The sequence below is a fragment of the Amphibalanus amphitrite genome, unplaced genomic scaffold, assembly GCF_019059575.1.
Source record: "Amphibalanus amphitrite isolate SeventyFive unplaced genomic scaffold, NRLGWU_Aamphi_draft 000027F_arrow, whole genome shotgun sequence".
NCBI classification, from domain to species: domain Eukaryota; kingdom Metazoa; phylum Arthropoda; class Thecostraca; order Balanomorpha; family Balanidae; genus Amphibalanus; species Amphibalanus amphitrite.
Genome location: NW_024881523.1, coordinates 942,302 through 1,180,628, shown reverse-complemented (window position 1 = coordinate 1,180,628; position 238,327 = coordinate 942,302). Strand labels below are relative to the sequence as shown.

Genomic DNA, 238,327 nt, shown 5'->3' with positions numbered 1-238,327 from the left:
TTTACTACTCAGTGGGGAGTGGCGACACCGCTCGTTTACGGCGTGACACTGACATATGTACAGCCCTCTGCAAACTGCGTGGTAGGTATTCTTTTTTCGACAAAACCTAGAATAACGCGAATACTATGATATCGGTCACTCGGAAATCGTAACAGCAAGATGCGCGAGACTCATCACCCTATATTGGCATTATGGGTGTATTCCTTTTCCACCGAGTTTGGCAACAAAACCCAAAAGTGTATATTTGCCTCCAAAACAAACTTTTGCATTGTGTTGCCACACAAAGCGTATACTTCGATTAGTGATAGACCTAATTGAAGGAGGGGAGCATGGCGCATCTATTTTCAGTGAGCTCCGACCGACTGATAACATAGCCTTTGAGTTATTATCGGTTTTATCGGAAAAAGAATACCTACCACGCAGTCTGCTGAGGACTGTACGTCCTAGTCTCTGCTATATACAGGGTGTTCCATAAGTTCCTTCTCACCTATATTTTTCTTTTATAGGCTCTCTTATTTAAAGCCACGCTTAATTTATTTTGTAATTGAGCTTTTGGGGTTGCCATGGCAACTGTAAATATGCTCCACGGTAACTAATTCGTCTAGACAAAATATTTTTTGCTAGAGAGCTCACTTCCTGTGGAGACGGCTTACGCCGCAACATAGAGGTCTCCGATACGGGTACGTCTCGGTATTTAGTCCGCATGTGGGCCATTCGCGACGGTTGAGGGTGATTGAGGCCATCCAGTCTGCAGCCAATGTCTGTCGCTAACTGGACGCACAGTCAGCAAGTGACGCCGATGATTTGTCGGGAGTCAATCGCTGCAAGTTTATGCTCTTATTTGTCAGCTCTCAGGAGTGAGCCATGTGGCCAAAACTGTGTGGCGCCAAAGTGGCCGTCAAAAAGGTATTAGCGTTAGAAAGTTGGTAAGCAGGCTTTTCAGGATGGATTACCAGCTGTCTAAGAGTATTATTTCGGGGTACATAACTCACGGTCACTTGGGCTCACTTGGGAGGACGCAAAGCAGTCGAAAATGTCTTAAAATGGCCAAACATTTGTTTCGTTATGCCTGAGGCTAAAAAACTGGAGGGCCGATGACATCAATGTGGTCGTCTGGACTACCTAGTCCTTGTTCGAGATAAAACACCCGTCCAAACCCCAAAACGGTCCCATATGGGCGACGGAAAAGGCCTTCGTGTCATCCCGCTTTATTCCTATGCAAAAGGCCAGGGTCACGGTAATGTGGAGTAATATGCGTCCAGACGCTGGAGCAGGTTTGCAGTCCAAACGTCTCCAGAAACAGTGTTGGGACGCAGAATGCTTCACCAAGAAGATCTAGGAGGAGTTTCAGCCTTCTAGCTTAACTCGAACCGCAAGCATGAACACATTTTTGGAGGAGAAAATGGCATCCGGGAGGTCGTAGTCCCATCTTCAAGCAAGACAGTGCATCAGTGCAGAGATCAAGCAAAGCTTAACCCGCGCCCTGATGGGGGGGGCATTTTGCCCCCCCCCCTGTGGTTTTTCTTAAATAGCGAGAAAACAGCGGGGCGCAGCGCCGCCAAATTTTCAGTACCTTACCAGGCATCAATTTGACACATTCACACAAAATTTCAAGTCACAGCCTCACAGGTCACCTCAGGTCAGGAGTTATTGAGGTCAAACTGAGATGTTCGAGTAAAAATGAGCAAAAAACATGACATCTTGAAACGCTCACCAATTCTACAGTTAACAGGCAAAAGTTCTTTATTTGGTTGTGTAGAGAAAAGACGGCGCTACAAAACTGCTATCTCAGATTTTCGAAGTTTTTGGATTTTGACCCCAAAATAAAAAAAAATGATTTTTTTAGAAAAGCTAAAAAAAAATCCCAAAAAATTCGAATTTCGAAAAAAACGGAATGTATGTGATAGTCCCTGCGATCTTCGATATACATACCAAATTTTAGATCGATACCTCTTTTTTGGCCAAGTTATAGCGAAAATACTGTTAAAAATTGATGACGTCAAATTTTTAAACTCAATTTTTAGCAATTTTAGACCTCGTAGCGCAAAACGGAGACCACCATTGAACTCCCCGTGACGAGCTGCATCGAATTGATACCCATTTTATGCAAAAATATCAACTTTGAAATTTTACCTAATTTGACCTGACCTTGACCTGACCTTGACCAAAATGTGACCTAAGCTGGCCCAAAAGTCTGCCTGACCCGCATAATCGCATTTGTCATGTAAAATGGACCATAAAACATGTATCACACGGCACGTTCATATTGTGACCCCCCAGTGACCTGACCTCTGTGACCTGACCTGGTATCAGTGACCTCAAATAGCAAAATATGTGTTTGAAGAACATTTCCCCATCGATGATTTTCAATGAAATGCATTTTACTCGATTTTACAACGCATTTCTTGAAATGCCTGTAAACGGTGAAAATTCGACCTTTGACCTGACCTGTGACGTCACCGGTTTGACCGAGGTCAATGAAATTGGGTCACAAGGTAGTTCCCCGTTGGGGCTATCCAACGCCGTTTACTGCTTGTCGCTATGTTGCGTGGTTCTCGAGATCTTAGGGGGGGGGGCAAAATGCCCCCCCCCCCATCAGACCGCGTTGCTCGGCAGACCCCATCAGGGCGCGGGTTAAAAGCAGTGTCAGGAGACTGTGATAGGCGTGTGTGGCAAGATCACATCCCAGCCCCCAGGCAACTCATCGGATCCAAATTTCATAAAAAAAAAATTTGTTGGAAATATTGCAATCGAGGCTCGTCGAAGCGAAGCGCTGTTCCAGCCTCGAGGAGCTCACGGCGCATGTCAAGTCAGTCTGGGCTAACTTCAAGCTTGCTATGCTGACACACATGCCGGTTGGCATACCGCAGCATGTATCCATGTGTTTGACTATGAAATGGGGAGCACATAGAGGGGTCATAAACATATCAAAACGCAATGTACTCTGTTTTACATGCAAATATAATGTGAGAACGAACTTATCCCGCGCCCCGTAGGGCTACGGCGGACCCTACCACCCGTAGGGGGGGGGGGGGCGTTTCGGCCCCCCTAAGATCTCGGAAATTTACCGGCCGATTTTCAAAATTCAAACGGCGTTTGATAGCCCCACCCGGGAACTACCTTGTGACCAAATTTCGACGTCACAGCCCACAGGTCAGGTCAAAGGTCAGATTTTCACCGTTCACAAGCATTTCAAGAAATGTGTTGTGAAATCGAGTAAATTGGTAATTTATTGAAAACCATCGATGGTACATTGTTCGTCAAACACATACTTTGGTATCTGAGGTCACTGATACCAGGTCTGAGGTCAGGTCACAGCGAGGTCAGGTCACGGGGGTCACAATATGAAAGTGTCGTGTGATACATGTTTTATGGACCACTTTACATGACAAATGTGATTATGTGGGTTAGGCAGCCTTTGGGGCCAGCTTAGGTCACGTTTTGGTGAAGGTCAGGTCAAGGTCAGGTCAAATTAGGTCAAATTTCAAAGTTGATATTTTTGCATAAAATGGGTATCGATTCGATGCGGCTCGTCACGGGGAGTGTAATGGTGGTCTTTGTTTTGCTCTACGAGGTCTAGAATTGCCAAAAATTGAGTTTGAAAATTTGACGTCATCATTTTTGAACAGTTTTTTCGCTATAACTTGGCCAAAAAACAAGGTATCGATCTGAAATTTGGTATGTAGATAGAATACGGTAGGTACTATCACATATATTCCGGTTTTTCGAAACTCAAAAAACTTTTTGGATTTTTTGGCTAATATATAAAAAAGGATTTTTTGATTTTGGGGGGTCAAAACTCGTAAATTTCAAAAATCCGAGATAGCAGTTTTGTCGCCCTGTCAATTTTACACCTTTTATGTCTTGATCATTTTTCTATATCTTCAAAGCTGTAGGCCTGACAGGTCTTCTCGCGAAGGTCTTTTTTCGGTCGAAAATGACAGAACATGACGTCATTCTGACGTCATTTGTGGCCAACCTATCATAGCCTCTGGGAAAATTTTTGGTCATAATGTGTAAAATTGATGCCCGGAGGGGTCCTGAAAGGTTAATGGCGATATCTCCAGCCGTTTACGAGATATCGACCGAAAAGGACAGGGGGGCCGTTTCGGCCCCCCTACGGGGCGCGGGATTTATGGGACACCCTGTAGGTCAATATCCTCATCGGACTGCAACTGTAGCAGCCAGGGCATATGTGACAAATATTATTTGCTGCAGATTGCAGGCACCGGTTTAGGCATGTAAATCACTTAGAACACTTCATAAAGGTAATAAATATTTTTATATCATTTTTTTTTTCTTCAAATGTGGCTTCTCAAATATCTAACTCCTGTGTGATTGACGAACGCACCAATTTCCGTCCATTCCATCCATTCAAACATTCGAGCTAAATTTATAAAAAAAAAAAAAATTATTTGGCCTGCAAACTGGCGCTTTGTCGGGTAAATACTGCGCACAAAAGTCGTCGAACGCGTGTGTGCCGCCGGGGGCTTTTCTTTTGTTAAAAAAGTTACTTTTGTGCTGAAAAGACTAGTCCATAAGATAACAGTTACTTAATACTGGTACTGATATATGATTACTAACCGATATATCTCGTCCTTTTATTTGCTGGTTGTCCTGTTCGTTGCCTGTCTGTCATTGATTATCTTCATCAAGTTCAAGTTCAAGTTTCAGTTGAGTTTCCCACAAAGACAAAGAGATTCCAGTGAAGTGCGATATGATGTTATATATCATTTTCCACTGAAGCATTAATATTTTATGAAAAACAAATTGCAAGCAAACGATACGCTGAGCAGGTGCTCAGAGTGACGCAGGTCCCCGGTAATATGAACAGTTCGCCCACTTAACACTTCACACCAGGGTATATCTGATAAAGCTATGTTACTCCGTCACTGAAAATAAACCTTTAATCTATAAAAGAATTTCAAAATATGTTAAATGCCCGGTTAATTCTTGCCGCCGGGCGCCGCACCGGTGGGGTTCGAACCAGCGATCTCAGTCTCTCATCCTAGAGCTCAAAATGCATTATCACGTGACGTGTGGTCTTCCAGTTCTGCAAATCAAAGTTCTCATATCGATAGAAAACCCTGCATCGATAGTATGCATAGATCGAACTGCCACCAGTGATGTCATCAACGTGTCCGATTGGCATTGTGGGTAATCTCAAGTAAATGTTTTATGCATTTGGGCCCTAATAATGCATCAACCTTGGCTGTTTACAACAGAAAGCTGTTGGTGCCGCCTGCCCCACCGTTACCGTAGGTTGTAGGTAAGGTCAGGTCAGGTCGTGTTTGGTTAGATTTGAGGCCTGTACACATTCAGCTGTTGTGCTGTTGTCAGCTGAAATAGGCTCCGCCCACCGCTTCTGGCTGACGGAACTGTATACATTTGGCTGATGAGAAATGTCAGCACTGGCTGGCTGTTTACAAATATGGCGTTGTAAACAAATATTTCGTCTCATCTTCATGTTCTTTATTAATACAATACTTAAGCAGTTAGATATATTATCAAAATATTTACAGACAATGTGCGAAAGTAATAAGTATTTGTCTTGTATCGACAATTAATTATGAAACCAAATGTATGTGAATAGCGCCAACATGGTGTCCAAATTTCATTTATCTGCAGTGCTCAATAAAAATCTGGCACGTGATTTGCTTTCATGCGCCACTACCAGTGTCTAAATGCGTCATTTATGGCTTTTGCTGACGGCTCGGCATCTCTGCACTTGCTTTCTCGTAGCAGCACAGCCCGTCAGCCCATGCTGCCAGCAGCAGAGAGGTGACGTCATGTTGCAAGTGCAACAAAACATCATCAATTTTTCAGCCAATAGTGTGAGTGATTTTCGGCTGACAACAGCACAGCAGCTGAATGTGTACAGGCCTTTGGTTTGGCTTGGTTTGATTAGAAAGCATATCTGGGAATAGCCTCTCCATGATTAAAAAAGCAAGTGTGACTCCTGCTTTACGACTGCCAAAATTTTGACTTGCAATTGTAATGTTTTTCTAGATCCTTATCTGCCAGTCTCTTACCTAGGTACCTTATTTTTTCAATCTTTCAGTTGCCAGACACTTGATTGGGTGTGCCTAATCTAGACAATCAGAATTCTGAATAGAGACTGCCTAGTCCTGATCTGTGCTAGATGGCTAAAGTTGAGAAGCTTTCTATTTTCCTGAAATTTTCACAAAAGGAAAAAAATCCTGTCAAACTTGAAATACCATGGCAGCCTTGCCGCTCAGCTTGCTGAGCCGTTGTCCTTATTTTTCTGCCATAAACTATGTCCCAGTACAATAATTCCATTTTTAAAGTTTTTTTCTGTCATATACATAAATGTAACATAACCTTTTCTCTACTTACAGAAAGCCCCTCAACCATGTCATCAGACTTGACATCATCAGTGACACTGCAACCAGCTGCTGTGCCAGTGTTAAGCCTGACAGAACCCTTGGTGGGCCCGCTGCGTGCACAGGCAGCTCATGAGCCCTTGTTACCAATCTACTGCCTTATTTGCAATGCACAAGGATTGGAGCATGTTTACTGGAACATCCAGGTATCATACACAAACACTACCAACACAGTGCTGGCTGACAAGATGCTGGAATGTGTCCAGAGTGGCCTGCGAGCCTCCGAGCTGGCGCGTCACTCTGAGTATGTGTGCAGCAGCTGTGCTGCTCAGCTGAATCTGATCGATGAGTACGAGTCGGCGCTGGTGCGAGCTCGTTCCGAGCTGAAGCAGAAGTTCTGGCAGACGTTTATCGCGCGTGGTCAGATCTCTGTGTCCGATGACCCGCGCGTGCCCGATGTGGGGCCTGACCTGGCTCCGGCGCCCCGGAGCGTGCCACGGTCGGAGGTCAGCCCGCGGCGCCGGCCGCCGCCGCCGGCCGACCCCTGTCCCACAGAGACCGTGAAGGTGGAGTCCGTGAAGCAGCTCACCGCCGACGAGCCCAAGGAGGAACAGATGGAGAAAGGTGGGTAACTTTCGAAAGTTCAGCTATTGGAGACAAACGTTCAATAATTCTTTCATGTAATAGAAAAAGAAATAACACCTAGATACAGGCAGGTAAAGACTTCATAAAAAGTTTGAATGCTTATGCTGATTTTTGTTGTGTTTATTTGTGTGTACGTGGGCTAGGTTGCGCATGCTAATGCTGGTTATTTTGAACTGGCGCTATCGATACATCGATCAATATTCGTGCAAGCCAGCTTCCTTTATCCTCTCTTTTGAGTTTCGTTGACGATAAATTGTGGGTCACTGTTCCAACAGTGGAGTCAGCAGAGGAGACCACAAGCGAGCGCCGTGTTTCTGAGACGGACCGCGACCAAAGCGGGGCGATCGGTGACCAGGACGACCCGGCAACCTCCAACGCCGATGGACACGAGCCGGAAAAGACCGACACTGGACAAAAGGTCAGCCGATGTGCCGCTAAATTTAAACTAGCTGATGACAACGAGTGGGTGATATACTAGTAGCTGAGCGATCTTGTCATTTATGCCATCTTTTTAAGCGTTGCTTGATGCGTTTTCCGTGTCTTTTGCTGTTTTTCCGAATGTTAATTGTTACGTTTTTGTCACTGATCACTGTCGGTCGGTCGGTTTTTACGCCGAACTGTCTATTGGCAACAGTAAGCACGTCCTCACTATGTTACACAGCCGAGCGGCGGCCATTCTAAGGGGCGCACGGACTGGACAGAGGTGGACAAACACTACCGAAAGGTCAGCGACCCGGACGGCGCAGAGCGCTTCCAGTGCATCGTCTGCTTCTCCAACATCAAGGTAGGCGCTGACTGCTTAACGCTCCCCTGTCCACTGGACGTTTTGGGTCGGCGCACCCCTGAACGGAAAACAGCGTAGCTTTGTCACGTCCTCCAAATCGACTGGAACATTATGTTGCAAGCTAGCTTTCTGACTTTATTTAAGTCCAACACCAAAGTTTCTAATAATTGTTTACTCTGCAAAGGTGCATGATACATGTTAGGCTTCTGCTGACGCTGGAGGCTCCTAGGGAGCGGGAATGAGGTTGAAACGGCGCTGGTAGTCGCTGAGTGACCGAGAGGCGAGCCCCTGCCGATACCGAATGACTGAGGAGACTTCTACGATCCACAGGACCGCAAGGAGGTGCGGAAGCACGTTCGCCGCCACCTTGGCCTCATCAAGCTGCTCAAGTGTGGGTTCTGCGACTACCACTGCTACCGGCCCAGTAATCTGGCCATCCACGAGAGGAGGCACACCGGCGAGCGGCCGTTCACCTGCGAGGTGAGAGATGTTCTCGGTGAGCCGCGGTACGTCACGTGGGATTGAATTTTACTTCAAGGTTAAACCATCGTTAGTTTGCCAGTTCTTGCTAGTTCTGATCGCTTTGAATTCGGACTTGCACAATAATTGGTATTTCGATATTTTGCACGATAACTGTGTGTAGAATTATCCTAATCACATATGACAATTGTGCCGTTATCTGCCTCCAGATGTGTGGCGCCGGCTTCAAGTCCAACGACAGTCTGACGGTGCACCGGCGGACGCACACTGGCGAACGGCCGTACCAGTGCGACCACTGTCAGAAGCGCTTCACCCAACACTCATCGCTGCAGATTCACAAACAGGTGGGTGGTTGAGGTCGAAGTTCGTTGGTTATGTTTGATTGTCCGGTACCCCGTTCATCTAATTATTTGGTGATATCTTTCACCCTCGCTCAAAAGTCGATCTTCAGCCGTCTCCGTCACGATATTTATCTCACCGAACTGGTGAATTGATTTTCCCTCAGCTTTATTAACTTCACGTCACTAACTTGCCTTCTCGTCGCCAGGTTCATTCGGGCCAGAAGCGGCACATCTGCGACTACTGCGGAAAGAGTTTCACCCAGCTCGGGAATCTCAAGTGTCACCGTCGGGTCCACACGGGCGAGACGCCCTACTCCTGCCAGACCTGCGACCGCCAGTTCCGCTCCGACTACCATCTCAAGGTGGGCTCACCTCGCGCGGAATCTGTTGTGTTTTTATCTAAACTCATATTATGTGAGCAGTCTCGACAAACGCTTAAAGTCATTTCTTAGTTTGCTCTTTGGCGCATCTCAATCTGCCCTTCGACGCATCATGTGCTCTCAGACGCATCTCAATATGTTCCTGACTCGACGTCGGCCGCAGGTACACCAGATCGAACACACGGGTCGGCGGCCGCACCTATGCCAGGTCTGCGGACTTGGCTTCCTCACCGCACACAAGCTCAAACTGCACATGGCCACACACACTGGAAACAAGGTGAGCTCGAGTATCTGGACGACGAGACTTGTCGTCACCTTGACTGATAACAGCTCTGGCAGCTGGCGTGCTTCTAGCCCATCGACTGGTGAATGGTGATGTAAGGGCTGGTGTCTCGGCTGTCGACTCTTTAAAAGAATGGTTGGCGGTGACTCTCAACTGAATGTCAATATAGTGTGGATGTGTCTCGATCATCGACTAAACTGTTTAATGGTTAAATCTCCTTTTTTTCTCATCTCACAGATTGGTTACTCGTGCGACGTTTGCGACAAGAAGTTAGCCACCCGCAGATCGCTGAGGAACCACAAGCGAATTCACACGGGCGAGCGGCCGTTCCCGTGCGCCACCTGCTCGGCCCGTTTCCGCACGGAGCCGCTGCTGCGAGCCCACCGGCGTCACTGCGCAGCGAACGCTGTCCTCGTCTTGTCACCCCCGCCGCCCGTCACCGAGCCGTGCCAACGGTAACAGCGACCGGGGAGGCGGGGCCATCGCGAGAGGGTGTTCAACATGAGGTCTGCCATTACGGATATAGTTTGTGTGTTGAAGACACTTTTGACATCGAAAGGCTTGACTTGGTGACTTGATTTACGCGGTACTGTGTTATTTATTTATGTGGGAATATGTAGTGGCTCTCTCCGGTATAGAAGGCGATGATATAGTAGGTAAGCGGAGTCTGATACAGATAAACCAGCCTGTTGAAAGAAGCAAAATTGACATTTTTCCGGGGAGCGTGCTCGAGAGGAAAGATTGCATCACTGCAACGTAAAATATCTCCATACAGCTAATTTTGATTTTTACCTAGACTAAAGAAAACATCTCCTTTTATAACGGTTCCAATTTGGTGCTTACGTGAATTATAATAATAATTAATAACCAATCATTGCATCCATATTATGAAGCCCAACTTCGACTTTACCGCCGTCTGTCGCTTGTATCCGCCACGGTATGCAATTGATTGCGTCGCCATAAACATTGTTATGCGCCGGAGAAATGCTTCTTGTCTCTGGGAGACTATTGGGGCGGGAAGTGCCTTGACTTGTGCCTTGGACTACGTGCGATGCGACTCTTGTTGTGGCTGGGCTGCTGGAAATGTGAAACAGCGCGTAAGAACAAGACTTGGCCCAATGGGGCTAGCCATTTTTCTTCGCTCAAAACAATGTATTTTGGAGTCTTGGGCTAATTGGGCATTAGCACATCAAGAGAAAGGGTGCCCATCAGCGTGTCTTGTTCGATCGTCATCTGTTGTCCGTATGGAGGCAGTTCCTCCATGGCCTCGCTTCCACCGTGTTAGTTTGGCATGCGGTGTTACGGCTTAGCCAGCTGCGAATGTCTCATTGGCTTGGCTCATGTATTTTTTATGATAATTGATCATGCCATGCGTAGTTTCATGAGATTGTGATGGACAGTAGCGGCGGAACACCTTCAATTAAGGGGGGGGGGGGGGGGGGGCACTGCCGACTTTTGATCCCATTCTTTCCGTGCAACGCCCATAGGGCTAATGTTAAAATGCCAAAATCAAAGGGGGCACGGTGCCCTCCCCGTTCCGCCGCCTATGGTAATGGATGCTGACGCCGTCATTTTAGAGCTAAACGGCGTCCATCAAACATTGATTTGTCATTAACTTGACTGCGTTGGCATCTGCTGATAGTGTTGTTTTACTGACCATTGTATGTAAACGTGTATAGATCTCTTTTTGTTCGCGCCTACGGAAGTTTGTACACATTGAAGCTCAGCTGATCATCATCTCGTTTTTCATCTTTTATTATTATTTAATAAAGAAGTGTACGGACGATAACAGCTCTTGGTTCATGCGTAAGACGTGACCATGACGGGTCCGTATCAAAGCGTCCAAAACCGCAGCATCCAAGGTACGCAACATCCAAAACCGCAGCGTCCAGAGTACGCAACGTCCAAAATACGTCCAAAATCGGGTTTATAGGTGGCATTCACAAAGTCCAAAACCAAAACATCCAAAAACGCAACGTCCAAAAACGTATCATCCAAAAAACGCAACATCCAAAGACGCAACATCCAAAGTACGTAACCTCCAAAACCACAACGTCCAAGACCACGACATCCAAGGCACGCAACATCCAAAACCAACCTAACCTAACCTAACCTAACCTACTGATTTTGCCTACCGGGGATGAGGAAACCCAACCTAATCTAACCTAACCTAACCTAACCTCTAACCTAACCTAACCTAACCTAACCTAACCTAACCTAACCTACTGATTTATGCCTACTGGGGATAAGGAAACCTAACCTAGCCTAACCTAACCTAACGGTTTTGGATGTTGCGTACTCTGGATGTTACGTACTTTGGATGTTGCGTACTTTGGATGATGCGTCCTTTGGATGTTGCGTTTTTTGGATGATACGTTTTGGATGTTGCGGTTTTGGATGTTTCGGTTTTGGACGTTGTGAATGCTCCCTATAGGGGGACCATCAAAGCGTCCAAAACCGCAGCATCCAAAGTACGCAACATCCAAAACCGCAGCGTCCAAAGTACGCAACGTCCAAAATACGTCCAAAATCGGGTATATAGGGAACATTCACAACGTCCAAAACCGAAACATCCAAAACCGCAACATCCAAAACGTATCATCCAAAAAACGCAACATCCAAGGACGCATCATCCAAAGTACGCAACATCCAAAGTACGCAACATCCAAAGTACGCAACATCCAAAACCGTTAGGTTAGGTTAGGCTAGGTTAGGTTAGGTTAGGTTTCCTTTTGCCCGTAGGCATAAATCAGTAGGTTAGGTTAGGTTAGGTTAGGTTAGGTTACGTTACGTTATGTTAGGTTAGGTTAAGTTAGGTTAGGTTAGGTTTCCTTATCCCCGGTAGGCAAAAATCAGTAGGTTAGGTTAGGTTAGGTTAGGTTAGGTTAGGTTAGGTTAGGGATAGGCAAAAATCAGTAGGTTAGGTTAGGTTAGGTTAGGTTAGGTTAGGTTAGGTTGGTTTTGGATGTTGCGAGCCTTGGATGTCGTGGTCTTGGACGTTGTGGTTTTGGAGGTTACGTACTTCGGATGTTGCGTCTTTGGATGTTGTGTTTTTTGGATGATACGTTTTTGGACGGTGCAGTTTTGGATGTTTCGGTTTTGGACTTTGTGAATGCCCCCTATAAACCCGATTTTGGACGTATTTTGGACGTTGCGTACTTTGGACGCTGCGGTTTTGGATGTTGCGTACCTTGGATGCTGCGGTTTTGGACGCTTTGATACGGACCCTCCCTATATACCCGATTTTGGACGTATTTTGGACGTTGCGTATTTTGGACGCTGCGGTTTTGGATGTTGCATACTTTGGATGCTGCGGTTTTGGACGCTTTGATGGTCCCCCGACCATGACGTATGTAGCTAAGCAGCAACTTCTGTTTGATGAATCAATGAGCCTCCAGAGTCCGGACGTGGGCCCCGCCGGCCCGGCATAAGCAGCCGTTGTACCCTCATGTATATTTTTAGTAGTTTCGAACCATCGTTGATATGCTTCGTTTTATATCATGAATACATTGCTATTTTTTTTATTTTCAGAAGGCGTGCGAGATGTTTTATTTCAAGTTTTGTTTTGTCACCGTTCATTGTTAGATGGATTTTGTGAAATGGTCGTAGAGAAGCAGGCCCCGACGCACAAGTGCCAGGATCTAAAACAGAAAAATAAGTTTGTATGAGGGGTGACACTTCGTACGACAATGCCAAGAAGATACAGTACATTTGCCACTGAAAACTTCGATCACTGGCCCAGGTAGGTATTTGTAAAGTTATCTTCGGCTCAGCTCACGCCTCAGACCGCTGCTTGACGACTGATGTTTGGATAAATTTGTATAATCATGGCTCCCATGGCTCCATATAAAACTTGTTGATGCACTGATGGCCTCAGCAAGGACTGAAGGATGTTCGTGAACTAGCAATAGGTGAGATGGTTGAGATAAATAAAAAAGTGAGCGATAGAGAGCTTTCGTGGTCCCAATTTCCCAATGACGGAGCTACGTTTGAATCTTTGATCCGAAAATACCGCGGTTGGTGTATCGAAAAAATATTTACCGTAGACTGGGTAGCATTGCAGAAGCACTGCAGTCACACTCCAGATCTTGAGCTATCATAAGAAATTATTACTGTTTTGTTGTAGAATTTGTCAAAGTTGCCATGCTCACCATGCTTTATAGAGAGTTTAGCAATAGAGCATGAATAGAGCGTTTAGCAAATAAATTAATAAATGCATCATCATTAGCCAGCTGACAACAGCTTTCTGCTGATGTCGCTTACAGACCAGGCTTTGTTCGTTTGCTGGTCAATGTTCATGTCAATCTGCTTACAATCCGTCGAAATAGAGATTGAATACCTATGACGTAATTTTCTGCATAACCGCCAATGAATGACTTCGAAATGTTACTCTGTGCGTCACCAACTGCTCCTGCAGATCGATTTTGATTGGTCAAGCGTTTAGTTGCTGCCAGCAAAAACGTTGTGCGCCTTCTTGAACACCAAGGCCCTATTTGAACACTGATAGCACTTTTTGGCGGCAAATCAAAATCTTGCACAAATGTGCACACACGAATGAGAATGCAATGCAATATTTCATCAAATAACATTATTACAAATAAATTGTAATACTGATACTTTACTGAATTGTGGCATATTGCCAATGTGAATACCTGTATTAGGTAAGTGTTTTCCTGTCCTGACTGTGGAAAGTGTTCCAGCCTTTAAAGGAAATAGTTCACTTTTAACATGGGGTTTGAACTGGAATAGCAGTTTCGTAGCTTGAGCTGAGACTAGCACAAATCAGGAGCTTTTACGGCTCAATGATCACCCTAGACGAAGATATTCCATTTCTCGTTCCGAAAAGAGTGCCTTGCAGAGGAATGTGTGCCTTGCACAGGAATGCAGCCACATCATCGTCAGCCAATCAGCATGCTGCTTACAGCCAATGCAGTATGCGTAGGTTTGAACTACGCGATATGATTGGTCAACGCGTAATAAGCTTCCGCGTCAAACATTATTTTACATAGAATATAGTTCGTCCTATATTAAAATATAGAAAAAAAATGTTTTTACAAAAAGGTTTTGTTTTATTTCATGATCATTTTGAGCATAAAAAATGATAAATCAATTGAAAAATACTAATTTCAGGAAAGTGAACTGTTTCCTTTAATATTCAGACTTTTGTTGCCCATTTGAGTTAAAATGATGGTAAAACTTTAGTTTTTTACATAAAATTGATAACTTCACAAAGTTTTCTTCATATCGGGCAAGTCAAATAGCAAAAAAATATGTGGTGACGGGTAGGGTAGTACCTAGGTACCTAACGATGCCGGGACAAATCGGTAATCGTAAAGCAGGTGTCACACTTCTGCTGTCTGCAAGGTTGGAAATCATGAAATGTGAAATATGAAAAAATGAAATTTCATGAAGGCCCTCTTCTGGTCCCAGTCCGGTCCGTAACTTAATGTTCTTTACAAATTTATGCTCCGGCACCTGAAATAATGTAGATTTTCAAGCCTGCAAGATGAAAAATTGTGCCTATTTTGCCTAAAATCTGCAGTAATGACGTTGAGAGTCACAGGTCTTATTATTTACCACATTTAATTGGCCAAACTTATGGTGTTGCTACCCATTGCTCTAAGATCTGGCTTCTCTGGGTAGCTTTTATTCTCCTGGACCGGAACCCAAAATGACAATTCCAACACTGCACTTCTGTGTATGTTTATGGCTGGAGGTATAGTTCGTTTTTTTTTTCAAAAGGACGCTGGCTCCAAGTTCCTTATCGAAGCTCTCACGTGAGTTTTGGCAGCTTCAGTGTCTGGCCAAGAATTTCTTACCGAAAAAATATTCGATTTCAAATTGTGCACGGTAAGTACCTGAAAATTGTGTCTTGAAAAATTAGCATACTATGATGACATCACTGGTGGCAGCAGGCACTCAATGCCCGTACGATGGGACAAAGTTTCGACGAATTTGGGGGAAACTTCGTTTTTCACTGTTGCCGAGGTTATATATTATAATCGAGCAAGCGGTTTCGTCCATGATAGTTATACGCTACATTGCAAAACAATTTCGACAGCATGACGTCACCACTGTTCTCAAATCTGGTTCCAAAACGCACGGATGGAAATTATCGGGAATAATTCACATGTTAAAATAAGGCGACGTTCGAGTTTCTCAAGTTCAGTTTTTGCTCGTTTTGCTCGCTAAAACGCGTGCTTTTTCGAAAAACATACTTGGAGCCAGAGTCCTTTTGAAAAAAAAAACGAACTATAGTGTGACGGGCTGTGGCCTTGAGTTGAGACTGGCGCTAGTGTCATCGCAATATATTGTTACCTACGAACGTGCAATCAATGCATGTTTTCTATCTACATATGAGGGAGGGATTACCGGGCATGACAAGTACAGCGGGACAAATTGGGACTCGGCTGACTTCAGCAGGACGTAGTAGGACTCAGCCGACTACAGTGGGACATAGTGGGACTCGGCCGGTCCCAGCGGGACACAATGGGATTCGGCTGGTCCCAGCGGGACACAATCGGCCTATGCCGGTCCCAGCGGGTCAAAGTGGGACTCAGCCGACTACTGCGGGACATAGTGGGACTCAGCTGGTTCCAGCGGGACTGGTTCCAGTACCTAGTCGACTGAGTCCCACTTTGTCCGCTGGGACCGGCCGAGTCCCACTATGTCCCCCTGTAGTCGGCTGAGTCCCACTATGTTCCGCTGAAGTCGGCTGAGTCCCAATTTTCCCGCTGTAGTCGGGTGAGTCCTACTATGTCCCGCAGTAGTCAGCTGAGTCCCACTTTGCCCCGCTGGGACCAGCCGAGTCCCATTGTGTCCCGCTGGGACCGAGTAAGTCCCGACTTTGTCTCGCTGGAGTCTATTACTCTTCATACGACTTTGTCTATTACTCTTCATTAAATATGTACATGTATGAACCAGGAATACAAACTGTTTGTTTGCTGTCATTTTGTTCTGCTGTGCCATCAGTTGTCAGAGGTCGCCTGTTTCATAGAAGTTCCTCCGGGCGACTGCCGTGATGTCCAGTCGCCGAACACGAGGGCGTGCCGTCGACTACCGAGCCCTCGCCGATGGCGCCGACAGCGACGGTAAGATTGCATCGAAAAGACGCAAGCTCGTTACGTTTTTGGATAGCAAATTGTACGATCATAAGGAAATCGACTAAGTAAGCTAGCTCATTGATTGTAAAGTTATGGATCCATTGTCCCACCGAGGCACCCGTAGTTATGTCCCATTGATTTCGATTGCATTTAAGTAGTTTCGTCATTTTATTTCATGCAGATGATTTTACCGTGCCGACTCCTCCGACGAAGCGTCCGCGGTGTCAGAAGGCCAGTGAGCGGGCTGCCGAGTTTGCGGACGGCGCGGGACCGTCGCACATGCGCGTCTCGCTGGACGACAAACTCTACCAGGTAATCACAAGACTATCAACATCGCTAATGGAACTTTGCACCGTAGCTTCGTGCAACTTTGACCACCAAGGGCAACTTTGGCGCATGCCTGGAAAAATAATTTGTTTTGCTGTAGCTTTTTACACTTACCTAATATTGCCACTGAGCGTGCAATTTAAAAATACCACTCAAAGAATGGTCGAAGTTGGGAGTAGGAATGTTCGACATTCGAAATTCTGAAATTCGAATTCAGAATTTACCCGGATGTGACGAGCCTTCCCGACATTGGAAAAGTAAATTGTAGTTTTATTGCTATCGTATAGGGACGCGAGAAAACTCGCTCTTTGAAATAATTGTGGGTATGTCTTGTGTCTGTTACGCTTAGAAAAGACGATAAACCACAGAAATACTCGACCATCTGGTAAAGGCATAATGTTGAATCCTTTGGAACGCAATTACCGGCCTTCATAATTACAGAGGCATGTGACAACTGATATGGAAGAGGTCGTCCTTGGTGTGGGGGTGTTTTGATAGGCTGTTGCTTCCCATATGTCCAAGAGGTCAGACATCTACTTTTGTTCACAGAAACAGCTAAGAATCGCCTTAGAAAGATCTCGAAACGACTGTAAGGATTCCTCAGATTCGTCGTCCCAGGAAAGAAGTGTCAAGTCTGCAGATACATTGCCTGTCTCAGAAGCTGAAATGTCACAAGGCCCCGATACAGAAATCGAGGATGAGATTACCACTACGAAATGTACGTACTTATCTTATGCATGGTACTTTTGATGTTTTTTCCCGTAAATGATGTGTGCGCTGTAGAAGACGGTGGTATGTGTTCGGCAAAGGTTATTGAACATATGTGATATGTGTACATACATGTGTATGTAGTCATATATGACCTATTGCTTAACGCTGACGATAAAAAGGATGTATCATGGTAAAACTCAAACCACTGAATTATGAAATTGTTGTATCATAATCTTCCCTACAATAAATCGCTAACTCTTATTTTAGTTATTGCGTGCATGGCAGGACCGTGGCTGACATTTAAAAGATAGTGATCAATTTTTGTGCTAGCCTATTTTACCGTGTAATTTAATTTTCATAATTTTCGTTCCAGGCTCTCCTGACCACGACAAGTGGACAGCCAGCGGAAGCAGCTCATCGGACGAGTCGGAGAGCGACTACACGGCAGAGTTATCCGACGATGAATTCAAGCCACAACCGAAAAAGGTAGCGAAGAAACCCGCTAAGGCCACGGCCAAAAAACAATCGACACCCAAAGCTAAGCCGACAAAGCAGCGTTCGCCCGTCACGAAGCGCCAAGTATCGCCTCGCGCTCCCCCGCGGTCCGACGGTCCGCCGCAGCTGAAGGCCATCAGTCCAGTCAAGAACTCTCCGGCGTCCGAGGGACCGCCGCCTCTGACCAGGCCGGTCCTGAAAGCGGTCAACTCGTCAGCGATCGACAACTCGTCAAGAACTCCAGACATGACCAGAGCGGTAGCATCCAAGCTTCACGACAAAAATCCGTCGACTCCGTCACCCTCATCGGGACGGACCGGGCCGAAATGGAAACCTCCAGGTCAGTTCAAGATGTTTGCTTACCTAGCATCAGCATTCAGCATGCTTGCATGTGCTCCAGTGCACAGCGCATCGTAGAACGTCAGCCACTGATACGGCGTAGATGTTCGGGAAATATATCTGAATAGAATACACCAGTATAACGCCTTTTGGGGCGACTAACGGAGCGAGCGAGAGGGTGGGGCTTGCACGTGCGAAATTTCGAGGGGATACCTCCAACTGAATTGAGCACGGCACCCTACTAACCGGTCTCTAGCAATATGCCAAATTTGAGCACAATCGGCCCAGCCGTTCTCGAGACCTGGAAGCGGCACCCTGCACGTGCGCACGTGCAAAATGGGTCCCAACTGACTTGTGCACGGCACCCTACTAACCGGTCCCTAACTGTACCAAATTTGAGCGCAATCGGTCCAGCCGTTCTCGAGATCTGGAAACGACCACTGCACGTGCGCACGTGCAGCAGCACCCCAACTCTGGCACATGGGTATGCAGTGCCTAGTGGGTGCCTAATAACCGGCATGGCGGTTGTTGGTCGGCCACCCTCTGTGGCCTTTGACCCCAGCCCTCGGCCCAGTTCCCCCTGCAGGCTGATTGGGTTGGGGTGTGCGGTCTCAGCATGTAAAAGGCTAACTGGTATCTCTTGTTCGGTGAACTGGCTCACTCGGCGCAGTTGGCGAGCTGCTTCCCGTACGAATGATACGTTGTACATGCCAACTTTCAGCGCAATCGGCCAAGTAGTTACCGAGATATTGCAACAATTACAAAACTGACACCTCTTCGTTTTGCACGTGGCAGGTGCATAAGGGGTCACCCACATGCATCGGGAATAGTCCAATACTTGGTAGAAGGAACGAAGCTACCCTACAAAAATTACCGCGTGTAAATCGGTCAAATGGTTGCTGAGATATAAGCCTCGCAAAAGCGTCCGCACGGCCGGCTGGCCGCTCATACTCAGAAATTTCCGTTAATCTAAGGAAAGACTTCGCTCGCTCCGTAATAATAGAATGCGTGGATCAAAAGGGTAGCTATATAGTGTTGCGACTTGTCGTGACTGCATTTTTCTTTTCTTTTTCGGATGGCTTCGCCCGCGGATAGGCAATTACCAAATCAAACTGGATGTTTTGGTAACGAAAGCCGTTCCGAGCTCGCTGTGCGCTGTTACAAGGTGGCGCGCTCTGAGTCAACTCTGAGTGATCACAGACGGCGTGGCGGTTGTTGGTCGGCCACCCTCTGTGGCCTTTGACCCCAGCCCTCGGCCCAGTTCCCCCTGCAGGCTGATTGGGTTGGGGTGTGCGGTCTCAGCATGTAAAAGGCTAACTGGTATCTCTTGTTCGGTGAACTGGCTCACTCGGCGCAGTTGGCGAGCTGCTTCCCGTACGAATGATACGTGAGTCGCTCAGACATTTGAGGTGTGAAGGAACATGCCTGGTTATGTAAGAGAAGATCGTATGAGCATACGATTCGTTTATGACGAGCTGCACTTATCGATAATGCGTTGGTTGGGCATCGAACAAATTTGCGACCCATAAATGTTAACGTGTTTTACCATACCTAAATCATCAGCAAACGTTGATTACATAAATCTGAAGTCTTCCAATTCTGCCTTCTTTTCAGCTCGAATATCGGAGGGCAGCGGGTCAGCGCGGCGGCTCGACTCTCCCTCCGGCGGCGCCCTCCGTCGCCTGGGCCTCTCCCGGAACGTGCGGCTCAAGTCGCTTCATCCGTCGGCCAAACCCGTCATTTAGTTGTGCGATGCGTATGTACGGTAAGAGTGGTTCCGTTCATGTTCGCTGTGTTTTTGGGATGTGGCATGCATATTTTCGTCTCATGTCATTCATGCTGTCAATGTGTGGTCATTTCCTTGACGCTTACGTATATAGATGATTGCCTGCTTAATGGCACGCGACGAGCGCTTGAAGACGAGAGTCGAGACAACAGTTCAGCGTATCTTTTCATTTCCTCTTGTGCTGTCTTTTACGTACAGTGCTCACGCTCACGTAAAAACTGATTGTCAAACTTCCGGTAGTATTCAAACTCATGTTTAGACACCACTGTGGGCAACTGAACTGAACTTTCGTTTGACAGCATGCACATTGCATATAACGTTACACTATCGATTCATGCATATCTCAGTGTCTTCATATTATGTTTGTACTCAGTGGTAAGTAATGTGACTGATTTGAAGGACCATGAGCCTCATGAAGGACCATGTGCTGCGTGCCTTCCGTCAAATCTAATACATCCTTAAAAGATCGGGCATGTTTACATATTATTATATAAGTTAACGGTTAAATTACGAAGTTTCAACATCACTGTTCACGGTACACAGACAGCCAGCTGCTGCTTCCAGCTGCGTTTTGTACAGGTTAATACAGTCACATTTCTGACGCTGATCTACAAGGCGATCAACGTGCATGCCTGATCCGTCGATGCATCGCAATACCACGCCATGCTTGACTCATGCATTTCTACACCACCTGACCTTCGGACCGACACAACCAATACAACAAACTCTCGAGGCCTCGTATTCTTCCGAGGCCGTCGATGCGGCGTTTTCAGTAAGGACTATACTTTTCCATGAAGTCCTTGTCAAACTGCCTTCCAACGTGCTTCTTGAGATGGATCAGATATTGTACGGTGTACTCCAGAACTGTGGCCTGAAATAAGTGTCGGGTATTAAACATAATGTCGCGACGACGACGCATTAGCTCTAAGGTGGGTGCGTCACACCGACGCGGTAATATCCAATAACGTTTTATGAAACGGTCTCATTGCGATAACTTTGATATTTATATTCCGTGTGAGATTTCTTTAAGATCATCTTGTTTCTCTTGTCGAGACGCGTCGAATGATCTCTAATTTGACATAAATGCGTCAACTTTCAAAAATTTCACTTAACCCTCGCCCCGTTGGGGGGGGGGTATTTTGCCCCCCCCCCCCCCCTGTGGTTTTATTTTCAGTACCTTCCCGGGCATCAATTTGACACCTTCACACCAAATTTCAAGTCTTAGATCACCTTAGGTCAGGAGATTGAGGTCAAACTGAGGTCATGTTCGAGCAAAAATGAGCAAAAAACATGCAATCTTGAAACGCTCACCAAATCTACAGTTATCAAGCAATTTCAAAGTTCTTTATATGGTCTAGTAGACAAAAAGCGGCCCTACAAAAGTGCTATCTCGGATTTTCAAAATTTTGGGCTTTTGACCCCAAAAAATTCAAAAAATTGATTTTTTTTAGATAAAAAATAAAAAATCCGAATTTCGAAAAAATAACGGAAGATATGTGATAGTCCCTGTGCTCTTCTATATATATATATATATATATATATATATATATATATATATATATATATATATATATATATATATATATATATATATATATATATATATATATATATATATATATATATATATATATATATATATATATATATATATATATTATATATATATATATATATATATATATATGTATATATATATATATATATATATATATATGTATATATATATATATATATATATATATATATATATATATATATATATATATATATATATATATATATATATATATATATATATATATATAATATATATATATATATATATATACCAAATTTCAGGTCGATATCTCGTTTTTGGCCAAGTTATAGCGAAAAAACTTCAAAAATGATGACGTCAAATTTTTGAACTCAATTTTTAGCGATTCTAGACCACGTACGGCAAAACAAAGACCACCAATAAACTCCCCGTGACGAGCTGCATCGATTCGATACCCATTTTATGCAAAAATATCAACTTTGAAATTTGACCTAATTTGACCTGACCTTGACCAAAACGTGACCTAAGCTGGCCCCAAAGGCTGCCTGACCCACATAATCGCATTTGTCATGTAAAATGGACCATAAAACATGTATCGCACGACACTTTCATATTGTGACCCCCCAGTGACCTGACCTCTGTGACCTGACCTGGTATCAGTGACCTCAAATAGCAAAATATGTGTTTGAACAACATTAACCCATCGATGATTTTCAATGAAATGCATTTTAGTCGATTTTACAGCGCATTTCTTGAAGTGCCTGTAAACGGTGAAAATTGGACCTTTGACCTGACCTGTGACGTCATCGGTGTGACCTAGGTCAATAAAATTGGGTCACAAGGTAGTTCCCTGATATCCAACACCGTTTGCCGCTTGTCGCTAGGTTGCGTGGTTCTCGAGATCTTGGGGGGGGGGGGGGCAAAATGCCCCCCCTCCAACAGGGCGCGTTGCTCGGCAGAGCCCAACGGGGCGCGGGTTAAGGCTGAGGTGAAGGTCACCGGCATAAAAAGTCAAGTTGGATAGTCTATTACCTACTGTTAAGAAAAAAAAAACAGCCAAGCCGGGTTAATCGTCCTGATATGCCTCTAACAAGTCCCTGCCAAAAACACTGATGGAGACATTCCCATCACGTCACATGACCTCAAGTCAAATGTATAATGTGGTACCGCGAGCACATTATTTCTAACCCGCAATTGTTCTTGCGAACAAGACCAAGACTTCCCCACACCATACCTTGTCAGTCTTGTCGCTGAGTCCTGGTACCAAATCCTTGAGAAGTGAGCAGGCATTCTTGATACGATAGCGACGTTTGCGCTCCTTTTCGTTGTGCGTCTCACGACCTGCAAAACGACGGGACATTCAGATACCACGCTGGAAAGTTAAAGATTACATCATTCTTTCAGTTTGCGGTTGCACGCGAAGCTTGCTCACACACGAATGTGTGTTTATTTAAAAAAGGACATCATTTTGAACATGCCAAGAATAATACTGAATGAAATAAGTGCCAATTTCCCACTTAAATGCCTCTAGTAAAAGGATGTTATACGTCTTTGCTCCGGAAAAATACCCAAGTAACGCATCCACTTAACCCGCGCATGACTGGGGTGGGGGTTCTACAGAGCCCCCCTCCCGTTTTTCAGCAATATCTTCCATACTGTTGGACGGATCAACACCAAACTTGCGGTACCCTCAGCGGCATCAATCTGGCACCTTGTGTTAAAATTTCAACTTTCTAGCTACCATAGTTTGGCCGGAAATGACGTCAGAGTGACGTCATGTCGGCCGATTTTGATGCAAAATATTGAATTACGGCAAACGCTCTCAAGAGCTTAGTTTTAAAGCTACATCCAATTTATTTGCATCAGTGGACTACAAATACACGTAGCTATCAAACTGCTATCTCGAATTTTCGAAATTTTTAAAATTTCGAAAATATATTTTTTACAATTACAAAAAAAAAAAAATATTTTTTTTTATTTTTACCAAAACTTTTTGATTTTACGCAAAACCGGAATATATGTGATAGGACACAAACTGATGAACTACTCTAGCATGTTTTAGCCCAATATCCTCAAAAATAGCCATGTTATTTGCATTATTGTCAAAATTTTACAATTATATATCTTTCGAAACCATTTTTCAGTACGTTGTTGACATCATACAGCAATAAAAATGGCACCATCGTGTTCCTGATCTCAAACTGCATCTGATAGGCACCTTTTTTGTTGAAAAATTTCATTTTCAAAATTTGACCTTTTCTTACCTGAAAGTGACCTGACCACCGGTAAATTCAGTTGAAAATGACCTCAAATGACACGTCAGACGACATTGTTTTCGAAATCTACGAGTAAAATGGACCATAAAACATGCGTCACGTGAACGATAATGATATACAATTTTCGTGACGTAGGATGACCTGGCCTTGACCTTAAAATTTCGAAGTAAAAGTTCGATACCCTCGGGGTGTCTAAGCATATATCAAGGAGTGCGTAAACCAAAAATGAGCCTGATCGGACTTGTCAGCCGGTGGTCAGACCCTAAATTGTGAACAAGCAAAAATGCCGATAATTTTTACTTTGACTTGACCTGTGACGTCATCGGGGACCTCGAGGTCAATGAAAATAGGTTTCGCTCGACAGTTTTTTTTTTCCAGGGCTATCAGACGCCGTTTGAATTTTGACGATCGGCCCAGTAGTTTCGGAGATAGGAGGGGGGGGGGGGGTTCTGGAGAGCCCCCCCCCCCCAGTTACTCACGTTATGGAAAATACTCCAGTCATGCGCGGGTTAACAATTTTGGTACTCAGTAAAAGCCGCTATGCTGCCACCAAACACGAATTGCGACCAACGTACCCGGACAAACGGGCATGCAGCCGATGCCGTCCAGCGGGCCGATGATGCTGCCCAGCTGGTGTGTCACCGGCCGGAAGCCAGGCGACTCGCCGTTAAAATACTCGCCAGCCGAGGAGGGGCCGGCGCCGTCCTGCAGCCGCGCGTACTCCTCTGGAGAGCCCATCTTGTTTTCCTCGCCGCTGCTGTTCAGCGTCATGGTTCCGCCATCCTGTCAACAATTACGTGTTGGAATTAGTTCACTGATCCTAAGCAGATTTTCTTACTAATGTTCTAGTTTTTATGATGTCCGTTTTATTAGTTTCGTTGTTTTTTTTTCGATGACACAGTATGTAGACACTACCACTCATATTCCGTCAGTGCTTTGGTTTTGCACCAAATATTTCGCCCCATGGAACCTCGAAGTCGCTTGGGGCTAGCTTTCTCCCATTCTCGATGAGCTGGCCAAATACGCTGGATTTTATGTTCTAGTTTCGTCGCGATCGCGAGTGGCTTTCCATTTGTAGGAACGGGTGTCAAAAGTATGCACCGAGTCGACTTCGCGAAACGTCCATTTTCAAAGGATCCCGATATTAAAAAGGGCGCAAAATGGCGGTTCGAAAAACAAAACATTTAAACATTGCCGAAGGATATAGGAACCGCCAACATGAAGTCGACGCATCAGCCAGGACGTATGGAGACGATACAAGCGTTACGCATATTGTCAACTGAGGAAATATAATGGTTCATATTCCTGCCATACACATAACCCACTGTCTAAATGCAGCGCGTTCGTGGTTTTGCCACTTCATTGGATGCAGCTCTTCTTTGGTTGAATTGACAATCTCACCTGGTTGAAAGGCGAGGTCCAGTTGTCGTACTGGTGGAACGCAGCGCCGCCGGACCGCGTGCTGTACCGCGGCACGTTCAGGCCCGACTGCTGCGAGTCCTGGTGCGACAGTGCCGGCCGGTAGATACTGGCCGCAAAACCCTGGCTGTAGCTGCCCTGCACGGGTCCAATAACAGGGAAACGTCCATGGGATGTTAGAACGGAATGTTGTGTTATGTCAAGACTGCACGCCGCCCGCTCTTTTCAATAAGGTCTACGGACGTCGGACAAATACAAAAATAGGTAAGTAGTTATTACATGCGCCATCACAGTTATTTTATTACATTCGAGTCATGACTGAAAAAAGAAAACACGTTCAACTCCCCTTTCATCGATTCAGTCAATCATTCGGACGACAGTACGTACGGCAGATGCGTTGAGTCCATCGCTATCGACAGCAGAAGATTCCATTCTGTCTTTATCGCCTGATGTCGACATAAGTGAGCCATTGCCGTCCATCAGAGGATACCCGGTCTTCTGATCGATTCCGCTGGAAGTTCAATCCATCATTTATCGTTGTAACCCAGTCTTGCATGAAGAGTAAGCAAACTATAATTCTAATTTCTAACTTTTCAATAGGGTGTTTGCCAAAATGTCGCCACACATGGCTAACCCGGCAGTTGCTGGGGTATTTCGCCACCCACCGTTTGCTGGGGGGGGGGGGGGGGGCGTTGTATTGTATTGTATTGTATTGTATTTACATTTAAGAGCGATCCACATACAAAGTGCGTGGCGATTACTGCTCAGAATCCGTATCCGCGGTTGCTAATCTAATCATTCAAAACAGTTGCACATTCACTCACGTCAAAACAAGGACAAAACACTCTCAGGACAGCCTCATCGCTTTTACCCACCCCTATCCTATTGGTCAGCGACGATGTGCTGATTCATCGTCCACGATTGCGGCTTTAACAGCGCGGGCGAAGCGGGCGGGAGGCAGCTGCGACAGGTGAGGTGGCAGGCTGTTCAGCAGAGCTGCAGCTCGATAGCCAAACCGCCGCTTGCCCGTTTCCAGCCGTGGACGGGGAAGATGGAAGAAGTGATCTTGCCTGGATGGTCTCTCGCGGATAGCGCTATTAGCGACGAATAGGGCTGCTAGTTGCTCAGGTTCACGGCGCTGTATGACCTTGTGTGCGATGACAAGGGTGTGGAAATCGGACATACCGCGCGGGGACAACCACCCGAGTTTTGTTCGTAGGTCGGAGACATGGTCAAATTTACGGCGGCCGAAAATAACTCTAGCGGCGAAGTTAAGAATTTTTTGGAGTCGATCGAAATTTTTTTGGGACCCATTACCATAAACTGAAAGGCAGTACTGGATACGCGATACAACGAGTGCCGTCACGAGCGTTCGAATGATGCCATCTGGGAGACAGTGGCGCGCATGTGAAAGACCAATCAACAGTCCCGTACACCGGCGGCAGAGTTCAGAGACGTGTGCGTCCCATGACATAGTGCTGTCAAAAGTGACGCCAAGGTTCCCGACTTGTGCGCACGGTTGCAACGCTGCGTTGCGGAATGGTACTCTAAAGTCTGGTAATTTACGAAGATTTTGACGAGTGCCAAAAAAGTTCAATTTAAGAAATGCATGTATCATGGTCGTGAAGTAGTCACGAGAAATTGCCAAGATTCACTTCAAGATTTTGGAAAATGCGGAACGATAATCAATAATCGAAGATAGCTATTTGATTGTTCATGGCATTGGTAGTCTAATGGCGTTTACGGCATGTCTGTATGTCTATTCTATGATTTTATATGATTTTTTAACATACCTATGCCGTTTTTGGTCGAAAACTCAGAAATCATAACGTCACTAAAACCTCGATATCTCAAAAATTTGGCGACCGATTTTTGTGAAACTTTGTCACAATAAACTTCAATTAATTCACTGTTTTTATGCTATGGCCCGGCGAAAAAAGTGGGGGCGTTTAACGCCCCCCCCCCCCCCAGCAACTCGCGGGCTAAGTTATTATTACTCATATCAAGCAACTGATGACGAAATAGGCGGTCAAGTGCTTCGTCGAAATTGCCACGAAGCTGCATTAATAACCGTAAAGAAAGTATTTTGAACTACCTACATTACCTTCCCCTGTGACAACTGTAAGGTAAGGTACGATATATTGCAGTCAGATGGGAGATGGAAAGAGTAGAAACACGTCGACGAGCCAGACGAACTTACCCTTCTGCTGTTCTCTTCGGAATATCCTTCATGAATTCCAGATAGTCTGACATGCTTGGGTGGTCAACACCGATGCTGCTGCTAGATCCCAAAGGGTCTCTCGAAGGCGACTCCTGATGGTCAGGGATAATCTCCTGAAACAAAAATAAAAATATTCATCTGTAAATGTGCAACAAAGTTGTTTTAAGCCGCGCCGTGCTGATGGTATGAGTTTTCCACGCGGTGCTGGGGAGGGGGGTCACGCCCCCTCTAACTCGGTTCCTGGGCCACGTAGCGACACGCGGTAAGTGTTAATCGGAAGAGCGTAAGAAATAACGACGGAAATACTTCGGTCATTTTTTAGGTCAGGTCACCAGGGTTCATCAAAGGTCAAATTTTGTCTACTCGTATTTCAACAATTTTCGAAACCCCCGACGCGTGACTCGGGAACCAATAGAGCCACAGCGCCGCGGAAAAGCGCATTCGATAGCTTTTCCAAAGGCGTTTCTGCGTGTTGCCCTCAGATTTGACCTCAGGTCAACGGTTTAGCCTCTAGAGGGCAAACACTCTAAAAAATAGCCGTTTTTACGAAAAAAAATATGTAATACCTACCTTTTGATTCAAGAGAGTCTAGACATTCATTTTGCCTACATCGTGTTCCTCTTGTCGAAACGCGTCGAATGAACTATAGTTTGACATTGAAAGGTCATTTTGAAAATCTGACCTCAGGTCAATGTCATGACCTGACCGGAGAAGGTCATGTATATCAGTCGATCCATATTCCATATAGTCGAGCTGACCACACCTGTGGTGTTTCCAACGCTCTAGCATGTCTCTATCAAACGTTATTGTAAAAAAAAGAACTGCTGGTGACCTTCCATGACCTGAGATGACTTCTGGGGTATCAGGAGGGGTCACAGGTGAAATTTTCCTATTCAATGTGTCAAGTTGAACTGTACCACGATGTGAGTGTGTCTAGAATGGTGTTCGTCCAAAGCAGCCGCCTTTCAATTTTCTCCTGTTGACTTATAATGGAGAGGTCGCAAAATTGACCTGACCTTAAGTCACAGATAGAAAAATTTCGAGATAAACTTGTATCCACACTGTTGCTCTTATCAATCGCCGAAAATTTCAAAACGATCGTTAAGTCGGTGCAGCTATGGCGAGCATCGTCTCCCCCCTCCCGTCCCGAGCACGGCGAGGGTTAAAGGGACTGTCCCACCTTTGCATTAGTTCTGAGTTGAGATAGCAAAGTTGGTGGCCAGGTTCAGAAACCACTATTTATCCTGGTCGCAATATCCTCAGCTTCGTGGTGTTAAAGAAATTCGTTCCCTTCATTTGAAAAGTGGGCCTTAGCTAAGACCCTATCTCTTAAATCTCTTTAACTGTAGACAGTTAAACTAACTATAACTATAGTTAACTATAGTTAATAGTTAAAGAGATAAAGAGTTAATAGTTAATAGTTATATGTAGTTCTAAAAGGTGGGCGACGCTACCAAATTTTTGAAACCGCTCCCGTTACTTCCCGCTATCTTGGTTATTGGGAAACGAACTGATACCGCTACTACCTACCCCTACTTTTCTGATTTGCAGAAGTAGGAACTCCGGCCACGGGTCAAGATCGAGGGAAGAGGGTAACAGTAAGTGCGTGAATAGGTCTATACTTGGGTTTATGTCAACTGCGAGTTCGTTCACCCGGTTCACCGTCGCTGTATCATGTCGCCTCTGGTTCGTGTTAATATAAGGGAAGTACCAAAATAAATATCAAGTGCGTTTTCAAGTCACCATGGTAACTACCACCATCTGAGCGAAATGGCATAGTTGCGTAAGAAATGTATCTGCTCGCGTCGATTTCAAGTCACGGTTGACTGTGTTGGTGACGAATGTTCGGTACAAGGGCTCCGCCAGGGTCTCGGGCTTGGGGGTTCCAACCAAGTTCCAACCCAAAAATGTGCACCCCTATGCGGACGGATGGCTGCATTACGGAAGTGAAGTTATTGGGGAAGGCCGAAGGGGAGGGCGCCCGCGGACCCCCGCGATCGCAACAGGTGGTTCGGTATGTCTGATATCGACCTCTGCCGTCGTACCGGAGTAGCGGAATTAGTTTTCAAGCGGTAAGCCCGCGACCCGCTTTTGATCATTTTTGGCGATTGGTTCCGCTATCCCAAGGCCGCCATCCGCTACTCCACTACGCACACCCCCGGTAGCTATAGTTATTAGATTGAGATGTTCACTTCTGTCTTCTATGCGTATCAACATAACTGACCCCTACCCAAATATTGACAGCCGAAAGGTAAGCTTGAATTGAATTGATGCAGAAATTTAGTCATTTTATGCGCATCAATAAATGTCCCTTTATAGAAGCGTCGAGAAAAAGATATCCATACCTGTGGGTCGATTTCCTCGTCCATTTTGTAGTGTTACTCCCTCACGCTTATGCTCTCATCCTGAAAGCGAAAAAGAATTATTTACACGCCATCAATCCCTCCTTCAAACTCTAATTGACTGACATAGGATGAAATTACAAACAATTGCCTGAATCTCAATCGTTGAGATGCAAAAGACTGAATCTCAATTAGACAGGAATGTCAGCATATAATTCAAGAAAACAGCTCTTGACAGCTTAGACAAAAAGCATCTTATGTGTTGACTGTTGCACCATATATGAGTAGAAATGGTAAAATATCGACCATTACCGAAAACAAAACACGAAGAAACGAAATGACAGACGTAAACCAGAAGCAACCAAATTGAATTATTTTTCTGCTTCGGTAAACAAATCATCTCTATATCCCTGAAGTTTCAAAACTTTATTGCTTACCACAAAGAAATGTTATAATTTGAAAAGAAACTATCTTTAAAACGTGACAAACAAATCTCAGCTCTCTTGAAATATTAAGTGTCAAATTGTTTTGGTAAAATTAAGCTCAACAATAGGTGTAAGTGTCACGCGCAGAGCATGCGCTACATCCCCTCAGTCAGAGGTCTTCAAATCCTTCAAATACCGTACTGTCTTTTAGAGCTGCCAATTTACATCACAGCGAACAGCAGTTTCATGTCTCACGGCGTGGGCGACGTGGGCTAGTAAGGGCAGTGATGAGTGAAGCCAACAAAGCATGCAGTAAAATAACGGCTTTTCTTTGGGTTAACCCTCTTCTGGGCGGGGGGAGGGCCGATTTGCCCCCCCCCCCTCCCTCAGGTTTTTTCTTGTGCCATTGCCAAATGCCGCAAGACTGAAAGCTCATACTCGGTGACTTTTCCTAAACATTCATTGCGCACATTCTGACAAAAGAAAGTTGCCGGGTCAGGTCAGGTCAGGTCAGGTGGGTCAGGTCAGTTCAGGTCGCCAGAGGTGGTTTGTTGACCCCAATTCAGAGAAGTTTGCAATCACGCCAGAGCTAGAGTTTTTGACTGATCAATTTCTTCTCTTGAGGTTTTAGTTAGGGTACAAGTATGTGCAATTTGTATACCTATCTCATAATTTTTATATCTGTGACCTGAGGTCAGGCCAGATTCATGACTTTTAATTACAAGCAAGGGTGCGGAGCCGGAGCCGGAGCCGTGAAACAATACCTATAGCCCGGAGCCGGAGCCGCAGCCGTTAAAGAAGGCGGTGACTCCGGCTTAATTTATTTATTTATTTATTTATTTATTTATTTATTTATTTATTTATCTTTCTTGAAGAGGAAAAATAATTAATTGACCTACATAGTTCGGCTTGACAGTACAGGGCAGTAAAACGTGTGGTACGTTATGGGCCATCACGTACCTAAATGAAGCTGAATACGTATCTCCAGTGGGCAGTGCCTACCAATCAACCTCAAAAAGTTAGTAAGGAATTGCTAAATAGTTGCCTGAATTGCTGAAGGATTCAAATCGATCTGTCATTTGGCTAATGGCTATGACATGCATTTGAACTTATTTTGAGGTGAGGTCACTTGAGCTGACCTGGTGACCCAACCATGAGAAACATTGATTTGAAATTTTCACAACACATGGAAGAAATAGGTATGCGTAATGGCCCTTTCTAGACATCTGTGAAAACCGCATGGGGGTATTCAACCCCCCCCCCCCCCCCCCAGCAGGGTGCGGATCAATAATGCTGAGATGAATTATCGTAGCCTCTAAATCTTCTCGGATCGCCCATCCTGGGATCAGTGGGCTATACATACCTACTGGTATAGAGTATAGAGCCTTGTCTGATCCGACCGTATATGCAAATGAGAAGCTGGCTCAATGAGCTTCGGCCCTAGATATCATCACTCGACGAGATTGCTGTGATAAGGTTGGTCAGTGGGCCTGGCCGTGTACATACCTATGTAGTTTTTTTTTAGTGAAACGGTATTTTAGTGAAACCCTGTAGCTACATACCTATACCTATACGGACATGTTAGACGTTTGACTCGTTTGACTCGATAGGGCGATATGGTCTCTTACTTCATAAAACTAAAGCTCCGACATGTTCCTTTTATCACCATTCGCCCCATCACTCCTCTTTGAAGAAGAAGAGCGCTGGTTTAATGTTGTTTTTTTGTATTACGCAAACTTTTGTATGTACCTATTAAAGTAGTTAATTTAGCTGCGTAAGCTTTCTCGTTCCTTTTCGGCGATTTTTGTTTTATTTTATTTTCTTTCATTTTCATTTGTTTTCGCTTAGTTTTGTTTAGTTTATTTATGCGTGAACTTCATCGTAAATTATCACCCAAAGCTCATACCTTTAGGTAGTTTCCGCCGCTAAGCTGGACAGTCAGGCTGTTGACTCTCTTCTTGCGTCAGGTTTATGTAACTATAAGCTTTTCATGTCAATTAATTTCGTTCGCGTGGTTGATGAATTTCGAGCAATGCACTCAAATGTTAGATGGACTATTTTCACCCGACATGACTCCGCAATGGTGAATTGGCGTGGCCAAGCCACAACAGGGCCAGTCCTCATGCGCCTGTGAGTGGACCAGACCAGGGACGCGCACGGCGCACTGCGTCACAGTGCACGCCGGCTGCTGCGGTCAAGCGATACTACAATAGCCACTACATGCGACCCTCCACCTCGCCTAACAAACGCACGAACATAAACAGAATAAGCTTATAAAAACAAACATAAATTGTGCAGCTGATACGCTCTGACCGTCACCTAACTACATTCGGGCGACGTAGCTGTGTTACCCGAACACGCACTGCCATATCACTTTTACCCGACCGTGACCATATGCGACCCGGGAAACGTAACTGGTGTGATTACTGAATGAGCTGCCATGCCGACGCTGCAGTGAAGCTCTGCTTCGGCTCGAAGACCAGGAGTAACGTCATTTACGTCTTACGTGACTCCCGACTCGCAGGTGCATCTCGTGCCGGAACGTGCCTATGATAAGCATAAGTCAAATTACTCCATACGATTTGCGAATAATATGAATACCCCATATGCCTATGAATTGGGTTTTAATGTTCCCATTTGCATGGAGGCATATTTGCAGATTCGCCGTTAATGGCGCCAAAGTGGTTGCATACAGCACACTGACGCCAAGTGAATGCAATGCGAGGTTTTGAGAGGTTTTGGAAACGCCTCCCTTTTAGAGGATATATAATTGTTATCGCATGATAATTGTTTTCAAAATTAAAATTTTACAGGACAAATTGACATAAGCCAAGGACATAAGCATTTTAAGTGCCGCCGAAGCTCACACTATTTTTACTAGGGACTGCAAGAAACTTATCCGTACATAGTTGGAAAATGGTTGTGCTTGGTTTAACTTTAAGTGAAGCGACGTAATGCAATATTAAACCCGAAGCAGAACAACTAGAATACATGCCTCATACTTCGTAAAAATTGTGCTTTGAAAATGCATGACATTCAGCCGAAAGGCATCGATTATTACGGGGTCCTTGAACTGGAGAAACATGCTTCCCTTCAAGAGATCAAACAGGCATTTCGACGATTGTCCCTCAAGTTCCATCCAGTGCGAAACCCCGAACGCTTCAAGAAAGAGCCGCAACGGTTTCGGCAACTCTGTGAAGCATATGATGTTTTGAGCAATCACCAGAACAGGACGATTTATGATCAATACGGCGAAGCAGGACTCAAACGGGGAGTCCCGCGCCCAAACGGTGGCTTCACCGACCCTTACGTGTTCGTTGGTGAGCCGGAGGATATTTTCTGCGACTTTTTTGGCACGAATAGCCCTTATGCTGATTTAATTGATTGCACTAAAAAGGCATTTTCCCAGTACCAGGGTGATGGCGGCACGCAAGAGCGCAAGAAAGCACCGAACCTGGTAACACCGCTAGTGCTCAGTCTCCAGGAGCTCTACACTGGCTGCCTGAAGAAGGTGCGCGTCAGTCGGCGGGTGCTGGACGACAGTGGCACCACCACCACCCTGCGCGAGAAGATCCTGACTCTGCACATCGAGCCCGGCTGGCCGGCCGGCAAGACGATCACTTTCCGCGAGGAGGGCGACCAGGGTCCCAACATCATACCGGGTGATCTTGTATTTGTTCTGGAGGACGCGCCGCACGCGCACTTCGAGCGTGACGGTCACGACTTGATCTACCGAGTGCGCGTGCCGCTGGTGCACGCGCTGACCGGCTGCAGCGTGGACGTGCAGACTCTGGACGGTCGTCTCCTGCACATCAGCGTGCATGACGTGGTGTTCCCGGGCTTCGAGAAGGTGGTGCGCGGCGAGGGCATGCCTGCGCCGACTCAGGAGCGAGACGGACTACCGCCGGCCAACCGTATGCCGAGCAAAGGCAACCTCATCATCAGGTTTACGGTGGAGTTTCCCCGTCGCCTGTCGCAGATGCAGCGACACGCTCTGCGTGCCGTCTTGCTGGCAGGCACCAAGTAAGCCCGAACGAAGTGAATGGCTCGAACATCCGATTGAGGTCGGCTCTAGACCTACGAACCGACGACATTACGAAGGACTAACTTGCCAATGGCACAAGACAAGAAAGTTGACACGCGTTCTAACTAGGATGCTTCGAAATGTAATAAAATGCATCCAATGTTCAGGAATTCGATGCGATCAGGTGTCATTCATTTTATGTTTTAAGGGCGCTATTAATTCATGCGCAAGTGCTTACACAAATGTGCAATAGGTAAAGGGTACACGTCACGGTGAAAGCGTTTGCCATCTTAGCCAGTGCACACTTAATGTTAATCGTACACTTACAAGGCAAAACCAGATATATGCGTTTCGTAATAAAATTGAAATAAGCTTGAGTAGGTAATCAGCATTCTCTGTAATTGCCACTGGCATAGCTATTGCCAATTGCCATTAGTTCATTTCAAACGAATGCCCGGGTGTTCCGACTCCATGACCTTACCACACACATATGCAGGTTCTTTAGGCATGCATGACTTTTGCACGTTTTCCACGACTGAGTGAACATTTCCGGCTTCGCGCCCTCTGCGCTCAACCTTGAGCCTCCGTCTTCTCTGAATTACTCTGGCTAATGACAATTCTTCTCAACATCACAGCTTCGCAGCACGCAAATCTCTGGCGGCGGAATCAGTCGAGCGAAGAATTCCAGAGGCCCGTGAATTCCCGACGGCCTAATGTCGTAATTTGCATTTACACATATTTTACTCTCCCGATTTAACTTCAATGGCCCTGGCTTCGATGCCTAACCGTTGAAGTATGTAATCATCAACATCGCCAGCTCTAAATCCAACTCACTCCATCTCGACTCCACTTCCGAGCCTGCCAACGGCGAGCGGGGTCACCGGGTGCGAGGTCAGGTTCGGGACCCGCTTCCGGGCTGACCCTGAACCATGGTGCGTGCCCGTCCGTCCAGTACCTATCCATCGCCATCGCCACTGATGGCCACTTCTCGCGCCTGAGCGGAGACGGGGCGCCGAGCACGGCCGGCCGAGCACGGCGCCACAGCCGGCCCCCGGCCGTGCCCCAGCGGGCCTCTCACCGCCGTGCACGACGCGCATGCGCGTCCCGATTCTGGGGCCTGAGACGGGCTCACACCAGTAGTGTTTGAGCTGCGGCGGAGTGCGCTGGTCGCCTCCCGCGCGCGGCATCGTCGCTGTGCGACGCGTAGTGTGTCTGTTGACCTGCACCATGTTGCAATACTGCCCGCCGTGCGATCCGGACCGGCTGGTACCGAGTCTGTCGCCGCCCCTGGACCACAGCCTGCTGGACAACATGCCCATGTACCAGCAGGATCACACTTGTCCTCAGGTGAGCACCCGCGAACGGGGAGCGATTTCGGGTAACTCCTGGTGGCGCTGGCATATCCCTAGAATGGAATGTCTACAGACATCAGTAGATAAACATCAATAGATAAGTCCCTCGAGAGAGGCGCAGCTTGAGTTGCTTGGACGTTCCCAGGCCAGGACGAGGCGGCGATGGGGTGTCTACGTGCAGAGGCGTTCCCAGGCATTCCGATCTCGGGGAAATGTAGGCTCGACGATGTTTCCGGGTAATAATATTGGGGCGAATGCTTGCTCAAAGGCCTTCCAGCTCGCAGCGAAGCGATTGCGCTAAGACTCGGAAGAAGCAAGGTACATATCTATGAACTGAACTCATTGACACAATTGCATTTTTTTCGTGGATAGCACAAAAACGGTTCTCGCACAGAGAGCTCAGATATGTGCATCGAATGTAATATGTCCTCAGTTTTGTCGCAACTTTTGTCCACGTATGAGTGCTATGAGGTTATTTCACGATTTGACGTACGGCTGATTTCGCACATCGTCGGTTGTGTATGTGCATGCCCTGAGCAGTGAGAATGTGTATCTTGTGTTTGTTGGCCTTGCTTTGTTTAATTTATGTCCGCCATGCCATTCATGTAGGTACCTATGCCGGATGAGAACTGGCACCCGTGGTTGCCATTTCGAGGTCACGCTGGACCCGTTGACCTCGGAATGCCCATATAAAGCGCATTGGTGATCTGTGCCGTTCTAAAATTTCTGATGCTGCCTGTTCCGAATCTGACTTTTAGGCATCTGAAAAAACTTGTGCACTGCAGCGCTCACATGTCTAAGGTCACACTAGGTCAATGACTTTTGTCGTATTGGCTTGAAGCTGGAAGCATTTCGGCTTTTGCCGTATTCGAAGTGGTTACCTCGGCTCAGCTGTTACGGCATCCCGAATCTCCATGTGTTTTCTTGCCAATAACTTTACAAAGTCATGATTTGTAAAACATCGCATCATGACCAAGGCCCTCAAATGACCCAAAATTATTGTTTGTGCTTCCGATTGTTTGTGTGTGCTTACACTTGTTGTTATTGATTTATTGTTGTGTATTGGGCGTTTTTTTTTTAACGTTTATCGTAAAAGTGCATGGTTCGTAACTTTATTGGTAATTGGTACCTAATGGTAATTGGTAATCTATGGAGTTTGCTTTAGTTAAAAGAGCGCAGGTACCTAGCTTTTTGGCATTTGAGGATCACCCCAGCTTTACTAAAAGGCATTCACGAGTAGCTTTGAGCTTCCGCTCATATAATTCTGATGGCATAGTGTACCTAAGCGACAAGCGTCAATGACGACATAGTTGTGTGCATTCCAAATAGATATAACCTTTTCACTTGTAATGGAACGTTTAAATTGCGTTTACCTAAATCCGGACTGCAATCGATTTGCTACAGCCTGTGCGTTCAGTTCAGTTAAAGTTAATTTGCTTGTAGGGCAAAAACAAACAAAAGAATAAAACACAATCGTTGATCAATCGGAGGAAAAATTTAAACCAATGACCCCTCTCGTCGTTTTGTCCTTATAGCTTCGCAGAAAATACGAGCATGTTGAGAGTCATGCTCATTGCTCACAAGACACATGTAGCATGGTGCCTAATTGAAGACGTTAGATGAACTGTGGACTTCTGAACTCTGGTTCTTAACGCATATGTTGGGTTTCCATATTTTGTTTGGGAGACGTCAATTTTGCTTAGTGTCGACCTTAGGTCAATTTTAGGTCAACGTAAAAATATGTGAGATTGGCAATACATACTCTTCTACACCATAGGCGGCGGAACGGGGGGAGCACCGGGGCACCGTGCCATTTTAACATTAGCCCTATGGACGTTGCATGCAAAGAATGGGACCAAAAGTCGGCAGTGCCCCCCCCCCCTTAATTGAAGGTGTTCTGCCGCTACTGTTCTACACCACTACTCAAAATTATAACCCTCTCGTTCATTTAAGGTTTCAACTTTGAAATTGCTGGATCCGCCAGCGCCCAGAGTGGCGCCCAGCTTAAACACCCACTACGTTACTTATGGATGATGCTTGTGGCGCTTGTGACCTGACCTTATGGTGACCTCTGATCGGAATGCACCTGCTGAAGGTCTAATCATGCTCTATGAGAAAATTTGTGTGATGACATGATCCGTGAAGTCCCCAGGACTCTTGTTCATGCACCATTCCCCAGATTGGCGAGGGTTATAAGTGACTATAGATTGCCCACATTAAAGTCATCCGGTGATCAAGTTTGTAAATACTACAATCACAGTGTCTCTTTTCAGCAGCTATATAGGGCATTGAGCCACTCACTATAGTGCTCTGTCGCGCAAAGTTCCCGTGATATGGGCCCTCGGCTTAGATAGGAGCTCAAGTCAAGTACATCCGCAAGCAGCACAGAATACCGGCGATTATAGCGGCGATTAGCTTGATCGCATGTTACGTATAGGTGATGTTGAACTTGAAGCAAACATTGAACAGTGTAACCACGTGTACGCGGAAATGATTAGTTCATGCATAAATACGAGCACACACTGCACATCATGCATATCTACTCTACGTCTACATACATATTGAACCCTGTTATTTGATACAAAGGTGTGCGCCAATCCACTATCCATTGAAAACTGTTTATTGTACGTATTGAGTGAAATAAACGAAACCAAACTGAAGGCATGTGTAATTGGCGTACGCATATAGCGCCGATACCTTTATTACCAGTAACCGAACGTTTATTCAATCGCAATATTGCAGTGGCTACCTAGCTGTGGAAGATATGTTCCAGGTTCCTACGTGATATCAATGCACGTGGGACCCGGACTCAGTCTACCGTTTTCATAGGAAATGTTGGTTCTGTAGTCCTTTTCTGAGCGAGCATCTCATTGTGTTGAGCTTTTGGGCTCGGAATGGCGCTATTTTTCAGGACAGCTTTTTAAACTGAATATATAGGTATTGCAGGCGTTGCTGGTCACTATGAACATTTTTATTGATTGACGATGGTCAATTATTGAAAAGAGAGCGGTCGCTAAACAATCACGTTTCAGCGATCAGCGATGTTTGACCGCAGCGATCTCCATGGTCGCTTTGCTGACCGTTGCTCTGGTGTTTGGGCAGATGGAGGACGACATGGACGGGTACCTGACCAAGCCGGGCTGGTCGGCGCCGCTGGAGGTGCCGGAGCCGGGCGAGCTCGACTCGCTGGTCAGCTCTCTACCCGTCGAGTCGGCCGTGTCCGATCAGCCCCGGCGCGAGTCGGCCTCGCAGATCGACGAGTTTTTCACGGCGGCCGTGCGCCGCCGCTCGTCCTACATGGCGATCCTGTCGGCTCTGCGCGGCATGGAGGAGGACGAGCTGGCCTCCAAGCCGGAGGAGGGCTGCTCTGCGCAGCTGCCGCCGGCCGCTGACGCCGCCCTGACGGCGCTGCCGCCGGGCCCGGCGCCGCTGCAGACGGTGCCGGCGCCGGCGGCCGCGCAGTGGTTCTCGGGCCGCTACTGCCTGCCGCCGACGCCGCCCATGTCCGAGTCGGGCTCGCCGCCGCCGCCGCCCTACTGCCGCGGCCCGCCGCCGGCCTGGATGGCGCAGCAGCTCATGTGCGACCGGCGCCAGCTGCTGGGCGAGCTGCGCCAGCGCGCCGAGTCGCCCTCCGCCGAGCGGCGCCGCTACAACCGCCGCAACAATCCCGAGCTCGAGAAACGCCGCGTCCATCGGTGCCATTTTGTCGGTACGTATAATTCTTCCTATTCTCTTCACAATATTACAACTGGCTTAGATTTATCCAAAAGAAGAGAAATAAGTAACACTCCGACATTTGACACACATGTTGCGTTCATGTGGACCCCTCTCACTTAATTTACCTGAGCTCAATATAACCCCTTCTATAAAGCATACATTATCTCAGTTAATGGCATTATCCCAGATCATCATTTCGCATCGATTAAGCGATATTATTTTTTGTGTTGATTTGTCAAAATGATTTTGATGTGATGAAAATTGTGCCTATTTTTAACGTTTTTTTTTTCTTTAATCCAGACAGCTGGGAGTAACACAGTTACCTCAAACCAATTAAATTTCATGGACTTTGTTGGTAACGGCGATGTTTGTTGAACACGTAGATCGTGATGAGAGCACTTAGTTATTCATTCATTAGCGTAAGACATGGACATCTTGTATTTATTTAAAAACCGATTTTGAAGTGATGACCCTCCGCTCTTACTAGCAATCGCGCTGAACAAAGGCAACCAAAAGGTCAGTTTTTAGTCGGTACACTAGAACTGCATCCCACCGTGTGATAAAACACATGCAAGAACAAAGTGCATGCATGTGACGTTTGGCGTCACACGTGTGACGCTCGTCACGTTTGGCCAGGAGACCCACAGTGTACACACACAGTATAACGAATTAGACCCGCTAGCTCATACGTCACTTACTCGAATCCGAGATGTTTTTCGCGAACGAGCCTGTCCCGTAGCTCGTGTGACGCGGTTCCCCACGGCCCACGGTGGCCGCCATTTGGCCCACCGATGGTGCACTTGTGTCACGTACCCATCGCCGGCATAAAAAAGCTGAGCAAACAAACACAGTACATCGCCCCGCGGTATGTGACCCGGGAGCGTAGCCGACCCAAAAGAGAACACCGTCTGTGTTTTGATAACTGTGTCGATTGGTGCCAACTGCCAGCTCCACTCCTCGATCGGTTCAGGTTCCGATTTCTCGATCGGTCCTCGATCGGCCCCATCCTTTCCAATGGGGTGCGCCAGGGTGCCACGGTGCTTCTGATTCTGCTGGGTATATTGTTGAGATTATTTATTCAGCTAGGTTTACCCCAGTCCGTCGTGATCGGACAGTTTGGACGACAGGCAACGGTGGTAATGGCGTCTGGGACCTTCAACATTTTACGAACTGCGCAATTCGCGATACCCTCTCGTATCAAAGATTTTCCTTAAATTGATTCCTGAACTTGCATGTGTTGTGTATGGTAAATACATGCGAGGCAAAGTTCCGGTTATTTTTGCGAGAGACATCGTATGCCGGAATGTCCTCAACCCGAAAGAGGCCTTCCTGAGCTGCAACGTGTGCACTTTGCACCTCAGAGCGCAGGTATTCACCAGCCAGAGTAAAAGTTGATTCGGAAGGTTGGAGCGAGAACGTTTCCGGCTGTCTCAAGGCCTCTTGGATCAGACTTTTTAACCGCAATCGGATTAGCCGCTGATTGTTAACTGTTATGCATGCATTGGCTTTGCTGCAGTGCTCTTTGAAAGTCGTTACTGCTCGTTGATGCTTACGTTAAAGGTTAAATTGGCAATTATGTGCAGGTTTTTGCTCCACTCGTGACTATCGGTGTCGATAATTTTGCACTTGAATTCTGCCCCGCGTGTAATGTGCCACCGAGAAGTTCGGTGCCGGTACCGCGGGTCTGTGAGAGCGGGGCCGATCGGGTCTGCGACTCTGCAGAGCGGGCCTCCTCTCGGCCCCAGCGGCCGCCCGGCTCGGAGGCATGCCACTCGGGCAGTCCACTATCACCCCAGCCGGTCCAGTCGTGACGTCATCGGCTGCCGGACCGGTCCCTATCTCATGCGCGCTCACGAAAGCCGGCGATTTATCTCTCACCACCGGCTAAGTCTGTGCTAAGGTCAAACGGACGGACATGAGTCGCGGTCCATTTTTTACTTATGCTGTCACGTTGTCGCTGAGCCGTGCTCAGTCCCGGAGTGCTTATGTGTTTTTCAGCGTGAAGTTGTATTTGTATTTATCTAATACTTTTGATAGACTTCATCAACCATAAACCTGTCAATGCTCCTTGCACAGGTTTAAAGAAGGTCAAAGGGTACGTAAGCGGGCAAGTCAATTATTATGCCTCAGAAGTAAACCTGCAATAACAGTGGAAGTGGTCTGCGAAGGAACATGAATATTCGACTCGTTATGGAAGATTTGGTCAGCACTCAGCAAGGTGTTCAATGCTGTGGCATGCGACAACGGAGCAATTATCCCTTCGAGATTTTCTTTACTATGTAGTGCGTGCGATAGGCTCGGGTCAAATTGATGGTGAGCGAGCGGGGTTTGAAACAAACTGTCATGTAAACCAATGCTCGATAAAATTTCGGATACGAAACCGATCTAGGAACGGAAGAAAATACAAATATGAATAATCTTTGATGCATGACAAATTTCGTGATTCCAAGACCTTCTTTAGATAACACACGTGCGCTGCAGGTCTTCGGTTCAGAAGTGGCTGAGGTAGGAAGCATATCTTGCCAGTGTGCTTTATCTTTGGAACATTTGCTGCGCTGAAGTGCATTGTATACATGTGCTTGTGTGCGTGCGCGAGCCGATGTGTTACTTGTATGGATTGGGGTGCAAGAGGTAACCTTTGAATCAGCTATCTAACTAACAGACAGACATACAGACAGACAGTGTCGCTCGTAACAACTGCAGATCTCGAGGAAGGTTACTTAGAGGTTATGGAGGGTGGCCGTGAAAACATTGCGCAATTTGCTTTATAGGCTGCGTAGTGGCATGCACAGTATAAACAATCCGATCTTTGTTATGCTTCTTCCAGCGACGCGAGGTTTCAAACAGTGTCCTCTCTTCTGCTCTCCCCCTCTCTCTCCCCCTCCCACAATGCTCTTCCCTCTCCCAACTAAAATATAACTATAAAAATATAAGTACAAAAATAGTTTACTGCACACCAATATAACTATTGGTGTGCACTTTTAGTTGAATAAGTGCACACATGACGAGGCAAATGCGATATTGAAACTTTCCTCTGTTGAATATGCAATAAAGCGATATTTCAGGAAATTTCCTAGAAATGTTTTATACGCTCACTACCGGATATCACAGGGAAAGTATGACGCACACACACATACACACAAACGAATTATACCAGTAGGTAAATTAGCATCCACTCAACGACATTGTCTTTAGAACAAGCACTCCCTTTGTGCGACCACATCGCTGAGGCCATTGCGAAGTAATTTTCCCCTTTATGACTTAATAAATCATACTACTAAAAAGATTAAAGAACATTTAATTCAAGAGTTAGAGGCACATGTTCACAAGTCACATTTAACAGAGGAAATTAAGCATAGAGCGAGCCAATTTGTTTGCAGCTCATTTTCTACATCTTGACATTTTTGACCGTATTATCCAAGGCTAACATTAGATAGTTGTATTAATTGTCCTTGTCTTTGGCCGACAGGATGCACCAAGGTCTACACCAAGAGCTCCCACTTGAAGGCTCACCAGCGGACGCATACAGGTAAGTGATCGACCACAGAGACATGTGGTCCTGTGCCGTGTGGCGCGCTGTGTGACATGTATCACTCGTTTCGTTCAGTCGTCCTGTGAGATATGTACATGTGCTCCAGCTGTGGATGGGATGGAATCTGTAGATGATGTCACTGGTGACGACCGTACCGAATGACGTCAGGTGGTTATTTTTGGGAGCTGGGGTGACAGTTCGCGCCCGAAAGTGCTAAAATGAAATGTATTTATCGGCATGTTTGAATAAACGTAAATTCTATAGATAAAAATGCAATAATAAATCTAGAATATCAATAAAATAGTAGATTGTTGCACCATTAGAAAACATAAATAAGGATAGCGTTGAGATAAACGCTCGCGGTATACTTTTTGTCGGTTAATTGTCACGGTAAATATCTTCACAAATCAAGGAATGTCTGCTCTTCCATGATGGGTACCCTAGAGTTAGAGGCACATGTTGCTCTTCCATGATGGGTATACTGGTTCCATGATGATGGGAGTCCACTATACTGGTTCATCTCAATAGCGCGATTTTTTCGGAATATTTTACCCATTCAGATCTATTATCGACCGATTTTCTCTTTTATGGTTAATTTAAAATTTCATTTTAGTGTGGGCTAAATATGTCAATGGCTTCGGCTAGAAAGGCCGTACTTATTTTTGTACGTGTATTTCTTTAATTCTTTCATGTCCTTTCTTTTGCACAGCACAGTCCCAATTACCGATGGTGATAATTTATTGTCTTGGTAATTAGGTCGTTTGATGCAGTCAGACGATCAGTCAGGCAGTCACTCCATTCTGGCCCTGTCAGCCGCCCAGGCACCGTGGCCATCTCGCCGTGTCGGCTCTAAGTACACACATTGCTCACGAGGAAGGCGCGCTGGCCAGTTCGGCTGAGTCCAGGATTACCTGTCCGTGTCCATGTTGTATCCATGGCGGGGGCCGGCCGGGTGGGCCGCGCCGCGCCGCGCCGCTCCGGCCACTTGCAGGCCGCGATGGCCGCCTCAGGACCGGTCTGCACGCTGACGTCACGGCCATGCTGACGTCACGCCGCTGCCGCGCTGACCTCGGAGTACCACCGCGCGTCCGAGCCGTGCAGCCGATGCAACAGTGTCTTGCAACGGCACAGGGTCAGGAACTGCCCGTCAAAAACTGACACCCGCCACTTCCTCCGCGTGGGTATACGTCTGTCTGCCGAGAATTTGCTGAAACAATATTTAAACATCAGTTGAACGATTTCCATGACGTGTCTTTGTTGAAGAAGCAGTTGAAAAATATTTGCAATGTCATGCACTTGGATTATCATCTTTTTCGAGCAACGCACTTTGCAAATATTGATAATGAAAATATCGCCATTCACCGAACCGCTATATTGATTGCTTGATGACTCGTACGATACGATGATTTCGTAGTTTCTTGTGTGCGAAGGCCTTGTCACTCTGTCAGTGCAAGTGCACGGCTCGGCCAGCTCAGATGCCGGCCGGCAGTCGTGCAGCTATGCTCCGAATATCGTGGCAGTGCACTGGCCCGGCACGGCTCGGGCGCATGGCGGTGCTGACGCAATCGTCTCGGGAAACCGGTTGTTGTACGACGGATCGTGGCTGAGACAGCCGCGATTTGGCAGCCTCTTTTTGGGAAGAATGCTGGCTCACAAGTCACACTGTACCAGCATCGAATCCCGTATATGTTCAGAGTGGCAGAGGGAAATTGCGCGTCCAGCTGCACAGAAAAAGTAATGCATTGGAATGGATGTTACGATACTGTATATCACTAAGGTGTATGCTTATTTTGGGCGATTACCTCCATTCGCATCGACAACACCGTGACAACGGCATTTGTTTATGCACGACCGGTACTGAATTCTCAAAGAGAAAGCCAAAAGAAGTTCAATGAGACCGGTTAGTGAATTATACCAGCACATCCTCATGAGGGATGTTGCAGAGGACCTGTCTGACAATTGAGCGGGCAGCTGTGCAGGCCACCCTCCTCCGCCCGGCAATTGATGGGGCGGATGTCCCCGACACCAAGAGGCTGTGTCGGAGCCGAGCAGTGGACGGTAGTTGCTGCTGGCGTGTGCAGCTCTATCTGACCGGTCGGCACGTGCTACACGGCCTGTGCCGGGTATCAGCAGTGCAGTTTGTCTGTACGACTCGGCACGGCACAGAGGCACAGGGCACAGGGCGGCACGCGCCAGCAGTAGCACGAACGCCGCACTCCTGTTTCGGATTCTTGCCGATCGCATTTATAAGACCGGCAGTTGGACTTGCTGGTCAGGTTTTATAGCTGAACAACATTATAAATCCCATTAGGTAGGTACTCGGCATGCAATTAATAATAAAAAATATCGTTCCGAAATTCATATTTTTCATGGTGTCTGCCGTTATACTGTCAACTGTGGCTCTCCGAAATTTAATTTCGAGAAAAAAAAATGCACCAAATGATTGTGACATGTGAGCAGGACTGTTTCAGTTTATTTAAAGTAAATACTTAATGTTATACGGACTATTACATGTAGGTAATCAATTCTTGCATTTTGAAGAACAATCCCATATCGAAGATGAATATATATGCCCAATGACATACCCGAAAAACAATAAAACTCGGTTTAGAAAATAGGAAGGCGCTACGCCCCTTTATATTTCATTTATGGCTCTTTATTAAAAAAAAAGTAAAAGAACGCTTACATCATTTACGAATAATGAACGTTTTAGGCAGTTTTGATGCAAGCCTTCAGGGGATTGGACCAACGTTTCCGGGTGACCTCATTTCCCAAACCTGAAATAGAGTATCAATAGGTATATCGGATACCCTGCTCGTGAGCCACGATTTCGGTGCATCAAATGCTGCTGGTCACATAAAATAGATCAAAAATGTTCATAAATCCTAGCCCTCAATTTTAAGGATATTCCTTTGAAGAACATAGATCTAAAGAAAGTCCAACTCTGGAAGTCATGCAGCATAAAATGGAGGCATTTATGATCTAAACGCCGACTTTGCAACACTATAAAAAGTGTGCTCACTCATTTCCTTCGCTTGTTTCAGGATTAACCAGTGCTATATCTGTGTCTGTTTCAGGAGAGAAGCCGTATCTGTGCTCGTGGGAGAGCTGCAACTGGAGCTTCGCCCGCTCCGACGAGCTGACCAGGCACATTCGCAAGCACACCGGCGCCAAGCCGTTCGTGTGCAAGACGTGCCACCGCGCCTTCGGCCGTTCCGACCACCTGGCACTGCACAGGAAACGGCACGAGCCCAAGTCCAAGAAGTAAGCCGTGAGCTGGCCGGCGGGCCGTGTCCGTGTGCCGGCCTCCGCCGCTGGCCGGGCTGAGAGGCCGGCGCCGACCGGACCGGACCGGCCGCCGCGAACCGATCTGAACTGAGCTGGAGAACGAGCGAGCGGGCGTCGCTCGCGGCGCGGGCCGCCCGCGCCACTGCAAGTGTTTAGGTTTAGTCGTTCGAAGCGTGCCATTGTTTACGCTCGACCTCGAGGCCTATACCGGCCTCGGACTTGTCGCATGGTAGCCGCACCAGACTCGCTATTTTTTACTTCGATCCAGCTGGTCTGGTTACTGTCGCTGTGAGGGGGACATGGATCCAGCCAGTCTGGTGGCCTTTGACGCGGCGCGGGCGCCGGGCGTCACACGAGTGTTCTAATGTCATGTACGAGCCATTTGGGTGGGATGTTGTCGGGTGTAGCACGTGCAAAACTAGCGAATCAAAAGTTTGCGGGGCGCTGATGGCAGCGGGGCTGTGCAGAGTGTTCTCGGAACCGGCCCGGCGTCGCAGCGCGGCGTGACGTCGGCGTCGGCCGCGGCTGGCCGCTGCAGCTGCAGCCTTGGCCGGCCGCCCAGCGCCGGCTGATTGTGCCGCTCGCCAACCGTGCAGCGGCCGCCGACGGCGCCTGTCTCACTCCCGTGGCCTCCCGTGTCCCTCACGTGTCCTTCCGGTGACCCTGCGTCCGTGTCCCTCCCGTGTCCGGCGTCCGTGTCCCCTCGTGTCCGGCGTCCGTGTCCCTCCTCGTCCCTCCCGTGTCTATCTGTGTCCGGTGTCCGTACCCGGTGTCCGGTGTCCGTGTCCGGTGTCCGTGTCCCTCTCTGTCTGTCTTAGTGTGTCCTTCTGGCGTCCGTTGTCGGTATTCCTCCCATGTTTCGTGTCCGTGACCTTCCCGTGTCTAGTGTTGTCCGTGCCTTCATAGTGCAAAATTGATGACTCTCATCTGACGACTTTTCGGAATGACCTGGCGCTTCTCTTTGCTCACTGAAGCTTATGTGCCTTAATTAATAATCAAACTATGGTGCAGAAATTAATTATTCAGCACTAGTTATTTACGGTGTTCGGCGATTGGCGTAAGAATAGTTTACGATTAGTGGATTTTCAGAGGCGTATTTAATGAGGGACTAAGGAGGTCATGGCACAATCGAGCGTTGGAATGAATCTGTTTTCCACGGACATATTTTGGTTGGTAGATCTTGTGATAACCATGACTTAGATATCTAAGCAGCGAACGCAGTTACAAAATACCTGCAGGAAAGAGGAGTTGACTCAAGTCATTTGCTCTTCTCATGAAATAGCGACGGTCTGATTCTTAACCTTCGGCTGGCCGGAAGGCTTTTACCTGCTAGTACAGTTAAGTTATATAGATATAGAGCGTACACACGATGGTGAGATAATCGGAAACAAGAAACTCTTAAATCTTGAAGCCATGTTCTCTGGACTTCTTGGGCCCCGGTCGACATACACTCTACACACAGGCGTTTACCCATTTTATAGACGTGTCATCATGTGGCCATACGGCGATGCATCGTAAAGGCGATTAGTACGATGGAAGTTGCTGGCCGTTCATGGCTGCCAGCTCTTCTTAGTGAACCCCTCGGGTGTCACTGGTACCCGCACTGGCCATTTCACCCGGCGCTGTACTACCCGGTACGAGCTTTATATCAGCCAGCCCCGCGTTGATGGGCTTCTAATACCAGTAACCCTGAGCTCTTACTGTAATAATCCTAACATATTGTCTGGCTGATCGATAAATACGCATCGCAGTCGGCAGTCGCAATGGCCGGCGTGCGATTTATTATTCGCGCTGGCGCACTCCGCTTAGGCTGGTGGTCGGGGGCGCTGGGCTGCTGACGTGTGCAGAGCGCCGGTCGGGAAGATCGCGCCGAGCCGCGGCGTCATGGCTCGGCCCATGGCGGGCTGGCCTGGGACGGCTCGAAACACCGCAGGGCAAGTTTTCTCTGCCGTTTGGTCGCGGCCCAGATGGCGCCAGCTGAAAGAGGGCATCTGCCGGCCCCACAAGCCGAGCGGTCGGCGGGCCGGACTGGCCGACCGACTGGACTAGCCATGTCCTCAGCCGAGAGCAGGACAGGACGGCCGCGGCGGCGCGACGCCGGTCCATGGCGCCAAAAACTGACCGGATGGCGGCGCACAGCCTTCTGACAGGGCAGAGTTGGAGTCGGTGGTCCGCCATTATTTAATTTCCAAGTATTTTATCAATTCCAAAGCGAGGACGCCCCGTAAACATTGGGTCGGCATTGGGTGGATGTTCCCTCATTTCTAGGGACAGACCCAAGACACATAACAATGGAATAAGCTCTTTATTAATTTCAGACATCGTGACGACACAATTCAGCTCGGCAGCTCTTCCAGAATCTCATTTCTCAGTAGGGAAAACGACTGCCAGAGTCATATTTTATTGGTCAGATATTCTAACTCTTCTAAGAGATATGCAAGGGTTGATATAACACATTTAATTGAGAACGGTTGCCAATCTATTTTAGTTTTCCCCCAAGCCTCCTTGTCTGCCTTCAATTCCTTTGGTTTCTGCCTGCACCGCTGCCCACTCTCCATGACACACCGCGCCACCGGCCGAGTGGAGACGGTGGCCTTGGAGCCGGCGGGCCGCGGCGGCGCGCGCGCTGCTCCGCGCCGGCCCGGCGGGGGCGCTGCTGATCCGGCGCGGCGCCACCGGCCGGCCGACGCCGGGCGCCGCGCCGCCGCCGGTCCTGGATGGATCAGCCGGCTCGGGCCGAGGCGCCGCTCGTCTCCCGTGGCTCTACTGGTTTGACCAGATGTATCCATGTAGCGCCGTTAATCTCTTGGACTATTCGGCTTGTGGAGACTGATCTCAAAGCTTGCGGGTACCAACGGCTCCAGGCTTCTCTGCACATCTTACCCAAGCTGCGCAGCCCTTGTGTTCAAAATTATCTCACAAAATTAAGTGCTCTGAAAAGGCACCCAACGCATCGAAATTCAGAAGGACAGTTTGGTGGCTTCGTATTTGCGTTGCGATTATACCATCATCAACTGTAGCCCGTATACTCGTAGATGAGAGATCAATGCGATGTTTACTGCTGAACAATGCTAAATTGTTATTGCAATAAGTACCTATAGGTGAAACGTCAGTTTCAGAGCATGAAATGTCAAAGCACGAGTGGCTAATCATGTTCATATGTATTCGATTGTTGTGAAAAACCTACCGTATCTTTTAAATTTAACCCTTTCCGAATGCGCTCTGTCCGATTGCTTTACTCGTATCGATCTGTGTTTGATTCGCAAAATTACTGCGAAGTGTATCGTCTTGCCTAGCCCATTGCTTCCAAGTTTCTCTTTAGTCTTTGCGTTTTTTTCTGAAACCGCAAGCTTGTGCACGGGCTCCACGGCTTTACAAGTGTCTGTTACACCGTTACTAGGGCTCTTAAGATGTGGCTTCGAGAGCAGTGAGATTTTTTTTAGGTTTGACGGTGAGGTGTCAAACCGTCGGATTCGACCTTCGAATGCTTTTTTATTTGTTAGTTAAGATAAGAACTGCTGGGCGGTCGGTTGGGTTTTGTCTGAACAGTCCACTAGGTTAAGACTTTTCTATCGGCTGGTCTGGGACTGTCAGTTGAACGGGGCTTTAGTAGACATAAAATTAACAGTTATGTTCACTATGCTCCACTTGCACTTCAGGTGCGCAGCCTTTGCAACTGACGGCTAGCAGCCGTTTACTGATAAGGAACTGTAAATGTTCAATGTTTATTTTTAAGTGAGCTGTATTGCTTTTTGGACTAGCCTACATCGTCAATGGACTCGTTTTATGATGTGCTGATGGCAAAGCTTTGGGGGCGGTGCTAACGCTGTAGTGAAGTGTGACGGAGTTCCAAATGAGCTTCTTCAGTGAATAGTACGGTATTCACCCGGAGGGCGGAGCTGACACCTTTCTTTTGCGGGCTGCTTATTGCCATTAGTACTGCTCAGACATAAAGCGCAACTGGCGTTGGGTGTCGGTGGATATAAATGAAGTGCGTTACAAGTGTTTTATAAATACGGTGGATTCCGACTCATCCGTCCAAGATCCGCGGCCTGGAAGATGACCAAACAAAACAGCTTGCTGAAGTCGGATGCTGGTGGTTGTTTAACTTGCTCGCTGGTCGGCAATAAAAGTGAACGCCTGTCTGACATCACCTAAGGGCATGCGATGGGTCATCCACATACTATTTTTGGTGCTCTTCTAATACACATTTTGAGGTAAAGCACCTTTTTTTTAATGCCTTAATGAACGAGGGGCAGGGGCTGAGCTGACAAAAAGAGCGTCGTCATCTGACTGCGCGCTGAACCCTTGTGATTCTTCCGCGGCTGCAGGCCACCACAACAGAATGCCTAGCATTCATTTCAAAAGGTCACACACAGATGCACACGGAAGTCACAAATGATACATATGGGAAGACAAGCGGCGAATCTTGGGGAGGGTATGGGTCCATCTCGTGACTACTACCTAGCAAAACTCCGAACTAATTATTCTACCCATAACAACCGGGTAATTAGCACCCCCCCCCCACACACACACACCAACCTACTCCGATTAACAATTGTTAGCTCAAAAACTGTGGCCAATACTCCCACTTAACAACTTTTTGTACCGTAACATATTAGCTATTAGGTCAGTACCTAAAACCATCCTCCCGCTCCCCCCCCCAAAAAAAAACGCAAGGTTAGATATATTTAGATAAATCCCCATGGGAGTGACTGCATAAAATTAACTCATATACAAGACAAGACGCAAAGGCATTGTGAGTGTATAACTATAGGTAGTCATAAATGTAGGTCCACGACACGGATATCGAATGAAAGGACGTTTGCTTGTTTTGTTGGGTTAGGATCTTTCGGTCCAATGAGACCATTGCAGAGCCGGAAGAATGATAGGAATTAGGGTGAGCCATTGGTCTGGGCGAGTAGCCTGGTGACTCGTCGGGGCTGAGCCCATCGCGAGTACAGGCCACCAAGCCCCCTGACGGTTACCGGCCCGCACCCGGCTGTGTGGACCTGCTCTTCGGGTGAAGCTATCTGCATGGGATAAAGTTCACGCCCGTCCAGTCCGGAACAGGGGGTGGAGGCGTGGCGAAGGATTCTACTATCTTGAGGATAGAAACGACGGAACGGAGAGTGAGAAGGTGAATATAAAAACAATTAAACTACACAAAACAAATTTTTCAATTTCACTACCGTGCCGCTGTGCAGCATTAGAGCTAGGTCCCGTGTTCGCGGCGCCTGAATGATACTGTTCCGCAGTGATGGGCGGGTATATTTTAATCCTCGTTTCGCCCCTAGATAGATTTAATAAAACGCCTGTAGTTATGCTGAGCCGCAATGATCCTCTATAAACGTGTCCTAATCCAATGATCCTCTAGTAAAACGCCTGCCAATATGCTGTGCCGCAACAATCAGGCATTTCAGGCATTTGCATTTCACCCTAGATGGCAGCAGCAAAACGCCTGCAGATATGCTGTGCCGCAGTGCTCAGAGTCTTCTACTAGCGCCCCTAGATGGCAGCAGTAAAACGCCTGCAGATATGCTGTGCCGCAATGCACAGAGCATTCTCATTCCGCCCCTAGATGGCAGCAGTAAAACGCCTGCAGTTATACTGTGCCGCAATGATTGAAAGCTTCACTTGTGGCCCCTAGATGGCAGTAACAAAGCGCCTGCAAGTATACTGTAGTTCTCTATATACCGTGTATGCTGTGCTGCTGCAGTACCTACTGTACCTAATCATTTACCCTCGAAAGTCGAAAGGGCAGAGGGGCGGGCCTGCTGATCGGTAAACAGCCATATTCTGATATTCGGAATCGGATGCGGCTGATTATGAAGTCTAGCATAGAAAAAAAAACATGTATTCAACTTTTTAACAAAAATTCGATTCAACAATACAACAACAGACCCGACATTTAGCTGACAATTGTAGGTAGTAGGGGCGATGTCGTAGGGGCGTAGGTAGTAGCGTAGGTAGCGTAGCGTAGGTTTACATGTTATCTGTAAGAATCTTGGGTTTACATAGCCTTGGGAAGTAGGTAGCTACTCACGCGGATAACTGTCTAAACTGTCCAGCACGCATGTTCAGTGATGGGTCAGCTTCACGTTCCGCTGAACTGCTGAAGTAGGGATCAAACGGGCAAAACGACTCCAACGACTAGCATTGGAGAGAAACAGGAAGTTTCCCTTTACATGATATGGTGGCTGCTGCAGATTGGTATTGTTTCCCCTGTCTGTGGTATCTGTATTAAGTACTTAATTAAGAAGCAAATTGAAGAAACTTTGACCACAAGTTGAAAGTAAATTAAAATTCACGTAAAATTATACAATAATACAAAAGAAAGCATATAAATAGATGCATTTTCAATAAAAAAATAGTACCTAGTACCACGTGATGATTCGACAACTTTATTGTTATCGTAAGTCACCGCGGGACGCGGGTGAGCCGCGCATCGTGTGTTTTGATTGATACTTTGTAATAGTTTGGCCTGAAGGGCGCTTATTTAGCAATTAGCGCATAAAAAGCATTGAGAAGGTGAGGTAGGGAAGCATTTCGATTTTAGATGAACAGTTGATCGATGAGACTGAGCCCGTTTCGCGATGTAACCCAAACCTGCCTTTTGATCCGCGCCGCAAATGTCAATTTTGCGCTATTAGCATCGCGACGCAAACTTAAAAGCGAAAATACCAAAGCTTAACTCGTTTTACAGGTTTTGTTATCACTACATCAATGCTCTGAAATTTTCAAAATTAAGATTCAAATGATATGTCGCATTTTTGTAAGCAAATGTAGTATAAGAAATGACTTGTAATTGCATCCTGAAGTTTTACTGTTTTCTGTAGCTTGTCCTAAGATGCAAGACTAGTAGTGCATTTTTTTTTTTGGGTGGACATGAAAAGCAGGTACCAGTGTGCATTTTCATGCACCATTTCAATTTGGATTCAGTCCTGCATCCTGCCTTTGTCACTTTAAACAAAAATAGGTTTCATATTTCATGATATAGTTTAAAACTGCATGCAAGCTAAGGCACCCATCTGCTTTTGCTTTCGATCATTTTTTTGGTTCAATCCATGATCCAAGTAGGTATATAAGATCAACATAAGACCATTGTTCAAGGACTTATGTTGATGGCATCACTAGGCACCTGAATATTAGAAATTGTAACAGATTATCCTTACAAATATACAAGCTACCTCTTTTTAACATGCCAAAGCTGTTGGTTTGGCTAACTGCCACTTGGTTTAGTCAGCCAAACCAAACTAAACCAAGCAATAGAAAATATATTGAACTACACTTCTAAAATCTAACCTACATCTAATGAGTAGGTATCTAACATACACATGTATTAAAGCCAATACTTCTTTCTTCGTACCTACAAGCTGTCATTGCTATTTCAATCCTTCCCTTCTGCATCTCAAAATATTCACTTTAGTAGTACTTGCTTTGTTTTTAGAGCTTGTATTGTAATAAGCCTGAACAGGAAGTGAAGACATTTGCCTGTTGTCAAGTGCATTTGATGAGCAACAGGAATTTTTATGGTAGAGGGCACCTGTATTAGTGCTTTGGTAATGTGCTGTTGAAAGTTGACTGTTGAGAAGACCAGAACTGAAATCAGATGTATATCAATGATTTCTAATTTTACATGATATTGTAAACATAGTGCACAACATTTATAATTTCCTTCTAGCAAGAGCTCAAAACAGGTTTTATGACATTGTAAGTTGCAGTTTTTATATGCTTTTTATGGGTGCCTAGCAGACAGCTGTTAACATTAATGTTAGGAGCTGATGAGCTGAAACCAGAGCAGTGTTAGGAGCTGATGCTTTTATGTGCTGTGTAACAACAGATTCCTTCCTGCTAATATGCGATGCTATTGGCTTTTTGATTGTTTTTCCATATTTTTTTATGCACAAATTTCCCAAAATTCAGTGTTGCACTCCAGTGGAAAGATTGATGCTGACTCGTACGTAGGTGGCGCCAGCAGTATCGATAATGTGAAACACAGCTTCTGGATTCAGTCACCAGGCGGCAGCACCTTTCTCTGGCCCTTCCTTAGTTTCGAGGCTTCCTAGCTAGCACTGCCTGTGTTAGCAAGCTTCGAAACAATCCTGCTGTCTTGGCTACTATTAATGGCAAGATATCGGCACAGGGCGCCACCAGCAATACTGATAGCTTACTGACATTAACAACTAATGACACCGACAGTAACTTCTACCACGTTTGATTTTCTATGTTTTCTATTCATTCTGTTTCAGAACTGTTGGATGTGATAAAGAACAGGAGCAGCTGTCACGTTTTGGCTGGGGGCCACAGCTTTGCCATGTCATCTCTACAGAAACAATTGCAAAAGATGAAGTGTCCTACACTTCCACCAGTTGGGCCCAGCTCATCTCGTAGCAGGTTTGTTGCATAACGGAAGCTTGTATAAAAAGCTGCCTATTCGTTAGAACTGCGTTTTTTATGTACCCGTCTGGTTGTCTGCACCGTAAGTCTAGAAGACAGTTATACTGTGAGTAGGTTTTGACATAAAATGGCGTTTTAGAGAAAGCGAGCAGGTTTCTATAAAAAAATAGTGTTTTAAATATACTGTGAACTGTTAAGGGTTCCAGTTGGTTCAACTGCACTTTTAATTAGTGGAAAAACGAAATTCATTCTACGGTCTCAGAGCTTTGATATCTTTGACAAAGGGTCAGGTCAAGTCAGTTCGGGCTGATGAGTTTGTATGTGTAATTTATAGTTATATCGCCCGCCCTCAGGCGACAGGCGCGTGACCTGACCCCTGCCACGTGGCAGCGGTACTTCGCCAGCGCCCAGGAGGTTCGGTTGGAGAGCGGAGACGTGTTCCACGTGTACCGCGCCGGCAGCGCTGGCCCGCTGCTGGTGCTGCTGCACGGCGGCGGCTACAGCGGCCTCACCTGGTCCCTCTTCACGGTCAGTTCAGGGTCAGTTGGTCAGATCGGCAGGTCAGGGTCATCGTCAGTTCGTCAGTCTGTATGCGACACGTCTTGTAGATGATTGTTAATTTTTTTTTTCAAGATCTTGTCTGTAATAACTAGGCTTGATATGCAGTGATTCTCTGTTGTTCTCATATTTATGGGCGAAGTGTTGCAACTCATAAGCTGAAATCTCATCATAAACGGCTAGTGCTGCTTATTTTATCGATGTACTATTTATAGAAAGAACTGTGAAATAAAATCTGGGCAATGTCGTTTGCACCGTATCTTTTGCACTGTATCAGACCGTCGCCTGGCTGTGCTGGGTTTTCAGGAGGAGATCATGTCGCGAGTGGAGTGCCAGGTGCTGGCGATTGACCTGCGTGGTCACGGGGAGACGGCCACAGCGGACGAACACGATCTGTCCATGGAGCGTCTCGTCAGGTGGGACCGACTAGCCGGGATGGAGCTAGGTTAGAGCTGTATCCAAACTGTAATGTCGCATACTTGACGCTGGTAGATGGCGTAAGCGTCGGTAAGACCATTCGCTTTAACCGTCTAGGGGAGAGTGGGGTAATTTGGCCGCTTTTTTTAGAAAACGATGTAACTAAAAATCGACAACACATTTCTGCATTTTCTCAACGCTGACAGGTGTGGCATACATTTTACTTTCTTGGACAGTAAACTTGAAATGATTGAGTAACTACTTATATTGAAATTGTGGCGTATTACGATGGTCTGCAAAGCGGCCAAATTGCCCCACTAGCAGGGTTATTTGGCCGGGGGTGTGGGGCAATTTGGCCGGTGTTAGTTTGAGGCCATGATTTTTGTTATAGGCGAGTCAGCTTCACATTCAGCAATGATGCGTGTCCTACGACGCATTTGAAGCATTTTGGAGGTTGACTCAGCCGTCACAGGGGTCGAAAAGTCAAAATTAGCGGCTCTAGATGCGATGACAGTTTTTTACGAATAACTTTTGAAGTAATCAAGGTAGGCCAAAACTAAAAACACCATCGTAATTCTCTCGTCATTCCGCATCGAAACATGTATGTGTTGACCTCGAGAGGTCAAGGTCAAGGTCAAGGTTGGCTTCAGGTCACGTTACCTCAGGTCGCTTGATCTCAAGGTTACGTGAGTTCAAGGTCATCATGTATATCATTCGATGCGCCTTGACGAGCTGAACACAATGAGACCATTTGCGCGGCTGTATCTGTTTTCGGTAAGTATTTATTAGCAAAAAAGCGTTAGGTAACCTTTGATGACGTCACATGCCCTTACAGCTGTCCAATAGGAAATATGGCATCGAGGTAGTCAAAGTTGGTCATGAATTATGTCTTTTATGGTATAATTGACCATGACAACTCGGCCGTCCCAGCATAGTGACTCTGAGCGCACCGGCCAAGTTGCCCCGCTAGTCCCGGCCAAATAACAACCCCACATTGCCATTCTGAAAATTTTGTCTATGAAGTCGTCATGGCTGTACAGAACTAGATGAAATTGCTCTTGGAACCGCTGAACACCCTAAAAAATAGCGCTATAATGTTTTAATTCGTTTACAGCCCAAATACTACATGTTATACAAATTTTTAAACGGAAGTAAAAGTTACCATTTTCTAACGTAATTCACCTTTTATTAATTTTGAATAAAACTAAGAGGGGGAAAGTTTTGACATTTGTTCTCGAGCTAGTTCTGCCGATGACAAAGGAATAGAGACTAAAGTTATTTCATTCACTTTTATCAGCTTTCGTACAGGTGGGGGCGGCCAATTTACACCACCGGCCAAATTACCCCACTCTCCCCTACTGTTTTTCCCGGCTTCTGCGTGCCGCCGGGTCGGAGGATATTTTCAACTGATCTGCTGCCCTCTGTGCGCGCTGTGTGATAGTTACCGATTGTCCCTGTGTTCCAGTGACGTAAACGGCGTCATGTGTGCCCTTTTCGGCTCGGACGCGCCACCTACCGTGCTGGTCGGTCACAGTATGGGCGGTGCGCTGGCCGTGCACACGGCTCACGCCTGGAGCGCCGGGCCGCTGGTGGGCCTGGTTGTCATTGACGTGGTCGAGGGCACGGCGCTGGACGCCCTCTCTGCCATGCACACGTTCCTGCGCGGGAGGCCGGACCACTTTCGGTCGGTGCAGAACGCCATCGAGTGGTGGTGAGTACCGGACAAAGTTGAGTAGGAGACACTGTCTGTCTTGTCAGCGTCGACTCGGGTGGCAAACCTTATTTCATTGATGATCATTCATATGTCAATTTCCCAAGCGAATGGTTCATATTTCTTATGTTTTGGGCATTAAGGTGTTCGAAAATGCAGTATGTTGGTGCTTGACAGTCTGCCTTCATTTCAGCCTGAAGTCTGGAGCAGTGAGGAACTCAGAATCGGCTCGGGTCTCCGTCCCAGGACAACTCAAAAAGTAAGATCTCATGACACTGTAAGATCTCTTACCTGACAATATTTTACCAGTGTCGGAGCGATATTTGCTGGGCGCCATAGGCGGAGTGGCGATAGGTGGCGTTTGCTGTGTTCGGTGACCGACTCATGCACGTCCTGGAGTTTGCCGTGCTGCCTTTGACAATCACATGTCCACGGGTTCTTTCATCTATGATATGTCTCTCTGAACTGCGCAATGCCGACACACGATTGCCTGACGACACTGTTCTGCCGTCGCCTCCAGCCTGCGGACGGGAGTGCCCGCCACCCGTGACATAGCCTCCGGGCTGGCCTCGGCGGGCGGCGGCTCACCGACTGCGGGCGGGGCCCATCCTCCGGCCGACACAATCGCTGAGGAGGAGGAGGGTCAGGAGAAGGATCAGGAGTCGGCCGAGCAGCAGACCGTGGCCCACTCGCCACCGTCACCGACTGCAGACCAGGTGAGGCGCGGGAGACAGGAAGGGTTTCTGTTTGTACCTACTCGTTTGACACAACTGTGGGGTATGCTTATCCGTACATAGGATGTTTCAACAATGGGGTTTCTCTTGATGGTATCATGTGGAGTTGGTGAAATAGCAAGTTAACGAGGACTTAGCGCGATTTCTTTTGTATTTCTCGTACGATTTCTTGTGGAGTAAAGTCCTCGTTAACTCGCTACAATGGAGTTTACTTAGAAGCTCTGGCGACTGATTCCCGTTTGGTAGGTAGTAGCATCCCTTTGACAATAAGATGCATGTCATGGATCTTGTTTTATTTTCCATTATCCATGAGAATACTTTTAGCTTTGATTCCTTTCGAAAATTTGCAATCCGTGCAGAGGTCCTGGTATGCAGGACTGTAAATCACATCCTAGGAACATGTGACATTCCAAACGACCATCGAAGCCAGGCTAATTGGTTCGTATTCCAGACCCCGTCTAGCAGCTCGCGACCGTCGCGAGATGGTTAGAGCGAAAGCTATAATCGGATATACCGGAATAATTTGCTGACGCACATTCAATTGGCGATTTCATGGCGCTTTCCTTACGTAACGGGTGAAAAGCGCTAGAGAGCCGTTCATAGACCGGTCGCGGCGAACCCCGATGTGGCCCCGCAGTGTGGGATGTCGTTAATTATTGGCTTAGCATATGCGAGTAGGCACTGGCGAACTTGCCGGGTGAAACGCTCCTGGTGTTTCAAGCAGCATCACTGTTGTAAGAGGTTAGCATAGTACCGTTATATTTAACGGCTCATAGACGAAGGTTTAAACTTTTTGTTTTATTTTATCATTTATGTCGTAAATGTATTTCATCGCTCGTGTAAGGGGTTTTCTTTATTTTTTTTTCTCTAGGTAATCCCTCTAATATTATGATGGTAGAAAATGACCTTATGCTCATGATACAATGAAATGATATTAAAATAAGTCCAAAAAGTATTATGATATATTTCGACTTGCGTCGTCTTCAGAATCGACGCAATTGAAATTTCTCTGGGCCACTGATTTCTTAATCGACCGGATAAGGAAAACAAACTAAAGCAGACTGATTTCTGTACCAGAATTCTGTACTGGCACAGAGCCATCGTGGTTGCCTGAGGGAATGTGTCATCCTGGACAGACCTGAGACCCGAACCATCAATGAGATGGTTCGGAGACCCGAACCATCAATGAGACCCGACTAACCATCATAATATTCATAATTATGCTCAAACTAGCCATAGCTCACCTCCAACAAATAATCCCTCTAAGATTAGGCTTGCTCTGACTGACCGTTTTGTCTCCCCTCAGCCGGTGTACACGTGGCGGATAGACCTGGCGTCCACGGAGCCGCACTGGCAGGGCTGGTTCCGCGGACTGTCGCCGCTCTTCCTGTCGGCTCCGGCACCAAAAGTGCTGCTGCTCGCGGGTATCGATCGGCTCGACCGCGAGCTCTCCGTCGGCCAGATGCAGGGTCAGTCTCCGTGGGGTCATGCAGTGGATTTCGGGCTTACCACGTCATCCCAATCCCATCGAGAATAGTGAATTTGGTAAGAGGGCTGTTTTGTTAACAAAACGCTGATCGCTAAGAGTATCGTTTGGAAAAAATATTGTGAGCTGGACTCCTTCGGAAGGCAGCAGTCATCGTTTAAAATTCCCTTTTTTAGGAAGGTGTAGTGCTGGCCCGGTGTTGACTGGTGCCTCAGGCCGCCTACGCCGATATTTTCTTCGCACGAAATGCCTGATCAAATATGTCAGCATCAGGCTGGGTCCGATAACCGAATAGGAACGGAATCCGATACAGGAAGTTTTCCATGTCACTTGGGTCCCATATCACGGCACGCCGCTAGTGGCCTGTGCCATGCCGGTCGCTCACCCCTCTTCTCTGTTCCTCCAGGGAAGTTCCAGATTCAGGTGGTGCCTCGCTCAGGACACGTGGTCCACGAGGACGTACCGGACAGGGTGGCCGGCATCGTAGCCACCTTCCTCATCCGGCAGCGGCTAACACACGCCCTCGATGGCTTCCAGACGTGAGTGTTACATCTCGTACGTCATCAACCATGTCATGTCAAATACGCGTTGTTGATGAATGGATTGAGTTATACGCTACTCGAGAAAAGCTGGATGACGGATGGGTTAGTTTTTCCGTAGATTAGTTTTTGGTCGCACTTATCTGTATACCACCCGCCCAGAATATCGCGGTTCGGCATTTTCCAACGTTGGCTTTTTACAATTTTAAGAACAAAGACATATTTTAGTTCTGGATAATCTGTGATGCCCAGCTGTGGCTAAATTCGTTATTCGGCTGGATTTGGACAAGACAGGCGGTAGCCAAACGCTCCTATTTTTCTTTTTACTCCTCACATGCTTAATTCAATCCGCATAAACGGTTTTGATACGCATAATTTGTATGCATCATTTATGTGATAAAATTATTCGTACATAGCTTGTTTATAATCCGTTTAAACACTTGAACACTAACCAGTTTCTTGTTTTTACAATCATGAATGTTTTAATGCTATTTAACGTCATATTGAAGAGATGTGAGTTTTTATACCAATATTATCGCGGATCCCTTTAGCCATAAACATATAAGTAAAAGTTTTCCACTTCGTTTTTGGCAGGATACCCCCTGGATGCTGATTCACTGCACTTTCAAGTATTTCTTCAGAGGCTACGAAAGGGCGATCTTTGGGTCGATTCGAATCGGGTAGCGAAAGTTGCCAACTGCCCATTCAAGCGACAGTGTGTCACTAAGTGATGATTCGGGAAGTTGACTGGCAACATAGTGATCGTTTAGCCATATGTTTTGCTTCCTTTGTTTTTCGTTTTAACCCGCCTTTCACTATCCGATTGATCTGCGATTTGGCTGATAGTGGACCTGCGATTTCACTCATCGAGTGTTCTTCTCGTTTAGTTGCAATCTTAAGTATTACCCAATTAAGATCCATGGCGATTGGTTCAGCTGTCACTTTTGCACGGGTAGTGATGCCGGGTACTCACATACGAGCGGTGTTTGTGCTATTCTCTATCCATTATAATGAAATAGAAGAGGGTGTCTTGCCATTGAATGTTCTTCCAGATAGGCACAGGAAGCATCGATCAATATAGGCAGCTGCTGATTATGTTTGATTATTTCTCTTTCTTGATGTATTTTTATCTTTTGGTGGCATTACTTGCTTCCATGTATTCACTGCGACTTATCTATCGCCTCATATACATGCAGCATACTATCTGTTGCAGGAAGATTACGAAACACTGACCTTGTGTCGGCCGTACTTTTAGCTAAAAATACAAAAGAACAACTGGATGTGTTACAAGTAAATCAAACAAAATTACTGAAAATGTTGAAAAAGTAACGTTCACAAAAAAGTGAAATGGTTCACAGTACAGTAAGTAGGTAGTTGACGTCGGAGAACAGTGAATGAGTCAAGCGTGCCAGCAATGTGCAGCCCCTATGCTGTGCACTTCACACACTTTGTGGGGTGACAGTTTCTACCCATGTAGATAATTGGGTATTGTGATGTAGTGATGGCATTGTAGATGTGTTGTGAATATGTGAATATAACGCTGTGTTATAAGTGATGTGAAACTGTGCAGATGTGAGTGCCGGTAATTGTAAATTTCACCTGCCAATGGCGACCAAAGCCGGGTGCTATTGCCATTTGATGACCTGTTGATAATGTGTCGTGATACGGTGTATTATTAACTCACTCAATACATTAAGCAAATATGCATATTACCTCTGTCTACGGACCTTAGTATTGGTATGCAGGGCCTGTGGAAATTAGAAGAGAAAAGTTGGTAGCTGACCATCTCAGCAATTTCGGTGTCCAGCAACCCAACTCATCATCATCAAATATAGAAAAATACCCAACGGTTCGAAGCGGATCTGCAGCGGCGACTTTCTGTTTGGTTTGTAGCTTTTTCCACGGAGAGTTGCGTCAGTTCCGCTCCTACTCGTATGATGCAACGATGCAGCTCGACCCTCGCTATTGTGTGAACTACCGGTAGGTGCACGTGGATCAAATACAAGATGATTTCAATCAGCTCAGTGTGTAGAGCTGCGCAGCTCGAGTACTGCAGAGTGCAGAATCCGGTAAAGCAGGCTCTGACTGTGATGAGCGGAGCGAATTAGAGACCCTCTGCACCGTCCTCTCGGTCGCCGTCGTGGCTTCGTCTGACCTCCCGCTGTGTCTGGGACTGCCCCCTGTCGACCGTGACCGGGCGCCGCGGCTGGCTGGTGACCCTCGGTCGCGGCGCCGATCCGGCCGAGCGTGAGGTCACGGTCTGCCGCGAGGGCGGCTTCGAACGGTCTCAGACGGCGTGGTGAACCTTGGTAGCTCCACCGACCGGCGAACCGGCTACATGGGTGCTGAGAAGTGTGTGCTCCTGGTGAAAGATCATCGGAACAATGGTTATCATTCATTCTCATTGATCTTTTTGTATTTCTCCTGGATGTGATCTTTTTAATTGTCATTCTGGATGGTGGGTAAATACTTCACTGAATAATATTGTCAAGTCACTCAAACAATTGTAAGCTCACCCGAACAGAATAGGTCACAGTGACGTAAACCTCTTGCGTCACTGGGGTGTGGTAAGCTAAGCACAGCGACTGACCTCTACGTCACCACACCATACCAAGTGTGACATTCCTATTAGTGCGTTTAATAATAAACTCGCACAAAAGGTGAGCTGAGGCCAGTTTTACCAAAAAATACCAGCCGGCCGCCGAAATAAAATATCCAGCCGAAAAAATAGCCGCCACACAGCCACGAGTTTCACCAACAAAAAAATTCCAGCCGACTTCGGCCGGAAATATTTGTCGCCGGCAGTCAGCTGATATTTTTATATCGATATATGGTCAAGGAGATTGATAAATTATTTAAAACATGTTTTAATTAAATTTAAGCGCGTTTTTTAATGCAAATAGCACAAATACTTAGCAATATTATTATTGGAAAACATTATATATATTTTTAATAGTTGTAACCGCAAAATAGATCATAATAAACTTGCCAATACAAGACCACCAAATTGTAAACCTACGTCATTTATGAAGGTGACGATAGGAAGCGTGCGTTTAAGTGGATCTTTTTTCCTGTCAGCCTATTATATTTCATTTTTTACAATACTTTCAAGTTGCAATTTACCTTTTTGTCTGCTTTTAGTCGCACCTTGTAGAAAATCATCGTGTCGAACGTGCACGCAATGTATGGACCCCCACTCCCACCTTTTATGAGGTGGGGACTATGATAGATGGGACCCGCTCCCGACGGATCCGGGAGTCGCACCTCTTTCCTAGATGTGAAAAGAGTGGGGAAGAAGCGGCAAATATTGTTCCCAGAGGCGCCACCTGAAGCTGGACGGACAGTTCCGCTGCCGAGCGAGTGAACTGCGGTGCTGCGAGGCGGCTTCGCGCGCACTGCATTACACCTACTTCTAGGACCGAGGGCTAAGGATTCGCCAAGGCCTATATAAAGCCTTGTGCCAAGGCGAGTGTCTTACCTCAGGAAGATACCTACCCAGATTAACTGCACCGCGGTCATTGCAGGGCTGAGGGCGGTCGTTCGCCCCACTTCGGCGAGGTGGAGGTCATGCTGCCCGGCTAGGTGGTTTCAGCCGATATGCAGGCCCCGTTTGCCGGGCCCGGTCAAGACGAAGGAACGCCACACAGCAAACAATATAAGCTCCGGCCCCGCTACACTGGTCCGGCTCGTAACAATACCTGCGCTAGCTTCGTCGACCGTCGTTCGACTGCGCCCAGTACCGCTCAGTGGAGAGTCCTGCCGAGCTCATCCACGTGTGCCGAGATCATTCGTTGCGCACGGACACAATCGTCCGACGGAGACCGCTTTACATGATGATCGCGTGGTGACCACCTTTTCGCCGGCTTCCACGCCCAGTCGAGCCGTCCGGCTACGCCCCAACCTAATGATCGCTCTAAGCCTTTCGACTGGTTTGCAAAACTCGGGTCTAATATCGAAGTATTTGGGAGTTATGACACGTTAAAACCGTGTTCATGAACAAATATACATTATGCAACTAAAAACGCCTTACTTACTTTAACTTTTCTAGGCTGATGACAACCTATTCATTGTAATATTTCTAAAATGTAAATAAATCATGAGCGATGAGCATAAAAAGGTGAAAAAAGCGATCAACTAGAAGCTAGTGTGGAAATCCACTGACGTAGGTCGCCTCGTACTGGCGCAGCTCGTACAGCGGCACCGGCGTCTCCCGCACCCGGCCGTCCGCCTTGCCCGCCTGCGCCATCAGCCGCTGGAAATGGCTGCGCTGCCGCTCAAACATTAGCGTGACCGCCTGGCCGGCCCGGCTGACGCGCGCCGTCCGACGCACGCAGTGTGCCTTCAACAGCGCCGAGAGGTCGTACGACACGACCGCGTCCACGGCGTCCACGTCAATACCGCGCGCCATAGCCTCGAGCACACCAGCGCGGCCATCTCAGCTAGCGCGCGCCGCCGCTGGCCCGCCGGCACTGCCCCAGGGAACTCGGCCTCGCGCGCGCCCAGCACCGACAGCGGTAGCTCCAGCTGGTGCGCCGCCTCGTTCCAGTTGACCAACACGAGCGAGCGCCGCCAGTCGGGCTGTCGGAGCAAATTGTGCATCAGCAGCGGCTTCAGCGGCTGCGGCGCCACCACGTTGAACGACTCGCTCAGCTCGGCCGGCGTGGTGAACCTGCCGACGAACTGACCGGACAGTGCGACGGCGGCGGCCGCCGTGCCGGCAGTGTCCCAAAATCATATTTTGGCTTGGGTGTCAGAGGGGAATATTCGTCACAATGTCAGTCAGAAAGGCAGAGAAAGAGGGAAAACAGAGATCATTAGTTTATTTGTGAATTTTGGAGGATGTGGGAGCTGCTTTACCTATAAGATTATTGAATCGAATATGGAGTAGGTAAAAGTTACGCGCAGATGCTCTTTTGGTAGAATAGGGAGTGAAAATTGTTGTGGAAAATTGGATGTGGGAGCGGAAAATTATTTTGATTTGGATGCCCCTTCCCACCCAAACTGGCAGATTTTGGGACACTGCGTGCCGGCCACCAGCAGTCGCGGCTGGAACAGCGACATTCGCTCCAGCTTCTCCGGCCTCCGGGTTCTGTGACAGGGTGGCCAAGAACGGCAGCTTCTGCAGCGGCCGTCAGCCGGCCGGCGATGCAGGGCGGCGGGCCGTGGCCGCCGCCACCCGCTCCACCGCTTTCAGTCAGCCCGTCTCGGCCATCTCGATCACCCGGTCGGCTTCGTCGATCACCAGGTAGCGCAGGTGCGCTAGCGAGAAGCCCTCGGCGCTGGTTATGTGATCCATCAGCCAGCCGGGAGTGCTCACCACCAGGGCTGCGGAGTCGGAGTCGGAGTCGGAGTCGGAGTCGGTCGGAGTCGACAGTTGTGACCGGAGTCGGAGTCGGAGTCGGAGTCGATTTTAGAAACCCGAGCCGGAGTCGGAGTCGGAGTCACCGAAAATCTGTCGACTCCGCAGCCCTGCTAGGTCTGCGGAGTCGGAGTCGGGAGTTGGAGTCGGTCGGAGTCGACAATTCTGCCCGGAGTCGGAGTCGGAGTCGGAGCTGGTTTTTGAAAGCCGGAGTCGGAGTCGGAGTCGGAGTCGCCGAAAATCCATCGACTCCGCAGCCCTGCTCACCACGATCAGCCAGGGAGACCGGGCCGCGCGGCCCCACCGCCACCAGTTGGTGCCCCCCCTCGTGCCACTGTGTCTCCACCCAGCAGCCGGACGCAGAGCGGCGTGTCGGCGTCGTACTGGCGGAACACGGCGGGCACCTGAGCGGGCAGCGCCTGTGTGGGTAGCACAGCTAGCGCACGCACCCGGCGGCCGGCGCACCGCGGCGCCGCGCCTGCACCAGCGGCAGCACGAACGCCAGCGTCTAACCGCGGCCGGCCGGCGCCGAGACGCAGAGGTCGGCCGGTGGCAGCGGCGACTCTGCGGCCGCCAGCAGCTCGGGCAGCACCGTCACCTGCACCAGGAACACCTGTTCGATGCCCTCGGCGGCCAGCCGGGCGCGCAGCTCGGGGCAGAGCGCCGGCAGATTGGCCGGCGCCGGCCGCCGGTCGCCAATCGGCTGCGGGTGCGCCAGCCAGTCGGGCAGCGCACGCGGTGCACGGCCTGTCGGCTCGAGCGCTCCACCTCGTCCAGCACGGTGAAGTCGTCCGCGGCGGCGTCTCCGTCCGACTCGGAGGTGTCCTCACTGTCGTTATTGGCGACGGCGGCTGCCGCTGTGCGCTCAGTCAGGTCGGCCATCACAGCAACACTCGCCGATGATTGGCGTCATCGAAACCGTCGGACGACGGTGGATTTACCACCGTTTTTGCAGCAGAGACTGGAAAAACCTCAGCAATAAACAAGGGAAAACTTCACAACATGCCACAGCCCGCAATTGTGCATATTGTCATTTTATTTCTCACATGACAGAAAATATTGGCTGCTTTATTCTAGGAACTGGCATGAAAAACATAAGCTAAAATCAAGCTAAGTGAATTATTATAGTATTTCAACATGAGACTGGGAAAAAATCCTTGTCACTGTCAACATGACCAGTGTAATGGTAACGGACGGGCTGCATGAACATTTCAGCGCATGATCTGAAAACTCTGTGTGCAGAAATTTCAGCGCTGAGGTAAACAAATAACATTTCGGCCGCAATCTGCCTGGTGCCTCAACAATTTAGCAAAACTAACTCACAATACTTACAGCCAGTTTTAACATGATCCCTGCATGACTCATGCATGCAAGATCAAGATACACATGCATTCAATATCAGCAAAGTGCACACACAACAGTTATGGATTCATTTACATTTTACATTACTATTATTTTCTTTTCCTTCAATATTGGCAGCATGACTTGCTGAGTTCAGTGGCACAATCTTATGACAGCATTCAGCAAGTTTGTTCGGGTTCGCAACCACGCAAACTTTGCACGTTTTGCTTCAAAAACAAGCCTTTATACATTTCTTTCATGCTATTCAATTTCTTTTTTTTTAATTTATTGTCATTTATCTTGAAAATCTTGCCATTTTGGTCTTAGCAATGTCAATGCACCTTCCCTATTCCGCACAGCTCAAGTAAGTTCCACCCAAAAGTAGTAGTATCAGTAGCTGGTGCCTTGCAATGTCAAATGTAGCTGAATATGTGAAAACAGTGACATATTTATTTAAAATCTTGAGTCCAATGAGCCTGCCCTCTCTGCCTCTCCTTCCAGCATTTCTTCAAGCACCTTCGATTTTCAAAAATGACCTTCCATCATTATTTTCCACTTCCGTGTGAGCAATGAACTTGTAAGCTGACCACTAGTTAATGCGCTATCATCTTTCTGTTGGGTGCTTGTAGCAAAAAGATAATATAAAACGAAAAAACTAACACCACAACACCAAACACGTCTTGTTGGTTCCTTTTGGTCCTGCCTGGTGACAAAGGCTCTTTCTTTACGCAATATCATCAGTATTCCTCTTCTAATCTTGAAGCCCAGATGCTTTACAAATTGGCCATGAATGATACTAAATTATTATATCAACTGGGAAGCGCAAATAACGATAATTAGTAACAAATGAGGCCAATTGATCCAACACGACATCAAAAAAATAGACGGGGTCGCCCGTCTATTTTTTGGGCTATTTTTCTACAAATAATGGCGCAAAATAACACTCCATTAATGCCGCATTTGCCGTTGGTGAAACTCATTGGCTATTTTTCTGGCTGATATTTTTTCACGCCGGCGGATATTTTTTCGCCTGGTTGGTGAAACTCGTCGGCTGGTTTTTGACAGAAAAATTGCGCCGGGCTGCTATTTTTCTGTTGGTAAAACTGGCCTCTGATCTGGACTAATGGTATTGCGATAAGTGAGAATTATCAGCACCCAGTTGTATTTAGCACAGGGCAATATGCTATACCTAATGATGTATTAAGCTCATGTCGGTATTGTTCGTAAATTTGATGTGGGCTGAGACACTGTGCCGTACAAAAATAATTTTACCTTGCTTATACCTACATCCCATCGGCCATCCTCAGCTTGCCGTGATAGCTCTTTCTGAGTAATTCCTCAGATTTGACCTACCGTCAACAGTTTTGCCTGCAGGAGGCGAAAATGTCAAAAAAACGTTTTTTTTTTTCGGAAACAGTTTTTCTGCAATAACTTTTGCCTCAAACCTTGCAGGATCTTTCTTTTACCGGCATCGTGTTCCTCTCGTCAAGACGCGTCGAGCGAACTATCATTTGACCTTGAAAGGTCAACTTGAAAATTTGACCTCAGGTCAAGGTCATGACCCTACCGGTAAGGGTCAAGTTGCATATCAGTCGATCTGTATCGTCGAGCCAAACACAACTAAGGTGTTTTCATCGCTCTAGCATGCCCCTATCAAAAGTTATTCGCAAAAAGCTGTCAGATACCACTGGTGACCTGAGATGACCTTAGGGGCATAAAAGGGGTCACGGATTCCATTTTCATTTTCAGTGTGTCAAAGATACTAGTAATTCAGTGTTTTAGAGTGTTTATAATGACTTTCGTCTGAAAGAGCTGCGACTTTCAATTTACCTAATGGGGAGGTCGCAAAATTGACCTGGCCTTAGGTCACCGATATAAAAATTCTTAGATATACATTTTGTGCACACTGCTAATCTTATCACTCGCTGAAAGTTTCAAAGCGATCAATCACTCGGTGTAGCTAATGGCAGACATTGAAACTTTTTTTGTGTAGTGAGGTCACTTGACCTAACCTAGTAACCTGACCTTAAGTGACCTGGGTCTGAAATTTTTTACAACATTTGCAGAAAAGATGCATGATAAGGTATGCCAAAAAGGGCGGCCGTTTTTTTAGATATTCGCGAAAAACCGCAGAGGGTGTTCAAACACCCCCCAATCAAAAATTTTGTCACCCTTCTTATTGTCTACCCCTAGGCCTGCGACGGTATTTACACCATGAAATTGCCGGTAAATTTGGAAAGCTGGCCGTCAATGCCTCAGTTGCTATTTAGGTAAAGCTGTGTAACTTGAATGCTTACAGGAATGATGTTTGACGGGCTTTCGAATGCCGCGCTTGTTGCTGACTGCAACGATGGATAAAGAAACATGGAACATGAGAATAGCTCTAAACTGGATGCCCATGTCCACCGAAGAAAGTTGTGTCGGAATGGGGACCTACTTTGTAAAAGTTTTGCATAAAAGGTGTGAGGTGTCAATGGTTTCTATTAATCATATCCCGCGCCATGATGACAGCAGTGTCCAGACACGCTTACCAGTGTAAACCCTCTCTGATGGGTTTACAATGGTGTTTGGTGTTTCAAGCACATTTTCCCACACGAGTAGCAACTTGCCCTCCAATCGATTTGTAATAATTTCCGTGAACCACTATCATGGTTCGTGTTACCCATTCCGTCTCAGCATTACTGTTAGCGCCGTAAATGACCTACATTTTAATGCCTGACATCAGTCATCATCTCATCATGCAAGGCTCCAATTTCCGTCTTCTTTGCATTATTAGGTCATCTCGAATGGCACGCTTCTCATGCTCGTCTCAGCACCTCACGAATGCACCTTTTTTCACCTAATACAGCGTGTGTGGGAATGACATCTTTGAGATAATTCCAGAGAGTTCACACCTATGTTGTGATGAGAAAGGCAGTCTCCGACGTGTCGTGATGATAGGGTAGATTTGCGCCCATTATCACGAAGCTGTGCTAGTTCGCTAGTCCTAACGCGGTCGCAAACAGAGCTCGACAGGTGTTTTTTTTTTCGGTTAAGTAAACCGCCGACATTCTTTCGACGTGCGGTCATGTCCATTGTTCACGTTCACCCGTTCTTACATGTGCCAGGGAAAGGTGGGACGTCGTTCCCTTGGTCTTTCCTTGGATAGATCTTTGGGAATGCTCTGACATCAACATCATCAGCGACATGTAATAATTAGTTGTGCTACCCGAGTAGGTATATGGAGCATGCTGGCCAATTGTGTGTTTTACCCGGTTTCACGGGCAGATGTTATGACGTGTCGCCACTATGGAGGCGGAGGGTGTCTTCAGTAAGGCGCATAAAAACGCTTGCCTAATTCCGGGCCTAGCTATGCCGGAGCCGCACACCTGAGGCCGGAGGCTCTTATCGTTGGGAAATTCGCAAGAACATGGTGCCGACAGGGTGACCGTTTCTGTGCCGTGGTCGCAGGCTGTCGACTTCCGGCTCCCAATTTGATCCGGGGTGGCGCCAATGAGATGAGTAACCATATAATTTGATAGATTTTGATGAAAGAAGTGTTCTGTTCTTACAGCGGCTGTATATATTGGCTGAAATGCGATACGAAATTCTTCGCCTCGTAGCACTGTAAAATCGTACGTTTGAGAGGGATTCGCTCTCCCCAGGTTTTGCGATCTGTGAGGATATGGGACTTTGTGTGGAAAGGTGCTGTATGAAAATATCTGCGAAAATGTAGCACTTTGTGCTAGTTTTCGATGCGTTCGTTTAACTCTTGCATTCATGTTGTGAAATTGTCCGACCTTTTTGTCGTTGTCAACAGGATTAGACCGAACATAGACCTCTGACCGAAAAATTTCCTTTGGTTACCTTTGTGATATTATCTATGACCTCTGCTAAAAGTTGACTGAAATGCAGTCGTGATGGAGCATTCAAGACCTGAGGAGGAACAAGTATGAGAGGATAATTTGTAGGTATTTGGTTTTGGTGCCGTGTTGAACAGAGATATGCCAGAACGAGCAGACTGGCGGGGCCGGTGTGACATGTACCAGACGTTTTGTCCGCACCAGACGGTTAAATCTCGAGAAAGCTCAGATCCTCTGTAAATCTGTGCCCAACAACACCCTTTAACACGTGTCGTGCCGGATTAGCGACATGATCCTGTCGGCTGCGTCGGCTGCCCATGCCCTCGCGGCCACCGCCCGCTGATCACACAGGTCAGGGGTTCCGTACTCTGTAACTATTTTATCCGTCTGCAGGCAAAACCTTTGACCCATTTTCTCCACGCCTTAAAATGGCATCGTTCGTAAAGAAGTGCAGAAATAGGGAAATGTTGCTTGTTGATATTTGGTGAGCTTCGCTGGCATGCTCCTCAATCTAACCTATAGGAAATGCTGTTTGTGTAGACTTGCCGACTTCGCCCCTGCAACTATTTACTCAGGGTCACAGTGCCAGTACCGTTTTAATAGGCGCCTGTTCGATCTCTCGATCCTTTGGTGAGCATCTGGTTCACGATTTATGCACCTGGAGACACCCGGAATGCACGCCTGAATGAAAGTAGCGGGCTGCGTGCACGCACGAAATCTCGTCGAGCTCATTTATGCGCACTCAAGCGCAAGCTGAATTTGAATGTAGTTTGCCAAATCTCAGTCATGCTTGCATCATTCTTACACAGTTTAACTATTTCTGGAACGGATAAGTACCTACAATCTACATACGAGCCGACTTTGCACAGTATGGTTCAACCATAAGTAGTCTGCTTCAGCTATCACCAAGTGAGTAACCGGGATCAATACCGACTAGTTGACACCGTCGGCGTCAATGCTTCATGTGTTAGTGCAGTAGTGCATAGGACCTAACTTAAGTAGGTACATACCTATAACTAATGGAATCAGGATGACATTGCGAGCAAATGCTGTATGGAAATAGACCAAGGGACAGTTTTCCAAATGGTTGTTAAGTTCGCCGGGTGCGCTCTTTTTTGAATTGGCTTATGATTTATTTTGTGATAATGGTAGCTAATTGCTACATTCAAAAACATCAAGGTATCGCTCAGTTGTAAGGGAGCAAAGTAAGGAGCTATTTGTCCTTTTATAATTAAAAAATATGTCTAAAAACACTCAACAATAAAGGTTTAAATATGCCATAACTATACCTACTTAAAGATAATATCTTCAGAACTCTTTATCCGCGTAACAAATGCTTTGATAAAATTAAAAAAAAAAACATTCAAAAACAGTCGACAACGTTAGAGGAGAATGGCTGTCGTACTGCAGGACAGGTGACCAAAAGTGTTTTTGGGAGTATTATTCCCTTCTAGCTCCTCCTGAAACCACGATGAAACATTATTGGAACGCTTTTCCCGTTCACTTATGTAATCGTGAGGTATTATATTTACCCCTTTTTTATCCATAATTGTTTAATGCCAATAAAGAAAAATGCCCACGGATATAACAGTTAGAAAGAGCAATACCTACATTGCAATATAATTAATAAATTTGTGTTCAGTTAAACGGCATACCATACCTATCATATGCACTGGCAATCCATCTCGTGAACCGTACAATTATTGTCCTACTTTAGTGTTCCGGGTTTAATGCCCATCCCGCTCAGGACTGGTATCAGCAGGCTGATGTAGAAATTCCCAACAACACCCGACCGGGCCGGCCGGCCGGACGGACGTGTGAATAACCTGCAGGTGCCGAGCGCCGACCGCTCGTGAGCTCAGTTTCGTCACCCGGAGGTCTGCTTCGAACCGGCCGCGATGATCCCCGCTGAGTTCACTGGGTCACTGGGGGTCAGCCGGCGCCCCGTCACTGCCCGGGAGGCAGGCGCGCGCCATCCCCGGCGTTTCACCGGCTCCCGGGGCGGTGTGGCCCTCATCTGCCGGGTCCCTACCGGTGCGGGGTCTGCAGGAGCGCGCCTGGGGCGCTCTGGACACAGGACCGCGCCGGCCCGGGGGCAGACGACGCTGCAGTCCTGCAGCCAGACGTCGTGCGCACGTGTGGAAGCTGCCGACCAAGAGGGCGCGGGCGCGGGTGGTGAAAGTTTTCAGTGACGTAACTGGCGGGCCTGGTCGGCGGCGGCTGCGGCGGCGTGGAGCGACGGCGGCGGCGCCGCTGGGTTAGTAGGCCGGGAGAGCTCCTACCAGCCACGGCTCTCGGACTCGCGCGCCGCGCCGCGACGGCACACAGTTGGCGACCAGCCGTCTGTTTGCGGCGAGCAGGTGACGCCGTGTGTCCGACCGCCGATCAACCGGCCCTCTGGTCACCCTCACCACCACCACCAACTTGTGTGCGTCGTTGAGCGAGTGAGACCGCCATGCCGGGCGTGATCCCCGTGCTGGGAGTGACGGCGACGGCGCCGGCAGCGGCCGCCGCGCTGGCCGTCGGTGTGTGGTTCATGCCGCTGCTGCTCACCGCCATCGCCTACTACCACTACGACCTGGTCGACCCCGAGTCGCGGCCCATCAACAGAAAACAGCTCTATAAGAAATATGACTTCATTATAGGTGAGTGCTCGTGAGCCGATGAACCGTTGAATCAGTGCAACAGCTGTGATTGAATGCGCCATGCTTGTGGTTATTCCGACCATTTGGGCTGAGCGTATGGTTTTCAAGAATGTCACCCCGACGTACCCATGCCCGAAATGAATCGTGCATGAGCGATTGCAGATCCATCGGCGAGCGTTGACCAATATGGTGCACAATACGTGCCTGTGGGGAGGGGAGGGAGTCGTTCTCTGACCAACTCTCTCCTCTCTCGCTTGCTCGCTCGCCCGCTCGCATCAGCTCTGCTGCGCTTGCCGATTTAGACAAATGAAGTTTGCATAAACTTATATTAAACGTCCATTCATGCATATGCTGTTTTTAATACAGCAGCTCTGTTTCCTTGGAGCAAAAACTAACAGTTAACGTTTAACAACAGGTAGTTAGTCATGCTAGATAATTATTAATCGTGACTGTCCTGTACTTTGCCTTTGGGCTTGCCTCCTGCTCGTAAGTCGTATGCAGCACATACATAATAGTTTAATTAGCCATAGTGATTTGTGGTGTCATTTCGGTGCATGATTCGTCGTAACCGGTGGAGAAAATCGAGTTACCCTTCGCCGAGTGATGTGGGCGTGTGTGTTGGTATGTGTGCCAGTGTTAGTGAAAGTGTGCCCGTAAGTGATTCCGTAGTGCGTGGGTGCGTACGATAGTAGGTATGGTCAGGGCTAGGAGCACTGGCGGATCCAGCCGGGTGGGGGTGGGGGTGGGGGGCTCTGGTCTTGGACAGGCAGTTGTTGAAGGAGGCCCAACACCATGCCTCACACTCATCACAGTATATCGTCTTCATGGGATCGACACACGGGTCCCAATTAGTCCGAGAGGCGAGACTCGTAATAATCCGTTGAGGGCCAGGAATGAAAAATTGGATACGTTGAGTGGGAGACGATTAGTGGGGTCAGTAAAACGTTGACTTTTATGACACTGGTTTCACAGTGTACTGTCGGAAGATGACCACTTTGACTTGGGCGCTGTGCCATGTGAAAGAGCCCGCCCACCGTCCAGCGTACTGTTTACTAGGATCTACTATATTTATACGTCCACAATCGTAACCCATCAGTGCGTTACGACGAACATATGTTACCCACGCATGCGTTACACACCGCTGATGACCAGATTATCTACTCTGATAAGAGGCCGCACCCATTCACATGCCTACTCATCTGAGGTGATCTTTCTGATCCGTCTGGCCGACATAGTCTGACCACTGACCGTGACGCTGTGGTGTAGTGGTCCGTTCCAGTTGACTTGGCGAAAGGGGTGAACCCAACCACATGTGGGACGAAGAGGAGTGGATCAGCTGGCACATGGACTGTTTGTTAGTCGAGTAAATCAGGGCTCCGGTCAAGTCGTGGTCGACTGTTTTCATTTAACGGGACTTTCGCGGACTGTTCCACCTTTCTCACTCCAGTCGTCGGGCTTAAGCCTGTCGTTTTGGCTGCAGTAAGACGGGACTTACCTACTTGCAAAGTGCTGCCATGGGATCAGTGCAACAGCGGACTTTCTTCTCTTCAGCATTTACCTACATTCGTCAGGATAGTTAAACGTCTTGTGTTGATGGGAAGCCTGCTAATGTTCTTGTGATTTGTCTGATTACACTTAAGTGAAGAACATTAGCACTTGAGCAGGATGTCCTGTGTGAAACTTTGAAGACGATTATGGCATATTTAAGGATTATCGTTGCAAACGGACTTTCGAGTGTTTTATAATGCACCCATGGGCCATGAGGCGGAGACAAGACCGACCAGCCACCAACCGACCCCCGAAGACCTGCTGCCGGCAGTTGCCACGTGCTGCAGAAACGTGACTCGCGATTTCAGAGGATACCTCTGAAGTCTGAGGGATATCAAAATCCAAGGTGACCTTTCCGGTAACCTCATGTCCCATCTGCGCAACGCAGCGTGTCGAGTGCGATGCACCCAGGATGCAAATTGCAAAAATAATCCTTCTCGCAGCCCGTCTCACGTGGACGGGAGATTAGCGGTGGTGAGTGAGAAGGCCCACCGCCGCGCCGGTCTCGGGCGGGACGGCGCGGCCGCGCGGCTGACCCCATTCCCCGGCCGGTCGACTGGTGTGACCGGTGTGGTGACACGGGCGCATCGTTGTCGCCCTGCCGGATCGGCGCCGTTTCCGCTGCCGGGCCGGCGCTGCGCGATGGGTCAGTCACCACGGGATCAAATCGGCGCGACGGAGCAGACAAGGTGGGATCACTTACCTCCGGATCGCTCGCCGCCGAACCTGTCGCCGTGAGACGGACCTGTCACCACAGGGCTTAGTCACCGGCGGATCAGACACAGTCACCGCCGTGTGGCCCAACATCGTCAGAGCGAGGTCGGATGGATCCGTCATTAACCACACCGACACCGGACACGGCTGCCCTGCCCTCCTCTCACTCGGTCATCCACATCCGGGGGTCCGACCGTCTCCTTGAATGGTGTGTCATTGAAGGAGTGAAGCAAGACCGCTGCCATCGTCACCAAACATGCATTCATGTCTCGCACCTATCGGGATTTGACGCATCTTCTAACCGTTTGTGCGATTCTCTTGAGCCTCTAGCTTCACCAAATGAAGCAAGTAGTCACCACGATCAGCGCCCTGGTTGGCTACATACGAGTAGACACAAACATTCGAGCGCTTACTCTAGATCGACACCAATCTCCGCCTTCTAAACAACCGGTGAGTAATGCTATCAGATAAGACAGTACGTTGTGACATTCATGTGCTTCTGCCTGGATGGCGACCCGGTCGTTAGCATGGAAGAATAGGACATAAAGCCGGGGACAATAGCTCGAGAACACTGGGAAAGTTGGCCGGCTCACTTAACTCAAAGCCGACGTTTGAGCCTCCAGCGCTGAGCCGAGACGCATGTCTACCAGCCAAGACACCAATATGAAACATGCTAATCATCACCACATAGGACTGCAACACGCAGTGTAAGGCCGGGCTGCTGGATGACGTGAAACCGATGGCGAAAGAAGATAATCCAGGCTAATCGCTGTTTTGTCCTATTGTTACCTTCAGGCAACGCGATGACAATGTTCGCTGTCTTCTTTATGGCTTCTTTGATGTAACCGGTGACTGCTGCGGACCCCGGTGTTTTCCAGCGAGTCCTCCGATGATGTGCCCGCTGAAGTTTGTGTGTTCTGATGTCCGCTGTATCCGATGTTTTTCTCGGACGTCTGTGCTGTCTCGGTCGTGTTCTATCGGCTCTCTGACGTAGGTATTTGCTGTCTCGCTGGTTCTGCCGGTCATCTGGTGTATTACCCCCTTCCCCTTGCCTGGCCGTATCCTGACATGGACCATCTGTTGTGTCAACTGTGTGACTGTGACCTGCTGGATCCTCTGACATGCTTACGATCCCACTGTGTTTCCGGTGGCTCTGTCTTGGTCGATCCTAACAGGCCTCCTGTCTCGCCACTCCCTGATGCCTCCTCTAACCTGCCCCCTCCCGTTGCAGTGGGCGCCGGGTCGGCGGGGGCCGTGCTGGCCAACCGGTTGACAGAGAACCCGGCGCACTCTGTGCTCCTGCTGGAGGCCGGCGGTGACGAGACAGAGGTGTCGGACGTGCCGGCGCTGGCCGGCTACCTGCAGCTCAGCAAACTCGACTGGCAGTACAAGACGGAGCCGCAGCCCACTGCCTGCCTGGCCTACATCGGACACGTGAGTGACGATCGTGGGTGGCAGCAAATGAGTAGAACCCACTTAAAAATCGAAAGGCTAATTAAGACACAATTTGACGTCATCGTTAAGTAACAAGAATAATGAAGTGTTTGTCTACGCTGTAGTATTTCAGCTTCAGTTGTGTGTGATACATCGTTGACTGGAGGCTGGGATCATCTATAACCGGTCAGTGAAGATCGCTTGTCGATAACTGACGTGTGTAGAAAGTAAGCAACGTGGAAAGGGCCTCGCTGCGGTCAAGCAGGTTCACTCATGCAGCTCAGATTTCTTCGGTGCATCAGGGAGAGAACTCGTTTCGCGCTTCGTGCCGCTCGTAATTAATTGAATTTTGACATGTCGGCACGGCCAGCCATGCCTGTATTGGTTAACTCTCCGGATGGAGCGGTCTCGGCCTCGACCGGGCGGCTCCGGTCTGACCGGACGCCAGCGGAAGACCGGTACCTACCGCTGGCCAGGTCGGGCCGGTATCAGCTCCAGCGTCACAAGTGGGTCGGTCGGCAGGATGCCAGGCGGCACCGCGCCGCCGGCCCGGCTGCGTGTGAAAGTGCGCCATGTGATGCCTGCCCGCGGCCGGGCCGGTCGCTCGCCGGGCCCAGCAGCCCCCCGTCCTGACAGATACCCGATAGCGCCCGCAAAAAGGGTCACAGGCGTGTCGGGAGCGAGGCCGCCGATGGGTCAGATCAACATCTCCGCACGGGGCCAGCCCGCCGTAGGGTGCGCTCTCTCATTTCGTAGGCAGGCCAGTGTAAGCGTTGCGCATTCTCAAACGCAACCGTCGACGTCCACGCATCCACTGGACATGCCTTTTGGCACGACACAACAGCGCGTGCATTATTCATTCATTAGATAACTGCTCATGAATAGCGCATTCGCTGTGGAAATTTGTTTTAACCTTTTGCTTCAAGTATATCGCAAACGAAATCATAAGTGGCTTCAGCCGCTTAGAAATTTCTTTTCCTGAGATATATTCAACTTCTGTACTTTCAATCATTTTCATTCATGAACTAAGTTGAAAAGATTTCGATTCCTCTCACTGACTAGTTATGAGCATTGACTATGAGGAACATACAAAGCTGGCCTTATTTTAGATCGCATGCAGGTACAAATCATTCGGACGCGCTACAGCCGACAGTGTGCTCCAAGCCCTTTGCCATGGCACGGTTGAAGTCGGTATTTGACCTCTGACATCGAGACTCAATCTGAGGCATCAGTTTCACCGAGCAAAATGTTATAAGCATACAGCAGAACTGGAGTGAAAGCTCACCCCTCACCTTGCCCGGGTGTATTCGCTGTTTATTTATGAATGCTTCATTTGCCTATGCCAGGTGCGACCCTTGAGCTTGATGCAACTAACCCCGTGTTGCAGCGCTGCAACTGGCCAAGAGGGAAAGTGATGGGCGGCTCCTCTGTACTCAACTACATGCTGTACGTGAGGGGTAACCGACTCGACTACGAGCGCTGGCACGAGAACGGCAACTACGGCTGGGACTTCGAGACCGTCCTGCACTACTTCAAAAAGTCCGAGGACAACAGAAACCCCTACATCGCGCAAAACAGTAAGAAACTCGATTGTTCGCGAAGTGATGGTACAGCTATGTTTGACTAGCCGTTTTAAGTGATGATTACAACGCCTAAATACGCAAAATGTTTTGCCGGGGGTCACGCCCGTCTTAAGCATCCGCGATTAGGAATAGCGATTAGCAACCTATCGCAACACTTATGCGGCAATGCCATGGAAAACTGGTCCATATACCACGACGTACTGATTGTAAATTGTCTGCACCTGCCGCGGTGCTATCAGCGCTGGTGCCCCAACACATCTAATCTCCTCTCGTGTCTTACAGAGCGGTTCCACTCTACGGGCGGCTACCTGACCGTCCAGGAGGCGCCCTGGCGCACACCACTGGCCACCGCCTTCGTGTCTGCCGGCGTCGAGATGGGCTACGAAAACATCGACTTCAACGCCCAGCAGCAGACAGGTATGTCGTGGCCTGGGTGACGCAACAGCAGCTGACAGTGGACTGGTAATTGCCTAATTACTGTCCTGGTTTAGTCATTGTCGGTGGTGTCGGCCGTCCACGGCGTGTGTGATGTTATGTAGGACAGTTTCGATCAGTCGCGTCTTCAGCTGTTGTCAGGCATCTTTGAGAACCTAAGGGCAGGTGGAATAGTGGCTTTGTGCCGTCTGGCACGTATTTCAAAGCTTCCGTGGCTGATGGGTACATAATCGATAAATATCCCCTGAGGCTGTCCATATCCCTGAGCGCCAACTATCGAGCCGGGTAGTTTGTTGAATCTGAGAAGTTGTGTTATTACGAGCGACCCCGAAGTAAGTTCGCCCCGATATATCGGAAACCCCGAGTATGATCGACAACCAGACCCAGTCGTGCGGACGCATTTTGCACGCTAATAATTTTGCAACCACCCTACGGATTGACAAGCGACTTTCACTGTCGGTCCCATTCAGTGCAACATGGGTTACGGATGCTATCATTGCAAACCCATTGCATATCGTTGGCGAGTATACAATATACATACGGTATACAGTGACACACTATATACAGTATCGTGCAGTGCAAGAGGCACTGTCGCGCACCGCACGGGAGGGATTGGAAGACTGCGATGCTGCATAGCAATGTAACAAGCAAACCGGTGGAATGCAGATTTCTTATGTAAATTCCTTGTAGCGCGTCCCATTTTCTCGTTAGAAATGCAAGGTGCAGCTCCACTAAATGACTGACGTTTTTATGTAAGGTTAAATGCAAGCTAGGAAATATGTTAAATAGACACTAAAAATATTTGATGTATGGTCTTAGTTTTAAATCCACTTCCCCAATTAAGGCGTTGCCTCGTCTTTGTCGGTAAAGCGGAAACACCGGCGTAATGCCGATATTTTCCGTCATTCATACACCCGCCTCGCATGAAAGTCAGTATTGACCGTAGTGAAATTTCGGCTCAAACCAGATGACGCCTCATTTGGAGATCATTATTTGGAAAGGCTGTTTACCGTCTAGAGAGGCCCAGCCCTCGGGTATTCCCAGGCCCTCCGCTCTCTATCCGGTGGCCTTGTGATTGCCTCCCGCCCACCTGTGTACCCGGCCGAGGGATCAGTGGCCGCGACCGTCCTTGGCCGTCTCTGTGCGTGCCCTCTCACCGCCCATCAGCCCCACACCGTCCTTCCAGTGCCGTGAGAACCGACCCGTCACCGGCCGAAAGAGGTCACCGGCCGACGCCCCGAGAATTACTCCCGCGCCATTATCCTCTCCCCGAAAACAAGCCGCACTGGAGTGACAGGTGCATGACCATAAGAGCGCCCTCCGATCGGCCAACAGACGACATTATTGCGACCGCTTCAGATCCGAGCAGCTGTCCATCAAAGGGGCCTGTCCCTCAGACATCTCCAAATCTCTGGAAAAATACTTTCATTTTCACCGGTGTTACCCTAACGTTCACCCTTTCACGAGATGTCAGATGTGAAATCAAGACGTGGTGATAAGTAGGCTCAACCATCATGCCAAACGGTTGACAAATACCTACTTGTGTGTGGTTCACAGTAATGGCCTTGAAGTTTGTACAGACATGCCAGGTAACTGCTAAATTTAGATTCCCTGTAGTCAGTGTTATTGTGCTTCAAACGTTTATTTTTGGCAGATATCCCACTAAATTAAATCGTGGAGTCACGAATTTCAAGTCGTTATCCAATAATAATTCGCTTGATCACGCAGGCAATATTCATTCCGTTAGCCGCCAACACATATGAGTCAACCTGTATTACGTAAAATTAAATGACGAAGGGACTAAAAGACAAATCGTGAATCAGCTCTGAGCTCGAAAAGTATGCGAAATGAGGTCAATCTTGAGTCACGGCAGTTACCTACCCTTGAGCGTGTGAGTGAGATCGAAAGCTATAGAAGCGCAGCCTGCTAAGCGATATTGAAGGGCATGGCAAGACCAATCAGAAAAAGCAAATCACTTCAAGCCATGCGCATGACTCGATCGGAAAAGAGATCGCCATACCCTATTTTTCATCGACGTGTCGTAACCCTCGCCTGACCATGTGAAATTGGTATCGATCGTTCCGATAATTTTCGCCGAAAGTCAATAATGAGCACGGCCGCGAGTACGGCCCAATTGGAGGAGGTTCCGCGTGCCGTATTGTGCGCGTGGTCTGCGCGCTGGGAAGGGAGCGTGCTCGCGCGGGGCCAGTTCCGCTCTGCGGAGCGCCGCTTTCCACCGCGCGCCGCTGGCTGACGCAACGCGGCCCGGTGTGGGCCGGCCCATCTGCTGCCGCCACTGGCCGACTGGACAGCGGGCACACGGCGAGCAGGCAGTCGGCGGCGACACTGGCCGCGGAGAAACCGTCAGCCGAGAGCGGCGGCACGCGCCGGCCGGGCACCGCCGCGCGGGCCGGCACAGACGGAACGGGCGCGCCCGAGCCGCGACCGGTCCTCATGGGGCACCGGTCGGGGCTTTTCACTTTCTGGCAATATCGATACGCGACCTCAGACCTGAAGCCTCTTGCACCAAAATACCTACCTAGGTAGAATCGGCAAAATACCTACCTAGTAAAACTACCTACGGCGGTAACTTCTCTTGCACCATCCTACCTACCTACCTAGGTAAATTTGACAGCTCGCGTTTTTAGGATTTGTTTTGATTGGCTGTTTGGCGACGAATTATTTGTGGGCGCAAACAAATAGTAAGTAAAGAAAACATTTAAATGGATATTGTTTTTACTAATATACATTTTGGTATTATGAAATCATTTCTCATTTACGTAAATACCAATAGAAATTATTTTGATATTAAATTACTTGAACAAATGAGCTTCGTTTCCATGGCAACGAGTGAGTCTTCAACCTGGCTGTTCTATTACGGAGGGTTATCGCCTTGGTACGGAGAAGCACCTCTGTGAACCCGTGGAGTATTTGGTCAATTATATTATTATTCACTCATAAAACATTGATTTATCATTGTCTAAACATTTTGTAATGCCTAATTTACATAAAAATACCCGTGGATTATCATGTATTGTGCCTATTGTTACTAATTGAATCATTTTACCTAAGGTTTTGCTAGTTATTTTTGAAGCCCGCGTTTACCGTCAAACCGTCCAAAATTCCTCCGCGAGTACTTCTTTCCGGCTTTCGGTGCAAGAGGAAAACAGCCGGTCGGACTTTAACAATTGGTAAGTTCTTATGCCGCTTGGTAGAATTTCTAGGTAAATTTTCACGGTAGCGTTTTTCGGTAGGTAGTTTGGTGCAAGAGAATCAAGGTAAAATCTGAATTTACCTAGGCAGGTAGTTTGGTGCAAGAGGCCTCTGTTTGATTATTTGCTGATTAGGGCTGCCCAGTTTCTACTGGCCGACTAACAACTGGCTTTTAGGCTATGATAAATAAATCAGACGCTGCTGGTAAACCAAAGAGAATTGCATGAGTAACAGAATGCAGCGACACTTACGGATGTAGAAAACAAAAATGGGTCGGAAGTCACTGTAAATCCGAGAGCCGCTTTATCCCTACTCTCACATGTTGCAGATTAGTCTGAGTTTTGTATCGTCTTTTCTTTTCCATTCATGGAACGAACGGCTCTGAACCGTGTATATCTCCAGCATCTTGCCTTTTACGAGAGTGCAAGGATTACTGAATGTCATAAATCCCCTTTCTTCTTATGAAACGTTGGTACTGGACCATGCCCATGCGACACAGAAACGTTGAAGCAAAAAAGATGCCACATCTTTATGCTTGTTATCCTCGTATGCTCCAAAAAAGAGTCATTTGTTTCAATTGTCGCTTGTAAAACATCGTTCATATGAATCAGCTGTGCTAAAATGCATCTAACGATTCAGCGCTATGTAGGCCAGCCCCTTTGAGCGTAGGAACATGGGTTTAATCCAAATACACGCGGTTGAGGATTCGGACAGTGGCATGTCCGAGTGCACGGCCTCGTTTCATGTCCCAGAGCAGCCCTCCAGGCGAACCGAGAAATCGCGATAGTAGCCGCAGCGTGTGTGGACTGGTGTCACATGGGCATGGTGATAGAAAGCTCGCGGCGAAGGCTGTCGCGCTTGACGGATGACGGAAATGCTGAACCACTGCTGTGAATGTATGATTTATGGCCATGTGTGATGACGTGTGAATGTACGACCACGTACTCTCAATGTGTATGCCCACGATCTGAAAAGTCAAAAAGCCGTTCTCATGCATATGTGTATAGGAATGGTTTTCATTCATCATTTTTTCGGGCTAATTACTGCCACTTGTTCAGCATTGGATAAGCTGCGACGTTCACCTATAAGACGTCGAATAAGATTGATACTGAGAAGAGCTCATAAAGGCACATTACTAAAGCTATCATAACGGGCATTTGATGTTGACGGCTGACGCGGTCGGCAGAGTGGCTGCTGTTGACAGGTGGTTGACGGCTGCGCTGTGAGGTGTGACATCTGAGATCTGACTGTGGACTATTTCCGCAGGTTTCATGATACCGCAGGGTACCATCAGGCGAGGATCCCGCTGCAGCACGTCCAAAGCGTTCATCCGCCCCGTGCGGCTGCGCAAGAACCTGCACACCGCCATGCACTCGCATGTGACCAAGGTCAGTTTTGTGAAACTTGTGATGTAATTAAATGTAAAGTTTTTACATTAGTTGTGTGCAATGTGACCTTTGATTGTCTTAGGGTCTCTCAACCAAAATTGAATTTTTAGAATGTCCACTTCATGCTTTCTTTCGCAAACACAGCGAGAGCGTGAATGGGCTTATCATTCATCAGTAATTAAGACGACCTTCGTAGGACACAGATTGAGACGTTCCAAGCAAGGGGGCAATAAATCCTTAGATCTAGCTGGGCGCGATGCGCGGGTTATTTACACGCTGTTTTCCTCGTGCCAAACACGCTCATTATTCATACATGTGAATGTAACAACACTGCGATATGAGCCACTAAGCTATTACATTGTGGAGTAAATGTAGCATGCAGACATTAGCCGTTGTTTATACAAGGCAGCGTAATAGCGGCAGGGCCCAGACTGTCAAAGTGTGGCGCCCACTAAGCGCGGTCTGATCAGCTCGCACCAGGTCGGCACGCGCAGTCACCGGCACTTAGCCGACCGCCCCGGGCGGCGCGCGATGACTAGCTGTTAAGCTGCAGCCCGCGAGGCGCGTGGCGGTGGCAATGACCGCGTCTGGAAACCCGTCCCCCGTTAGTGGCTCTGACCGGTGGCCACGTGTGGTCGTCCGAACCGCTATCCGGAGAGGTCGCTGATGAGATCTATTACCCTGTCATTTGTGGGAGATGGTGTCCTAATGTCTTCTCTCACGGACGCAATGCTTACATGTGTGGTGGTTTCTCATCCGACCTTTACCGTTTTTCATAAGTGCTGGACACTTTCGAGTCTGTATCATTCGCAGTTATGTAATCGGCTTCGCTGTCTTAGCCTTGAGCTGGTAGCCGTGCTTTCCAATATTCTCTTTGTATCAGGCATTTAAACGAGTTTTTCCCTTCTGTCACACCAGGTGCTGATTGATCCTGACACCAAGCGGGCTTACGGCGTGGAGCTGGTCCGCTACAAGAAGCGCTATCACATCTACGCCAAGAAGGAGGTGATCCTGTCGGCGGGATCGCTCAACTCTGCCCAGCTGCTCATGCTGTCCGGTATCGGACCTGCCTCACATCTGTATGAGCACGGCGTGAGTATTCCACATAACACGGCTAGCGATAGCGAGATGCTACGGCTGTTTCTGACGATTGGGGTTATCGTAACGGTGATGCATTTTGACACTCATAAAAAAGGAATGATAAGATTTACGAAAGGGAAGTAAAGAGGGCGGTTATTGCCCCCCACTAGGAGCACGCAATTTACATAACTACCACAGGGAAACTTGTTTAACGGATTAACTAGATAGGCAAGTGCAGCTTGTTTCACAAGCGATCATTATAAATTAAAAACTTACCTAGCGGTTTGGTGGAATTTACATTATGCAGATTAATTACTTCTCGGTTAGCTGCACAGCAAATACCGACTGCTGAGGCATGCTACGCACTACGCAGTCTAGTGCGGGTAGCTTTGCCGTTAGCTGATAGCATCATCTCAGTGTCGTCTGCCTGTTTTGCAGATTCCCGTGATCCAGGACTTGCCGGTCGGCTACAACCTCCAGGACCACATTGGAACCGGCGGCATCGTGTTCTTGCTGAACAAGCCCATATCGCTGGTACAGACCCGATACGAGAACATCCCGAGTATCCTGAAATACGCCATGTTCGGATCAGGTGAGATGTCATTTAAATCGTATTTAGACGGCGTCAATATCTAATTGCTTGCTGTCATCGTCCAGCAAATGTGTTTTATATTAAACTTGAACGCAAGTCTACGGCTCCTCGTTGGTTTATTTTCAGAGCGATGCTCGCTTCTACCGCTTTATCATAGTTTCCCATTTTCTCAGGACCGCTGACGGTGCTCGGCGGCGTGGAGGGCCTTGGCTTCGTGAAGACAAAGTACGCCAACCAGTCGCAGGACTGGCCGGACGTAGAGTTCCACTACGTCAGTGGAACGCCGGCCTCCGACGGCGGCAGGCAGATCAGGAAAATCCAGGGTCTCTCTGAGGAGGTGAGCTGAACAGATACACACATCCGTACGCACGAACACGCGCCTTTACACTTGGAATTCCAACCCATCAGTCTTGAATGGCTCAATAACATTATGAGCAATGCCTACCTACATCGATCATCTCATTTGCCAACATTGATTTATAACTCGCAGTTATCATGGAGAGCAAGAGAATCTTTCAACTTATACATAAACGCAAGAAAATGTTTACTGTTGACGATCGTTGACATTTCGGAAAATGGTATAGCAAAGTTTGATATTTTACTTCATTATCATCTAGCACCGTAAAACCCCTGTTTCAACAATTTACGAACTAAAAATTGCCAGAACTTTCTTATTAATGCAAATTAAGATACGTCCGGTGTGTGTACGATGTCACGGTGTGTACTTCTGAATGCTTAGCTTGCGAGTATAGCCGTTATAATTGATGTCAATGTTAGGCATCGTACGAGTATGTGGTCCATAGATCATTTAGACCGGTCTTGAATGCATGCGTACGTCATTCACCATTCTGTTCTTACTAAGCTCATTTGCTGCTCTTTGATGTTTGAGAGCACGTACTAAATGGATGGTACGACCGTATGATTCAGTACAATCTATCTTGCTTTTACATTGCTCATTTGCCAATGCATTTTCTCCGTATTTCGTATGTATGAGCCAATGTGATGTTTGCTCTGTTTGCAACTGAATCTTGTCATTAGTGTAATTGAGGTAAAATAGGCCTCTTTCCGTTTATGACTACTGGCTACCGTCTGTGGTTAGTTCTCACCATTTATGATCACCTCCTGTTTATGAACTCTTCTCCCCGCTTCTGATCGCCTCTTCCCCTTTACGATCTTCTCTCCCTCTCTGTCCCCATTTATGACCCCCTCCGTCCTTGTCCGTGTCCACCCTCCACTCCGTTTCGGCCCGGTAGCGCCGTAGTGACGTGTCCCGGCCGCCGGTCCGCCGCGCGTCTCCTGCAGGCCTGGCGCGGCTTCTTTGCACCGCTGTCGTTTCGGGACGGGTTCTCGATTCTGCTGTGCCTGCTGCGGCCTCGCAGTCGTGGTCGCGTCAGCCTGCGCTCGGCACGGCCTTTCGACAAGCCACGCATCGTCACCAACGCGTTGCAGGACCCGCACGACGTTCGCACTCTGGTGGAAGGTTGTCAGCCCCTGTCATCCCACCGTGCACCGATTCGGCTCAGCAGATGGCAGATATGACCTCTACCGGTGGTTTTTTCGTATCTTGCATCGATTTCAATAGCTGCCCGAATCTAGCTGAATTCTCTCTGATGATGCCCGTTGCATGAAGCTGCTTTAAAATCCGGACTGTGCTCTCGCAACCGGAATCGGTTGAGACCTGCCTGTCGAATGTCGATGCATCCCAACATAATAGTGTTAGTCGCACAACACATCACACATTCTACGGTGGCTGGCTCTAGATTGTAGACTACAGCCTATATGCATTATGCAATGAGCGTTAACTCTAAAGCTGGCACGTCGTTTCGAGTTCGAATGATGTTGACTTTTCCAGGGGCTCGTCACTGACCGGACAAATAGCAAGTGACGGTTCCCAATGCGCCATCTACCGGCGCTAGGCGACGAAAAGGAGCTGTTATAGCTAATCACTCACGCTTCTCTACTTCCAGTAAACGACGACGTGTCCTGACCATTTGACGTTCTATTTTTAGGTGCAGAAATTTTTTATAATTTGAACCCAATAAGAATCGTCTCGAACACCCAATTAACCTAATACCTTCTCCTTTTCCTAATCTGCCTTTTCCTAACCTTAGATAATTGCTTTTATTCTGACGCCCTCTTTTCAGGCAAACGTCTAGCTCTCCCGCTATCGCTTACTGATTCTCTTTTTATTCTCAGCTTGCCTCCCTCCTCCGCGTTGACCTCGGACACTGTTCATGGCTGACCATTTCTCTCTTTCTCTCTTTCTCTCTTTCTGCGCGGTTGCTCTGGGCGGCCTGTAGACGTGGCAGATGTTCAAGCCCATCCTGTTCCGCGACTCGGTGACCATTGTGCCGATGCTGCTGCGGCCGGCCTCCAAGGGCGTCGTGCAGCTGCGCTCGTCCAACCCGTTCGAGCCGCCGCTACTCATCCCCAACTACCTGACTGAGGACATTGACGTTAAAACCATGGTCGAAGGTACGAGGATAGACAGCCCCCGGGAGCTCTAGGGCTGCTAAGTACTGCTGTTGAAAAGAAACGTCCCACCTTCTTCGAGGGAAATAGGATTAAAAGCAGTCAAGTTAAATTGCAAATCGCGATTCTGATATTCAGTAAGTTGGGTAATGAATAATAAAGATTTCATCGTTTTCTGGTGAGATAGCTGTGCTTCCTTGTTTTTTTCCGAGGTCAATAATTGCTGCTAGAACTTATTTCCCGAATAGGAGGGTGAGGCGTTTCCTTTATGCACCAGTCCTACGAAGCAGCGTTGTTTATTGTTTCTTATCTGTTTGTGAGGGCACCCTTTTAGCTCTGTTATGTTCTCTCAGATCTGTTGATGCGTTCTAATAGATGAAGCATGTTATGCCTTCCATCATGTAGATACTGAACCACTAATATATGTCTGGTTATGTTTCCCAAGCCATTTTTTACTTTATTTTGTATTAGGAGAATACCGTTTGTTATTCATTTTCAAAAGTTTTGTCGGAGGAATAATGGTCCGTGTTGGAATCTTATTATGTCACGCAATTATTAAATACTTACAACTAATATGCTCAGCTTCACTAATCATTACATATACCGACTAATATTTTGCTTAATAACATCATAATGTCGCTCGCTATGTAGAAGAGTTATCTGTCTAAATTTCCAATTGGCAACAAGCTCATGTCATGTCGACCAATCAGACTAAGCTGTGGTCTCCAATGTCCTTAGCTGTAGCAAAATTAGTTTTGAACTTTATGAATTTTTATGCTAAAGAAATGTACGAAAACTCTTCTACATAATTTAAGTACCTAAACTACGCAAATCTAGACGGCATTCATAGAAGCCGTAATGCAACTAAAAATAAGCTCCAATGCTTTGGAACGGTTCTGTCCTAAAATGCGCTTACCGCTTCTACTAACATTATGTGTCGATATTTAGCTGTTACTCTGTCTAAGGTCGCCTTACATTACAGAGTAATGAAACTCTCGTCATGTAACATTTCTTTTACGTTCATGATAGCTAACGAGAAAGAACATTTATGTTTGAGTTCACTGCCCGACACTACAATAGGTACGTCAGTCTAACGAACCCCCTCCCTCCTACCCCTCCGCCACCCACCCAGGTATCAAGATTGCCGTGGCCATCGGCGAGACGCAGGCGTTCAAGCGGTTAGGCGCCGAGTTCTACAAGGTGCCGATGCCGGGCTGCATCCACACGGCTCTGTGGACCGACGAGTACTGGGAGTGTCTGGCTCGCTACTACACCAGCACCATCTACCATCCGGTGGGCACGGCCAAAATGGGGCCCTACTGGGACCCAGAGGCCGTGGTCGACCCAGAGCTCAGGTGAGACAGAGCTGACGGCAACTTGGTTCAGTGCAATGTGCTCGCAGGAGCGAGGGTGCCCCGTTTTATAAATACCTTACCGGGCGAGGCTTAATTTCGACGGCCCCGTTAAAAAGATGTTTGAAGGTATCACTATTTCTTTTCTTCTCTGAGGTTGTCGGCCTGCCGCTTCACATTTGTGTGTGTTAAGTGCACTTGTTATGTCTGGTTACGGATAATGGACGTAATATAACTTCATTACTCGTCAAACGGTGAAATATTTCTTCATTCCGCAACCGTGTAGGGATTCTTCCCGTTTTCTGTACTATTCTCAGTCCGTAAATCCAGTAAGGTCCTTGATCAGTAACCCTCACCTTCGTTCATCAATGAGATGAACGATCGTTAAATCAACGACTCTGCCATTAGTAAGATCCCAGGTCAGTACTCTGACTATTGATCTTTGACTGACACTAACTCTGCCCTCTGCCTCTCCCAGGGTATACGGCGTGTCCGGGCTGCGAGTGGTGGACGCCTCCATCATGCCGCAGCTGGTCAACGGAAACACCAACGCCCCCACCATTATGATCGGAGAGAAGGCCTCCGACCTCATCAAAAAGTTCTGGAGCGACCAGCACTGATGACTGCTCTGTGGGGTCGGTGGGCTCTCACCGGTCCCTGGGGATAGACTTTTCTGTGACTTACCCGGCCGACGGGAGGGCGGAGTGCGTCCGTCTCCTGTCTGAGGGCGACCCGTGCCGGGTACCGGTCACGCCGGACTGTGAATTACGGGTGGACGCAGCGACTCCTGGGTGCTGCTCCGGCGCCGCGCAGCGCCGGCGACTCGCGTCCCACTCTAGTGCCATTCCCAGTGCTCAAACGGGCCGCTGCGTGTGCCGTGATCTCGCGTCACGAGCGGTCGGGCCCGGCCCCGCCGCCCGGCGCGTCGGGGCGCTCTGTCGCAGAGCACAAATCAAAACGGTTCATTGTTCGGTATCGGCGTCCGAGAGTAGCGGCCCGAGCTGGCCCCGCGGTCGGCGCGTTCTCTGAGAGGGGAGCGCGCCGTCGCTGCCATAATGGCGCCAGCTGGTAGTGTGAGCACGCGTCCTCAGCAGCAGTAGTAATTTATTATCGCTAGATTAGTTGCAGATCATGATGTGCCGTAACTGCTTATTTGCTGCTTTTGTGATAATGTGGTATTAACATTATTGCTGGCATTGTAGTTTAAGTGAAAGAGTTGTACACCTTTCAATGTCCGCATGTTTTAGCATGATGGAACTGAACTACCGTCGGCACTGGTCGGCCCGCTTTACGCCTTTGTGTGTGCGAGTGAGCGAGTGAACTGTGCGAGCGAGTGAGTGCTGGCAAATTGCGTTTCCTATTTATTATTATATTTATGCTCAATGTGCGTCGCATGCTTCCAGTTCATCGTCATGTGCTCGGGCTAGCTACCATGTGTAAATGGGGAGGGGAACGAAATGGACCGACATATCATGTGTATTACTTTCTTGGAAGAATACAATTCCGGGGGAGAGTACTTCGTTTTATAAGTTGATATGTGACGTGACTTACCACCTTGCCGTGAGAGGCTTTCTTAAATCAGTTCCCTGCAATATCTCAGCAGGCAATGGTATGGTTTTTCTACCTTTACAGCGTGCCTTTGAATGGTAACTGCAATTAATTTGTTCACACAAAGGTACCAGCAGGGGAAGGGATAGCACCCCTGGTAAATTTTCGTTACACTGTTTCGTTCGCATTACAAATCAACCTCGGCTAGGTAGAAGCACGCATTAAATGGTCAGGAACAAGGGTGAAATGGTTTCGAGGATAAAATCGACGAAGAAACTTCGCCGATCACCGTCTTTTTTATATGACGTGGGAGTAGGATTGTTGCCTGACCCGATCATCTCAGAGGAGGATCAATTGTGTACCGTTAGACTTGCGGTTGTGCATCTTGTGACGAAACGGAGTGGAATTCCTGTGCATTTAGGGTGATGAAATCGACTGTCGCCGCGGCGAAGGCGCAGCGATGTCGCTTTCCCCGTAGTGCGCCACCTGCGCCCGGTCGCCGAACTAACAACCACATACCTGACCGCCAGGTGGAAGAATATGGCAGGGTCGGTGACGCTGTCACGGCGACAGGCAGGTCGTCCGAGTCAGACTATCCCAATGTGAACAACGATTTAATCTAAAAGTGGCAACATAGAAAAAAAGAGTAAACTTGTTTGTTCAGGCCCGTTTTCAAAATGACAACAAAGTTAATCAATTGGCATCCAGAGTGCGACATCAGTAGAGTAGGCCTATAGGTAAACGGTAGGTATATGTAAACGGCAGGACAACGTATTTTACCAATAAATTTAAATTCAAAAGGCAGGTATCTGTGTATCATGTGGAATGTGCTACATGGAACTGAATCTCGGGTCTGCCGTGCTTCTATAAGCAAGAGTCATGACTCGCATAATCGTGGAAGCATCTCCAATTTGAGGGCTTATGTTTTCCCTCTCCAGGTTGCGGTCAGGTCGTGGCTCGTGCGAAAAATAATGAGCAGAGAGCCGAATGAAATCAGTGCCTAATAAAATCAACATCATAACATCGAACGAAAACGTAAAACCATGTGAATTTGACCTTCGTTTCCTCTGATCTATCCTCAGGACGCAGAAATCCTTCCATCTCGAACATCCTGAATCCGGGCTGGAAGACCACCTTCAATTTCATCCGACGTGAGTAATGAGAATGCCTCCTGGCAGGTCGCGCGTGCACTGGGAAGACCGTTTGCGAGATTGGGCTGTTATCCGTTGAATCGTACCGTGAATGTCATGAACTCTAAACAGCTTATCCAGCGTAATTTAAGTTCACCAATGTGTAAAACGTTGATATTTTTGTAAGTTTTGATACGACCTCCAGGAAGGGCTGCGAAGTCGATGGATTTTCGGCTACCCCGACTCCGACTCTGACTCAAGCTTCCAAAAATCAGCTCTGACCCCGACTTCGGGCAGAATTGTTGCAACCAACCGACTCATGCTCCGACTCTGACGCCAACTCCACAGTCTTGCCTCCAGGCTCCAATTTATGTAGGTATGTTGCAGGGTAAAGGATGATAATAGCCGTTTTCACGACGGGCTGTCCAGCGAATGCACCTGATTTGACCAAATCTTTGCCTAATTTCTTTTACAGCAAATATCGTCATTTTATGAATTTATTTCAGTGTTTTAATCGATGATGCTCTCTGATAATATGACAAAGCAGGCATATAAGCAATTAGTGCAACCCTAGCTGATAGCTGCTAAGAGACACACTGAACCTGCTATTCGCCCCTGACGATCCATAGAGCCAAATACCTACTAATTCACCAATGATATGGACCAATAAAACCAATGACTTTCTGGAGTGGTTTCATTGACCTGTCTCACCAATATGGATCAATGAAACCAAGGACTTTCTGGAGTGGTTTCATTGAGTTGTTCCCAGCGTGCGACTAATTGCAGACGACTGGGCCTGGCTGAGCCTGAACTCGTAATTGCATTCCAGTGCCGGCCCACTGGCGACTGCGGGACATGAGCAGCCGTTAGGACGGCAGGGAGGGAGAGCGGCGGGCGGGTCCCGGCACCGGCGGCGTCCCGCAGAGCGGCGACCAATTACCGAGACGAGTGCGATGGCCGCCCGAGTACCCCGCGCCGCAGCTCACCTGTGTGCCGCCGACCGAGCGACGGTGCGCCGGGGAGGCGGCACGCCAAGGTGAACCGCCGCCGCGGCGACCGCCTCCGGCGGCGATTCCAGTCAGTCGGCGGCGGCCGCGAGAGGCGGAGGTGGGGTGTGAGTGCCGTGAGTGTCGGAGCCTGGGCCGGGTGCGGTCCCCCGGGCCTGATGCGGACCTCACTGGCGCTGGGCCTGCTCCTGCAGGCATGCTCGCTGGTGTATGGATATCTAGTGGTGGTGCCAAGCACCACTCCAGTTGGTGCGACCATCTTCGACGCCGGAATCAGCGGCTCCAGGCACTACCGTCTGGATCGGAAGCGCTCGCCGGCGTTCGTGCAGAGTGTCGTGTCGGTGAAGCCACGCTCCGGCCGACTGGTGGTGCTACGTCCGCTGCGCTGTGACGGTCTCTTCTACCCAAACCCGTTCCTCCTCTACATCGAGTCGTGGACCGATGTGGAGCACCACGTCGACTACGTGTCGCTGGCGGTGCGAGTGTTTGTGGTGGGCACGGAATGTGGGGACAGCCGCCGCATAGTGGCCGACCAGGTCCTCCAGCACGGCTCCCGCAGCGCCGTGTCCGTGGCCCTTCCAGTCACCAGCACGGACAACAAGATCTGTCTGCGGCGCGGCCAGTTTGTGGTAAAGTTCCGCGACCTGCTGCCGGCCTCGGCTCACGACTGCGACCTGAGTTACCAGCGCGTGTCCGACCCGCGTCTAGCCGTGGAGCGCACAGGTCACGACCTGGTCTCGGCGCGCGACCAGTGCGTGAGCGAGCGACTGTGGCGTGTGGTGGTGTACTTCCGCCTCGAGTGTGACGCGGCCGGTCACGAGTCGCACGACCACGCCCTGATGATACTCTTCCACCACTACATTGCTGAGCGTGACGACATGCTCAAACGAATCCGACGCGAGATGGCCAACCAGAGCCCGTTCTTCGACCGTCCCTCGTACGTGGTTACTGTGCCGGAGGGACGCGCTCGCGGCCACGTGGTCACCACACTGACCGCCAAAGACCCGGAGGACGGGCCGCTTACCTACTCCATGGTGGCTGTTCTCGACTCGCGCTCGCAGACCATGTTCGACCTGGACCCCAACTCGGGCGTGGTTACGACCAGCATTGAGCTCGACCGCGAGTACATGTCCACCCACTACTTCAAAGTGACGGTGTCGGACAGCGCGCAGCCGCCGCGAACCGGCACTACGACCCTTCAGGTCACTGTCGAAGACGCCAACGACCATGCTCCCGAGTTCGAACACAAGGAGTACGAGGCGAGCGCCCGTGAGTCCACAAGTATAGGCTCCACGGTCCTGACAGTGCGAGCCACCGACAGTGACATGGGAGCGAACGCCGAGATGGCCTATTCCATCCTAAATCCTCAGGGCGCCAACGAGGCATTCCGGATCGACTCACGCACGGGCATCATCAAGACTCGTCTGCCGTTGGATCGTGAGGAGCACGAGTCATACACTCTTCAGGTCCAGGCTACCGACCGGGCCCCGCCGGCCGAGCGACAGTCTGCGACCGCCCAGGTCACCATCCGGGTACTGGACGACAACGACAACTACCCGCAGTTCAGCGAGAAGTCGTACTCGGTCAGCGTGCCGGAGGACAAGGACTGGACGCAGAGTCCCATCATCGCCAGGATCAGGTGCGAGCTCGATAATGCAGTGTCTGTGCGCTATGCAACGGGATGTCGACTGCAGTGCATAAACCGAGGATTGTCGCCTCATGTATCGGGTGGTCTGATATGCTTCTAAAATCACCGACTTATGGCATTTGAATGGATATTAGTATTTGGGAAGCAGCCACCATTTATTCTCGGTTTATGGATGCATATTCATTCTATTCAAGGCTTTTGATTTGTGCATATCAATTACGGCCAGACCCGTGAGATCAAACGAATCGATGTAGCATGAAGCATCCATGAAGGCGGGCTTCTCCGAAACGGTATCAGCTAAGAACAGCATGTTTCGTGGTGTAAAAGGAAGTGAGAGGGATTGCATCTTTGAATAGCCTCACGCTAGCGTATCGTCTCAGATCCGCCTGAATTGTAAACACCTGCGTCACTTTCTATTCGAACAAAGCAATCAGAAGGAATAACACGCAATCGATAGGGCGTTCACCCGATTTCGTTTTCTGATGAGACGTCTGGCTCGTCCGTTGGAAACACCGTCGCTCGTCAAAACGATCTCACCGCCGCTCGTGACCCCATTACACCGGACTGACCGTCCTAGGGCCTTTGGCTGCTCCCATACCCTGGACTGACCCTATAACCTGAACTAAGCCTATACGCTGAACAGTGGACTGACCCACGGCCGTCTTTGTTTCAGCGCCACGGACGGCGATGCCGGCGAGAACGCCCGCATTCGGTACGCGCTAATCGGCGGCAACACCCAGGGTCACTTCACCATCGACACGGAGACGGGACACGTCTCCGTGGTCGGCCAGCTCGACTACGAGACGATCCGCAACTATCGACTGGTCATCCGCGCGCAAGGTAGGCAGAGAGTCTATAGATGGCCTTGACAGAGGGTTTATACTTCATTGGTATCTTGGTAGGCAGCCCCTGTGAACGGAACGATGGTGCGGTGTTTGTTGGCAGAGTTCGGGACTCGGGTTTGATGATGGTGGATGAGGGCCATCACCGTCAAACTGAAACGGCCATTTAACCACCCTTCCAGTCACGCCCTTTTGACATTACGTGAACAGGGAAGGTGGTGATTTGACCGCCTGGCTCACCTGGTCTCCCCCGGCTACGCGTCCTGACAGCCCAGGGGAACTTCCCTAATGCGCGAGTATAGTGAATGGATTCGTCACGATAGAAGCCTTAGGGTGAAAACAACTAAATTACTGTGCCCGGTGAGTCTTTGTTTTGGCTGCAAAGTGTGTGATTTGACACAACAGCGTATGCTTTCCCACACACATTGGAAACCTGCGTTATTTGGGACGTCCAATAGAATAGAACCTTATCGGATTTAGAGGGATCTAATGAAATTATGATGGAAGCGATCAGGCTAAAATATCCCTTTCAATCAGCTATGTCGGTCACTTTGTAAACACCCATCTTTCTTTGCAACCGCAATCAGCATTTACTGTGTACGACGCCGTTTTCGCTTTCTAAAACTATGGTTTAGTCTGGGAATGAATTTTAGATCTTCGACCGATTTAATCCGGCATCTGGGCACTGGGCAGTATGCGAATTGGCTCTTGCGTGGGCCGTAAAACCGCTTATATTGAAACGAATAGCCGGTCTGGTCCGAGCTATTTCACATTTTATGGCAGCAAACAAACTACGATTTACATTCACCGAATACGTAAACCTTGTTCGCATAACGAGAACTTCGCATAGTGGATATTCTGCAATGAGTATTGAGCAATCAGCATCTTGCCGAATAGTTAGTCACGAATATCCCACGCGGTCGAGATGCCAGCTGGTGACGTGGTCGCAGGTATGCCCGTGGTCAGCGAGGCCGGAAGTCGTATTGAGCGGCCGTCCCACCTCTCTGCGGCGCGCGGTCGGCGCGGCGGGGCCGTTCATTTGGTGAACGTGGGGCGGCGCGACCAGTGAGTCATCGGCCGGTGGTCGATAGGCGGCCGGGGTGGTCGAAAGGCGCGCCGCCGCGCTGGACAGAGGGACAGGGCGGCGCAGGACGGCGGCCTGCCCCACAGTAACACAATATATTCGTCCATGAGGGATTTGCTACATGACACTCGTTTGATGTTGAGCCAGTAATGTGCTCTATGTTATCGAGCTAATTAATGTAAAGACATTTCAACAAAATATATTGCAGAAAAGCGATTTCGTAAAACTATTTTACTCATTTATGCCCAGAGGGAAAATATTTGTGTTCTATAGGTCAAGGATGACGATAAAAGCCGGGCTGAACTGTAAAAGCGCTACCGATTGTCTTTTCCTCAGGCGAAACCAAAAACAATTGTCCATGATGAGCATCCGAATGGTGGTTGCCTTAAATGAAGTTCCTTGGCTCGAGAGCCGGGTTAGGGAGGGATGGGACGTTAAATGCTCCAGTCACGTGGTCTGTCGTCTCGCCCATACGGTTGTGGCCTGTGGGCTGCTATTGTATGTATGATGTGGCTATATACTAACAGGACTTTTTCATCCATTTTCTTTTTTATTTGTCAGCAAAGTTTGTTTCTCTCTTTAGTTCATTTTTAATCCTACGCTGGACAAATATGAAATATTGTGACACTAATCTATCGTTCTCCTTTTCAGACGGCGGCTCGCCGAGTCGCTCCAACACCACCAACCTGCTCGTCAATGTGGAGGATGTCAACGACAATAAGCCGCGCTTCTACTCGGAGAACTTCCACGAGACCGTGCAGGAGAATGTCCCCGAGGGCTTCACCATCGTGCGCGTGCAGGCTTTCGACGTGGACGACGGTGCCAACGCCAAGGTGCGGTACTCGCTCACCGGGCCCGACGTGGCCGGGATGCCCATCGAAGTCGACGAGAGCACCGGGTGGCTACGTACCACGCGGCAAATAGACAGAGAGGAGAAGCACAAGTATGAGTTCCAGGTGGTTGCTACCGATGGTGGCACGCCGCCGCTGTCTGCTTCAGCCGGAGTTCTGATCACGATTCAGGATCAGAATGACAACGACCCGGTGTTTGATCCCAAAGTGTACGAGACGTCGCTGTCCGAGACGGCACCTCCCGGTACCAGGGTGATCGAGCTGGAGGCTCATGATCCGGATGAGGCCAGCCGGCTGCACTATGAGATTACCCAGGGTAATGAACGCGGCCGATTTAGCATCGGTCTGCAGAATGGCAAGGGTCTGATTGCTCTAACACAGCCGTTGGATTTCAAGCTAGAGCGGCGTTATGTGCTCAAAGTCTCCGCCACCGACTCTGGCGGTCGATCCGACTCTGCAACTGTCTACATCAACATCACAGACGCCAACACGCACCCTCCTGTCTTCGAGAACACGCCGTACAGCGTCAGCGTACTGGAGGACGCTCCGCGCGGCACCGTGGTCCTCACCGTCTCGGCTAGTGACCTCGACTCGGGCGAGAACGCGCGGATCACTTACGAGCTGACGGGCGAGCCGGAGGCAGAGTTTGCCGTGAACCCGACGACGGGTGAGATCACCACCACCCAGCAGCTCGACCGAGAGAGGCGCAGCGGGTACCTCCTCACGGTGTCAGCTCGAGACAACGGCCAGCCGATGATGTCTGACACCACTGACGTGGAGGTTCTGGTCACTGATGTCAATGATAACGCCCCGCGCTTCGATCAGGACAGCTACCAGGCCTCCATCAGTGAGGATGAGGTCCGCGGTACGAGCGTGCTCACCATTCGAGCCTCTGATGCCGATCGTGGTCTGAACGGACGAGTGAGGTATGTGTTCGCTGAGGGTGGAGACGGAGACGGAGCGTTTACAGTGGACCCGAGCTCTGGTGTGATTCGTACCAGTCGGCAGCTTGATCGAGAGACAGTGGAACAGTACGAACTGGTGGCTCTCGCTGTGGATCAGGGCGCACCAGCCATGTCCAGCTCGGTGAAGATAGTTGTCGACGTGGATGACGTCAACGATTCGCCGCCGGTGTTCGAGGAGAACCCGCTACGACTGTTTATCGCAGAGAACTCACCGATCGGCTCATCAGTGGGTAAGATCCGCGCACACGATCCCGACGCCGGAGCGAACGCGCTGGTCGAGTACTCTATGGTGGAGAGCGCTGACTCTGCCTCGTTCGAGCTGCGTACCGGAGGTCCTATGGCCCAGGACGCCGAGCTCTTCACCAGACAGGAGCTGGACTACGAGTCTGACAAGAAGGTGTTCACGCTAGTCATCCTGGCGCAGTCGCCTCCGCTCCAGAGCTACGTCAGTGTCGAGATCAACGTGCAGGATGTGAACGATAACGCTCCGACGCTGAGCAACTTCCAGGTGATCTTCAACAACTACCTGAACCACTTCCCCGTTGGCCCCATCGGTCGGGTGCCCGCCGTCGATCTGGATGCCACTGATCAGGTGAGGCCCGTTATTAAGATAAGGAGGCACGGCGAGGCGTAAGCCTCCAGTGCATCTGACCATTTCTCATGTTGTAATATTGCGGTTCACTTATGGTATTAAAAGCATTGCACACGTAAATACCGTAATCCGTCACACACAAGTTCTCGTTTGATTGAGCCTGCGTCATTAAAAAGATCACTGACCATAAACTATAATTTTACCAAATCAGCCAATAAATATAGTGATTATGAATAATTCTTCAAGTGCAAAGTCGCTTAGTTTCACGGTAATCAGCTTATTGATATCAATATATCAATATACAAATAGCTATATCGATCAATACTTATTTCGTCTTCGATTATAGTCCGTTGAGTTTCATTCGATTTATCGGACGCCCCACATTTCTAAACATTGTTTGTAGTCTCTGGAGTGGAGACATTCATATTCGGCGCAATACATATCGTTCTTTTGACAGTATTCAGCCCAGGGCTATCTAAACCATTCAACCGCACATGGCGTATACATTACAAGAATTCAATTACAGTGTACAGCTGTAAAGACTTCATCATTACCACGGTTGTACCAATGTGGCCAAATGCCGTCCGTATAATTATAACTTTTCAATACGCGAAGATGGGCGACATTTTGCTATATTTTATTATGCATATAAAGCTAATCTGTTGCTTATAGATCACAAATATGAATGTTAAATATGATAATAATCTTTCTTTGTGTTTGTGTTTGCAGCTGACATACACGGTGCTGTCTGGAAACAACGCCAACCTCCTGCTAATAAACAGCACCACCGGAGATATCACCCTGTCTCCGAGCCTCAACACCAACGTGCGCACCACCGCCACCATGGAGATCTCCGTGTCAGGTCAGTCGCCGGCCGGGTCACCGGTCATTGTCCGGAACAAATACGGGTGAAGTCCGGTCGAACACGATCTCCAGATATCTACTCGCACAACAGGTGACAACCCAAATCCCCCGACTCTCAATGCTATGGATGAGATCTGTTTTGAGTTGTGTATTTTAGCATGAGCTCATGTGGTTCGCCGCCTCCGATTTTGTCTAGTGCGCTGGAGTGTCCCTAAGCGGTCCTCAAAAGGAGCCAGCAAGATGCCAGTCACCGTTTTTATGTAGGTCGGTCACGATTGATTTCGGTATGCCGTGCGGACCTTGCTTTGGATTTAAACGGCGCCGTGGCGTCCAGCGGGCCCTTCGCCGCCCGGACCCGGCGGCCTCCGTCACGCTCCGACCCAACGGCCGGTACACCGGCGAACGCCCCACCGCGGCGGCACCACTGCCAGGGGCCTGCACAGGAGCGCATTTCACCGGCCGCAGCCAGGCCTGGGAGCCGCAGTGAAGGGTCGCCGGCCCGACCGCGGGCGCCGCGCGGCTGAGACGGCCGCCGCCGCCGCCTCCGGTGTCGTGGGCTGCACGCGGCGCGGCCGGAAATGACTCCTGGCCGGACCTCTGCCCGGAGCGGTCAGGTATGAAGGCCGTGACGGCGGCGAGCTGGCCGGCCGGCTATCCTGCCGACCGCTCGCCGCCGCCGGCCGGGAGACAAAGAGCCGCCCGACGGCGCGGCCGGTGGAACAGGTTACCGGCGGTCATTAGCTCACCGGTCGGCACGCTGACCATTGGTCGGCGTACGCTGCATGTCAGCACCGAGCTGAGACCGACAGTGGGCTGTCATGTCATGTCACTCATGAAAGGAGCAGGGCCGGACAGCAGCGGGCTGTTAGCGTCACTGATGTATGTAGGAAAGCCGGGCAACGAGACGTCCATTCATATACGGGACCAAGCCAGACAACGAACCACTTAATGGCTTTCCCTTTTTTGTTCCAGATCCTTCCGTCGTCTGGGTTATGCTGGATAGTGTGTGGACATTTGAGTACACATGATCTTTCGCTCATAAGTCATAGCGCTAAGGATGATTTGTGATCTGGTGGATCTGGAATCAGGCTTCATTGTTTCTACTTTCTTCCTCTCGTCACGACACTGGACGGTACCGGCATCTCATATCTAAATCTCTCGTAGACCGTAGTAGGTGAGTAACTCTTCACCATAACTTCTCACTGCGGGGTCAAAGCCTGCTCCACTCTTTCTGGTCTCACGGTCAGGGCATGCCCTGTGCGCCCGCCTCCTTTCTCTGCCCTGCGGCCTGAACAATCTTCTCTCGGAATCATTACAGTCATTATGGTCATTTCAGTCGTTAGGGTAATCAAGTCATTACAGCGGGGCGACGACACAACGGTGTCGTCTGGCGACTTCTGCGTCTCAGTCAGTCACACCGCTACTGAGACAGGTGTCGAGTTTTCTCGGGAGCTTCGTAATCAGAGAGGATAGGTGATCTGCCCGTCGCCTGCGCCCTGCTGGGGGCTTTTCCGTGACGCAAGCGTCTGAGGACGTCTCCCACGGGTGTCACTTTTCAAGATTTATTGGCAGGACTCTAATGGTTGATTTAGGACATTCACACCATTGATTTAGTTAATTTAGGCTATTCGTAACATGCATCATCATAGGGCTCATGCCCAAATGCCGAAAGAATTGGTGCGGCTGACACCCGCCCATGACTTCTTCCTTTTATCTCCGCCACCCCTTGGTTACGTTACGATGGGTCCTAACGGTGCTTCGCTTCAATCCCGATTCGGAACATAAATCGGGTATGGACCAGCCTATGTACATAACTCTTTTCTCTTCGCAACAACTTTGAGGCAGAAGTTACACCTCCTAACTTGTGATCTGAAACAGTTACAGCTGTATCTCGTAACTTGCGACTTGTTCCAAGAGGATTTATTTCACCATGGATCCCCCGGATTAAAGTGCTGGACTCTCTTGAAAGACCATTCGGTCTTACCGCTAACCGCGCATACCGCGGTCATACGAGCTCGCAAAGAGAGCGATGGGAGCAATGGGGACGCATCTTGTGAAATCGACATGCCATGACAATACCAGCACGAAGTCTGTTAGCGATGCGCCCATGCATGCGAGTTGCTCGATCGCTCGGCACCCAGCACCACAGTGATTGCAAGTCCAACAAAGGATGGACTAAGCCGGGGTGTTGGGGGTGCAGGCCTAGGGCGTCTGGTGCTGCCGCTACCTGGAGTTCGGTCGATAAGGGTCTGGCTGGACGACAGACGGCCCCCGCTCCCTGGCGGCGCAGCATCGATCGTACCCACCCGGCGCCGCCCCGTCGCGTCCGACCCGGCCCGAAAACGGGAGCCGCCGCATCGCTGGTGCCACCTATACGAGTGACGAGGGTCGACAGGGTCGAAACTGGAGATGGTTTTTGGGAGCGGCTCGACGGTCTATGATGCTGTTTTCTGTTAGTCTTCTAGGGATGACATCTGCTGCAACCGTCTGCTATTGTCTTCAGTTGTTCTCCTGGATCGGGGTTCGCCGAAGTAGACAAAGCCTTCTCGATAAACGATCGCCAGCAACATACATTTTACCATTAGCGTGACTAATATACCGACACTCGATACTCACTGTTGCGCCTTGTCATTGACGTTATGCCGCTGCCATTGACTTTCGACCGTCTGTTGCCGTTTTCAGATGGACGGAACGAAGACTCCGCCTTCCTCGAGCTGCACGTTCGTCTGGTCACCGACAAAATGCTGTTCAACTCTGTGACGCTGAGGCTGGCAGAGATGACGTCACAGGCCTTCCTGAGTCCTCGGATCTTCACTCTGTTCAAAGACGGCCTGGCCTCCGTCCTGGGAGTCGCCAAGGAGCAAATCATCATCTTCAACGTGCAGGTAATAGCTCAAATGCAGGACTGGGCAGGTGTGATATTCATGTACCTACCTTAGACATACGACTATATCACGATTAGATCGACGTTGACGATTCAATTCGGAGACCAGCTGAGAAGTCAAAAAGTGCTCTCAGGCGAACGTTACAGCGCTGACAAAGTGACCGTATTGACAAAGTGTCAAAGTGCAAATCCTATCAACCCGTTCATGGTCTGATGCCGCCCGTTTCTCCCTCAGGATGACACCGATGTGCCTGAGCGCATTCTGAACGTCAGCTTCTCGGCGCTGGACGCTCAGGGTGCGTTCGGTGGATCCTTCGACGGTCCCTTCCTCAGCCAGCAGCATATCCAGGAGAAGGTCTACCTCAACAGGGCGCGACTGGCCAAGCTGGCCGCTGTTCAGGTGAGTGATCCGTGTGACAGGCGACTGACCGAGTCGAGAAGTGTTCCTTCGCCAGGGAAGGCAACCAGACGGCCGGAGGTCCTCGGTGCAGCGAATCACATATTGCCCTCTGCTCCCATGAGGATAGAGCGAAGTTCGTCTTGTACAGCTTGAAACGCCTGTGGTGTTGCGGCTCATTAATAATGGTTGATCCTCGTGATCCTCGTGCACGTTCTGAACGGATGCAGGTTTCAGAACGCTTCAAATCATTTGCAGCCTTCCTCGTTATATGCACCTGTCGTTAGACAGGTGCAACTGTATGCCATAGGCGTTGATGGAAATTGGAGCATTTGACAGCCAACTACCTTCGTGACCTTTCCAGCCATTTAACCTCCAGGTCACGCAGCCGGCACTTTACGACACACTTGGGGCTACTCAACGCTAAACGACGTGCCGTTGACGACTCCTGCCCGGCTCGGCTGCTGACAATTATGCTGACATATGCTGTTGTCCGGTCCCTGACGCTGTCCTACCGGCAGGTTCTACCGTTCGACGACGACCTCTGCGTGCGCGAACCGTGCCTCAACTTCGACAAGTGTCTGACGGTGCTCAAGTTCGGCAATGCCTCCGGTTTCGTGCACAGCCCGACCATTCTGTTCCGGCCCATATTCCCAGTGACGACGTTCGCCTGTCGATGCCCGGCCGGGTTCGCTGGTGAGTGACAAATCCACTCGCTTTGCGTGGCTTAGGTTGAGGACCAGTAAATCGTTAGGTACCTATATTTCATTCGCCATTTTTTATCAAGGCTCGTCAGGTGAGCTTCTGGAGCCATTCCAATTTTGAGCCGCTTAGAAGCAGATTAGCTCCTATCCGCATAACAATCGGTTTGAATACAGCACAAACATTAAAGGAAATAGTTCACTTTCACGAAATTATTTTTTTTTGCAACGATTTATTATTTTTTATGTTCAAAATAATCAGCAAAGAAAATAAAACCTTTTTATAACAAAAGATTTTTTTTTCTATATTTTGATATAGGAAGAACTTTTCAGTTTCTGTAAGGCACACGCGATCCAGTATGAAAAGAGCATGGGTCCCGAAAATTCTTCAGAAACAGAGAAATTATCGCAGCCACCGGCATTTGGGCGATCTGCTCGATCTGATAATGTTCCCCTGAATGTCGTAATTGATCAGTACGAGAATTTCTCTAGAGTTCTCGTAGATAATTTCTCTAGTTTCTGAAGAATTTTCGGGACCCATGCTCTTTTCATACTGGATGGAAATATATGCAAGGCACACATCCTCAACGCAAGACACCTTTTTCGGGACGAGAAATAGAATATCTTTGCCTAGGGTGATCGTTGGGCTGTAAAAGCTCCTGATTTATGCTCGTCTCAGCCCAAGCTACGGAACTGCTATTCCAGTTCAAAACCCATGTTAAAAAGTGAACTATTTCCTTTAAAAGGCGATGCCTAAGCTAAATGGAAAGCTGCTTTTTGACCGATTCGAGTCGTTCAGACTTCTGTGCGATGTTTAAGAGTTTCTAGTGGCTCGATCTGCGAAACGTCCCTATATCTATAACTTGTCCCCGTTGCTCTGCAGGGATGCGCGAGTTCTACGAGTGCGACACGGAGGTAAACCTGTGCTACAGTCAGCCGTGTCAGAACGGCGGCACGTGCCAGCGCAGAGAGGGAGGCTACACGTGCGTCTGCGCCGACGGGTTCACTGGTGAGTGGCGACTGAGCGCGACCAGCAGACGTAACCCGTGACGGCTAAAAGGTCCCATGTCAGTCGACCGAAATCGCAATTGGCGGCAGGCTGTGCTGGACAACCCATTCAGTCGCAACTACTTGTTTTGTTTCCGCCTCTGCTTCCGTTGCCGCTCGCTAGTACTGTCGCTTCCTTTATCGTTCATGTCATATCCCTCTATAAAACTGTGGTCTAGTTTGACTTCTCGCTAACTAACTTCCCGGTTTGTGCGTGCGTGTGTCGGCCTGTCTCCGTCTCTGAGCGCGTGTATTACTTCTAAACTTGTCCAATATATGACCGCCGTAACTCCTACCACAGGTGAGAGCTGCGAGCTGGACACGACTCGAGGCTCCTGTCCGACCGATCCATCGGACGGCTCAGACCGCCACCCCGTCTGTCATGGCGGCTCTGTGTGCGTCAACCTACAGCGGGGCGGCTTCCTGTGCGACAACTGCACCAACTCGCCCTACCGCAACCAGCACTGTCAGCTGACAGCGCGCAGCTTCTCCGAGGGAAGCTTCCTCACATTCCCCGCACTGCACCAGCGGCACCGGCTCAACATCAAACTCAGGTGAGAGAGTGATAGACTTCTCACCAGCGACACCGGGTCAATATTACACTCAGGTGAGTTTAATATATTTCTCAGCTTCCTCACCTTCCCCGGCGCTGCACCAGCGGCACCGACTCAATATAAAACTCAGGTGAGTTTAATAGACTTCTCACCAGCGACACCGGGTCAATATCAAACTCAGGTGAGTGTCATCGGCTCAATATGAGACTCAGGTGAAATGGGGCCAGCTCAATGGGTATCAAACTCAGGCGAGTGGGACGACTCAATAGTAAACTCAGATGAGATGGGACGACTCAACAGCAAACTCATCTGTCGCGTCGATCCAATATAAAGCTCAAGTGAGTCGATCTCTCTGCTCTCAGGTGGGCTACCTAGATATATTCAGTCAGTTAACTCACAGCAGACTCAATATCAGGCTCGGGTCAGCCACAGCGGACTCAATATCGGACTCAGGTGAGGCGAGCCGACTTAAAGGGACCCTCCCACCTTAACATTAGATTTGAGTTGAGATAGCCAAAATGGGGTCCCTGGCTCACAATTACCGGTTTCGGCACTCACAACATCGAGAAATGCCTTAAATCGGAAATATTGAATTTCAAAATTGCAGCATTTTGATTCAGAGGGGCTAATGCATTGGAATACCCCTCTGAATGTGTGACGTCAGCGCAGATATCTAACGATTTTTAAATGTTTGACTAAAACGTTTTGTAGCACGCGGTGGTATATGCTGCGTTGCGCGCAACAAATGCCGCACTTTTAAATAAAGTCGCTAGGAACAGCGGAGATCCCAAAAAGTAAACAAAAGTAAAAGTCTAATATCTTGAAAACCGGTGAATATTTTTCAATGAAATTTGGTAGATATTCGTTTTCGCTCTTTCTGAACCGAGCGACATCACTTTCATGCCAATTCATAGACTTTTTTGAAGGTGGGAGGGTCCCTTTAACGTCAAGCTAACGGTTCTGTCCGACCAGTGTCGATGGCGTTGGACCGCTAAGCCGATGAGAGATGAAAGCCCGATGGGATACGCTTCAACAATCGATGGTTATTCATGGTCGGTATAACTTGCGGTCACCGACATTGTCGCGTCCTGTGATAGAAGAGATATAGCTGGCGGGCGGGAAATTTATGCCGCCTCTGCGGATTTTCATTTGCTTAGCGAAAGCGGGCAGGCTGAATACAATATCCGTAAAATCCCAATATGAATAGCATTAACTCGTCGTTCTCCTCTCCAGGTTCGCCACTCGGTCCCGGGACGGCCTGCTGCTCTATAACGGCCGCTACAACGAGCGTCACGACTTCATCGCTCTGGAGGTGTTGGACGGCCAGGTGCGGTTCTCGTTCAGCGTCGGCAGCGGCGCGCACCACGTGACCGGTCACGTGCCGGGCGGGGTCAGCGACGGCAACTGGCACCAGGTCGAGCTCGACTACCATAACCGGGTGAGTGGAGCTGTCGGAGCTGGGCGATGATATACGATCGCGCCTAGCGATGGGAGACATTGTGGTATTCCTCAAAGCCGTAAAAGGCACAAATGCATAACATTTCGTAAAATTTACGCTAATTCTCGAACTAAGATCTGGCATCCTTTCAGTGTACTAGGGCGGCTAGTTAGAGAGGAGGGTAGGTTGCCAAATCACTTGACTTGGGTCGCATATTGCTACTGTCTCAGTCCACCCCATCTGTTCCATCTGAGTGGGCATTTCTCTCCATCTATTCTCGGTCACTGTCTCACAACAGTGACTTGCTGTAAAGATTTATATAAGTTTCTATGTTGTGATGTGGTAATGGTGTACCAGTGTACCACCGTTTTTCCTGAGTGCAGAGTATACAACATGGTATCTCCATTCCCCTCAGACTGCCACAATCATCATGGACGGCTGCGACAGTGGCCTCTCGCTGATGCGCGCTCATGGCATGGAGAAGTACCAGTGCGCCAACAGGACTACCTTCGAGCTGGAGCGACGGTGAGTCGACCGCTTTCTGTCCCCAATAAGAGCAGGGGCAGGGACGGAGTGTTATCGACGGGCTGGCTTCAATTACCGGCAGACTGATAAGTGTGGTTTGCTTTTCTTTGGAGGGTGGATGAGCGGCGAGCGGTGTGCAGAAGAACGGATATTAGATAAAAAATATGAAATATGTGCATGTCTATTTGTGTGTGCATGCGTGTGTGTAGGTGCATGTGGATACTTGTGCATATAGTTTCAAACATACTGCTCGTTCTAAACGTTATCTTTTCTCCTTTTCCAGGTGCCACCAGCAGACCGAGTTTTGTCAGCGGTTCATCGACCTGACTGGACCTCTCCAAATCGGCGGTCTGCCTTCGCTGCCCACAAAGTTCCAGGTGCAATCTCAGCACTTCAGCGGCTGCATTCAAGACGTCTTCATTGACCACAAGCTGCTCGACCTGGACAAGTAGGTAGCTGTGTGGTCGATGGGCGAGACAATGTGTGATGTCGGACATGATAATGCTGCCGTTTTATCGTAAAAATAAAAAAGCTTTGCGATATTTCATTCTAGCCAACTAACGAATTCTATTGCATGACCTGGCATTGTCTGTTGAGCGTGACCTGACCTGATTTGTAGACACACCTAGCAAAGCCTGGTTTGTGGTTCAACGTGACTTCACACGAAGACTAACCTGAATTGTATTGTGAGTCTGATTTGACAGGCTTGCATTTTGACCTGACCCGAGCCCGACCCGAGCCTTGGGTGCCTCTATGCCTGAATGCCTGAGCTGAGGTGTGTGTTTGTGTGTGTCCTCTCGTCAGCTATGTGGCCAACAACAGCACTGTGGCCGGCTGCTCTGAGAAGCAGCGGTTCTGCGCCTCCCACCCGTGTCAGAACGGTGGCACCTGTACCGAGGGCTGGGGCACCTACGTCTGCCGCTGCCAAGACACACACGCCGGCAAAAACTGCGCCCTTGGTGAGTGTCGGCTGGATCTGGGTGGTCGGAATCTGCCGACAGTGTCGGCTCACAACACAACTGGGTCGTTAAGTGAAACGTGACATTTGGGATTTAAGCTGCAATAGTAGAAAAGAAAAATCCTGTAGTGAAATGTAGTGGTGCAGCGGAGCGAGCGCTGGCTGGCCGGACCTGGCCGCTGGACGCTGCCCTGGGTACGGGCGGCCGTCACGCGCCCGCCGACGGTGAACCTGACACCGCAGGGGAATGGGGTCGGTGAACTGACGCCGCAGGGGAGGGGGCGGAGGGCACGCCCGGCCATTGTTCGGGATTAAGAGGCTGAGTCAGTCGGGAGTCAGGGCTGAGACTGGAAGGTGTTGTTGAGCGTTCTGTGGTGTGGCCGAGGTGGTGCAGAAGACCGTGCTTTGTCTGATTGATGTCAAATTAATTCCGGAATTCGACGGCTCCGGTGACGTGCTCGACTGGCTGGAGAAGGTCGAGCTAGTGTGCGGGCTGCAGGAGCCGCCAGTGAGGCAGACGCTGGTGATACCCCTGCGGCTGAAAGGAGGAGCATCTGCTGTGTATCGGCAGCTGGTGGAGGCTGACAGGAAGGACGTGGCGAAGCTCAAGGATGCGCTGAAGCGTGCGTTTGCGGTGGATAAATACGCTGCGTATGAGCAGTTCAGCACCCGCCGTCTCCGCCCCGGGGAAACAGTTGATGTTTTCTTGGCGGAGCTGCAGCAGCTTGCGACGCTGTTCGGAGGAATGTCGGACGAGGGCCTGGGGTGTGCCTTTGTGGCAGGTCTGCCGGACTCTACCAGGCAGATACTGCGAGCTGGAGCGCGCATGGAGTCGTTAAAGCTCTCGGAGGTGGTGGACAGGGCTCGCGCCATCTTGCGAGAGGAGAACGGCGCATCGGAGGTGGCAGCCGCGCTGGTCAAAGAGTCACCAGGCGGTCGGGATCGCGGCCGAACCGTTAGTAGCGGCAGGAGAGAGCGCGGACCTTGCTTTACCTGCGGCCGCCTGGGGCATCTCGCCCGTGAATGTTCGGCCCGCACTGGCCCCCGCGAAATCCGGTGTTTCCGGTGCGACAAGACTGGTCGCATCGCAGCTCGTTGTCCGGAAAACGCGGAGAGAGAGGAGGATCGTGTGCCGGCCTCCTCTCGGGATTAAGATGGAGCGGCGCACTACCAACGAGACACCTGAATGTGAACGGGGTGTTGTGTGAGGTGTTGATCGACACGGGATGTACCAGAACGGTGGTTCATTCGTCGCTCTGCGCCGAGTGGAAGAGGCGTTCTGTGTCCATGGTGACAGTTAGTGGTCAGAGAGTGGACTGTGCGGGCACGGCTGAAACCGATGTTGGGGTACCTGGGGGTGATGCTGTGGTGCTTGATGCGTTGGTTGTAGCGGTGAAGCCGCTGGGTTTCGGAGCAATTTTAGGAATGGATGGTGTGAAAGCTCTTGGGGGTGTGACCATGCGTTCTTCTACTGATGTGCGATTTGCAGGCGAGGGAGACGTGTGCGCCGGAGCAGGAGGCTCCGTGGACCTAGCGGTGGAAAAGGAGGACTTTCGAGTCGTGTTCGATGCGAGGGAAAGGCGCAAGACTGTCGAGTGGAAGTGGTCGGGAAAGAAACCGCCAGATCAACTGAAAAACGGAGTGAGCGAGTACCATGTGACGGATGAAGCGAGAGAGGACTATGAGAGAGAGCTGGAGACGTGGATCGAGAACGGGTGGCTGCTGGAGTACGACGAAGAAAAGCATGGCGCTCCCAAAGGGCTGATACCGTTAATGGCGGTGGTTCAAGAGAACAAGGCGAAAGTGCGGCCGGTCCTTGACTTCCGGGAAATGAACACTCACGTCGACACGTTCACGGCGGACGTTGACGTGTGCAGTGAGAAACTTCGTGAATGGCGCCGGACGGGTGAGAAAGTGGCACTCCTGGATCTGAAGAAGGCGTACCTTCAGATACATGTGGAGGAGTCACTGTGGCCCTATCAGACAATCGAGTTCAAAAACAAAAGGTACTGTCTGACGAGACTTGGGTATGGTCTTAATGTGGCACCCCGAGTCATGAAGACAGTTCTGGAGACAGTGGCGAAGCAGGACAAGAACGTGGAGAAGGCAGTATCGTCGTATGTCGATGACGTTCTGGTCAACGAGGAGGTAATGTCGGCCGAGAAGGTGGCCGAGCACCTTCAAGCCTTCGGTCTCGAGTGTAAGGACCCCGCTCGCGCACAGGAAGGCGCTCGGATTCTCGGCCTCCGAGTCTGGGGGGAGCAAGGCGCACTCATGTGGAAGAGAGACAACGATGTCCGAGAAGTTGCCGGACCGGTGACAAAGCGGAAAGTGTTCTCCCTCTGCGGGCAGCTGACGGGACACCTTCCGGTGTGCGGCTGGCTGCGGCCGGCGACCTCGCTCCTCAAACGACGTGCGAACAGAGCAGCAAGTGGCTGGGACGACGAGATTGACGACCCGGACGTGGAGCGTCTAATGGACGAAATTGTGAAGCGGGTCAGAGCAGAGGATCCTGCCAGGGGACGGTGGGATGTGAAGGGCGACAGAATCACAGTGTGGACGGATGCCAGTGCTCTGGCCATGGGAGTAGTTGTTGAAGTGGGTGACGAAGTAGTGGAAGACGGGAGCTGGCTTCGCCCCGACAATGGAGTACAACACATCAACATGGCAGAGCTAGACGCGGCCCTGAAAGGCGTGAACATGGCCATCCTGTGGGGCGCGGAAAGAGTCCGGTTGATGACTGACTCGCGGACAGTGTACCACTGGATGACCGACCTCCTCAGTGGCAGGGCCCGACTGAAGACGAAAGCTGCCTCTGAAATGTTGATAAGAAGAAGGCTAAGCACCCTCAGGATGCTCGTGGACGAGTACGAGCTGGACGTGAATGTTCAGTGTGTCTCGTCGGCTGAGAACAAAGCGGACGCACTGACGAGAGTGCCGGACGCCTGGCAACGGGTGCTTATGTGCAAAGAGGAGGCTGCAGCATGTGCTGTGGGAGACGGAGACGACCCCGACAGGCTGGTGAAAGAGGTGACCCAAATTCACCACGCTTCTGGTCATCCTGGTGTCCGGAGGACGCTATACTTCGCTAGGAGGGCGAACAAGCTCGCTACGAGACGACTTGCGCAGGCCGTGGTGTCGGCCTGTCAGACGTGCAGGTCTGTTGATCCCGCTCCTGAAAAGTGGCGCGAAGGCCGCCTGGAGGTCGACACCACGTGGGACAGAGTCGCCGTCGACGTGACTCACCATCATGGGTGTCTGTACCTAACGGTGGTGGATTGCGGCCCATCCAGGTTTGCGATCTGGCGTCTCCTGCGGTACGAGACCGCCGCATGCGTCATTGCGGAGCTGGCGGCGATATTCTGCGAGCGGGGACCGCCGGCAGAAATGTTGCTGGACAATGCCACCACCTTCCACAGCAGGGCGTTTAGAGCTTTCGCCAACGACTGGAACGTCGCAGTACGATACAGGGCGGCGCATGTGCCGTCAGGGAACGGAGTCGTCGAAAGGAACCATCGCTCCATAAAGGTGATTGCGACGAGAGCGAAATGTGGGGTGGCAGAGGCAGTATACAGGTACAATACAACGCCGAAGGACGATGTCACTGAAGCTACGACACCTGCTGGTATGGTGTATCGGTACGACGTCCGAGTGAAAGACGTCGACCCCGTTCCGACAGTGAGGGACGATGGACAGCAGGAGAGCCGCTACCACGTCGGAGATGCTGTCTGGGTGAAATCACCGAGAGCACGCTGTGAAGAGCAGTATGGCAGGGGAGTGGTGACTGGTGTGGTGTCACCGCAAACTGTCGAAGTTGACGGTGTACCAAGGCATGTCCGTCATCTGCGTCCGCGTGCAGACGAGGCAGAGCAACCAGTTTCCGCAGAGGCAGAGCAACCAGTTTCTGGGGATGAGGAGCCCTGCTTTGTACGGTGTCCCATCGACCGGCATGACCGAGACGACCAGCAAGACCAACAGGAGGAAGCTGCGAGTGACACAGAGGCTGGGCCGAGGCGAGGTACGCGGGCTCGGCCTGTCACGCAGTTGTACGGAGACCCCGTGCCGAGCGATGTCTTAGATACCTACGTATGAGCGTTGTTAGCGTGTGATGTGAGCACTAGCGTCTGTTGGTTGCGATCAGGATCGGGGGGGAGTGTAGTGAAATGTAGTGGTGCAGCGGAGCGAGCGCTGGCTGGCCGGACCTGGCCGCTGGACGCTGCCCTGGGTACGGGCGGCCGTCACGCGCCCGCCGACGGTGAACCTGACACCGCAGGGGAATGGGGTCGGTGAACTGACGCCGCAGGGGAGGGGGCGGAGGGCACGCCCGGCCATTGTTCGGGATTAAGAGGCTGAGTCAGTCGGGAGTCAGGGCTGAGACTGGAAGGTGTTGTTGAGCGTTCTGTGGTGTGGCCGAGGTGGTGCAGAAGACCGTGCTTTGTCTGACTTTGTAAGTTTGGAATACTCACTTTTTTCTTGAGACCTTTGGATTTGCCGGGCGGACGAACTGTGGTGATCAGAGACAACTCCTACAAATCCCTAGACTTAGATGACCAGGAACACGCCGAGTTACTTGAAGCCTCAAACAAGTTCTGCATGGTGTAGGATAACCAGCATAATTAGCTGATCTCTGTAATTGCTTCTTCGGTCACTGACCAGTTTTTCTATCGAGACTGAGCTACTGACTCTTGCTGTGGTGCGACATCTCCGTCCTGTGGCTGACCCGTGACCTATGACCCCTCAGACGCGGAGACTCCCCACCAGCTGCGGGGCGACGGCCACATCTCGTACATCAGCCGCATCCAGGCGGTCACCATGCCCTGGTACAGCGGGCTGGCCTTCCGAACACGGTCTGCCGACGCGCTGCTGATGAAACTCAGCTTCGGAGACGGCCTGCGCACTCGGCTCATGGTAAGTAAATTCAATGATTTTCTTTTAAATTCGCGTCTAACCATGCGTTGCTGCGCAAAAGTAAACAGGAAAGAATCCTTGGTCGATCCTTAGGGCATTGAATTATGCCTAAACGTTGTTTGTGTTTTCGGTTGCTCCACCTTGTTTTACCTGTGTTTCACTCTACTCACTGTGTCCTACCCGTGTCTACGCGTCTGCGTGTCTCATTGTGTTTTGCCCGTATGCTGCTATGCTCTGTATGTTAGTGTCCTTATCCCTCCGCACACTCTCTCCTCCGATTTTTACTCTGACCATTTGCTCGGCAGCTCCGAGGCGGCTACATCGAGTACCACTACCCCAATGACGTGGCCGCCCTGGACACGGTGCGGGTCAACGACGGACAGTGGCACCACGTCCTCGTCAAGTGGATGCAGGGAGAAGTCTGGATCAATCTCGGTAAGTACCCCGCTGCAGTACTGGTGCCATGTTCTTGATCAATGCCAGCCACTGTTCGTTCATACCTTGGGCGGCTAATGGCCTTACGGTACTCACTTTGCTCGGCGCTCGGCATGTTTTTTTTTTCGCTGCAAGGTTTTATCATCACTTATGCTTTAATGTTATCGTCTTAACAACAAAATTCATGTTATAAGTAATTTCGTGAACTTCCGTGCCTGCCAACTACGATAAACTTCCGTCACAAATGCTCTCGCATTTCGTTAATCTCCCGCCTCCTATGTCCACAGATTACGGTAATCATGAGTTGACTCAGGCGGGCGACGCCCAGCTGGCCGGCCTCTATGTGGACGAGGTGATCGTAGGCGGAGGCGAGGGCGACGTACCGGGACTGATCGGCTGTATCCGGGTGAGTTCAGAACCATCCAATTCAGCGACTATGGATGTGGTCGCTGGCTGTATTCGGGTGAGTTCAGAGCCGTCCAATTCAGCGACTATGCATCAGGTACGCTGACGGTGTCCTTATTACGGAGCGAGCGAAGCGAGCGGAGTCTTTCCTTAGATTAACGGAAATTTCTGAGTATGAGCGGCCGGCCGACCGGCCGGCCGTGCGGACGCTTTTGCTAGGCTTATATCTCAGCAACCACTTGACCGATTTACACGCGGTAATTTTTGTAGGGTAGCTTCATTCCTTCTACCAAGTATTGGACTATTCCCGATGCATGTGCGTGACCCCTTACGCACGTGCCACGTGCAAAACGAAGAGGTGTCAGTTTTGTAATTGTTGCAATATCTCGGTAACTACTTGGCCGATTGCGCTGAAAGTTGGCATGTAGGTAGGCACCCACTAGGCACTGCATATCCATGTGCCAGAGTTGGGGTGCTGCTGCACGTGCGCACGTGCAGGGGTCGTTTCCAGATCTCGAGAACGGCTGGACCGATGGCGCTCAAATTTGGTACACGGTTAGGGACCAGTTAGTAGGTGTTCTGGTTTGGGCCTCGCCTGCCGGGCCGCCCCGTACCGGTTCGTACCGGCTCGATGTGACCGGGTGCTGGGTCACCCCACCCTGGTACGATGTGGGCGCCTGTCATTGGTCGGTGGCTGGGTGGCGTGATCAGGCCACACCACCCGAGTTATGTGTCAGTGTGTGATCGGTCGGCCGATATGTAGCGAGGCGATGTGTGTGCTGGATCGGAGAGAGAGGGCAGTCTGGTTTTGGTCAGTGATAGCGCAATACACTTCCACAGCTCAGCCGGCTTGTGAACTCTACATGGCGCAGCCGACATCTACGGACCTGCTGCAAGTAAGCTGAGGTGTCGCCACCGGTGCCTATCCAGCTGGCCGGCGACGCATGCCGTACAGCTTACGCTCCAAGTGCAAGATGGACGGCTCCGACGACCAAGACAGCAGTTCGCCACCACCGTGGCTGGCTCAGCTCCAGCAGCAGCTACAACAGCAGCTTCAACAACAGCACGAACAACATCAGCAAGACATCGAGCTTTTCCGCAAGGAACTACAAGAACACCGTCTGACGGCAACAACGGCACCTGACAAGAAGCCAATAGCTGCAGCGGTAGATCCTGCGGCTCTCGCTGAACCGACAACGGACGGCGCTGTGGAATCGGCGAATCCTGTTACTTCACTACAGACGGCTGGAGAGCTGGCAACGACACGACCGTCTACTGCAACCGGTGCTGTAGCATCTCTAGCTTCTGCTTCAGCTTCTGCGCCGCTTCATACAGACAGCGGGGCCAGGCGGCCACCGGTATCTTCTCCAGTGAAGCTGTCGTCTTCTGCCACTCTCCGTGAGTTTCGCCTCTGGAGGTCATCCTGGAATGACTACTACCGCTTGGGGAGCATCTTTACTCTTAGTCAAGAGGACCAGCTCGCCTACCTGCGAGCGTGCTTCACCGAAGACATGCGCGCCGCCAGTCTGCACGCCGTCGGGATCTGCCCGCACTCGGACAACGTGAGCTCATCGCTGGACAAGATCGAGCAGTATCTGCGGCTTCAGCACAACGTCGCCATCGACCGGGTAAAGTTTGAAGAACGACACCAAGAAGAGGGAGAGTCATTCGACTCGTTCCTGATCGCGATCAAGGAGCTAGCAGCCGACGCCGAGCTGTGCTCCTCCTGCATGGACGACCGCATCACAACGCGCATCATGTCCGGGATACGCGACAAGGATACACGTCGAAAGCTGCTGTCACTCCGGCCATTCCCGTCGCTGCTGTGCGCAATCGACATCTGTCGATCGGAGGAGGCCTCTCAAGCCAACAACCAGCTTCTGCAGGACATCACTCAAGGCCATCAGAGCGTCTCCCGGGTGTCATCACGCCAGAATCAGCGGAGCCCATCACGAGAACGGCCATGTGAGGGCTGCGGCGGCACTGGCCATCCCAGGAGGTCATGTCCTGCTGCAAATCTCACCTGCTACTCCTGCGGCACCAAGGGCCATCTGGCGGCGGTATGCCGCAAACGGCAGCAGGCTCACCAGCCACCAGAGGCACAGCGATCTCGGAGCAGAAACCGACACTCGAACCAAGTCTCCATTCCACAAGTCGTGGTCGGCAGTCTGCACAAGACTCAGCAGGCACCGAAGATTGCTGTTCAGCTTCGGCGTGCTGACGGCACCCTCCTTGGTACTGTCGATGCCACGCCTGACTCAGGCGCAGAGATCTCTGTGATGAGTGCTGAGCTGGCGCGCCAGCTCGGTGTGCGGCAGGAAGATCTGTCGCCACCGCCGAGTATCCAGATCTCCGCTGCCAATCTGCAACCCATGCGCTGCACTGGCACCTTCGAGGTCTTCATCAGCCTTCAAGACAGGCGGATCCGAGACACTGTGTACGTCTTCACGGAATCTCGCGGCATGCTGTTGGCCTGGTACACCGCTAAGTCTCTGGCCATCCTACCAGACCACTACCCCCAGCCTGGAAGTCAGCGACCTGCTATTGACAGCATCGTCACGACCGGTTCAGATGGAGAAGGGAGGACGTCGCCAACGGATCCGAAGTCTGCTGATCGGCAGCATGGCAAGCTGCGACAAGAGCTTGTCAAGGAATACCGTGATGTCTTCACGGCGGACGGCAAGAACTCACTCCAACCGATGTCCGGTGAATCAATGGTCATCCACGTCACTGAGGAAGCCACGCCGTTTGCGGTCCGCACGGCTCGGCAGGTTCCCTTCGCCTGGAGGGACGAGGTCAAAACGCAGCTGGACCAGATGGTTCTGCAAGGCATCATCGCACCACTCGGCGCAGAACCTACAGATTGGTGTCATCCTCTCGTGCTGGTTGCCAAGGACACTGGTGTACGCATCTGCATAGACCTCACCAAGCTGAACAAGTTTGTCAAGCGGCCACTACATCCCCTCATCACGCCTCGTGAAGCCATCTCACAAGTACCCACGGATGCGAGGTTCTTCTCAACACTGGACGCGAAGTCTGGATACTGGCAGCTGCCTCTGCATCCTGAGAGCCAACATCTGACGACCTTCATAACTCCCTGGGGCCGCTACAAGTTTCTCAGAGCTCCGATGGGCCTGATCTCGACTGGTGATGAGTATTGCCGACGGGGTGACATCGCTCTTCAGGGACTCAACAACTTCGTCAAAGTCGTCGACGACATCCTGGTGTATAGCAAAACCCTGGAAGAGCACGAGCGTCATCTCCGAGCTCTTCTCGACCGCTGTCGGGAGAACAGCATCACCCTCAATGAGAAGAAGTTCTTCTGCGCCGTGGAAGAGGTGTCTTTCTGCGGCTTCACGCTGTCACTTGCTGGGAAGCAAGTCCAGCCAGGCAAGGTCTCTGCCATCACCGAGTTCCCGCCGCCTACCAACATCACGGAGCTGCGATCCTTCATGGGCCTCGTCCAGCAGCTTGGTGACTTCTCCAAAGAGATCTCTTCGACCGCCGAGCCTCTGCGTGGTCTACTGAAGCCAAGCAGCAGTTTCATCTGGACTCCAGACCATCAGGCCGCATTCGACGCGATGAAAGCGGCTCTGGCAGCGCCACCTGTGCTGGCGCACTTCGACCCATCTCTGCCTACGATGCTGCAGACAGATGCGGCAAGACGGAAAGGCCTCGGATACGCCCTGCTTCAGCGCCACGGTAACCACTGGCGTCTGGTGCAATGCGGATCTCGTTTCCTTTCGGACACGGAAACCCGATACGCCATGGTGGAGCTGGAGCTGCTGGCGATCGTCTGGGCGCTGAAGAAGTGTCGCATCTTCTTACGCGGCCTCCCACACTTCGAAGTCCTCGTGGATCATCGGCCACTCCTGCCGATACTGAACGATTTCACTCTCGACACCATTGAGAACTCCCGCCTACAGAGACTGAAGGAGAAGACGTCGCTCTTCAACTTCACCGCCAAGTGGATCCGTGGGAAGGAGCACGTCATCCCAGACGCGCTCTCTCGCGCTCCTGTCGATGAGCCCACCGCTGACGACGAGCAACTGGTCCAGGAGGTGGAATGTCATGTCCGCCGGGTGTCAGTCAGCACCATTCAAGAGATCACTGTTCTGCAAGGTGAAACTCACCTGCCTGACCCGCGTCTGGAGAAGCTCACTGAAGTCGCCGGTTCTGACAGCGAGTACCAACTCCTTCTGCGCGCTGTCACGGATGGCTTCCCTGTCTCCAAGGAGCAGCTTCCTCAGCCTCTCCGTCCTTTCTGGAGTGTCCGTCATGAGTTATCCACACACAGTGGCCTTATCCTCAAGGGATGTCGCATCGTCATCCCTGCGGCTTCACGGAAGGCCACCCTGGAGGCTCTTCACGCTTCCCACCAAGGCGTCGATAGAACCAAACGCAGAGCTCGTCAAACCGTTTGGTGGCCAGGCATCAACAGCGACATCACCAACACGGTTGGAGCGTGCGACGCCTGCCAGGAGCGCCGACCGAGTCTACCACCGGAACCGATAGTGCTGGAACCACCACCATCAAGAATCTTCGAGGATCTGTCGTCCGACATCTTCACACTCTCTGGAAGAGACTTCCTGGTCTGTGTGGACAGACTCTCCAACTGGCCAGTGATCTTCCAGTTCCCACGAGGAGACACAACCAGTCGGCAGGTCATCCAAGCTCTGCGAGAGGTGTTCGTCACACTCGGCGTACCAGTGCGGCTTCGCACAGACGGTGGCCCTCAATTCAAGAGCAGGGAAATCGCCGCCTTCCTCAAGCGGTGGGGCGTGGTCCACGTCTTCTCCACGCCATACTACGCCCAGTCTAACGGGCATGCTGAAGCTGCGGTGAAGACCATCAAGCACCTCATCGCCAAAACGACGACCAACGGCTCCGTCGACGATGAGCGGCTGCATCAGGGACTGTTGGAGCTGCGGAACACCCCTGGCGCCAGTGGCCGCTCTCCAGCACAGATCGTCTTTGGCCATCCAATCCGCTCCTGGGTTCCAGCTCATCGCAGTGCGTTCGCCCCGGAGTGGCAACTGCGCGCCGACGACTGCGATGCCAGGGCTGCTCGGGATCGTCTTCAACGCGAGCAGCACTACAACTCCTCGGCTCGCAGCCTTCCACCCCTCAAGATCGGAGCCGATGTCCGACTTCAGGATCCCATCACCAAGCGATGGGATAAAGTTGGTGTCATCATCGGCGTGGGCTACAAGCGAGACTACCACGTCAAGCTCCCCAGCGGAAGAGTACTATGGAGGAACAGGCGTTTCCTCCGCTCTGCAGACAGGCCGTCTGCAACTGACAAGTCGTCACCCGAATCTACGGACCCTGACCCATCTGACGTTCCTGAACGTCGGGTCCGGTTCCAGCTGCCCCCTGCAAGGCTGAGGCGCAGCTCACGTCAACGACATCGTCCGGACAGGCTCGGCTACAGCGACTAGAACTTCTTGCAAGAAGTTCTTCAGGGGGAGGGAGATGTTCTGGTTTGGGCCTCGCCTGCCGGGCCGCCCCGTACCGGTTCGTACCGGCTCGATGTGACCGGGTGCTGGGTCACCCCACCCTGGTACGATGTGGGCGCCTGTCATTGGTCGGTGGCTGGGTGGCGTGATCAGGCCACACCACCCGAGTTATGTGTCAGTGTGTGATCGGTCGGCCGATATGTAGCGAGGCGATGTGTGTGCTGGATCGGAGAGAGAGGGCAGTCTGGTTTTGGTCAGTGATAGCGCAATACACTTCCACAGCTCAGCCGGCTTGTGAACTCTACAGTAGGGTGCCGTGCACAAGTCAGTTGGGACCCATTTTGCACGTGCGCACGTGCAGGGTGCCGCTTCCAGATCTCGAGAACGGCTGGGCCGATTGTGCTCAAATTTGGCACATCGCTAGAGACCGGTTAGCAAGGTGCCGTGCACAAGTCAGTTGGAGGTACCCCTCGCAATTTCGCACGTGCAAGGCCCACCCTCTCGCTCGCTCCGTCAGTCGCCCCATAAGGCGTTATACTGGTATGTAGGAGTAGGGTTCGGGATAATTTTAGCTATGTATCTCTTAAGTGTCTACTAATATGTCGATACACTTTTTTCTGGTTGACGACGAGAAGTAACGCACTCTGTGTTCCTTCTGCTACAGGAGGTTCGCGTCGGCAACTCCGCCAACACGTCTCTAACTCTGGAGGAGGCGGTGCGGGCCAACACTGGCTGTTCGGCCGCTGACGAGTGTGTCGATATCGGCGGAGATGTCTGTCCAGAGCGCAGCACCTGCCTGAGCAGCTGGGGCGGCCACGAGTGCGTCTGCCAGCCAGGTGAGCATTCCTGCCGTACCGAATTTGTGCCGTCCCTCTGTATAAACGTTGCTGTCTACATATATAATGCTCAATGAAGATACCACTGGGATTGGAGCTGTTGTTTTCAGACGTCTAGATAAGAATAAAGCTTATTATATCATGTGAACTGTTCCAATTTGTTATGTATATAGTATGTATGCATGTAGACTTAGTATATAGACTTTATGGCGCACACCGAATCTCGAATACGATAGCTTCAGGGGCGATGTTGCCTGCGACGTTATGCTAGTTGAGCGTGTCGTCGCGTCGGGTTAGAAGGCTCTGACGACCATCCTCTTTGCTGCAGGTCACGTGGGCAGCCAGTGCGCGCCCGTCTGTGAGCTGCAGCCGTGCTCCAATAATGCCACGTGTGTGGCGGACCCTACGGACCGGCGCGGGTACAGCTGCCGCTGCCAGACGCCGCTCGACTCCGGTAAGGGTCGCGATTTCGTGACACAACGTTGAAGCTGATAACGTTGCGTTGACCCGGTTGACGCTGGCGATCTTATCACAGAACGTTGCGACATAAGGGCACAAACTTGGCTTTTCTGGAAACCGACGCAAGGCTGCTTTGACACATTGCACGGTGTTTTGACACGGTGTTTAGCACAGGGTATTCATTTAGGTTTTTAAGTCACAACCACTGTGAAAAGAATTTGATGTGTCCTTGTCCCTCCCCAACAGGCGCCTGAAACTAGAATAACAAAGCTTGGGTCCTTGTTTGTGGGTAGGGCGTTGCATCCGTCTTTTGATCGGGCCGTGGGCGCTGTTTGACCGTAACACCGCTATTTGCTCCTTTTAGGCGCCTACTGCGAGGCCAGGATGATCCAGCCATGTCCGAGCAAATGGTGGGGCGACCCAGTCTGTGGTCCCTGCCACTGCGACACTGAAAAGGGCTACGACAGCGACTGCGACAAAAAGACGGGCGAATGTCGCTGCAAGGTAAGTCGATCCTTTTCTTCTTGGCATCAATCCTCCTGTACCCATCAGCCATCTGCTTCAGGTGTGAATGTGAGCAAGCACACGCTGCACTTGTTTACGGAGGTTTATGAATGGACATTTTAACTGACGTGTATGCGATGTTTGTTACGCATGTGAGGCCCATCACACTAAATCGCCCCTCACCTTCTCCATTATTTCAGGAGAGCCATTTCCGTCCGCCCGGCTCCGAGGTGTGCTTCCCTTGTCTGTGTGACGTCACGGGTAGCTCGGGCCGCGCCTGTGACCCCCTCACCGGCCAGTGCCCGTGTAAGAACGGCGTCATCGGCCGCAGATGTGACTCGTGCAGTCATCCGTTCGCTGAGGTGAGAGGGAGGGAGGCGCGGGTGAGAGGAAGAGGGAGGGGGTGCGGCGCTATGGTTTGCATTTAAGATTTAGTCAAACGCCTTCGAACTAGCTTCAGTTTGATGTTTATTGAGCTTAGAGTTGCCTTTTTAGAACAAAAAGACACTGTAAAACTTGACTTGGTGTATGTGTATCTCGCGTCTCCGGGCTATGGCATTGACACTATGAAGTCATGTGACGTCTGTTACTTGGCGTGTTCCCATTTAACTTGTTCCTCCCGCTCTGTGCGCGTCCTCAGGTGACCAGCCGCGGCTGTGAGGTCGTCTACACGGGCTGCCCGCGAGTCCGCGTGGCCGGCGTGCTCTGGCAGCAGACAGAGTTTGACGCCACGGCCGTCCAGCCGTGCCCGACGGGTGCCGAGGGCGAGGCGCGCCGCGTGTGTGACCGCGAGACGGGCTGGGCTGAGCCGGACCTCTCTGAGTGTCTGAGCATCAGCCTCCGACAGCAGGAGCACCAGGTGGGTGCCGCCGGGAACTCTTCACCGAGGGCACCGCCGGGAACTCTTCACCGAGAGTGCCGCTGGGAACTCCTCAATGAGAGTGGGGCGCGAAATTCGCTGATTAAACGGAGGGTAACTCGAAGGAAAAGAAAAACGTAGAACACTTGTCAATTTGCATCCATTGCAATCGTAGTTGACCTCCACTTTCTCGCGGAATATGCAGGTGTATTTATCTTATTACAAATGCATTACACAATTCATTCTCAGCTATCCCCAAGGGACATCTTTCACCTGATCAGCTGTGCGTGAACTGTTGGCAGTACTCTAACCACCGCTGTTTCCCGTGCCACAGGTGCGCAGTCTGCTGTCGGGCGCGCTGCGCTTCTCGTCGTTCCTGTCGGTGAACACGGCTGCCGACCTGGCGGCAGCCGCCCGCTCCGCGCCGCACCTCTACGTCACGGACGTCTACTACATCTACAAGCTGCTGCGACTGCTGCTGCAGCACGAGAGCAACGAGGCCGGACTGAACCTGGCACATCGCCAGGACAGGGACTTTATTCCGGTGAGAGGCTAGTATACTTTATCCCGGTGAGAGGCTAGTCCGGTCTACTTTCAGACATGGGGGAATGAGATTTGAGAATGTTGAACCAGTACAGTGGCTGTAAACCCGTTATTAAAACAAATATACATTCATCCTGGGTGTTGATAGCAAGGAAAGGTTGATATAGTTAGTAACTTAGACTTATGTCGACCTTATTGGCCTCGCACGTAACGCCCTTTATGTCTTTTCAGAATCTCCTGGCGGCAACAAGCATCATTCTCCAGCCAAAGTACAAGCGTCACTGGGAGAAGATTCAGAACCAGCTGAATGAGGGTGCCAGCGACCTTCTGGAGGATTACGACCAGTACGCGCACACGCTGGTCCGCACACAGCAGGACACATTCACCGATCCGATGGAGATCGCCACTGACAACGTCGGTAAGTTCGCACCGCCTTCCGTTCGCTGTCCGGTACTGGTCGCTTCTCGTTCATCGCTGTTTTATCACTATGAGCTAACCGCCGCCCATGCCCACTTCCCACCGTCTATCGCCTACCGTTTATCGCCCAACGTCCGCTCACTGCCTCCCCCCACTATCCAATCTCCTGTCGGTCATGCATTGTCTATTGCTGTGACTGTCGTTCGTTAGTTGGCAGATCTGCACGTTCGAGTGCCCCTCTGACCGATCTCCCCCCTGTGTGCGCCGGCAGTGCTGGGTCTGGACACTGTCAGCTGGCGGCAGCTACACGGCAGCGCCACAGATGGTCGCGTCCAGCTCCCGGCCGGAGCAGCCTTCCTGGAGACCAACTCACCGGCCTTTGACGGCCCCAGCATAGTGCTGCCCAAGCACAACAACTACCCGCGCAGTCGCGTCGCCTGGGACGACCACAACGCGGTGCTGCTGCCGCTCAAACTGTTGGGCATCGAGGCGCCGGTGGAGGGCACTACGGCAGACGGCGGGCCGGCGCCGCACCAGCAGGCGGCCGTAGCGTACGTCCTGTTCCGCACGCTGACTGATGTACTGCCCGAGCGGTACGCTGACGACGTGCGCCGCCGCTGGGGCGTGGCCGTCAGCGGTCAGAGCGCGGCGCTGACACTGGCGGTCAGCGACGCTGACGGTCAGCTGCCGGCGGGGGAAATCAGCACGCCGGTGCGGCTGATGCTGCGGACGGCGCGGCTCTCGGCCAAGAGCAGTCCGCAGTGCGTCCGCTGGCAGCACGAGAAGGGGTGAGTTCGTCTCTGTGCAGATTATGACGCTCCCGGTCATTGATGGTGCCGCGATGTGCAGAATCGCGATGTTCGTTTGATGCCCAATCGTTGAGGTGATTTTAATGGGATGAATGACCGCTTTGCTGGATATAAAATCCTCGTCTTTCGTAGGCTGTGATATGGATTGAAGGAGCGTGAGTGGCTGCAACGCCACTTACATCACGGCAGAGTATTTGTGTGTGCTCAAATTTAAAATTAAATCGCTTGCAGTTATCGTCTTCCTTGTGCGAATGTTGTGATTGTGACGCCATATGGTTATGTTTTGCAGCGGTCCGGGCCAGTGGACCCGCCAGGGCTGCCAGACCACCTTCCTGGAGCCGTGGGAGTACTCGGCCAACTACACATACGTCAACTGCACCTGCTCCCACCTGTCCACGTTTGCCGTGCTGATGGACGACCCGTCAGCGGAGGTGAGGGAACGGGAGTTGGGACTTCACTGGCGGCCGACTGGAGTCTTATGGCCACATGCTAGCAGCCAAGATAGCTTGCATTAGATGTCTTACATTGTGTGTGTTTCATGTGCGTTTCGTTGCCGTTGTTTCGTTTCGTTTTCATGTCCTGTTCATTTTTCACACTGAACATGTAGTGGGCGTGCCTTTGTGCTAGTAATATTTGGTGTGTCGACGGGACTTTGACTGTGCATTGTGCGATGTGTGTGTATCTCCTGCATGACGTCGGTAGCAATCAGTGGATTTCTGTATGATAACAATACCACTGACCCGACTGTGCCGCTCTGTTCCCAGTTCCTGATCGAGACGACCCCGGCGGAGAACGTAGTCACCTACATCGGCCTGCTGGCCTCGATCGCCCTGCTGCTGGTCAGTTTCTTCATCTTCTCCGTGCTGCGCGGCGGCCTGCAGACCAACTCCAACAGCATTCACAAGAACCTGGCGCTGTGTCTGTTCTGCGCCCAGCTCATCTTCCTGACGGCGCTCAAACTGCGCCAGAGACTGGTCATCAGCGAGGTGAGACACGGTGGTGGCTATGTCTCTCGACTCTCGGTTCCTAGCACATGGGTGTGCCAGTTCTTTAAAACTGCTGCTACGTGGTTAAAATGTACGGGTCCAGCTTTATTGTTCCTCGGTTTTGGAGTGCTCTACGTTATGGTTATGAAGTGCTGGTGTTTTTTTTTTTTTTAAATAATCCCTCGTTGTATAAATATCCCGCTATATGGTAATGGAAATGAGTTCGGTTAAATACCATTGTTTTTTCTCTGACTACCACCACTACCACATACTTTGGGGTAATGAAAGTTCATCACTTCATCGCCTGACCTGCCCACTGAATCCACTGATTGCTCTTCTGCGTCCAGTTTCCGTGTAAGCTGGTGGCGATCCTGCTGCACTACCTGTGGCTGTCGGCCTTCTCCTGGCTGCTGCTCGAGTCGGTACACGTCCACCGTATGCTGACCGAGCTGCGCGACGTCAACCACGGCGCCATGCGCTTCTACTACTCGCTGGGCTACGGCGTGCCGGCCATCATTGTCGGCCTGTCGGTGGGCGTGCGCGCCGACCAGTACGGTAAGAACAAACGAGATACCAAAATTACAACACACCCATGAGCATACAGAATACGGTCGTCCGTCATGCCTTTCTGAAAGACCCATTCAAAAGCCGACAATTTTCACTGAACTCAAAGAATTTGTATGCAGCAGCATCGTATGACATTTAATGTCGTCGATTTGCACCCTCGATTGTGTAAACTCGTCAACGGTGCCGTTTTAGCCAGCCTAGCTCTTCCTGCCGTCATAGTATTCGATGCCCCACAGCAGCCCGACTTGATTAATTCCACCTACTTCTCATGCCGTCAGGTAACATCTCGTTCTGCTGGCTCTCGGTGCATGAGTCGGTGATCTGGGCCATGGTCGGCCCCGTCTGTGCTCTGGCCACGGCCACCCTGGTCACGCAGGTACTCGCCATTCGTGCCTCGCTCTCACTCAAGGACCACGTCGAAGGATTCGGAAACCTCAGGTAAGTGGTGGCGATTTGAGTTTACTTTTGCTACATAAAACTTGCTATAGCCCGACCGGACGTAATCTGACGGTATGATGACCGTAATGACTCTCATATGAGTGCAGTATGGCCTGGACTAACAGTATGTGACTCCTCGTCTGACAGGGTTGTCACTAGGTCTAGCGGCGGCATTGTCATGCGGGTCGCATTTAGTAGTGTGCCCCAGACTGACTCCCTACTGTGTGCCGTTCACTCCAGGAGTCTGCTGTGATTGTCTGTGCCGCTGCTGCCGCTGGCGGTAGCCGTCTGGCTCCTGACTGTTAGATTTGTGCCCATACTGATGGTATACGCCCCTCACCCCCAGGAGCCTGCTGTGGCTGTCGGTGGCGCTGCTGCCCCTGATGGTGGCCGTCTGGCTGCTGCCGTCAGTAGTGTGCCTGTCTGACTCCTGTGCCCCCCCCCCCCCCCCAGGAGCCTGCTGTGGCTGTCGGTGGCGCTGCTGCCCCTGATGGTAGCCGTCTGGCTGCTGGCCGTCAGTAGTGTGCCTGTCTGACTCCTGTGCCCCCACCCCCAGGAGCCTGCTATGGCTGTCGGTGGCGCTGCTGCCCCTGATGGTGGCCGTCTGGCTGCTGGCCGTCCTCTCTGTCTCCGAGGAGATGGAGGTCCTCAACTTCCTACTGGCCGTGTGCTCACTGCTACTCGGCGCGTACATCCTGCTCGGCTACTGCCTGCTGAACCGACGCGTCCGCCAGGGCACCGCCCGCAGCCTGGCGCTCTGCTGCGGCAAGAAGGTCACCTACGACGAGAGTCTGGCCGGCACGCGCACCACCATGGCCTCACGATCAGCCCTCTCCTACCACCACGACGATATTCTGCGGCGCACAGTGGGCATTTCGACAGCCTCTACCACTAGCCGCTCCACCTGCAAGACGTCCAGCAGTCCGTACAGCCTGGGCATCAACGCGCCGAGCACCACGTCCAACAGCCAGCCGACGTCCAGCACCAACGACCTCAGACACGCCGGCTCGCGGCGCAGCGCCAAGGGTGAGTCTCGGAACGGAGGGCGAATGTACATAGTGCAAGCATGAACTTGAAACGTTTCAGCTCATAAAAGCCAGAATATATTTCAGGCTGGATCAGACTTAAGGCCTGGCTACACTATGCGTTTTCTGCGTGCGTTTTTGCAGGTTTGCGTGTTTTGCGTAATATCGTTCTAGGAAAAAAGTTATAAACAATATAATTTTTACTTTGGTTATATACAAAAGCTAATATAACTCTTATGTAACTAAAATTTAAGGTGAAAAACATCACAAAAACGTAATATCGTTCTTTTTTTCTAGAACGATATCACGCAAAACAGGCAAACACGCAAAAAAACGCACGAAGAAAACGCATAGTGTAGCCAGGCCTTTACAGTTGGAGTTCGTTGGAAAACTGTGCTTTGGGACTTGGGACATGCCCTACAAAACTACCATCTCACTGCAAAATATGACGTTAAAAAGGAATTTTACCCTGTTCAATGATTTTTTCGTACCTAAACTACGTTATACAAGGATTGAGTTTGTCACGAGATGTCTGATGGAGCGGCCCGGGACTAGTGGCGGCGGCCCGGTTCACCAGGACCCACTCCGTTAGCTGACAACTGACTGAAACCGTCCGCCGTCGGCAGGTCGGCGGTCGCACCGGGCGCGGCGTGACTCGGACTCCGAGTCCGACCAGTCGGACGCTCGGCGCAGCCTCTCGCTGGCCTCCAGCCACAGCAGTGATGAGGAGGAGATCGGGAACGGCTCCGTGTCGTCACCGGCGGCACGGCTGAGGGTCGAACAGCGCGCGTCAGGGCGCGGCCAGCGTGAGTACGGGGACACTGGCCGGGGCCGGCGCGAACCCTTCTGACACAATTAGGTTACCATTAACATCCGCTATTGGCATGTATCCTGCTTAGTAAAATTACTGATAACTTGGTGATGGGCATGGTTGGACGCTCGTGTTTACTAGCAACTAACACTGATACTGAACTTGCTAATTGATGGATTGTAGAACTGCGGTTTGCTTGTTTTAGTCTAATTACACTTCCGTAGCTTCTTTGGGAGTGGTGATGGACATTCGTGGCCTACTGATACCAGATATCATTCATTCGGTATCCATGAGCGATTGGTGCTGTCATTTAGCCGGTGTTGTTTGCCTGGTGACGGTCGGCCCGGGATTTGGGGAGGACAGTGATTACTGATTAGTGACCGTTGGTGTGTAATGTTGGGTGACTGGTGACGGATTACTGGTGGCCTGGTGACCCCGGTTGTCTGGTGACGGTCCTCTGGTATCCTGTTTGTCTGGTGACGGTCCTCTGGTATCCCGTTTGTCTGGTGACGGTCCTCTGGTATCCCGTTTGTCTGGTGACGGTCCTCTGGTATCCCGGTTCTCTGGTGACGGCCCCTGCTGACCCCGGGTGACCCACGCAGGCGCCGGGCGCGACCTCAGCTGGCGCTGCTCCCCGCCCCCTCCGGCCCCGGACGACGAGCACATCTACCAGGAGGCGCTGAGTGTCACCGGTCGGCTGGAGCTGGACTCCCCAACCGGCGCCGGCACCTACAGCACGCCGTGGCGCACCGGCTGTCCGGCCGAGCTGCCCGCCTACCCGCGCTACACGCTAGGTAGTCGGACGGACCGTAATATAGACGGACCGAGCTGCCCGCCTACCCGCGCTACACGCTAGGTAGTCGGGTCGGGCCCCAATGTAGACTGTCTGCCCGCCTACCCGCGCTACACGCTAGGTAGTCGGACGGACGGACCCGCAGATAGACTATCCGACCGCCACTACCGGCACATTGCTGCAGTCCTGGGATGCACGGGAGCCGGGACACATTCTGCTACGCAGCGACAGATTGCTTTGGTGCTTGCTGATAAGTGATATTACTCATTTCTTGAAAAATGAAACCAATTCGAATTTAATGCACATAATCCGATAAAAAAAAAACTGTAGTAGGTATATGACAAAAAATTCAACGTTCTACACACTGTACAATAATCGCATCATAGACTGAGCAGAGTTCGGGAGGTTTCGCTCGCTTGTGTGCGTGTGTGTGTGTGTGTGTGTATGTGTCGTCTGCCACATCTGACATATGCCTCCTGTTGTTCACGCAGTGGGCATGGCCGGTCCGCCGGCCGGTCTCTCCTGGATGGCGCCGCCGGGTCTGGCCGACCGGCTGTCCGGCGGCACCGGATCGGACGCCGGTCTCGGCGCGCCGCCGCCCATACCGGGTGAGCAGTGACGCCTCAGGCGGTGGTCGACTCGCTCGACGTCACACTCGCTCCTTGACTTCTATCATGGAAGTCAGGTGTAATGTTGTCTCTATGATGTATGGTGGTTAGTCTCACTCAGCAGCCCTGTTGGGTGAAAGTCTCATGTGTTGAAATGCGTGACCTGACCACTGGCCAGCGAAGGCCGCGGTGTATTGAATTAGAGGCCACCCACCCCGGAGCTGTTTGGCCGTCTGTCCGGGGTTCGTTCGCTGGCACTTCAGAGCTGCTTACCCGTCTCTTTAGGGAGTGTTTTTGGTTGCTCCTTTTTACGAGACTTACCGCTGGCTAACCGCTGTTCTGACTCTTCCTGTTTCGCCGCAGACGAGAGTCCGGAGGCGCTGCCGGAGCCGGCGCCCAACCTGTACTCTGTGGGCGGCGGCGCCGGGCGTCTGGCCGACCTGGTGGCCAGCGCTCGCCTCCCGCCTCCCGGGCCGCTCCACGAAAACCCCGACTCCGAGTAAGTGAACCAGAGCGCTGCAGACACTCAGAGCTCGCTTACTAAACCGCTGCATCGCGCTACGCTGGATGCCTGTACAGAGCTCACGCGAAGGACACGCACATGCTTTTACAGATAGCAACATACCTGTGTGTGTGTGGGGGGGGGGGGGGGGGGGGTTCTGGGACTCCAGACTAGTCGTTGCCGCTTTTGCCAACTCTTCTCAGCCTAAATGCTGAGTTGCTGTTGAACTGGGTGGGGCCGTCACGCACGCTTGCTGTACAAAGTCCGGTGCCGTGTGCCGCTATACCGGGCCCTGCTTCATGGCACGCTGGTACCCACTGCCACCGGGTGCAGGGGTGCTAGCTAGTACCCGGTAGCGTTTGCTAGCGCCAGCTCTCGCTAGAACGTAACCTACCTGGTAGCTCTCGCTAGTAGCCGGTAGCTCTCGCTAGTAGCCGGTAGCTCTCGCTAGCACCCGTTAGCAGCGTGCCGTGGAACAGGGCCCCGCTGTCACTGCCGCTATGCCATGCTTGGTGTCGCTGTATGTACGCTGCCACACGCTAACACTGCCTCACCGCGCCGCCCGCTCAGCCCCGTGGCCACTATCAGCGCCCCCAGCTACGTATAACACCCGCCGGGGTGCAACACCCTGTGGGCCGCCAGCGTACGTCAGGTGAGACGACTGTCTGCCCGTCTGCCTGCCTGCCCGTTTGTATCAGTGTCTACCCAGTACATAAATCAAATAAAGGTGTATTATCAATCAATTAATTAGTTCCTCTGCTTTCTTTCTCTTTTCTCGCTGTCTCAGCATTTTTTATGGGAATACAAACTAAATCGTAAAAGACGTTCTAAATTGAAATTAAGATGTGATCGATTAACTCGAGAGTTCAGACGATTGACCTTTATCAATACACCGGCCTCCCCATTGCCAATATGCAGCTGTCGATTACTGCCATGACTGACAGCTTTCTGTGCTGACTGTTTACAGTAATGACAGTCTCAACGAGAGTCTGGAGAGCGTTGTATGAGCGGCACCGGTCGCGTGTCGCGTCCTGATCTCTGCGGCGGGGCTGGTCGGCCGCCAGCCGCTCGCCAAACTTCTGCTGCGCCCCGCGGGGTGCGCAGAGCTGCCGGGACCCACCCGGGCTCTCTACAGTACTTTAGCGCTGCCAGTTGTCAGTGGTCAAATCCAGGCCAAAACATAGTCGGTGTCCGTCAGATATTCACAAGGAACTTAGGACAGGAAGAGTGGTGTTAGAACGCACTGCCCGAGACTCCGTTGCCACTTTGCGTCCCGCTGTCTGATGGCGACGATAGAGGTCGCTGTCATAGGCAAAGACAAAAGCCGGTTCTGCCAAACTATGACTAATGATTAAAAGTGTATCTTATACGTTCTGCATATGTGTATAACTGTGTAGTGTAACAAGTGACGTGTGGTTGTGTGCGTGTGCGCGTGCGTGATCCATATTAGCTAAGTAATCGTCCTTGAAGCAAGGCCTTGTGCTTGCCCGACGCCATTGATGTTTCTGTCATTGAGCATGAAGTGTGTAAGGAACTGCAATGTTTGTACATACAGGTGCGTGCATGCAGAATGGTAATTGGCCCCACCGGTTGCTGAGTGCTGCATGGCAACTCATGGGTGCGATAACATGCATGATCGTGTGTTCCGCCTCGATAAGCGCGCTTCAAGGCATATCATTTTATTAATGTTATTGTGTGGCAGCTACTGAGTTGTTAATTTCTTCTCGCATCGTGACATTCCCTGACATTCCGTGACATTATTTAGATATGTTCTGTGTTTCAGATGTCGTGTGAACTCAGATGTACTCAATGTAATATACATAAATTGGACTACACCGGTCACCGACGTTTGCTACATGCGTATTTATTTGCCGCTCCTTGGGCTTTTGGGTGGGTAAGCGTGCTGTGTCAGCAGGTTGAAGGCAGCGGGCACCATTCCTTGCTGCTGAAGCTGTGGGCCTGTATATGGAACGACGGGTAGTGGTCAAAACTGCGGCCTCTTCAGGCAGCTGCAGAGCCAGACACTGAGTGGGCTCCGTTTGTGGTCCGGCTGCAATGAGGCACATTTTTATCATTTCCTTGTATCTCTGTATTTTCGGCATAGCTACGATTTTTCGTTTTGTATCTTCTGTAAAACCCTGTTAAAAACGCAATGTGCTAGGAAAGAAACGTTCCAAGTGCAAGAGCAATATTTATCTGCTGAACTATTAGCAAGATGAAAATACGTCAAAATCGTCATAAGCAATACTGAGCATTAATACTACCGGACGGTGTAAATATTGTGTATTCGAGCAGTTTATATACACTCAACAAGTTAATAAATAGCACGGTCCTGAGTGGTTGCCGCCGACGAGTCAGCGTCAGCGTTCTGACGAGCCGTCCTTGGAGCCGTAAAGGCGGTAGAGGAGCTTGCACAGCCGGTGGATCGGCAGCCCGACCACGTTGTAGTAGTCGCCCTCGATACCGGAGATGAAGGTACCGCCCATTGCCTGGATGCCGTACCCGCCGGCCTTGTCCCTGTTGAGGAGCGGTAAACAGGGTCAGTACGCTATATGAACTGGCACTACTTTGTTCCTTACGTAGCTCGGAGCATTTGAGACACCCAAAGATAATCATACAAGAAAATGCGAAATAAACATGATTTAACTCGCTAGTGTGGCTGACTAGGAATTATGGCTATCACACGGCATCGGTCCACCATTTTAAATGCTACTATAGACCCCGAATAAGCTATGGGATCGTAGTCCTACCGTTTCACCCACGTCTCGGTGACGCTCCCACTCACATGGGCTCGCTGGTGTTGACGTAGCTGTGGATGACGTCGGCCGGCAGTGTGTCCATATGGACGGCAGTCACCTCAGCGAACCGGTCAGTGGCCCAGCGTCCGTACTGGAGCCGCCGGAGCACCGCCACACCGGTGTACACGTGGTGCGTCCGACCGCTGAACCTGCGACGCCGCAGGCAGGGAGCAATGCACGTCAGGTAGGCAGGTAACTATGGGCAGCTGAATACAAAACCCTCTAATCCACACAGCATCCAATGCGTATTGAAGTGTGATTTTCATAACGGATGCTCCCAGGCCAGTCGCGATGCTAAACGTGCCAGGCGGTATTGATGCCGGCCGGCGCGGCAGCGGCGGCGGTGGGGGAGTTGAGTGCTCTTATACTTGGTTGAGCGCGGGAAGCAGCGGTGCACGTGTGAGGAGTCAGGGCGGTGGGTGGGAACCAGTTGATCGCGCTGGAACTGTGAGCCGCGAATCACAATACACGTACACTCAATAATAATGGCGCATTATGAGGTTCACAATAAACTTTTTTTGTGCATATAAAGATAACTTACTTTGATATCATGTTGAAGGCGTCCTGTTTATCGACCGGTTTGCCGTAAACGTGTCCGTCGAGGGTGACGACCGTGTCGGCACCGATCACCAATTCGGGCGCGTCGATACTTCGATCCATTCGGCGAACTACCTGCCGGTCACAACGCATTAGAATGGAGCAGAAGGGGAATATTCGGCTCTGGTTTAACAACCTGACCTTGGACCAGGATGTGAGACCAGCTGTTTGAAAGAGTTAGGAAGTTATACAGGGTGTTTCACTAAAATTGTCAAAAAGTAAATGCTTATTAAAGATATATAGAATATGCAAATCACCTGGCTGCGCACGTGGCTTTGTTGCAAATTTTTGGACATTTATCATTTATCCATTTAAGATATATTTTACACTCATACGGAGCGAGGGCAGGAGGCCAAAGTTACTAGTCATTTTTTCCTTATGCAGAACAAGAACAGGTTATTTACACCTCAACAGGAGGGGTGAATTACACTTATGTACATTTGGTGCCATCAGAAACATTGAAACCGTATGCCGACTTTTCAGGAAACTTTTTACTCTCTCACCTCGCTACGTTCCAGATTTAAGATTATAAAAGTTTCAAAGGGCTGCCGTCCAAAGGCAAAAACGCATATGTCGGGTCATGACCTGACCCGACATATGCGGTTTTGCCTTTGGACGGCAGAGGGCTTGTTGAGAGGTTTAATAGGGTTCCTTCGATGCCGGTTCCAGTCCAAAAAAGGTGGTGTTGCCCCCACCTCTCGGCGGAAACCGTTGAGAAGGTCAGGGTCTTTTTGAGGGCCTTTGAAGATAACAAGAAGCTAATTCCAACATCAGAAATAGCCAGGGCCTTACAAGTTATTAAAATCAACCACTGTAACGGCTGTAGCCACCAGGAACTGACTGAACCAGAAGCTCCTGGGCCGAATAATCAGCTGCCTCGCCGCCCGCCCCTGGCCAGCGCGAAGCCCCGATCTGTCACCGCTAAGCCTCTGGTTTGGTCAGTGACTCAGTAGCTCTCGCAGAGCTGAGGAAGACTCAAGTCGCATCACTTCGGGAGCTGAAGAGCACAATTCAAGGCTTTGCCGACAGTCTGGACGCTGAAGATGAAAACGGGCTGTGAGGCACCTCCGGACACGTGCCGAAACGGTGCATCAAAAGAAGGGGCAGATGTGTGGAATAGGTTTGAGTGACGGTGATATAGTTTTTATATATTCAAATGTCCAACAATTGCGGATGAAATGATATGCAAATTTCCTTAGAAAACATTGTTATTACGTGCATTATGACCTTTAACTTTTTGACACTTTTAGTGAAACACCCTAGAAGCATATCTAACAGCAGTTAGGGCGATATGGGTATCAGAACATTTTTAATTGCTGTTTGGGCAATTCGGAATATGCATGTCACTTAATGTAAATTTCTAGATGCAGGGTATGTATGAAAAATGGCTCCCAAAGCACTGAGTAAGGAAATTTGAAAAGTGTGACATATAAGCCTGATGTCTCTGCTTGTATCACTACATTGCACACAACCAATAGAATATTACCTCAGCTGCCTTCTCATATGCAAGTTGTTCAGCGAAGTCAGCAGGTGATGTGAAGTTTTCAGCTTTCAGGCTACCTTCGTCATAGAGTGATGGCTCCACATCAAATTCTAAGCCCTGCCAAAATTCAATCCCACCAGGTTACAAACAACATGAAAGAATATGGCAATTTGAATCCCAGGTTATTGACTCACAGAGTTGCTTTGCTTTGGATTTAAAAGCTAACATAATGAGCATCATAACACATCATTCATGCATCTGAACACATTGAACTGCACTGAAAGTACAGAATAAACTTACATATTTTGAGAGGAGTTCTCTTCTTCTTGGAGAGCCACTTGCTAAAATTATCCTCTTTGATGATAGCACATGCATTAGAGGCTGCAGCATTTTGAAACTGTAGCTAAAAATCGTGACAATATTCAACTATCTTGACAGGTCCCTGGAACTGTCGAGCCAGCTTAACTTTGACGACTAACAATGAGCTTCAAAAATAATCAAAACTCCCATAACCCTACCCCTGCTTCAATTATCTGAATAACGCCCCACTTTCACAGCACATTAGCTTCCACCAACTTAACAGTACACCTTACAGTACTTAACTTTACAGTACAGTACAGTATATACTATATAGGGCCTTGCAGTACACTGGTTGGTTGGTTGGTTTTGGGTTAAGCACCACATCCAGTGGACCAAGGTGCTAACCGGAACTCTCACGCTGTTCCAAGCGGTCAGGTAGCGGCAATGCCACGTGCATTGCCCGGGAATCGAACCCGGATGGCCGAATCTAGAGGCAAGTATCTTACCCCTAGACCGGAATGCTCCCCCTTGCAGTACACTGACACGACACAAACTAATTCAAATCAACAGTGTATAGCGTACACTGATAGGTACCCATTTCAAATTTCAATACGGTGTTGCATGGTAAAAAGAGACTTTCCCAGATGTCAAAATTATATTTTTTCTCATGCAACCTAAAATGGTGTCTGTTTTTAGCAAACGCCTGTGCCTCACAAGCAGAAGTAAGCCTATAAAAGCAATACCTTACCTACCTTACCTTACCTTACTGTTGGCGGGACTTTGGGAGGCCAGAGGCCTTTTGGACCCGTTCTCATCGAGCTCTTTGAATCTCGGTTATTGCTCTAGCTTAAGTAGGTATGTCATAAATATGATCAGACCAGTGACTATCAAGCCGGTTCTTGAACTCGTTAGCAGAGGTCGCCGTCACGACGTGGGGATATCATTTCTTCTCTCAGCCCTTGTAACTCGGCTCCTGGGCCACGTAGCGATACGCGGAAGGCGGCGTTCGAAAGAGCGTAAAAAATAATGACGAAATCACTTCGGTCAATTTTTTGGTCAGGTCAAAGGTCAGGTCACCAGAGGTCACAATAAAACCACCAGAGGTCACAATAAAACAACAAAAACATCCTATCTCTCTCTCACTTCTTCTCTCAGCTCAGCATTATAAGTTTTGGCGCGTGTGCGCCAGATTCATCCCGTGATGTCAGGATACCATATATATATGGCAGCACAGATAACTTCATGCGCAACTAAATAATACTTCACAAAAAAGCAGGCAAGCTTCACGGCAAGCTGGTGCCCTGTCGGGGTGGCAGGTGGGGGGGGGGGGGGGGGAGGGGTTGAATAGTGGGAACCCCTTTTGCGTTTTTCCGCAAATATTTGGCATACCTTAACAGACATATTTTGCACATGTGAAAACTTCAAACCCAGGTCTTTCTGGGTCGGGCCACAAGGCCACGTCAAGTTTAGTGACCTCACCCAAAGAAAGGTTTTAACCCGCGCCCTGCTGGGGGTCCTGGATTTCCACGCCCTGCTGGGGGGGGGGGGTGTTTGAACACCCCCCCCCTTGTAACTCGGCTCCTGGGCCACGTAGCGATACGCGGAAGGCGGCGTTCGAAAGAGCGTAAAAAATAATGACGAAATCACTTCGGTCAATTTTTTGGTCAGGTCAAAGGTCAGGTCACCAGAGGTCATTGAAGGCAAAATTTCGCCGATTTCCAGGTCGAATGTCGAAAATTTCCAAGAAGCCAGCGCATAACTCGGGAACCAATAGAGCTACAGCGTCGCGGAAAAGCGCATTCGATAGCCCTATTAACGCCCTTTCTGAGTAATTCTCTCAGATTTGACCTAACGTCAACGGTTTTGCCTCCAGGGGGCAAAAACTGCAAAAATAGCCGATTTTTTCGAAAACAGTTTTTCTGCAATAACTTTTGACCCAAGCCTTGTACGAGCTTACTTTTACCGGCATCGTGTTCCTCTCGTCAAGACGCATCGAATGAACTATGACTTGACCTTGAAAGGTCAACTTGAAAATTTGACCTCAGGTCAAGGTCATGACCTGACCGGAAAGGGTCATGTTGCATATCAGTCGATCCGTATCGTCGAGCTGAACACATCTAAAGCGTTTTCATCGCTCTAGCATGCCTCTATCAAAAGTTATTTGCGAAAAACTGTTAGATACCATTCGTGACCTAAGATGACCTCAGGGCATAAACAAGGGTCACGGACACCATTTTCAAGTTCAGTATGTCTAAAACACTTGTAATTCGGTGTTTGGGAGTGTTTATAATGTCTTTCATCCAAAAGAGGCGCATTTCAATTTTCTCCCATTGACTTATAATGGGGAGGTCGCAAAATTGACCTGACCTTAGGTCATCGATATCAAAATTCTGAGATATACATTTTGTACATGCTATTGCTCTTAGCAATCGCTGAAAGTTTCAAAGCAATCGGTAACTCGGTGTAGCTATGACGGACATTGAAAGTTTTTATGAGGTGAGGTCACTTCAAGTGACCTGGTGACCTGACCTTGAATGACCTTGGTCTGAAATTTTCACAACATGTGTAGAATTGATGTATGATAAGGTGTACCAAAAACGGCGGCGCTCCGCGCCGCCGTTTTTGAGATATTCGCGAAAAACCACAAGGGGGGGGTGTTCACTGTTCAAACACCCCCCCCCCCAGCAGGGCGCGGGTTAACCCTCGCCCGCATATGCCATTTTCCCATCCTAGAACGCACATGGGGGATTGCCCCCTCTCCCGGCGCCATTTCGTTCCTGCTGGAGATAGTTTCGCGGCAAATACCAAGAAGATTTTTTTTGGAAAGAGACGAATCCAATGGTACCCAATTTTACCTCATTAGGTCAATCATTGACCTTCCAGGTCAGGTGAAACTAAAAATGTTGCTGTTTGGGGCCACCGTTGGAATATCACGTGCGGTGCTCTGTGCTCATCATATACCGATGGCGCTGCCGTTTGTGGTGCCAGGCCAGCTAGAACAGCTCTTTGTCACACTATCCGACTAGGTTTTCACTTGCTGTGGTCATTTCAGGTCAAGCTGGGTCAAGGTCAACGATATGTGTTTGTATGTCTGTGTGTGTCCGTGTGTGTATACTGATGTGTGCACCGATTGGTTTGTGTCTCTATTACATGAGACACAGACTTCTCTATATAGAGAAGTCTGTGCATGAGATCATGATCTGAGATTGAGAAGCTTTTTCCAAAAGATGCAGTAAAAAAAACTTCACGACAAGTAAATTCAGATTTCAGCAAGCCTAAAATGCAATGTTTTTAGATGACGTAGGTTGACCTTGACCTTGACCCTGACATCTGCACATCGTCGAATAACATGTTCCATGATCGGTGGGAGGTAAGACTAGCAAAAACATACCGAAATCAAGGTGTCAAAAGCTCACAAGACCCATAGCCAACGCAAGATGTTGAAAATTCGTCATTTGGGTCATGACATGACCTGAAAAACAAGGTCATATCTGCGAGACCAAAAACCACAGAAGCTGGAAATTTTCAGTGGACGGTGAGAAAAGATAGAGAAGCAGCTATACGAAAAATCAGGCTTCTACCTTTAAAAATGTTGAGTGCAGAACAGAAAAACTACCTGGGGGGGGGGCAACCCCTCCCCCGCCCCATGTGCGGGCGAGGGTTAATGCTCGTCACTAAACACCGACCGACTGATTGCTTTGAAGCTTCAAGCGATCAATAAAGGCATCAGTGTGCATAAAACGTAAAGGTATCTCTGAATTATGATATCAGTGACCTAAGGCCACGTCAATTATGCGACCCTTCCATTACTAGCCAATGAGAGAAAATTGAATAAAGTTTCTTTTGGACGAAAGCCATTCTGAGCACGTGACCTTCAATAGTCCAAGCATAGAGCATTTGACAGGTCTATCGAAAGGAACACGATGCCGGTAAAATAAATGCATTGGGGTTTCAGTCAAGTTATTGTAGAACAAACGGCGTTTTCCGCAATCATGTCAATGGAGGCTAAAGCATTGAACTTAGGTCAAATTAGAGATCGATGCCTACAAAGAATAGCGTTGAAAGAGCTATCAACTGCGCTTCTGCGCGACACTGTAGCTCTATCCTATCCGTTCGCGGTTATGCGCCGCCGAGTGGGGGAAATTTGACCTTCGATGAACTCTGGTGAGCTGATCCTAGGCCTGACCTTTAACCCTCGCCCGCACATGCCATTTTCCCATCCTAGAACGCACATGGGGGGGGGGGTGGTTGCCACCCCCCCCGCGCCGTTTCGTTCCTGTTGGAGATAGAGCTTAGCGGTAAAGACCAAAAAGATTCTTTGGGAAGAGACGAATCCAATGATACCCGATTTTACCGTCTCAGGTCAGTCATTGACCTTCCAGGTCAGGTCAAACTAAAAAATGTTGCTGTTTTGGGTCACCGTTGGATATCAAGTGCGCTGCTTATCATATACCGATGACGATGCCGTTTTCTGGTGCCAAGCCAGCTAGAACCTCTTTGTCACACTACCCGGCCAGATTTTTGCTGCTGAGGTCATTTCAGGTCAAGTTAGGTCAAGGTCAGTTATATGTGTTTGTATGTCTGTGTGTGTCTGTGTGTATACTGATGTGTGCACCGATTGTTTTTGTGTCCATATTACATGAAATCATGATCTGAGAAGTTTTTACCAAAAATGCAGTCAAAAAACTTCACAAAAAGTAAATTCAGCTTGCCTAAAACGCAATTATCTTAGATGACCTAGGTTGACCTTGACCCTGACCTTGACCCCTGTACATCGTCGAACAACATGTTCCATGATAGGTGGGAGGTAAGACTGGCAAAAAAGGCCGAAATCAAGGTGTCAAAAGCTCACAAGGCCCATGGCAAACGCAAGATGTTGAGAATTGGCCATTTGGGTCATGACATGACCTGACAAACAAGGTCATATCTCCGAAACCAAAAATCACAGAAACTTGCAATTTTCAGTGGACATCAAGAAAGGATAGGGGAGCAGCTATACCAAAAATCAGCCTTCTAGCCCTAAAAATGTTGAGTGCAGAGCAGAAAGACTACCTCCCCCCCCCCCCATGTGCGGGCGAGGGTTAAATGGTCGAAGAGTTTTGTCCAAAAAATTTTACGCTCTTTCAAATGCCACCTACCGTGTGTCGTTACGTCTACGTGGCCCAGGAGCCGGATTACATCCCCCCCCCCCCATTGGGCGTGGAAAACCAAGAGTCCTAGCGCAGCACGGGTTAATGCTCAATATTTCTATTGCCTATTTGTGATGAAAAGCGTTGGCGCCGGAAACCACCAAAGCAGTCCAGTAATGAAAGTGAAAAATAAGCCACCATCGCCATAAACTGGTCGCCGTGTCAGTCCTATTACACAGACATGAATATGGTGCCTACGCAAAATAAACTAAGGCGTGAGCTGGCGTGATACGCTCTTCACGCCTGCCGCCCGGCCACAGCCACGATGACGTTTGCCGGCCTGTCGATTTCGTCCACTCTTTAGCACTCCCAATTCGTCAGGCGAACGCTATCCTGTTCCAATCATTTGCGTTTGGGCCAGCGATCGGGGATGGACCCTGCGATGTGCCTACTGCCTACTGCCTGCAGTGCCCCCGGGGGCCCGGGCGGCCGCCGCCCTCTTCACATAGCGCGTCCTCGCATCAAAAATAAATATTACATCCTGTCCCAGGTTACCACAACCTCGACAGCTTTTATTAGAAATGAGACAACTAAATTAAGTAATATAGCACATCTGCTTGTCAGGTACACGGGCATATCAGAGTAAGTCAACGGGAACACATTCTAACACGCGCATTTCACGAACACTTCCTGCGTTCATCTGTCTGAAACAGACGGTCACATCAGACACACACACAGGACTCGATCCGCTACACACAGTCCAGTGCGACACACACACGCACAGCCAGGTACGATACACTTGATCTGGTGAGCCGCCTCTCAACAGGAGCCCGGCTGACTGGTCCCAGCATGTGACATCACCCGTATTGTGCCGTGCCGCTCTATAACACTGGAATCATTTGTGTTTTCAGACAGATATCATTTGAATATAAAAATATTTAATTTCGGTGTTTTTCGCGGTGCACGGGATACTGAACCGGAAGGGTTATTTACAGATTTTCTGGAGCGACTGGTCAATGGTCATGTTCCAGGGCCTGACCGTATGAAGGGCGTGAAATGGATATGGTAGCACTTCCAGCACGGTTTTTATGAGTATGACTTATGAGTATGAGTATGAGTATGAGCATGAGTATGAGTATGAGTATGAGTACACTTGATGTGTAAGTATATACTTATACTTATGCTTTTACTTATACGTTATGTTTTAGCTATCTATCTAAGCTATCTAATAAAGGCAGTGGAATCGAAAGTACGGCATTGAAAGCCACGGGTTTTGTAGACGCCATATGATCATTTAGATTAATTCAGGCGTGCCTCGGAAGATCAGAGAAGGTGAAAACTGCAAGAGATTAGAGTTCTGCAGGTTTTGTGTGCAAAATAAATGTATATGTTTTTCAACACATGGGTACTCAATCAAAGGTTTATATTTTCCTTTGGCCTTTTCAGTCATGATAATGGTTTAGTTAGTTGCTTTGTTCCATTACTTCCTTGCTCCTTCATGTAGCATTTTTAATTCAAACGTCTATATTATTGATGAAAATTATTCATTTTTCAAAGGCCATCACATAGTTCTGGCCTGGTAGCAGCTTAGAAGCTGATTCAACTCCATCATAGACCGAAGAGCGAAGCCGAACGCCTACAATCATATTGTGGAATTTGCTATACGAGTACACAATTTTGTTTCAATCTGCTGAGACCATTCTTCAATACAGCGAAAACTACAGTAATTTCTGGAACCTCCGCATTATCAATGAAAACGGAGACTTCAACTACGTGACGAAGGCGGATGTTGAAGTGAAAGTACAGAAGATGCGCCGGTGGACTGAGTTCAAGTTAAACGAAGGCGGTTTCACCAAAAGCAAATCCCCAGAGCGTTGGAAAATCGTCTTTCGGCTCCGCAGGTAGCGGGGCTGATGAGCGAAGAGTCAGCTGCCCGTGCTGGTGACAGCTGACTGAACGAAACAGAAAATAAGAAAAGGGAAAATCACTTCTGTACAGACATGCTATATATTCAAGGAAAACGTTGTTCATGTAAATATTTGTGGCTGGTAAAAGCTTATCAAGATAGTCCAAGTTCGGATGTTCTTGAGAAGCTTGAAGCTAAGCTTCAGAGGTATGGAATTGATGTAGAAGTAGATGATGAAAATCGGAAACGACTCTCGAGCATTGTATACAATTTGAAATCAGCACTGGGTGCCAAGCGAGGTGGTCGTGCGAGGGACACGTTGAAACGTCTCTGGCAAAAATCTTATGTGGCGTGGCCTGTCGTGGTCAAAAGAAATCTATCTGCAGACAATGCAGCACTCCGTGATGATGTATATAGACTCGAGACAGAGTGCGCCGCCGAACGTGAGAAGCGCCGCCACGTGCCGCCCCCGGTGGCGATAACTAGGGCCCCGTCGTTTCTGCCGGGCCCCGCGCCGTCCGTAGAGCCGCGGTCTGGCACCGCCCACGGGCAGGCTCCGTCCCCAGAGCGGCCGGCGGTGCTGGCGGCCCTCTGCAGGAAGTGGTCCATCGGTGGTCAGCGGGTGGACGCGGCGCTGCGGCGATTTTCTGGGGGGCGCCGATCTGGGACTGGAGAGACGCGTGCAAACCAGGTTTTGCCCCAGTGACCGGTCCGCGGCGGCGCATGGCGCGGCGGTCACGGCTGCCCTGGAGAAAGAAGTAGTCGCCGGAGTGACGAGGAGACCCTTCCGGGGGCCACCCTGCGAGGGTTTAGGGTTAACCCTCGCAGTGGCGTATCTAGGATTTCTCTCAGGGGGGATCCGCAGTCAAAAGGGCCCTTGACTGACTGGGTTGAAAGGGCCCTTAAGTGGCAAAAGGGCCCTTGTAGCCTGAGTTGAAAGGGCGTTCAACCCGCGTCCCGTGGGGGGGGGGGGGGGCGAAACGGCCCCCTGTCCTCCTCCGTAGCTATCTCCTAAATGACTGCAGATATCCCCACCAAACTTTCAGGACCTCTACGGGCATCCATTTTACACATTGTGGCCAATTTTTTTCCAGAGGCTATGATAGGTTGGCCGCAAATGACGTCATGTTCTGCCATTTTCGACCCAAAAAAGGTTTCGCAGGAAGAGCTGTCAGCCCTACAGAGCTGTAGAAACATAAAAATGTTCCGAAATAAAAGGTGTAAAATTAACAGGCCTAGGTCGAATCTGAGCACAGTTTAGCCCCGCCTTGGGTTGGGCCCAGGCTGGAGCGTTGACCCTAGGTCAAATCTGAGCGCTAATTACAGAAAGAGTGTCAAAAGAGTTTTGTTTGTTTTGTTGGGCTATGCCCTTTCGGTCTGACCAGACCATTTCAGGGCCGGAAGGATGATAGGAATCGAGGGAGACATTGGTCTGGGCGGGCACCTTGGTGAGTCACCGGGGCTGAGCCTGTCCAACAGGACAGGCCGACCAGCCCCCCAAGTGCTCACTGCACCCGGTTACGAGTGTGCTTCCTTAGGAGCTGCAGTGCGCTCCAATGGGAGCCGCCCGCACGGTATAAAGTTGCCCGTCCAGGTCCAGCCTGGATCATGGGTTGCGGCATGGAGAAGGATTTGAATGTCCCGAGGATGGAAACGGCGAAACGGGTGTTAACCCGCGCCGGGCCGGGGGGGGGGTGTTTGAACACCCCCCTGCGGTTTTTCGCAGATATCTCAAAAACGGTGGCGGCCCGTTTTTGGCACACCTGTTTGTGCATCTTTTCCGCACATGTTGTGAAAATTTCAGACCCAGGTCGCCTTAGGTCAGGTCACCAGGTCACGCCAAGTGAGCTCACCTCAGAAAAAAATAAGAATGCTCGTCATAGCTACACCGATTGATCGATTGCCTTGAAACTTTCAGCGATTGATAAGAGCAACATTATCTATAAAATGTTTATCTCGGAATTTTGATATCGGTGACCTAAGGTCAGATCAATATCGCGGCCTCTCCATTACCAATGGTCAATGGGAGAAAATTGAAAAGCGTCTGTTTTGCACGAACGCTATTCCTAGACACTCTCTAACATCGAGATGTAAGTAAAATTGGCACACTGAATCGGAAAATGACAACTGTGACCCCTCGTTATGTCCCCGAGGTCATCTCAGGTCACGAACAGAATCTAACAGTTTTTGGCCAATAACTTCTGATAGAGGCGTGCTAGAGCGCTGAAAACGCCTTAGATGTGTTCGACTCGACGTTGCGGATCGGCTGATATGTAACATGACCTTTTCCGGTCAGGTCATGACCTTGACCTGAGGTCAAATTTTCAAGTTGACTTTTCAAGGTCCAATTATAGTTCATTCGACGCGTCTCTCGACGAGAGGAACACGATGCTGGAAAAATTAATGTCATGACTCTTTTGAGTCAAAAGTTATTGCCGAAAAAAAAACGTTTTTCGTAAAAACGGCTATTTTTGGAGTTTTTGCCCTCTGAAGGCTAAACCGTTGACCTGAGGTCAAATCTGAGAACATTACTCAGAAAGGTCTGTAAAAGGGCTATTGAATGCCCTTTTCTCTGGCGCTGTAGCTCTATCGGTTCCCGAGATAGTCGTTGGCAGTTTCCAAAATGTTGAAATAGTCAACATTTTACGTTTGGTGACCCTGGTGACCTGACCTTTGACCTGACCCAAAAAATGACCTTAGTGTTTTCGTCCTTATTTTGGACGTTCTTTCGATTGCCGCTTTTCGCGTGTCGCTACGTGGCCCAGGATCCGAGTTAGAAGGGGGGTGTTCAGACACACCCCCCTTCCGGCCCGGCGCGGAATCTCAGAGCACCGGCCCGGCGCGGGTTAAAAGAGCTATTAACTACGCTTTTCCCCGGCACGGCATTTATTTCCGAGTGATGCGGTGGTTTGTTGAAAATTGCCGAAATTGGACTAGAAAATTGGCGAAATTTAGCCTTGGATGACCTATGTGAACTGACCTTTGACCTGATCTAAAAAGTGACCAGAGTAATTTCGTCATTATTGTTTGCGTCCTTTCGAACGCTGCATTTGGCGTGCTGGTACGTGGCTCAGAAGCCGAGTTAGAAGCAGGGGTGTGGAGCCGGAGCTGGAGTCGGAGCCGCCGGAGCCGGCATATTTTGCCCGGAGCCGGAGCCGGAGCCGTCCAAAAAGGCGGCGACTCCGGCTGCTTTTTTGAAGAGGAAAAAATTATTGACCTATACATAGTTCGGTTTGACAGTACAAGGCAGTATAACATGTGGTATTCAAAACAGCCTTGTTATGCAAATACAGAAGCAACGTGAACCAATCCTTCATCTTTTCTCTTCCACCCGTATTTAATTGTATAGAGGATGTACTGAGTATTGGAGCCGGAGCCGCCGGAGCCGGACCATTTTACTAGGAGCCGGAGACGGAGCCGAATCCGATTTTTTCTCCAGAGCTGGAGCCGGAGACGTCTGAAATTTCCACGGCTCCGCATCCCTGGTTAGAAGGACCCTGGCCGGCCGAGTGGGAGGGTGGGTGCCACCACATCGTTTTTTTTTTGCGACAGCTCGGAACACGTCGGCAACAGAGAGCCAAAACTGGGCATAGCTACCTGACCTTTGATGCAAACCGGGCCTTGTGACACCTGCATTTTCAAGGGGGGCCTCTGGTCGTCTTAAGGACCCTCTGTTACCCTCAGAGGGACCCTCTGATGGCCTCTGCACCTGCAGACCATCACTGGCCTCAAAGGGCACTCTAGTGGCCTCCATGGACCTTCTGGGTACCTGAAAGGGCCCTTTGTTTTCTCTCCAGGGGCCCTTGTTTACCTCAAAGGGTCCTCTTTTACTTCAGATGGCCGTAAGTTTGTCTAATACATGAGGCCCCTGGTGGCCTGAGAGGCCCTGTTTGTGTCCCAAATGGCCCTTTGTTGACCTCTTAAGGCCCCTAGTTGGCCTAAAAAGTCCTCTGATTGTCCTAAAGGGCCCTCTGTTCCCCTCAGAGGGCCAGTCTTTTCCTCAGAGTGCCTGCTGACCTCATAGAGCCCATAGTGGCCTGACATAGCCTTCATATCACCCCAGAGGGCCCTCTGGTGTAAGGCTCAAGTGACCTTCTCAGAGGGCTCCGGCTGACCTGTGACTGACAATTGTCCACTCTTATCCCCCTTTTGGGTGACCTATTTCCCCCTCTGACACCCAAGCCAAAATACAATTTTGGGACACTGACTCCGAGGGCCAGTTTATTTTCAGAGGGCCCTCTTTGAAGTGGATGTGAGGACCCGCTATTCGCCTCAGAGGGCCCTCTGGTGGCTTCAGACTTCAGAGGACCCTATTTTGGTATCAGCGGGCGCCTCTCTGTGGCATCAGAGCGGCCCTCAGAGGCCTCAAATGGCCCTATTACATCTCAGAGAGCTGTCTTTGAACTCAGAGGGATCTTTTTTACTTCTTTGTGGTGTCTAAGGGGGCCCTCTGGCCTTTGTTCGCCTCAAGGGGCTTCAAGGGGTCCTCCGATGACTTCCAAGGACCTTCTTTGATCTCAGAGGGCCTGATGACCTCATAGGGCTCATGGTGGTCTGACATAGCATCATATCACCTCAGAAGGCCCTCCAGTGGCCTGAGAGGACACTTTGTGGCCTTTGAAGGCCCTCTTTGATCTCTTTGATCTCTTCGATCTCAGAGGGCCCTCTTTGAGGTGGCTGTGAGGGCCCTTTGTTCACCTCAGAGGGCCCTCTGGTGACCTCCAGGGACCATCTTTGATCTAAGAGGGCCGTCTGGTGGCCTCATAGGATACCTTGTGGCCTGAAATTGACCCTCGTACCTCAGAGGCCCTTCTGTTCGTCTTAACAGGCCCTCTGCTGGTCTTAGCGGACCCTTTGTGTGCCTGAGAGGGCCCCCTGAGTACCTGAGAGGGCCCTCTGTGTGTTTGAGAGGGCCCTCTGTGTGCCTGAAAGGGCCCTCTGTGTAGTTTGCCTGAGAGGGCCCTCTGTGTGCCTGAGGGGGCCCTATGTGTGCCTGAGAGGGCCCTCTGTGTGCCTAATAGGGCCCTCTGTGTACCTGAGAGGGTCCTCTGTGTGGCTGAGAGGGCCCTCTGTGTGTCTCAGAGGACCATATGTGTACCTGAGAGGGCCCTCTGTGTGTCTGAGAGGGCCCTTTGTGTGTCTCAGAGGGCCTTTGTGTGCCTGAGAGGGCCCTCTGTGTGTTTGAGAGGGCCCTCTATGTGCCTGAAAGGGCCCTCTGTGTACCTGAGAGGGCCCTCCGTGTGTTTTAGAGGGCCCTCTGTGTGCCTGAAAGGGCCCTCTGTGTGCCTGAGGGGGCCCTATGTGTGCCTGAGAGGGCCCTCTGTGAGCCTGAGAGGGCCCTCTGTGTGCCTGATAGGGCCCTCTGTGTGCCTGATAGGGCCCTCTGAGTGCCTGAGAGGGCCCTCTGGGCTCTGGCCCCCGTTCGTCTCAGAGGGTCTCTTTATTCGCCCCTTCAGAGGGCCCTCTGTTTGCCTCAAAGGGCCCTCTGTTTGCCTAAAAGGACCCCCTATTCGCCTCAGAGGGCCCTTTGGTGACCACAGGGGGCTCTATTGTTGCATTGGAGGGCCCTCTGTTGCCTCCGAGGGCCTTTTTTATCTCAGAGGACCCTCTTTGACCTCAGAGGGCTCTTTTCGACCTATTCGAGATGTCTGAGAGGGCCCTCGGGGCCTGAGAGGGCCCTCTGAGTGCCTGAGAGGGCCCTCTGGGCTCTAGCCCCCGTTCGTCTCAGAGGGTCCCTTTATTCGCCCCTTCAGAGGGCCCTCTGTTTGCCTCAAAGGGCCCTCTGTTTGCCTAAATTCTAAAAGGACCCCCTATTCGCCTCAGAGGGCCCTTTGGTGTCCACAGGGGGCTCTATTGTTGCATTGTAGGGCTCCCTGTTGCCTCCGAGGGCCCTTTTTTATCTCAGAGGGCCCTCTTTGAGCTCAGAGGGCTCTTTTCGACCTCTTCAAGATGTCTGAGAGGGCCCTCGGGCCTGAGAGGGCCCTCTGAGTGCTTGAGAGGGCCCTCTGAGAGCCTGAGAGGGCCCTCTGAGTGCCTGAGAGGGCCCTCTGTGTGTCTGAGCGGGCCCTCTGTGTGCCTGAGAGGGCCCTCTGAAAGCCTGAGAGGGCCCTCTGTGTGTCTGAGAGGGCCCTCTGTGTGCCTGAGAAGGTCCTGTTCGTTGTAAAGGGCCTACTTAATATACTCTACAAGGTCCCTCGTTGGCCTAAAGGGGTCCTCTGATAGTCCTAAAAGGGTCCCTAAAAATGTAATTGATACTTTTCATTATGTAAAAAAAATGTAAGTGGTGAAAAGGGCCCTCAAAGTGTTTTCATTTTTTTTTGCGAGTAAAAAAAAAAATTTTTGCTCCAGGGGGGATCCTAGGACCCCCAGGATCCCCCCTTGGATACGCCACTGAACCCTCGTGAGTGCCAAACAATGGAGTAACTCGCGTCATCTCGGATTTGCCGGCGACGCCGGGTGGCGACTTAATTAACCCAGACGAGTGCATCGTGAGATACACCAGTTTGGACGACTTAGCAGTAGAGATATATATATGCAAGGAGGGGAGGGCACACTTTTGTTTAAAGCAGACATTCAGGCAGCTTTCAAGCTGATCTCCGTGCGGCCTGACGGCAACAAGCGGCTCTGGGTTTTCAGTGAGAGGTTTGTGCTGGTGGCTGGCGGTGTTCATTATCATTATTGTTACGGTGCCCTCCGTTTGCTGTGGCACGATGGTGCCATACCAGCACGGAACGGTGGCGCAAGTGGTTAAGGCGCCGGGTTCGCTTTGTGAGATGCTAGGGTGAAGCGAGTTCGAGTCTCGTCGTTTCCGTGCTTTTGTCGGTGATGGGTGTTTTTGTCTGTGCGTGTGCGCGTGCGCGTGCGGATGCGCACGGCGATGTACGGTTCTCCAGGGTATTAGTCGTTGGTCGCTCGGCGAGCGGGAGGGCAACCAGTTCCGCCCCTGTATCGCGTGGCCCCTTGCTCCGCCCAGTTACGCACGAGAGTACTCCGCGCCGCGTAGTAGCGTGGGGAGGGGAGGGTTAGAATGGTGGCATGTGTAGAGGCTAGAACCGGTTACCACCGCCATGCCACCGCCCAGCGACATGGAGCGGGGTCAGTGACCAGGGCGCAGGGAAAGGTCAGAGGTCAGCTATAACGTAGAGCTTTGTGTCTCCCTCCCCTCCGCGTGTAACGACCGCGCGACAGCGGCCGGCCGCCGATCAGGCTTGACATGTCAAGGTCACCCTCAGTCAACGGGCTCGGAGGGTTGGTCGAGTGCGCGTCCGGCATGGCTGACGACTAGTCTCGACCATATGCTATGGTGCCGATAGACTAGCGTGAGTAATAAGTTTTCGTTCAGTGCATATGGCTGCTGGGGTGTGTCATCTTGATATGATGCTTTGTAACGTGTATGATACGCTTAAAACCTCGCTGGCAGTGGCCGAGAGGAGAGGGGGGGGGGGGCGGGGAGGCGGGTGCCGCCTCCACAGTCCACATGTTTATTTGTGTTGACTGTTGATAGCTGCGAAAGCTGAAATTTGGCAAGCGTGACCTTTGATTCAAGCTGAATTTTTATGACAGCAGCTGTTTTTTTTTTCACCCTCGTCCATATTGATGTTTTCCCAGCGTCAATCGTAAAGGGGGGGGGGGAGGAGGGTCCGTTGGACCCCTTTGCCGTTCAGCCCCTGATCGAGCTAGAGCTTCGCGGAAAAAGAGCGTGTCGCCCGTGACGAGAGGAGGCCGATGATACCCAATTTTAAGGTCCTAGGTCATTGGTTGACACTTGACAGGTCAATATAACTCGAAAGTCGGGAGAATCGGGACCTGTTAGAGCTTCGTAAAGTGAAGCTGTTATAGGGTTTTGCGGGGTGCTGATCACGAATTTCAAGTTACTTTTTATCACAGATGATGTTTTCGTGGATTTAGGCCAGGTTGGGTCAGGTCAGGTCAGGTCACATGTTACGAGGGAACCAAAACTACTTCTTAAATGTTCAAACGGTTTCTAAATGCGAAATCAACTCCAAAATCTACCTTAGAAACATGTAGAACTCGAAAGAGTGAACAAAGGTCATCAAAGGCCAGTGACCTGACTGACCTTCACGTGACCTTGATACCCACTGGAATCCATGGGATCAACATCCTTTCACATGTTTGATCGCTTAAAGCCACAAAAAGACAATAAAACGCGCTCTACTCGAAATACGCCAAAACGCGATTCGCGATTCCGGCCAAACATGGTCTTGGAAAACAGGTCATAAGTCAAAGGTCTTTTGAGTCAGGGTCATACAAATTATAGGGTAGGCGTAATATTGAATAACTCGAGGGCACTGAAAGTTCCGTCGCAATCAGCCGCTTTTTGCGCGAGTTATTTGCGAAAAACTGAGGGTAGGAGGCAGGGTTTCGGAGTCGGAGTCGGAGTCAGAGTCGAAGTCGGAGTCGGAGTCGCCCGGAGTCGTGGCAAGCAGCCAGGAGTCAGAGTCGGAGTCGGAGTCGGTCCAGCTGCCTCGACTCCGACTCCGGAAAGTTAACTGAAGTCAATCCGTGCTATCACTTTTCAGCTGTTTGTAACCAGTTTCCCCACGGCAAAATTCGCTTCTGGTGATCACAAACAAGATATTTTTTTCCACATCTTGTTTTGTTCTGAAAAGCTAACATTGCATCTTACAAATTTCAATTTATGTCATAATTTAGTAGGCAAACATTTTGTATTTGCGTTATAACTTCTACTATTCAGTCTGCATATTTACTTTCTTCTTTTATCGCTCCGAAAAGTGCCTAACACAAACACAGACCGACATGATGGCGATGCCCGTGGTCATGATACGGCCACACTCGTGCTTCTCGGCGGGTTTTCAAGCTGGTCGCCAGCCGCTGGTCTCTAAGACTTGGGAGAAATGGTGACCGCATGAACGAAACCGGAACGATCTCCCGGTGCGCGAACAGGGTGTCCGGAAAGTTCTGGCGCCTCTTTTGGACGTCGTCTAACGCGCACTGTGATTATTGGACTTTCAACCAATCACCGCAGATATGAACCCTCGTTCACCGCTCAGCTAAGGGTCGCGTAAATATGACGTTGAATCGTTTTCAGTGCTAGGTATATGGGCGAAGATGCGCCTTGTCTCTGAGGGCCCGGTGCGGCTTGAACAAGGCGCGAGTTGCAGAGCGATGCGGCGTTTCCCGGCGAACGGTTGAGCAGGCAAAGGTGCATTCCGGATCGGAAATTTCTTAGAAAATACTGTTACGACCACGGTATGCCAAAGCTGCTGAGACTGAAGCAGCATTTCAGCGGCAATCGAAGAAAATCTGGGGTCTGATGGGCACAAATGTTCCATCATCTTCGTCAAGGTTAAATAAATGGCTGACAGGCTGGTCCACGAGGGATTCCTGGACAGTGGACACGACATAAGGGTCGTCGCCTTGATTGTCGACGAAAGGGTCATTTCGCACTTCAACAGCACGGAGCGCCCTCCAACAACGCCGCTGCCGTCCAAACCAAACTGACAGAGGAGCTCGGCAGACCAGATCACCGTGGTGAAATGAGGTAAGGCCACCTTATTATCCCAGCCTTAACCCGCTCAACTAAGGCATGCTACGCGTTTTGCAGAATCAGCTCTCGGCCACCTCTCATCTCAGCCTGGAGTCGCTGAAGACTCGCATCATGACAGCATGGGAGGACAGGAAATGTCCTGCATCGTCAAAAGCCGCAGGCGTTTCCGCCCTTGCGTCGAGACCGTCGTCGGCACAGACGGTGGTTTCAATGAATGGGCACTTAGCAGAAGCATGTGGCTTGGTGTTCCTGGTTATTGTTTTGTTCTATTGCTGAGTATATATGGACCAAAGGCACTTATTTCAAAAATGTTGAAAAGCGCCAGGACTTTCCGGACACCCTGTTGCAGGAGTTTTCACCAAAAAGTCCCGATCAAATTGAGCTAGCGAGTCGGGAAGCCACCAGTGGACTTGTGAGGACCTACCGAATCGAAGAAGCGATATGACCTCATTGGGCCAGCTTCGTGGCCTGAGTGGCTCTGCCCTGACCATGACCTGATGTGAACACATTAAATTGACCTCAACAAAAACAAAGCGTATACTATTCGACGCGCTTGAGCATGCACAACTCGATGGTGCCATGATCTTGGCTCTGTAACCACTTATGGTGAAGTTGTTTAGCAAAAAACGATCTCGCGACTTGGAGCACTTGTACTGACCTCAGAGTTTATCGGTTGACCTGAGACATTCAACTCGGGTACCAGTTGCTGCATCTCATACGACGCACGCGCTCAGTTTTATCCGCAAGGCGCTAGCTCAATTAGGGGCAAAAAGACGGAGAGGGGTCGTAATCGCTCCCCCCCCCCCCCTCGGCCGGGGTATATGCAGGAAACCCAAAATTCCGTTGAGGGTCAAGCACTGAAGTGATATATTATGATGCGAGAAGGTATAGGTCAAAACAAGCATGCACACGAGCGGGTGTGAATAAAACTGTGTTTGAGGTATGCCTTTTTTATTATACATTCGATTTGCTTTAGTTATTGGTAAGAACAGATACAACCAAGAAGAGCGCCCCTGAAGAAAAGGTGGAGCACAGGACGGGTGCGATTTTAAGGTCTAAGGTCAGTCGGGGACCTCTAAGTTCGGATCAAGCGCTGCATGTTAGGGGTAAAAAAATGGGGGGGGGCAAAAAAGCATCCCGATTTTGGCAGCATCGTCATGCTTTGTCACGGCACTCATCCACTTCCTCGGCCGAAATATTATTTCCTTTTTGTATGAGTTCTGGCATAATCCCGCACATTATGCTGCATGTTGTTTGCCATGAAAAAAACAATGCATGTTCAGCTACGTTCTACGCAGTACGCACTAACCTAACCACCATCCCATCATCCACCACTAGCCACCATCCCGTTCTGTGCTCCCTTCCACCCCACACGAATCAGCCGAGATACTATTCACAGTAGTCAGTCGGGCTAGCGCTATCCTATCCTCCCTTTCTGACTGCACAGCGCTAAAACCCAGAGCCGAGACTTCCCGAGCGCGACCTCTGACCCCACGCGGTCCGAAGGGTCGGCCGATGCCTAAGGGCGCGCCGCGCGCCGGCCACCCGGATAGCCTCTGCCGAGTCTCCCTTTCATACACCGTTTACTACGCGCTCGATTCATTCATGATTCTGTGTTTCCGCGCTCCTCTCGTTAGATGGCTCTACTAATGTCATAGGCGATCCCAGGAAGATTGCGGCCAGAATACCCCAAACGGCAGAAAATGAGGTTTTTGGTGAATATCTCGGAAAGTATTTGGCATACAACGATGCAATTTCACAGTCTCGTGGTAAATGTGCATACACATAATTCGGGTTGATACTTATGCATTTGAACATTATATAGGACCAGATATGTCCGAAAAAGCAAAACCAACAAGACTTTTACTGGAGAGCCGTACGTGCTGCACGTTGATTGGTCTGTGCCCGTGACCTCGGCTCGGGCCGAGGCTCGTTTTGGGCTGGCGGTCAGTCGAGACCGGGACTCTGCCAGGTGAGCTCGCTGTTGCCTCCCCGCTCCTTACCTGTGGTCCGAATTGATGGCAACGATTCGGTAACAGCGCCAGGGCGACTCTCTGGTATCCTTTCCCTCCCCTGTCGCTGTGCTTGATTGCTACGAGCACAGACTTTCCTCATCCTTCCCCGTGCTTGATTGACACGAGCACTTCGTCTTGTACCAGTCATTGTTGTGTGTTAGCACTTGGATTAAAATGGTTACATTGTCATCTGATACTTGCCGCACTGGTCGTTAGATACTTGAACTCACTCGTTACGCACTTAAGTGAATATAAAGCGACCAGTGTACGTAATCTCTGATCCGGGGCAGATCTGGTTCTGTATAGCAGAAAGTAGGACAATTGGGGGCAGTCTTGAACATTGACACTTTTGGTGCCGGTTGCGGACACGCCGGAGATGCCAAAACGTGAGTTGTGGTGTAAATGGACACACAAATCTCGTAACATATACAATAGTTGTTAAACGTTAACCTTCCCTTCAAATTTGGCACACCGCTAAGTGAACGGTTAGTAGGGTGCACACAGATACTATACGGCATTACGGCATTGCCGTTTGGGTACCGGCGCTCGCCGGCCCTTTTCAATGATTTTGCCGTAGTGTTTCGAGAGTTGCTCGGGAATGCGACGGGTAACGCGGCAGTGCTAAACTATCTGGGCTAGTTCTCAGGGCTCCTCGAGCTCCTTGAGCTGCTGCCGGCCTCTCTGCATGTAAGACGACGTAGTGATGGGTATTCTTCACACTGATGTTCGTTTCCTTTTTCTTTGGAGGTCGTGAAGCAAAACGCCAGAAACCCGACAACCCAACTACAAAAGAAGAAGAGGATGGATTCTTGAGGAGGCTGAAGGCTGCAAGTCCAGAGGCTGCTATCCTCAGAATACCAGTGACTTACCAGCCGCCACCAGCACCAGCTCTCCTTCCACTTCTTTCCCAGCTGTATGATAGAGCATTGGTAGGTGAGCGGCTGGACGTGCTAGTGCAAAAGGCTGAGGAGGTGCTAGGTGGATGGTCTTGTAAGCACTCAAGAGGAAAGCACCAATGCTGCAAGGCTGACCAAAGGTCAAAGCCAGGTTGGTTGAACGGCAAAAGCAAAAGGTCTTACCACATAAATTATCTAGACAATCACAAATAAAAACAGGTGTACCTATTAATAGCATTGTACTTCAATGCGAGAGCACTCTGTGGCCCAGTTCACAATGACAACAAAACAAGCTCAAACAATCAGCACCTGAGCCAAAAACCGAGAACATCCGAGAACAGGTTGGGAAGTGAGCGTAGCAGACGGACTCAACTGTCTCCGAAACACTCAGTTTGACAAGCCAAACGCCGCCGTAACTGAGCGGAGAGGTCGGCCGCCTGCTGAGCACTGACGGTCTGGTGGAGCAGACCAACCAACTGGATATTCCACATGAGTATCTAAACACACTGTGTGCCCAGCCCACCGCTTGCAAGTCAATATTTATTAGTAAGGCCAAGCATGACTTTTAGGCTTCAGTGTAATCTGTCCACCACTGAAGCCATAACCTGCAATTGTTGGAGGCCATCGGGCCAACTTACGCTTTGGGAGATTCAAAACACAGTCACTTTAGTTCAGATGTCATGGGTGTCAGGCAAGAAATGGTGGTCGCAAGCACTAAGCAGTGACAGCATTTGCTCTTTGGCTGCACCGACGTAATGCATCTGTCAGTAACCGATGTGCAATGGCATTAGAAGAAGGTTAGACCTCATGCGGCCGACATGAGCCCCACGAAGAGATTTGGGCAACGGAAAACGTTCAAACAGAACAACAAACATATTAGCTAGGACGCAATAGCCAACTTTCTCTGCAAACATGTTTAAAGCATACTGACGATATATATGCTCAACATTTTACCCGACTCGACTCAAATCTGACTCATTTGAGTCAGAGTTGAGTCAAATTTCTGACTTGACTCATGAGTCAAGCACAACCCTTGTGCAGGGGATTATATTATCAACCTGGCCATTCGGGGGAACACTTCGAACAAAGAGCGAAAAAGGGTCCGGGAGCATATTCAGTAGTGGCAAGACTCGGCTGGCGATCACAACCTCAGCCTGGGGAGGATTTTTGTGTGGCTTGGGGGGAACGATGTATATGGAGGGCCCCACGACACGCCTGTGGGCCTGTCGATGGATGACGTGGGCGCCGTGTTATGTGAGCTGCAGTCTTACGACCTTCTACAACAGGTCCGACCCCACGGCTGTGGTGCGACGCCGGGGCCCGCTACGAGGATACTGCGGCGTTCCGGGCGGACCTCGCCCTACGGGAGGCGGCCCTGGCACGGGGACTACGGTTTTTACCGTATCTGGGCCGCGCGCTGACCTGTATGGTAAAGCGCCGCCACCTGCTCATTGTTAATTGGGGCTTTAGGGCGCGCCGACTACTTAGGTCATTTTGCGCCCATAACGTCGTTTTAATAAAACAAGTGTGTCAAAAGAGAGAACCTTCTAGATACGAGGACTAAAAAGTAAAAGACTCGATATAAAACAGCAAGGTAAGATAAAGCAGCGCAAGAGTGTCGTCCTAGACAACTGACTAGATGTAAGGACTAGAGAGGACTAGTTGGATTTAATGTCAGGTCGAGTAAATCGCTTGGAAGTTGATCGAGCGGATAAAGGAAAAAATATTGCCGGATAAAACCCAGGGTGAGTCGTCACCCAGAAGGTGGCGGATAGTGGTATCCGGAGCGATGCGCCCGAGATAGCGTGTCCGGTTCGGTTCAGCGAGAGGACAAGATAAAAGCACGTGAGAGACAGTGAGAGGCACGGCACACCGACTGCATGTGGGTTGTTCCTCTCCACGGAGGAGATAGCCATGAGTCGCGTACGTATGACCAATACGTAATCTGCAGAGGGCCACTTCCTGGTGCCTGTTGCTTTGGAAGCAAGACTGCCAGGGCTCCAAGGTAGGCTTCACGCTCCGCAGCTTCCCAGATCCTTGGAGATGCCACTCTGCCTGCCAGCTTGACATCGTAAAGGTTTGGATGGCTGGGTAAAAATCACGAGCCGGCAGGGGCAAACGCCGAAGGCATGGAGCCGCGGCCGCGCGTCTCGCGGCCGCGTCGGCGAGCTCATTGCCAGTTATACCCACATGGCTTGGAATCCAGCAAAACTTAATAGTTTTGCCTGACTGCTCCACCGACGTGAGCCGAGATAAAATGTCTTGGACTATCGGATTGTCTGGGTTGAACCTCCGTATAGCCAGCAGGCTGCTGAGAGAATCCGATAAAATGAGGTAAGACAAGTTGTCAGACACCTCGATAAAACACAACGCCTTCTCGATTGCAACGAGCTCGGATGAGAAAACGGAGGCAGAGGAAGGCAATGAAAAAGTGCGCGTGTCGCGACCAGCCACGAAAGCGCAGCCGACGCCGTCCTCCGTTTTCGAGCCGTCCGTAAACACCGAGATAAAACCGTCGTATGACGCAATGTGTTCCAATGCCCGTGCTCGTTGCACACATGGCGGCAGGTCGTCCTTCTTGACCTCTGAGAGCGTGAGGTCTACTTGCGCTGGAGCGTATTTCCATGGCGGAGAGGGCGTACCCCACGTACGTCGCACTTCACGGAACTCTATGTTGACTGTAGAAAAGAGCTCTTTTATGCGCAATCCGAAGGAGACCGATTGTCGCACTCTGTCAAGACGATTAAAATCAGGAGAAAAGACGTACGGATACGTCGGATGTCTTGGGAACTGGCGGAGTTTCAGTGCGTACCTCATCCCCAGCATCTGACGGCGGAGAGATAGTGGCGGTTCGTGTGCCTCGGCGAGGAGGCTGCTCTTGGGCGACGTGCGGAATGCACCTGTGGCAACACGTAGCGCCGCGTGGTGCACGGAGTCAAGAGCCTTTTTACTGGATTCGCTGGCAGAGTCGTAAACAAAGCATGCGTAATCCAGTTTCGATCGGACGATCGACCGATATAAAAGAAGGAGCGTCCTGCGGTCCGCACCATAAGATGTGCGGGCGACACATTTTAAAACGTTCAGGGATTTAAAACATCGTTCCCGAAGCGTTCTAAAATGTTCTCTATACGTCAAACGACTGTCAAAAAATATTCCAAGAAACTTTGCCACCGGCCGAGTAGGAATCACCTGTCCACGGAGCTTGATTCCCAAGGCTAAGTCGTCGCAGCGGCGGCGGCAAAAGTGCATAGCGACGGTCTTCGTTGTTGAAAAACGTAGGCCGTTGTCGTCGCTCCACCTCTCTAGACGGGTTACAGCGAGCTGCAACTGTCTGGCAACGTGACGGGCGGTCGTGGCAGAAAACCAGATCGCGAAATCATCGACAAATAGCGATCTGCCGATGGATGGTGCAAGTTTGTCGCCAATATCATTGATCGCCACAGCGAACAGCGCCACACTGAGAACTCCGCCTTGGGGAACTCCGTTCTCTTGAGTAAAACTGCTCGAAAGACTACTGCCAACTCGGACTTTGAACCGACGACCCGATAAAAAGTTCTTGATAAAGAGGCCCATCCGGCCGCGTATGCCGTACTTGTGTACTTTGGAAAGTATTCTGTGTCGTAACACTGTATCATAGGCCGCCTCAATATCAAAGAACAGTGCTCCAAGGTGCTTCTTTTCAGTAAAACAGGTGCGTATCTCGGTGTCGAGGGCTAAAATGTGGTCAACAGGGCTGCGGTGCTTTCTAAAACCGCACTGGGCGTTTGTAAAAACACCGTGATGTTCCAGAAACCAGCTAAGACGCACATTGACCATCTTCTCAATCAGCTTTGAAAGCGATGATGTGAGAGAGATGGGCCGATAGTGGAGAGGGTCATGTCCCGACTTGCCAGCCTTCAAGATAGGAATGATAGTGGCTTCCCGCCAGGTCTCAGGGAAAGTGCCAGTCTCCCAAAGCGAATTGAAAGTTGCTAGCAGCGCCTCGAGGGCAACCGCCGGGAGATGACGGAGCATGTCGTTGTGGACAGCATCCGGACCTTCTGAGACGCTGCGCAACGAGCTGATGGCAGACGTGAGCTCAGCCATAGAGAAAGGCTCGTTGTACACCAAATTTTCAGCTGTGCTGAAGTCCACGGCGGCTGGTGCAGGTCGTGAGGACGGCTCTCCTCGGCAGCGCTGATAGAGTGCACGGCCTATCGTCTCTGCGACGTCTAAAGGGTGGGATATGTCCGTGTTGTTCACTCTTAAAACCGGAAGCGGAACAGAGCTGAACCGGCCTTCAATGCGCTTCATGCGTGCCCATATCTGGGTCGTAGGAGTAAAACGGTTCAAGGAACTCACGTACGTGCGCCATGAAACAGCCTTTGCCTCTTTTAAAACGCGACGGGCAAAAGCCCGCGCTTTCTTAAAAGCGATGAGGTTCTCAGTAGTACTGCTCCGGTCAAACTTTCTAAAAGCGCGATTCCTGGCACGAATCGCATCTCCGCATTCCTTGGTCCACCACGGGACCGGAGGACGACGAGGCTGACTCGACGTCTTGGGTATGCACCTGTTTGCGGAGTCAATGAGTAAACATGTAAAATCCTCTGTAGACATCACAGAGGCGTCGGCTCTGGATAAAACCGTGGCCTCTACGGCGGCCTGGAATTCGCCCCAGTCGGCCTTCCGAACATTCCACCTGGGTGGACGGTTGCCTGACACTGGGGACTCCTGGTGCTCCAGCCACACTGGGAAGTGGTCGCTCCCGAGTGGGTCGTCATGGACGGACCAGGTAAAAAGCTGAGCTAGCCGCGGACTGACTAAGCTCAGGTCCAGAGCCGATGTTTGACCGGAGGGTGTTGTAAAATGGGTGCGCTGTCCTGTATTTAAAATACACAGCGCCTCATCGCGGATAAAAGATTCTAAAAGTCGACCACGAGTGCCAGTCGTGTCACATCCCCACGCCAGGCTATGGGCATTAAAATCGCCGACTACCAGGACCGGAGGTGGAAGCTCATCGACAAGTCGATGCAGCTCAACCACCGGGAGCGCTATACCTGGTGGAAGGTATAAAGAACAGACTGTCAGCTCCCGGTGGTTGAAATCAACTCTAGCGGCTACCGCCTGCAGAGGAGTCTGCAGCGGAACCTGACGTGCGGGCGCACTGTGGTGCACTGCCAAAAGTACACCTCCATGGGCAATGGTCGGGGTGTCTAAGTCTCTTCTAAAAACAGAGTAGCCCTTGATGGCAAAGGTAACGTTTGGCGCTAGCTTGGTCTCCTGGAGACCTAAAACAAGGGGTGTGCGCCAACGGATAAGAGACTGTAGGTCCTGGTAGTTGGCCCGGAGGCCTCTACAGTTCCACTGTAGAATAAAAGGCGTGGTTAAAAAGGCGCAAAAAGGGCGCGTATAACATGAGGCAAAGGCGCACACAGATACCTGACTGACCACAAAAAAGGTAAAAAGCACCGAGAGAAATGCACCTGGTAAAAAAGCGCAATAGCGCGAAAAAGATAAAAGGATAAAAGAGGAAATGACTAGACTGAAAGACTAGACTAGGTCCTCTAACTCCGAGGAGGCGCTCCCCCCGTAACGGATACGGGGATGCCCCGAGCCCTCTCGGTGTAGCCTCCCTTCAGCAGAGGCAGATCGGGCGTGGCTCGAGCCCTGCTGGGGCTTTTTCGCCCGGGGGGCGTCACCCTCCGAGGGTGACCAGCTCGGGGGCGTCTGCCGCTTGGCGAGGCGCCCTGGAGCCGCGGAGGTCTGTTGCCGCCCCGACGGGGATGTCGAGGCGGCGGCCTGTGTCCTCGACACAGGCGTCTCTGGCAGCGGCGGTGGTGGCCGCCGCTGCGGAGGTGGAGGAGGCGGCGGGGGACCCATGATGGGCCGAGTCCCCGCCTCGGGTGTCTCCGGGGTGTCAGCGGCAACAGCCGCTTTGGCACTCCCGGAGGCGGAGTCGGCAGACGAGGCTTCCTTAGCCTCGAGGGCCTTCTGGACGAGGCGAGCCCTCCTCGCCTCGCGTGCCTTCCTCTCCTCCTCCCCCCGCCGCAGCGCCTCCTGCACCGCCGTGGGCGGTCGGGGGCGGGGCGGGGTGGGTGGCGCCTTACCCTGCGCCGGGGGGCGCCGACCACCCTGTCGGCGCTGGACGACGGCCCAGCCGTCTCCATCACCGTTCGCGGCTGGAGCGGGACTGGGTGGACCCCACACTGACTCTAGAGCAGCCTGCTCTGTGTTGCTCGGCGGCGCACGAGGCGCCGTGGTGTCCGCTGAGTCACCAGTGGCTACGACGGTGAGGCCGAATCGTTTGAGAAGCTGCACGAGCTGTGCTACACTCATCTGGGAGGCATCGGTAGAGTTTGTGACTCTCACCTTCTGGGCATACGAGGTCTTCGGGTGACTCTGGTTGTACACCTCCCGGGCCTCTTTGAAAGACAAATTTCTGGTAGCCTTGATGGTCATGATCTCCTTCTCCTTGACGTATGCAGGGCAAGACCTATCATACGCGGAGTGCGGCGTCTGCCCCTCTCCGCAGTTGACGCATCGGGGGGTCTCCGAGTCACAGGTTTCGTCAGTGTGGTCCTGCGAAGCACACTTGGAGCACGTGGGTCTTCCTCGGCAGTTGTCCTTTGTGTGGCCGAAACGTTGGCAGCGGAAGCAGCGCATGGGCGCTGGGACGAAAGGCCGTACGCGAACCTTCACGTAGCCCACACGAATCTCACTCGGCAAGTCAGTCGAGTCAAACGTCAGAATGATGTTGTTGGTCGAGACCGTGTCTCTCTTCGTCATGATGCGGCGAGCCGCTGTCACGCCGAAATCGGCGAGCCCGTCCGCAATGTCCTCGTCGCTCACTCCCCTCAGATCGAAACAGTTAATGACCCCTCGTGAGGAGTTCTTAGATCGGTGAGGTTCCACTGTAAGCGGGATGGAGACGAGCCTCCGGCCGGATGCCCGTCCCTCGGAGAACACGAAGCGAGTAGCGTCCAACGCTTTCGCCGCCTCCTCGCTTTTCCTGAACTCGACCTCCAGCGCGCCATCACGCATCCGGTCGCAACGAACGATTGAACCAAACCGGTCGCAGCCATCCTTCCGCTGGAAGGGCGACAGAGAGCTCAGCTCCCTGTCTGCGCTCCGGAAGATAAGGATCTTAGGAGATCGTGGACCTTTGTCGAGCACCGTTCGCCTGTCGGCCGAGGCCAACGGGCGAGGATCGGCCGAGGCCGAGGGATTGGACTGGGGGGAAGGGGGATCGGTCAAGTTATCCATGTGAAAGAGTTGGTCTCCGCCAGCTCGGCCGCCGACGCTCCGCAACGGCGCCGCTACAAGGCCTAGGACGGCCGAGCTGACTGTACGGGACTTGGCGGCACCTTCCGCGGGGGAGAGAGAGACTCACCACCCCCCACGGTCGGATACCGCCTCCTCCCTTGACGCCTTGCCGAGTCACCGCCAGGGGCAGCGACAGATCAGTCCCACCGACGGAGGACGAGCACAAGTGCCCGAACCCCGCCGGCGACACCTCTCCGACACCACCCCCGGCGGCGTCACGACTGGGAATGGCTCCTCAAGTGCGGCGCCCCACTGAGTGTCCCGCCCTTACAGAACTCAGGGCCAAAGAGGCGTGTTGCCCAGCCACCGCGACTGGCTCCGCACGGTGGGGGGCTCAACCTCCAGGATCCCGTTGTCCTGGGGTACGGGTCGGCTCGCCTAGCCTAGTAAAACCGGCTGGTACCCGAGGGGACGCCACTCCCCTTACACTAGCCCAACTCGGCTGTGTTCCTGCGGGTGCAAAAAACAACGAAAAAAGGGGGAAAGGAATCAGAAAGCTGTGATCGAACGAAACGCGGACATCCGGTGAGAAGCAAAGCAAAAGCAAACAAAGACCGCTCAAGAGAAACAAAACCACGGAAACCAAGAAAAGTCGGGCCGTACCATCTGTCCATCCAGTGATCAAAAGCAAATCGTAAGCAAGCATGGGTCAAGCTGGGGCCGAGGGGGCGCTACTCCCCTTGCTGGCCGAGGCCAGGGCCGCCGCGGGGCGAGGGCCCAAGGAGCCCAGTCCAACAGCGACCCAGGCCACTGCCAACCCCCTGCGGGGCCAATCCAGCAGGCAATCCATCCGGCAACCAAAGCAAGTCCAGGTCAAACGCGCGTCAAGCTGGGGCCGAGGGGGCGCTACTCCCCTTACTGGCCGAAGTCACAGCCGCCGCAAAGCCGGGGCCAGGTTACCCCGGCTAAGCAGCAGCTCTGACCACGGTCAGCCCCCTGCGGGGGCCACCTGCTCAGGAGCGACTTCGCGGGTCGGTGGTTCAGCCCGGACGGCATACACCTCACCACGCTCGGTTACAAGCTACAGAAAAAGCTGAGCGACGTTTTTGCCCGCTAAGGGTGCCACAGTAACGACGTGCTCGGTACCGACACGCTCGATGGCGAAGGGTGGTACTGGCAGAGAGGCTGTGTTGTGTAGTGCGGTGCAGGGTGAGACGTGTACCTATTATTTAGATGATCGGGCCTTGCGTCGCGGTGTGCAGTGGGCGGTGCGTATTTTTGGGGAGTGCGTCGTTTTATTTAGGGGGGAGGTATGTTAGAGAGTGTTAGTGTGCCCGTTGCCTCCCCTCGGCGCGCTGCTGGACGCGTCGCTGCGGACCGCCTCCCGCTGAGCGCGCCGCTGCGGCCGACGGCGCTGGGTCGCGACCGCAGCCGGGGGCGGCAGGTCACTCTGGACCGGGGAGCCGCCACGCGCGGGTGTTGCTGCTACTGGATCGGGCTCCAATACACAGCCGACAGAGACGCTGCCTTTGACTCAACATGTAAGCGGATTTCCGCTTACATGTTATGCGAGCGGATACTGGGCCTACCAGAAGTGAAAGTCGCAACTCTAAATTCGTCCGGCGCTGCAATAATGTCCTTGGTTTGTTGTCGCGTGTTTAGTTCTATTTAGTTATGATACTGATTTGTAATGACTATTTTATTATTCAATATTGTTCGGTACCAATGTTTCTTTAGTTATGTGTCATATTTCTTATCCGAAGAGTTTTAGACTTCCTGTAATGATTTTGTCCAATGATGTAGTTGCGCGCCACGCGAGAGCCAATCAGGTAATCGTTTATTCTGACCAATGAGAGATCAGCCGAATTTCCGTTGAGCCCCCGTCGCGTCCAGCGCGGGAATTCGGTGCGCCGCGACATGGCGAGGATCGAGATGTGATTGGATTGCGCCTGCTTGAACGGGCGTTTCAGTTTGTTTGTTTGTCTGCTGGATACACGCTTGGTTGGCTCCGAGTTCGGCGTTTGTCTCTGACGCCAGCGGCCGGGGATAGACGCTTACAAACACACCTAGCTCGCCAAGCCCACTGGGCCGCGGACGGCACATTTGATGTCGCACCGTCGCTGTTCCAACAGCTCTTCACCGTCCACGGCACTGTCCTTGGTCAGACTATGCCACTGATATACGCCCTTGAGGTCGAAAAAAGTGAGGGGGCATATACCCACTTGTTCAGGGTGCTGACAGAAAAAGTAAATGAGGAGCAGCCGAGGTGCACGTTCCACGGCACTTTGATGGCTGATGCTGAGCGTGCCGCAATCAACGCATTTCAAGCGGTGTTCCCGATGAAGAGGACGCAGATCTGTTTCGTTCATCGCTCTCAGTCAATGTGGCAAAAAAAAAAACCAAATCTGGGCCTCGCAGGGCAGTACCTACATACAACAAGGACGTCGAGTTCGCCCTGAAAGTCCATGAAATATCCCACCACACTCTGCCTCCCGTCCCGGCAGCGTAACGTCGCCAGTGTGTTACCAGCAGCGGTCTGATGCGTCTAGACAGGGCAGTGCCGGACCCTCACAACATTACTGTAAAGTGTAAACCCAAGTGTGTGCGATCATAAAGCGGAAACGGACTCGGCCGCGGAAACATAGCGGCACAACACTGAGCACCGCCATAGAGGAGGAAAGTGAAACAAAAGCTCCCTAGCGGGTCCGGGGGCCAGGAGACAGCCAGGAGGCCGCACCCGTACGACCTACCGTTTTTGGACAGAGTCAGGCGGCGCGCGGAGTAAGTTACACTACACTGTATTGCCATTGGCAAATTGGTAGCCTATGAGTATTTACCTAGCGTTCCGCGATGCTCATTGGTTTAATGACCACGTTTTATTCACAATGACATCCAAATAATGCACTCTGTGCGCCGCAGTTGAACTGAAATGCATGTCGGATCTCTATCGTCGTTCAAAAAACCTGCATTTTCAAACGCTCTTACGCCAATGGCTACGTCGTCATATGTCAGGTTATGTTCGGCCGGAATCGGCGGATTTTGCGATCCAGCTGAGTTTTCGCGATCTAGCGAGCTGAATAAACATGACGATATGTGAAGACCTTCGCAAATTAATACGTAATATACTTAATTATGCAGGACCTCATCCAACCTGGAGCTACCTGCAGATCCTTCCCGCGTCCTGTTCCCCCTTGTGAGAGGTCGCAGTCCGCAGCAGACGCTGGACCCAGCCGGCAGCCAGGACCGAGCCGTCCGCGTCAGCTCGACATTCAGCCAGGACCGAGCCGTCCGCGTCAGCTCGACATTGTGGAGAAGGAAATCATGCCTCCCACTCCCGATGGAGGCCCCAAATGTCGGACCCCCCTTTTTTGTATCTGTCTGGGTGTCTGGGGCGCATAGCGACACGGGACAGCCGGCTCGCTGGCCGGCTGCCCGTCCGGTCACGTGCTTGCGTCCCGACACCCACCATAAAACCTATGTTCTCTAAATACACTCTCTCACTTCTCCTCTACCGACTGTGACGCCAACACCATCCGCGGACCCCGGCTCCGACGAGGGCGGCCGAAATGGCCGGCCCACAATTGGTGCCAGCGGTGGTGGTTGGTTGTCGGTGGAGGACTTTTGGCTTCAGGTGAGTTCTCTTTTAAATTAATTTTATTTGCTATTTGCAATGTTTGAAATTTGAGATTTGAGATTTGATATTTAGTTCCATTCGTTTATCTATGTGATTTTTTTTTTCATTATTTGCTAGGCTAACCATGGAAGATGCTACTAGGAATTTTAGTATTGAGTACAACACCCAAATGAAAGATATTTTAAGGCGAATTGCTCATTTAGAATTAGCTGTAGCAGAAGAGCTTATTGTTCAACAAAATCAAAATCAATTAAAATCTCAGAGCCGAGGACGTGATCGTCAATCTCGTCAGCAAAAATGCCGTTATCGACCTGTTCGCTCAAAATCACTCCACTCTTCGCGTCATTGCTGTCAAGAAAGAAGTCATTGCTGTTCAAATTCTTATCACCATGAATTTTCGAGCTGTCACCGGAACTTTTCACCGCGTCGAAACTTTCGTTCTCTGAGCCCAAACGGGTTCCGCTCACTGCACTAGGGGATGAGTGCGTGAGCGTCGCTTCAGATGACAGGGACCGTTCAGCACATCCCCCGGTTTTACGTGACGTCAAAATTTCGGGTCAAGCTTGTTCAGCTCTTTATGATAGTGGAAGTAGTGTCTCTTTAGTTTCAGAAAAATGTCTGCAAAAATCTGGTTTAGAAGTAGCTTACGAACCTCCCAGTGTCTCTATTCTTGATGTTACTGGAAATCCTATTGACGTTGTAGGTGAAGTCAATCTGAACATTAGCATTCTTGGTCAAACGGTTCAACACAAATTTTTCATTTCAGCAAAAAGTTTGCCATTCAAATGCGATATAATTCTCGGAATCGATTTTATCATTGCTCACAAATTGATTTACAATCCATCGAGTCGTTCAGTAAACTTTCTAAAACCAATTCTTTCTTCCAATGTAGTCGAAAGACGCTCAAAACGTCTGAGTCCCAAAAGACGTAAAAGAGTACGTTTTCTTTTATCAACAAAGGACAATGAAAAATCTGTCGATCAAATCGTTTATCCTGATAAAACGGTAGACATGTTCACAACTGCAGAAAAACATGCATTGACTATTGATGACGAAAAGTCATATCCATTATTCGTGAAACAAACAGTAGAAATTTCTGGTTACAGCGAAAAATTTGTACGCGTAAAATTACCACATTTCCTACAACCAAATGAATTTCCATACCTAATTCAAACGCATTGTGATCAAAGTATTCGAGACATTCAGGTTGCCCGTTCTATCAATTTCTTGGAAAGTTCAGGCACGCTTGTACGCGTGATTAATGCTTCAAGTAACCCAGTCATTTTGAGAAAAAATCAGAGAATCGCACAAGCCCATCCGACCAAAAAGTACCCCTTCAGTCAGGTCACAGACCGACCCCATCCCACCAGACAGAACGCTGACCTTGCTCAGTACCATGGGTCAGTCAGTGCCTGTCAAACAGCGCCGTCTGTTCCCAATTCCGCCAGCGTCTCGTCAGAACAAAAAACGGTCGCTGGGCCGGACTTGGCTACGTCAGACACCGGACGCAGAACAGAGATAAACAACCCGACGACCTCTATCCCGAGGATGTCAGGGCACAGGTCTATCAGTGACATTGATTTGAAACACATCCCAGTACACTTTCGTTTTAAATTCCGTGAACTCTTAGACAAACATAGACATGTCTTTGGAAATGATATTTCTGACATACAACAGACAGATGTTTACAAAAATCACAATGGATTCACACACACTCCGGTTGATCAACGAACAAGTCTCCCATTTGCTCATCGGCAGATAACTAAGGAAGATATAGAACGCATGATAACAGCCAAAGTTATCAAACCACTTGTCTCACCATATAACTCTCCAATCATTCTTATCAAGAAATCAAATGGTCAATATCGCCTCGTTTCAGATTTGCGACTTCTCAACTCCAAAATCAAGGATGACAAGTTTTCTCGTTCATTTACATCACAGGTCAAAGATCAACTTTCTGACTGTGAAGTTTTCTCTACCTTGGATTTGCTTAGTTCATTCTACAAAATTTCTTTGAATGAAGCTTCAAGTCATTCTACGGATTTTACAAATGATGACGACAAATATCATATGAACGATAAACCAATGGGCCTTCGTTCAAGTTCCTCCGTTCTCAACAGAGGTTTGCAAATTGCACTCAGTAGTCTTCAAGGCATAGATGCATTTTTATATGTTGACAATATTCTTATCGCTAGCAAAACGTACGACGAGCATTTAGAAAAACTCGACAATATATGTTCTCGTTTAGAAGAAATTCATCTTGTGATCAACCCCGAAAAGTGTGAATTTATGAAATCTCAGGTGAAGTATCTGGGTTTCACACTTGACAAACATGGAATTCGTCCAGATGCATCCAAATTACAAGCGGTACAACATTTCCCTGTACCAGAAACAGCGAAAGATGTTCGTATTTTCCTTCGGTTTGCGAACTATTATCGCAGACACATTCCAAAACTGGCTGAGCTTACTGCTCCGTTAATTCATTTGACAAAGACAAATGTTGATTTTATTTGGTCAAAAGAGTGCGAAAAAGCATTCTCATCGATAAAAAGGTCACTACGAAAATGCGCTTTATTAATATTTCCAAATTTCGAAAAAGACTTCTACCTATTTACACACACAAGTGATTTCGCCATTAGTGGCGTACTTGAACAAAAATATGGTGATGAATTTCACCCAATTGCTTTTATTAGTCGACAGCTTAGCAAAGCTGAAAGAAATTATTCTACTTCAGAAAAGAAATGCCTTGCAATTTTATGGTCTTTTGATCATTTGCGATCTTATCTTTTAGGTCATGTCACTCATGTCATGACAGATCATTCACCATTAAAATGTATTTTCAAGTCAACTCATCTTAGCGGTCGTTTAAAGAAATGGTTAGTAAAACTATCAGCGTATGATTTTGATGTCACTTATCTACCAGGTATTTTGAATGTTACAACTGATCATTCGTCTAGTGCCGAATTAGATACACAAAACAAAGCAGACTTTCTTGGCCATGTCTGCAGAAACCACAGGATGGACAAAAGAGAAAATCAAAGCTGAACAGCGAAAAGACCCAGATTTGATGCCAATCATTGATCGCCTCGTGAAACCGAAAGCTAAAGGCCCTGATCTGAAGCTGAATGAATCTCTTTCCAACTTTTTCTTAGGTTCAGATGGCTTACTTTACCATGTAGCCAAACAAAATTCCAAGATTCATCAGTTTATGAATCAACTTGTAGTTCCAAATTCAATGAAAAAACTGATGCTTGAGAAAGTCCATGACACTCTTTCGTCAGGACACAAGTTACTTAGAAACATTCTTTCCAAAATTAGCCTTCAATTTTACTGGAGGAACATATACTCCGATTTCAAAAAGTATGTAGACTCCTGTCGTTTTCACATAAACCAAAGTGCTCACAGATTTTGGACAGAGCACTGTAACATCAATCGTCAAGAAGACGATCAAATCGACACCTGCGTCGACTCACAGTCTCTCAGCAACGAATCTGCCATTCGTTCCGTGTGTAATGCCTCACAGAGCAGCAACAACGGTGCACGTTCACCTGTTACACTGCCGGCAAAGCCAGGGACGTTGGTGACTCCTTCTGAAGAGAATGGGATCGACCAGAGTGATCTTACACGGCTGGAGGAAGATTGGCGAAATTGTCGAGCAGGCCGAGAGGTTAGTCAGGCTGATCACCTGCGGTATAACCTCTGGTCTCGCAAAAACATACGCCCCCCAGACCGTCAAGAAGGAATATAGCGCTCACATAGCGCCCATTTAGCGCTCAAATATATTATTTGCCTGCAGAAGACATGCTGCGTTACAATGAGGTTGACGAGGTCCCTCCCGCGCATGTTAATAGCCGACGTACGGCCAATAATGGTGACAGAGATCCCATTTCACGTGATGCGAACGAAGGTTGATGATTACGTCCCTCGCGCACACCGCCAGCCAAAGGCTGAGCAAAAGGTTTACTCAATGTAAACGGAAGAGATTAATTGCAATTTCATTGAGCTCAATTCATTGTAAATAAAGCATCCACGATATATATGCTAGTATGAGAGGTGAATGATTCTCATTTGTATGATTGCCAAAACCTATGTTGTCGCTTCCTGTTGCCATCTTTCATTCCTTTACATATGTTGCAATGTCAAAAATGTCTTGATACTGACACATTAGCCCTGTTTCTTTTTCAGGTTCGTGCTTCTTGTGGCGGAACGAGTGCAGCGTCAAATAATACCCAAAGGACATGCATGCTTCTCGATATTCCCAATTAATTAACAGTATACTTTATCGAACTAACTACTAATTAGCTTTAATTTTGGTCATCTGGTGAACAAAAAACGACTTCTATAACATTGACCAATAACGTTTGGCCATTCTGAACAATTTACACCAGCGAAAGTAATAAGTGGCAATAAAAAATTGTCCACAGAAAGTTTGCCAATTCAACAATTTACAGCGATATAACTACATTAGAAGTATTGCTGTTTGCATGCCTTCCCAAACGATTTCACGGGTATGACGTGATACACAGATGCACTCGTTCAGAAGACGCCACTCTTTAAAAGGACTTCATTTTTTTCAACCGTATATTTTTTTTATTAAATAACAAGTAAGTTCTAACAATAGTTAGATATTCCAATAACACTTTAACCCACTAAAAACATTGGCCTCTTCAATTTATTCGTTAAAAATAAGTCACTTGGCAGTACTATTAAAACCGGTCTTTTGCTAGTCATTGGCTCATTAGCCCCATTTTTTTTCCTTACTACTCACTTTGCGACGTAACCGATCTCTCGATCGACTGACCGGCGGTACTGCCCGTTTTTAACAATCATTCAATGTTTTGCTATCCGCTGTGTCAAAAACATGTCTTCCGTGTCATTTATACCATGATGTCTTCCAATGAATGTTCAGCCTTCACAAAGTTCATACTGCCGTTTAATCACACTATATTGTTATCACACACCAGGGAAAATGTATCACTGACCGGCACAGCGATAGCACAACATGATAACAAAAAGTATATGTGGATGCATGTTTGAATACTTGGACACGGAAACAAATTCGAATGTCCTACGGACCCAAATGTTTTGGCCTTTGAAAGTCCATGGGTTCCGTGGCACGCCTGGGGAAGCATTACGACACTTGTGTCGCCCAGTGCTACGTGCCTTTTGTACAAATGTTGTACTGTACAGCTGTAAATATGAATGACTGTTTTGTATGATGTATATGTTGGGGCATTGTTTCGGCACATTTTAATTCGGTTCTTTTTCTATTACAGGCCTTGCGTTTCTGTTACCCATCTGGGAGTGGCCACTATCTGACTCCCCGAGCATCGACTACGGAGAAACGCCGATACGCATCACAGTCTGCAAAAGCTGGCTGATGATAGTCATGATGGGATCGGACGCTCATCGCCGACCCGTCTGGCTGTCTCAGTCGCTCTGCATCTGATCCACGAATCACACACTGCAACTGCGGACGCCATCACCGCCTGCAACGGCTGCAACTGCAACCAGCAGGTGGCCTAGGTCCAAAGCCAACGCCTGGCTGACCCACATGGCCGCCTGCCGTCGCTGCTACCTCATCTGCTCATCGTGCCTCGCTGTTCTCCGTCCGTTCGTCCGTCACTGTCGTCGCCCGTGCCAGCCGCCATCACCATGGCTGAGCACAACTCGTCGCCCGCCCGCTGTCGATGAACAACACGGCTACCGGCACCCTCGCTAGCAACACCAAGTTCTGGTACGCTGACGTCTCCGGTATCAGTGCTGTGCGGCGGCAGCCAACGCCTCGTGAACGGTAAAGGCCACACCGTCACGGCGCACCATGGCCGCTGCCCCTTCACAACCAGCTCAGACGTCAGCACCCAACAAGCAGAGGTGTCTGGTCCCACGCATCGACAACGGAACACCATCGCGGCGACGATAACAGCGACGACTACAATGACGAGACAACCAAACCGGAGAGCAGCGACAACAGCAGCAGCAGTAGTAGCAACAACAGGCGTACCAGTACCAGTAGCAGCAGCAGCCGTACCTGCAGTAGCAGCCGTACCTGCAGCAGCAGCCGTACCTGCAGCAGTAGCAGTCGTACCTGGCGTTCCATGCGCGGTGTCATACGTGGATCTATGCAGTTAGGATCGTGATTGCTTATTGGTCGCCTCCTCTTGTCGGCTTGTTGGGGGAGGAAAGATATGTGGAGAAGGAAATCATGCCTCCCACTCCCGATGGAGGCCCCAAATGTCGGACCCCCCTTTTTTGTATCTGTCTGGGTGTCTGGGGCGCATAGCGACACGGGACAGCCGGCTCGCTGGCCGGCTGCCCGTCCGGTCACGTGCTTGCGTCCCGACACCCACCATAAAACCTATGTTCTCTAAATACACTCTCTCACTTCTCCTCTACCGACTGTGACGCCAACACCATCCGCGGACCCCGGCTCCGACGAGGGCGGCCGAAATGGCCGGCCCACAACATTCAGCCAGGACCGAGCCGTCAGTTCGACGCTCAGCCAGGACCGAGCCGTCCGCGTCAGCTCGACGCAGCAGACCCGCTCGAAACAGATGTTCTGTTTTTTGGACGGTATCCTAAACCATCCTAAACAGATGCTGCTCCTCGGTCCCCTCGCCAGCGGCGCAGGTAGAGGTTGTGGCTTATGCCATTTGGATTATTTGCAATTTATGGGATATGACCGGCAGCAAGTGCTTTATTTGTAATTGGCGCAAGAAAAGGGGAAAACATGGCCCAGAGGAACGAACCTTGCACAGGTTAGTAGGATTCCAGGACAAAGCTTCGTATCGCAAATCTTCGTCAATCAGTTTTGAGGCAAAACAAATCAACAAAACTTAACCTAAACCTACCTAAAATAACCTAATCAAACCTATCCTAGCCTTGATTTACCCCAACAAAACAACTTAAAGAAAAATTTCAATGGATGAAGCTTTGTCCGGACGAACATTGCTCCTGATGCGGTTAGTAGACATATCCGGACAAATCTTCGTCCATTGAAACTTTGTGAAAAATAGTTTTACTAGTGCAACTCAAGGCATGGATAGATTTGATTACTATAGGGGTGCTAAACATCAATTAGCACTTGCTAATGTGCACGAGTATTTTCGTTAGAAAATTGATGTGTCTGTTTTGGTCGTGATTCAAAAAATATACTTTGCTCGCTCTCGTATACGTTACGTACGCTACGATATCTCCCTTACATGAAATAATGTGCTCGTGAAGTCGGTGTGACTCTCCGACTTGGAGGGGGGCTGTAGGGGTGCTAAACATCAATAAACACGTGCTACCGTGCACGAGTATTTTCGTTAGAAAATTAATGTCTGTTTTGGTCATGATTAAAAAAATATACTTTGCTCGCTCTCGTATACGTTACGTACGTTACGATATCTCCCTTACAATTACCAGATTATGTTTTGTTTGATTTAGGTAAATGATTTGCTGAGCCTCAAAACTGATTGACAAATATATGCGGTACAAAGATTTGTCCTGGATTGTATATTGGTGTTATTAAAAACCTTCAAAAGATATTTATTCATTTTAGGCAAAGCTAAAACTGCATAAAAAATAATCTTCAGTCTATTAATGATGGTCATTTTGCAGAGCAACACTGAAAACATGATGATAATTATGTTGTGCTTTTGATAGTCATGTTTGTGCTCATTGAAAATGCCTAATTCCAGCAATAATATGCATTGTAATTATTTGAGCATTGTTTCCATCTGGGATGGCACGTCTTTCGATGAGTGTTCCTACATATCCTTCACTATTTCCTGACCTTGCTTTGGGCTCAGAATGGAAATGGGAACCAAACCAGGCGTGTTAACCAGTTGAGTTCTGTTACAGGATACCAGCTGCGGTTGACAGCCATGTCCATACTGCTTGGATGGCTGCGTTGGGGGTCACACTGGAGGACAGCAAAAATATACGTGTGTGCTCCAACACTTTGCGGTCCACGACTTTCAGCCTTCTGGAAACCTGAGGAAGTCAGCAGTTCCATCACTGGTAAGTGATATACAGTTGGCTTCTTGGGTAATGCCTCTACTTGTATCTAACCACCACCCCACGGCCCACTGTCACTTTCTGCAACATTCTGTTATTCAATACCACATATTTTTCCAGAGACATGCATATTCCTTATCCGGCAAAGTATGTATGGCGAAATTGCTCATCAAAATGTCAGTCATTTACTCAGCCAAGCCATGTGAGGTCACTAGTAACTGTCTAAAGTCCAAACAGAGTGTATGGTTTTTTTTTTTTTGCCTTGGTCAAAATTGGATGAGCCTGGTCCCTGAATAGGCAGTCCATTAACAGGCCTTGTAATTATGACAATACATTCAAGATACTTGTATGAAGATTGCATTCCAAACCTTATGCAATAATGCCATTCTCTGTATTCAGTCAGAGTAATAATACTAGTGCATTTCCATTCTGGTGTTTGTGTCAGAAGAGGATGAACGCTTCAATCAAACAGACAAGCGTGCCTTCATTGAGTTGGTGTAATTTGAAATTTTGTCATGGTTGTAGTCCTATTCCATGGCCTTCTAGAGGCTTTCTTTCTGGAACCTTTTTGTATCCCGTTGGCTCTGTAATGGACTTCCAATTTATACTGCCACGTATGATGCATAAATACCTCCAGCCTGGTATCAAAACCTTTTGTCCTTCTTTTGCTTCCTGTTTCCAGTAGCCATTCCCTATTTGGAGATCTGTTGAACCTGCCCTTCATTTCTGATCTACCATGATTTGTGCCACTATTTGTATTTTTGTTTTGCTTTTAGCACATCAAGAAGACCGCAAGACTGGCGCCTGCGGCAGGACCGTCCGCCACGGATCCGGCGTCTGCTGCCGGACCGTCCGCCACGGATCGGGCACCTGTGACGGATGTATCGACCCCGTCACTGAAACGGACTCTGAAGACACCAAGGTACGAACTGGGACTTAATAAACAGCATAAGCATGGGCTTAGTGATTATGTGACTATCATAAATTGCGAGATCAGCACGTAACGGACACTGAACAAGATCTTCGCGGCAATATCTGCTTAGTGTGAGCCCATCTTTGCTAAAAAAAGCAGTCGCTGAGAATTAGGAGGTCATGAAAAGAGAAGAAGGCTACCGTTTAACTTCCATTCCATTTGGCAATTTCCCGTTTAACAGCCATTGCTTCCGTTAATAAGTTGTTGCTTTATGCTTACCTGCCTACGGTCCTACAGGTCCCAGCCCCCCAGTGTAAAGACGAGCCCGGCGATGTCTCCGACACTGAATAGCCCACCACGCTTGAGCCCGTCGATTTGGGTGTCTTTCTCCTGGAAGATCCCGAAACCGAGGACAACGGGATCAGGCTGCCCACCCACCGCCGCTGTGCCGCCCTCACCTTAAAGGGAGATAATGAGCTTTCTTTTTTCTTTAATAAAAATTACTCGACATCTATACTATTTCTACTGTAGTTTCTATAAAATATGAAAATTTCCTAGCACATTTTCGTATGTGAAAAAGGCTTTTATTTTTGCAAAAAAGAAGCAGTACTTGCAGTACTTGTAACACCCACCGAAATGCGTTGTCCTTCTTGTCCTTCTCTATAAAAAAGTCGCAGTATATGGCGCTTTTGTTTCAAACAGCGACGCTTGGGTTTTTGTTTATGTTATCGCCTTGTCGTTGCTTGGTTGTAAGGATTCTAATTTGAATTAGAGTTAATTCGGTTTAGAATTAATTAGATTCGTACATAGTGCCTACTCTTCTTTGTTTCCAGGTATTATTTTGCGCCACAAATGAACGGCATGCGCCAGAAACGCAGCCAAATCTTGCGATTGCGACTACGAAATTCATTATTTTGGCCTCAGAGCCTGAAGCGAAAAATACAAGCATATTTATTTCAAAAAGACTTCAGGTTTGTCGAACGGTGTTATGAGAATTTTGATAACAGTACTGCATAAGTTTTTCAGTGATGCCGCAAAAGTGTTGTATCTATCTTCTTTTATTGTGCAGTCGGCGGGACCGATTCAAAATTGAGTCGTTGCTACTAAAATAGCAGCATATGGCCTCAGATGATGAACAGGAAAAATAGTTGCGTAAATTTAGACATAAACCACCCCCAAACCATGAATATCTTTTGAAGGCACTATAGACGACCATTAACTAACTAGATGTGATGAAGATCAAATGTAAGGAATACGCTCATTTTACAAAATTACATGCAAGTACCAAAAAGTGATGTAAGTACTTATTCAACGGTCATTTTCAGCGCTCCCCGCTAACGTGACTTCAAGTTGAGATATTTGCGGCAAGGTACCGCATTGAGCAAAATGGTTTTAATTTACATTATAACTTGTTGTGTTTTGTCAGAAAATGATCCTAACTCAGATTTTGTGGAAAAAGGTCATTATCTCCCTTTAAACCTGATGGCAGCGACAGACACGGTGAATGTGCCCACCTGGTCTGCATATGGTGTCGACTTTTGCAGCTATCACACCTGGACCGGTGGTGCACAACAGACTTGAAGACAAGCGTGATGGAGATGCTGCCGGCAATCATCTCTCCGGAGTTCTCCCGCCAGCTCTCCATGAAAGGACAAAACCAGAAGAAGGCGCTGGGAAGCACTAACGTCATCGATGTCCTGGCTGGTAAGTGGTTTACGGAAGTTACATGATTGTAGCTTTTGGAACTATTGCGTTCATCAGCGTTTTACGTAAACCTTAGTGATTTCATGGTCCTACCTCATATACTCAGATTTGTGCTACTATTTGTATTTTTGTTTTGCTTTCAGCACATCAAGAAGACCGCAAGACTGACGCCTGCGGCAGGACCGTCCGCTACGGATCCGGCGCCTGCGGCAGGACCGTCGGAACCTGATTCCTGATTCGGACCTGATTCGGCGACAGTACGAGGTAGAGACCGACATCACAGTCGCCAGGAGTGGGTTGGTGGTGGACACAGAGAGGCCGTATCTCGCCTGTTCCCCAGACGGTGTGGTACCCGACCGGGTAGTGGAGATGAAAGGCATCTTCTCCAGGAGGGAGAGTTTGATCTTTGCAGAGAGTGCTGATTGGCTGGAGCGTGACTCTAGTGGGTGTCTTCAACTGAATGCCCATTGCAAATACTGGTAGCAAGTGCAGGGGCAGATGGCCATAGTTGGCTGCAAGCTATGTGACCTAGTGGTCTTTACTGATATAGACGTCCGGGTGATCCAGGTCTCGAAAGCACCAAACTTCTATGTCCAGTCCATGGTCGTCCCAAGACTTCGTGCTTTCTACGAAAGGTAAGAACTTGAAACGTTAGGTGCCAAAAACATCTGCGCTCAAGTGATTTGTACAAAAAATCAGTCTTTGGAGGAGGATGAATGGTAAAAGCATCGAACAGTACTTCTGCATGCTTATTGCTTGGCATTTTTAATTGTTTGTTTATTGGGGCTTCAGGGCGCGCCGACTACAAGGTCATTTTGCGCCCAAGATTGGCATTTTTAATGGAATTCGTATGAGGTGAATTATTCAATTTCTGTTACACATGAGTGCATGCTTGTGTACCTGTATCATAATATACCTTCCTTTTCAGGCTCTATATACAGTGCATAAAGGAAATGGCTAAATTGATTAAAAACAAAATCCTCAGTGATCACAAGGCAGTTGCACGTGAAGAGGACTGCCTTATGCATCAAATGAAAGAATATCCTTGGTTGTACGACTGCAAACATCATTCATACAAGGACAAGTACAAAAAGCGAATTCATGGGCTGAGATCGCAAGTTTCTTTGAAGCAAATGCAACAGGTGGGTAAGAGAAAAACGCTTGCTATTGATGCTGCAGCTTGGGAATTTGTCATCAGCTTTTATCTCAATATTTATCAGCTTCCTTGCCAAAGGTTCACTTATCTATTTGTGCCAATAGTCCCCATTCATATGCCTCCAGAAAGCGTTCGGCCCTCTCTGAGCCCGCATCGCCGACGGCGAGTTCCGACGATGGGCCATTCGTGTCGCCCATCATGTACGCCCCTAACATGTCTTCCGCATTGTAGGGGGCAATGATGTGGCGCATGAACATTTTAGTCCTCGGCTGTTGGGCCAGCACTTTGAGGAGCTGGTGCTGGGATTCTCCGCCGCCGGTGCGCACTGAGCGGGGTGGTGGCAAAGGACAATTCGGAGACGAAGAAGATCAAGGGGATCCACATGCTACCCATCCCGCCGCACTCTGCCTCCCGTCCCGGCAGGCGGCAACGTATCGGCGGCAGTGTACCGCCGGCAGCGGTCTGATACGTCTAGAGGGCAGTGCCGGACCCTCACCGTTCGTCAGCCCGACGGGGCACACGCATATTACTATCCGAGTCCGGGGCCTAATAAGCGACGTAGCCTACTGTCGGCACTTAGAATCCTGGACTGCCCTGAGTGTGGTGACGTGGCCCTCTAACCTATGGGCTATGGCCTTTGCGGTAGTGTAGAGGACACTAAGCTCGCCGGCGGACTGCAGCTCTACAAGGAGTCGGGCAGCGGCCCCGCCGGGTACGGAGCACAATAAAGAACGAGATTACTGTAAACCGAAGTAAGTGAGATGGCGGAGCGAAAACGGACTCGGCCGCGGAAATATAGCGGCACAATGCTGAGCACCCCACCAATACGGCGTTCTCAACATATCAAGTGGTGCGCCACTTTGGGCGATGGCTATTGTGTTCGGCCCGCTATGGCACTGGACTCTGTCCTTTATGGTATCTCCCATCCTCCGATCCAGAGAATGAAGAGCCTCCTGCAACAGAGTGGTAACTCCGACGCCTACACTCAGCTGACCGAAAGGTCTGCCGACCAAATCAACGGACCAGTCCAGCCGCTGTGGGAAGGAGACTGTGGCCCGACAGTCTGCGTTTCCTCCACCGATAAAACATAAAGAGAAGTGGAGAACCTGATTCGGCGACAGTACGAGGTAGAGACCGACCTAACAGTCGCCAGGAGTGGGTTGGTGGTGGACACAGAGAGGCCGTATCTCGCCTGTTCCCCGGATGGTGTGGTACCCGACCGGGTAGTGGAGATGAAAGGCATCTTCTCCAGGAGGGAGAGTTTGATCTTTGCAGAGAGTGCTGATTGGCTGGAGCGTGACTCTAGTGGGTGCCTTCAACTGACGGCCCATTGCAAATACTGGTAGCAAGTGCAGGGGCAGATGACTTTAGTTGGCCGCGAGCTATATGACCTAGTGGTCTTCACTGATATAGACGTCCGGGTGACCCAGGTCTCGAAAGCACCAAACTTCTATGACCAGTCACTGGTCCCAAGACTTCGTGCTTTCTACGATGGGTAGGAACTTGAAACGTTAGAAACCAAAAACATGTGCACTCAGTGACTCAAGTGATTGGTGCAAAAATTAAGCCTGTGGAGGTAGATGAAGGGCAGAAGCATTCAACAGCACTTCTGCATGTTTGGTATCTTTTTGTGGAATTCATATGAGGTGAAATATTCAATTTTTGCCACACAGTGCATGTTTGTGTACCTGTATCATAATATACCTTCCTTTTCAGGCTCAATATACATGCATAAAGGAAAGGGCTAAATTGATTAAAAACAAAATCCTCAGTGATCACATGGGCCATGGCAGTTGATTGGTGTCCACGTGAAGAGGAGTGCCTTATGCATCATATGAAATAATACCCTCGTTTGTGTAAGGGTTGGTCATCTGCCGGCCGCTGCCCGTGGCCGGCGCCCGTTGTGTGTCGGCCGTCGATTGGTTGGCGGGCCGCGCCGGGCAGCCGGCGGCGCTGTCATTTGACCTGTGCTGGCGAGCGGCAACCGCGGGCCCTCGCCTGGGAGTCGGGACCGAGGGGCGGTCCCGGGTGGCCGAGCTATGTGGCTGTATCGTGCGGCGGGAGCAATACAGATATTGTGCAAGAGAGGACTGACTCTTCGGCTGGTGGCTGCCCTGACCACAAGATAGACCAAAGCCTACATTTGTATGCCTGCAAACATCGTTCATACAAGGACAAGTACAAAAAGCGAATTCATGGGCTAAGATCGCAAGTTTCTTTGTAGCAAATGCAACAGGTGGGGAAGAGAAAAACGCTTGCTTTTGGTGCTGCAGCATGAGAGTGTGTCATCAGCTTTTATCTTTTATCTCAATATTTATCAGCTTCCTTGCCACAGGTTCACTTATCTACATTGTATTTGTGCCAATACTCCCCATTCATAGGCCTTCAGAAAGCGTTCGGCCCTCTCTGAGCCCGCATCGCCGACGGCGATTTCCGACGATGGGCCATTCGCGTCGCCCATCATGTACGCCCACAACATGTCCTCCGCATTATGGGGGCAACGATGTGGCGCATGAACATTTTAGTCCTCGGCTGTTCGGCCAGCACTTAGAGGAGCTGGTGCTGGGCCTCTCCGCCGCCGGTGCGCACTGAGCGGAGTGGTGGCAAAGGACAATTCGGAGACGAAGAAGATCAAGGGGATCCACATGTCACCCATCCCGCCGCGCTCTGCCTCCCGTCCCGGCAGGCGGCAACGTATCGGCGGCAGTGTATCGCCGGCGGCGGTCTGATACGTCTAGAGGGCGACGTGGCCTACTGTCGGCAATTATAATCCTGGGCTGCCCTGAGTGTGGTGACGTGGCCCTCTGACCTATAGGTCAGAGGCCCTCTGACCTATAGGTCAGAGGGCCACGTCACCACACTCTGGCCTTTGCTGTAGCGTAGAGGACACTAAGCTCGCCGGCGGGCTGCAGCTCTGCAAGGAGTCGGGCAGCGGTCCCGCCGGGTACAGAGCACAATAAAGAACGAACATTGTTGTAAACCGCAGCAAGTGAAATGGAGGAGCGGAAACGGACTCGGCTGCTGAAACATAGCGGCACAACTCTGATCACCACATCAATATGGCGCTCAGAACATATCAAGTGGTGCGCCACTTTGGGCGATGGCTATTGTGTTCGGCCCGCTATGGCACTGGACTCTGTCCTTTATGGTATCTCCCATCCTGCGATCCAGAAAATGAAGAGCCTCCTTCAACAGAGTGGCAACTGACAACTCCGACAACTACACTCAGCTGACCGAAAGGTCTAACGACCAGATCGACGGACCAGTCCAGCCGCTGTGGGAAGGAGACTGTGGCCCGACAGTCTGCGTTTCCTCCGCCGATAAAATATAACGTGAAGTGGAGAACCTGATTCGGCGACAGTACGAGGTAGAGACCGACCTAACAGTCGCCAGGAGTGGGTTGGTGGTGGACACAGAGAGGCCGTATCTCGCCTGTTCCCCGGATGGTGTGGTACCCGACCGGGTAGTGGAGATGAAAGGCATCTTCTCCAGGAGGGAGAGTTTGATCTTTGCAGAGAGTGCTGATTGGCTGGAGCGTGACTCTAGTGGGTGTCTTCAACTGAATGCCCATTGCAAATACTGGTAGCAAGTGCAGGGGCAGATGGCCATAGTTGGCCGCGAGCTATGTGACCTAGTGGGCTTCACTGATATAGACGTCCGAGGTGACCCAGGTCTCGAAAGCACCAAACTTCTATGACCAGTCACTGGTCCTAAGACTTCGTGCTTTCTACGATGGGTAGGAACTTGAAACGTTAGAAACCAAAAACATGTGCACTCAGTGACTCAAGTGATTGGTGCAAAAATTAAGCCTGTGGAGGTAGATGAAGGGCAGAAGCATTCAACAGCACTTCTGCATGTTTGGTATCTTTTTGTGGAATTTATATGAGGTGAAATATTCAATTTTTGCCACACAGTGCATGTTTGTGTACCTGTATCATAATATACCTTCCTTTTCAGGCTCAATATACAGTGCATAAAGGAAAGGGCTAAATTGATTAAAAACAAAATCCTCAGTGATCACATGGGCCATGGCAGTTGATTGGTGTCCACGTGAAGAGGAGTGCCTTATGCATCATATGAAATAATACCCTCGTTTGTGTAAGGGTTGGTCATCCGCCGGCCGCTGCCCGTGGCCGGCGCCCGTTGTGTGTCGGCCGTCGATTGGTTGGCGGGCCGCGCCGGGCAGCCGGCGGCGTCGTCATTTGACCTGGGCTGGCGAGCGGCAACCGCGGGCCCTCGCCGGGGAGTCGGGACCGAGGGGCGGTCCCGACTCAGATATTGTGCAAGAGAGGACTGACTCTTCGGCTGGGCCCAATCTCACCAAGTGCGGTAAACTTGTTTGGGGTAGCGGTAAGTTACCCCACCGAAATAACCCCAAGCAAATAATCCAATCTCACCAACCCAAACGACCCCATGCTGTAATTTACCGCATTTTGTGCAAATCCTGCAAAAGAACCCCATTTGTCGACGCTTCGGATTGGTAGAAAAGCTGCTAATCACGCCTGCGCCATATAAAGAACGCAATTGTTTTGTCGCCATGGCAACGAGAGCGTGTTTCTTCTTTCCAAGCGGCACCTCAGTTTCCAAGACTCACGGGCGACATCTACATGCTGTTTTGGATACTGCAAATAGGAAGCATAGGTGGCGCAGGCCGCAATAAAAATAATCTTAAAAATGAAACTTATTTCTTTTCTTTCTTATAAAGTTCTTATTACATCTTTAATTGTTGATTCTTGCTCACAATTAGTATAAAATTTAGAGATTACGGCACAAATGTCTGCAGTAATTTTTGTCCGACATTTGGGGGCAATCAGCTGATTGTTTGGTTTGTTTACTTGCTTTCGGGCCGTGAGCAGCTGCGCACATGAAGAAATTGCAGTAAAACCGAAGCTATCCCATGGGGTTATTTCGATGCGGTAACATAAAAAATTACGGCAGTGGTGAGATTCGTTTTGGGGTAGGTTACCGCAAAATGAGTTTACCGCACTTGGTGAGATTGGGCCCTGGTGGCTGCCCTGACCACAAGATAGGCCAAAGCCTACATTTGTATGACTGCAAACATCGTTCATACAAGGACAAATACAAAAAGCGAATTCATGGGCTAAGATCGCAAGTTTCTTTGAGGCAAATGCAACAGGTGAGTAAGAGAAAAACGCTTGCTATTGATGCTGCAGCTTGGGAATTTGTCATCAGCTTTTATCTCAATATTTATCGGCTTCCTTGCCACAGGTTCACCTATCTATTTGTGCCAATAATCCCCATTCATAGGCCTCCAGAAAGCGTTCGGCCCTCTCTGAGCCCGCATCGCCGACGGCGATTTCCGACGATAGGCCATTCGTGTCGCCCATCACATACGCCCACAACATGTCCTAATTGTAGGGGGCAACAATGTGGCGCGTGAGCATTTTAGTCCTCGGCTGTTCGGCCAGCACTTTGAGGAGCTGGTGCTGGGCCTCTCCGCCGCCGGTGCGCACTGAGCGGAGTGGTGGCAAAGGACAATTCGGAGACGAACAAGATCAAGGGGATCCACATGTTACACATCCCGCCGCGCTCTGCCTCCCGTCCCGGCAGGCGGCAGCGTATCGGCGGTAGGACATGTGTCAATGTTTCCGTGAAATTATGGACATTTTCATTAGCTTTCATCACGATATCATCACAGTGGTGTCTGCTATCTATCAGTATGCCTCGTAAGTAATTATTCATAAGTTTGTTGTGTCAAACATTTGTTTATGAAGAAAAATTGGCTGCGTTAGTATCGTCTAACTATCGCAACTTGGGTTCAACTAGAGGTATCATGGATTTTGTTTAGGTATAATAATGGTATAACCCATCATTGTCAATTGGGTCACCATTTTTGGATCATGAAACACACTGAACACTGTCTTGACCGGACTTGGATTAAATGACTTGGGTTAAAAAGAACGTTTGATGGTTCAGGCATGAATGAGATTCATCGTTCAAGTTATTGTCCTAACACATCATGCAGAGGACTTGAATCCACATCCCAGTCAAATAACTGACCTAAATATTTGTTAATAGTTAGGTACCTACACAATACAGTTGTAAATGTTTTTTTTTGCAATGCAAATAATTTAGAGATTCCCTGATTTTGTTTTTGTTGCCTTATTTTAAAGTATTGCCTTTCCATGCTTAACATACCAATGCTTTGAAAAAAAATAGGTATTTATTTCATAATTCCCTGAATGCGGTATCTAGTCGGTAATTTCCCCTATTTCTGAAAATCGGTTTGGTTTCGGTATATCAACGGTTTTGGTCGGTATCGGTTTGGTATCGGTTTCCAAAATTTCTGAACTTGACATCACTTATTGCAAATAATGCTGAAAATATACATGGTACGATACTCTACAATTATGATTGAGGCCATTGTTCACTTTCTTGCGCTGTGTGGAATCAAGCTAGCTTGTATTTTTACTCATGACAAGTCCAGTCAGTGTGCTGATTAACATACCTTTTGAAACCACGTTTGTTTGTTTGTTTTCAGATTAGAGAAATGAGCTTATCAAACAACGCGAATCTACGATGCTGGCAGTCTAGGCCAGTAGCCAGCTTCAGCTTCTGGCGATGGAAGGGGCCTTCGGCTGATGCAAGACAGCCCTGGCCCCTGGATATGGGTCACTTGACTCCTGCCAGCCGGTCCCGTCACTGAGGGGCGAGCGCTGGCGCGTCAGCGAGCGCCCGAGCGACTCTGATCATCAACCTGTGCAAGTAATGCTCTACCTGCTGCTCCACATCGGAGGGCTCCGAGCCGGCCGGCTCTGAAGGAGGACACGCCATGCACTGCACAGCCGAAGAGACTGACTGGCTACTCGTGAGAATGATCATCCAATTTTCTCGCTTGTAACATAAGAAAAGAGACTGAGCGAACAGATATGTAAAAAAAAAACAGATATCCTGATAATTTCAATACACCATATATTAAAATGCCTATTTGTTGAAATGCAAGAAAATATTTGTTATTTCTTTGTGACTGACGTCAATGAAAATCCTCATAAACTTAAGGATTGAAAGAGACATCGTGACGCAAATGTAGCCGTAGCCTTGGTGAGTTGAGCCCAGCATGAAAAATCAAAACATATGAATGATGTTTTTGCTTATTGGGTGCTCAATAGTGTTTTGATGCCTTGCATATCAAATAAGTTTGACACTTCCTGGTCAGTAGGTAGCTTTAAGCCTGGCATATCACAACCCAGAAAATATGTGAGATATGAAAAGAAGCAAGACAAGACGATCCAACGGCCAACATTGCAGCCACACAGGAGCAAGCTAGCCGAAGAGGACAGAGAGCGCTATCTTACGGATCCACCCACCAAAATGCAGAGGAAGATGACGGCGCAAGGGCGTGGCAGTCCCCTCTAACTACCCTGTATAAAAGGGTGCACCACCTACCCGGAGGGCAGTCAACAGTCGGGCCGGACGACGGCAGCCGACAAACGTGACCGCATCAAGAAGCGGAAGCACAGAGGAACTCCAGAATGTGAGTGTCTGACTGTGACAGAAGTCTGCTCTAGCCTTGCCCCCCCCCCCCTCAGTCATGCCCTTGACCTGTGCCAGTGCCGAGGCCGCTGCCAAATTCAAAAACAAAAATCACTCAATTGGAAAAGGACATTATCGGCATATTTGCAGGAGGTAAGTGTTTTTCGCTATGCACACACACAACTCCACACGAGCTGGCGACTCATTACTCTTGCGTGCCCTAATGCGGGACATCATGAGCCGAGGTGGCTTCGCATAAAACTTTATTAAAGTGCAAATGTCCCGTACGCTTACAAAAATGTCTTCGCAGGTCAACATGGAACCCAGCGGCACAACAAAAATACCCAGCCGCACCTACAGCAAAATCAACTGGCTCGGCGACAGGAAGAAGGCGGGGCGGGACTTGTTGGTGGCGGTGTTCGGTCGGGAGGCGCTCACCAGATCTTCAATGACCGGCACCGCCACCCACAACCCCAATCTGGGGTCTGGGGCTGCGAAGTCTGTCCGTGATCCAGTGAGACTCTCCGACCTCATCGGTAAGAGAAACCCCGCTTGAATTAAGCGAGAATGCAGCCTGCATGCGACGGACTGTATTTCTACAGATTAGGCTTATAAAACATTGTTCGTGCTATAAGAAATTAGTCACCCAAGCCCTTGTACCGATGACCACTGCAGTTTGAGCGTACTCAACCGCCAAATCACAATATCGTCACAGTGCATGCATTCACTCACCCTGACATCTTGTTTTCCTCATAAGCTTCATTTTCTATCCGGTTTCCTCAGCAGCATTCGCCTTTCATTTCATAGTTCCTTATCAGGAAGCTTCATATGTCACAGAGCGTGGTGCAAACCATCATTCGATCTAAACTCTGCGACGACTCCAAGTTACTTCGCGCCAGGATTGCCAGGGCGGAGTAGTGTGCAATGCGAGGTGTAAATTGCTGTGATGCCAGTTGCAGAAAAAAAATATGCTTAATGTTTGTCCAATGGCCGGCATTTTCGCCGACGTTCTGTCCAAAAATGTTCAATCCAGCCATTTGCCAAAAAATGTCCGTAAACACTTAAACTGTCATTTTGATTGCTTTTAATGTACTTTAAACATCCTAAAATTGACAGCTGATCTGTGCTTTGTATCCGCCAATTGACGCTTTACACGATTATTTTTTATATAATGCTGAGGTGTAGGAAGTGTTTGTCCATTGCTGTTCAAAGTTACCTTTATCTAGCCAAGTTCATGTGGACGCGTCTAGCACATATGTGAGTCGCGGACCTCTTGTTTTACGTCATAAGAGCAGACAGTTGCCTGCGGCCATTTGGAGACATGACGGACCTTGCGCAGCCCTCTGGATGTCTTGTACACGACTTTGGATTTTTAAAGTCTTGTTGAAGGCTTAAAAAATGACGCCTCCCGCGATGGACGTCCCGGCAGTCTTCACCAGGTACGCCGACTACCTGCGAGGCGTGCCTGGTGGATGTAAATCGGAGCATATCGTCCAGCGCTACATCCGTGCGGTAAGTTCAAATAACTGCTGCTCACTGTTATAAGAATTGGTCGATGGAATAAGTCCCATCATTCATTTAAGACGCCTTATGACATCTAACTCGCATTAAAAAATCGTACGAGTCCGCCAAGAATGCTATTGTTAACATGGAAAGGCGTTAGCGAGTCTATGATGTCGACTGTCGTTGGCCGCCGGGCCGCTTTACGTATCCAGCGAGCGGCGGGTTTTACATAGCGCTGTCCTATCTAGTCTTTATAGCTATGACACAAAGAAAAAGAACAAAAACATGAACACTAGAGCAGTGCATGTGGTGTAATGCCCGATACTGGGTGGAGCGGTGGACCCGGTGGCCTTGAGCGGCGGGCGGCCGCGGTCTGGTACGGTGGTGTGGCGGCGGGGCAGTTTCGAATGGAGAGTAGACCCAGACGGGTGTCCCAGCTACAGCGGCCGGACGGCTGGAGCGGAGGTGGACAGTGTGGGGTGGTACGGCCGGACGGCTGGAGCGGAGGTGGACATTGTGGGGTGGTACGCAACAGTGCACATCGAAATTGCTCACTCTCTCGATACTGACTCACTGCTGATGTGCGCGACGATCGCGAGACGGCGAATGATCGTGAGACGGCGGATGATCGCGAGACGAGGACAGGCCAAGATTATCCATTCAGACAACGGCACAAACACGCGCGGTGGCGACAGGGAGCTCAAAAGTCAGGAACTCCATCCAGCAATGGAATCAGTTGCAAATTGCTGACGAACAGTCACAGCGGCAGATCGAGTGGAGATTCATCCCACGGGCGTCACCCCACTTCGGCGGCGCCTGGGAGCGGTTCATCCGATCAGTGAAGACTGCCCTACGGTCCGTTGAGGGCCAGCAGGTCCTCACTGATGAAACTCTGCAGACGTTCATGGTCGCGGTGGAGGCGCTGCTCAACAGCCGCCCACTGATCCACGTCAGCAGCGAGCCGGGCCACCTGGAGGCGCTGATTCCGAGCCATCTGCTACTGGGACGAGCCAGTCCCAATCTGCCGCCGGGCGTCTACTCCAAGACCGATCTGTCGTCTCGGAAACGATGGCGCGACACGGGCAGCGACTCGCCGACGAGTTCTGGCGCCGCTGGCGCCGCGAGTACCTGTCCACCCTGACGGCCCGGCGGAAATGGACGACAGACGAGGAGAAGCTCCAACCCGGCGAGCTGGTTCTCGTGGCGGAGGAGAACGCTCCTCGCGGCATGTGGACTCTGGCCCGCGTATTACGGCCCATCGTCGGCACAGACGGCCGTGTGCGCGCTGCGGTCGTCAGGACCGCCTGCGGGGAGCTACCAGAACCGTGACACGGCTAGGTGTTCTGGAGCGATCCAAATACTCTGAGCACAGCAACAACTGCCATGTTGTTTTTTCATTTATTGAGTTACCGTCTAGCATTGTTTCCGAATTATAATACATTTTTACAAACAGATGGAGCTGATTCAATTTCGATTCTTGTTGATATTTGGACATGAGAATCGAGAATCCGAGTCCAATGCTAGCCAAAACGGATTTAACTCCGGAACCGGAATCCATTCCGCTGAAATCAAGAAGAAGTCTGGCAATATCTCGCAGTTCTGGTATAGGTAGGTACTCAATACGGAGACCTTCAGTTCACAAAAAGCAACAACATGAATTCCTCGATGTAATTTTTCGCTGAAATCATAGTGATTAAATCCACTTTATTTGTATGCTAGCCAAATGAGCAAATGGTCAGTGAAACATTAGATTCATCGATATACTGCTAAATTGATTGAAATTGAGCACTGCCAAACATACGCAATTTTTAGGTTGAATTGGTATCACCACAAAAAGCATTTGATCAGCAAATTCAAGTGCATTTATAGAAAAGTAATTCTGGCTGAAAGTCGAAAATGCGGATACTTTTTCAGGATCTTCACAGCATTGTGCTGGCAGCTTGTCATCGAGGATGACAAAAAAAAAACTCGAGAAAACGATCTCCAATGTGCTGCTTCTATTCAGCGGTCTGGGCCGCCTGCTAACATCAAGCAAGACGCTGGTCGAGAGGCGATAAGCGTGTGACGTTGTGTGCTGTGTTCCGTCGCAACTGGTGGTATGATTTGATGGTGACCGTCGTGTCAGGAGCGAGCCGCGTGAATGTCCCGCAGGAGGCGTTACCTGTCGAAACGACCAAATACAGGCCAGTTACGGCTGAGCGCCGTTTGTATGGGAGCGGGTACCGCGGCTGCAGTTTCGACAGTTCTCCAACCGGCGGCGGAGCGACTGCTACATCTGATGAACAGCTTCTGCAATGGTTCGGCCAGCCGCGCGACGACTACTGCGTCTGGCGTCGCCACGGAGCATGATCGCCTACAACGGGCTACAAACGCACTGTTGCGACAGCGGACAGCTCCATACCTCGGCATCAGGTCTACTGAGCACTGGCCAGTGGCCAGCCGCCAGTGATGAACCAAAACGTGCATGACGATGAACGTCCGAGACCTGTCGTCAAGAGTAAGGCTAAGAAGTCTTTTGAACGAACTCGGTTCGTTACACGCTCACATGTAAAAGGAACAGTAATATGTCATTTATGCCCTGTTTCAATTTCAACAAGAAATTTCCCGCGTCATGTAAAATCAAAACACAGAGAAGCTTACCTGGAAGCTGTGAGGAAAAATCCCCGTGGTGTTACTGGCTATCTCATAGAGAAGGCTTCTATAAAATCTCGCCGCCCTACAAGGAAAACGATGGCAATGAGCCAGTCACTGTCATTATCACTGATAAATGAGCCTGACATTACTGATAATACCGAAACACCGTTGGGACAAGGATCCCCTAGTGCATTGATGCATACTGTGGCAAGTGAGAGAAATGACGCCATGACAACTGAGAGGGACTCCGTTCATTCATCATACCACGAGCACCCATCTCCGGATCGAATCAATCAACTTTGTGATAATTATCCCGGCCGCACGAGCCCCCCCCCCGTAACTGTGACAGATACCACACAAGAACGGGACACAACGCAGAGCACGTCGACATCGACCGTAGGGCTGCAGCAGGCTGAGTGTATAAGTGAAGGCGGTGCTCAGCAGCCAGGTGTCATGGGTGACGTCTCGGTTGAATCTCAGGCGTTACGTACGAGACATAATGCGTGAAATTCGTATGCTATCTAGGAAAATCGATAGTCACGACTCTGAATTTGTTTCACGTGCTACTCTCAGGAAAGAGATGACTGAGCTTGAGAAGAAAAAAAATTCTCCAGGAGCAGTAAAGGCACGAAGTGCTGACACTGCCAAACAGTTTCCATGGCTTCTCACGCGGGGTACAGGTTCAGAGGAATTAGGATTTTGTTCAACGTGCATTGCTAATTTATTGCATATAAATTGCGTTGGACAACGGAAGGCGTTTCGCTAAAAAAGAATAGACTTGAAATTATCACTATATAGGCATGCAGCCACACGGCTGTTCATAAGGCATGCATGCAGGTGCCTGCAGAGCGTGACAAAATACAAAGCCTATTTGGTTTACAGTGCGAGAAACATAAACGGCTAGATGATAATCAGACAAGGGACATGCTGATGGCTGTGTATCATAACCTGCTATTGGGGCATTCTTATGCTGCATTTGAATCGCTTATGAATAGGTTGTTCTCAAATATGATGTCTACAAAAGAAACATTTTCACACATTGATTGGAACACAAGTCGTAAGGCTGCTGCCTCCGCAATAGACGTTATATATGAAGTGCTTCGAAAGTCACAATGCAGTTTTTTTTTTAAATCTGTTAATCCGACCACAGGACGTCTGAGACACTTCCACATCAGTGCTGACAAAGTCACGGCTGAAAGAACCTCAAGGCAGGTAGTTAATATAAGGTTTATTGACGTGGATGGTGCTCCCAAGGTAACAAACTTGTCAGTCGATGTTATCAGAAACAGGGCTTCGGAGGCTGACGCAGCGGAACGCGTGACGCACGAGTCAGACGCTGTTGGCTGTCTAGAACACATATGTGATGTCCTGACAAAACCAGTCCTAGATCTTTCGCCTCGGAGTGTCGGTACGATGTGCTTTTCCATGAGCTCTGATAAAGAAGCTGTTTATGCAGGACAACAGTCCGGTGTAGCGGTAAGGTGGCGTGAAAGATTCAATAACAACGCATTTCTGCATTTGCTTGACAGAGCCCATAAAGTAGAATTATGGAGAAAAAAAACATCAAGCAAGACCGACAAGGCACCACGGTGAATGAGAAGGGCCACGCGAAGCAATGCAGAGCTGCAGGCAACCTATGGTGGAAAACTGCTGTCATCACCCAATGGGGATTTCCTCTTCTGTTTGGCAAGCGCGAAACAAACTGATCTGAGTGAAGGGGAGGTCCAAAGTTCGGTCGGCACTTTCTCCTACGGCTGTTCGAAATCATCATTCGCCTTTGCCGAAAATCTCAGCGTAACCTTCAGGTCACTGAAAGACAGCAACGTCACTTTTCAAGCGAACGACACGCCAGAGCCGAGGAGGCAAAGACGGAAGGATGAGCAGACAACGGCAAGAACGAAGGAGGCTGGCAGTGTTGCTCTTCGAGTGCTGAGGACAGCCTACTATGTCCTTAGCAGGTCATTCTCTCAATCCACTTTCGAAGAACTTGTCGTCCTTCAACACATTAACGGCGTCAACATGGGCAGCATCAACCATTCGAAGGTATTCATGGCTCAGACTCATGAAACCTTCCACCATCAAGCACTCATCCGCCTTGCTGAGCAAGTCAAACAGCACCCAGTGTCGCATTATCAGCCGACAAGGCAACGGTCAACAAGAGAACAATGGACATCACCGCCATCACCACGGTGGTGCCCGAGGCTCCCGTTGGTAGGATGATTCAAAGTTTCGTTGTGGGAGCACCTGTGGTGAAGGAGCGTGACGGCAACGGTCATACCCAGCAGCTTCGCGGCACGATTGCCTCACTCGGCACCACCCGGACTGAACAGCTCTCGCCCTTCGCAGCGGACGAACAAGTGCACCATAACAGCGTGCCGGCGAAGCTGCTGGAGGCAATGAGCGTCGGTTCGGCGTCTCCAGCACGCGTACCATGCGTCTGGGACGCGGCGCACCTGATAAACCTGGCCGACCAGAACGCCCGCAACGCGCCCTCCTGCAAGTGGGTAGGCAGGACTGTTGGAGCAGTCACTCGGATCACAAAGCGGTTTGCTCTTGGTGCCGGACTGGAACGGCTTCTCAAAGCTGGCAACGACCTAGGCTCCCGGATTTTAGGACCAAGGGTCTGATCAGAAACCAGATTTGCTCCATACGCGGGTGACATCCTTCGCACGTTTGCCACAAACGTCTCAGCAATGACGTATGTACGCCCTACAGCAACAGATCGAGACTGAAACTAGGCGAAACGTCATCAGCGAGCTGCAAGAGCTAAAATTGCTGAAAGGTAAGATCAACTATTACCTATCATTGCTTTGATTTTTGCAATCGCATGTAATAAAAGTGTCTAATGCTTTATCACATATGTCTTTGTCTTTTTTCTTCGTATTCAGTTATTTCATGCTTGTGAATTAACTTCTGGGCGGGTAGGATCTATGCAAGTGTTTACCCAACAACCTGTTGAAAAAAAAAACAGGACGGAATACGACATGCCTTGACGCAGGACGGCCGCCGACTGTTGAAGGCAGCTAAAAATTGTTGTGACTTGAATTGCGAGCGTTCACTTCGTACCGAATGTGCAGATTGTGCACCTATCAAAATGTTGGCGTATGAGAATCTGGTGCGTGAGCGTGCGTGTCAAAATGTGTTTATGTGAATGCATTAGATTTGTGATAAATGCATTGATACGCTACTTGCGAAGAATATACAGGCACAGTCGTCTGAAGTGCAGCTAGATTAAGTGGCACCACCTAGATGGTAGGCAGTGGACGTCGTCGCGTCGTCTTTATATGTCCCGTCTCGACTCGCCTCAGGGCGCCGCATACTGGCAATCAACTCATAGCGGCGACGCGGCTCTGGAAGGTTAGGACCCTGCCCAGGCGCCACTGAAGGTGACCGGAGCAAAGGGAGACAGGGGTCGGAGACAGATAAATCACCCCGCCGACAGACGCGGGGCAGACCCTGGCTAGGGGTGGTGCGAAGGGGTGTGTTGGAACGGGCGGGCCGCTGGCAGGAGAGGCGCGAACGGCAGTCGTCGACTGCGACGGACGGCGAGTGGAGCGGAGAGTGGGCGAGAAGTGAGCTAGGGAATCCGTGCGGAGTACCAACGGCTACGAGGATTCTCTGATCAGGCACTCCAACGCCGACATGGCCGCCGGCGAGTGGAGCGGAGAGCGAGCGAGAAGGCAGGGAAGCTGTGGGGAGTACCAACGGCTACAAGGATTCTATGGTCAGGCATACTAACGCCGGCACGGCAGGTGAGGCGTATCGAGCACGGCTCGGGGGTACGTACAGCGGAGTGCGGTTCCTTGGCGGCGACACCACGAGGATGGTTGCCCGGCGACTGACGCGCGTCTATTCAGAGGCATATTAAGCGCACACGCAATCGCAAAGGAAACCGGGGAGCCTGGTCGGCGCGCTTGGAAGGGTCGTGCAACGCGGCACCCCACCCTGCAACGCGATACACATAAAACACCTGGTTCGTCGCCGTCGCCTCGGCCACTCATATTTCTACCGGTTGGTCCGAACGAACCAGCACAGCGTTCCAGTTCTCCAGGGAGGGCTTCGCAAAATTTACTCAGTGGATACTGATATGGAGCAGGTATCTATTCCGTGCGACTCAGAACGCATGTGTCTCTTGGCTACAATCACTCTGAACGGCTCCGCGGGCGCGTACGCCTCTCGTATGTTCAAGGAAAAGCCGCACATCACTTGGTTAGAACTCCGACAAAAGCTGAAAGAAAGATACAGTGAATTGGTCGATCCGTAACCTGGCTTCAGAAAAGTGCCGGCGCTTCCAACAGAACCGTGGCGAGTCAGTCCAAAACTTGGCCGGGAAACTACGGACTATGGCAGCGGAGGCGTACGAAAATTTGACGACTCCCGACGCAAGCCCGAGGAGCTAGTTGTCGTGTGTGACAATGCGCCGGTGCACGCGGCTCTCGAAGAGGTCGCACAGCTGCTGCGGTTGGCGCCATGCACTGCCCCTATGAACCCCATAGAAATAATCTGGTCTGCCGTCAAAGCCATCATAAAACGGGAGCTGGCTGCAACCCTGGACGAGGCCCTCCGCGCGCAGCCAGAATTGACGCAGTCTGAACATCGGCTAATGCATTTCGAGCAGAAGACTGACATCGCTTTCGCTTCAGTTACCAAGAGAATGTGCCTCAGGGCATGCAATCGTGTAGAGACGTACTTTGCTGGTGCCTCGAGGAACGCGACCTCCCGATGGGCGCTTAAGATGTGTCTGCTATCTGCGGCAGAGCCGCTTCTCTTCCACTTCCATCCGTTGGGTCTTTATCGTTTACATGATTGACCGCCTAACGGCATATCTATGACGGCTATTTCCGGTAACCTAGGTTGACTTTGACGGTGATTTGCATGCATGGTCTGTAAGCGGCTAAGCATACCTCGACTGAAGCCTGAGATAGTAGACATGGAAACCAACCGATAAGGGCGAAATTAGTTCAAAAGACGTGTAGCTCGCTCAGAGGAAGACGAATCGGCGATCCGAGCCGTGGCATGATCTCGAAAATAAACTCACATTGTAAGGGCAATATCTAGCGCGACGCGTAAGTCGGAGAGGAGCGGGGGGCCGGAGTACCAGAGTGCGTGTAAGGCCAGTCCGCCGTATGATAGCCCCCGGCGGGAAAGGCGTGCCCGCCGGGTGAAAGGCTGCGGCTGGCCGGCACCTGGGACTCGCGGGCCCGCCTCTCGTGGCATTTGCCAGTGCGGTGTCGTCGGGGCAACACCTTTCGGTAAGCGATCTTTTCCATCCCCCCTAAATTAATGCCGCAGCGCCCAGTCGCTGCGAAAGTCCCCGACATACGTCCTGGATTTTATTTGGCTTCCGACCCGCCGCAAATAGCGGTGGGTACTCCCGTTATACCCAGGATAGTCCCATCTAAATTATACTCGTCGGCGCGGCGCGTGGTATGAACGTAGGTGTGCGTCAGTGAGTGTATCGTGAGTAGTGTACGTGATCGTAAGCTAGCAGGTGAGCATTGAATGTCCTGACCCACGGATCTAAAATATATCGCAAATGGAATGTGAGCAAAATCTTTTAGTTGAGTAAAAAGCAGATGCCGGGCTGATACACGGTGAACGTGAACGAACAATCATACGGGCCGCTTAGTGTAATACACCCGGGTGGCAGGCGGGCATTGTAGATTAACTTTGTATAACGTAATTTCTGTACATGGGGGGAACCAATAAAAAGTTGCAGGTTCCGATGCGTAAAACCCCTACATCGCTCGCGGCCGGTCGCCCTGTGTGACGCAGAATCGCATGAAGAGACGCACCGTACGGCGCAGGCCGACCAACGCCGCCCCAGTGATTCATAACCATTACCATTTCGTTAATGGAGACCAGCGCCTTGGTGCGCTAGCGCGCCCATCCGCGCCGCGTGATCGCCAGTCCCCACTCCTCGTGGGCTGACGCGAGGGGAGGGGGGAGTCAATCACCGCGCGGCTTGGGACCCGGGCGGGTCCTTGACCCTCCCGGCCAGGGCCACACAGTCTATCCCTCCGCCGGACGGTTCAGCACCCGTCGGAGGGCTGGCCTCTGTTGACCTGGGAGAGAGAGACTGATCGGCGTAGGTAGAGCGGGAGAACGGCCACTGGTCATCCTGCCCCGAGGGGAGGATGGCGAAGTGGCGCCGCCCGCCGGATGATGATGATGATGTTGACGGAGTGTGTGAGGTAGAGGTAGTGGGGAAGGGATGATGTGCGTGCGTGGGGGGGGGGTTGAAGTAGAGGGTGGGGCGGGGGTTAATGAGTATGAGTATGTGAGAAGATCGGGTTGGTCTTTCACCGACGGTGTGTAGAGCCGGCGGACCGGGGGCATGACCGGCCGTAGTGTTTTACGACCGCCGGTCAGTGTGTGGGGAGGATGATGTAGCAAGGCTACATCTTGGGACGTCTTACCATTTTTCAGATCGGGACCCAGCCGCCCGCCATACTCCCCTCCCCATACTCAGCAGCAGCAGTCATCATACCGTGGCGCACTGGTCACATGCCTTCCATCCCCGCACCTCATCCCCATCAGTGTCAGCGCCGTCGGGACAGAGAGCCGGTCGGCCGCCGCCGCCGCAGCGTCAGCATTCTCATCTCGAACAGGTGACCGTCTTCAACGACCCCGCACGATGAGCGACAGAGGCACATCACAGCCCCGAATGAGCTGCTGTGGCGCAATGACCACAGTCCGCTGTCATCGCCACATGCCTGCCCTCTCTGCGACTCATCCACAGCTGAGTCAGCACCGTCGGGACCGAGCACCGGCCGCCGTCGCCGCAGAGTCAGCAGTCTCATCCGAGTCGAGGGACTGTCTCCAACGACCCAGGGGCGGAGCTGCGAGGGTACGTCACCAACCCCTCCCCGAAGAGCCCCAAATGGTCACAAGGGGACTGCACAGGACCGAAGTCGCAAAATCCATCAGCAATGGAAGGGGACGTGGAAAGCACTCAAGTAAAAGGTTACATCAAACACTGGACGTCATATCTTAGCTAATATTCAAGAGATCTACAAGAAACCAGCAAAATTTCAAGACATAAATTGCATCCCAGACGGTACCCTGGAAAGCGGAGCAATCAGAGAAGATTTGGCAATGACGCATCAGAGCGGCAGAGGAGCGCTCGCCGCCGGAGGCTGACGGACAGATCCCCGGAGGACTCCGGCCGAGTGACACACGCCCGATCCCATCATGTAAGTCCCCTGAAATTATCCCATGGCGGCTGGGTGGGGTAAGTTAAACTGGGTTTTAAGAACTTTATATTATAAATTAACAACGTAACGAATACAGTTAAATTTCAGTACCGTACAGGCTGGACGCAGGTTACCAAAGCTTATTTAGGAATATTGTGTGTGGATTTTACCTGATTGGTTATCATTCGGAAAATGTGTTGTAACTTGGGAAATGATTTAATCTATGGAAGAAGCTATGGAAAAGGCAGAACTTTTCGTTAGGAATCAGGACCTTCGTGGGTTCGAGGAAAACTGGCACATACAGCGTAATATTTTGTTTCCAGTGAGTGAATCTGGCTCAGTTTTCGGAACGTGTAATAAGATATGATCCGTTAAGCTTTGTTGGTTGGGAAAACTTCGAATGATTAACTGTTAGGTAACCATTACCAGACCAAAGTATGATATCAGTGTAAAGGAAAATGTTCACTATTGACTTATCGTCGCTGGCGGAGAGGCGTACCATTTCTTTACTGCTTTATTGTTAACGCTTGCTCGCTTTGCTTCGTTTCACAAATATATCAATGTGTTATTTTCATAAAGAGTCTTGAGGGAAATTTCGGGAAAGGGTAGAAAGTTATCAGTACGAAATGAAGGGACGGAAAGAGAGGGAGAACACGAGGGTAAATCGGGACGATCGGGACAAGGGAGAAACATGGGCGGCAGCAGAGAAAGACGGTAGCCTGCGCACACTGACTCATCTGCGCACTGGTCGGAGGCTGAGGAGCTGGCCCGGAGAGGTTCCAGAAAGGTGAGTGATTTTCTTTCATTGTAATGTTAAGGTGTTCCGAAATCAGTAGAAGGCTTTCTGTAAATTCTCGATTCTCCGAAGGTTTGTCCAAGTACATAGATATCAGGATAGGATTCGGGAAGTAGGATTAAAGATACCTATTAGGATGTACACCCGTTAGTTAGTTTATAGTCGTGATCGGTGGAGCGGGAGACGTGAGAGTACAATGGCCGGCCGTGCCCGTGTCTGTGCGCTGCTGCTGGCGTTCTCGGCTGGAATTGTGCTGTTGGAGACTCGTGTGTGCGACGTGGACGAGTGCGCGCTGCGGCCCTCGGACCCCCGATCATGGCAGTAGGGGCCCATCGGAAGCGGAGGACCGTGCCGGGTCCCCGATCGTCATGACGTTTGGTCGCGAGGGCGATGGCGCGCCGGGGGGCCCAGTGGAGGGGGCCGACGCGGGTAGTGAATGCTCCGAGAATGACAGTGGCGAGGTAGTGGTGCGCCGAAGTCGGCGCGCTCGGCGGCCGATAACCTTCTTCGGCCACGTGCTGCCGATCGACGCGATCGGCAGCAGCGGGAGCGATGAATGATCCGGAGGATCAGGGCGGGGTGTAGTGTGTAGCCGACTTATGTGCCCCGCGCCCTTGCCGACGGCTCGCCGGCGGGCACCCGACTCTGTCTCCCGGCGGCCCGGGCGCGGCCGCCCCGGTTACTTGACCCGGCCGGCTAAAGGTCGGACCGGCTCCGGCCGCCGCCGCCAGCCCGCGGCGGGCCCGGGGAGGGGTACTAGACTAGATTCGGTGAGTCAGTTGGACTGGAGGGTTGGTGCAGCGTGCACGTGCGGATAATACACCGGTAAACTACACCTTCCGATCTGGTCATGCCCGTTGTGCGAGAATGACCAAGAAGTCGAGCACGTCGACCCGGTGCGATGCGGCTTTTACTGAGCATCCCCTGTCCGGCTCTATACCGTCATCCATGAAGCCGTGTTCATCATGTGGCAGGAATTAAGGAGCAATTCTCCAGGAACCTCGCTCACTGCGTTCGTCGCGGCGCTCCAGGAACTCGGGAAACGCTTTGGCTGCCCGGGAGCCGTCGCCTTCGAGCGGCTACAGAAGGCCTACAACGGAGTGGGCGTGTCTCCGGTTCGAACTGGAGAGGATGACAAGCTCCGACCGCATGGTGTGCGCGGCGTGTGGACCGGAGCCGCCACTGGTCCACCTGGACGGTAACGCAACATTAAACCGTTACCGGTCTTCAGGGAGCGGTGATGTCTCCTCTGCATATCATCGGGGGCCATTCATTGAGGACAGTAGCCGTGGACGCACACTTCGACAATACCAAGAATATCACCAAGACAAGCAATCGTTGCGGCATCTCTTCATGGGCTGCCGGCCACAACGATGCGGGGCGCGTTCCTTCAAAGAAGTCCCAGAACGAGACCGGGCTGATAGTGGCTACCTGCCGCCACAGCGTGATCCTGGGCGGCGTGAACACTGAACATGTTTTGTGGGGAGCTGTACGCGTACAGCCACTTCATGCACCAGATGCGCTTCCCGAACGTACAGTACTTCGCAAGCGACATCGTTTGCAAGTACTGGCCGTGGGCACAGCGTGTCGCCAACCGGTTCTCCGAACACGAAACCGGCCGGACGAAGCCGTTTCTCAGCGTTATGCATGCCACAGGACATGCGTATTACTGCCAGATATTAGAACGTTGAGAGTGTTAGAATGAAGAATGCCATCGCGAATTTTATGGGTACCATATTGCCGGCATGTGATCTTCATTATCGGCAATGATATGACACAGGCGGAAAAAATAATGCATTCGCCACGACTGGTTTTGATATTATTCATAAGCGATGCGTGGTTGCTGGTAAAAAAAAAAACATGTTCGCGACTGTTCGCAAACTGTTCGCAATCTTGTCGCCAGCAGTGCGGGCCGGTGTGAACAGTACGAACAGTGCTAGGACAGATGCCAGGTATAGGCATCTTCTTTTCTCTGCAGCGACTGTGTCTCAGACATTCAGCATATCCCTTCCAAAGGTAATCAAAAAACGGCGTCACGGTGAAGAGATCCCTTTTATAGGTGGCGGGTGGAGTGGAGTTTCACTCGCAGGGCAAGGCCCTCACGAAAAAGCTCCGCCGGCGCCACGTCATCGTCGAGGAGTGCCGTGACTGGTTTGAGACAGACGGAGTGCATCTATCGAGAGAGGGGTACCACAAAGTGGCGCAGGCGACTCTGTTCCCAGGGTGGCTGGCTGTGAACAGCAAGCAACACTGAACTCTGAACAGTGAGCTGGGCAATGTGACGAGTAGTTTTTTTTTTTCGTTATGTTCATTTCATTTGTGTATGCATGTGTGCGTCTCTTTCGGGACGTGAGTTTTCTTTCTTTCGAGGGAGTATTGTTGCGCATGTTGAGTTGCACGTGTTTTGGGCTGTGCGATCGGCAGTCGGTGGAGTCGCGAGGCTCGCTGGGGCCGGCTGCGTCTGGCCGCGGCCAGCGGATGCGCATGCGCGGTGACCGGTCGGCGGGCCGACTATATAAGGCCGTTAACCCCGGCTCGGGTCTGGGCATGAAATGGTCAATGTTGAGTACTGCGTATTGAGTACTGTGTACGAAGAGTACTGTGCAGAGGCACATGAAGCACTCACTTGCTTGGCCTCACAGCTTACCAGAGGGCTCAACAGCCGAAAACATCATAAAACAGCAAGAAAAGAGGGTCGAATTCTGCCTGAAGATCAAAAACTGGACGGCGAAGGACTTCAGTCAGGTCATCTGGAGTGACGACTCTATGTTCGAGCATGTCAAGGAGCTCACAGCCCTTCTCAAATCACCCTGGGCTATGATCGCTACGCTGCAGAACCTCGAGGCTGGCATGCCGCAGCGTGAAGCGAAGTGTCTGGCCATGAAGGGAGAGCATATCGGACGGTAATAAACATCTACAAGTGCAATTCACCCTGTTTTGTTCAAAAATTTCATGTGAGAAAGAACTTTTGGGACACCCTGTATATGAAGAGTGGATATGCCGTCGATGTCGTCTATGTTATCGGCGGCAAGCAGAGGGAGAAATCCCCCTATATTAACGTACTTAATGCGGCGTTGAAGTGCAAGTCGCCTTCACTCCTTTGCTTGGCCCGCCCGGCTCTTTTCCTGTCTCATGTCCGCCGCGAGAGAGCTCAGCACAGCGCCCGCGGCGAGACTGCCGCCCTGTGATCACCGCAGCGCATGTCCTGCTGTGGACTGAGGTGTCTCGCCCTAATGGCCTGTCGTTTTCATTGGACACAATACACCCGGCGACCGGGGACGCACACAGCGTCGACACGGTGGCGGCTCTGAGGGTCGCCTTCGTCTGGCTGCGCTGTAGGCCGGACGGAGCCAACAGCAACAAGGATGCCGCATACCGACTAAGTTAGCTCATGGATGTCGGTAAGTCTATACAAAATGAAGACATTAAAAGGTTTTCAGCATTAGCTTCTACCTACCAACCATAAACTTCGGTGATGTTTTTTCTCCTAACATTGCACAGTGAGCTGAGATTCCATCAGACTCACTTGAAGAAAAATACTTGAAGATCTGCGCAACAAGCTTTAATTGGCGAAGATTTTGGATTATTACGTAGTCTTTCTTTCCAAAAGCATTTACTGGGTAAAAATAAAAGGAGATGTGCATCATTGCAAGAACTTGGGAAATCAAATTCTGATGTTTAAGAGCGGCACGGCAGTGTTGGCCCCTAAACAGCAGCCTCTGCAGCTCACGGAGAGCGCGGGCTCTCGCTGTGGGTGATGTCACACGCCCGGACCTCTGTCAGCGGGCTCCTGTGCGCACGGGCGGCTCACCTGGGTGACGAGTCGTCCGCGGCCCCCGGCCCGGCGCGGTCAGCTGGGCGGCTTCAGGACGGCGCGCACGTCCTCGGGCAGGCTGCGCAGCACGTCGTGCAGGTGCAGCCGCAGCTTGGAGAGGGTGGTGGCGTGCACAGGCAGCCGGTCGGCGCCGGCCTCGGCCAGCTTCCGGCGCAGTCGCAGCACCAGGTCCACCACCTCGACCTCGGGCCGGCCCTTCACCCAGCTCAGCACGTCCTGGGGAGGCAGACACAGGACAGCTGAGTCAGCCGAACACTGCACAATACCACACGGCCCTTCACCCAGCTCAGCACGTCCTGGGGAGGTAGACACAGGGCAGCGGTCAGTGGACAGTACCGCACCACCTCGACCTCGGGCCGGCCCTTCACCCAGCTCAGCACGTCCTGGGGACACAGGCACAGGGCAGCGGTCAGCGAACAGTACAGCTGCACCACGCCGGATACATACAGCATGTTTGGAGCCAGTGACCGCTAATCACATACGACTACGTAGACACACATGCAGATACTCCCAAAACATACATACAACCAGTATAGCGCCTTTTGGGGCGACTAACGGAGCGAGCGAGAGGGTGAGCCTTGCACGTGCGAAATTTCGAGGGGGTACCTCCAACTGACTTGTGCACGGCACCCTACTAACCGGTCTCTAGCGATGTGCCAAATTTGAGCACAATCGGCCCAGCCGTTCTCGAGATCTGGAAGCGGCACCCTGCACGTGCGCACGTGCAAAATGGGTCCCAACTGACTTGTGCACGGCACCCTACTAACTGGTCCCTAACCATGTACCAAATTTGAGCGCCATCGGTCCAGCCGTTCTCGAGATCTGGAAACGACCCCTGCACGTGCGCACGTGCAGCAGCACCCCAACTCTGGCACATGGATATTAGGGTTGTTCAAAAAAACCGAATTTTGGAAAAGTATACGGGCTCATGGCTCGTGTGGTGAGGTATTCTTTTCTGAGTCCAACGATGCCCTTTTTTCCGAAAAATATCAACTGCTTCATGCTCCCCAAACGGCTTGAAGAGGACCTTGTTACGCCCGGCGACCGGCCGGTGTCAATAAGGGCGAGAATTCGCCGCCGCGCGGGGGCGGAAGCGCCTTATTGACACCGCGCGCCACGACATCTACCGGGCGGCCGGCCGGACGGTGGGAGGGAATGAATGGGTGGTCTTCTTTCACATGATCGGGGTGCACTAGCCCATATTGTCGGAGCGGAAAGTTTCAGTGCAGCATCGGTGCCTCTGCTGTGGTGTTCTGTGTCGTTTGTTAAAAAAATAAGCCAAACAGAGCTAAGGAAAGACTCAACGCTTCTGGTTTATTCACTCGAAACATCCCGTTTATAGAAAACAGCTGCCTACTTAACGTACCATATCGCTTTGTTTATTAGTCAAGCTGCAAACTCGGAGCAATAACAGTTCTTTGCACTGCTGTTGACAACGTACATTGCATTTGGAAGGTGCATCGCAGCCCAAATATGCTGCTGCGTAACTGATGTGAAAATTTATGAAGGACAGCAGGAGCTGGCAGGGTGCAAGGACAGAATATGGAGACCCCCACAGTCATTGGCCCAAGTTTTTGGGCATGGCTCTGACCAGCATCGGCGTCACTAATGTCATTATGCAGATTCGTTGAAGTAAAATGCTGAAGCAACAGGATTGAGGTTTGTTTTACTTAGATTAGCAGTTCGACAGAAAAGATAACATGTCTGGGAATGACAGGGTGGCCGCCCTGACAGTGTGGCGAAGTGAAAAGTGAGTAGAGACAATAGCGGGAGTACACACATAAATAAATTGCGTCGCTCAATCCAGCAGCGGCACCGGCAGCCCGGCCGTGCCGACCGACGTCGTTCAAGACCCGAATCCAGAGCCGGCATAGAGCACGGCTCTGCCCTGGCGTGACACATTTCCCCGACCCGCCGGCGTGCCATGACGGACCGACCAATGCACGACCTCTCCCTGTATAAAGACGACAATATATACAGCATGGCAGGGATGCGGAGCCGGAGCCGGAGTCGGAGCCGGAGCCGCCGGAGCCGGCATATTTTGCCCGGAGCCGGAGCCGGAGCCGGAGCCGTGAAACAATATAGCCCGGAGCCGGAGCCGGAGCCGGAGCCGCCAAAAAAGGGGGCGACTCCGGCTCCTTTTTATTTTTTGAAGAGGAAAAAAATAACTGACCTATGTAGTTCGGTTTGACAGTAAAAGGCAGTAAAACATATGGTACTATTGGTCTCAAGATAAGGGCCCAGGCGACCTGTAGTTTTGATGCGGTGAATACCCTCAACCTCGCCACAACTCGAGTGGGGGTGGCGCTGGCTGGTAGGAGAGGTGCACTCGGCCCGAGTTATGGCGAGGGTAAGGGTATTCACCGCATCAAAACTACAGGTCGCCTCGGCCCTTATCTTGAGACCAATAGTACGTCATGGGCCATCAAGTGAATGAAAAAAGCCGAATATCCCCAGTATCCCACAGTACGCAATAAACTTCCTGTCTGCTCCTCCCCCCCCCCCCCCCCACGTCTACTGCATCCCCAGAACATGAGGACCGGTCATCAGGTGACGGCCATTGTTTTGAAGCCAGTGCAGTGGACTGCGACTCCCAAGTCCCAACAACGTCTCTTCCCCCCCCCCCACCCCCACCCCCCAATGCAGCCGAGACGGGTGTCAGCTTACGATGGTTCAGTGAACTCCGATTCTCGGCGACTGCGTTTCCAATGTCCTTTCCAATGCTTTCTAGTCCTTTGTTCTGCCAGTTCTCTCCGAGGTGCGTTTGCGCGGGGACGCGGTGAGCCGGTCATGGCAAAGAGTAACGCGGCCGTATAGTCATAACATTTCGCCACGTGCTTATATACCCTGTTCGCTGATTGCATGTGCTGTTGAGAAAATAGCCTTAATTGTTAGTTGTTATGCAAATACAGAAGCTACGTGTACCAATCCAATTTTTCTTCCACCCGTATTTAATTGATTGCATGGGAGATGTACTGAGTCGGAGCCGGAGCCACCGGAGCCGGAGCCGCCGGAGCCGGACCATTTTACTCGGAGCCGGAGCCGGAGGCGGAGCCGCCATAACATTTAACCCGGAGCCGGAGCCGGAGCCGGAGCCGATTTTTTTCTCCGGAGCCGGAGCCGGAGCCGGAGCCGTCTGAAATTTCCACGGCTCCGCATCCCTATGATGCATTACCTATCAGCGTCTAGTTCGACTTCGTATTCAGACCCGGCAAAGAGAGCACGGGTCTGCCCTGTTTCCGCGGCTTCTAATGGCTACATTGATACGAGACATCTCCAATCGTCTGTTTTACCTATAGCAAAACCAGGTTGGTGTGTTGCGATTAGCACGATACATTTATTGCGTAGATATATCTGTTAAATGCATAATTAATTAGAAATAGGAAAAGTAAACATTGCCATCGTCATTCGCCAAACAGGCGGGGTCAAGCATTAGTCTGTCCGTCATGACACACCGGGAAATCGTCAGGGCAGAGCCGTGCTCTATGCCGGCTCTGGATTCGGGTCTTGAACGACATCGGTGGGCACGGCCGGGCTGCCGGTGCCTCTGCTGGATTGAGCGACGCAATCGATTTATATGTGTACCCCCCGCTATTGTCTCTACTCACTTCTCACTTCCCCACACTGTCAGGGCAGCCACCCTGTCATTCCCAGACATGTTATCTTTTCTTTCGAACTGCTAATCTAAGTAAAACAAGCCTCAATCCTGTTGCTTCCGCATTTTACTTCCACGAATCCGCATAATGACATTGGTGACGCCGATACCTACTGGTCAGAGCCATGCCCCAAAACTTGGGCCAATGACTGTGGGGGTCTCCTAATCCTTATTCTGTCCTTGCACCCTGCCAGCTCCTGCTGTCCTTCATAAATTTTCGCATGCAGTTGCGCAGCAGCATATTTGGGCTGCGAGGCACCGTCCAAATGCAATGTACGCTGTCAACAGCAGTGCAAAGACTGTGTTATTGTTCCGAGTTTGCAGCTGACGAATAAACAAAGCGATACCTATGGTACATACATTAAGAAGGCAGCTGTATTCTGTAAAAGGGATGTTTCGAGTGAATTACCCAGAAGCGTTGAGTCTTTCCTTAGCTCTGTTTGGCTTATTTTTTTAACAATCGACACAGAACACCGCAGCAGAGGCACCGATGCTGCACTGAAACTTTCCGCTCCGACGATATGGTCTAGTGCACCCCGATCATGTGAAAGAAGACCACCCATTCATTCCCTCCCACCGTCCGGCCGGCCGCCCGGTAGATGTCGTGGCGCGCGGTGTCAATAAGGCGCTTCCGCCCCCGCGCAGCGGCGAATTCTCGCCCTTATTGACACCGGGCGGTCGCCGGGCGTAACAAGGTCCTCTTCAAGCCGTTTGGGGAGCATGAAGCAGTTGATATTTTTCGGAAAAAAGGGCATCGTTGGACTCAGAAAAGAATACCTCACCACACGAGCCATGAGCCCGTATACTTTTCCAAAATTCGGTTTTTTTGAACAACCCTAATGGATATGCAGTGCCTAGTGGGTGCCTACCTACATGCCAACTTTCAGTGCAATCGGCCAAGTAGTTACCGAGATATTGCAACAATTACAAAACTGACACCTCTTCGTTTTGCACGTGGCACGTGCATAAGGGGTCACCCACATGCATCGGGAATAGTCCAATGCTTGGTAGAAGGAATGAAGCTACCCTACAAAAATTACCCCGTGTAAATCGGTCAAGTGGTTGCTGAGATATAAGCCTCGCAAAAGCGTCCGCACGGCCGGCCGGCCGGCCGGCCGCTCATACTCAGAAATTTCCGTTAATCTAAGGAAAGACTACGCTCGCTTCGCTCGCTCCGTAACCACACATAGTTTCAAACAACCATACTCCATCCAGCCAGTCCTTTTTTACATATCGAAAATTCCAGAACAAAAATAATTGCTGGTGACTCCTAAAATGTCATGAGTGTCAATGGGTAAAATGTCATAAGGTGAAGTAGCTTACGGCGTCACTGAGAGCCTCCAGGTGCAGCGCCCTCAGTTTTCGACTGATATCGTCGTGCCGCTCGTTGAACCAGTGGCTGAAGTTTGCTGAGCGGAAAAACCGTCTGTACAGGCCAACCTGTGAGCGGAGGACGGCTATCAAAATCACGGGCAGATATCGTAAGAGATATTTAGCATAAAATCACAATTACAATTCTACTAGGACAGCCCACACCAATGCGTAGGACATCGTATGGCATTTCACCAATCGCCGGTAGTTCCCGATAAGTGTTTGGATTTTGATAAGCACGCTAGCAAAAGTCGAATGTCAGTCGGACTTACCCAGTCGCCTTTGATGCCAGTGGTGAGCTGCGGGCCCGAGTCCGCCAGTCTCTCACAGAACTGGTCCGGATCGAACGGCCGCATCACGGGAGCCGCCTACCGGGCAGGACGAAAACAACAGTCAGTGGAAAATCTAGGGTGGCACAGCGATGATGACCCACACCCAACGTGGCGTTTTGAGACATCTGAATTATCACTGCTGCTTATCGAGTACTGACGTGTATGACTCACCTTGTAGGGCGATATGCTGCGCTGCAGCGGCATCAGTGTGGCGATGTATCGCTCCAGGGGTAGCACGAAGCTTTGCGTCAGCTCGAGCAGGTAGCGGCGCAGCAGGGCGCTCTGCACCTCCTGCGGTCGCTCCGTCTGCTGGCCGCTCCACAGACGCTTCTCCAGACTCTTGTCTGTCGGCGCGAAATAATCCGATAACGATAGCGAAGAGATGGTGGCACGTTACCTAAATTTGTGAAAATACAAAACCAACTAATATAAAATAGCCGTAGCAAATTGCTAGTTAAAAGGATACGTCTCTGTCCGCTGTGTATACGAGCCCCAATCACAGCCGCAGCAGCACGCGCGCGTGGTGGCTCCCCGGTCCAGACTGCCGCCCGCCCCGGGCCGTGGCGGTGATCTTGGCCGCCGCGCCGGTCGCAGTGGCGCGCTCAGTGGGAGGCGGATCCCAGAGGCGCGCCCAGCAGCGTGCCGGGAGGGGGCGCCACACTTCGGCGGCGCTCGCGCGTAACATTAGCGCAAATAACCCAACACAATCATGACACATGATGACATCACAACGAGCAATCGATTTCGTCACGCGAGCATTTGATGTATCATCCACGTGCGTCGTGCATCAAAGGTTTGATCATTGATGCCTACTATTCTATAAAAAAAACTATAAAAACTATTTTTAAAAAATCCACGCGTAAAAAGAGGACTTACCCTTTTGTAGAAATGGTTTGTACTGGGTGTAGAGGCCGGGCTTTCCGTCTAGCGTCTTCAACGAACCTCCTTTCTTTGTCTTGTTTTTCAACTGACTGCTTGTCATACCTGAAAAGTGAAAAACGAGAGTGTCTATGCATAGCGTCGACAGCGGCTGTATGTCACTCGGCGACTCAGTTAGCAAACAGGTCGCCAGCTCACATACACCCGGCACCTCGGTCAGCACAAAGGGCGTCAGCTATCTGACCGACGACTGTCCTGAGATCTCCGGGCAGCCGGAGAGAACATGACCCGAAGAGTACAAAACTACAAAGTCTGTACCGCCGGGCCGCACCAAGGCTCCTGTTGCATTGACAGCAGATAGCAGCAGCGTCCGTATGCGGTGTCAGATCCCCTACCGGCCATTGTTACAGACATACAGCGCTAATGTAACGAGCTAATGTTTGTGTTCTTTATGAAGGAATATATTTCCATTGATATCATAACTGAAACTGAGGAGCTAGAAGACCTAGCCTGAGAAAGCTACAGGCACTGAAAAATGGTATTGTACTTGTAGGTATTTTCAAAGAGATGCTGTGTCGATTCGGTCTTACGTGCGGCGGGCGGGCTCTCGCCGAGTCGCAGGATATGCGGCCAGTGCTGCAGCGTTTTGGCGAAGAACGGGTTGGTGACCCCCAGGATGACGGGCGGCGGCGCCTGGTTGCTGCCCAGCTGCGTCAGCTCCTTGAAGTCGGTGTCGTGGATGGTGAAGAACGGTCGGTGGTCGCCGCAGTAGCGCAGCGGCCACACCAGGCTGGGGAGCAGCGTCACAGCCCGTCACAGCCCGGCACAGGCGCGAAACGACCAGCCGCCATCGATGGCTCGCTTAGCAGCATGAAACATTTATGTCCCAAAGACGCAAACCAAAAGTGAGTGGAACGACAACTTAAATGAGAAAATGTTTCTCGACCGGGACAGAACAGGTACATTTAATAGCACAATACAATGATGCGGCGAGACATCATGCACGGGTGAACCAGATCAGAAGGGCGGGGCAGCGGGTCTAGGTCGGGGCGGACGCATATCAGGGGCGCCGCCGGGACAGATAACACAAAGAAAAAATAATTATTTTACAACAGCAGACCGGAAGGCAGCATAAGACAAAAACAGCTGTTAAAGGCAGAACAAAATTGTAAGCACGATTTCGATGGCGCAGTGCCCGATTGATCCTCTAAATCTCTCTAATGCGGACGTGCATATTCACCTGGCCAGCGCCTGGACCACGTGGCTGCTGACAGCCGGCGTGGGAGCCATCACCACCAGCGGCTCGGCCGTGATGACCAGCTCCCAGAGCAGCTGCGCGTGCGCCAGCAGCGGCTGCAGCGCCGTGAACAGCTCCGGCTCGGCCACGCTGGCCACCACGGAGCTGCTGGCGGCGGCCGGACGAGAAGGCCGCCGCGGCAGCGGCGCGCACGGCAGTAGCTTGTCCTCCTGAGCCGGCAGCCGCACCTGGACATGGTGCACAGGACGAGCTTTGTCAACCTCGTGGGTGTGCTCTGCTTTACACCAATCAGGTGTGGCTGAATGAATGACCGAGGTGAAGAAAGTCGCAGAGGGTCGGAGTGTATGTCTCGAAGTCTTGTGCTAATTTTGGAAGTCACAATTGTGGTTGATGCGTCTGATTACATCTCTCAATATTTCCTTTCTTGCTTACTATAAATTGCATCATTTACTTTTCCACTGAGGGAAAATATTGTCCAAATCGGCAACTTCCTTGAGGAGTAATGACTTCCAAATTATTCTTCAACACTCGCCTGAAAGCCAAAACGCAACGTAATAAGCAATTTAAATAGCAGAAAACAAATGAATTTTAGAGAAATTAATGACAAGTATAGCCCCATTCCGATGTTGCAGGGCACGTGAGTAGGCCGCTCTCAGCGCACCCACCTGGAAGGTGTGTCCGCGGACGGGCAGTGCCAGCGAGTGGCCCGGCACCGGCTCCGGCCAGCGGTCAATGTCGGCACAGGCCGCCTCCAGCGGCGCCGTCGAGCCGTCGCCGTCAAAGAACTCGGGCGCCACCAGCTCCATCACTTTGGTGAACAGGTTGACGAACGGATACCGCGTCAGCAGCACCACAGACTGAAACAGGTGGTGTGTGAGTCAACGTGTCAGTACCCTGGTTATATGAAAATGTTCATTATGAAAATATTCACAATCAAACGTTGTCATTCATTGGATCTGTTAGCCTGTCCAGCACAAAGACATCTCAATGTCATTGCCGTATCCAAAAATAACACCTTAACGAAGATGTGACATTTTTAATGAGTTAATAACTTTAAAAATTGTTTTTCAAGTCAACATTTTAGAATTCTGTATAGCGCTAGAATGCACCTTACCTTCTGAAAATAGCCGCGACGTAATGAGCGATCCTTCACTTGGCGAAAATATGCAAAACCGTACAAAAACGCACTGTCGATCTGAAGGCTTGGAGGACATTGTGAATTGTACCTGTCAACAAAAATAAGGACGGGGATCACTTACATGACTATACGGCGATTTCATTTCATATTTTTTGAAAGGTACTCTTACCCAAATCTACCAGAACGAACGGCCTTGGAACATGCCAGACAAGCAACAGAGTACAGACTAATCACGAATGATGAATAGGATACAACGAAAATGAAACAAAGACTTGCTGCATGGATTAACAACTACGCAAAAAAAAGAACCGGAATAGAAGAATAACCCAGGACGATGAAGGCACAAGAAGGAGCTTTAAATAACCAACGTGGTCCTTAGGCGGCCTTGTCCTCGTCATCTGCTTAAAGGGACCCTCCCACCTTCAAAAAAGTTAATGAATTGGCATGAAAGTGATGTCGCTCGGTTCAGAAAGAGCAAAAACGAATATCTACCAAATTTCATCGAAAAATATTCACCGGTTTTCAAGATATTAGACTTTTACTTTTGTTTACTTTTTGGGATCTCCGCTGTTCCTAGCGACTTTATTTGAAAGTGCGGCATTTGTTGCGCGCAAAGCAGCATATACCACCGCGTGCTACAAAACAGGGCCTCCTCTAAGGATTTTTCACTGGGTGGGCAGAATTTTCGCTACTCCCCTGCCCAAGGGCGAATCCAGCCACTATTTTGAGGTTCAACCAATTTCAAAACCTGTTACCGCGGGGGGGGGGGCGGGGGTGAGGCGAAATAAGCAGTGCCGTTATTGGAAATAAGATGATAGTTTGCAAAGTTAACTTTTGTCGTATGTTTTATGGTTAGCGATGCTCGAGCGATTCGTTCCAGAGTTACATGTACAGCCCTCCGCAAACTGCGTGGTAGGTAGGTATTCTTATTCGGTATATTGACAATGTACCAGTTTTTGTGACCTTGTGACCTGGCCTCGGGTCACTAGAACCTAAAACTCCAAGGCCAAGTGACAAACAGATGCTCCAAGCCGTGTCTTAACCCTCGCCTGTGTGCGGCGTTTGCCAGCTTCTAATGTGTAGGGGGGGGGGGGTCGGTTGGACCCCCCCTTGCCGTTTGGCCCCTGATCAAGCTAGAGCTTCGCGGAAAAAACGAGCGTGTTGCCCGTGACGAGAGGAAGCCGATGATACCCAATTTTAAGGTCCTAGGTCATTGGTTGACCTTCCAGGTCAGGTCAATGACCCAAAGTCGGGAAAATCGGGACCTATTAGAAAGTCGTAAAGTGTGGCTGCTAAGGGGTTTTTCGGGGTGCTGATCACGAATATCGTGTTAGTTTTGATCACAGATGATGTATTTAAGCATTTAGACCAGGTCGGGTCAGGTCAGGTCAGATCAACCAGTAGGGGTTGTGACGGGTGTTCGTAGTACCTGTCAACCGCCTCTGACAGCTTCGTAACATGTTACGAAGGCACCAAAACTACTTCGTAAATGTTCAAATGGTTGCTAAATTCGAATTCAGCTCCAAAAACTAGCCTAGAAACATGTAAAACTCAAAAAAGTGAACCGAGGTCACCCGAGGTCACAAAAGGTCAATGACCTGACCTGACCTTCAGGTGACCTTGACACCCACCCTAATGCATGGGAGCAACATCAAATCATATGTTTGAACGTTTGAAACCACGAAAAGCTTGCAAACGCGCGGCTAATGCGAGCCGACATACGCGGAATCGCGATTCCGGCCAAACATGGTCTCGGAAAAGAGGTCACAGGTCAAAGGTCATTTAGGTCAGGGTCATGAAATTTCCAGGGTAGGTGTAAAATTGATCAATGCGAGGGTACTGAAAGTTTCATTGCGATCGGCCGCTTTTTACGCGAGTTATTCGCGAAAAACCATGGGGGGTCCATCCGACCCCCCCCCCCCTACACATGCGAGGGTTAAATTTGGTAGCGCTACGTGCTATAGAACTCACGCTATCAACGAAAAACTCTGGCATTCGGTTGCCGCTAAACTACATAGTCCAATTTTCCCCTGACCTTGTACGGGGTTTGTGACCTGGTGACCTGACCTGAAAAGACTAGAGACCTGAAATTTTCAGGACAAGTGCCAAAAGGTTGCCCCAGAGGCCCAGAGGGTATGCTAAATTTGAGCGCCGCCGTTTTTACGTTATTTGTGAAAAACCTTAGGGGGATGCATCAACCCCCCTCACCGGGCGAGGGCTAACTAACATAATACATTGTAGTAAAGGCTACCCGAACCGGTAATGATTCTTGCTTATTTGTTTAGCTCAGCCGTATTTAGAGATTTAGCTGGCTTTGTCCATGAATAACAATATCGGCAGGGGCGTAGCCAAGGGGGAGGGGCCACGGGGGCAATGGCCCCCTCCCTTGAGCGCAAAACGCGCCATGGGGGAGCCCCTCAGGCCCCGGGATATTTTTTTCAAACACTGGATAAAACGTCTTTTGCTCGGAAGAAAATTGATATCGAAGTTTCATTTCTGTGGCCCTCTGATGACCCAATGGGCCCCTGCACTCATCCGATGACCCCCGGTTTCCTGGGGCCCCTGGTCGCCTAGAGGGCCCCGGTCGCTTGGGGGCTAGTCGCCTGGGGGCCTGGTCGCCTGGCCCCTGCCCCCTGGTCGCCTGGAAGAACGCTTGTCACCTGCATTGGCATAGCCAAGGAGGGGGCCAAAGGGACCATGCCCCCCCCCCCCTGGAAGCCAGGGGTCCTTATTCTATAGGGGCCCTGGCTGACACAGTGGGCCCTTGGCGACGCAAAGGCCCCTGCGGCAGATCCTTTGACACAGCTGAGTAGTTATACTTTGGCCAAGAGAGCCCCAATTTTAGAGCCTTGGGGCCCTATTGAAACCAGGGGGCCAGTTGGATGGGATGGGTTCAACTTGGGTCCAACGGTGTGTAAACAGAATCAATGCGTTCCGACTGTTGGTCTGACCCTATATCGGTTTGAGGGAGCTCGGATCGGATCCACTGTCGATCTGAGGGGCCCCTATCGGTTTGAGGAAGCCCTCAAATGCCCTGAACGGGTTCTTAGTTTGTCTGAGAGAGCCCTCCGTCGGCATGACTGGGCCTCTGCAAGTGCAAGGAGGGCTTTTGTCGGTCTTAGTGGCCCTTAGGCGGCTTATATGACCCTCAGACGGCTTACGAGGCTCTCATGCGCTGTAGGGGCCTGTGACGGTCTGAAGAACCCTTATCCGACCTACGGGCCCTCAGATCGCCCTCAAAACCGACTGGCGACTCTATGAAGCTATTCGTGGGCCTATCTAACAGGGCCCATGGACTGCTTACCCCCTCAGTTCTAATATTTTTTTGTTAATAACTATTTTTCTATTTATTTGGGCCCCCTCCAAAAAAAATATTGGATCCAACCAGATGGCTTTTTGGATTTTTAGGGGGTTATTTTGGGCCCCTGTGCGTTTGGCCCCCTCCTTGAGGAAATTCTGACTACGCCCCTGAATATCGGGCAACCAGAAAACTTTTTTTACCTTCAAACAGCCTCCAGTTTGCTTAAGACCAGAAAGGTAGTACCGGACGTCCGGCCGGACCAGAATTTTTGCATTTGCTTCTGCACGGGTGGAGAATTGTGCTGGACTGGGGGTGCTCGAGCTCTCCCAATTCCACGCCGGCTTGGCTTTGGAGCCGCGGCCGGGCGGCGCGGGTCAAGGTCACCGCTAGGCTGCGGCGGATTTGCTGCGCCCGAGCACCCCCAGGTCCCCCAGCTGGTCACAATTCTCCACCTATGTGCTTCTGGGTGGGCAAATCGACGCCACTGGGTGGGCAATTGTGGTGACTGGGTGGGCATTTGCCCACCCAGTGGGTATGTTAGAGGAGGCCCTGCTACAAAACGTTTTAGTCAAACATTTAAACAAACATTTAAAGGGACCCTCCCACCTTAACATTAGTTTTGAGTTGAGATAACCAAGTTTGCGGCCAGGCTCAGAAACCACCATTTATCCTGGTCGCAACCCCCGCAGCTTTATGGTGTTCAAGAAATTTCTTCCCTTTACTTGCAGGGTGGGACCAGCGTGGTCCCTATCTCTTAACCATTACGGGAATCTGATGACGTCATCAGGCTTTCGAACGTCCGTTAAATGTTAGACTAAAACGTTTTGTAGCACGCGGTGGTATATGCTGCTTTGCGCGCAACAAATGCCGCACTTTCAAATAAAGTCGCTAGGAACAGCGGAGATCCCAAAAAGTAAACAAAAGTAAAAGTCTAATATCTTGAAAACCGGTGAATATTTTTCGATGAAATTTGGTAGATATTCGTTTTTGCTCTTTCTGAACCGAGCGACATCACTTTCATGCCAATTCATTAACTTTTTTGAAGGTGGGAGGCAGACATGTGCTTGGATCCGAGAGCTGGATCTATGATCTCAGTGGATCTCTCGACAAAATAGAGGGGTTGGATCTATGATCCGAGTGGATCTCTCGACAAAATTCAGGGGTTGGATCTATGATCTGAATGGATCTCTCGACAAAATTTAGGGGTTGGATCTATGATCTCTGTGGATCCAGCGGGCAAAAATTTGTGGAGGACCTATGATCTGTATGGATCTCACGACAACATGTAGCCAATGAAACCCTTATCCTACATAATTGTACACCTTACAGTGCAATACAATTGAGAATTATCACTTGTGGACATGGTTATTGGTTAAGACCACTTGTGATCATTAGGTATCATCATTAAATTTGAATTTAAATAAACAACATTTGTACTACATTTAAAATAAACCAAGAACATGCATATTGCTACTTTTTGTGACCAATTGTAACTTTTTCATGACAGCACTGATGACAATCTTATCAACAAGCTACAGCCACTTTAATTCAAAGAACAAACAGTACAGACAGATGCAGTGGCAGCAGGGCACTGCAGATTTTCATTTTGGTCCCATTCTTTCTGCAACGCCAGTAGGGCTAATGCTAAAATGCCAAAATCTATGGGGGGCACTGTACCCTGGTGCCCCCCCCCCCCCTGTTCTGCCGCCTATGGACAGATGTTAAGAAATCAAACCTGGAAGCCAAATAGGTCAGTTTTGTTAAAAATAATCCAGCAGTCCACTTCTGCCAGGTATGAAATCCCAATCCAGAATGTTCATATGAGCTATTAGTATGTGCAACACAATTTCGATTTAGTAAGAATAGCAACCAACCTCTAATACTTTCCTAATAAAATTACAAGTTCAAAAATGGCATCAACTTGTTCAGATTACCTACTTTTGGCCACTTTTGGCGTCGTGCCACGTGTGGTGCCATCTGTGCTTTTGTTATGAGAGAGCCTCCCAAAAAAAAGACAAACGAAATTCACAGCTCACGTTTTGGTAATATGGTTTTATTACGTCATTATCGTTTGACCAATGAAAAATCTTAATTTGACCCAGGCCGTAATGATTCCAAAAGATTCCCCGTAATAGGCCCTTTAAACTAATGACGTAAGATATTGTTATTCTTTTAAAAAGTGAATAAAATAAAGATGCAAGGCGCACACCGCTCAGGGCCATATAATACCGTTTCAGCTTACGTTTACGTCATTAAATTCAACGCTACAAAGATGATATTCACAAACAATCGTATCGTAAAATTATGTGAGGCAGAAAAAAAGAACATTCTTTAAAAAAAAGCTCCAGACTTTTGAATTCCCAGTTTGATTTTTTACTTATTTTCATTATACTCGAAGGTAGAACGCCTAGCTCATTTGTAATTTGAAATGACGTCACGATTTCAATTTAGATATTGAATAATAATTTTACAGTAAATATCCAAGGCCATTACTTATGGATATTTCGCTTCCCATCGCTTCCGCAGGCTGTTGAATATTTTTATACTTTTGTTTATATCTCAGTTTATTTTATCAAATATTTCTTTCAATAGATCAAGATTGAAATACCTTTACCTAACCAAGCTACATGTGTCAGTATCATCTTTCATTGTTTATCAATCAATTGTGGTAGCTGGAAACTGGAAAGCCTGATGGTTGTCTAATGCAAGATCAATGAGATTGTCTTATCAATATCATTATGTAGATTCTAACATGAATTGTGATGTGGTAGGTACCTAGTTATGTATTGTTCATTAGTCATTACTTTGACTTACCTCTATGTTAATTGTTAATGCAAACTTTTCTGTTGGTATGTGAACTGTGAACAATCTTCATGTCACTCAATTCTCTCAAGTTGTGACCGTCATGAGCCTTCTTTATTTAATATTATGTATAATGTAACTGGATGCCTTTACTAATATGGTCTTTGTATAAGATTGTTTGTTTCTAACCATACTTTGGTATTCATAACTTCTTATGAAAGAAAGTTGTTAACATTTTGGGCACCTATGAGCTATGATCCCAATGGATCTCACGACAAAATTGGGGAGCCAGATCTATGATCCGAGTGGATCTAGCGACAAAATTGAAGGGTCAGATCTATGATCCTAGTAGATCTCTCGACAAAATTGAGGGGTTGGATCTATGATCTGAATGGATCTCGGATCGGGATCCATGGGATCGGATCTCAGATCCATTTTTCCGGATCCAAGCACATGTCTGGTGGGAGGGTCCCTTTAACGGACGTTCGAAAGCCTGATGACGTCATCAGACTCCCGTAATGGTTAAGAGATAGGGACCACGCTGGTCCCACCCTGCAAGTAAAGGGAAGAAATTTCTTGAACACCATAAAGCTGCGGGGGTTGCGACCAGGATAAATGGTGGTTTCTGAGCCTGGCCGCAAACTTGGCTATCTCAACTCAAAACTAATATTAAGGTGGGAGGGTCCCTTTAAACATTTTAATAGGGATTTAGCACGTGATCCGCGCGCCGCGTGCGCCAGATGCTGGAACCCTCAACTCGACGACAGCCGATCTGCAGCCGATCAGGTGCCTCACGTGTGAATGTCGCTAGATGGCGAGAATGTGATGAACCCGCTCTTAACAAAGGCATATTCGTCCTGGCTGGCTTGCAAAAAAGCAACTCCAGTATCCAGTAAATAAGGAAACGCATGCATCATTCGGGAATAGCGTGACATGATTTCTTTGTCAGAATGCCTACACAAATATTTGGTGCCTTCATAAAAACACAAAATTTGCATGCGCTTGTGACAATAAAGTACATGAAAGTCATCGTCGGGTAATGTCGTCACTGCATTAATTACTTCACTCCTCTATTAAAGTTTGGCCGGCATTCACAGCACGACACTTACCTCAGCTGAACGTCCGAGAGCCGGGTGGCCTCCTCGGCGGAGCGCATCATCCGGAAGAAGAACGGCGTGTCGCCCATGCAGCCCGAGTTGGAGTCGGGGAAGGCCAGGTAGCAGACACTGCTCCTCTCCTGGTCGCCCAAGCGGCTGGCGCTCGGCAGCACCAACTGAACGCACAGACACAGAGTGGCGTCACTGATAATGGTTGGAGTTTAAGAACAAAATGACAGTCATCTGTGGGAATAGCATGATAACGATGACTCAAATGGACAAATAGTAAGTGTCAAGCAGCAACTACATTAATAGCAGCTCGATTTTAATAATTGACACAGATAATGTATGCCTTTGAAGGTGCAATGAACTTACATCACATTTCCTTCGAAAATAATGTCTATCATAGACAACCATTTCATAGTCATCCCTATACGGTGCATTTTCCGTTCAGACATAGCCGAAACGATTCAGTCGTTTCAAAAGGACCCAATGCCAATTTATACAACTTGTAAAAGGCTCTTTAAATTCATTGAAGAACTTTCACGGTTAAATATTACCGGGATAGTAGGCTAAGCGCGTGCCATCCCTGAATCGGTTGGACAATGACCGGGGATACATGACCAGAGTAAATACGAAGGATCACAGTGCTGAGTCACGGATCACATAACGGATCACATTAGGTGATCCGTGGCTGAGCTAATAGGAAAATCCGTTCCTGATACGCGGATACGCTGATACGCGTATCCTGATGATACGCGTATACATGATACGCTGATACGCGTTTCATGTATTCGGGGCCACTGTCCAGCAACTGTCACATTCACGGCACTACACCGGCACAGCGACCACACACCACCGTCTCAGAGTCACCTCATGGCCAGCGCCTCCGAGTCCGCTCACAACTGGCCTCGATCACAGGGCGAGACTGGGACCGGAGTCGGGCGCGGCCCGCGGCGGAGCGGGCGGCAGGGCGCCGACCGGTGCCCCTCCCCTTACACCCCTCCCCCCCCCCGACATCCCAGCGTATCATATTCCTCGGCTGGTCGGCGTCGGCCGCTGGGGAGGGTTACATGGCACGAGGTTGCACGGCACTTGACGGCACAGTGGCGGATCCAGGGGGGGCAAAATGGGCATTTGCCCCCCCCCCCCAAACGGCATGATTTTAACATTACGCCTATGGGCGATGCATGGAAAGAATCGATAAATTTTTATGGTTTGCCCCCCCCCCCCCCAAACCTCTGAGCTGGATCCGCCTCTGTGACGGCAGACGGGCACTCCCCTCCCCCAGATTTCCTCTGCGGCGGATCCTGATTTTTCCTTCCCCGGACCGCCGTGTATGGCCTACCTTTTGCTCCATGTTTTCTGCACATTTGAACTTTTCAAACTTACCCCGCGTTCGATGTCTCTCGGACGACGAAGATTCTACGTCGTCTGGCCAATCCCGTTCAAGGTCAACGGGGGCTCGGCTGTGGTTGTGGAACGTGATTGGCCGGACGGCGTAGAATCTTCGCCGTCCGAGAGACATCGAACGCGGGGTTAGTTCATTTCACTCTCGCCCGTATTGGTGTTCTGCCAGCCTCCTCTAACTTATGGGGATGGAAGGGTCCGTTGGACCGTAATGAGCGATCCTTCACTTGTCGCCCCCCCCCCCCCTTGCTGTTTGGCCCCAGATCGAGCAAGAGCTTCGCGGAAAAAAAAAACGATCGTGTTGCCCGTGATCAGAGGAAGCCGGTGATACCCAATTTTAAGGTCCTAGGTCATTGGTTGACCTTCCAGGTCAGGTCAATGAACCAAAAGTCTGGGAAATCGGGACCTGTTAGAACATCGTAAAGTGAGGCTGCTTGAGGGGTTTTCGGGGTGCTGATCACGAATTTCATGTTAGTTTTGATCAGAGATGATGTCTTCATGCATTTAGGCCAGGTTGGGTTAGGTCAGGTCAGGTCAACCAGTGGGCGTCCTGCAGGGCATTCATAGTACCTACGTGTCAACCGCTACCGACAGCTTCGTAACACCTTACAGAGGCACCAAAACTACTTTTTAAATGTTCAAATGGTTGTTCAATTCAAATCAGCTCCAAAACTAGCCTAGAAACATGTAAAACTCGAAAAAGTGGGCCGAGGTCATCAAAGGTCAATGATCTGACCTGACCTTCAGGTGACCTTGATAGTTGATACTATTTTTGATAGTTGACACTTTTTTATAGTTGATACGATACGTACCATAATGCATAGGACCAACATCATATCACATGTTTGAACGCTTGAAACCGAAAGACTGCAAACGCGCCGCTAATGCGAGCCGACATACCTACGCCGAAACGCGATCCCGGCCAAACATGGTCGAAATAGGTCACAAGTCAAAAGTCATATAGGTCAGGGTCATTAAATTTTCAAGGTATGTGTAAAATTGATTGACTTGAGGGTACTGAAAGTTTCGTCACGATCGGCCAGTTTTTAAGCGTTATTCGCGAAAAACCGAGGGAGGCCCGTTCGACCCCGTTTGGTCCGTTCGTTGAATATTTCTCAAATATTGTGCCCGAAAACAAACAAAACACTTGCGATCACTGATCAGCGATGTAATGTCAAGTGAGGTCATGAAAAAATGAGCAGTGCTCCAACGTTAAGGCGAGCGTGAAAATTCAAAATACATGACATCCTTACATCTTTTCCCTGTTCAAAATGGTTATTCCTGAACTGGCGACCAAGTTTCGGACGGGGTGATTTTTCCAAAACATCGTGTAACATTATATGTCTGCAGTTTGTTTCTCCGACGCCACCGTAAATTCTGAGAGGTTTTGAGCGCTCATCGGAAACATATCACAACCTTCGCCTGACTTATTTGATCGGTGTCCTTGAGGATGGCGTTACACAGGCCATTGTACGTGGTTTTGTCGAGTGTTTCAGTTCAAATGAAAATTCGCCACATGTCTCCTAACATTTCTGTTAATGTCAAGCATGTACAATTTTTGGCGCCTTATCACAGCGCTGTTTTTGAAGAAGTGCCGAGAGCATGGCTCCTTCACATTGCTAACCAAGTGAGCCAGCCTTTACGGGACCTTAGTCAAGTGGTGTTTCCATTTTCTGTCGCGTAGCGGCGCTGGTAGCACCAATTCCTGATAGCTGTTGGAAGTTCGCTCTCGGCTCTGTTTGGAACTGTGCGTAGCGCTGTCAAAGTGCAGGTAGCTAATACCAGAATGAAAATCCGAACAGCTATCTGCCAGCAATTGCCAGATGGAGGCACAGACCCACAAAATACGCACTTGAGGGTGAAAACACCATAATTTAGCTTCAAGAGAAGCCATCGGCCATCGCCAGCCATCGCCAGCATGACATACTCACAACACAAACTCAGGGACTATTAGCTACCCAAGAACCCAAACTCAAACATCAGCATATAAGTTTGCACAGTTCAAACAGTCTCAACAATCAGCTCCCATCCCAACAGAGTACCATTGTCATTCACAGGAAAGCAAAAAAAAAAAAAAAAGAGTAGCTACTCCAATTCTCTGTGCACTTGAGTCAACACCTGTCAGATCAGATGCTTGTGTGAAACACTCACCTCCATGGCTTGTCCTAGCTCCAAGTCAAATGTGACAACGCAGATGGCATGCACCCAGTTGTCAAAGGTGTCCCATGGCAACATTTTGCCCATATCTGGACAGCTGGCAGACACTGACACTCGTCTTACTTCATCCATGGTCACAAGTTGTTTTTCATTCAATTGGGCTGTAATGCAAAATACACATTAATATTGGTGTATGTACACCGTACCTATCATGCTTAACAACATACAACATACTTTTTTAAAGTGACCATCCCTATTCCCACCTTAACACGCGCAGTGCAGGGGGGTTGTTTTCAACCCCCCCCCCCTCTGGTTTTTCGCTGTAACTCAAAAACCAGTGAAGCTACGACTTTGAAACTTTGTATAGATGTTCATCAAACAATTTTACATCACCTCTGAAAAAAATAGTGTTAGGTCATGCAAGGTCAGGTCACCAGGTCACGATAAGTGACCTCACCTCAAAAAAGTTTGACGCTGTGCTACATCCACACCATTTGACTGAATGCTATGAAACTTTCAGAAACATATTAGGAGACCATAAGGAACATTTTGTACATTTCGAAATTTTTATTTCTGTGACCTTAGGTCAGGTCACTTTTTGGGGCCTGGCAATTGGCATGCAATTTCGGACATAACTCGAGGAGTATGGGACATAGAAACGTCATTCTTTCACCATCCCGCTTATTTTATCAAGACGCGTCGATCAAGATGCAACTTGACCTAGTTTGGTCAATGTTTGACCTAACATGACCTCGATCTCAGGTCACCTGAGGACTGAGGTCACCAACGGTTTTTCTTCAATAACTTTTAATTGAATAGAGATAGAGACTCCGTTCGACGTTTATCATGTTTGTCTCGTCAAAACGGATCGAATGATATGCTACATGACCTATTTCGGTCAGGTCATGACCTCGACCTGAGGTCAACTTTTGAACTTGACCTTTCGAGGTCATATTATACACCATCTGATGCGCCTTGACGAGCTAAGAACGATGGTGTGTGAATTATTTCTCTATCTCTTTGGGAAGAAAGGGTATTGCAGAAAAAGCATTTCCGGAAAATTTGCAATATTGATCTGACATTACATGACCTCTATAGGCTGAACCGTTGACCTTAGGTCAAATCTGAGGACAGCTTAGCAAAAGAGCGTTTCAACAGCTATCGAATGCTTTTTTCGCAACTTTCTAGCTCATCTAGTTCCCGAAATAAAGCGGGAAATATGGAGGGATGTCGATTGTCGAGATCGATAAAAATCGCAGCATTTTGAGTTTGGTTACCTCTGCTGACCTCGTTTTTGACCTGACCCAAAAATGATCTTAGTATTTCTTGTAGATCTTATCTCAACCTATCCAACGCCGTTTACCGCTTGTCGCTACGTTGCGCCGTTTTCGAGATCTCAGGGGGTGTTGTTTTCACCCCCCCCCCCCTGCAGTTCGTGTTCGGCTCAGACCCGCTGCAGTGCGCGTTTAACATTAGTTTTGAGTTGAGATAGCCAAATTGGGGTCCCTGGCTTGCAATTACCGGTTTGGGCACTCACAACATCGAGAAATGTCTTAAATCGAAAGTAATTAATTTCAAAGTTGCAGCACTTTGGATTCAGAAGGGCTACTGCATTTCAATGCCCCTCTGAATTTGTGACGGCAGTGCAAATCTAATGATTTTTAAGTCACATGCTAAAACCTTTGGTAAAACGTAATGGTATTGCTGTTTTGCGCGCAACATCTGCCGCACTTTTAGGATGTCAAATTATTGCTTCCAAATGACGTCACAGGAACAGCAGAGGTCCTTAAAAGTAAACAAAAGTTAAAGCGTAATATCTTGAAAACCAGTGAATATTTTTCGGTGAAATTTGGAAGATATTTGTTTTTTGCTCTTTCTGAACCGAGTGACATCACTTTTATGCCAATTCGTTGGCTTTTTGAAGGTGAGAGGGTCCCTTTAAACTATATTTGATGCACGACCCGAGCTTTTTGTCGCTGGTAGCACACCCATGCTGGGTTAGTACACTATATACCTACATTACACAGCAGTGATACGAAGCGCTCCCGGCACCCGCCAAGCGGGACGGTAACCGGACAAAAGATCGTAAAGCAGAAGATCGTATGGCAGAAGATCGTAGGCAGCTGATCGTATGCAAAATATCGTAATGGATAAAGATCGTACGACATAATGCTCGTATGGACAAAAGATCGTATTCGCTAAAGATCGTCAAGGAAAATGATCGTATGCCAAAAAGTCGTAATGGATAAAGATCGTACGACATAATGATCGTATGGACAAAAGATCGTATTCGCTAAAGATCGTCAAGGAAAATGATCGTATGCCAAAAAGTCGTAATGGATAAAGATCGTACGACATAATGATCGTATGGACAAAAGATCGTATTCGCTAAAGATCGTCAAGGAAAATGATCGTACGCCAAATGATCTTATGAGATAAAGATCGTACAGTCAAAATATGGTATTCATATGGTGCAGCCCAACTCCAGCGCTTACAAAGCTTATCAATTTCTGTGTTCGCGTAGTAAGTGGCCGTCGTAAGCTCGACCATACATTGATGTTATTTCAGAGCTTAGATGGCTCAATGACACCTAAAAGCAACGCGTTGTATATGTGCCGAATAAATGGATGTATGTGCTGCCGTTTTCATGTACCTATTTGAAGTGAATACAACTAAACCCATGTTCCCCCCCCCCCCCCCCCCCCACCGCCTGGAAGGTTAAAATGTTGCTTAAGCGGCTGAAGTAAACGGCGTTAAAAATACTTTTTCCTTCGCACTGTTACATTTTCATATTGAATCGTCATCGCTTTACGAGTCATCAACAGATGTTTATCGCGTTATCACTATCGAAGTCGCAATTCTCCTAGTTATAGGATCCTAGTTTCAATCCAATCCTAGTTATAGGAGTCATTGTTATCGAAGGCCGGTTAAAGATGTCAATTGTCCATCATTGGTTCGAAATCGCCCCAGTAATTACCGAGTTACTGAAATGGGAACAAATTTGGCACCTCTTCTTTTTGTATTTTGCACGTGCATTGGGGGTCACTCACATAGATCAAGGGTATCCGACCTTTGGTAGAAGGGATGCAGCTACCCTATAAAAATTACCGCAAGGCAATCGCTCAAGCCGCTGCTGAGATATGGGCCTCTCAAAATCATTACTTTTGCAAAACTGCTTGAACACCCTCGACTTCTCGACGGCCACTGAGATGTATCAAAAGTAGTCAATTACGGGGAAGAAGGGATGGGACTACCCAGTAAAAAAGACCGCAGGCCAATCGGTTCAGCGGTTGCTGAGATATAAGCATCTCAAAAGCGTTACAGGCCGGGCCGCTCATACTGAGATTTTCCCGTTATAACCGAACGTTTGTTGTCAATAGTTAAAACACTATTCTTTAGAATTGTGTTTTTCTATTGAAAAACAAATCTGAGTTCCCTGACAATTTGGCAAAAGCTGCCTGATATTCAAAAGACTTCGCTTCGCTCGCTGCGCTCGCTCGCTCGTAACAACACTATTCTATGTACCTATACGATTATTTACTTTACGAACGTAACGTTGCGATCTTTTGTCGACAGGGTTGTGCTCGACTCAAAAAAAATTGCCGACTCGACTCATCATTCAACTTCAGAATCCCCTGACTCAACTCTGACTCAAACAAGGAGCTTATTTTTTCCCTTGACTCGACTCATGACTCAAGCGGCTCAATGAAAATATGAGTTGACTCAAACTTTACTCAAATTTTTTGTTGAGTCAAGTGTGTTGACTCAAAATTGACTCAGATAAAAAAGTTGTTGAGCGGGGGGGGGGGTGAAAAAATTCGGCAGCAGGGCCAGGCCTAAGTTGTTAAGCGGGGGGAGAATGAAAAACTTATACTATATATTGTTTCTAGAAAGTGGAGTCAGCTGACTCATGTTCCTTAATGTTTTTGACTCAACTCAATGTCAAAAGTTATTTTACTGACTCAACTCTGACTCAACTCAACACCTTAATATTTTTGTCCGACTCAACTCTGACTCAACTCAACAGCTCGACATTTTATCCGACTCGACTCAATTCTGACTCATTTGAGTCAGAGTTGAGTCAAATTTCTGACTCGACTCATGAGTCAAGCACAACCCTGTTTGTCGAACGATCTTTTACATCATACGATCTTTATCTTACGATCATTTTCCTACGATCTTTTTTTTTGCACGATCCATTGCTTAACGATCTTCTGCTTACGATCCTTGGTCGTACGATCTTTTGCGACATACGATATTTATCTTACGATCATTTTCCTACTATCTTTTTCATACGATCAATTGCTTTACGATCTTTTGCTTACGATCTTTTTGTCGTACGATCTTTTACAACATACGATCTTTATCTTACGATCATTTTCGTACGATCTTTTGCATACGATCAATTGCTTTACGATCTTTTGCTTACGATCTTTTTACCGTACGATCTTTTACAACATACGATCTTTATCTTACGATCATTTTCGTACGATCTTTTTCCATACGATCTTTTGTCTTACGATCTTTTGTCACGTAATCAATGTATGTACGGCTCTCGCGAGATTAAGCGGTAGGTTTAGCACTTTTACATTTCCAGTTATATCTCAGAAACTAATCGATCTGCGATTAAGCCATTTTACACGATCATGGCCAGCTTGTGAACCAACAAGTCGATCGCATCTTCAACACTTAAAAGCTTAAGACGACGAAGATATAGCCTGAAGTACACTAAATTTTATAGGTGCAAAACCTACTGTTAGAACCCGCGAGACTTGTACACTCGGGGGCAGATTGATGTTCCACCACTCCCCACCCATCGGGCTCCCATGGCTCAGCACTGGCCGCTGCTAGTGTTGCCTGCCCTCAGCACTGCTCAGCACTGCCTGCCAGTGCCAGTGCTGCCAGTGCTGCCACTGGCAGCAGCCAGTGCTGAGCCATGGGAGCCCGATGGGTAGGGAGTGGTGGAACATCAATCTGCCCCCGAGTGTACCTGCGGCCGGGGACGCTGGCTGGCACAGCGGTAATCCCCACGACCGAGCAAACACTCCCCAATTACTGTCATCTCCTGGGTAGGAGCCGGCCGAGGAAAATGCTATCAGGGCCCCGTTGTGCTACAGCGCGCTACGCGTAGCCAGGTATATTGGGTTTCCATGCAAACATCAACAAACTCGAACGCTTGCAACGCTGAAGCGTTGCAGCAAATTCGTTGCAAACGCCGCACCAGTACTGTAGCCAACTGTAGTTGCATGCCAAGAAGCAGGGCCCAGAGGTCAGCTTTGATCCAAGGACCTCCCACACCAAATGCCAATGCACTTGCCAGCTGCACCACAAGGGTTGTCCACATAATACACTTCTGACAGGTTCAGTGAAATGGTACCTATACCAATATACAGCAAAAATATAAGACAAAGATAGACAGCTAAGCTAATTTGAATTGAACAGGCTGCTTTTAAGTACCTATTCAAACTTACCTAATTCATAGCATGTAATTTACTGCACAAGTTAGAAATCTTTACAGGCTTAACTCAAAATAATGTAGGGTGAATTAGCATTTAGACCATGGATGAAGTATTCCATTCATATAGAGACCATCTGTATTCATTTCATGATAGCAAAATGCAATTGGCACACTTCAGCCCCTTCATCATACAATTTTAGAACAGGAATAAATACAGCTGTCACTAACATAAAAATGATGACCATCAAAATGTGTAGACTGCAGTCAATGTTGTTACCAAGCCTTGAATCTTTTGTCATTGTTTTAAAGAAATGACATTCCCAATCCCTCATGGAATAAACCATATAAATGAAATCGCTGGATGAAGCAGATGGAATAAAGGTCAATGAGAAATTTAATTCTGTACTGACTTGTTGCCATTGGCAAATCTAGTGACAATATATTAATCTTTATGAGATTAAACAATTAAATTGTCATTAAATTGTAAATTAAAAGTTATAAACAAAAATTACATTCATCATTTAGCATGACAAATTAACTTGTTTAAAAAATGTTTGTAAGTAATCAAAAGAAAATTGTGATATTGTATAGGGCCAACACAAAAAGGTCAGCTTAAAGGGACTATCCCACCTTTAACATGGGGTTTGAGTTGAGATAGCCAAGTTTGCGGCGAGGTTCAGAAACCACTATCTATCTAGGTTGCAACCCCCGCGGCCTCTTGGTGTTGAAGAAATTTGTTCCCTTCATTTGAAAATGGGCCTTGTACAAGGCCCTATCTTCAACATGGAGCGACCGTTAGTGTGACGTCACCTCGTTAAGTCATTCTGATTTAAATGGGTTTGTTCGTTGAAAAATCGCTTAAAACTTGGTCTGAACTTTGTTGTGGTGCCTACAGAGTAAAAAGAATCAGCTTTATGACAGTAATGCGGCCTGGGGAAGGAGGTAATTTTGGGCTGTGACGTCACATTTTTGAAAGTTTGTGTTTGGAATATGGGAAGCCTAAGATGTTTAATGAAAAATAAATGCCAGAACCGTGTTCCTGGTCATCCAATCTATAAAGTCGGGCACAATTTAACTGGTTTTAACAACATTTTAGAAGGTGGGATAGTCCCTTTAACAGTAACCAGGGGCTCAATCCAAAACTGGGATGACGGTGAAACAGGGCACCTGGGGCACTTTGATCAAGGCTCTTGAAATTCACTCACACAAACCACGTGACAATCACTGTGTAGAAGCCATTACGAGGGGGAGAACTTCTCAATAGACAGGTGACCTAATATGCCCTCCGGCGCCCTGTTTTCGCTGGTGTCACCAAACTGCTGCCACGTCCGGCCACCCTCTATGAGTCTATTTTCACGAATCCTTCCATTCCAAATCAAAATGCTCGGACTTTATTTTAATTGGCATTTGGCAATGTTACAAATCTATCAAAACTATTGCATGCACTATTTGCCTTGCTTAGGTAACAAATAATTAATCAATGATCACAGATATCTAGAAAAATGGGAAGCTGATAGTCGATACTAAAGAAATCAAAACAGTGTTCCCAAGTTAATCGCTTTTTGTTTTGGACCTCAACCTCGGGAGCCTGAGCTGAGCCGGAACTGATGTTCAGGAAAGTATTGCGATTTTATTGCTTTGATTGCAATCAAGTTTCTTTATGAACATTATCTCTAAATACCAATGCAAATAAACAAACTATAAATACCCACCAACAAATCAAAATTGCATAAATATTACCCAACTGACTAACCACTTCTACCCACTTTGACTTCATTTTCCAATTTTGATTTCGAAATCGAGCGACATAAATGGCGCAACTGATTGCTTCCAAATTGGCCGTGCTAAAAACCTTCATCAGGGAAATTTCTTATATCAAATAACATTGCAAAAGTAAAGTAATCTTGATTGCATTTACCAGGGCGCTAGTGGCCGTTACAACATGGAACCTATTTAGGTATTATTTAGGTTACAGGGGTTACAGTATCGTCCAACGAATTCCATAATATTCTTTATACGGAGTTCAATGCACAGATTGGGGAAATTAACATCGCTTGAGTCGCTGGACCTCTCTCTCCGCTTTCTTTATAACGAGCGAGCCAGCGAAGTGAGCGATGCAAAGTCAACGGAAAAAAATCTCAAGCATCCGTCTTCGTCATCCTCCGCAGGGCAGCGGAGTCGATGGATTTTTGGATAACACCGACTCCGACTCCGAATCCGACTCCAGCTCCGACTCCGGACGTTTTTTTTTTAAATCCTTATCATGATAATAAAGTTCATAGTGGAGATGCTTTATTTTGCCTGAAACGCCCCCTTTGCGCGTTCCGATGCCTTGCATTACAAACATGCTTTATAAATAACATGCAGAATTAAAACGCAGGTTCTGACGATTTCGCCGTCATCTGCTTCTTTCGCTAAAAACGTTCGTCTTAAACAGGACTATGGCCTTTCTTTCGACAAAATCTAATTTCGAAAGGTCATCGAGCATATTCGTCACAAACACGTACAGGGCATGACGTTGAGCCATGCAGCGTTAACTCCGACTCCGGTGTCGGAGTCGGTAAGATGTTAGCGACTCCGACTCCGACTCCGACACCGGGCAGAACTGTCGACTCCGACTAACTCCGACCCCGACTCCACAGTCCTGATCCTCAGGACAATTAACCCATCCGCATCCCCTTCATGCTCCATTTCCGGACAGGCGGTCACCTGCCGGTGGATGAGGTTGTGTTCACATTTTACCCGCAAGTCCTCTCCGGGGTGACCGTTTGAGACTAGAGGCAGGCGACGTCCCAACGCGAACGGGGCAATCCAGTTCCACCGGGACGGTCTCGCCTCCTCGGCTCACTGTCGGTGTCCCGTGTCCCGCACAGTCTACGCCCCGTCCCGTCCTATCAGTTTATAGTTCTGCATTCTGCAACGGTCTCTTCAGGTCGAAAGAGCAATTATAGATACAAAACAAAAAAAGTATGGCCCGGCCCGGCCCAGCCTGTAACGCTTTTGAGAGGCGTAGGTATATTTCAGCAACGCAACCACTGGTGACTGGGGCACTTGACCTGAATTTTGTAAGGTAGTTCCATCCCTTCTTCCAGGCATCGGATACTCTTGATGCATATGCTCGTAAGTGACCCCCCATTGGACGTGGCAAATGCAAAATGAAGATGTCAAATTTGCTCCCGTTACAATAACTCAGCAATTAGGTACTGGGGGATTGCGCTGAAACTTGGCATGCGTGTAGGTAGTCCACCGAGCGATGCCTAGCCTTATGTCATGTCATGGTTTGGGTGCTACTGCTCGTGCGCACGTGCAGGGATTGTTGCCAGATCTCGAGAACGGCTGGGCCGATTGCGTTCAAATAGTCACCGAGCTATCCCGCGCCCCGTAGGGGGGGGGGGCCGAAACGGCCCCCCTGTCCTTTTCGGTCGATATCTCCTAAACGGCTGGAGATATCGCCACCAAACTTTCAGGACTCCTCCGGGCATCAATTTTACACATTGTGACCAAACATTTTTCCAGAGGCTATAATAGGTTGGCCACAAATGACGTCAGAGTGACGTCATGTTCTGTCATTTTCGACCGAAAAAAGACCTTCGCGAGAAGACCTGTCAGGCCTACAGCTTTGAAGATACAGAAAAATGATCAAACATAAAAGGTATAGAATTGACAGGGCTACAAAACTGCTATCTCGGATTTTTGAAATTTTTGAGTTTTGATCCCCAAAAATCAAAAAAGCATTTTTTTATATATTAGCCAAAAAATCCAAAAAGTTTTTTGAGTTTCGAAAAAACCGGAATATATGTGATAGTACCTACCGTCTTCTATCTACATACCAAATTTCAGATCGATACCTCGTTTTTTGGCCAAGTTATAGCGAAAAAACTGTTCAAAAATGATGACATCAAATTTTCAAACTCAATTTTTGGCGATTCTAGAACTCGTAGAGCAAAACGAAGACCACCATTAGACTCCCCGTGACGAGCTGCATCGAATGGATACCCATTTTATGCAAAAATATCAACTTTGAAATTTGACCTAATTTGACCTGACCTTGACCTGACCTTCACCAAAACGTGACCTAGGCTGGCCCCAAAGGCTGCCTAACCCACATAATCGCATTTGCCATGTAAAATGGACCATAAAACATGTATCACACGACACATTCATATTGTGACCCCCGGTGACCTAACCTCGCTGTGACCTGACCTGGTATCAGTGACCTCAGATAGCAAAGTATGTGTTTGACGAACAATATACCATCGATGGTTTTCAATAAATTACCAATTTACTCGATTTCACAGCACATTTCTTGAATTGCCTGTGAACGGTGAAAATCTGACCTTTGACCTGACCTGTGACGTCATCGGTTTGACCTAGGTCAATGAAATTTGGTCACAAGGTAGTTCCCGGGTAGGGCTATCAAACGCCGTTTGAATTTTGAAAATCAGCCGGTAACTTTCCGAGATCTTAGGGGGGGGGGCCGAAACGGCCCCCCCCCCCTACGGGTGGTAGGGTCCGCCGGTAGCCCTACGGGGCGCGGGCTATCCGAGGCCTGAGGCCAGGACCGGAGGTGGTTGGCAGTGCTTTCCGCGATAACTAATTTTCGGACCTGCGATAACGATAAAACGATAAGACAGGTTTGCGATAACGATTAACGATAAACGAGAAAAATATCAAAAAATTAACAGCGATAGCGATACAACGATAAAACGATAACGATAATTTTTTTTAACAGCGATAACGAAGGAGCGATAAAGGATAAAACGATAGCGATAATTGTTTTTTTACAGGGATAACGAAACGATAAACGATACAGCGATAACGATATTCTTTAACAGCGATAACAAAAGCAATAAGAAATACAGCGTAAATAAGTGTACTTAAAGTTTATTTGCAGATCTTACTTAGCATGCTAAGTAAGTAAGAAGTACTAAGTGCACTTAGCAGATGGCAACAGGTTGCGCACACATACTGTCGCGCGGCATACACTGTCGAGTGTCGATCGTCTTTTATTTTTCCATCATCCCGTTTGACATTTTATCGTTTATCGTTCATATTTTTTGTAACTTGCGATAAGTGGATGAGCGATAATTTTGAAAATTTAGCGATAAACGATAACGATAACCGATTCATTTAACAGCGATAATTATGGTTTATCGTTTATCGCTCATCCTATCGCATGCGGAAACCAATGGTGGTTGGTAGGATTGAGAACGCTCACCGTTTCGCTTCGCCCCTAACTGAGCATAGAGCCTCGAGGAAAACAATAATCGTGTGTTCCGTTACGAGATGCAGAGACTGGTACTCGACAGCTGTCACATATGAGGATATGACAGCTGTCGACTGGTGACCTGAGACTAGGTCAAATGCGCCGAGAAAGAGCTTCTTTCTGTTCATGGTGAATAACTTCGCCAAAAATGGTAGCAGAACTTTCAGAGCCGCCTGCTTGTTCTCAATCCAGTCGCCCGGCCCTCAGTTCTCGAAATGACACTGCTGACACGGGGAAGTGGCGGCCCGGGCCATCCGCGACTTGGTAGTGACGTAGTCGGATGGCCGCCACTCACCAGCAATTTCCATGATCGTTTGGGTGCCGGGCCGCCGACCGGAGCCGGGTGCAACTGATCACTGGACGTCTATAAATATAAAGACGTCTAATAATAGGAGCCACGGGAACATTTTCGCGAGGAAATCAGCTGTTTGCGGGCTGTAACGGTCGGCGATTTATGGCGCGCAAACCTAATTCAAGAGATAATATCGCTTTCCAATAAGATAACCTTAGATTTATATCAAACATTAATATTTAAAGATGTCCAATCGTCATCAATCGCTAAAATCATTTCCACTTCCCTCAAATCTCATTTATAAACAATTCACATTTGTATTACGTGCGCCAAATATGTCTACGCAAGAGCCTCCTCCAAAAAACCAACTTTCGTTTGGGATGAGGGAGGAGGCAAATAGTGGTGGTGAGATGTGAAATCAAGATGAGCTTGGAGGAGCTTGGAGGAGCGACGGCAGGACATATTTTAACAAATTTTTACTGCGTCCCAAAGTTGAGCAGAGGGCACGTGCTACGACTAATGGCACAGGGCAAGGAACAGAGCAGGGCACTTAGGAGGGCAGAAAGTAGGGCACGGCAGGTTACAGGGCATGGCACAGGACATTTCAGAGGGAAGGGTACAGGTCAGGGCACACAGCAGGGCACAGGTCAGGGAACCGGACAGGGCACAGGGCAGGGACGCAGTGGGTCAAATCAGCAGGGGCTACGTCCCAAGGCACTGGCGGTCGCAGCCGCTAGCAAAAGGGGGGGCCAAAGTCACACTCGCGGGACATAACATTTATCCGTCACCGGGAGGGGGGGGGGGTGATCGGCTAATTTTTTACGTCCACGAGGTGCCGCGCAGTTGGCATTACTTATGCTTCATCCATCTGATTCTTGCGTGAAATTTTTAAGCTCAATTTAAGGTAAAATCACCAGTTCCATTTCCCGTCCCACGGTGCTTCCACCGGTCGGCCCACTGCACCATGACGACGGATCGGTGTAGCATAGGTATACTGGAAGGTCAGGCACGCGGATTCATGACCTTACCACTATAAAACAATTCGGAAAAGTACAGATACCTCTTGCTTTGAACAAGCATGTGAAACCCAGAGAGCATTTTCAGACTATGACATTTACTCATATAGGTAACATACCTAGTTGTGTGGCGGCGGGAGAGAGTAGGTACACCGACCGACCTCTGGAGACCCCCCACAGGTTCCGAGCTTTTAAATTGGCATCTGAGGGCCGCGCGCGACTCCTGCGGGGCTTCGCAGCGGCTCTATTGGGGCTCACTCAACCTGCCTAGCCTTACTGCTAAAAAGACTGGCCCTGGGCCCTAAGGACTTCATCAGTCTCTGCCAGCCCCAGGACCCACACCGGCTCATGGGGTCCCGACGTCGAAATATGAGGGAATCTACGCCGGACCATCAGGACGCAAAGTAATCTCGATCAGGACCAACGTAAGGCTGTGCCGGAGACTGCGTGAGCCCTCTGATCTTCAGAAACCCACCCATATATGTTTCCACGTAGAGGCCAGTTTAGGGCCCTCAGAGACCAGTACAGGGCCTGCAAACTACAAAGGCCAGTAGTTTGAGACAATCAGTGACCGAGTTGGGCTCTCAGAGGCTAATGTGGGTTATTACAGGCCAACATGGGCCCTCAGAGGTCAGCGTGGGGCCCTAAAAGACCGGCATGAGCCGTCGTTGGACCCCAGAGGCCAGCAGAGGGCCCTCAAAGGCCAAGATGGGCCCTCCTCAAATGCCAATGCAGGCCCTTAGAGGCCGGCATCGGGTCTTCAGCAGCCAGTGCGGGGCCCTCATTGGCACCTTAAGGTTCGTCTTGGGACACCACAGACAGAAATAAGGCCACCAGAGACCGGTGTGAGACCCTCAGACGCCGGTTGGGACCCCTGAGGCCTGTTAGGGGCCCTCTAGGCCAGATGTGGTCTCATAGGTTGATGTAGGCTCTTAGCGGTCAACGTGGGCACTTGACCGCCACTGAAGTTCCCTCAGAGGTCAGTGTAGGACGCTTAAAGACCGGTGTGGGAGCTATATTAATAGCTGGGCGTGGTTTTTTTTGAGCTTCGTGACGATCGAATAATTGCCAGGGCCCCATACACCTATATGGGGGCCCATTGGTTGTTTGAGGGGGGGGGGCAAATGATATGATGGCCCCCTTTATTGACCTTGGGGGGCATGGCCCTGATGCCCCCCCCCCCGCGACCGCCACTGTGTACACATTACACACATGCCTCTGAGATTACATACCAGCTCATGCAAACTCTATGCAGGCCCCGGAGTTTCCACGCTAATCCACGAAACCAAGAAACCGGCATACGGCGTCACCACCGGGCTTCTGAGGTGCACAGCACCAACCCATGAGGTCTTACTTTAGTGTCTTAGAGCCAATCTCCTTTAGCAGGGCCCACCCACCACTGCCGAAGAGGGTCTCATGCCAGCCATTGCTGGGCCTACGAGAGCCTCAAGTAAACCCACGCTGATATTCCATATAAGATCCGGCCATACTCGTGAACCGGTGCCAGCGACGCTGACCACCAAATTGACAGAGTGCGAAACTGAGCCCTCATGAGTGAAATTTACGTCCTTTGATGGCGCAAGAAAGAAAATGAAACATACGAAAAGCTTTTCTAGGACTTTTGTTCGATCTGAAAGGTGGGGCCAAAAGATAGTATGGCCCCACCTTTCAGCACCAAAGGGGGGGCCATGGCCCCCGTGGCCCCCCCCTGGGACCGCCAGTCAGGGACCGCGGATTCAAATTCTCGTAGGGTGTGCAAGATGTGGCGACTGGGCCCCCCACCTCACGCCGGGCCCCTTCCAAAAAGTCAGCGCCGCCACTGCTCCGGAATAAGCCGGTTCTAAGGAAGCGGGGCGGGAAAACCTTCAAAATTGACGGTCGTAAGATGACTGAGCGAGCATCTTACGGTCAGGAGATGCATGAGCAGAGTAAATGCACATGCATGCATGCAACGTGATCCAAATCGATCTCCGATTTTACCAAGCAGGCCCCTAAAGGCTTACAGTGACCTTCAAGGGCCCCTACGGGCCTCAGAGAGACCTTTTGCACAGTTGATGTTGGCACACTTCTTTTTATCATGGATTACATGAATTAGTTTAAAAATAAAACACGGCCGGCGGGATGTTTGGGCCCATCGATTTGGCCCCTATGACCTATGGGGGTCTGGCCTCCGGCCCCCCTTAGCTTCCCCATTGCTCTACGGTCCACACGCTGGCTTTGGGGCCCCATAAAGGCCGCACGACAGCTCCTGAGACCCAACGCCGGCAATTCTAAGGGTCACCGGCGCACCGCACACGGTCTTTGAAGGTCCCATAACGGCCTCTGGAATACCTCATGTACATAGAACTAGATGCCGGCAGCGCTCTTGCGTTGCCTTGGGCCAGAATTGGAGGAACGGTGCTGAGGGCACACACCGGGCAAAACCACCGAAACCCAGACTGAGCTTGGACTGAACCAGGAACCTGAAACCAACCGAAACATCCCAAAAATGCTTGAAAGCACGCGAGATTGGTGTGGATATCTACCTACAGTAAGATATGAATTAACTGCACGTGCATAGTTCATGCCCCAGGCACCCCAGTGCAGTCATTTTCATGACATCATGTAGCGTGTGTCTAGTTCTATCAGTGTTCCGACTTTTGTGTCGCTAGATCGACGTTTCCCGGGATCAGAGGATCCCTCGTCAAAACCGTCATCCGCCCCCCGCACGCGCAGCTTGCACCCCTCGGATATTATCTCGCCGGAATGTCGTGATCAAATGTATTCTTCTTATGACCTGCAAGTTTTGAACCAGTTAGAGCTGCCGTTTACCCTGCAGGCGTGGCAACGTACGAAGGGGTGCAATCGGCTTGCACGTGCATAGCTCATGCACCACAGAGTTTAGCTCAACCAAATGTGCATTATTTTGGAGGCCTTGCCTGGGACTACCATTGAACCGATTTTGAGGTTGATAGCTTAAAATTTCTTTGAGCCAGAGGACCTCACGTCAAAACGGTTTTCCGCCCCCAGCACGTGCAGCCTGCACCCCTAGCAGACGGTGACCCCACTGGAAACTGGTTCAAGGTGTTAACGATGTGTCCCGCCAGTATGGCTTTGCCCGTGACCTCTGGTTGACCTGTAGCCTTGACAAAAAAATTTCGTGTCACCGAAACTTTGAAGCGGAATAGCATGTGCCACGAAGCACCGAGCGAACCGAGGCCAGCACCAAAAGTTTACCTCGCCGGAGACGAATCAAACGGTCCCACTTTCGTCCCGATCGGTCCACCCATTTTGACTCCAGGTCCAAAAAAGCTTGGACAAACTCACATACTCACTCACTGACAAACAGGTTCAGGATCTCAGGTATCTCAGGAATCGGCCTGGGGCCTTCAAGAGCCAGTTAGGGCCCTCGGAAAGTGGCATTATACCCTGAGATAGCTGTGTAAGGCCCTCGGGTAACGGCTTGGAGCCCTCGGGCATCGGCCTGCGCCCCGGGCATTGGCCAGAGGTCCTTGGATATCGGTCTAGGGCCCCTCAAGAGCCGGTGAGGGCCTTCAGAAACTGGGGTGGGGCCCTGAGATAACTGTGGGGGCTTTCAGGTGCTGATGCGGGACCCTTAGGCATCGGCCCCAAGAGGAGGTTAAGGAGGGCAGGGGGCAGGGGCCCTCAAGAGCCGGTTAGGGCCCTCAGAAACTGGCGTGGATCCCTGAGCTAGCCATGTAGGTACTCAGACACCGGCGTGGGACCTTTAGACATCGACTTGGGGCCCTCGGGCATCGGCCTGGGCCCTCAAGAGCCGGTGGGAGCACTAAAAATGGCGTGGGTGGGGTTCTGAGATAACCCCTGAGATAACACTAGAGCCTGTTCACGCCTTCAGGCACCGGTGCGGGACCATCAGGCTCGCGCTGGGGCCCTCGAGAATCGGCTTGGGACACTCAAGCGCCAGGGCCGCATGGGCCCCCACAACGAACTGTGGGTGTGCAAAAATAGGTGTTTGCACACCCTCAGGATTTTCAGGGTGTGCAATTGCACACCCTGCCCCCCGGAATCCGCGGTCCCTGCCGCCAGTGTCCCAAGGTGAGGGGGCTGCGTCCCAGAATGGGACGCAGTAAGTGCCTTAAAATATGCCCTGAGCGACGGGAACGATTTTTTGAAACGAGAGGAGGTTAGAGGAGCTTGGAGGAGGTTAGAGGAGCGACGGGAACAAACCCTTTGGGTCTGTTCCCGTCGCTCCTCCCAAAAAATCTTGGATGAGGTTGGATGAGCTTGGAGGAGAGCCGTTTCAGAGGAGCCACGGGAACATTTCGCGAGGAAATCAGCTGTTTGCGGGCTGTAACGGTCGGCGATTTATGGCGTGCAAACATAAATCAAGAGATAATAATCGCTTTCTAATAAAATAACCTTAGATTAATATCAAACATTACTATTTAAAGATATCCAATCGTCATCAATCACTAAAATCATTTCCACTTCCCTCAAATCTCATTTATAAACAATTCACATTTGTATTACGTGCGCCAAATATGTCTACGCAAGAGCCTCCTCCAAAAAACCAACTTTCGTTTGGGATGAGGGAGGAGGCAAATAGTGGTGGTGAGATGTGAAATCAAGATGAGCTTGGAGGAGCTTGGAGGAGCGACAGGAACGATTTTTTTAAACGAGAGGAGGTTAGAGGAGCTTGGAGGAGGTTAGAGGAGCGACGGGAACAAACCCATAGTTACATGCGTGTGCTCTGGGACAGGGGCGGCGGAAGAGGGGGTGCAGCTCCAGCACCACGCAGGTTCCAGGGGCCACACTGGTCCCTTAGGGCTCCCACGACGATCTCTGACACCCTCATGACCTCCATGGGCGTAGGAACGGCTGGAACATTGTGGGTGCATGGGTGCAGAAATCCAGCCATGGTCGGTGAAGCGTGGGGGTGGGGGGGGGGGGGGGTAGGGAGCGAGACCCGAGCGAAGGATCGTTACGAGCTTTGAGGGTGTGCCATGTCGAAAAAAAGGTACCAACCGATAAGTGCATTTGGAAGCATTGACCCTCGCATGTGTAGGGGGTCGTTTTTTGTAGGGGGTGTAGTTTTACACCTACTCTGAAAATTTCATGACCCTGACCTAAATGACCTTTGACCTGTGACCTGATTCTCGAGACCATGTTCGGCCGGAATCGCGATTTGGCGTATATGTCAGCTCACATTATCCGCGCGTTTCCAGTCTTTTTGTGATTGTAGACATCCAAACGTGTGAAAAGATGTCCTTCCCATGCATCACAGTGGGTGTGAAGGTCACCTGAAGGTCAGGTCAGGTCATTGACCTTTGATGACCTCGGTTCACTTTTTCGAGTTTTACATGTTTCTAGGGTAGTTTATCGGGCTGATTTCGAATTTAGCATCCATTTGAACGTTTACGAAGTAGTTTTAGTGCCTTCGTAACATTCTACGACGCCGTCAGTGGTAGTTGACACTTACTATGGATAGCCGGTAGGACGCCTAATGGTTGACCTGACCTGACCTGAGCCGATCTGGCCTAAATGCATGAAGAAATCATCTGTGATCAAAACTAACATCAGATATTCGTGATCAGCACCCCGAAAAAACCGATAACAGCTTCACTTTACGCAGTTCTAGCAGGTCTCGATTTTCCCGACTTTTGGAATCTTGACCTGACCTGGAAGGTCAACCAATGACCTAAGACCTTAAGATTGGGTATCATCGGCTTCTTCTCGTCACGGGCAACACCCTCGTTTTTTTCCGCGAAGCTCTATCCCGATCAGGGGCCGAACGGCAGGGGGTCCCACCGACCCCCCCCCCTCCCCCTACACATTAGAAGCTGGAAAACGCCGCACACATGCGAGGGTTAATATTGTCATTTTGTCAATATTGACTACCGCAAAAAGTAAAAGCGGCCAACTTAGCCATTTTCGAAGATATCGGGCTAAAAATTTTGACAGTGGGTCTACAGTAGACCATCACAGTAGCAAATGCTTCGAAAGATGGATAGTAGGCAACATATCCTGAATTTGCCGTGCTGCATGGGAAGTAGTGTTGATGAGAAAAGGGGTTTTTGGTTCAGATTATTGTGGGTGCAGAATACATTGTCTGCACCCACTGGAGAAATATTGTGGGTGCAGCTGCACCCTTGCACCCATGGTTCCTACGCTTATGATGACCTCTATGGACCCTCACTATGATCTCTCGGGCCCCATGGCGCCCTCTGTCTGAGGGCCCTCACGACTCACGAGTCACGATAGCTGAGGGCCCCAGGTAAGCTCGAGAGGCCACGCTGGTCTTTGAGGGCCCCTCGATGGCCTGTGAGGGCCCGGGCAGGCCTCAGGTCAGGTCCCATGGACATGGTACCTGCTAGCCTCTGAGGGCCCTACGACGGACTCGCTCTAACGACGGCCTCCGAGGGCCTTATGCTTGGCCTTATGAAAGCCTCCGAGGGCACATGCAGGTCCTCACGAGTCACGATGGCTTTATGATCGGGCCCTCATACGACGACCGCCGACCTCAAATCAGAAGGACCTTCCGCCATGTCCGTGAACTTAGCGACGTATACGTATACGTATTCAGCGACGAATTCCAAATCACTTCAGATTCATGGCATGGGTTAAGTTGACCATGCTGAACACGAATATGACATTTATTTTAACTTTTGAGCTGATCTTCATGGTTAAAATCCGGTTTAAATGACGGGGAACCGCATAACGTCGCGAAAATAAAAACCCACGAATTCCAAAGTATGTGCAAAATGTAGAGCTCATCCA

General features: G+C 49.8%; 10 protein-coding genes and 1 long non-coding RNA gene across 35 annotated transcripts; 8 read left to right on the top strand and 3 right to left on the bottom strand.

Annotated features, from left to right (window-relative positions):
- Window positions 1-4,450: 4,450 nt before the first annotated feature.
- On the top strand, window positions 4,451-11,048 carry LOC122364449 (zinc finger protein 239-like). 3 transcript variants are annotated; one of them, XM_043334835.1, is made up of 9 exons: window positions 4,451-4,473; window positions 6,360-6,968; window positions 7,265-7,407; window positions 7,651-7,773; window positions 8,104-8,253; window positions 8,463-8,597; window positions 8,801-8,956; window positions 9,138-9,251; window positions 9,495-11,048. In XM_043334835.1, the coding sequence occupies exons 2-9, from the start codon at window positions 6,374-6,376 to the stop codon at window positions 9,714-9,716; spliced, it is 1,638 nt and encodes a 545-aa protein (XP_043190770.1). In that variant the 5' UTR covers window positions 4,451-4,473; window positions 6,360-6,373; the 3' UTR covers window positions 9,717-11,048. The 3 variants fall into 3 exon arrangements, with proteins under 3 accessions (XP_043190770.1, XP_043190761.1, XP_043190753.1); XM_043334826.1 differs by having other exon boundaries at window positions 4,464-4,489; XM_043334818.1 differs by having other exon boundaries at window positions 4,471-4,562.
- Window positions 11,049-12,861: 1,813 nt separating this feature from the next.
- Window positions 12,862-20,486, top strand: LOC122364477 (RAD51-associated protein 1-like). Of its 3 annotated transcripts, none has more exons than XM_043334872.1 (6): window positions 12,862-12,999; window positions 16,230-16,348; window positions 16,542-16,672; window positions 17,237-17,405; window positions 17,772-18,233; window positions 19,847-20,486. In XM_043334872.1, the coding sequence occupies exons 2-6, from the start codon at window positions 16,279-16,281 to the stop codon at window positions 19,975-19,977; spliced, it is 963 nt and encodes a 320-aa protein (XP_043190807.1). In that variant the 5' UTR covers window positions 12,862-12,999; window positions 16,230-16,278; the 3' UTR covers window positions 19,978-20,486. The 3 variants fall into 3 exon arrangements, with proteins under 3 accessions (XP_043190807.1, XP_043190817.1, XP_043190825.1); XM_043334882.1 differs by lacking the exon at window positions 12,862-12,999 and adding an exon at window positions 13,533-13,918; XM_043334890.1 differs by lacking the exon at window positions 12,862-12,999 and adding an exon at window positions 13,756-13,918 and having other exon boundaries at window positions 16,237-16,348.
- On the bottom strand, window positions 20,241-30,412 carry LOC122364490. Of its 5 annotated transcripts, none has more exons than XM_043334922.1 (8): window positions 30,254-30,412; window positions 29,820-29,879; window positions 27,454-27,587; window positions 25,641-25,764; window positions 25,236-25,391; window positions 24,410-24,617; window positions 22,793-22,899; window positions 20,241-20,889 (listed from the first exon to the last, which is right to left on the bottom strand). In XM_043334922.1, the coding sequence occupies exons 2-8, from the start codon at window positions 29,841-29,843 to the stop codon at window positions 20,788-20,790; spliced, it is 855 nt and encodes a 284-aa protein (XP_043190857.1). In that variant the 5' UTR covers window positions 29,844-29,879; window positions 30,254-30,412; the 3' UTR covers window positions 20,241-20,787. The 5 variants fall into 5 exon arrangements, with proteins under 5 accessions (XP_043190857.1, XP_043190839.1, XP_043190848.1 ...); XM_043334904.1 differs by having other exon boundaries at window positions 30,129-30,328; XM_043334913.1 differs by lacking the exon at window positions 30,254-30,412 and adding an exon at window positions 30,163-30,186.
- Window positions 30,413-32,599: 2,187 nt separating this feature from the next.
- LOC122364466 (dnaJ homolog subfamily B member 13-like) lies at window positions 32,600-34,431 on the top strand. The gene has a single exon (XM_043334848.1). The coding sequence runs from the start codon at window positions 33,267-33,269 to the stop codon at window positions 34,266-34,268; it is 1,002 nt and encodes a 333-aa protein (XP_043190783.1). The 5' UTR covers window positions 32,600-33,266; the 3' UTR covers window positions 34,269-34,431.
- Window positions 34,432-35,253: 822 nt separating this feature from the next.
- On the top strand, window positions 35,254-50,376 carry LOC122364472 (Krueppel-like factor 5). The gene is made up of 4 exons (XM_043334862.1): window positions 35,254-35,612; window positions 38,720-39,326; window positions 42,804-42,863; window positions 45,944-50,376. Exons 1-4 carry the CDS (start codon window positions 35,493-35,495, stop codon window positions 46,132-46,134), a joined length of 978 nt encoding a protein of 325 aa, XP_043190797.1. The 5' UTR covers window positions 35,254-35,492; the 3' UTR covers window positions 46,135-50,376.
- A 1,985-nt stretch (window positions 50,377-52,361) lies between these two features.
- LOC122364414 (protein phosphatase methylesterase 1-like) lies at window positions 52,362-61,708 on the top strand. 7 transcript variants are annotated; one of them, XM_043334772.1, is made up of 10 exons: window positions 52,362-52,569; window positions 54,407-54,551; window positions 54,908-55,082; window positions 55,419-55,528; window positions 56,995-57,240; window positions 57,434-57,499; window positions 57,761-57,956; window positions 59,281-59,443; window positions 59,867-59,999; window positions 60,594-61,708. In XM_043334772.1, the coding sequence occupies exons 1-10, from the start codon at window positions 52,545-52,547 to the stop codon at window positions 60,610-60,612; spliced, it is 1,278 nt and encodes a 425-aa protein (XP_043190707.1). In that variant the 5' UTR covers window positions 52,362-52,544; the 3' UTR covers window positions 60,613-61,708. The 7 variants fall into 7 exon arrangements, with proteins under 7 accessions (XP_043190707.1, XP_043190700.1, XP_043190724.1 ...); XM_043334765.1 differs by having other exon boundaries at window positions 52,567-52,590; XM_043334789.1 differs by having other exon boundaries at window positions 52,567-52,604.
- A 10,554-nt stretch (window positions 61,709-72,262) lies between these two features.
- Window positions 72,263-90,510, top strand: LOC122364404 (glucose dehydrogenase [FAD, quinone]-like). Of its 2 annotated transcripts, none has more exons than XM_043334740.1 (11): window positions 72,263-73,186; window positions 76,680-76,882; window positions 78,270-78,459; window positions 78,748-78,882; window positions 83,380-83,501; window positions 84,420-84,593; window positions 85,020-85,173; window positions 85,347-85,510; window positions 87,474-87,648; window positions 88,778-89,000; window positions 89,476-90,510. In XM_043334740.1, the coding sequence occupies exons 1-11, from the start codon at window positions 72,997-72,999 to the stop codon at window positions 89,615-89,617; spliced, it is 1,872 nt and encodes a 623-aa protein (XP_043190675.1). In that variant the 5' UTR covers window positions 72,263-72,996; the 3' UTR covers window positions 89,618-90,510. The 2 variants fall into 2 exon arrangements, with proteins under 2 accessions (XP_043190675.1, XP_043190667.1); XM_043334732.1 differs by lacking the exon at window positions 87,474-87,648 and adding an exon at window positions 86,476-86,653 and having other exon boundaries at window positions 72,610-73,186.
- A 2,261-nt stretch (window positions 90,511-92,771) lies between these two features.
- Window positions 92,772-131,236, top strand: LOC122364381 (protocadherin-like wing polarity protein stan). Of its 4 annotated transcripts, XM_043334701.1 has the most exons (35): window positions 92,772-94,321; window positions 95,004-95,170; window positions 96,908-98,664; window positions 99,394-99,526; window positions 102,211-102,413; window positions 102,648-102,812; window positions 103,331-103,505; window positions 104,394-104,519; window positions 104,859-105,111; window positions 106,345-106,549; window positions 106,965-107,074; window positions 107,358-107,522; window positions 107,879-108,033; window positions 112,774-112,940; window positions 113,246-113,375; window positions 113,663-113,781; window positions 119,904-120,075; window positions 120,404-120,529; window positions 120,899-121,038; window positions 121,239-121,400; window positions 121,679-121,897; window positions 122,232-122,441; window positions 122,672-122,858; window positions 123,129-123,645; window positions 123,956-124,097; window positions 124,431-124,652; window positions 125,000-125,207; window positions 125,498-125,657; window positions 126,214-126,683; window positions 127,309-127,488; window positions 128,096-128,287; window positions 128,778-128,894; window positions 129,258-129,393; window positions 129,967-130,048; window positions 130,364-130,531. In XM_043334701.1, the coding sequence occupies exons 1-34, from the start codon at window positions 92,841-92,843 to the stop codon at window positions 130,001-130,003; spliced, it is 9,108 nt and encodes a 3,035-aa protein (XP_043190636.1). In that variant the 5' UTR covers window positions 92,772-92,840; the 3' UTR covers window positions 130,004-130,048; window positions 130,364-130,531. The 4 variants fall into 4 exon arrangements, with proteins under 4 accessions (XP_043190636.1, XP_043190655.1, XP_043190629.1 ...); XM_043334720.1 differs by lacking the exon at window positions 128,096-128,287 and having other exon boundaries at window positions 130,364-131,236; XM_043334694.1 differs by lacking the exon at window positions 129,967-130,048 and having other exon boundaries at window positions 130,364-131,236.
- Window positions 131,237-131,664: 428 nt separating this feature from the next.
- On the bottom strand, window positions 131,665-135,854 carry LOC122364351 (probable bifunctional dTTP/UTP pyrophosphatase/methyltransferase protein). 5 transcript variants are annotated; one of them, XM_043334666.1, is made up of 6 exons: window positions 135,836-135,854; window positions 134,575-134,722; window positions 134,278-134,391; window positions 132,736-132,866; window positions 132,182-132,343; window positions 131,665-131,913 (listed from the first exon to the last, which is right to left on the bottom strand). In XM_043334666.1, the coding sequence occupies exons 2-6, from the start codon at window positions 134,662-134,664 to the stop codon at window positions 131,757-131,759; spliced, it is 654 nt and encodes a 217-aa protein (XP_043190601.1). In that variant the 5' UTR covers window positions 134,665-134,722; window positions 135,836-135,854; the 3' UTR covers window positions 131,665-131,756. The 5 variants fall into 5 exon arrangements, with proteins under 5 accessions (XP_043190601.1, XP_043190610.1, XP_043190594.1 ...); XM_043334675.1 differs by lacking the exon at window positions 135,836-135,854 and adding an exon at window positions 135,718-135,758; XM_043334659.1 differs by lacking the exon at window positions 135,836-135,854 and adding an exon at window positions 135,332-135,711.
- A 4,381-nt stretch (window positions 135,855-140,235) lies between these two features.
- On the bottom strand, window positions 140,236-226,803 carry LOC122364332 (protein DENND6B-like). Of its 3 annotated transcripts, none has more exons than XM_043334619.1 (13): window positions 226,728-226,803; window positions 219,552-219,718; window positions 216,003-216,166; window positions 208,767-208,878; window positions 208,318-208,509; window positions 207,635-207,879; window positions 206,985-207,184; window positions 206,392-206,499; window positions 205,687-205,859; window positions 205,456-205,551; window positions 205,136-205,252; window positions 200,134-200,373; window positions 140,236-142,355 (listed from the first exon to the last, which is right to left on the bottom strand). In XM_043334619.1, exons 2-12 carry the CDS (start codon window positions 219,687-219,689, stop codon window positions 200,173-200,175), a joined length of 1,746 nt encoding a protein of 581 aa, XP_043190554.1. In that variant the 5' UTR covers window positions 219,690-219,718; window positions 226,728-226,803; the 3' UTR covers window positions 140,236-142,355; window positions 200,134-200,172. The 3 variants fall into 3 exon arrangements, with proteins under 3 accessions (XP_043190554.1, XP_043190545.1, XP_043190564.1); XM_043334610.1 differs by having other exon boundaries at window positions 226,782-226,803; XM_043334629.1 differs by lacking the exons at window positions 140,236-142,355; window positions 219,552-219,718; window positions 226,728-226,803 and adding an exon at window positions 216,864-216,922 and having other exon boundaries at window positions 198,054-200,373.
- LOC122364348 lies at window positions 164,611-171,318 on the top strand. Its single transcript, XR_006253542.1, has 2 exons — window positions 164,611-164,922; window positions 169,111-171,318. It is a non-coding gene; the product is annotated as an uncharacterized LOC122364348 (long non-coding RNA).
- Window positions 226,804-238,327: the final 11,524 nt, after the last annotated feature.

Coding starts and splice junctions, on each gene's coding strand:
- LOC122364449 (XM_043334835.1), top strand. CDS start 6,374: ATGTCATCAGACTTGACATCATCAGTGACACTGCAACCAGCTGCTGTG. Junction 6,969..7,264: donor GGAGGAACAGATGGAGAAAG/GTGGGTAACTTT, acceptor CTGTTCCAACAG/TGGAGTCAGCAGAGGAGACC. Junction 9,252..9,494: donor CCACACACACTGGAAACAAG/GTGAGCTCGAGT, acceptor CTCATCTCACAG/ATTGGTTACTCGTGCGACGT.
- LOC122364477 (XM_043334872.1), top strand. CDS start 16,279: ATGTCCAGTCGCCGAACACGAGGGCGTGCCGTCGACTACCGAGCCCTC. Junction 17,406..17,771: donor TGAGATTACCACTACGAAAT/GTACGTACTTAT, acceptor TTTTCGTTCCAG/GCTCTCCTGACCACGACAAG. Junction 18,234..19,846: donor GCCGAAATGGAAACCTCCAG/GTCAGTTCAAGA, acceptor CCTTCTTTTCAG/CTCGAATATCGGAGGGCAGC.
- LOC122364490 (XM_043334922.1), bottom strand. CDS start 29,843: ATGGACGAGGAAATCGACCCACAG. Junction 25,765..27,453: donor CCGAAGAGAACAGCAGAAGG/GTAAGTTCGTCT, acceptor TTGAACTTCCAG/CGGAATCGATCAGAAGACCG. Junction 25,392..25,640: donor ATGGACTCAACGCATCTGCC/GTACGTACTGTC, acceptor GGACCCGTGCAG/GGCAGCTACAGCCAGGGTTT.
- LOC122364466 (XM_043334848.1), top strand. CDS start 33,267: ATGCATGACATTCAGCCGAAAGGCATCGATTATTACGGGGTCCTTGAA.
- LOC122364472 (XM_043334862.1), top strand. CDS start 35,493: ATGTTGCAATACTGCCCGCCGTGCGATCCGGACCGGCTGGTACCGAGT. Junction 35,613..38,719: donor AGGATCACACTTGTCCTCAG/GTGAGCACCCGC, acceptor GTGTTTGGGCAG/ATGGAGGACGACATGGACGG. Junction 42,864..45,943: donor TCACCAGCGGACGCATACAG/GTAAGTGATCGA, acceptor TGTCTGTTTCAG/GAGAGAAGCCGTATCTGTGC.
- LOC122364414 (XM_043334772.1), top strand. CDS start 52,545: ATGATTCGACAACTTTATTGTTATC. Junction 54,552..54,907: donor CCCAGCTCATCTCGTAGCAG/GTTTGTTGCATA, acceptor GCCCGCCCTCAG/GCGACAGGCGCGTGACCTGA. Junction 57,241..57,433: donor CAGAACGCCATCGAGTGGTG/GTGAGTACCGGA, acceptor CCTTCATTTCAG/CCTGAAGTCTGGAGCAGTGA.
- LOC122364404 (XM_043334732.1), top strand. CDS start 72,997: ATGCCGGGCGTGATCCCCGTGCTGGGAGTGACGGCGACGGCGCCGGCA. Junction 76,883..78,269: donor GCCTGGCCTACATCGGACAC/GTGAGTGACGAT, acceptor CCCGTGTTGCAG/CGCTGCAACTGGCCAAGAGG. Junction 83,502..84,419: donor TGCACTCGCATGTGACCAAG/GTCAGTTTTGTG, acceptor CTGTCACACCAG/GTGCTGATTGATCCTGACAC.
- LOC122364381 (XM_043334694.1), top strand. CDS start 92,841: ATGCGGACCTCACTGGCGCTGGGCCTGCTCCTGCAGGCATGCTCGCTG. Junction 99,527..102,210: donor CATGGAGATCTCCGTGTCAG/GTCAGTCGCCGG, acceptor TGCCGTTTTCAG/ATGGACGGAACGAAGACTCC. Junction 120,530..120,898: donor CCAGACGCCGCTCGACTCCG/GTAAGGGTCGCG, acceptor TGCTCCTTTTAG/GCGCCTACTGCGAGGCCAGG.
- LOC122364351 (XM_043334666.1), bottom strand. CDS start 134,664: ATGCTGCAGCCTCTAATGCATGTGCTATCATCAAAGAGGATAATTTTA. Junction 134,392..134,574: donor GAGAACTCCTCTCAAAATAT/GTAAGTTTATTC, acceptor GAATTTTGGCAG/GGCTTAGAATTTGATGTGGA. Junction 131,914..132,181: donor GTCAACACCAGCGAGCCCAT/GTGAGTGGGAGC, acceptor GCTCCTCAACAG/GGACAAGGCCGGCGGGTACG.
- LOC122364332 (XM_043334619.1), bottom strand. CDS start 219,689: ATGGATGAAGTAAGACGAGTGTCAGTGTCTGCCAGCTGTCCAGATATG. Junction 208,879..216,002: donor CTCTCGGACGTTCAGCTGAG/GTAAGTGTCGTG, acceptor TTTTGTTGACAG/GTACAATTCACAATGTCCTC. Junction 205,253..205,455: donor CTGGCATCAAAGGCGACTGG/GTAAGTCCGACT, acceptor CTCCGCTCACAG/GTTGGCCTGTACAGACGGTT.